This window comes from Myodes glareolus, chromosome 21 (assembly GCF_982192425.1).
Source record: "Myodes glareolus chromosome 21, mMyoGla1.1, whole genome shotgun sequence".
In the NCBI taxonomy this organism is placed as follows: Eukaryota; Metazoa; Chordata; class Mammalia; order Rodentia; family Cricetidae; genus Myodes; species Myodes glareolus.
This window is the reverse complement of record NC_142046.1, coordinates 16,509,256-16,795,553: the sequence shown is the minus strand read 5'-3', so window position 1 is coordinate 16,795,553 and position 286,298 is coordinate 16,509,256. Positions and strand designations below refer to the sequence as shown.

General features: G+C 47.5%; 5 protein-coding genes and 1 pseudogene across 14 annotated transcripts in view; 2 read left to right on the top strand and 4 right to left on the bottom strand.

The window, feature by feature from the left end:
- The window catches only part of Gtf3c4 (general transcription factor IIIC subunit 4), a 30,487-nt gene extending 15,557 nt beyond the window's left edge, over positions 1-14,930 (bottom strand). The window contains exons 1-2 of one of the 2 annotated variants that reach the window (XM_048431880.3): positions 14,534-14,930; positions 7,237-9,060 (exon numbers count right to left, since the gene is read on the bottom strand). In XM_048431880.3, the coding sequence (XP_048287837.3) occupies positions 7,237-9,060; positions 14,534-14,878 (2,169 nt within the window). In that variant the 5' untranslated portion in view covers positions 14,879-14,930. The remainder of the gene's footprint in view (positions 1-7,236; positions 9,061-14,533) is intronic. The other variant, XM_048431881.3, reaches the window with a different exon arrangement.
- A 169-nt stretch (positions 14,931-15,099) lies between these two features.
- On the top strand, positions 15,100-85,926 carry Ddx31 (DEAD-box helicase 31). 6 transcript variants are annotated; one of them, XM_087899800.1, is made up of 20 exons: positions 15,103-15,540; positions 19,955-20,211; positions 20,314-20,389; positions 21,202-21,245; positions 22,269-22,339; positions 23,117-23,181; positions 30,137-30,181; positions 32,009-32,050; positions 33,098-33,162; positions 34,813-34,932; positions 35,067-35,173; positions 36,166-36,374; positions 37,017-37,193; positions 42,150-42,209; positions 52,378-52,428; positions 53,913-54,052; positions 58,721-58,802; positions 64,600-64,711; positions 70,869-71,034; positions 84,929-85,926. In XM_087899800.1, the coding sequence occupies exons 1-20, from the start codon at positions 15,463-15,465 to the stop codon at positions 85,095-85,097; spliced, it is 2,136 nt and encodes a 711-aa protein (XP_087755926.1). In that variant the 5' UTR covers positions 15,103-15,462; the 3' UTR covers positions 85,098-85,926. The 6 variants fall into 6 exon arrangements, with proteins under 6 accessions (XP_087755930.1, XP_087755928.1, XP_087755929.1 ...); XM_087899804.1 differs by lacking the exon at positions 70,869-71,034 and having other exon boundaries at positions 15,100-15,540; positions 53,938-54,052; positions 84,929-85,067; XM_087899802.1 differs by lacking the exon at positions 70,869-71,034 and having other exon boundaries at positions 15,101-15,540.
- A 3,857-nt stretch (positions 85,927-89,783) lies between these two features.
- Barhl1 (BarH like homeobox 1) lies at positions 89,784-95,772 on the bottom strand. Its single transcript, XM_048432281.2, has 3 exons — positions 95,291-95,772; positions 91,431-91,653; positions 89,784-90,078 (listed from the first exon to the last, which is right to left on the bottom strand). The coding sequence occupies exons 1-3, from the start codon at positions 95,754-95,756 to the stop codon at positions 89,784-89,786; spliced, it is 984 nt and encodes a 327-aa protein (XP_048288238.2). The 5' UTR covers positions 95,757-95,772.
- An 11,050-nt stretch (positions 95,773-106,822) lies between these two features.
- On the bottom strand, positions 106,823-232,687 carry Cfap77 (cilia and flagella associated protein 77). The gene is made up of 6 exons (XM_048432300.3): positions 232,347-232,687; positions 163,108-163,207; positions 161,929-162,154; positions 140,233-140,338; positions 134,604-134,705; positions 106,823-107,721 (listed from the first exon to the last, which is right to left on the bottom strand). Exons 1-6 carry the CDS (start codon positions 232,539-232,541, stop codon positions 107,599-107,601), a joined length of 852 nt encoding a protein of 283 aa, XP_048288257.1. The 5' UTR covers positions 232,542-232,687; the 3' UTR covers positions 106,823-107,598.
- Positions 232,688-241,078: 8,391 nt separating this feature from the next.
- On the top strand, positions 241,079-268,786 carry Ttf1 (transcription termination factor 1). Of its 4 annotated transcripts, none has more exons than XM_087899798.1 (12): positions 241,079-241,160; positions 245,566-247,404; positions 248,726-248,952; positions 251,083-251,268; positions 252,573-252,651; positions 254,877-255,007; positions 255,950-256,184; positions 260,387-260,476; positions 261,481-261,546; positions 264,275-264,360; positions 265,279-265,456; positions 267,434-268,786. In XM_087899798.1, exons 2-12 carry the CDS (start codon positions 245,567-245,569, stop codon positions 267,450-267,452), a joined length of 3,135 nt encoding a protein of 1,044 aa, XP_087755924.1. In that variant the 5' UTR covers positions 241,079-241,160; position 245,566; the 3' UTR covers positions 267,453-268,786. The 4 variants fall into 4 exon arrangements, 3 of the variants coding, with proteins under 3 accessions (XP_087755924.1, XP_087755925.1, XP_087755923.1); XM_087899797.1 differs by lacking the exon at positions 241,079-241,160 and adding an exon at positions 241,439-242,536; XM_087899799.1 differs by lacking the exons at positions 241,079-241,160; positions 264,275-264,360; positions 267,434-268,786 and adding an exon at positions 241,436-242,536 and having other exon boundaries at positions 265,279-265,421.
- A 14,220-nt stretch (positions 268,787-283,006) lies between these two features.
- Positions 283,007-284,144, bottom strand: LOC146890436 (glyceraldehyde-3-phosphate dehydrogenase pseudogene; annotated as a pseudogene).
- Positions 284,145-286,298: the final 2,154 nt, after the last annotated feature.

The window sequence follows — 286,298 nt, the reverse complement described above, 5'->3', positions numbered from 1 at the left end:
CACAGAGAAAAGGTACAAGGACATGATTCAGCATCGCCAGTATGTGTCAGAGTCGCAGATGACTTATCAAGGGTTTTAGCTACTCATCCTGTAATCACCTCTGACAAACCACCAAGTACTAAATACCCAAAAGGATTTAAAGAATGTAAATGGAAACCTACAGGTATGAATGGTGTAACAAAAAATTCAGTAAGCAGTAGTACCTTATGGCTTCCATTCATCATTTATTAGGGAGATGGTAAAGACATGGGCTTCAAGTAATAAGGCTACCCCCATACTATAGGCTTCAATTAGTTTCAGCAGTCCTGGAAGATGGGCCACAATTACTATGGAAATGCTACTAGCAAGAGGAGGAAAAAAAATTAGAACAGGGAAAAGCATAAAGATTTGAGGTTTCTCAAGATCAAATTCTTGGTGAGGAAACTTATGCTGACCCACAGGATCAAGCTCTTTAAGATGAACAAATCTTGTCCCTATGCCACATAGCAGCCTTAAATGCGTGGGAGAGGATTCACGAACTAGGAAAAGAACTGAATAATATAATAGGGTTAAAGAGGCCAAAGAGAACCCTTCAGTGACATTTTACAAAGATTAACTAAAGCTGTACAAATAGGAGTAACAGATCCAGAAGCTAGACAAGTACTTATTGAATCTCTGGCTTTTAAAAATGCAAACTTAGAATGCAAAAAGATACTTGGGCCTTTAAAGGTTAGATCAGCTTAGATCAGCACCAGTGGATGAATAGATCCTGCATACAATGAACATTGAGGTATCTGACTATAATTTTGAGGTTGGATAGGAGAAGCAATTTCCAAAGGAATAAAGAGACATCAAAATGCCAAATATTTTAATTGTGGTAGAATAGGACATCTGAGAAGGGATGTACACAGGGCATTCCTAGAAATAATGTCTCCTCTGAGAATTACAAAAGTAGAAGGTCTCAACCTTTGGGATTATGTAAAGATGTGGCAAAGGCTGACATTGGACCAATGAACGTAGATCAACAAAAGACAGACAAGGCAACCCATTACGATTGGGAAACTCCTTGGGGGGCTACTCGTAGGCCCCAGGTCAAATGTGGTCCAGTCATTCCCAGTTCCTATGGATGACGTGTCTCACAAGGAAAATTTACAAATCTAGTACCTGCTATAAAAAAACAAAACAACAACAAACAACAACAACAACAAACCCATGCTGTTCTGGATGACAGAATAAACAGAGGATGAATCAAAAATTCCAATAGAAAATAGGAGACATGTATTTTGGCAGACTTCGATAAATGATCAAAGACGAAAGCTAAGAGTACGGATAAATAACATTGTAATAAAGGATTACTGGACACAGGTACAGATGTGACCGACTATCATTACTCCAAAATCTTGGTATCCGAATTGGCTTCTTCAGGAGGCAGATGTTCAATTCCTAGGAATTGGAACCCTATCTCAAGTGAAACAAAGCATGAGATGAGTTGAATGCATATGGTCAAAAAGACAGAGAGGAAGGCTGAGGCCGTATGTGGTTAATATTGCAGTGAATTTATGGAGCCATGACCTGCTGTAGCAATGGAATACCCAGATTAACATTCCTGAAGTCCCAGAAACATAGTTTCTGGGAAGGATATAAGGTACTATAAAAAACGGTCACCAGTCATTCAGGCTATACAAAAACACAAACCAACTAACCTTCAGAGGTACCAATAGCCCTACCTTTAAAATGGTTAGCTGAGGAACCAATATGGGTTAAACAATGGCCTTTAACAAAAGAAAAACTACAGGCTTTAGAACAGCTGGTACAGGAACAACTAGATGCTCACCATATTGAACAATCAAACAGCCATCGGAACTCTCCTGTATTTGTTGTTAAAAAGAAAACTGAAAAATGGAGAATGGTGACAGATCTAGAGCTGTCAACAAGGTAATTCAGCCTATGGGCACTCTACAATCTGGAATTCCTCTGCCTTCTCTATTACCTAAAGGAGGGCCTCTCATAGTTATTGATTTAAAGATTGTTTCTTCACTATACCTTTACAAGAAAAGGAAAGAGAAAAATTTGCCTTCACAGTGCCTACTTTAATAATTCTCAGGTAAAGTAGGAGATATCAATGGACCGTTTTCCCACAGAAAATGCTGAATAGCCCCACCCTGTGCCAATATTTTGTAAATCAACCATTGGAAATGATATGTAAACAATTTCCTAAATCTATAATTTATGATTACATGAATGACATTGTGTTATCCGATTCAAATGCAGATACTTTAGAAAGAATGTTTGAAGTAGTAAAGAAAGCTTTGCCTAAATGGGGATTACAAACTGCTCCTAAAAAATACAAAGAGGAGATTCTATCAATTACTTAGGTTATATAATAGGTTTACAGAAATTAGAACACACAGAAAAAGCAAATTAGGAGAGACCAATTGCAAACTCTTAATGACTTTCAAAGATTGTTAGGAGATATTTCCAATCTACGATCCACTGTTGGGATAACACCTGATCTAGTAATTCATTCAAACAAAACCTTAGACTTAACCTTAGACAAAACCAAAGACTTAAACAGTCTCAGGGAATTAACAGATGAAGCTGAGAAAGAATTAATTTTGGTTGAAGAGAAATTACAGAAGGCACATGTAGATTGGGTGAATCCAAATATTAACTGCATTCTAGTCATATTGCCCTCTAGAACTTACCCTACAGGAATTTTAATGCAGAGGGAAGATATTATCTTAGAATGGATCTTTTTTAATCACATAAACCGAGTAAAAAATTAAAAACTTATATGGAAAGGGTCTCTGAATTAACTAGAAAAGGAAAATTGAGACTTCCTCAACTAAAAGGAATAGACCCATCAGAGACTAGAATGCCTTTTACTACTGATGAAATTAAAATATTATGGAAAGACAATGAACCCTGGCAAAGAGCTAGCACTATTTTTTTAAAGGAGAGATTAATAGCAATTATCCCCAAAAACAATAGAATTAACCTTATAAAGAGAACTACTTGGATTCTTCCCCACACTGTACATGACACATCAATAACTGGAGCCCACACATTCTATACTGATGCAAAAAAAAAAATCAGTAAAGGCAGGTTACAAATCTGAAGACTTAAGTAAGGCGGAACAAAGCCCTTATAATTCTGTTCAAAAGGCAGAATTATATGCTATTCTCATGGTACAAAGGGATTTTAAAGAACCTTTCAATATGGTTACCGATATTGAAGAGTTGTCTTATATATTGAAACTGTTGAATTTATACCACATAATACAGAATTGACTTCATTATTCATTCAGGTTCAAGATATAATCAGGAATAGGCTTTGACCCATATACATAACACACATCCAATACCATATGGGTCTGCCAAGTCCTCTAGTACAAGGTAATGCAGAAATCGATCGATTATTGATTGGAAGTGTGCTGAAGGCTTCAGAATTTCATAAGAAACATTATGCCAATAGCAAAGGTTTAAAGAAGAGTTTTCTATTACACAGCAAAAAGCTAAGGAGATTATAATGAGATGTTCTACTTGCTCTTTCTATAACCAAATACCATTATCTGCAGGGAGTAACCCAAAGGGATGAAATCTGGCAGATGGATATGTTTTATTTTGCAGATTTTGGAAAATTAAAATATGTATACCACACCATTAATACTTATTCAGGTTTTCAATGGGCAACTAACTATTTTGAGCTCAGAAAAGGTTGATTCAGTAATCACACGTTTATTAGAAGTTATGACCATCATGGGTATACCTGCACAAATAGACAGATAATGGTTCAGCATGTATTTCTAAGAAAATGAAACAGTTTTTTGCTTACTATAATATAAAGCATATTACAGGTATACCAAACAATCCTACAGGCCAGGCAGTTATAGAAAGATCAAATCGAACTATAAAGGATATGTTAAACAAACTAGAAGGGGATGGAAAATACACACAGAAATAGATTGCATAATGCTTTCTTAACCTTGAATTTTCTTAATGCTAATGAGAAAGGAACAATGGCAGCAGACATTGGATAATAGAAAAAACCTCTACATTAAATCAGTCAGTATATTTCAAAGATGTAGTGACCTCATAATGGAAACCAGGAGATGTGCTACGTTGGGGAAGGGGTTTCGTTCTTGTTTCCACAAAAGAAGAAAAGTTTTGGATGCCATCAAAATAAAGATTCGGTTTGAAAAGGAGAAACCTCTTGAGACAGAGAAATGACAGCTCATCTACAGAGGTGACAATCATACGGGTTGGAAGGAAACCTCATAAGGATTGGGGCAGGGTTCTGTTTTTTTCTTTGTAGGAAAATATCCATCTTCAAAAAAAATCAAAAGACCTTCAACATCTAGATGCCTAAAGGAAAAACCAAAGTGTCACTAAGTAAAGAGAAATCTGACTAATAATAACATATCATCTGCAGGGTAAAATTTCATTACCTGAACATGTATATATCTCTACTTAAAAATTAAAGCTGGCTTTGGAGTTGGACAATGGCTAACCTTCTCTAAATCTAAGCATGCTGTTAAGAGAAAAATTCAGAGTTTCTGTCTCATATCAGGAGCCATATGGTATGGGACAGAAAGAAGAAAAGAATTTAGGAATGATTTTATTTTTCCCCATAAATATTTTTGTCTCTATCATACCTTTCATTGAATATATGTCTATGTGAATATGTTTAAGTTTTCCACAGTGAACAATAAATTTTCCTGCAGTAATCTTTGAAATTTCCAGGAAAAAGATGGGGGCCACAGAAGAACAATTCCACCTGGTTGATATGATGTCATGATGCTGATAACAGTATTTTAAGAGCAGTTTTGGGTATGAGTTGTTCACAATGATTCCAACTTGGTTAGCTGAAATGGTGCACGTTCTTACAATGTTCTGGCCAAAACTTCTAATAAGAACTTCAGAAAAACCCTATCAACTACTCAGAGACTATTTGCAATTATACCAGACAGCAATCTTGAAAATTAACCATCATTTTAGTTTTATAGGATCCCATAGAAAGAACAGCAACCCCATGACAGCTGGAAGTAATTCTAGAAGACAACATCCCTTCTCCAAACAAAGTTTGTCCTCAGGCTTAGGGACATCAATTAGGGATTGATTATAATTGGTATAGGGTTGGGGTGGAAATTATGAGGCTCAGGGATCTCTTTGGGGGGAAAAATGGGAAATTAGATGGGAAAATAGGTAGATTAGTATGAGCTTACTCACACTAATAATAATAAGGAATAATAGAGTGAATATTTGTAAGCTATTATTTATGGACAATTTACATTGGTATAGATTCTTGTATATTGATACAAATTCAAATTATATTTGTTATATGAAAAATGCTATTTCTGTTTACAGTAGTTGTACACATGTGCAAAGTTATTTTGTTATATTGTATGCATACATATTTCTACATCTACTTAAGACATTTGGTATATTGATACAATTTTAGAATACATTTATCATACTGTACTATACATTTCTACCTCTGATCAAGATACTTATACATTGTTTACATTTTGAGGTCACTGCCCACGTTTGCTGCACAGTTGTTTAAAGACTGTTTAATATTCTAATATGTGATCTTACTCTTTAAGCTATATAGGTATTAAGAATTACAGGTCAATAGTATCCATGTTTGTCATAGTTAGACTAATCAGGCTCTTTATATACATAGAGATATATTCCACATTGATAGGTAATCTTCAACTACTTCAAAGAACTGTAGATTATTTAAATAACTTAGGGTTCTGTTGATGTGAGACACAATTGCTCCTGGCAGCACTGACCTATTCCCGAGAGAATGTTGGGCACTAAACTCCACTTGGAGTTTGTTTTCTTCTTGGCAAAACTGGCCTTTGGGCAAAGAACTGTCCATGCCTCAATCACTGACAAAATGCATGGTGTCCAGATTGGACAAGCAGTGCTGCAGGAGCTACTTTTGCTCCTTCAGCCAATAGCCTTTGAGATACCAGTCCACTGGGTTGTGGTATCTTTCGCTTTAAAAATAAGTGGCGGCAGCTCTCTCTCTCTCTCTTGCTTGCTTCGGATTCCGCTTCTGGCTATCAGACGCTTTTCCTGGTCCTGCAGGAGGCTGTTGTCTAGGACGGTGATCTGTAAGTTTTTTCTTTTAAATAAATAACCCTTTTATTAATCTTAATTCTGAGTTGGTGTGGGATTGTTTTGTTTTGTGACTTACTCCATTAAAGCAGGATACAAGAAAGAAGACTGCCAAACCTTGCCAAGACAGGGTAAGACAGTTTTGAAATTTTTTCTGCCTCTGACAATGGTCTGTCAGTTACTCTAGGCCTTAGCCAAAGTTGGAAGCTCCAACGTTGCAAATGAGACTCTGGATGATTGCCCAGGTAGTCAGTTGTCTTCTTATATTTATTGCACATTTTGGAAGTTGCCTGATTGCACTTTCTGTTTATTCAAGTAATATTTAATTATTTTCCTTCCCAGGTATTCGATGGAGTTGAAGACTAGATAGTCATAGTTACTTTACTCTCATGACTTAGCTAATTCATTTCTAATACAAGGCTTAGAGACCTTAGGATAGGATAATTATTAATATATTTAGCATATGTTTTTTGCTTGATATTGTTTATGATGGTTGTAATTCTAATTTTTATACTTAACAAATGATGCATGTTAATAAAAGCTCAGAGACTGAAATTGGGGTCCAAGATAAAGATCTGAAAAGGAAAGTAAACTAGCCACTGGCTCTTACCTCAACCTCAGTCAAAAATGGTGAACCTGCCTTCAGGAATCTCAGAATGAGACTGTGTGTGAGAGCTTTTTCCTCCTATTTTATAATCCTCTCTAGTCCTGGGATTAAAGGCATGCATCACCCAGTTTCTACAGCTACTAGTGTGGCTACTGACATTAAAGGTGTGTGTTACTATTACCTGGTCTGGTTTTTCTCTCAGATCTTCAGGCAAGCTTTATTTACTAAAATACAATTGAAATGCCACTATAGTCTATCACGCACCACTTGCCACCACAGTCTCCTTAACTCATCCACAGCCTGGAAATGTCTTCTGGCAATCCCTGCACATCAGTCAAAGGCACATAAATAGAAGAAAGTATGTCTTCAACTTCAATCTATATTTCCCATTTATTTCCCTGTACTTCATGGCAACTACTTACCTCAATAATGTCAATGCAAAAGCCAAGCCAAGCCAAGATCCCTTTACCCAGTAAGCAGAAAAGATGGTCCACAGGACTAGTAGTTTTGATAGACACCTACCCGTGCTGTTCTGTCATCATACTCCTCATCAGACATCAAAAAGTTACAGAGTCCCCTGGTGGGTATGCTGGTGTTCTCCGTGATCCAGGTGTGCAGGTACACTTCTCCGAGGACCCGCTTCATATGTTCCCTTGTCAGGTGCATCTCCACAGCCTCAATCTTCCCTTGGATCTCAAGGAGCTTTTCCTCAATGGGTTCACGGCCTCCGGAGTCTCCCACGGCAGTAAGAGAGTCTTCGGGGGGCTCCTCTGTGTCACCCTCTTTGCTCCTCTCCTGCAAGCCAGCCTTGGTCCCCTGCTTGGAAGTGCCTTCTTCCTGCTGTTCATCCTCACCATCACCCATCCCAGGTGAGTCAACCAGTAAGATTTTTGAGTCCTCGTGGGTGGGTTTCCATAAGGCCTCTGAAGGGGATTTCTGCATTGACTGATACAAAATCCTTAGGAGGAAAAGCTTAAACCGCCAAAAATAGGTGACCCCACTGCTTTCAATCTTTTTTTCCAAAGCTTCATGTAAAAACTGAGGAATATGTTTATCTTTTAAAATTTTCCAGCGGACTAGGTCAATTAAGTCCACCTGCTTAAAGAGATTCTGAACTGAAGATTCCAAGAGCTGAGCAGCTGCCTCTTCAAAGGTCTTGAGAGTAACAAACTGGACCTGGTAGTTCTTGTTCACGGGATGGAGGCCATTAATCATGCCCTCAGTGGTGATGATGGCTAGATAAGCACCACAGGGGCTCACTGCAATGCCATGAGTCCTCACTGAGCCAAATACATCTGAGAGTTTAATCAGCTGGTGTTCAAACTTCAATGCAACATCTGTGAAAATAGGAATCAACTGTCTCACCTTCCCATCACTAGAACAGGTGTACACTGTTCCATTCTGCTTGTCTGCAGTCATGGAGACGATGGGCAGTGAGTGAAGGCCTGTGACATGGGAGTTGTGAACATTCAGACCTGCCTTCGAAATCAGAAGAAGACACCAGAACACATAGGAGCCTCTTGCTGCTACCACTAAGCTACAGCTACACTTCTGGTAAGGATGATAAAGTGGAACACATTTGATGCTATGTACAGGCAATTGGTCCATTTCTTTCCACAAGACAACAGGCTGCCTTAAAGTGAAGTAGCCTTTGACTGCTTTGAGATTGACGGGGAGAATTTTCACTGGTCCAAAAGCACTGCCTACAATAAGGCCACTCATTTTCCGATTATTGTGCTCATATTCCCACCAAAACAAAACACTAGGGGAGCTGATTCCTGACTCAATGGTGTTGCATGAAGAGATGGACTCCTTTCCCACGAATGGCAGCTGAAACTGCCACACAGCTATATTCCCGTTCTCAAAGAGGACAGCCAGGAGCACACTGCCCACATCCCGGCACTCATTATTGTGCTTGACTTGCTGAGTGGTACAGATTCCTGACCATTCCATCCTGACTGGGGTCTGCATGCTGTGTCTCCTTTGAAACTCAGCAAAATCCCCAAGATTTCCCCCTGGACCCTCATTTTTAGAGAGTCTATAACTGGTCTCATAAAGACGTTCTCCATAAATCTCAGTCAGATCAACCAGCTGAACCCACTGGAGTCTGTTAAGGTTCACCTGCACAGTCAGGCGATTGTCCATGGTCAATGCTGCCAAGAGGCACCTGCCATTTGCATCACAACCCATGGGAGACCAACTTGTGTATTTGAAGCCCCGCATTGGGGGCAACGCCTTCCCCTCGGGGTTGAACATCCTGTCCAACATGAAAGTCTGGCTGATGGTGGGGTCTTTAGAGGAAGCAAACTTCTCCTTGCACTCAGCAACTTCTGTTTTTGAACCAACCTGAAAATAAGACATACAGAAGCTATCAGGTAAATATTCACATGCAGTAACTGATTTCCATTAACATATAAAACAATTTTATATTGATTCTGGCAATTTTGGCATTAAAGATCAAACAGCCAGGTGTGGCAATGCATACTTGCTAATATAAACACACTGGAAGCCGAAGCAGAAAGATCACGAGTTCAGTCAGCCAAAGTTGAGGAAGAACAACTCTATCTTAAAACAAAACAAAAATAATGATTTGATTATGATTAAACATAATAATAGTTATGTTTAAAGATTAAATGTGCATTTACTAATGAATTGGGTTTTTTTACAAAAAAGATTCAATAAACGTGATTATTCATTGCTTGGTTTCCAGATTCTTCTTGGAATTGGCTTACGGAATAGACAGCTGATTTACAAGAGTGAATGGAACACTTAGCTGAGACAGTCAAAAAACAGCAGCAGTTTTAAAAGTCGGGGAAATATGTATGTATATTCATTTTTGCTACATAGATAGCTGGATTTTGTAATAGCTTTGTGACTTATGCTGAAGATCAAACCAAAGGCCTCACGCATGCAAAGTAAATGCTCTACCACTGAGCTCTCGTTTCTGCTGTGCTTGTGTTCTCCAGGTTAGCTGGCTGGGTCAGCTTCCCCATGATGCGTCCATCTCACTACAGGAATGTTGGGATTACAGATGCAAGCCATCACACATCACATTGGGCTTTTTCAAGTATGTTCCGGGGACTGTCTAAAGTCATCAGGCTTCTGCTTTTAGGCCACTAAACCTCCTCATTTACCAACTCTAAGCCTTTTAATCTGCAGTTTCTTTAACATACCACACACATTTTAAACATCAATTTCCCTGTCTACTCTTGCTACAAGTAAGATGGCTCCTATCAGACTTCTCTGTTCCACCCACCACTTTTCCTGGCTCCCTTACCTAACTTGCTCCTGCCCATCGATCCTACCAGGTTTAGTCCTATGAGGGCTCAGATCATTCTAGCTATGCTTCATCCACACCCCTCTCCCCAGCGTCTAGGTCTGTTAACACATGTCAAATGCTCAGCCAAATGATGAAAGCTCTGAAGAAAATTTTAAAGGGATAGTAAATATAGAGGAAGTTGTAAATGACTAAAATTATAGCCAGGAAGGCTAAAGCAAAAAACCAACCAAACAAACAAAAACTCCAAAAAACAAAACATAGGTTGAGCTAAAGATACTTTCACTACACTGAAAGGAAGAACTCCATCTACTGTTTTCAGAAACACAAATAAAAGGCAAAGTGTACTGGTACACATCTGTAGCCACAATATTTGGGACACAGAGCCAGTAGTATCACCCCAGCAAGCTTCAGGCCAGAAAGGGATGCGGTCAGCCAAAGAAAACAAAGGAAAAAAGTAAAGTAAAAAACAAAACAAAACAAAACAAAACAAAAAAACAATAGCAACAACAAGAAAACTTTCCATTTTGATTTTAGTGCCAAAAACAAAGGAAAAAAGTAAACAAACAAACAAAATCTCTATTTTAATTTTAGTGCCAACTTTTTTTTAAGAAACTTGGAAATGGAAGGGTAGGACATGATTAAAAGGGAATTCAAGTCCTTTTAATATATGGATTTAATAAAAGTAACTTGATGTAAGTTACCAAGCACTGAGGCTAAACTCTAGAACACAGGCAGAAATAATCACTAAGAAGCAGTGCCTACATCCCAGCAAAGTTTAAGGCACTATTTTAAAAGATCTTTTAAATGTTAAGTAAATACAAGCTGTTAAGTCTAATTAATGACAAAATTCCTCAACATATCAGCAGTGAACAGTACTTGAGATAGCAACAGAGCTGAGGACATGGCTCAGTCAGTAGAGTTTGCCCCGCAAGCACAAAGAAACTGATATAAACCCAGAACTCATGCCAAAAGTTAGGTACAGCACTGTGAACTTGGTGAGGCAGAGGTAGCAGATTTCTAGAGCTCACGAGGCAACTTCCTAGAAAAGACGTCTACGGAGAGAGAAGTTTTGGAAATGCCCAATGTTACTCACTAGCCCTCCTAGAAGTAATGGGAGCATATAAAATGCCTTGGCTAGGGAGCCATTGTAAAAGCACTAGGCAAACCTAGTTTAAGCTAGGCAAACTTCTTTTTAAAAGTAGAATCTTCCAGGTTTTGAAACAGAACCGAAGCCAAAATATCTTAATTTTATGGCACTTAGAGATGGAGGACAACACTGATCTTGACCAGCAGGGTAATTTCTAACACACAATTAAATCCGAGTTTCTTTAGTTGATTGCATCTCCCTTCCCAACTCTTCCCATCACAAAATCAGTTAGAAAATTTAAACAAGCACTCAGATGTCTAAGGACCTAACCACTTGAAAGCTAAGTTTCCAGATGCTGCCAGAGCCCATCACTCAATCATGCACTCCTGAATTTCAAGCTGACCGCTACCCATATCAAAGTTGACACAAGAAGCCCCATTTGAAACTTTAAGTAGCAAGGAGCTATTTGAAGGCAGAGAATGTGTGATTTCCAAACACAGACAACAGTCATTTCGTGTAGCAAGCACAGCTAATAAGCAACTGATACACAGTAAGACTAGCTCAAAAAGAGCATTAGGATTTGTAACTGTATCAGTAATCTAATGGGAAAAAACTAATACTTATTCTTTTTAAGCTTTAATTTTTTATGTTCATGAGTGTTTGCCTGCATGTATGTATCTGTATTATATGTGCATGCCTGGTGCCCACAGGCCAACAGAGGGTGTAAAATCCTCTAGAACTGAAATTGCAGACAATTGTAACCTGTCCAATGTGGGCTTGAAACTGAACCCAGTTCCTTAGCAAAAGCAGCAAAAAGCTCTTAACTGTTGAGCATCTTACCAGTCCTGTGACTTATTATTAAGTCACATTTTCTTGCTTTGAATTATTTTTATTATTCAATTTTCTATCATATAATTTCAACCTCCAAGATGGAAACTTACAAATAGCTGATAATCAAAGTTTGAGCTGTGATTTAACAGAATTATAGAGCAACAGCTTCAAAAGCTGTTTAGTGTTTAGTTCATTAGCTGTGCTACATAATAAAAAAAATCATACCCTAGGTCTCAATTTATCTGTTATTTGAGTAGAAGCAATAGCTAGTTGGACAACACTGAGTAGATTTAAATCTCTAGAGACCATCACTATGTAGGGCACAGAAGAACTGACAGACTTCTTTATATTCATATTGCAAGACTTCTTTATATACATATTGCAACAATGAAGACCTCTTCATGTAAACGCTATCAATCAGAGGGCTATATAAAGATTTTCTGCTATTTAAATAGTGTGGCAAGTGCCAAATGTAGCAATATGTCAGTCAAGTTATCAGAATGTTAGTATCACCTTCAAACACATGCTTACCAAACTAATGCAGACTTTCCTTTATGTCTATATATTCCTATCTTGGGCACTACCATATACTCAAGGCCAGACATTAAGTGACAATGTTCTATTATGGTGGTTTTTTTTCTGAGACAGGGTTTCTCTGTAGTTTTGGAGCCTGTCCCAGAACTAGCTCTTGTAGATCAGGCTGGCCTTGAACTCACAGAGATCCTCCAGCCTCTGCCTCTTGAGTGTGAGTGCTGGGATTAAAGAAGTGTGCCACCACCACCTGGCCTATTATGTTTTATGCATGGATTAAACCTAAGTCTCCATAAAGCCTAAACAAGGCAAACTTTACTATTTCTGTTTTATAGATAGGTCCATCTTGTGCCAAAGCCCAGTGTCTCTCTGTCTGCCTCTTTCTCTCTCTCTCTTTTTTTTTTTTTTTTTTGAGACCAGTTTTTCTGTGTAACAGTCTTGGCTGTCCTGTAACTCTGTAACTCACTCTGTAGACTAGGCTAGCCTTGACCTTACAGAGATCAGCCTGCCTCTGCCTCCTGAGTGCTGAGATTAAAGTGCCTTTAATCTGTATTGGAGCCCACAAGATCATACAGTAAATGTACAGCTGACAGATTCATAAAAGCAGATCCACATGTGTACAACTTACAGGGGAACCTGTCTCTAGAGTTGCAGGAACACTTTCTTTTGGAAAAGAGGCTGTCATATCTTGAGTGGAAATCTTGTGAAGCCAATGATTCTTGTCAAGACAGGGTTTCTCTGTGAAACAGTCCTGGCTGTCCTAGAACTCGCTCTGTAGACCAGGCTGGCCTCCAACTCACAGAGATCCACCTGCCTCTGCCTCCCAAGTGCTGGGATTAAGAAGATTTTACACATGGCTCATTCAGTCAAATTGATTACCTAAGTCAATCTGTTAAGACCCTAATCCCAGGTAGGCTCATCAAGACCAAAATGCTATTTAAAAAAAGAAAAAGAAATATTATCCAATTCATCATTGTGTTTGAAATTTGAATTAAGTACGCTGAAAAGCACTCATGAGGGCTACTCAAACTGTACCTATGACTAATAGCTCAGATTTGGAAGAGTGTCTAGAAGATTGTCTAGAAGAGTGTGGAAAAACTTTGCTTTCAAATAAACATACTGCCATGTGGGTATACAGCTTTATAGCACTCCTTGCTTTTTGACTAGATTGTCTGTTCATAACCTGCCAAAGGATGTAAGTTCCATAAGGACTGTTCTCTACCCTGGTTTATCCCAGAACCTCGGTAGGCACTCACTCACTCTGACAGACTACATACTACATATACATACAGAGCTATACAGGAAATCAAAGTAAGCTTTTATCTAGGCTACAAAAAGGAACGGTATCACTCACTCACTACTTTAAAATACACCATGACTGAAAAACGGTGACATCAACACAAACTTTAGAAACTCGAAAGTTCAGGGACAAACTTGGGTTATATGATGTTGAAGGCACTAAATTTACAGAGACCTTGGACTTGGAAGTCTAAGCACGGGATGTTCCCTGAGGTTTTATTTTTCGTTCCATTTTCAAAGATCGAGATACAGACCCCTATTTACCCGTCTACCCAGGGAGACCCAAGGACCATTCACAATTAAATCGCCAAACAGGTAAGACCCACGAAAAAGACCAGTTTTTCTTCTCGAAGCAAAAGTGGCGCGAGAGAAGGGCGCACGCAACACAGTATAAAAAACAAAGCCAGCCTAGGGCCTCGGGGAGTTGGCCCCAGACAATAGGAGCGACGGTAGAGGCAGGTCCGGAGCTGGGGAAGCGGGGGTGGAGTCTCAGGCAGCACCCGGGCAATCGCGAACTGCGCTAGCTGCAGGAAAGGAGGGACGGATGACAGAACTGGGGGTTGGGGGGTCCACTGTGTATTGATGTATGTGTGGGGGTGTCTGGTAACAGCGCAGCAGCTAGCAAGGCTTTTCAGAAGCTGGGGCGATGTTGGTCCCTTGGTTGCAAAGAGTCGGATGCGCCGGGAATCCCGGGGCCAGGTGCAGGCCAGACTCCCCTCGGGATCGGTGACGCGTCCGCGGGAGCCCCGCAGGCGCCGGGGCCGAGCTCGAGCCGGGGCGGGTTAACTTACTTTGAGGAGGCAGCTGTTGAGGGGTGCGGGCACCGAGGTGCGGTGGATCACCAGGTCCTGGCCCGGGTTGTGCACGTCGCAGATAAGCTCCAGCACGGCGATGCTGCGGGCCGTGGACACCGACACGCGGTGGTCCTCCGACCAGGCCAGTGGCTCCAAGCCGCTCACCGCGTACTGCAGCTTCACGGCCGGCTCCCGCCGAGTCACCATGAGGCGGAACGCGGCGCTGGGCCCGGGGGCCGCTTCGGTCGTCGGCTCCTTCCCGCCCCCTTCGCCCTCCTCCTCGGGGGACGGCGAGGGCGCTTCAGCCGTGGGCCCCACACGGGCCTGGTCCGCCTCGCTCATCTTGCTCGGGGCGCAGAGGTCGGGTTCCCGGGCGCACAGAGCCCTCGCCACCGTCCCCCCCCCCCGCCCCGGCCGCCCCCTGCACCACGGCGCCGCCCCCAGCACCCTCCGCGACCGTTTACTCCCCTCAGGCCCCGAGCGCCACCGAGCCAGAAAGGACCCCGCCGTTGCTAGGCAACGTCACCCCTGCTAGGTGGCCGCAGAGCTGCCTGTCTGGAAAGTGCGCTCCGGGAGGGTTGACCCGCGTCGCGCCTGCGGCTGAGAGAAAAGGTGGGAAGTCCCTTTGCTAGACACTGGGTGCTAGGCTCAACTAAGAACCCGAGAAAGAGTGAGTCTCATGTGGGTGACTGAGATGCTAAGAAGACCAGCGTGGCGGCTGAGGGAGACCCCGCCAGGTGGGCGGCGCGCGGCCTCTTCCGGTTTCTGAGGCGTTCGGGGCTTCTTGACTCCGACCGGTGTGCGTGCTGCTGCGGCTCCTGGACCCGGAAGGGGCGGCGGCGGCGGCCGGGCAATAGCTGAGAAGTAGCTCACTATCCACGTGCTGCTCGGACTTCTGTTTCGGTCCGCAGCTCCGCATCCGGGCCATGGCTACCGTCTGTAGCCCGCTCCCAGACCGGCCTCTCAGGACGTACTTCGGACGCCCCCAGGGCCAGACGAGACGGGTAAGTTCAACCGTAGCCAGTGAGCTGTGGCGCTGATCAGATCGGGTTGAGTTCCTTTTTTTCTTTTTTTTCAGGGGGATTCGAGACAGGGTTTCTCTGTGTTAAAGTCCTGGAACTAGCTCTTGTAGACCAGGCTGGCCTCGAACTCACAGAGATCCGCCTGCCTCTGCCTCTCGAGTGCTGGGCTTTAAGGCGTGCAGCACCACGGCCCGGCTCAGGTCGAGTTCTTAAGAGTGTCTAGAGGGACTGGCGGGAGGTGCTCGGAAAGAGCAGGGAACTCTGCCTTGGGGGCGAGAGCCGAGAGGGCTCCTGAAACTAGCTGGAGAATTAGTTCGATGGACTTAGGATTGGAGGCTGTAGGAACTGGTTAAGTTCCTGAGACTGACTGGTGGTCTAGTCTTTTAGGGTAAGGATTGGAGGCTGAGATGTACCCAAGCTGGAAAACAGTGCCTAAGACATGACCACCGTGCATATCTTAACTCCCGAGCCGTTCCTTCCACTGTAGGCAAGGTAGAGCTCTGTTCGGAATGCGGATTGGACTCATTTCTTTGAAAAGCTTTTAAAGCGGAGGTTTTCATCCAAGTAGCAGGGAAAGAATATACAGTCATCATAATCTGTTGCCTAGAAAGGAGAACGGTGATTTAAACCAACCCTGCAGGAGCAGAAAACTGGTTTTAGGGTTGCTGGTTTGTCGTCTAGAAAGTCTGTTACATAGTCTGTTGGAAAATCATACGTGATCAAAGATCAGGAACGATGTGATTGGAAGTTTCACTCCCCCTCCTCCCCAGACACCTTAAAGATACTTTGTAACTCCATGGAAATTGAAGAGCAAATTGGCGGTCAGTTCAGATCCACCAGTGTTTTGAAGATAAACTTTTTGCTTATCTAACACTCACTGCAGAGTTTCACTTTTGTTAGGAAGAGGGAGGGACCTTCCTGAGCCTAGCTAGATACTTAGTAGTAGGGAGTCTTTGGCAAGTCATTGGTGTAGCTGAGTCTGTGTTTGAGGAGAAATACACAGACAAGCCAAGAGGGTAAGGGAGGGGGCAGGATTTACAGTAAGATGGCCTGAGCTGTCAGACACCAACCAGCTTTGTAACACACCAGCCTATGACCTTGGGGAAGTTCCAAGTTTCTCCTTCCATAAATAGGAAGGAGAACCTTTCTTAGAAGGTTGTTATGAAAGCTCCAGTGGGATAATAGTTGCAATAGCTCTGCTTATTGTCTGGCCCTTAGAGGCAGTTGCTGAGTGCCAGTAATGAAAATAAAGGCAATATTGTTGCCATTTGGGGAAGTAGATGGCTGTATCAGGTCAGCAACATTGGATCAGGGTAGTGCTGTGCCATTTGAAGGGCCCGGTAGGAGGCGGTACCTTGCTCTCCTGGTGTCATGCAAGACTTTTGAGTTCCATCTATACAAAAAGAAAAGAAAGAAAATTCCAAAATTTTATTGAGTGAACAGACTAAGCAGATTATCTGGTTTTCAGTGACTTCAACTGGTGTTTCAAAGTGACTGGTCAAGAGGTAACACAGGCTGGGTGTGGTGTACATGCCTTTAATCTCTTTACTCAGTAGGCCAAGGCCTTTGGATCTCTGAGTTCAAGACCATTCTAGTCTACATATGAGTTCCAGGCCAGGCCAGCTAGGACTACATAGTGAGAGACCCCCTCTCTTTCTCTCAAAAAAAAAAAAAAAAAAAAAGAGAGAGAAAGAAAGAAAGAAAGGAAAAGGAATCTGCCCCCCCCCAAAAAAAAAGAAGAGAAAGAAGAAAAGGTAATACAGGTCAGTGAGTCCGCTTGGTGGTAAAGGTGCTGCTGCCCAGCCTGAGGACCTGAGTTTACTCTCCAGGACCTGGTAGAGGTAGGAGGAGAGAAACAACTTCTCATAGTTGTCTTGTGGCCTTCCTGTGCTGGCCATGACATATATGTTTATACACACACAACAATACAAGGGAATGCTGCAGGCATCCATAGACGCCTGACTGTGTCTGTGCTTCGGCCTGTGTATCCAAATGGGAGTGAAGATGTGCTGAGCAGATTTGCTCATACTGGGAACTCAGGGTGGGTAACAAAAAGTACTCTGGATTTGGAAGGTCCTTCAGACAGCTTAAATTGGGTTGCTCTGTCTTCATACTGAACAAAATACTTTTTTTTTCCTTAAGGATAGTCTGCTTATTAAAGTAATACAGTTTAATTTAAGAAAAGTTAGAAGATACAACCCCACCTAGAGTTGCCATACCCAGAAATAACTTTTAACATTTTAGTGTATAGCCTTCAAAAAACTATAGCTATAATATTTTTGACCAAATAGGATACAGTTAATCAGGCCTCTCAGATTTATTTTCATGGAAGAGCATGATACATTCTGGGAATTTAGGAAAGACTGGCCAAAGGTAAAGGTGAATCTAAAGCTGAGGAGATGGGAAGAGGTTGTACTCTGGAAGCTTCCTAGATCTCTTTCTGCAGATTTTTCAGTGTTAGCCTCACAGCAGTGGAGAGCCTGCTCCAGTTCACTCCAAGCACTTATTTTGTTTGTTTATGACAGCGTCTTAACTCTGTAGCCTGGTGGCCTGGAACTCACTTTGTAGCCCAGCAGCAGTCCTCCTGCCTTAGTCTCATGAGTGCTGGGCTTACATGTGTAAGCCACCATGCTGGCTTCTGATACTTGCTTGTAGAGAGACCTTGATTTTCCTTCTGTAAAGGGTGAGTAGGATGCTGTGGTGGTAAACACCTGGTATGTTTAGTTCAAAGAAGGGGAAAGGAAAGGTGTGTAAAGGAGACGGGAAGCTTGCCCTTTTGGCTGCAGCAGCATTCTTCAGACTGGGCCATGGATGCTCCAGGAGGCTGGTCTTGTCTTGATTGGCGTAAAAGCTTCCTGAACCTGAGATTGATCTGTAGCAGAATAAGTTGAATCCTGAGGTAGAGAAGGGTTATGGTCAGAGGCCACTAGGCCAGCTCAGGAAACCTGTGGTAGGGTGACCTTCAGGCCTTTGAAACTGTCAGGTGAGGTGTGCGAATCCCATACTCTGACAAATGGCTTCATTTTTCTTTAACCTGAAAATTCATAAACTTGGGAACTTTGCCAAAACAAATTTTAAGATTAAGTAGGCTAGTGTTCACTTTATTACTATTAGTACTTGAAATTGTATTTATTAAATTTCTTAAAGGAATTTTTAAGTTGCCAGGAAAAGAGACTTGTCCTTTTTCATTGGTAGATTAGTTTGAAACTGACAGTCTTGATGAAACAAGACAGTGTATAAGCACAAATCACTGTTTCAAGTGAAGAGGAAAATATATTCTAAAACTCAGAATTAGAAGTACCAGCTATTATATATATATATACTTGTGCAGACTGGAAGAAAAGGCCAAAGAAAATAGAAGAATCTGATGTTTCTTGTAGGGCAGTGGTTCTCAACCTTCCTAGTGCTGCGACCTTTTAATGCAGGTTCTCATGTTATGGTGACCCCCTAACCATAAAATTATTTTCATTGCTACTTCATAACTGTAATTTTGCTACTGTTATGAATCATAATGCAGATATCAAATATGCAGGATATCTGATATGTGACCCCTGTGAAAGGGTTAGTCGACCCTGGGGTTGAGAACCACTGATCTAGGGAAAGTTTGGGCACCATGCATTAATTACATCCGTGTTGTGAAAATAAGCAACAGGCAAGAAGTGCCTAATGATGTATGTCTATGATCAGCATTCAGGCAGGGACTCCGAAGGCGAGGAGGGTTGGGAACAATATGATGGAAGTGATGGATGGAGCGGCACTCTGATTTGGAGTGGGGACGGCAAGTAGGAGCTGACTCCAGACCATCTGAATTGGAGCAGCTTGAGGGGAGAGGATGACAGATCCAAGCCCTAGGGAAGAACAGTAATGACAATTTCAGCTTCCTGGGCACGAGCATTCAACATCCCATTCACCTCTCCGGTCTCTTCTTAACATCCTTTATTGGTAGAAAAAAAATCTTATTTTGTTTCCCTGTGTGTCTCTATTCTCACACAAAAAAACAGACTCCTAGGGGTGTGGTTTGACTTAGTAAGCCTGCCTACTTCACAAGGTAGATTCTTGCTTCCCTTAGAACAGACTGAATTGGTTAATGTCAGCTGGCAGGACACCTCTCTCCCGATTCCCATTCTCATCTTGGATGACTTAACAGTTGAGGTAGATGGAGGTCTTGCAGATGAATGGACTGAGATTGTATGTCTCTCCCCTCCTCCACCCCCACCCCCCATTTCAGATGAAGCCAAAGAATCTGGTTGTAAACCCTAAACTGATGGTTGGCATATGGGGCATAATGATCTCTGCAGGAAGAGATACATTCTGTGGGCAGTCAGGCTTCACTCTGAAGATTGTCTTCATGGACTAATGCACCTCTTCTTGATCTTTCCTTTTGGAAACAACGCAGCAAGCAGAGGCTATCAAAAGAAAGCACCAAGTGTCCAGTGATGCTCCACCAACAAAACGGAGGAACGAAGAAATATCCTCTCTTTCAGCCAAGAAAACCAGTGATAGAGAAACTCCAAGAACATTTAAGGGGAGTGCACACAAATTGTTTCCTCCAAAGAAGTACTTGGACAATACAGGCAATGGAAGGCAAGAGAAGCCATGCATCAAGACTTCATCGCTGTTTAAAAACAATCCTGAGATCCCAGAACTCCACAGGTGTGTTTTGCGGTGCATGTGTGCCTTGGGTGTGAGCAGTCTCGGATGCCGCCTTTCCTTTGGCACCTTGGCACTGATACACACTTTGTCTTTCATCTGCAGAGCTGTAGTAAAGCAGGCTCGGGAGCAAGTGTTCTCTCCAGAAGCTTTCCAGGAGCTGAACCTCCACCCACACCTAGTAAGTATCCCACCCTGCTCTGCAGGTTGCTGTGATCTGTGTTCTTATTCAGTCTGTTTCTGCTCTTGACTACCTGAGTGAACTCAGGTAGTCAGTCGTTCCCTGACGGCGGCACAGGTTGCTATCTTTCCTCTCCTCTCGCCAGTTATTTTTAAGAAGTGCTGACTTTCCTTACCCAATTTAGTTTCTGTGCTGGACTTCATTTATTGGGCTTAAAGTAGCTTTCTAATTCCTGGTAGATGCAGTAAAACTGGTAGCAGATGTCTCTGTGGCCTTGGAAAGGGTGCTGAGCTGGCTGTTTACTGTCAAGGGACATGCACATTTTTGGAGAATGAAGGCAGAAAAGGCTGCTTAAATTGCATTTTCTACTAGCAAATGAATCTTTCTTTCCCTCTTTGTTTAATACCGTGAGTGAGTTTTCTAGTTACTGTGAAAAAGGAGAGAAAACCACAAGCCTGTCAGCTGGGTACAATTGACCTCTTCTTTCTGGTAGGCTATGTAGGATTGCATCTCAGCCTGAGTGTTAATAGGTGCATGGGGCTGGGTGATGAGTTATGAGGGTTGTCTTAATGCATTGCCAATTTGTAATAGCATCCTAATTCTATAAACTAGGAACTCAGCTAGATGAACCTGAAATCCTCCAGATCCTGTAGGGTAGAGGGCAGAACTACCCCAAAGGTGAAAATACTGGGTTACTGGAATTTAATTTGATCATAAATGTCAAGTGCTATTGTTACTCAGCATTTTGTCTTTATGTCATTGAATATATTTGCGTTAAATTGATAAATTCTTATTTTCCTATTCCCTTTTAGATTTCTACAATAAATACAGTCTTAAAAATGTCAAGTATGACCAGGTAAGAGGCTGAGGCAATCCCTGTTTTTTTTTTTTAAGGTTTTGTGAGTATAATGAGATAAAATCCAAATTGTCCATGGAGTGTAGAGCACATTTGTGTCTTGGTGCTGGGAATAGCACAGCTGCTAAAGGGCTTGACATATCTTTTAGCCTATGGATCTCCCCTCCTGCTTGCAGGCATACCAGGCTTCTTTCTATTTCTGCACTCACCTCCCTACCAAAAAACAACAGGTTTAAGATATCTGCCAACGGGGCATCTCTGAAAATTACTTGGGCCCAAAATACAGTATTTGATCATGTTATTTCTTAGCAGAAAAATAAGGTCAGCCAAAAACTGGGAGTAAATATTTGCTTGTGTATAGTGGGGTACTGAGAAGATAATCTAAATGCTTGCTGATTGGAGACACTTGTTAAAGAGAAATTTAGAATTAAAGTTTAAACAGTGAGCTGTGTAGTCATAATTCACTTTGCATAAGTAAAAAACAAGAACACAAAGGGGTAAAGAATCATCAGCTTCTTCCATTTTGTTTTGTTTTTATTTTTGAGACAGTTTCATAGCCCAGCTCAGTTGGCCTCAAACTTATTTTTCTTTTGCCTCAGATTCCCTAGTGCTAGAATTAAAGGCATATGCATCCTACCTCGTTTGGTTTGCCTGTTGGCTCAGCCAAATTTTAATGAGTTCCCTGTCCATTTTGGGATTGGGATTTAGTATACATGTTGGCAGTGTTCTCGATATGTGCAACAGTTTTTCAGAAGAAGCTGTGGCTTGTGGCTTCTTCCCCACTTTCAGCCAAGTTCCAGGAGTTTAAAAGATTCATTCTGATCACCAGAATGTTCTTAGCGCTCTCTCTCTCTCTCTCTCTCTCTCTCTCTCTCTCTCTCTCTCTCGATGAAGTAACTTTGGGCAGTCAGTAGGTAGAGCCAAACACAGGGTGTTGTATGTCAGGTAACCTTGTATCTGCCTGCATTCATGACTAAGCCATGTGGTAAAGAAGAGGTGTGTTCTCTCTTTTGGGTGCCCCAGTGTCCAGAAACAGAGTATCCCAGTGCTGCTGGAAGGCAGAGATGCCCTTGTGCGGTCCCAGACGGGCTCAGGTCAGTTGCTGTTTACCTTGTCCCTTATCCCAAGACACCTAGCCCACGATCATGTGCTAGGAAGGTGTCTGTGGTGGTAGAGTCTGTTTTGTCTTGTCTGGGGAGGGTGGCCATGCTTGCTTTTGATGGGAGGCCCAAAGCTGTTATAACTGAAGGAAGGTGGTGATGCTCCTGTGGTCAGTAGTGATGAGGGAATTTTCATACTTGAGTTCTGCCGCTTCCTCTGTGATTGCTGGCATAGCGGCCAGTATTCTTCACTATGGATGAAGTGACTGTTTATGGCTTAAAAGCAGTTCTGGCCTGAGCACAGTCGATGTCAGGGATGGATACACCACTTTCTGCCTGGTGAGGTCTTCTGACCCACTTTTGTCTTCTTGACAGCTCAGCCATGTTGAGGAGAAGCCTACAACTTCCTTTAATCTTTCTCTATCTTCAGAGGCTGGCTTGGGTTCACATTTGGCACACCATCACCACAGCAGCCATTTAGCTGAGGGAGAACCTCAGAGCAGCCATTTCTTAGCTTCCACAGATGACTTTCAGGCTGAGCTTCTGTCTAATTTGAGAAACATCATTACCTCTTCCCTTGTTGATGACCTAATGAGCTGAAACATTAAGGTTTTTTGAAGTTATATATTACAAAGCAAAGTTAGGAGCCATGGCAGACAGATAAAGTGCCTCTTAGACGTAGAGCATGCAGTTTACCTTCCCCCAGATTTGGCATTTTTACAGAAAGCAGAGCCTGTTTGCATCCTCACTGATGCCATTCTCTTTTAAAAGGTAAAACTCTTGCCTATTGCATCCCTGTGGTCCAATCTCTTCAAGCACTGACATCAAAAATACAGGTGAGCAGAACATGTGTTTCTTTGTGGTCTGTTGTGCCCATGCTGCTGCCCAGCTGAACCCTAGTGGTAATACTAGAGTTGAGGTTCTGTCTGCACTTAGCATTGTTTTCTCTCTTCCTATCCAACTAAGTGTGAGTGTGCCAAGAGTCACAGTCACTACTGTCTATGTGTAGGGCATGTGGGTAGAATGCTTCCAGTGTATCAGATGTGCCAAGTGCTGTCCACATGTTGATTTCTTGACCTCCCTGTCCCCCGCCCATCAAGTTGTGGGAGTTACTGTGATATAGTGGTGTGGGCAAGTAAAATAACCAAGGCCACATAGAAGTACCAGTTGGCATTGATTCCCACATTATTACTGTGTGCTTACAAAGAGGCGGCTCTGTCATCTGAGCTATGATTTGTGGTAAAGCTTTGTTGCTAGTTCCCTGCCCTGCTAGGGTCCTTCCCTTTGTCTTACACAGTACCCTGCATTGGACCTTCTACAGAATTACTGTTAGGGAAATACTCCAACATACTTTGATTGGCCCTGTCCATATATTCTTATATCCTATGTTGTATATCATGTGGAGTTAAATTATAACCTTACAGGTTCCAGTGTGTTTACTTTTGCATGGAAAGAGCTGGACTTTCTATTTAACATGGTGATTTATCAGTACTGACTGGAAATGAGTGCCCAATAGTGGGTTTAGCAGTCAGACTGCTACACAGCCAACATTATCTAGATTTTGTTCTTAGTTGTGAAACATGGTTAATGCCTGGACCAGACTAGCTAAAAGTTGGATTGAAAAGTCTAATTGGCTGCTGTAAGCTGTGGGCACACACTTCATCTTACAGCCCAAACTTTCTCACAGGTGGCAGTGCCGTTACTTTCACTTCTTTCACTTGAGAGACAGTGATGAAATCCAAAATAGGGTGTTGGGTGAGTGCACACTGACAGAGGTCTTGCTTCAGACACACAGAAGTGGACGTGCCTCAGACCTAACTGATGAGAGTACAGTAGGTTGCTGTTACATTGTAGAGTGAAGTCTTGGGTAAATTATTGAATCAGTAAATAAGAGAAGATAAGTGAGGAGCTGTAATAGCCAGCACTTAGCAAACTGTTACTGGCATGGATCATCAGCGGCTGGAGTGGGTTGCTGACAGTAAGATGAGAAATGGTATCTCTCTGTGGCCTTCAAGTGTCCATACAGGGACTTCTGAACGGATGGGAAAGAATAACTAACAGGAAGCCCCAGTGGCTGCTTTCTAGACAGTCTTCTGAAGGACATGGTACTGTGTAGTTTGTTTTTGTTATCACTGTTGTTGTGTACCTAAAATGAATTTAATTTAAAGGAAACAAAACCAATTAATGAGACAAAACCAATTAAGGATGCTTGGTGAAAATTCCTGCCTGGCAGTCTTTGAGAGTGTTTAGGGCATAAACGAAAAGTACTGAAGAATTTTCACAGAGCATGACAAAGGAAGCATGGCAGTGACATACATGGGATCCAGGGTGAACAGAGTTAGTTATAGAACTTGTCCATTTTTAATTTTTTTGTAAAAGCCTGAGCTTTTAAAATGAATAGGTTAAAATGTGTTTAAAAGTAGAGTTTCTTTATAACTTTGTAAACTTGAACAAGTGTTCCTGCTGTGTTAGCTGAAGAAATGCAGGCACCAGAGCTGCATGCTGTGATTGGTTCATAACAAACTAGAATGGCGCTAGCTAATTGTGGGCCTTTCCTTTTCTGTCATTTGAGAAAGAGTCTCTTGTAGCTAGACTTGAACTCTTAGTCTTCCTGCCTCTATCTTCCATGGACTGAAGTGTGAACATGTGTCACCATGTCTTTCTCAGCAATTTTTTAATTAAATATTCTATCTAACATGTTATACATACATATAATGTATTTGGAGCTGGCTCCTCCTCTGTGCCCCCTACTTTTCCCTCCCAACCCCTACCCCCCCCAAATCTAATGCCCACTTAGCACTGCCTCTATGTGTGTGCATGCATGTGTGCTGATTTGTTTTTGTCAATTTGACAAATCTAGACCTATCTGGGAAGAGGGAATCTCAGTGGAGGAATTGCCTCCATCCAATTAGCCTGGAGGCAAGTCTGTGGGGGTGTTGTCTTGATTAGTAATGACATCGTGGACCCAGCCCACTGTGTGTTGCCATTCCTAGGCAGATGGTCCTGGGTGGTATAAGAAAGCAGGCTGAACATATTTCCCTGGCCTGGAGCCATCAACTCCTGCCTCCAGGTTCCTCCCTTGACTTCACTTCATGATGGAATGTAAACTAAGCCTACTTGGTTTTGGTTGATGTCTTATCACAGCAGTAGAAAGGAAACTAAGACAACATATATGAGTGTGGGTCAGCAAATTGTTTTTCTCTGAGGTAGATAAGGGAAGAATTCTATTTTCTAGGGGTAAATGACTTTATTCCATTAAGAACTTTATGGAGAGCTGATTCATATATGGTGAGTGCATAGCCTTGTCCCTAGCATACAATCAGAGGAGAATGAATGTAACTTGCTGATGTTTGTGTCCAGATCTCACCCTTAAGATTCTAGGCTAATTTTCTGCTAGGGGTTTTTGTTTGTTTTTTTCTTTATATCAAGTTGCAGCATTTGACAGTATTTGAGCTGGAGTGAATCTTACAGTTCCAGCCCAGCACTCCTAGATGTTCACTGAGAGCAAGAGATGAGATGACATACACATCTGGCAGGTTGAGTTTCTGCTCAAACCCTGGCCTGAGTGGTGGTTTTAGTTTTATTTCAAATGCTGGGACTGAGCCCAGGGCCTGCACATGTTCAATTTACTCTCTGTATAATTGGGCAGATCCTTTTGTGCCTTTGTTCCCAGGTTATGGCAAGACAGAGTAAACTGCTCATGTAAAGTGTTGAGACCTAGCATTTGGAGTTGGTCACTAAATATTAGCTGTTAACATCAATACTGTACTATGACCATTTCAAACGATGATTAGATCTGCTTTTATATTCAGAAGTATTAAAAACAGGTGTGTGGTTGTACATTTGCTCAGGATCACTAAGACCAAAGATTGAAATGTTTTGTAAAAATGGTTTTCCAAGGTGGGCATGGTGGTGCACTTTTTTTTTGTTTTTTTTTTGTTTTTTTTTGTTTTTTGAGACAGGACTTATCTGTATAGCCTGTCCTGGCACTCACTCTGTAGACCGGGCTGGCCTCAAACTCACAGAGATCCACCTGCCTTGCCTCCCGAGTGCTGGGATTAAAGGTGTGTACCACTATCACCTGGTTGGGTTGTTTATTTTTTGTTTTTGAGACAGAGTTTCTTTGTGAATCAGTCTAGGCTGACCTGGAACTCACTCTGTAGACCAAGCCAGGTGATGGTAGCACACATCCTTAATCCCAGCACCTGAGAGGCAGAGGCAGGCTGCTCTCTGCGTTGAGGCCAGAGTCTACAGAGCGAGTTCCAGGACAGCCAGGACTGTTACACGGAGAACTCCTGTCTAAAGCAAACAAATAAATAAGCAAATAGCAAACAAAATGGTTTTCCAAACTGAACGTGGTGACACATGTCTGTATTTCTGGAGGATGGTGTTTTAAAAACAGCTAGACCTATACAGTCAAGACCCTATCTCAAAAAAAAAAAAAAGAAAGAAAAAAGAAAAAGAAAGAAGTTTTTCTAAGTTCCAATTTGAAGATTTGTATATTTCATTGTATGTGCATGGGTGTTTTTGTCTGCATGTATGTTTGTTCAAAATGCCTGGTCCTATAGAATTCAGAAGAGAGTATCAGATCCGTAGAGCTAGAATCACAGCGACCCACCTCATGTGGACAAGTATATGTGTGCATGTGTACAGGTGTGAGTGTGTCTGCATGTCTGCAAGAGTAGCAAGCCTCATAACTGCTGAGCCATCTATCCCCTGTAAGCATCAATTTAATTCAGGTTTTCTAGTTCTATTCAGTGTAACTCTTGTAATTCATCATGAAATGATGGGACCTGGAAGCCGTAAGCAGCTAGTTCTGGACCCTGGTCTGTTCCCAGCCTAGGGGCTGGCGTGGAGTAGGCATCTTCAGTATTTGCTCTCTCCCAGTTATTTTGGCTTTGTCTCTGATTTTTTAACATCACATCCGTCTTGCTTCATGTACTCACGCCCTGTGAGGAATTGATGTTTCTTTCTTCTTGTCTGTGTAGTAACACCTTTTGAAATGTCAGAATCTCCTATCGTCACATGGTGGCACATTAATCCTGTTGTACTAGCATGTTTACTGTTCCTTGCTGGGGCTCCAGTGCAGTCTCACAAAGTTGGTATTGAGTATAGACTACTCGGGTTTGAATTCTAAATCCTCCTCTCCTGAGTAAATGTTTCCAATGCAGAACATGAAAGCCAGACTCTAATTGGATTTGCTGCTGAGCCCATCCTTCACTCTCACAAGTTGCTTGCTCATGCTCTCTGAGCCCTTGAAGAGAGAGGCACCATTGACACAGTACCTTCTTTACATTACTTTGGATTTTTATTATTGTTGTTTAGATACAGTATGTCTGAAAAATTAAGATATTCGAAGAATTCCATTTATCTATTGGGTGGAAACAAAGCCTCGCCTTCTGCAGATTCTCAGGATACCTCCTGAAGCAGGGTGTCTCTTTCAAAGAACAGCCTGTCACATCTGTCAAACAGGACTGCATACTTCCTTTTTGCCTTTTTATGTAAAGTCATTTGTTTCTGTGTTGTACTAAGCACACACATGTTTATATATGATGTCATTTGCCTTTTTGATACAGGGTGTGATCCAAGCCACCCTCACTCAGTCCTCCTGGAATTGCAGTTCTGTGCTTGTCATGCCTTGGGTGGTTTCTCACTGTGCCACATTGACCTGCTCTTGTTGTTTGCTTGTATTGCTGCTTTGTGGCAGGGTCTCTTGTAGCTCTGATCCCTGCTCCTCCTTCTGTCTTCCATTATGTGTCATAAATACTGGGTCATGCCTATATCGGCGAGTGGCATTTATACATTATGTTCAGAAGACAACAGTTAAAATTCTGGACGTCTGTGAAATGTTCTTCAGCTTCTTTGCACACGTGTACATATAGGAATTCCCGGAAGTGGAATTTGTAGTTTTGTTTTAATAGGTAATGCCAAAGTTGATCTGTTAGGGTCTTTTACCAGTGTGTGCCCACTAGCAGTATAGTGTTTGGTTAGCCATGCCCAGTTGGCGGTCAGCTGCTTTACAAGTCTTTCTGTATTTGATTCTACTCCAGCCCCAGTTGCTCTTAGGACTTCTCTGTGTCAGTGCACAGCTTCCGGTTACTGCCCGAAGATGAAGGGGGTGTGTGTGCACAGCTTCCAGTTACTTCATGGGGGTCAGGTGGGGTGGTGGTGGTGATGCACAGTGTCCTGTTACAGCATGGGGGATGTGCTCCCACAGTATCATAGTGGCTTCTACACTTTTAAAGATACTTGGAATTGTCTGTGTGCAGCTCTGCTACCCACATTCCACATTTGTTAGGACTTCTTTATAGTCATTAACTCATCCAGGGAGCAGTCACTATGATATTGAATCTTCACGAAGGAGAGGGTACATTTTTCCTTTAAAAAAATATGTCCTTCACATGTGTTTTAATTGTTCTTCATATAGATTGTAATTTTTTGCTTTTTGTTTCTTGTTTGGTTTTGGTTTTTTGAGACAGGGTTTCTCTGTGTTTCTGGAACCACTCTGAAGACCAGGCTGGCCTCAAACTCAGAGATCTGCAAGCCTCTGCCTCCAGAGTGCTGGGATTAAAGGCACACATTTTGTAATTTTTTATATTGGAAGGCCATTGAAATTTGGTTGGTTTTCCTTTTTTTTTTATTTATTTTCCTTTGAGATAGGATCATGATATGTAATCCTGGAGGACTTGGAATTCCCTCTCGCTTGCTGCACTGCTCTGACTTCTTGAATACTGTGAGTGAATGTAGATGTATGCTGCTGCACCTGACCTGCTTCTTGTTGGTTTTGGAGACAGAATCTTGCTATGTAACCCTGGCTGACCTGGAACTCACTATAGTGACCAGATTGGCTTCAAACTCACAGAGATCTGCCTGCCTTTGCCTCCCAAGTGCTGAATTTAAAGGTGTGTGCCACCATACCTCACTTGGCTTTTGTTTTTTGTTTTTGTTTTTATTTTTTGTTTTTTCAAGACAAGGTTTCTCTTTGTTGTTTTGGAGCACATCTTGGAACTAGCTTTTGTAGACCAGGTTGGCCTTGAACCTACAGAGATCTACCTGCCTCTGCCTCCCAAGTGTTAGGATTAAAAGCATGCACCACCACTGCCCAGCTTGGCTTTTTTTTAAATGTATATTTTATCTGCATTTATGCTTGTATATCACATGTGTGCATTGTCTGTAGAGGCCAGGAGAGAGTCTTGGATCCCCTGGAACTAGAGTTACAGGCAGCTGTGAACCGTTATGTAGGTGCTGGGAACTGAGTCCTGCTCCTCTGGAAGAGCAGCCAGTGCTCTTAACCACTGAGTTATCTCTCCAGCCCCCACTGTCTATTGATTTTATATTTTGCAATCAGCTACTTGACTAAAATACCTTACTGATTCTGTTATAGTTTCCTCCATCTGAGATAAAATGATATCATCTCTTGTGATGATAATTTTGTTTTCCATTTTCAAGTTCTGTACATATTTCTTCCTCCTGTTTGGTTGAATGGGGCAGCTCTGTTGGCACAGTAGTCTGTCGTTGTAGGTGTCGTGAGCATTCCATAGAAATGTTTCTGATGTTTTTACCTGGCCACCCATAAATCTCATCTGTCTCAGTCTGACATTCGTTGGTCATCCTCATGGAATTAATCTCTCTCTCTCTCTCTCCCTCTCCTTTCTCCTGCCTCCTTCCTTTTCTCCCTTCTTCCTTTGAGGAAAGATCTCATAAAGCTCAAGCTAGCATCAAATTAAAAACTTGACTTTCCTACCTCAGCCTGTACCTGACACTCTCATTGACATTTTTTTCTACCAACAGCGCAGTGATGGCCCCTATGCTTTGGTCCTAGTGCCCACCAGAGAGGTAAGCAACTAGCTTGTAGGGTGAGGTTTGTGTGTGCACTTGAGAGGGCCTGTTGACTTGAAGTACTATCTCCACTTCCTTCCCTGCTAAACAAGCCACTGTGCATGCTTGCTTGCTTTCCATTTCTTTCTGGGAACCATTGTGCTGATTTCTGTTAAGGAGGGAGGTTTATGTGCTATTTGAAAATAATGAGCTAGGTATAAGAAAACATTTCTTCATTGTCAAAAAAAATGTAATGATACTTAAGTTAATGACCCTTCAAAAGGAATTTAAAGAATTGAATTTTTTGTTTGTTTGCTTTTTGAGACAGGCTTTTTCTGTGTAGCCTTGATTGTCCTGAAACTCACTCTTTAGACCAGTCTGACCTCTAACCCAGAGATCTGCCTGCCTCCCCAGTGCTAGGATTAAAGGTGTGGGCCACCACTGCTTGGGGAAGAATTGCATTTTTAAACTTTAAATATAAGAAAATAACTGAAAACATTTAGGTATAAAACTCAACCTTTTTTTTTTTTTAAATGAAGCTACTGTTAATTCTTCTTTGTGAGCATTAAGTAGAAATCACCTCTGTCAGAGCTGCAAGATGTGTTCACAGGGACAACTTCAGATGACTCCATTGAAAACTTACAGGAAAATGGAAATTTCCAGACAGCTTTCCCTCCCTATCTAGATTTTTTTTTATTTTATATTTTTAGTGTTTTGCCTGTGAACCACATGTGTGCAGAGCTCACAAGGCCAGAAGAGTGTGTCAGATCCCTGAAACTGAAGTTAGAGATGATTTTGAGCCACTATGTGAGTGCTGGAAACTGAACCTGGGTCCTCTGCAAGAGCAGCCAGTTAAGGAAAGGTTGATTTTGGCTTGTGGTTTTAGAGGATTCAGTCCATGATGGGCCGGCCCTGGGCACTTTGGACAATGGTGAGACATACATTGTGGTGGGAAGTTCTCTTATCTGTTGAGCCCTCTCTCCAGCCCCCTGGTCAGCCTTTCATCCAGCCTGCTCTGTCTGTCTCTGTTCTGTCCCGGAAGGAGCAGACACAGGGAGATGTCTCTAGTAGCACTCCCATTGTTTCCTTAGACCACCACCCACACTAGACATGTGGGACAACACAGAACCTCGGATGAAATTCCTTTTCTTAAAAAAAAAAAAAATTATTTATTTATTATGTATACAGTGTTCTGTCTGCGTGTATGCCCGCACGCCAGAAGAGGGCACCAGATCTCATTACAGATGGTTGTGAGCCACCATGTGGTTGCTGGGAATTGAACTCAGGACCTTTGGAAGAGCAGGCAATGCTCTTAACCTCTGAGCCATCTCTCCAGCCCTTGGATAAAATTCTGTAGGGGCTATTTAGGTGGTGTTTAAATGATTGTCACTTACATTAATTTCCTTGGCCTATATTCATTGGGGTCACTGGTTTGGTTTTGTAAATGTAGACGTGACCACCTCTATTTTCAGATAGCCTGCTGTAGCCTTAGTACATGGCCAAGTTCCCTGAGTGCTGGTCAGGCCACTGTTGTCCTATACTTGAACTTTTCTGTGTGACACGTTGGGAATTTGAGCCAGCAGAGGGAGCACAAAACATTATTTTTTGTATATCTAAGAAATATATGTGACGTCTTCACTCTCATTCCCTAAACTGACAGATTCCAAAGCCTGTTTAAGAAGAGAATATTTCCAGGATGGGTTTTCTCTGGAGGATTACTTGTTCTAAGCCTTGAGGTGTAGAATTACATCAGTTGTAAATTGATCAGTTTAGATCGTCTTTTCTTTAAAAGTGTGAAAAGGAAGCAAGGGCCCTGCTCACTGTCTCCAACTTTTAACATTACAGCTGGCTCTGCAAAGCTTCGACACTATCCAGAAGCTGCTCAGGGTAAGATAAGCCGTGAGGCTCTGTTGTCTTCCTTTCTGACATTGTGAGAAGAGCCATGTGGCACAGTCTGAACAGTCTAAGTTGTCAGAACGTGAGAAAGGCTCCTGACTCGTCTCGTCAATGTGTCTCTAGCTTCCCTAAGGACAGTTTCTAGGTTTCTCTGTACAGCCTTGGCTGTCCTAAAACTCACTTTATAGACCAGGCTGTCCTTGAACTCAGAGGTTCAATTGTCTCTGCCTCCTGAGCGCTAGGGCTAAAGGTGTGTACCACAACCACCCATCTCATAACTTTTGCTAGTAGTTGCTACAAGTTAAATGTTATTGTTGGCTCACTTTACTTGAAATGACTTAAAGACCCAGCCCAGGGAAAGCAGCAAAAACCTGTAAGAGCGTTTAGGAGAGAGAAGACAGCGGAGCCAAGGTTCAGCTCCCACAAAAGTTGGCCAGGAGTCTATTTTTCCTTTCTGTGATCTAATAGAGAGTGGGGAGTATATTGCTTAGGTTTTTTTTTTGTTTTTTGTTTTTTGTTTTTTTTTTTAAATTTTTTTATTTATTATGTATACAATATTCTGTCTGCATGTATGTCTGCAGGCTAGAAGACTGCATCAGACCTCATTACAGATGGTTGTGAGCCACCATGTGGTTGCCGGGAATTGAACTCAGGATCTTTGGAAGAGCAGGCAATGCTCTTAACCACTGAGCCATCTCTCCAGCGCACTTGCTTAGGTTTTTATCCCCCATCCCGCCTGCACAACAGTGAAATATATTTTCTATTTGGACACCATTAGAAAAAGCGGGGATGGGGGAGCAGCACTTGGGCTATTTCACAAGCTCACGTTTGTTCTGACAGTACTTCTGGTCTAGTGCTGCAGCTAATGACTGCAGGTACCTCGGTGCCACTAGGCTGCATCTGCACAGAAACTCCTCACACACTGCAAAGTCCAAGTCCCTGCTGCACACGGGCTTATGCTAGAAACTTAGGATCAGCTCTGCTTCTCAGGAAGGGGCTAAAAGTTTATGTTGATTGTGATGTGGTATTTTTATGTAGCCGTTCACCTGGATTGTCCCTGGAGTGTTGATGGGCGGAGAGAAGAGGAAATCGGAAAAAGCTAGGTAGGAGGAAGCGGGTTTCTTTATTCCCCTTGGAGTTTTTCTTGTTCAATAACTCTCGGTTCTTTCGCATGCAAGAGAGTCTCCTGTGCTACTGTGGTCCCAGGTCCTCACATGCAGAGACAGGCCAGGTCAGCAATCACCTCTAGACAGTGCTATTTATCACAGATTCCCTTCTGATATAGTTAGTGACAGTTCTGTGACCTGCTTAACCCATCCACTGAGTACCCCACAGGCCCCTTGTTTGATATGAACCCCTACATGTGACTCCTTTTGGTACATATTGAGAGTTTGGTTTTGCTGTTTAGATTTATAAAAACAAGATAGCTAGACCTTGGGGCCTGCATCTATGATCCCAGTACTTAGGAGGATGAGGCAGGAGATCAGGAGTTTCATGACTAGCTTCAGCTACATACTGGGTTCAGGACTAGCCTGAGTTACATGAGATTCTGTCTTTAAAATCAATAGCAACAGCAAACAGGATGATAATTTCCTTAATACTTAGGAAGGTCTTAGTGCATTGTTTCCTGGCTCTGCATTGGAGCTTGCAATGGATGCCATTAGAAAACTGTTAGATGGGTAAGTGGCACTTTAGCAGTTACACCAGTTCTTTGAATTGTCTGTAACTTGAGAGTGAACATAAAGCTTGACACTTAAAACATTGATCGGGTTAGATTCAGTTATAAACAGCAAAAATAGGGTGCAGGGTGCAGCTTCTCCATCTTTTTGTGTCCTTGTGGAGGCTTCCATTTGCAAGGTTACCTCATAGCATTGGATTGTTGCCAGAGCTTCAGCCATTACACTTTAGAAGTAACAAAAAATGTCATAGATCTCTGTCCAAAGGTGCCATATGTGATTACACATTCTTTATACTTTATTCCATAGCCAAAGCATAGGCACGTTGCCATACTTGACTGAAAACAGGAAAACCTAGCCAAGTAAGATTTGTGTTCTGTCTTCTGCTATAGAATAATGAGATTATGGTTGTTTGAGGAAGAGGAGGAAAGTTAATGATTTTTTTTTAAAAGGATGTGCTAGGGAAAGTTTGGAGGGGAGAGGAAATGAAAAATGGGGGTAGGTTTGACTAAGAGGCAGAGGCAGGCGGATCTCTGAGTTTGAGGCCAGCTTGGTATACAGAGCGAACTCTGGGACAGTTAGGGCTACACAGAGAAACCCTGTCTCAAAAACAAAACAAAACAAAAATTGATCCTTTAAAAAGAAAAGAAGCTGGGCAGTGCTGGCAGATACTTTTAATACTAGCCCTTGGGAGGCAGAGGCAGGCAGATCTCTGTAACTTTGAGGCCAGCCTGGTTCCAGGACAGGTTCTAAAACTACAGAGAAACTCTGTCTCAAAAAAAAGGAGAAAGAAGAGGAATGGCTAGATGCCCATCTATTCAGGATGTTCTAGAAAGATCTGTGAGTCAGAAAAAAAAAAAAACATTGGATCAAATGCTTAAAAATTCTTTCAAAGTAAAGTTAGTGTGATTCAGTGTAACTAAATCACAGAAGAATGAAACCTCACCTTTTTATTGTTTTCGCTTGAGGCTTTGACATTTGTGCTGGACACAGAATGACTATCTCCTTACCTGTTACTTGTATTTTTGTTGCTATACTGTTTGACCTATTTTCTTTTATGATACATTATTTAAACAGACTCCGCAAAGGCATAAATATCCTTATCTCAACTCCTGGGCGCCTGGTGGATCATATAAAATCCACAAAGAACATTCACTTTAGCCGAATACAGTGGCTGGTTGTGGATGAAGCAGACAGGTGAGCTTGGTCTAGGAAGCAGGGAAGGTGGAAGAAAGGGACTGTTTGTCCTGCCATCTTGGAGACAATTGTGTAGCCTGGTAGTGTCAGGTTTTCTCTTTACCTGGATTAAAGTTCTTCTCTTACAACTTCAGGATCTTGGATTTGGGTTTTGAGAAGGACATCACAGTGATTCTGAATGCTGTAAATGCTGAGTGTCAGAAACGGCAGAATGTCTTGCTGTCAGCGACACTCACAGAAGGTGAGTTGAGAAGGAACTGTGGACTGATGCCAGTGGGTGCCCCTCTTAGGGGGAAAGGACAGCCTTCTCTGTCCTGCTTGCCCAGCTCCTGAGGTCTAGGAGGAGTGAAGTGACTGCTGGTGTACACACCTGGGTGCACGGGAGACAGGATGGCCACCGTTTGGTTTTGCTGATGGTGAGGCAGAAGTCGGTCCCACCATACAGGTGATGCTCTCTCCTCAGCACTAGTTTTAGTGTGAGCACCCTTCTTTTTCATTAAGAGTCCACATTCTCTAGCTCCTTCTGACTCCTCTACCCCTGCAAGAAATTCTTGGCTGTTTTACAGATGGGAAAGTGAGCTTAGGAAACAGAACTGCTTCTCCAGTTTCATTCTGCATAAGGAGTCACTGTGTAGATGTGATCAGTGCCATGTGTGATTTAATTGATCTTGTAGGCCCCAATATGATACCTATGAGTTAGTTGTCATCTGCGTGACTTTGAAAATATTACTAAGAAACATTAGTCTTTAGAGATAATCTCTAGAAAAGGGATTATTGATCAAATAATATTTCTTTATCAAAAAATACTGCTTTGGCCAGGTGGTGGTGGCACATACCTTTAATCCCAGCACTCAGGAGGCAGAGGCAGGTGGATCTCTGTGAGTTCAAGGCCAGCCTGGTCTACAGAGCTAGTTCCAGGACAGGTTCCAAAGCTACAGAGAAACCCTGTCTCCAAAAACAAAAAACAAAAACAGAAAAAAATTTTTTTTTTTGCTTTATGCCCTCACTCTTTTGGGTAATGGTAGACATTAATTCAGTAAAGTCCCTAGGAAGATCTGCAGCCAAGAAGTCTATGGAACTGTTTTAATCTAAGGTTTTGTAGAGAACCTTTGGTAAAGTGAGGTACAGATAACTGATGAGGGCTAGAAAATGCTGAGTTTCCTGAAAAACCCAGGTGGTACTCTGGGGATGCATATGTAACCACCCTGTTTTGTCCTTTTTACTGTATCCAAGGGGTAACACGGCTAGCTGATATCAGTTTGCACAATCCAGTCAGTATCTCTGTCCTGGACAAAATTTGGGACCAGCCCAACCCTAAGGAAGATATTGGTACCCAGCTGGACAGCTTTGCCATACCAGAGAGTCTTGACCAGCATGTGGTGTTGGTTCCCAGTAAGCTGCGCCTTGTCTGCCTTGCAGCCTTCATCCTGCAGAAATGCAAGGTAGGACTGTGACTTAGATCTGGCCAGATTTGGGGAAGTAGCACATATTTCATTTGTGGTGGGTAAACATAACAGTGAGGTAAGGTCCCAAAACAGGAAAGGAAGGGGCAATTAACTTTGTTCTGAGTTAGTGCATTCATGTGTGTTGATTATGAATTCCAAAACAGTGGTGAAGAACCCGAGTTAAGGGCAGTGAGGGTCATAGCATTAAAGTTGAATATACCTTGTTGGGGCTAACAGGGGAATGTCATAGATGATAGAGGCATGCAGGAGCAAGGCATTTCTTGTAGACTCTTAGACCTGGTGTATTGGCTTACCAGATTCATAGAGTGACTCTGGGATATGAAATGATAGCTTTAGGAACTGCTGCACCCTGGGACTGTGGCCCGGAGTTACTGGTTAGTGACAGGCCCAAAGTATAAAGATCATTTGTTTTTCTCTTTGAGGTTGAGGTTCTTGTCATTTTCCTTTCTGTTGTCTTTGTGGAATGGAATATCAATGTTGGTATTTTTTAATAATTAAAGGTTGTTTCACTGTGTTTCCAAATCGGGGCCAGCATGTACATGTACCTTAGAGATGTGCTCGTTTTAGGGGCATCTATGCTTACGGCCATGTACTTACTTTCCCCATCTGTTTGTGTAGTTTGAGAAGGATCAGAAGATGATTGTCTTTTTCTCAAGTTGTGAGCTGGTAGAGTTCCACTACAGCCTCTTCCTTCACACCCTGTCTTGCCGCTCAGGGGCCCCCACTTCAGAGCAGCTACCATCTGCTTCCTGGCCACTGAAATTCCTTCGGCTGCACGGCAACATGGAGCAGGAGGTGAGCCCACTTTTCCCCACCCCACATTCCATGAGCCTGGTAGATAGAGAGCCCTGGTGCACTTGTGTCCTTTTAGGCTCTCCTGGGCCAGGAAAAAAACAGCCCAAAATGGAGGAGCTGCTGGTAGATGCTGGTGAGGGAGCCTATTGTTCCTTGGGCTCCTGCTCCGGAGCTCTCTTCCACCTGAGAGAGCTCACAGCCCGCTTGGCCTGTGTCTACCTCAGCCAGCTGTTACGGCAACTGAGTAGCACTAAGTAGCTGGCACCAGGGAAGGCTTTTGCCTTTTTAGTACCCAGTGTGTAATTAGGGCTTGATGTCTTCAAATTAAGAGCATTAATGGAGCTAAATTGTGGATCCCATATGGTACTGCTGAGCGCGGCGGCTGTCATTGTCAACAAGACACAGCGCTGCACTGTGAGCACTTTGGGCTGGGAGAGGGTACTGTACACCAAAAGGCTTTGGTCTCTCTCCTTCCCTGCAGAGTGAGCTTCCTGAAGAAGAGTACCCTTTCCTACTTTTAGATGATCTGTATAAACTTCACTCCTAGGCTCTTAACAAGGCTGTCCTGTGGGAATTGGGTGGTTTATGGGAGGGGCACCTCCCTTCAGATGGTCCGCAGGTTTGAAATAAGAACCATCTTGTGATAAGGTTTTGGGCATCTTAGAAAATTAGAAAGCTGCAAGTCAGGATACCATGGACGAGTACATGTTGAGAGCTAAAGAGACGGCAGTGGTCTGAGGTGATTGGAAACAAGTCCATTCCCTCATGGTTTTGTTCTTTGGCTTTAACAATTAAGGAAATGGAGCCCAGATAAGTGACCTTCCTGAAGGTCACTCATGGATACAACTTTTTTTGCCACTAGATCTATAGAAGTCACAAAATATTCTCGCCTTTGTTAGTTTCCTATTATACTTTTGACTCTTCAGTTGGTTGAGTCAATCGGTTTTGTTCTTGAGGACCATGTGTGGTTTTGGGTTTTGTTTTAAACTTGGTTTTTAATTCTCTGGGTACTTGCCAGTCCCAGAGTCATTCTGCATGGGTGTGGGGGAGGTGCTGAGTAACTTATATGGACCTCAAGGGGTTTCAGTAGATCAGAAAAGAGCCTCTAGGTAAATGATCTCAGACTGTTCATTTCATGGGTGATATGGTAGTCCTACATGGTGTTCCTTCTGGGAAAGACTGCTTGTGTTCTGGCTCTGACTTTGTCAGTTACTAACTCTCTAACTTGAGATAAGAATTTAAGCCCTCTGTACCTGTCTCCAGTTGTCCAGTGTAACGTGATAGTGGTATTTTCTTCATAGGGTTGGCCTACCATCTAGTTCATGCAGATGAACTTGATATGTAGTGAGTGCTCAGCAATAATTATCTGCTGATGGTCTTAATTTTATCTTTCTCAGGGATAGTTCAAGGTTCCTCACAACTTGGTAATTGTTAGTATTCAGTCTACACAGACTCCCCATAAGCTAAAAAGAAGGCAGGAGGTAGTATCCCTGCCTTTTGTCTTCTATCTATCAAAGTTAAGTGTATTTTTCTAGACTACTTCAAAGACCCCAGTTACATTTTCCTGGTGTGTTATCGGGTACAGTCCCAATACCTGGTAATGGTCTCTCTAGATGACTAGAGGCGTTACCATTTGGAGATGTGCCGTAGTGGTAATGAAAGCCCAAGAGTTTGGTAGGCTTTTCTCTTATCCAGTGTGTGAATGCATCATATCTAGTCTCTGAAACATTCTGGTTTTGTTTTAATGATACAGCTATAAATGTTACAGAGACCATGCAGCACATGTCTGTCCCATCCAGCTTGGACCCTGCTACATCCTTTTCTCCTCTAATCCTACAGGCAAGTTCCTTAACCTCTCCTACTTACATTGAGACTTGAAAAGTCCCTGGTACTATGTTCCTTGATGGAACCCTGAGCCAGGTGTGCCCTGGGGCTGTAGCCATGGGATAGATTGCATGTCCACAGATGACCAGAATTGTTCACCATATTGCAGTAGGGCTGTGCCAATGCCCACAGGGAGACATCCTCTCAGCATTGTTAGTAGCTTTTCTATTTTATCTGTTGATAGCAGGTCTAGCCAGATCTCAGGTGTCTGCTATGCCTCGACTTAGAGGCACACTTGGTGTGCATTCTTCAGTTCATGCTGAAGCCTCAGGATTCACTCACCTTTGCTCCTACGATCTTTTTTTTTTTTTTAATTAGCTAAGGGATCTACTGATGAGTATAGAAGCTTATTTTAGAGAGGCTCACTTGGTAACAAAACACTGGTCATGCAATAATGTTGTAACTGATTGACTGAATCCTATTTTACCTCATGAGATATTATAGTTTTTGGATTTTTTATTGACTGAGATGCTTACATTTGATTGGTGCATGATTAAAGCATATTATAGTATAGTGAGGCACCATGTTTATAAACCACATGTTTGGCTTTGTTGGGCATAGAAAGGGAAGTATTGAGGTATTACTGTGCTGATGGCATGCTTTAGTACAGGCTAATTTTATTTTTTTCTTTAATGTAGATACAAATTTTCTATAATTAAAATGTATAATTTTAGCTTAGTGTTATTATCAGTATTTTTGTTCTTTTGAGACAGCATCTCCCTCTGTAGCCCAGATTTGCCTATTATTCAGTTCAGTCTCAAACTACTTTGAGCTCAGAGAAGTCCTCCTTCCTATCTTCACTTCACAAGTACTGGGATTACAAATGTGAGTCAACCCTGACTTAGTAATTTTATAGATTGTGTGTGAGTATTGTTCGTATAAATATATGTGTTCTTGTGCAGGCCAGAGGTCACGTTGGGTGTGGCTCCTCAGGAGTCTTTTAACTTGTCTTTTGATTAGGGTCTTTCATTGGAACCTAGGGCTCACCAGTTAGACTATACTGTCTGGTCAGCAAATTCCAGGTATCTGTCTGCCTGTCTACTTCCGTAGTGTTGTGGTTGCAAGTGGTGACATGGATATCAGGGGCCAAACCCAGGTCCTCCTGCATGTGAAGGAGTACTACTGAGCTATTTCTCAAGCCCAGTTTCTATAAATTTTAATTTTAGAAGGTTGTCCTCTAAGAAAATTGGAATTACTTTATTCCTCTAGAACACAGCTTCTTAAACTGAATGTATGAGGCTGTAAAAATACAGCAGCACTAAACTCAAACGTAAGGTCCTTCACGTGACTTCACTGCAGCGTTGCTCTGTGGAATTGCAGTGCTTCTGCTGTGCATACAAAATCTTACTCTTATATAGAAACAATGGTTTCAATTATGGAAAATAAAGCCTTGTAATATTTTCCTATCTTTATTTTTTAGTATGTAAGTACCAAACTAATACATCTTTAAATTGTGTTTTGTTAAAATGTTTGATTTTAGAAATTGATATTTAAAGCCAGGTGGTGACGGCACATGCCTTTAATCCCAGCACTCAGGGAGGCAGAGGCAGGCAGATCTCTGTGAGTTCGAGGCCTGGTCTACACAGTGAGTTCCAGTATAACCAGAGATACACAGAGAAACCCTGTCTCGAGAAACAAAGAAAAAAAGAAGGAAGGAAGGAAGGAAGGAAGGAAGGAAGGAAGGAAGGAAGGAAGGAAGGAAGGAAGGAAAGAAAGAAAGAAAGAAAGAAAGAAATTTATGTTTAAGTTATTGGCTTGGGTTTTATAGAAAATCATTAAGTGAATTTTGGCTTGAGAAAATTTTCAGCAATTTCATGTGTGTAGGTGTGTGGCTGTGTGTGAGGGTGAGGGGATGTTCCTCAGAAACCCTCTACCAGGTCTTTACTGGGGAGCCCAGGTATCCACCGGTCTCCCCTTCCTTGACAAGTGTGTGCCACAATATCCAGCTTTTGTTGAGGTTCATGGCGTGGTTTCTGGGGAACTGAACGCAGGTCCTCGGATTTGTAGGCAAGAAAGCACTTCTGAACTAAGGCTGAGCATGTGTTTGTCATTTTATACTATGGGTTTCTGCAGCTGATATTCTCAACTCTGAAAAACAGCTGCTGATGCTTTTTGTTCTGTAATCAGGTACTCAGTCAAGATGGAATTCTTAGCATATAAGCAAGCACTTGTAGCTCATTAGTGCTCAGATTTGTTTAGTCTTGAGTAAATGAAGTTGCATGCCTAGCAAAGAATAGGGGTTTGTTTGGGGGGATTTGTTTGTTTGTTTGGTTGGTTGGTTGGTTCGTTTTGATTTGGTTTAATTTGGTTTCTATTTCTTTGCTTCTTTTGAGATATGGTCACATTATTTTCGGTACACATTCAGTTCCAAAGCTGCTTGGAACTTTGGTAGCTTGACCAGTCTAGCCTCAGGCTGGTAGTGCTGTGCCGCCCTCTGTCTTCTCAGTGTTGGGATTATATGTATTCTCTACCACGCCTGACTGAAAAGTTTGTTTTTTAAATTAATTTTTTTTCGGCTAAGCGTAGTGGCGTACACCTTTACTGCCAACACTCCTGAGGCAGAGGCAGGTCTGGTCTACAGAGTGACCAGATATTCAGTTTCAGGATAGCTAGGGCTACATAGTAAGATTCTGCCTCTAAATAAATCAATAAATATTTGTGTGGTACACTAGCAATAAATGTTTGATTTATGTACCTAATTTATTCACCTGGGGTTGCATACTTTCTAGATAAAAACTGGACTTGATTGGGGAAAGTTTTAAACTCTGCACTAATTTTTCTCTAAGAATATTTTAAATAGGGACCTTTGCTGGTGCTGGTGTTTGTGAATGAATGGCACTTAAGGCAGTGTCCCATTGATGCTGACAAGGCTCTGCTGTTTTACCTGGTCTCAGGTTCAGTCATAAAAGTGCCTCTCATGAGATATGAAGAAGCCCCTTCCTCTGTGCTGCTGAGCCTCTCTGTGCCAGGAAAAAAAAAATAGAACAAAGGAAATTGGAGAATTTATATGAATTTAAACCCCCCGTTAAGCGTTTATCTCAAAAGTTTGTCCGGCTTTTCCTGTTCCTGTAGGAAAGAACTTCCGTATTTCATGAGTTCTCACACTCCAGAACAGGAGTCCTGCTCTGCACGGTAAGTGTTGCTCTTCTATGTGTCAGGGTCACTTCCTGTGACAACAGTAGCTGTGATTATTTTGTTGTTGTTTTGTTGCTGTTATTTGAGATAGGGTCTTACTATGTTGTCCTGGCTGGCCTCACAGAGATCTTCCTGTCTCCGCCCCTGAGTCCTAAGATTAAAGGTGTGCACTACCATGCCCAAAGATGGCTATAACTTTTGATCCCTTGACAGTTTGTTCTGTGTTCAATCCCCTGAAAACTGGCATACCTGGGTCCTAATGGGGGAGCTGGTTTCTCTGTATCTCTGGATTTCTACCTGGCTGTGCTACATGTATGGGCTGCCACTGTTGAGAAGACTTAGCAATTTGCTCACTAATAGTGGCAGCTGTTAGTCTGAAAAGGTGTGAATTTATCAACAAAAAACTTGTAAATTACAGCTATTGGGAGTAGTTGGAGCTGAGAAAGTCTTTGCACAACAAGGTGCCTATACTTGCTTACCTTCTTAAAGAAAAGTCAAAGCGCCTGGCAGGGTCTGTCTGCTCTTGTCTGAGACTTTAGCCCAGTTCATTTGCCTCAGTCTGCAGTCCTGTCTTGTGGCCTCCAGCACATAGCTCACCTTTCTTACTGTGCATTGCTAGTGCTGTTTTGAGATTGAAAACTCATGCCTTCCTTGTTCCCTACCTCTCTAGGGATCCACTTTTTCTTAGCTGTTTGTTACTCCCTCCCAAGATTAAAATACTTTTTCTTCCTCCGCCATTTGAGTGACATAACTTACAAATGGCCATTGGAGAAACTCCCGTATATACAATAAGAAAACTGCACTGTGAACTTAGTAAATCTTGCAGGCTCGTGCTAAGTGGAAACAGTGACATTTAGCTATCTGAATGCCTCATTTACTGCAGTTACTTTTTAAGGAACTCCTACTCCATGTTCAATTCAAAAGTAATAGAGTCTTTTTTCTTTCAGTATGCAGTTTGCAGGTAAGGTCAGCTTTGGGGGTAGGGTATATTTTCCCATCTACTATAAGGCCTACCCAAAACCTCAGCCAGTGCCATCATTTTCCCGTGGGCATGTCAGAGTGCCCTTGCATACATTGTCAGACCTACATATGTTGTTTAATTTCTCTTAAATGACTTGCCTCCCAGGGAAACCTGTGTCAGAGCAAATAACCTTTCTTTTTATGTCAGATGCGCATGCTTATTCTAAAAGCATCTTCAAATGTCTGAAGCGAAGAGTGAATCCAAATATGGTACTTGGTAAGGAAATGGACTGTGGCCCTTGCTGCCTGCAGGAATGTTCTGAAGCTCTCACCACACTTCTTTGTTCACTGTCCAGGCCCATCTTGCAGTTCTCTCACGGTGTCATTCTGACCTCTGACCTGGGGCGTTGGTGCTTTTCTTTCTGCCTGGAACAGACTAACAGGCTCCCACTTACAGCTCTCTGATGTTCACATCTGTTACAGGTGCAGGATCATAAGCTCTGTGAAGACGGGGCTGTTTGTTTCAGTTCTGTCCCAGTGACAGCACACCAGGAGTGTATAGGCACGTGGTGTTTATGCAGGAATTGGGCAAGCAGATAGGCCTCAGAGACTGGTGAACCTTGCCTGTTTTTAGACAAACAGGTGCAGTTTAATGTACGTGCTTATTTCAGAATAAGTTCTGAAAGGTGAACTTAAACATTGTCTCTGTTGAAACAAAATAGGAACTTTTGTGATGGAATGAGAGTTAGGAGCCTTAAGATCCTGGATATACCATGGAAAATGTTGAGGCCTCCCATATGTAAAAGATATGCTTTCCAGATCTGGGGAACTGTAAGCCTTTAAAAGAAAAAGTCCAGGTACCTGAATGAAGCTCAGTGTTTTAGAGGCTCTGCATGAAAGAAAAGGTCATACCTTTTGAAGGTAAATCTTGCTGGGGTCAAAAGCACATACGCACTTCCTGTTCTATCTGGCTGTTGCCTGCAGGCAGTTGATGTCAGATAGCTTTGTCTCAGAGCCTTCAGCTCCTGCCCACCATGAGTGAAACAAACCCTTGTCCACATCTAATTACCTGAACATTTTGTTCATAACAGTTGGCTTGTCTTTGTTGGTTCCAACATGCATCCTGCAGTCTCAACTTTTCTCAGCCCTGCAAAGACTGGGTGAGGCTTACCTGTAAGCCATGATGCGACTAAGATTCGATGATGATAGGTGGTGTATCCCTCTGTGTTCCTGCTGTTGCTATTGTATTTGTTTGCTTTCTCTCAACACTGTGTCTGTGAGCCATAGTGTATGTGAGCCACACTGGGATAGATGAAGCTTGGGCTGGGGAAATAATGTCACTCTGCCTTCTTATAAGCAGCCTGTTGCTTGCCTGGCTGTCTAAACACTCCAGGAGCCTCCGTGGTGTTAATGAGGAATGGGGGCCATGTCAGAATGAGGCAGGTTGAGAACTGGTTTCTCTTGATAAAAGGAATCATGTTAATTGTTGTCTGGGTCTTTTTCTCTTTATACCAAGCCTTTTACTTTTTTTTTAGTAACTTATTTTTATTTTTTATGTTCATTGGTGTTTTGCCTGCATCTATGTCTGTGTGACAGTGTCAGAAGCCCTGGAGCTAGAGTTACAAACAGACATGAGCTGCATATGGGTGCTAGGAATGAACCCAGGCCCTCTGGAAGAATAGTCAGTGCTCTTAACTGCTGAGCCACCTCTCCAGCCCTAAGATCCTTTTAATAAGGCCAGAGAAGACTAGATGGGTGTCTTCTTTATGAAAATAAGGAAGCTTTAGCTTACCTACATTGTATTCTTCACTGTTTGCAAGTTTCTCTACTCCATTTTTTCCTCCTTGCTAGTAGTGGTTACAGGTATGTAGGTTGTGTGTTCGCCTTAATTTTACTTGTCTTACAAGCTGGAACCTTTGTAATTTCATGCAGCTGTCCCAGGACCTGATCCATACATGGCTATTGTAGACTGGCTGTTTGGTAGAGTAGGGCTGTAGTGACGGCATGAGTGGGCCGAACTAAAGGAGAGTTGGAACAGAAGCATTCTGTGTGCAAGAGAAGTCTTAACTGAAGATGAATGGACTGGGTGTGATGGTACACAGCTCCCTGTAATCGCAGAATTGGAGAAGTAGAAGCAGGAAGACTCAAAACCTCCTGTCTCAAGTAAAACATCAATGAGGCAAGGAGTAAGGATGAGAAAGGCTACTGAAACTTAGGGGCCTGTTTTCTGAATAGAATTGAGAAATCAAAGGAATTGAGCTCGGGACTTTGGTTTATCTACAGAGTATTTTTTATGCTGGTCCTTTGTTATAACTTGCCCAGAGCCATGGCAGGGAGTACTGTCTTTAGATCCATGCAGGAAAATGCCCCTGGGTGCCCACAAAATGAAATTTCAGAGTTCCCCTCTGGTTTTAAGGTCAGCACCAGGACTTTTCCTGGTGTGTTTGCTCTCCTTGGTTGTCCCTGGACGAATGAAAGGGAGTGTTGTGCTCAGAAAGGAGAGGCCTCTGATGCCTGAGTTGTTGGCTAAGCACACCTAGGTTGGATAGATTATGGGGATCCACCAGGTAGGTTTCCTGCCTAAGAGCTTCATGTAAGTCCCCTGTGCTGCTCCTCCACTGGCTCATCGCTTTTGTTTTGTTTTCTCTGATTGAAACACACTGTTGTCTACAGTTCTTAATTTCCTCTCCTCCTGGGAAATTTACTGTGCCAGTGGCCAAGAGACAAAGGAGCGAGGACTGTACGTGTCCCCAGACTGGGTTCAGTGCCCTGCATGAATGTGACTCTTACACTTCTGGTTGTGCTTTTCAGGGGAAGTTTATCCTTAACACTTAGTTTCTGCACTGCTAATGGAAGGATCATTTGGAGATTGTTTGCTGTTTACTCAGTCACGCTAACTCATGTTGCCAGTTTTTTGGCGGCTCCAGCCAAGATCTCTCGCCTCTGACAGCTTCTGCACTCTCCCCTTCCTCCTCTGATTACGCAGCCCAATCTGTCACCCGGACAACGGGGGCCTGTATCCTGCTGATGGCTTTCCACACATGGCAATAATGACTTTTGGCAGGCCAGGAAGGCGTCAGAGGCGAGTTTGTGTGTCCCTTCTTAGAGAGAGGGAGGCTCCCTCTCCCTGTTAGTAAAAGCACTTTGTGAGGTTCTTGGGTAAATAAATGAGTCATTTTAATCCAACTGACAGGCTGGCACCTGAGCAAGCTGCCTTCCATCTGTACTCCTGGGTCTCATGGAGGCCGCCAGTTGTCAAGCCCAGGGCCTTCAAGGCTTCGTTGGTGAATGTCTTTCAGAGCTGACTTTAGTGATTCTTTTGCCCTAATTAGGTTAAAGGAATAAAATGAGGCTGTGATCAGGCTTAAGTTTTGAGAGCTGAGAGGACAGAACTGAAACCGTTCCAGCAAGTCAATTTCTCACTGATCTGGTGTGAGTGGCTTACACCTTCCTAGAAGCTGGGGCCATTGTTGGCCATTGTTGACTGCTCTGAGGGCTGAGTAGGATGTGGTGAGGGAGAGTGGAGAAGTGTTACAGTTGTCACGGTTTCTTCATTATGAAATACACACTTGGGTTGTAGTTGCTAGGATGGTTTTTGTATACACTGTCTCATTTGTCCTTCATTAACAAGTAGTTCTTAGCCATAGTACATGTAGGTGACTTGGTGCAGCAGACTGACCGGCTTCCCCAACCTGGCTGGCTCCCAGTGCTGCCAGGCTGGTGCCAGTCCTCCCTGCTGTGGACCAGGTCTGATTCCTTCCTCTAGTGTTGGGAAGGGGATGCAGAAAGTGTCTGAATTAAACCTAGATGTGAGAGGGATTGACTGTTAGCAAGCGCTACTCAATGGAAGACCCAGAGTCCAGCAGTCCAAGTTCGAGAGGCTGAGATGGGAGGAATAGAGTTCACATTCAGCCTGGGCTCCCTAGCAATACTGTCAGAGAGGGAAACTGCAGGTGGGTAACTGGGTGGAGTAGCAAGGCTGCTTGTGACCTTCAACTCTCATTGTTTCAGCACTTGTGGTTCAGTAAATTTCAGTCATTGTTTTTAGGTTTTAGGTTGTTTTGTAGTGCTGGGGAGCTCACTCAAGGCCTCACCCAGCAGGAAGTGCCACACCACTAAGCTGTATCTTCAACCCTATTGTAGAATTTAATCTCTTCCCTGGTTGAATTTACTAAGCTTGTTGTGTGGGGTAGAGCTTGTGAGGGCCAGACATGACCTCTCTGGGCTCGATTTCATCTAGATACTGCTATCATTTTCTGTATGTCTATTCCAGCAGAGCATTAAACTTTTCACTCAGTCTGTCTGAAAAGCTCAGGTAGCCCCAATCCTGTGTCCTGCATCAGAGCACTGAGCATTCATCATTTCTCACGAAGAGTTTAGCAGAATGAAAAACCATCAGTTTCCTCGGTATTGACAGTGGTTAGTGCTGAGAGCTATTTCTGCTCCCCTGTGCTTGTAGAATATTCTAGATTGCATTCTCACAAATATTCTAGATTGTGAGCTCCACAGCTTCAGGCTCTCAAAGGATGCTGGGCTGACAGCATTAACTTCCACTTCCACACTTAGGAGTGCAGCCTGGTCCTGTTCAAGCATCTTGTTCAGTCCTTTCCTTGCTTCTTACAGAAACTTAGCATAGACTTGTTTAAAAAGGCTATTTATACCAATTGTTACTTTTGTTGTTGCTATGTTTTTTGAAACAGTGTTTCATTGTGTAGTTCTGGGTGACCTGGAACTTCATGTTTCACCAGACTGGCCTCAAACTCTCAGATTTACCTGCCTCTGCTTCTTGAGTGCTGGAATTAAAGGCCTGTTGCAACACACTTGGGAAAATCCTTACTATTAAATAGTGGGAGGGATTCTGTAGTCATGGCCAAGTAGTTAAGGCAATGAACTAGAAAAAAGTGGAAGAGAAAGCTGTTTTTAATGCAGACATGCTCAACAGTGAAATTAAGTTAAGCATGCTGGACTTAGAAAGTCATCCTTTACATCATCAGAGTCGCAGTTGATACAGACAAGGGTTACCAGTAGAGTCAGGATCCTTGGGTGAAATGTTGAGAGGAAGATTACTCCCATGACTTTGAGTCCAGACTCTACAGTTATGTCCCTTCTTAGTGGAGAGAGCTGGTGGACACCACTCACCCACTGATTAAGCACAGCATTTCTCGTGTGCAACCAGCAGGCCTCCCTGTGTCTTGGAGTCTAGAGTAGTTCATACTGCCCCAAAGGTACCATCCTACCAGAATGCCTGCCTGAACCCTATCATGTGGAAACAAATAGTTATACCCAGAGTGTGGAATGTTTCTTTGGAGAGCATCAAAAAATTAAGTAAGAAGCTGGAGAGATAGTTCAACAGTTAAGAGCACTTGCTGCTCTTGAAGAGGACCTGGGTTTTGTTCCTAGCACCAACATCACTGGCTTACAACTGACTGTAACTCCACTATCAGGAGATCCTACATCTTTTTCTGGTCTCCACTACACCTGTATACACATGGTACACTTAAACATACACTCAAGAAAAGTGAACAAGCAGACAAACAAATGAATATATATTCAGGCCCACACAAATACATATAAAAAATTTTAAAACACTAAAGTCAATGGGAAGCAGGAGCACTGTCTTAGTGTGCTATTGCTGTGAAGAGACACCAATGGCCATTGGCAATTCCTATAAAGAAAAACATGTAATTGGCTTCCTTCCAGGTTCAGAGGTCTAGTCCATTGTTGTCATGTTAGAAAGCATGGAGGCATGCAGACAGACATGGTTCTGGATAGATAGCTTAAGAGTTCTCCATCTGGATTACTAGGCAGCAAGAAGAGAGAGCGCCACTGGGCCTGGCTTGAGCTTCTAAAACCTTAATTCCCACTCCCACCCCCAGTGAGACTTCTTCCAACAATGCCGTACCCAATAATGCCGATCCCTATGAGTCTATGGGGGCCCTTTTCATTCAGACTACCACTGGCACGGTTCCAGATTAAGGAAATCTAGAGCTCTTGAGCAGGGATTGTGTTCATTGCTCACTTCTGAACTGGAAAGAAAAGCAACCATAGGATTTGGTTGATTAGAAAACGGTGTTTGATTCCCTCAGAGTTGCTCATGTGGTGCTGAGTAGAGGAGTAGAAGGCCTGCTGAGGTGTGGGAGACTGAGCTGCCACTACATTTGCAAGTGCGTGCTCATGTGTGCGCATACAAGCGCGACGTATGTGTCTCCTGTGTCTGTGTCCTCATATGGAAGGAAAAAGCAGATGTGTTAAAGTTAGCAGTTGATGGATTAGAGCAAAGATGGACAAGCCACTCACTCTTCTATAGGTTTAAATTAAAGTTTTCTATGTCAAATTTTTGGAAAAAATGATAACACCTATTTTTTAAAAGAAACAAACACCATAGGAAAATACCAAGAGAAAAGTAAGAACCACCTTGAATTTCTCTGTTCGAAGAAGTTACTTTTTGTTGTATGTGAGACAAGATTTCACCTTGTGGTCCTGGCTTGCCTAGAACTTGCTATGCACATGCTATGGCCTTTAGCTCAATGTCACACTCCTGCCTCTGCCTCTGAACACTCGAATTAAGGGATTATAGGTGTGAACCACCACACATAGCTGTTGGCAGTTTTGAGCCTCTTTCAGGGTATTCATCCATCTAATTAATGATTTTTGTTTTTATAATTTCTCACTGATAGCCCCACCCCTAAATTTTGGGGAGGGAGCTATAGAAATCAGACTATTTGTTTTTTAAATATTTTTCCTGTGTGCTTGCAAGTGTGGGCATGCCTGTGCCCATGTATGGGTGTTAGAGAACTACTTCAGTTGGTCTTCTACCTTATTTGAGACAAATACCCTATTGTTTGCCACTTATAGACATGCACTACTGTGCCTGGCTTTGCAAGGGTTCTGGGCATTCAAACTCAGGTCCTCATGCTTGCCTACCGAGTAGTCTCTCCAGCTTTATTCTTTCATGGTCTTGTTTTAAAGTGTGCCTTCTTGGAGTTGGTTAGCATGTTCCCTGTCTCCCATATTCCTGCAAATTAATAATTGGTTCTAGACAGTTGATTGGATTTGGCTTCTAGGCTTTAGTCTTCGGCAAGAGTTAATTGTAAACCACATTGGTTCCTATTGCATAAAAGCTAATCACCTTCCTTCACAGTGGACACTCTAGTGTCTACTTTGTGACCCGTCTTCCTCCTGGTCTCCTTTTTCCTCTAATGATAACTATTTTTCTAAATGTGGAACGCTTTCCTCCATGATTTTTTTTAAACGAGTATGCTTGTGTTTCTTACACAAAAGCATATTATACATACTCAAAGGTCTTTTAGAAACTCTCTAAGTTAGAATTTTCTTCTCTTTCCATCTTTTATTCAATCTGTTTCTTCATAGACAGTGCTGAGTGAATAACCTCTGCTTACCTTGTATTGCTTTTTGCCAGCATCTCTGTAGAAGTGAAGCTGCTTTCCAAGGGGCAAGCGTAGATGAGCTTTTAAGTATGACCAGGCTCTCTACAATGAGAGTGTGTATGGTTCTGCATTCCCACCTCAGTGCTTGAGGGATTCAGCATTTCTTGCTTGATAAAATGTACTGTTGGCAAATAAGGCCTTGCGAAAGGGAAGCAGGCCTGCATCTGAGGGTTATATCTCCCCCACATAGTTGTATCCTAGGCTTCAAACCTTGAGTTTTTTCCCTCCCCTCTGACAAATGGGGGTGATGGCTGCTTTTAAGATTGGTTAAGGCAGGTTGATGAGATGGCTCAGCAGATAAAGGAACTTGCCATTAAGCTTGACAACATGATTTAAGTTCTAGGAACCATATAGATGAGGAAAGAATCAGTACTGCAGGTTTGTCTTCTGTCCTCCACACATGTACAGTGGCATGCACCCTCTCCCCAATAAATAAATAAATTTAATATTTTTAATTAAAGTCGAAGTATTGTAGGTAAAATGCTGAGCTCCACTTGATGTCTTGGGTGCTGGTCGACTCTTGCTCTTACTGCTGGACTTGGATGTGAAAGCTAAGTGTACATTACTGCTACAGACTGGGCGGTTCCATCTGGTCTCTGCCAGAATGGCAGAAGGATAGAGAGAACTTGGGCTCTTTGGGTGGTGACCAGTTGAAAGGGAAAATAAATTTCCATCTCTTTTATGGCTTCTCAGCTGTCCAGTCAAGTCTTTGAAGTGTGATGGGCAGGTTTGGAGTGTATCCTAATCTTAAATCCCTGAAGTGACTGCAAACTACTTAATCTATCTGCTCTAAACCCAGCAGACAGCATCCTCAGTAAACACTGCTGCTTACCCTTTTTACAAATGAGTGTCTTGAGAGGTATTTTAGAAGCATTTAGCATGCTATATGACTGTTGTCGCTCAGCATTACTAGAAGTATAGGGTTGGGATGATGGTTCATGGACACATTGATCCTAAATGGCTTTTTTTCTAAATTATTTGAGAGATGGCTATTTATTTGAAACATGGTCTCTCATAGCCCAGGCTGACCTCACACTTGCTTTGTAGCTGAAGATGACCTTCAATTCCTAATCTCTTCCCTTCAATCTTAAGTGTTGGGATTACAGGTGTGTGCCATTAAAGCTATCCAGGATATCAGAATTCTTACATGGTACATTGCCAGCTGCAATTTAAGGTTTTGGCTGACCTGAATATTGTGTTATGAGTTGTGAAAGTTGTCTAACTCACCCCAGGCCAGAATTTTTTTTTATATTATTTATTGGGTATGGGTGAGTTGCATGGCCTGGTATATATGTGGAAGTCAGAGAGCAACATGTGGGAATTGGTCGTTTCCTCGTACTGTGTAGGTTTAATGGGCAAATTCAGGTTGTTAAGCTTGCTGTCAGGAGCTTTTACCCTCTGAACCATCTCGATGGCCACTGATTCAGAATTTTTAATGATAGATGGATTTCAATGGGCCCTTAAGCCACCTGAAGTTGTATTCAGAAGCATGTGTGCATGCATATCTCTGTGTGTGTGTGTGTGTGTGTGTGTGTGTTTACATCTTCAAAATTTGTATTATCAAGTATTAAAAGTTCAGAAACACAACAAGGCATGGTGACACATTGGTAAGGCTGAGGTAGGAGAATTACCTTAGCTTCAAGGCCAGCCTGGGCTAAAACATTCTAGGGACCATAGCGCAGTTATCTGCCTCCAAAGAGGGCAGAGGAGGATGGACTCAGTTTTAAACCATAAACTATATTCTTTTTGTTTTAAAGGATGTTGCAGCTCGGGGCTTAGATCTTCCACAAGTCACCTGGATTGTTCAGGTAATCTAGTCATTGAGGTGTTGTGAGTATATCAGCATGAGAAGATGCATTGTATGATCATTAGTACCCTCTTGGGTGTTGCCCTGGTAACTAGGAAGCAGCCAACCAACCCTGTCTGTACAGTTCTAACATCTTTCCTTAGCCCAGCCCCTCTGCAACACTGCAGCAGAGTGCATTCTCAGGAGAGGGTGGCAAACTCTTTGGCTTCCGGACTAATTTCTTGTAACAAACCGAAGTTTCAAGAGTCTGAAAATAACAGGAGTTACCCAGGCCCTTGGGAGGCTTCATTGTGTCCAAGAGGAGATAGCTGAGCTGTCCTGAGAGTGGTGTCCATGTACATTGACCTGCAGGGAGCAATTAAGATCCTGACAGGATCTTACACAAACCTCCTGCCTTAGACACTTTGCTGCAGGGTACAAGTGTTAGCGCTGTGGTCTAGTGGGTTTTGTTTTGTTTTTCTTTTCTTTTCATTAGTCTGCCGATTGGTATTTTTAAGCCTGTCAGTCGGGGCCAAGGGACATGTGCCCCGTTTACATGACTCATGGTTTATTCACATTTTGTGGCTTGTCTTAGACTGCGAAATTTGATCTGTGCATCATAAGTTATCATGTTGGGACTGGAAGCATTGTGTCTCTTTCCTGCTGTCCACAGAATCAATGGGAGAGGGGTAGACAGGGGTGATTTTAGTGTGCCAGGGGCAGATTCTGATTATGGAAAGCCTTTCATGTAGTATATTCACCTTGGTCTACTGATCTTCCATTTGTGTAGCAGGAGAGACAGAGGGGGGTGAGGGAGGGAAGGAGGAAGAGAGAGAGAGAGAGAGAGAGAGAGAGAGAACTCTAAAGATGGCGAAGTTATTGCCAGAGATAGCAAGATGCCTGCCTGATTGTTCAGCTGAGTGGGAACTGTCCCTCCCTTAGGTCAGGAACACACTCTCCAAGTAGAAGCCTGCCCTGTCTGATCTTGACTGTCTACTTCCCCGTCTGGGACAGAGTAGGGTTGCAGCAAGCTGGTTGGGCTGCCCCTGGGGCCAGCAGCAGAAATGGACTGTGCCAACACAGTGGTGGTGCCCTTCATTCTTACGCCTCTTGTCCGCTGTTCCCGCCTCCCAGCTGCTACGTCTACCAAGGAAGTAGGCCAAGGTCGTGTGGCCATCCCTGAGAAATTTACCCCACCTGCTTGCATTTCAGCTTGCACAGTCACTTCAGTGACAAGATGCAAGTAAGAAAATGAAGAGACCTGTAAAATTCAAAAGAAGACACTCGATGAGACATGTCTTATTCATCTGAAACTTGGCCACTATTCACATTTTTATGTCAGAGCCTTGTTCCAGTGAAGCCAGGAGCTTCAGGGTTGAATGACGGCTTCTGATTGTGTTAGAGTAGCCTAGCCAGGGTACCTGGAGGCAGGTGAGGGGTATTGCTCTCCCAATTAGTGGCAGTACCTTGATGTATGAGTGCCTTCATTTGTGTTGTCCTTTTTAGTACAGTGCTCCGTCTTCACCTGCAGAATATATTCACCGGATTGGAAGAACTGCCCGGATTGGCTGTCATGGGAGCAGCTTGCTCATTTTGGCTCCTTCGGAGGCAGAATATGTCAACTCGTTGGCTTCTCACAAAATCAAGTGAGTCAGAAACCTGAGCGGGGTTTCAGCTGATCTCATGTAATTAACTTTCTGTCGCTTTTTGAGTGGATGGGTCTTGTAAGCTGCTGAAGAGCCATTAACCCTTGTGATCCCTAAATGAGTTCTAGAATAGCCAGTGGCAAAAACTGAAGCCCTCAGTACCATCCGCACCTAGCAGTTCCCATTGCATTGCTAGTAAGTTATAGGGCGGTCTGTGCCCCTAGCTTTTCAGCTCTTCAGTAGGAGGCATGCCCTTCCAGCCAACTTCTCCAAGGCCTCTTCATGCTCGGCTTTCATCCTTGCACTTAGCACCTTTCAGCTTCAGTGCTGATTTGTCTTTAAAGGATAATAATGTTTTGCTCAGCACAGAGTTTTTTCCCTTCATGAAGGAGGGATCCTCAGAGCAGTTGGAATAAGGCTGTGTATCTGCAGCCTCCATCTCATGCCCCTGTGGGAAGTTCACAGGGAAGTGATTGGCCTGGGCCACTTAAAGGGACTTGTCTGGCTTTCCATAAATCTCAGCTTGTAAAGGCTTGCAGTTTTTTACACAGATCTGCTTTTAAGAATTTCTTCTACTCAGATGACAGGGTGATGATTGCAAGTCTATTTGGAAGCCCTGGAAGAGCTGTGTGTCTGCCCAAGGTGGTGGGATGTGATGCATTCCAAGCCCAGAAGCCTCATTGGCTGCTTAGGTGCTCTTAGAACTGATGCTGTGCTCTGTGTGTGTGTGTGTGTCTGTCTGTCTGTCTGTCTGTCTGACTGTCTGTCTGTCTCTGTGGGCTGCCATGTGGTTCCTGTCTTTTCCTCTTTGACCAGCCATACGTTTCATGGAAGGATACTCTTTCCTGTACAAAGTTGTAAACAGTGCTAGAGACCTGATCCGAGGATGCCAGTGCGACTGACCACAGCCTTTCAGAGCTGTGTATGGCTCCTGCCAGCTCTCACATTTCCCAGTAGGCAGGACTCTGTCTGTCTAGTGAGGTTTCTCAGAATTTTCAAGATTGTTGGTGTGGAAATTTGTGTACAGGTGGGTACCTGTTCCCGGTGGTCATTCAAGTGGACCAAAATTAAGATAGCTTGGGTTTTTCTTCTATTTGCCTTGCTCCTCATCTTAACAGTCTGTCAAGTGAACGAATGTTCACTTGTTTCGTGAAGGAGCACACGTTTGGTCTCACTCATGAGAGGCCCTGTGTTGTTCACGTGGTTCACCTCTCCCTTCTGGCTATGTCTCCACCTGGATCAGTGCCCTCCAGTGTGGGACTGCTTGATGTTCCCCAAGCCTGTTCACTCTATCACAGTCCTCAGAACCTGAGGGGCCACAGTTACAGGTGGCATGTGTCAAACACCAGAGCAAACAGCATAGATGCTTGTCTTGATTTCTTTTTAATTGATTTCTTTTTAATAAACACATTCAGGTTGATTTCTGTGCAGGGTTCAAAAATGAACCTAAAATTGAAAAGGGACAGTGACTAATTCAAATAGGAATTATTAGTGAGTCAATTATTTTAAAGATGTATTAATTACCATCCTCTTGAATGTCAGTACTTCTGTGCTGTTTACATGAAAGAAAAGACACAGGAAGGCCAGGCTTTGACAAGAGTGTTGAGGAAGATGAGTATAGGGAAGTGTCAGAGGAAAGGAGCTAAGCATTTCAGGGCTATCTGCAGAGTAATGAAAAAACTGTCATATAGGATGAGGGTCCCACCCTGCTGCCACCTGTCTCATGACTAGACGTAATCATTCTAAATACTTTACACTGGGTACTAGGGAGCAGTTGGCATCACAATTCTTTGTTATCTTTATGCAGGCTGTTGCTTTGACTTAGTGCAAACTAAAATAAACTCTAATAAGAAAGAGTGAATTGTCAGAGCTGGGGTTGGAGTCCAGTTGGTAGAATGCTTGCTAATATGCACAGACCCCTGGGTTATAACCCAAGCATGGAGAAAACTGAGTGTAGTGGGACAGACCTGTAACCATAGTACTTGGGAAAATCAGAAGTTCAAGGTTATCTGTGACTTAGTGAGTTCAAGGCCAGTCTGGATTATGTGATACATTGTCTCAAAAAAAAAGTTTTTTTAGAAAAATCACATTATTTGCAATAGAAAGAATAGCCCAGAACATTTTTGAAATTTAAAAGGGCACATTAATCATTAAAAAAGAGTCAGTGGAGGAGGGGGTATGTGCGTGTCTTGTGCTTGAGAACACACGAGCTAGGCATTGGGGTGCTGAGTAGCTGCTGAATTGCCGCCTGCCTTGTGCGGGGGCTGCAGAGCTCTTACAGTTCACTTAGCAGACTGGGCAAGAGCAGGTGCCCTAACTGTTACTGCCTCTGTCTGAGTGCTCAGACTTGGTTTCTCCGTCCTTCTCACTTATTTATGGTGCTAGTTCCTTCCTGCTTTAATTACGTTGCTTAGAAAGGCATTGCTGGTTTATTAAAATGTAATTCACCTGCACCGGCCTCCTGAAGGCTGGGATTAAAGGCCTGCACTATGACTGCCTGCCATTTATCACATCTTTTAGCCCTAGCTGTTTATCACATTTTTTTTCCTCTCTGTTTTAAAATTTCACTCCCATATTTTCTTTTTGTTGTTTTGTCTTGTTATCTTGTGATCTAAGACAGGATCTTACTCTGTAACCCAGGCTGGCCTCGAACTCACTTGGGCTTTTGTCAGTCCTCCCTCCTTAGCCTCCCATATGCTGTAATTGTAGCTGTGAACCACCAAACCCAACTTTACTCCAAGTTCTTACATTTGTTTTCCATTTGTGTATCTGTGTCTGCCCCCTCCCACAGAGGTAGCAAATAGGAATCAAATGTGACGGAGAGAAACATAAGTGCATCTGTCCCACCGTTAGTTTTCAGGTGTAGGAGGCAGATGTCAGTCACACGTCTCTGTCCTTCACAGGTGGGGGGTGGGCAGGAGAAAATGCCCTGGGGGAAGGAGTACCATGGCCTTGCCTCCTGTCTTCCCAACCTTTCACTCCTGCAGTTACCTCTCCCTGCTGTAGAGACATCTCTCCTTCCCAGGTCTGTGTGATACTGAGGGTGGGGGCTGGGGCTTGGCACTCAGGAGGAGTTGACACATCTCAGGTTTGTGGCTGTCAGATGTGGCATTTTCATTCATAGCCTTGTCAGAGTAACCGTTGGGGAAAGAGAGAAAATTGTCTTCGCCAGTAAGAGGTTGCCATTTGTGTTTTAATTTGCTGTTACATTTTCCGAAAGAAGAAAGAAAACATACAACAAAATCATTTGTCTCTTCATGATGTGTTTCTTGCCCCTGGAGCTCCTCCTTCCCTTTCCTCTGGAAGCCGAACTCAGCAACTCACATTTTCTATCTCTGGTTGTGCTTCCATGTTGCTCCCAGTTCCAGAGCCACAAGGCCTTGTAGTCGCTGGGTGTATTGGAAGCCCAGATGCTTCTCATGGCCAGTCGTGGTCTCTTATTTTGATTTCTAGCTTCAACAGTTTGCTTGAGTATGACTCCAGGTTTGGGGGTCATTTGGTCCTCAGCCCTGAATGATGAAGAGACAAGTGTGTTAAAGATTCTCTAGAGCAGATAAAAACAGAGGAGCTGTGAATAGAACTGAGGCGGTCAACATCACCACTGTAGTCTTTGCCCGTAGTTAAGGGTTTTTCTAACAACTTATTTAAAATGGTTATTTCCTTGTCTGCTCAAGTCCAAGTATTACATCAGGAAACAAGCCTTCTGTGTTAGCAACCAAGCTTTAGTAAGAAGTAATGGCAGAGGACTGACAAGATAGCTGACCTGAGTTCCATCCCCAGGACCCACGTGTTAGAGCTGGCCCCTACAGTTGCTCTTTGACCCCCACATAAGCCATGTTGTATGTATGGGTTCATGTACATACACAAGCACATACAAATAAAAATAGTACAGGCCTAGTATGGTGATATTTGCTCATAATCCCAGCCCTTGGGTAGAGGCAGGAAGATCAAGACCAACCTAGGTTCCGTATTGAATCAAGGATAGCAACCTAGAGTAAATGAGACCATGCCCGAAAAAAGTGGATGAAAAAAAGGAGACAAGATGAGTGGCCAGATAGAAGGAAGAACTCCTGTGTCCGGTAACCTGCTTTAGACCCATCAGGGAAGTGGAAGTGCAGTGGACACTGGCTGACTTGGTCCTGTTGCTAGCTTCCCTTTTATCAGATGTGGATGGTGCACGCCTTTAATCCCAGCACTCAGGAGGCAGAGGCAGGTGGATCTCTGAATTTGAGGCCAACCTGGTCTACAAAATGAGTTCCAAGACAGCCAGGGCTACACAGAGAACCCCTGTTCAGAAGGAGAGAGGGAGGGAGGGAAAGAAGAAAGAAAGGGAAAAAGAGAAAGAGAAAGAGAGAAAGAAAGGGAAAGAAAAAAATACCCTCTTAAGAGTTTTTATTAACATTTCTTTATGGTGTGTGGGGGGCATGGTAAATAAGTATTAAGGTCAGAGGACAACTCTGGGATACAGTTCTCTCCTCCTACTATGTAGGTCCTGGTGGCTAAAGTGAGACTTTGGGCTTGGTAGCATGCTCCTGTACCAGCTGAGGTACTCGCTAGCCTACTGTACTGTCTACAAGTCTAGTTTCAGGACAGGCCAGTTTTATACTTCAGAATTTGGGCTGTCTCTGGGAAAGTTAAAAAGCTGACTTCCATGTGCTCTCCTTACAGTGTTTCTGAGATTAAGATGGAAGATATTTTGGCTGTCCTGGGAAAGGATGATTGTTTTAAAAGGAGACAGAGAGGGGCCCAGGTAAGTGGCTCATATTCATATTTTGATCTGGACAGTGGGGTCTTCATATGTGGGCTATTTGTTCTGCCAAACAGAGTGTATATTTTAAGGACTGTGAGTATTAGCTGAAGTCAGATCTTGATGATTGTGGGGGTTTTTCCTATTCTTCCCTCTGGATGTGTTTGCTAGTCTCATCCAGTTAATGGGCGCCAGTCCATTCTGGAGGACTGCCAGGCAGCAGCAGGCTCCACAGAAAGGAGGTCTGGGGCATTGAGTCTGGAGCCAGCATTGTAAGTTCACCCAGGTGGTGGCCCCTCTCATCATCAAGGCCACTTACTAGACCTGTCCATCCATGGCAGAATGGAAGAAATAAATATCTCTGTCTCTCTTTCAGACACACTTAGGTTGTCCATTTTTTAATGTGAGTGCACTGTTCACAGAGGAAGAGTAAAGTTAAGATCATTAAGAAGAAAAATGTTTACTATGCACGCAGCTCCATATGGAGATAGCGAGCTGTGCTCACTCACAGACCTGAGCATTCCCCCCTACCCCCACCTCTCAGCCCAACCCCTCTAATCCATTGCTCAATGTAGCGTATGCACATGTGTGTTGATCTATGTGACTTGGCTAATTACTTGAATATTTCACATTTATTTTCTTAGACCTGATGCTGCAGTGGAAAAATCAGAGCCATTTAGATCAGGCTGAGATATTCCTCTCATGCATCAGGTGCCCTTATTTGGACCGATGCTGCCTTTGAGGCAGGTCTAGATTTGCCTGGCCCTGACTTAAACTCTTCTTTCAGAGCACACCTAAAAGAGTTTACATCAGTAATTAGTTTTGTGTGGGACTCCACTAAATCTTTCTAGTAACTTCATGAGGTAGCTAGGACCTCAGGAGAGTGGTACTTAGAGTGAAGGAGCTGCACAGCCCGTGAAGCCAGCAATCTGTCCTCAGAGCACTCTTATCAACCTTGCACCCTAGTGGCTCCACTAACCAAGCACAGCCCAGGAGAGCTGCAGTGCTGCTTTGTTTCTTTGTTTTGTTGATGAGACAGGGTTTCACTGTGTAACCCAGACTAGCTTTGGACTCAGAGTCCTGCTGGCTCAGCCTCACCAGGTATGCACCCCACGACCAGCTGGAAGTGCTCTTTTCCAGTGGCGCTGACGGATCTGCCCAAGACCTTGGTGTATACTGCATTTTACAACAGAGCCCCACTCTGAACTTCACACTGAATTGGTTTTTTCTGGTAGAGATGTTTGATGTTTCCACAGAGGTCAAGTTTGGTCTGTAAATGATAACACACCACAGATCCTGGTGACTAGAAAAGGCTGTTAAAGACGCAGTTGATCAACAACTTATTTTAAGTGATTTTTCATATGAAAGAAACATCACAGCCATACTAGAGTGAGCTTATCAGTCTGTTTTTAAGGGATTAAGGATCTCTGTTTATTCTGTAACTATTATGCTTAAAGGGTTTTTTTGGTTTTTTGTTTGTTTGTTTGTTTGTTTTTAATGTTTTAATGCTCCTGTAGCTACTTCAAGCTACTTCTTGAGGTTCCAGTCCAGCTCTGCAGTGCTAGCAGGGAGCTTGAGAGCTATGGAGGATGCGGAGTTGAAAGTGGGTGAAGAGCAGGTCTTTGGTTCATCTTCTCAGCTGGTGCCTCTGGGCAGTGCTAGCCTTTGCAGGTCTAAGCTTCTTCATGTGTAAAGTTGAGATGTACATACTCTTCTAAGGAGAGGAGAGGGTAGTGTGAGGAACAGTCTAAAAGCAACAAGAATCCTATGAAATAGGGAGGCTACACAGTGTGATTGCCACACTTTCCTGGCAGTGCTGTATAAAGAAATGGAACGTATGTGCCTGCCATTCGGAAATGAGAAATGGCTAGAAAGGGACAAAATGAGATCCTAAAAGTTGGATCAAACTTAACCTTCTCTAGACTTTTTCTGGGACCAGCTTTGGTTTGAGTTTTATCCCTGAACAGACTTTTCTCTATAGGGAGGTGCTCCTTTTATCTGTCTGAGGAGTGCTCCCCACCCCAGGAGAACTTGTCCCAGAGAAGGAACAGAGCAGCTGCATTTCTCTCTGTCCTTTCAGCAACTGACCATGTCATTTTTAACATCTGCCCTTCTGTGGTCTTGTAGCATCAGTTCTTTTCCATAAGCCCTTCCTGGCTGCGGGCCAGACTCAAAGACGTCCTGAGCCCTAGGAGCCATTGTCAAGGCCCGGGCAAGAGTCTAGCCAGCCTGGACTCGAATCTTTGCCTCGCAGCTGGTACCTATGTGGCCTTGGGCAGATTATCTTCCTCCTGAACTCAGTCTTCCTGTCTATAGAAGGAGAATGAGAGTGTCCATATTTGAGGGTTATCTGGAGTTTTAATTGAAACGAGGCAGAAACAGCTCATTGTACTTCCAAACCATGTGAGTTCTCCAGAGCAGAGATGGCCATCTCCCCAGCTCACTCAGGCTCCCACCTTTGGGTAGAAATGAGTTGGATGCTTTTATAGTTTTACAATTTGCTGCTATTTGTTTGAGGGGGAAGTCTAAGTAAGATTGGGTTTTCACTGACATTACCAGATATGATTAACTTGGAAAACTAAATTTCATCACATGAGACTTCCCATTAATTGAGACCTAGCTTGTAGGACCAAGTTTCATTTTAATGCAAAGGAAAGAATGCCTGATTTAAGTTGCTGTGTTGAATCAGATAGATACCTGGCCTGGAAGGTTGCAGTGGGCGCTGGGTCCAGCTTCTGTTCTGTTTCTCATGAAAAGTATACCTATCCTGGGTAATCCCTCCCTGCAACACAGACAGCTCTGCAGCAGACGCACGAGTGGCCAGCATACAGATGCTGCCTCTCGTTACCATGCTCATGTTCTTCACCAGCTCCACTCGAGCCCATGGTAAATGTCCCTTTGGCACACACATTTTTGGGCTTCCATGAACAGAAGGAAAGCGAGTGAAGCATCTGTAAAATGTATATTTCATATTTAGGTGTATGAAATATATATACTGCTGTGTCTGGATGTGAGTGTTCACCTTCCTACAAAGAGAATAAATTTGATCTTCCAGGTTGACTGGGAGGCACTCAGAAGGTTCTGGGGACCATGGGGTGAAGCTTAGCTTGGCAGGAAAGTGATTAAAACAAAATTCTCCCATTCAGTTAACTATATCTTGAAAGTTGGCTGTTCAGCACAATGCCTCCACTGTGCACACACCCTACCCACCACTGCCATCACCTAGAACTTTTCATAGTCAGAGTACTCCAGCCTAGCTTTCTCTGAGGCGTCTGTCTCTTGGCTGCTGGGTGTTGTGAAGCTTTCAGGGAGAGAGTGTGCACCTTCCCAGCATGTTTTTATCCAAGTTTTTATTTATTTATTTATTTGTGTGTGTGTGTGTGTGTGTGTGTGTGTGTGTGTGTGTCCATGTCTCCTATGAGCTCTGCTTGTAAAAGTCTCCAAACTGTCACAGGCATTGGAAAGTGTTAAAACCAGATCAGAGCCCCTAGCTCATCCTTTTTCATAGTCTTTTGTCTCCAGGATCAGTGGGGTGTTGCAGACAGAGGCACACCGAGAGCCAGTAGAAGGCTGGAAGCATGTTTTTATCAACTGTCCGTAGTCTGCTAGCTGCAGGTTGGCTTCATTAGCCAGTAGCCAGCTTGTGATTGTGAGGGTGGGAGAGGCAGGTGCTGCCTGCTCACAAGCCTCGGGGCTCTGGCCCACTCTCATTACAGGAGCATTTACCTGTCTAGGGCTGAGGTGGCACTGCCGAACTCTGCCCCATTCTGTCTTCAGTTTAAATTTAGCCTATCCTCCCCACAACCAAAAATTGCCTCATTCATTCTCAGGAGGGGCAGTCTGAAAGTATTTCTGGAATTGGGGGTAAGACATGTTTTTTCCTAAATGTATTGTTTTCTGTCATTAACTTTTTCTTGTGTTTCACTAAAACTGACCTCATCATTTTAACGGTGTAAGCCTGATTTTATCGTTTTTCTACACATTTCACTTGTACATACACTCACATTATATATATGTAATTTTTTTTTTGGTTGGGAAGAAAAGATGCCTCATTTTGAAACCTAAAGGGGGGAATAAGAAAAGCCCTTTGTAATATATTGCCATATTATCACTAAATCCCCTGACAGTTGTGACACAGAAGCAAGTCACCTGTCACTTAAGCTTGAGGTCTCTTTAATTTTCTCCTGGAATTCGCACCAGGCTGTCTTTAATTTGAGGCCTTTATTGGAATTCTGAAACCTCTCTGCCTCCCTGGCTCTCAGATCTATTCTGAGAGCTGTTACAGAATGTATACAATAACCAACAGAGGGATTCAGAGAGGGCTGCAGCTCTGTTTATTTAACACTCTAGAGGGATTTTTGTGCTTATTCGGTCCTGGCTGCCCGGCTTTCAATATCGCTTTGACAACCATTCTGCCCTTCTCATTAATTTTAAACAGTTAAAACACAGGAAAAAGAGGAAAAAGTTTTCATTATTAAAGTGCTTTACTTTTTAATAACAGAGGATTCTGTCCGCCAGGGGAAAGGGCATCCTCACTAATTTCACATTCATATTAAAAAAAAAAATGCAGGCAAGGTGACAGTTGTGCTGCTGAGGTGGCTTAATGAAAGGAGGGCAGTGGAAAAGTTTGCGTTTCACATCAGTTAAGAGGTGAAAAAATCCTTGCTAATGACAACAGCAAATGTCCACTTTGGTAACATGACTCCTCAGTGGCGCTTCTCCTGCCATCGTAGTGGATAAAACCCTTAGGGGCACTGTGTACTGTGAAATCAGCTAGACTGTCATCAGCCAAACAGGTAGCAGGATGATGTGACTACACCAAAACCATTTTCATGTTGTTAAATCTCTATTAATGCAGAGAAGAGTGTCTGTCCAAAAAGAGGCTTTCTCTCCTCTCCCTTTTGTTCTTCCTCTTCCAGCCTTAAAAATAAAGAGGGGAGACGCGGGCCAGACACAGGTGCTCACACCTGTCCTCTAAGAGAGGAAGCCTGAAGTCTACATAGGAGGATGGAGTCTGGGGCACTCAGGTGACCCGCCTCTGTTGGCTACAGTCTCCTTGTCCCTTGTTTGTTGTGAGATAAAGGAAATAAAAATCACTGCTTTCTAGAAGAAATTTCTAAAGGACATCTTTTCTTTGGGACTTTTAAAAGATGAAAATTGTTTATATATTTTTTAATAGTTTTCAGTGGCTACAGTGGTATTCCTGGCTGCAGGCAGCCTTTGAATGTGTCTTACTGAAAAGCTGCCTTCTTAATAGGCCCTCAGAACTCAGCTTAGTGATTACAGGCTTCTGGAGCAAACCTAAAACACTGGCAAGCAACCTCCAGGAAGGGGGAAGCAAACTCAAGACTTGGATATAAAGCCTTTTAAGGCTGAATTTAGGCAGATCACTGGAATGGTCTTAAGGAAAAAAATGCCTTTTCCACTGAGAGGGGGGATAAGGAGAAAAGTTATTTAAAAAACAGCACATGTTCACTGTTTAAAATGGCAGAATTAGGCTTGGAAAACTCCAGAGTGCTTCCAAAGGTCTTTCACTGTGAACATGAGTGATAAGAGGTCATGAAGGAAAGTAGGCAAACAAATAAATAGACCTGGTCTGCTCCTTCTTAATGCCGTCTTCATCTTTGCTTGACTTTAACATCTTTATAGCTCCCTTCTTTCCCTAGTAATATTGAAAGGATTACCCTCGTTGGCCCCTGGGTGGTTACCCTGTGATTTTACTGTTATTAAATCTATTATAAACTGCTTCATTATTCCTGACTTCAACTCTGCCTCCTTTAATCCTTCCGTCACCTCCCAGAAATCCCATGCCAGTGGCCCCCAGGAAATCCGAGAACGAGCCACCGTACTGCAGACAATATTTGAAGATTTCGTGCACTCCAGTGAGGGGATGGTCTCCTGGGCAAAGAAAGGTCGGTGGAATTCTCAGGAGATTCGGGGAGGGGAGCCCCACAAGGTGCTGGCCTCACCCTCACCACACGCTTCTATGGTTGAGAGGACACTCAGGGACCTCTGTGTACCAATCAAAGCCTTCATTCTGCAGTAATTCTGCAGGGTTTGGAATCAGGCTCAGAAGGCTTTAAAGTGATATTAAATGCTAATTTCATACATCTCCATCTTTTGCACAAATGAGGCTTTATCTTGGCTTATCTCAGGACTAGAGCTTCTGACCCAACAGCTTGGATCTTCGGGATCTGTTTTTCTCTGTCTCTGAACATCAGACAGCAGAGATGACATGTCGGCAGAAGTAGTTGTCAGGATGGAAATTGGAGATGAATATAAGGGCTGGAAGCCTTAGACCTAAGGAGTTCCTGTTTGAAGGTCCAAATGAAAGTGAGAATGATTGTGAGGACAGGCCATAGACCATGAACTGGACCAGTCATAGAAGTGATGCTAAAGCAGTTCTCAGACCCTTTGTGGTGTAAATTAGCCCTTGGGGTCCCGGTGGTAAGGGTGGGATTAACAGCTCATCTTGAGCAGTGGGAGTGGTTACAGTCGCTGACTCTTTTCCCTAGTGGAATGTTCCTGCTGCTGACTAGTTTATTCTAATAAGACCCAAATTGGTGCACGCCTTTAATCCCATCACTGGGAAGCAGAGACAGGCAGGTTTCTTGAGTTCAAGGTCAGCCTGGTCTACAGAGCAAGTTACAGGACAGCTAGGGTTACACAGAGAAACCCTGTCTCAAAAACCAAACAAACTGAAGAACCCAAGTTGGAGGAGTACACAGGTTTTTTTTTTGGGAGTTCCTTGAGATTTTTGAGGAAAATGAAGTTTGTTTGTTTGTTTGTTTGTTTTCTTTTTTTGAACAGGAAGTCATTCTGTAGTGTAGGCTGGCCTCAAACTCAACACTCAATCTGTCTGTCTATGAGTACTTGGATTGAAGGTGTTACCAAGCCTGACTATCGTCCTTTTAAAAATAGTTTTTATTTAGTTTTGAGACAGGCAGTTCTTAAACTTGGGCAAGCATGTACCACCACTCCCAGCCAGAAGTATCTTTTTAAAAGTAATTTATTTGGTAGTGTTACTAGAGTTTGGTGCTGTTCCAGATGCTTCCGTGCATAAAGAGGCAGGTAGAAAGATTCTCTGCTTTGTAAACTGATGTATTAAAGGTACGGGAGCAGCTGTGAGATAAGGAGTGTCGTCAGCGAGTGTTTTAGATATCTGTACAGACTACAGAAAGGGACAACAGGTAAGGGGGAGGTAGGTGTGTGGTTGAGGCCAGAGTAAGCCCTACTGAGAAGGTGATACTTCAACAAAGCCAAATGGGATAAGTATTTATATTCTGAAGGAAGGCACAAGAATAGGTTAGCTAGGGCAGACTCCTAAGGCTGCTCTGAGGTCTGTAGGGTTACCCTGAGAAGGCTTTGAACTAAGGTGTGGCTCAGTGCATCAAAAGGGTTTGGTTGATTAGTTAATTTTTTGTGTTGTGTTTGGGTTTTTTGTTTGTTTGTTTGTTTTTGTTTTTGTTTTTTTGAGACAGGGTTTCTCTTGTAGCCCTGGCTATCCTGTAACTCACTTTGTAGACCAGGCTGGCCTCTGCCTCCTCTGTCGCTGCCTCCTGTGTGCTAGGATTAAAGGCATGCACCACCATGCTCAGCTTGGCCCAAGTTTTAAAAGACCACCTGGCTGCCATGTGAGAATTGACCCTAAGGTAAGATTGAAAGCTGGAGATTGGGCTCCAGGGAGTAGCCATCAAGCAATAGATGAGAAAAACAGCAGCAGGACTGGAGTGGTCAAACACTTGCCCAGAGAGCACAAAGCCCCCCGCTCCATCCCCAAAACTGACAGCAGCAACAAAAAGACAAACATGTTTTCAGATAGCCATCATTATCCCTCAGCCCAGGGTTTGGTTCTCAAAACACTTCAAATAGAATATAATGAAATCTATTATTGCCAGCCATATACAATTGGTGTGTGTCCTTCTATTCATTTCTCAAATACCCTGTCTTCAGCATTTTCCAAAAGTGAATTTAACAATTCCCCGTAGTTCTCAAGAACCTTCCTGTAGATTTTGACCTTTGGAGGAAGGTGACTGGTACAGCTGAGTTGGTAGTGACATCACAGTGGAAAGAAAGAGGCCTGTCCACACTGTCCACTTTGGCTGTGTCAGTGGTATTCCCATACCTTGGCAAGATTGCCCTGTAGGTGCCTGGATAGTTCCTTGAAAGTTAGCAACAAGCAGTTATCAGAGATTGTCTGTCATCAGCCGTCTATTGAAGCTGTAGTAGCAGAGCTGCTTCCCATATTCGTGGTATTTCCATACAAGAAGAAAATGTGTAGAGCACTTCTCTAGTTTGCCTACTGATTTTCACTCCAGATTTATAAGGGCTGGAACCAACTGCCCTCACCCCTTAGATCTCAGTCACCTACCTCAGGACACCAGGACCTTCACTAATTTCTCCTGTTACTTAGGGCTGTTGCTGGGGAGGAATGTTTCTGCATCTGCCGCTCTAAAGGCACTGAACCTGTGGCCTACAAAAAGTTATTGTACCCCATAAATGGATACCACCTTTGCATTTCAGTTTACATATACAAATTTCTCAACCAGCTTGCTTCCTTTTGAGACACTGCAGAACCTGCCTCATGAATAGTTAACAATGCAGCTGGCCTTGCCTTCTTGGCAGAAAACTAGGTAGAAAGTGGGTAGAAAGTATGCATTTGTTGTCCTTTTTTCATTTTTCGACCCCATCGTTATTAATAGTCAATTTAATTGTCCCATGGGGTCTTTAGAACAGTCACTCCTTTTCCTCCCCTCTGTGTGTCGTTTAGCTAGGGACTCAGACTGCAGCAGTAATTGTAATGTTCTCAGTCTAGATTCTCAAATAAAGTTTTGGAGCAGAGTTTGCCTATACATGCCCCTGTTCCCATAACCTGTCATCTCCATCTGCTAGCCTCCCTGCAGAGATCATGTGTAGCCTTTACAGCCATGCTTGGAAAGGACACTTTTTCTTGTTTGTTTGTTTTTTGTTTTTTGAGGCAGGGTTTCTCTGTAGCTTTGGTGCCTGTCCTAGAATGGAACTAGCTCTTGTAGCCCAGGCTGGCCTCGATCTCACAGAGATCCGCCTGCCTCTGCCTCCCGAGTGCTGGGATTAAAGGTGTGCGCCAGCACCACCTGGCGGAAAGGATACTTCTTAGTGGTGATACATTTACCTCCTCACCTCAGTGGGAAGGCATTGGCTGGGCACAGCTGCCAAGTGCTTTGTCTTTTAAGAGAATCATTTACAAGGCATCTCTTTTCTCACATCCTTTGGATAGTGTGGCTGTTGGTATAGGTATGTATGTCTTTGTGGTGGACCAGATGATGTGGGGCAGGAGGAGTGTCTCCAGCCTACAATATTGTTTCTCTGCCTTCTTATCCTAGGAGTCATCTGTATGACATTCCTATTCCTGATCCAGATGCCCATGAATAAAAAGGACTGGGTGTCCAAGTGGATTATTTTAGACAAATTTCCTCTAATTCATATACCTTAAATAGCTCCCTGGAAATAAGAGCCGTCAACTGAAATGCTCAATTTTCATTGCCTGTAGCTCCATCCGTCACTCTGAATAAATGTCTCCTTCTAGTTCTCCACTTTCTGCTGTGCTGGTCCCACAGCCCTGTTCCTTTTGTGCATTATAGACACTGCCAGCATGAACCACATCCCGCCCCTGCTGTCTCAGAGTTAGCCAAACACGGAAGTTCATGCAAGTGTGCAAGGACAGCCAGCTGTCTTGGTCCCCAGTGACACTAGAACCTAGAAGACACAAAGGTTTAGTAAAAATATGCAGTGTGAAATGCTGCCTGGGCCGATGTCTGGGCATAAACATTTCCTGCCATTGCTCAGCGACTTGTTATCCCTAAAAGCTTCCAGCTGGGCACCTACATCTCTGAGGACAGATATCTATCCACTTTCGTGCTTCCTGGAAGTGTGTGTTATGGAGCAGGAGGGTAATGAGCCAGGTAGAGATCCAAGACTCAGCTGCTTATGTGAAGAGTGGCATTCAGGAAAGGAGATATGGGTTGACTTTGGGGTGACCCAGAATCTTGGATTGGCTTGGCTTATTGGGATGTTTTTAGACCAGAGGTAAGTGTTGGGATTGGGAGAAGAAAGGGAAGTAGAGGTGTTGGGTTTTAGTGGTCACTGCAGTGTCAGCAAGTTTCTCTCTGAAAATGTAACTGGGTGGGGCCTGTGTTGGAACCCTCTAGACAGTGCAGACCATTTGAAGTGTTAAAGATGCTCTTTGAAAGAGCTGGTCCCTGGTTATTGGAAGGGGAGTGAACACAGATTTAAGAGAGAGGTACAGAGGAGTTGCCGTGCTTATTATTTCTCATCGATTGGGAAAAGGAGTTCACTTTGCTCAGTAAATAGAGCTTTGATGGATTCCCAGGATCCTTCCAGGAGATGATCTGCTAAAATGACACTTTTTATTACTGTTCATAAACGACAATCTCCAGGTGCTGCTGGGATATTACACTTAAGCTGTGGGCAAACTTGCCAGTCCAGTGGCTCAACCACCCAGATGAGGGAGGCTGGTGCTTGATGCCTCTTTCATCAGCCGTACAGGGCTGCTTCCAGCCCTCCTGGTAGAGGAGCCGGGTGTGAAAGTCAAAAAGCAGCAGTAGGCAGAATACATTGCATCTTGTCCCTCTGCTGGGGGGAAAGGGAGGCAAGACGTTCACTTTCTCTTGTTGTGGGTTATTCAGGGAGTCAGATATAGGAAAGTCTGTCCACAGGGGGATGTCTGGGTAAGGCACAGGGGCCCAGCCAAAATACCAGCACCCAGAAATGGAGCCCAGATCTCCTCTAGCTCAGATGGTGTCCAGAACCCATTCCTCCTAACTATGAAGTGGGGCTGCAACTTTGCGGTTGGGCTCTCTAAACGTGTGTAGCAGGTACCTCAGTCAACTGTTACCTGCACTATTTTAACTTTTATGATTTCCTTTCTCCTTTGCATACATGTGTGCATTAACTATTTAAAAATAACTGATTTTATTCCTAATATAATTATCTAAAAATTTTTGTAAGAAAATGTTGAGCATTTAGTTTCTTCATTTATTCTACTATATTTAACAGACAGGTATCAAGTACATACTATATGCCAGGCACTGTGTTTGGCCTTGAGACTGTATAACAAAAGAAAAAACAAGCCCTGCCCTGTTGAACTGTTGCAAACTCTTTAATAAAGACAAATTGTATACAATTTATTTGACTGATAATTTTGGCTATAACTTTTTTTTTCAGGGATTTTTTTTTTAACTTTTATTGTTATTCGTGTGTATCTGTGTGGTATGCATAGGTAAGTTCAGTTGCCTAGGGAGGAACAAAGGAAAGTGAGAATGGTTGTGAGGACAGGCCATAGACCATGAACTGGGCCAGTCATAGAAGTGATGCTAAAGCAGTTCTCAGACCCTTTGTGGTGTAAATTAGCCCTTGAGGTCCCGGTGGTAAGGGTGGGATTAACAGCTCATCTTGAGCAGTGGGAGTGGTTACAGTCGCTGACTCTTTTCCCTAGTGGAATGTTCCTGCTGCTGACTAGTTTATTCTAATAAGACCCAAATTGGTGCACGCCTTTAATCCCATCACTGGGAAGTAGAGACAGGCAGGTTTCTTGAGTTCAAGGTCAGCCTGGTCTACAGAGCAAGTTACAGGACAGCTAGGGCTACACAGAGAAACCCTGTCTCAAAAACCAAACAAACTGAAGAACCCAAGTTGCAACCTGCCCTACGGAGCTGAATGCCTCATTCATGTCAGATCCCTACATCTTAGGCATGTGTCTAAGAGCTTTGGGCTAAGAAATGCTCCTAGAAACCTAGATCCCTTCAGAGCTGGAGTTACAGACTATTAGGTGCTGTTCAATGTGGGTGCTGTAAACCAAACTCAGGTCCTCTGCAGGGATTGTATGTCCCCCTTAACCAGTGAGCATCTCCCCAGCCCTTTAGAGACTTTAAGAACATATACAAGTGTGGCTTCAGGTTGACTGTTGTAATTGTCCTGGTTCCTTTCTCTTTCTTGGCAAAGTAAAGTAGATAGCTTTGAGACTTCAGAACCCCTCCCCTCTCCTTACTTTCTCCTCCCCCTTTATTTTAGCTCTGCAGTCTTTCATCCGAGCCTATGCGACCTACCCCAGGGAGCTGAAGCCCATCTTCCATGTTAGATCCCTGCACCTTGGGCATGTGGCTAAAAGCTTCGGGCTAAGAGATGCTCCTAGAAACCTCAGTGTCTCCACTGTGAAGAAGAAGGCAAGCTTGAAAAGGTGAGATGGGCGCTAGATGTGCAGAGCTCTGTTTACGTTAGCAGGCAAGGTCATCTGGAAGACTGGTGCCAGCTCTTCTGTCGTGAGTGTGTGTGTGTGTGTGTGTGTGTGTGTGTGAGAGAGAGAGAGAGAGAGAGAGATTGAAGTTACCACTTGTGTCTGCTTGTCTCAAAATACAGAAGTACTTGGAGCAAGGGAGGAAATCATCCCTAATTCTGAAAAGAAAAAAAATTCAGTTGGGCGCAAGTGTAGTGGGGATTACTAAGCAGAAAGATGGGTCTGTTAAGTTGTCTTCATGTCCCAATAGAGTAACTTGGGGGGCTTCTAGTGTGTTCCATGTCATTAACTCTTGTAGCAGTCTCTGTCCTTGTAAGCAATGGAGTGGTTTGGGACTGGGGACTTAGAAGAGCTGCCTGTACTGTTGCTGATGTACCTCAGGTGCTGAGTCTTAACAGAGGCAAAAACCAGATGCTTACTTTTTTCCCCAAAAGCAACACATATCTGGGTGCAAGATTTCTTTGTCCAAAGGATCCTTGTAAAAGAAATGCCAGGGTGACAGAACTGACCTTTGAGGTCAGTTGTCGTTTGCCTCTGGAGTCAGGGACTACGCTTGTCCCTGAGTCTAACCTTCCACAGTGCTGAGTGTGTTAGTGATTGCTCTCAGAGTGTCTGTATTGTATCCTTTCTCTCCTTAAGAAATGGTCTTCTTTCAGCAGCAGGCCTAGCCTCACACCATAGCCAAAGCACTGGATACCCCTGAGAGTGCTCTGTAAGGGGCCTTGAGACAGGGGCACGTCTCAGGGTTGGGTGATCTGTATAGGAAAAAGACTGAAGAAGTAAGTGCTGGAGGACAGAAACTTTTCTTCCCTTGCCCAGGTTTTGGTGTAGTTTTAGTTGTAGTTGCAAATGCTGCCACGTTCCCTCTCTCACTTAGGCAACCTCATGCTTTGCTGCTCTTCCCACGCTGTCTGTCCTGCTCCTTTCACCAGGAAGCACTCATTGCCTCACTGGCTTGGTCAGCACCTGACTTCAGAGGGAAGAGGGGCTGCCCAGTGTAGGGCAGTGGTCATAGAGTTGAGGGACTCAGACTTCACTTCCAGCCCCAGTCTCATGAGCTTCTGGGAAGCAAATGACTTAGTGGCAGCATTGACCTTACCTTGAGAAGTCACTAGGGAGAGAACGACTGCCACCTCATGTCTCAGCTGACCCTAGCTAGCAGATGGGCACCAAGGCCACTATACCCCTGTGAGCAGCTGATTGAACAGGGCTTTATTCAGGGAAGAATGGGCTGATTAGCTGCTAAAGAGCATGTAAGATGGTATGGGGCTGCCTTTGATGTCTGTCTGGCGCAGCAGGGAGCCAGGCCATGAGTGACAGCAGTGTGTCATAGGATTACTCTGAGTGGCTGTGCCGCTCTCTGTTCTTGCCGTGTCACCACTCTGTAGCAGCCCTTTTCTGTTGTTGTGCCCTTCTTTTGAAGACTTTTCTCACCATGCACCCCGCCCCTGACTTTGTAACACAGACGGGCACCGAAGAGACAGTAGGTACCTTTTTGTATTGGGAAAGTGTTGTCAGTCCTGGAAGAGGAATGACTTTGCAGCTAATCTACACGTGAACCATATAATTGTGGCCAGGGTGAGTGGCAGAGAGAACCTGACAGATTGTCCACACATCTCCGTCAGGACTCAAGCAAATGCCAGTTTCTGCTTTTTAAGGACTGGAAAGAAAAGTCCATTAAACCCCACAAGGTGCAAAGAATTGGGCCTGCTGTGGCCTTGATTATTGTTCTGAGCTGAAGGTCTTCTCTGAAATCTGCCTGTCAAGAAAGAGAACAGGTTCCTTCTGTCACGTGCAGACGAGTGCAATAGCGGCATAAGTCCTCACTTGCTCTGCTTCCCAGTCTCTGGTGTTCACTGCAGAAAGAATAATTGCATGCTATGCACAAACTATGATGTCTGCTAGCAAAGTCCAGCCGGCTGTGAGCCTACTATCATCCTCAAACAGGAAACTTGGGTGCTGGTCAAGTATGAACCGAGGGTAAGGCAGGTCAGGAGACTAAATTGTTGGGCATTCCCATGCAATGGCAAAGGGATTTTGTCTTTCATGTACACAACCTCTTTCTCTTTACAGAACAAGAAAATAAGTGCCGTCTCCAGTGTGCTCTCAGTGTTCAGTCTCTATCAGTTCTTTTTACCCTGAGTGCTGAAAGGGAGCAGTAAACATCTCTCGACACATGGGAATGCAGCCATAGTCACAAAACCTTTTCTGGCATCTACACACAAACCTGTCAAAACAGTCCCCACCCCAAACATCTACATGTACATGTACACAGGTGCTGTTGGTAAAATATTGAATGGCCCCTTAGCAATATTCATCACAAAGACAACAGTTCCCAGGAAGCAAAAGTGGTAACATAATCCTCTAAAATTGCCATCTTCTCTGGAGACATGGGACCAGGGCCTTTCTGCTATGCAAGAACAGTTGGACTGTTGGCTAGGGTGTCTGTCTAGGCACACGTGAATGAGGTAAGTCCAGGGACATGCTTTGTTAGGGCCACGATTCCTTCTCACTTGGTGGGAAGTGGTTCCAAAGTAACAGAGCTGGTGTCACTGACAGTATGGAAATGTGAATGTGCAGTTCCTCAGTCACCTGCCTTGTGTGAACTATTCCATACACCCAGCACCACCTTCCCAAGACAGTTCGCCCAGCTCCTGCTGTCATCTCTCGTGTGCTCACCAGCGACAGCTCTGTCTCTGCTCTGTCCCAACTCATCTCCTTTACAATTAATAGAAGAATAGCAATCTCAGTTTTTAGCTGTTCTTAAATGATTTTATTTTATCTGTATCATTTTTCTCAATCTATCCTAGTAGTATTACCTAGCAGTTCCCATTTTGTCGAACAAGATAAGCATTCTAAAACCTTTTTGGCCTTTCCTAGATGTGACTGTGCTTAGTCAGAAAGAAGAGCTTATTGAGGGCTGGCCCTAGCAGGCCAGCCCAGCGCAGACAAGCAGTTCCTTAACCTCCATACTTCTAAAGTCCTGTAAGTCATGTCTCAGCATAGGTAAACATCCTTATGGAGATCACACATGGTAGGCATTCCTTGTAGAGAGACCTGCCCCTATCTGAGTCAACACAAATGCTGATTCACTGGAGCTCACGCTGGAGACCTTGGAAGCTCTGGCGTGGTGAACTCTGTTCATGTTAACAGCCCTCATTGTGCGCTGTGTCATTGTAAACAGCCAGTAAGTGCTCACCCTATGCCACTGTGCAAGAGTGTGAGATGTTGGTTCTGTTTGTTCCCCATTAGTTGTCTCCCTTGCCCTCCTGGTGCTTCTTAAGTCTGTCAGTAATCACATGCAGGTTGCTTGAATCACTTGCATGCCTGTGTGCCTTTGGGCAAGCAATGGCCTCTCTGCCTCAGTTCATTTGCCTCTTGAAGGCAAGCACTTGAGTTTCATGGTATCATGGTGGAGACAAACCAGATGCTGAGTATTAAACATTGCTTCAATAGCTGTGTAAAAAACAAGTATTTAGCCATTATGGTGATGGCCCTGTGACTATCTAGCCCTTCTGCTAGCCTCCAGTATCAGAGCATTCCTGGGGCTGAGGACCAGAGTATGTATGGAAGTAGCTACAACCTTCTAGCACTCTGGAACAACCTTGAAAGCAGAATCGGGTCCCCTGAAGATGAACAGTAAGAAGCTGCAGCTGCATCACCCTGGGAAGCAATATCCTCATCATTAGGAGAAGCTTGCTGCCAAATTTTACATGGCATTTACAACCTTCCTAATATCACTTAATTAGCTGAAGGAAAACCTGGAGTCCTGCCCATTGTGAAATTTTTCTCAATTTCTTTGAGCCAGTTATTCTGCAAAAAACAGATTGGCCAAATGTGAGATGGGAGGCTGGGCATAGCCACACTTGGAAGAACAAGGCTTTCTCCATGTGTGTCTACTGCTCCTGAGTTGGTGTTCTCCTGGTCCATCCTGCAGCACACAACCTTGTCCCTTGGCCTCCTTGACTCCATCTCTTCCCTTGACTTCCAAAACTCTGTGATCGTGAAGCTCAGCTCCTGGGTGGTCTCTTACAATGACCCCTGTACCGCTGCTGTGCAGGCAGCCCACTCATACACCAACCCAGCCCTGGCTTAAAACCTTTGGGTGACATCCTGTTGCTTAGCACCTTAGTGGGCCTTGGTGGCCTCTCACCCTCAGTGGACATCCTGTTGTCACTCTCAAGACCTGGTCTTGGACTGGGCTATCGCCCTCTCCTCTCAGACCTGCCGGAGCAGACAAATATCCTCACCTGTCCTGACACAATGATGCAATCATATCTGTGTGTGGGATGTGTGTGGCTAATGTCTCCTGAAAGTGCCTCAACAGAAACCCCATTAGGTCCATGTTCCTGTACGCCCAACGCACTCATAGAACATGATAGGTACTAAGGAAATACTTTGAACTTAATGAGTTGAATCATTTTGGACTTCTGAGGGAAAAGGAATTGTTCTATGAAGGGAGGTGAGCTCAGTTATTAGTGAACTGTGAAGATGATCAATCCTACCTGGAGGAGCCATTTTTCTAGCTCTGTGTGTCACGTAGTAGCCTCTGTTTGGAGAGGAGTGATGCTGGACTACCTCTGTACTGTAGAGAGTCTCCAGGAAGATCAACCTGGACCAGCTTCCCTCTGTCTCCCTGGCTTCCCAAGTGAGGATGTGCAAGAGAGCAGGATGCCATCACTTGCCTTCTTTCCACTCATCCAAGGCCAGAACACTGTCTCACTTGAAGACCAGAGAGGAATAAGACCACCAGTAAGAGCTGTGGAGACAGAAGGATGTGGATGGGAAAACAATCTACTCTAAAGTCAGCTGAGTAGCACTGTGAAAAATCAGGTGCCCAGGTCCTACCCCAAAGACCGCAGTTCAGTCATAGAGGTGACTGCAGACTTGATTTGGGGACTAGGAAGGGTGTCCTTAACAATATGAGAGGCAGGCGCCTCTAGTGTCTTTGCCACGGAAGTAGGAGCAGAACAGCTATGCAAAGGGCCTTTGGCTAAGCAGTAAACTTGGAGGTGCAGGCTGGGTGCTCTAGAACCCTTGTCCTGAGGTCATCAAGAAGATGGCTGAGGGACTGGAAAGATGGCTCAGCAGTTAAGAGTATGGCTGTTCTCTAAGGGGTCCTGAGTTCAGTTCCCAGCAACCACATGGTGACTCACAGCCACCTATAATGGGATCTGCTTCCTTCTTCTGTATTGCAGGCATACATGCAGATAGAGCACTCATACATAAAAATAAACAAATAAAATGTTTTTTAGAAAAAAGAAAAAGTGCTGACTGCTCTTCCAGAGTACCCAAGTTCAGTTCCCAGTACAGTGCCCACATGGCAGCTCACAACGTCTGTAACTCCAGTTCCAGGAAACCTGAAACCCAAGGTAAAACACTAATGCACATTTTTAAAAATGGCGACTGAATGAGTGACTGGGCTATTCTAGACACTAACTGCACAGGACACTGAGCCTCCCTGTCAGAAGCTCACAGTATTTTTCTCACTCCCATCCAAATGTACTGGCCATGTGGGCCTTCCTCTCTGTAGCCCTGGTACTGTATACCCTGCTTCCCTGGCTCTGGGGTAGTGACGGCTCTGCATATACAACCTTTACATCTGCCCTTTTGTTTCTGCCACTATTTTTTTTCTAACTAGCATCGTGCAATTACCAGCTTTCTGCCTCCTCATGGAACAAACTGACCCTCATCCCCACCAGGCTAATGAGGCGATTAGAGGGAATTCACAGTGACCTTGAGCTTCCTCCACACCTGAGTCACCTGCAGACAGCAGGAGCCACAGGGTATGCTTTCTGTCACACAGTCAGGGCTGATAACAAAGAACAGGAGCCCAGTCAGCCTCTCCTGGGAGGATGCTGGAGATGGTGCTGTTTGCTGCTAGAGTCATCTAAGCGCTGGAATTAGAAGCTGTAGCTGGTCCCACAAACTGGCCACACCAGATGAGGCAGCATGCTACAGGAGAGTAGTTCTCATTAAACTGTGCCTGCTCTAGCCTGCCTAGCTTCTGTCATTTGGAAAGTCAAGAACGAACGTGGTAGCCCCCAGCTTTCCCTTGCCCCCCACAGTTTAGTTTTCCGTACCCTAAAAACCTTTCTGTGAGAGCTGATTTCTCCAAGCCAACCCTACTCCTGCTGAGCCACCTCTGCAGTAGGAAGGGGAGTGCTCCAGCCTTCCACCTCTGGTTTTGACCTGTAGGAGATGATTCCAAGTCCTTTTCAAATGTCACCTTTATTCTGGCCCTGAACTACTATAAATAACAGTCAAAAAATAAGATTAACTTGTTGAGTATCAAGAAGAGGGTTGCTGCTGGGTGCAGTGGAGCACGGTTTTAATCCTAGTAGAGGCTGATGGGTCCTTCTGAGTTCAGGGACAGCCAGGGCTATGCAGAGATGCCCTCTTTCCAAAAGCTGAAAGGAGGAGGGGCATTGAGGTTCAGCCTTCCAGATCACCAGTGTGCCACACTCAGCATGTGAATTGTTTGACAACAGTGGGGTCGTCTCTCCTGAGAACTCATGTTCTCTACCAAGCTAGTTCTCTCTGTACATTATCCTATGGAGACCCCACTGGATGCTGACTGTGGCAATCCTCAGTGACCAAATGAGAAACTAGATCCCAGGCTAAGCTACTTCCTTCTGTATCCTTACTGTTCTGCTGGAGTGCCGGTTGTTTCATTCTTGTAACAAGTGTCACCCTGTAATGGGGACTGTGCTTTTTTCTCTTCTTTTTCTCTATGTGTGAGAGGGGAAGAGAAAGTGAGCTGCGGTATATATGTGGAGGTCAGGAGGCATCTCCACTGTAGATGGGTTCAGGGCAGTGATCAGATTTAGGTCAGCAGGCTCGCACAGCAAGCACCTTTACCCAGAAAGCCATCTTTCTAGCCCAGGGGGATTTTGTTTTATGTGAGGAGATCATTCTTTGTGTAACCAAAGAAATGGACTTAGAGCAGCAGACAAGGCTATATATTGAAGAGCAGAGTTTCATGCCCTCTAAGCATTGAACCCTAGGGTGGGCTTTACGGCTCTGCTTTACGACAGCAGGCTTGTAAAGAGATACTTGTGGGTAAGTTCTGGCTCTGACATGGTGTCAGCTTCTCTGGGTGCAGAGGAAGGACGGTGCCATAGAAAAGGCCTAGTTCTGGAGTTTGCCCTTCCTGAGTAGCCTCAATACTAGCACTTGGTGACAGCATCTGTAAAGTGGGAAGGGCAAAAGTTTGTCACCTAGAGTGGCAATATTGTGAATGCTTGGCTTTCTTCTCTTCCCCCATCTCACTTCCTGATTCCACCCTGGCCTTCCTCTCTTTGAACATTCTTCTGATTGGTATGACCTGTACCTCAGTAAGCCCTGTGTCTCAGTGGCTTGCCACTTTCAGGGATGCTCACTTCATGGTGGCCACAGCACACTGTAAGAGTTCCCGAAAATAGACCAGGATTTCCACTAGTGGATCTCTATGAGACTTCAATGTTGTGTGTGTACCATTTGCATACAGAAACATGAGGTGTTGGTGTCACCAATCAGCCAGTCCCAGGTCCTCATGAGGCAGGTATCAGATAGTGACCCCTTATAATAGCCAACAGTTATTCATCTGGTTCATGAAAGCCATTCACACATAAGTAGAGACTGCCTAGCACAAGTGCCCAGGGGGCACTTCTGGTGGTATATATAGTTCATGGTAAGTATAGGAACTGACTCAATGTCCACTATTATGTAATCTTTTACACTTTTGGCTTTTGGGGGCCCACCACCCAGCTCTCAAGTAAATCATACACAGAGAGAGGCTTATTCTTAGTTATGAATGCCTGGCCTTAGCTTGGCTTGTTTCTTGCCAGCTTTTCTTAACTTGAATTATCCCAACTGCCTTTTACCTCTAGACTTTTATCTTTTTCTATTTCTGTATGCCTTTTTTTTTACTTCTTTTTCCATGGCTTGCTCTGTGTAGCTGGGCAGCTCACCCGTGATATCTTCCTCCCAGTGTTCTTCTGTTTATATTCACTGCCTGCTAGCCCTTTTGTCCTTGCTCCTGCCTCACTATTGGTCTGTTGGCTCTTTATTAGGGCCATCAGGTGTTTTAGACAGACACAGTAACACAGCTTCACATAGTTAAACAAATGCAACATAAACAAAAGTCACACACCTAAAAATAATATTCCCCAACAGCCAGGCACTGGCCCTCTGCCCCAGGTGATCTGCTGTCATCCTCTTTTCAAGCAGATGAGGCTGCTTGAAGCTGCACTGCTTTCAGCATGGTGGAGCTGGAATCCATCCTAGACCTTCCAAGTCCAGGTCAGATGATTGCCCACGTAAGAGTTCCTTTCCCCGTTCACAATCAGGGCTTCATAACTGTCCTACTTGAAGATCGCCTTCTGAACCCACCCATTTGGTCCAGTAAAAATTGTGGGGGCCAGGTGGTGGTGGCGCACGACTTTAATCCCAGCACTTGGGAGTCAGAGGCAGGTGGATCTCTGTAAGTTCGAGACCAGCCTGGTCTATAAGAGCTAGTTCCAGGATAGGCTCCAAAGCTACAGAGAAACCCTGTCTCGAAAAACAAAAACAAACAAAAAAAAAGAATTGTGGATATGCTTCATCTCTCTGTAAATGTGATAAGTAGACTCAGCGTATCACCCAGGTCATAGACAGAAGTGTTAACAGGAGAAGCTCAGAGAGCTGAACCCTGGATTTGGACCCAAGATTCTGCACTAAACTGCTTAATCTTGGTATTCCCAGAATCTCACCATAGCAATTTTATGTATGCTTGTTTTCCATGTCTGTCTGCTACTTCCCCATCTTAACAATGATCTATAATATTTTTACAAAGAATTGAAATAACACCAATGCTCCCCCATGCTCCTGCTGCTTGTTCTTTATGCTCAGGCCCTTTCTGGACCTGCGGCTGACTTCAGGGTGTCAGCTAGATGAATGCCAGAGCTGGGATTCCAATCACTGCCAGCAGGTTCTGCTCTGCTACCTACTCCTCTGTGTGGCCACCTGGGCTCAGTAAGCTCGGAGCTCTTACTTACTTCAGAGTCACCAAGTAGGACCTCTCTCCTTTCCACATGGTGCATTAGTCCTAGGATAAGGAGACATTTGCCAGTTTCCCCCAGTTGACACTCATAACATTGTGCCTGCCCCTAACCAAGGACTCCAAGTTCTGTTCCGTTCCTCAGTAACCTTATTTTTTGAGTAATGTCAAATGTTCATTTGCCTTAGTTAGATTTCTATTCCTGTGATAAATGCTGTGATCAAAAGCTCACAGTTTGTAGTCCATCTCTAAGGGCTGTCAGAACAGGAGTTAAAGACAGGAATCTAGGGTCAGGAAGTGAGGCAGAAACTACGAAGGAGTGCTGCTTGCTTCTCATGACTTGCTCAGCCTGCTTTCTCATACCACCCAGGGCCGCCTGCCTAGGTGACACCAACCACAGTGGGCTGGGCCTTCCCACATCAACTTGGGTGGCTGTCTTGCTGGCCAACAAACATCTCTGCCCGAACAGTCCAAAGCTAGGCCCAGATATGTCACCTTTCCTTCCTATCAGGCTGGATATTAGTTGGTGTGCTCCCCTTCAGGAGGCAAGGGGGTCCTCCCACACTGGCTGCTGCTTCACCTGTGTTTCATGCTCTCCTAAGGAAAGTTGCTCGCTTATCTTTCTGTCATCTGAAAGCCAACAGAACCCTTGATGATATACTGCCATTTCCTCCTCAATTTAGCCATGCACAGTGGAGAAACTTGCAGTCAGCTTGAGGTCACCTGAGGTCATCACTGCCTGCTGAATTGTATACTTACACTCAGGATCTTTCAGATTAGAAAGCTGTTGGAAAGAAGAATTGGTCCTTTGAGTTATCTTAATTACAGTGCAGTAGAAGAAGGCTTGAGAGGCTACCTAAGACCAGAAAGCAGTGAAGTTTTCATAAGTAGAAAATCAAATACTTTGAGGTTTGAACATAGGACAAATTACAGTTTGTTTCCTGTAACAAATGAAAAGATACCCATTTTAAAAACTAGGAAGTAGAAACAAGTTACTAAAAAAAAAAAAAAACTCAGTCTAAGATAAGCTTGGACTATTGAGTGTTATGGGTGACTCTTGGGAAGAAATAGTTGCATTCACGCCTTCAGGCAACAGAAAACCAAGGTGGAGTTCTTAAAAGACTGCTGTGCATGGCCCTAAAGCTATTTAAAAAATAATAATGATAAGACTAATAACAACAGGGGCTGGAGAGATGGCTCAGAGGTTAAGAGCACTGACTGTTCTTCCAGAGGTCCTGAGTTCAATTCCCAGCAACCACATGGTGGCTCACAACCATCTGATGCCCTCTTCTGTCATGCAGGCAGACATGGAAGAATGTAGTATACATAATAAATAAATAAATATTTAAAAAAAAGAATAATAACAACAGGGGCTGGAGAGATGGCTCAGCGGTTAAGAGCACTGACTGCTCTTCCAGAGGTCCTGAGTTCAATTCCCAGCAACCACATGGTGGCTCACAACCATCTGTAGTAAGATCTGGTGTCCTCTTCTGGCCTGCAGAACACTGTATACATAATGAATAAATAAATCTTTTAAAAAAATAACAAAATAGTAATAGATTTAGAACATCTTTTCTTGTCGTGAGCCAGGCATGGTGGTGCACTTCTTTAATCCCAGCACTCACATCCCAGCACTCACGAGGCAGAAGTAGGTGGATCTCTATACGTTCAAGGCCACCCTGGTCTATAGAGTGATTTTTTTAAAAAATATTTATTTATTTATTATTTATTATGTATACTGTGTTCTGTTTGCATGTATGTCTGCTGGACAGAAGGGAACACCAGCTCTCATTACAGATGGTTGTGAGCCACCGTGTGGTTGCTGGGATTTGAACTCAGGACCTCTGGAAGAGCAGTCAGTGCTCTTAACCGCTGAGCCATCTCTCCAGCCCTATAGAGTAATTTTCAGGACAACCAGAGTTCTGTTACACAAAGAAACCCTGTTTCTCAAAAAAATGAATGAGTGAGTGAGTGAAAATAGTAAAACCTGTCCTGCAAAAGAATGCTGTGAGCAGAGCCCTGGGCTGAGTTGCTTTGTCTAGGAAAGTGCCTGTTGAGTTTGCAGTCCTCCAGGGATCCAGTGGGGTGATTACTAGTTAGGTTGACTGCCTTACTAGCAGTAAGTGGCATCTGCCTGGTCTGCTGAGTAATCCAGCCTGGAGAATAGGGTCTTCAGCCTTCACTGTGAGGGAGTTCCCTTCAGTTAGATAAACTGATCTGTTGCTTGGTAACCACAAGATTTCTACAGGATGATCAGGAAGCCCGAGTCAGAGGCTCCAGGTATTTGGAGGACGAGAAAGTTGGCAGGATTCTAGGAGAATGGCAGCTTGTCAGAAGGCATGAATGCCGTTTGCATGCTTGGATTTAGAGGGGTCCACCTTCCCATCTGTACCGTACCATCTCTGCTATGGGTCTAAGAAGAAAGGAGGAAATTGGGAGCTGACTGTGAGAGAAGGGCATCTTGTTGGCATGGCTTTTGTGACAGCAGTGAGGCTACCTATGAGTAGCCTGGGTCGGAATGTGTAGGTCCCTGCTTGTTTGCTGCATGAGTGGGCTGCTGGGTTTGCATGAAGTGGCTGGGGAGTGTGACAATGATATATGAAGGTGAACAGGACAACCTCTGCCTATTAAGCATACACTGCCACTGAGCCACCCCAACCCTGAGGCACGCTTTCTAGAGTAGGTCTAGCAGTGTGGCCCCAGAGCTTACCCCCTACTGCCCCACCCAGCTCTCTACCTGTGAACAGACTTGTGTTCTGGGGCACTTACTGTCTATGGAGGTGTCTGCATTGGGCAGCTGAAGACATGGGTATGGTACTCTGAGCTGCTTCCCACAAGTTGCACTCACTCTGTAGGTAGTTCATATATCAGACACCAGATGAGACTCTGGTTACTATTGTCTACAATGACGGCAGGAGCAAGTACTTTTGCTGGGGAGAATATTTTGACTGAAATTTTTCATATCTTGAAACTCAAGTTGTTACATTTAAAATTATACGCATTGTGAGCACCTACTTCAAACAAGAGGGAAGAAAAGGCATCCGTTCCTGTCAGAACCTTTTGCTCTGTCTGTCATGTAACCTGACTAAAAATAAACTGCTAGTACAGGAAGTTGCAGCCTTTGCTGTGGAGCAAGTCAGTGTCCAACCATCACAGCCTGTCTACATGCGCAGGCGTGGAAGCTCAGACCTGGCCAGGGGCATGGCAGTCCATCTGAGAAGTCCAGGGCCAACTGTACTGCTCCTAAGGGAGTGGAAGGGGCACTGTAAGTAGAACCTGCTTCTACCCCAAGTAGACCTGGCAGCAGTTTTCAGTCTGTAGACCTCAGTTTCCCTGTATAGCTCTGATCATGATCTCCACAATAGTATCTGGCTGGGGCTACTTACCTATGTCTGCCAGCTACATGACCTTAACAAGTTCTCACCCTCCAGTCCATGGTGCTTACTTGAGGATAACACGAATTCACGAATGCAGGGACTGTTTCCCTGTGTGATACTAGTGGTCTTGAGTCCTGCCCCAACACACTTAAATGAATAAACTTTCAGCCCTAAATATCATTGCTAACATACCCTTCCCTCAAATATTTTACTCTGGCAAGGTTGACTCTTCCTCTTGCTAGAACAAGAGTGGCGGGGGGGGGGGGGGGAGGGAGCTGGAGAGATGGCTCAGCGGTTTAAGAGCATTGGCTGTTCTTCCAGAGAACCTGGGTTCAGTTCCCAGCACCCACATGGCAGCTCACAGCTGTCTATAATTCTAGTTCTAGGGGATCCAATACCCTCACATAGAGTATATACAGGCGAAACACCAGTGTACATGAACGAAAGGAAGACAGGGAGGGGGGGAGGAAGGAAGGAAGGAAACTGGATCTTATCACTGCGGCCCTGTGCTCTGGTTGGGATTATAAATATCTTTACCTTCATTATGGTGGGATCTTCAACCTTCCTACTAAAGCTAATAGCAAGCACAGTATAGCTGTGTCTAATTCTTGGATTTTAAAGGACTTCTGTTTATTGTGTCTAGTCTCTGACTAACCACACAACATGCTGTCAAGTCAGAGAGCAGCCAGTTGCTTTTCTTGAGCTCCTTACATTGAGTTCCTGAGTCAGTCATGTGGGATGCTACAGAAAAAGCCAGTATGAACTTATTGGTCATTGCTTCTGAGTTTTATTCTTAGGATTCCATTCTCACTCGTCAGTGTATGGTTGAATTCTACAAGTTTCTTCTGATCAAGTAGTGGGGTCAAGACAAAGAATGCCCTCCTTCTGGCCCCAGGTCTGCAGTGCTATGCTCTGGTGGCAGTTGGGCTTGGGATTTGCAGGATCAGGGTGTTTTCTGCTCTCTAGTGAGTGCTGGGGAGTCTGCATAGATACCCTGCCTTCAAGACCTATCTAGCAAGGCACTGTGCCTACAGTCTGCTAGACCCCAAGGGTTCATCCCTAAGGCCCTGCACATGGAAGCTTTTCAGCTAACTACATTGCACTGTGGGCGTTCCCATCCACAGCAAACTGCTGTCTCGTGCACCTCATTTGCCATCAGAGTGTGAGAGTGTGTACGTTTCTTCCCCCCACCCCATGAAAACAACACAGAACAAAGCCTCACTTTTAAAAATGCCATGGTATTTTGCCACCGTTATGAAAATCTGTCAGCACCGTATCTAATCTTCTGGTGCATAGAATATCAAAACAAGTGCTACTGAAGAGATTGCTCTTCTGCTAATACAAAAATGTCAGCCTCCTGGCCTCATAGCCAGCTGCTGTCAGCCTCTCTCCAAATGGGGAAGACAGACACTAAAGCCTTGCTCTCTGCTTCTGTCCTCAGGCCTGACCCTCGGAGGAAAAGCCAGAGAAAGCGCCGCCTTGTGCTCGCTGAAGTCCTGCACTCAGAATACTCGAGTGGACTGGAGGCCGGTGGCACGAAGGGTGGAAAGCAAGGCAAACAGTGGGGCTTTCAGGTGGCACCCCACAAGCCTGGGCCATGGAGAGAATGAAGCTGCTCCTGCGTGCAGAAGGGTCATCACCAGCCAGCAAACTTCTTTTAGTTGTTTTTCATCTCCCTACAGGACCAGGTCAGGGTAGATTGACAGACCCCGTGTCTTTAGATTGGTATCCTGTTCTTATCAGTGATGCTTCCTGTACCTTTTCCTGAACACAGACCTTCCCCTGTTGGAGGAGGAGCCCTGATGGAAACCAGCAGACAGGGACCAGTACTAGAGGGTCGCCTGCCTTTGCTCAGACCTCTTGCAAGACTGCACAGGGACAACAAAGCATCATGTGTATGCCTGGAAGAGTATGGCTCCTGGTAGGCTTGTCGGATGAAGCTGCCACAAGTGTATGCATGAGTGTTGTAAGATGGAATGTTAAAAACTGGAATTGAACTTGTACAAAAGGATAACGTATTTGTTGAATAGCTGTTTTCTTAGTGTCCCCATGCTCTGTCAGGAAGGGCCGAGAGAACTTTTTGCTTTGGATCAAAAACCCAAATGTGTTGGCAGCGGCACTGCTTTCTTCCGTAAACACGATGTAGCCCCATGTGCATTGTCCCTTTCATGTCCACAGAAGACTCGCTGTCTCTGGGCTAATTGACTTACTGTTGCCTTTTTATTATTTGCCTTTGAAGTCAAAAGCCACCAGCACCCGAGCTTGCCTTTTCCCACCAGAGCCTGTCTTCTCTTCAGGGTCTGAGGTCTTTGTGTTGTGACCTAGACCCAGAACCCCCACATGCCATTGTGTTTCTGGAAGCTTTGAAAGGACCCCTGGAGTGTATTGATTTCCCAATAAATGTAAGATTTGGACATTACAGAGAACTCAGGAGAGAAAGGGTTAAAGCGCAGCGTGCTCTGTTCGGACACCATTCTGGGCTTGCTTTCCTTGGGGTTTCTGTGTGCCCAGCCCTGCTAGACCCTCTGAAGCCCTAGGGCAAGTGTTGTACCACTTTGCCCCTCTCCTGAGACTGGCAGGGTGGAGGCTGTTGCAGGAAGATCAGTTAACACCCACACTGCATCCTTGCCAAGACTGGCAGTCACAGACCCAGGGCCTGCCTGTTGGTGACATTTGTAAGGTCCTCTGAAACTGCAGCAGGTGTGGAGCTGACTGGACAAATCAGCCACCTTTCTTTGGATTTACAATGGCTCACTTGCTTTGCTGGGAAATGAGGGATCAGACTATGAAGAGTCAACCAACTGTGTGAAAACAGGATTAGTGCCTGTAATCAGGGATGGCTACGCAAAAGCAAAAACCTGTGACTGCCTCCCAGCAACAGGCCCCTAAGCTCAGCTGCAAGGCCGAGAGGTGTGCAGGGCCTTACAGAAGTTACAGTGATTCTGATCCCTAAGTTGAAATTTACACTTGTAGTTTTCTAACTTGCAAGGCTGTCTTGTCAGAGATGGTGGTGGACATGCTGCTCAGGTAACACAGTACGCAGTCATCAGGAAATAGACTCGGCACATTTAGGGTTAATGTTCTCTAAATTTAAACAACCTTAAAATGAATCTCTTATGGATCTTTATAGGATGTACATCCCAGGTATCAGTTGTACACAATGTCAGCCTGATTCCAGTGTACATAGTCTGATTTTGTGTGTATTTTTAATCATACCTTTTTCTAAGGTCCCAGACTTGGCATTTTTCTCACATCAGCCTGGTTACCATATTAAAGTCTCAGGAGATTCAGACAGCAAATGGAGTGCTGTCGCTGTAGAGTGCTTGTTTTGGGATCCAAAGCCTTCCCCATTTGCAGCCCAGCTGCTGTCCATCTTGTGAAGAGCCACCACTGGAGGGCAGGGAGCCCTTGAGCAGCTGTCTGCAGTGGGACATCACGGGTGTCCTCCACTCCCACAGAAGCAGGGCCAAACAGAGCCCAGCCGAGGACAGTTCTGATCGCAGAGGGCTGCTTTGATTTCTCTCCTCCCTGGGACATAAAAGAAGAGGTGGGCGGGGGGGGGGGGGTGCCTCGCGGTACAAGTGATTCTAAGCTGCAAGTGGCTGGGTCCAGCACTTCACACAGCCTGCAGAAGCCACTCCCAGAGATGGAAACTTCAGGCCTCTCCAGTGACAAGTTTCCCTGAGTGAGAGTGATTAACAACAGGCTTTTCCAGTTTGCCTCCATGACCGTCAAACTTTCTCGCTCTGCTAGACCGTACAAAAATACAGAGCCAGGTTGTCAGGGTAGTGCCCCCAATAAAACAAAACAACAACAAAAAACCACTCAGGTTCCAGAAGCCACGTAGCTGAGGGCTAGCTGAAAAAGCTAACCTCAAACTTGGTTGTCCCCGCCATTAGGAGTCCAGATTTAGAAGGGAGAATGTATTTCAGGACCTGCCTATTGTTTGGTCCACTGGGGGTCTCTCACGGTCATTCTTTTTTTCTGTTTTAAATGAGGGCACCCAGCCCCTGGGTTCGGAACAGAGAAGCCAATTTAGCCTTCTAAATGGATGGGAAGCGCAAGCCCACCTCACTGCAGAGGTTGTGGAGTTATTATTACAGATGGGATGTGCAGGACAATTTAAAATATTGTAATTATAAACTTGTAGGGAAGCCTTGTTCTTCATTAATGTAAGATATGAAATCGCCTCTGCGGTACAAGGACAATTACATAGTCAGAATGTGTCTGCGGTTTACACTGCACTGTGTAAATGTAAGGGTGGCTGCTCTAGCCTGCCTCCTCCACTCTCACAAAATGAAAAGCACACCAGCGCAAGTTGTCCTTTGATAGATTTTTAATATGATTTTAAAGAGTTTTGTTTGGTCTCATTCTTATTCAATGAGATTAATTTAAAGCACTTATCCCCTGGGTTTAAGTCAATCCGTGTAGGATTTGGGCAGGGTTTGTTGCTTGGGGGGTTTGTTTGCAGGAGGCTATGAGAGACTTCTTTCCCACTTCATTAACCCTGAGTTGGGGACAGTCCCCCCTCACACCCCACCACAGCCAGATCGAGGGATTTACTAACCCGCATTCACATGCAAAAGAACTTGAAAGCCGAGGGGCTCCTTGACTTAATTAGCTGCTGTGCATTTTGCAAAATTAGAATAATACCCCCACCATCCCATAAAAGAAAAGCTGGGGTGTGAGGATGCTGGGGGTGGGGAGGAAACAGTAGCCGAACTAGTAGTTGAGGGCGGGGGCTTTCTGAATACGCCCCTCCCTCCATTGCCAGGTTCTTTCCCCAACAGTTGGACCAGAAATGCTGGGAGGGTCCTTTGCTTGCAAGCATCCAAACTCCCCGGCATTTCTTTCTTACACTACATTTCCTTCTAAGTCAGTGTGCTGCAGGTGGTGTGGGGGAGGGTAGCACCTGCGCCCACATCCTGGGAGACCGAAGGTGTCAGGAGGTGACCTTGGCCCTTTGAACGTGATCTGGAGTCTGACTCAAAGGCGGGTGGTGCGATCTGCCCCCTACCCCGCCTCTATTTCTCCCAGGGTTAGGGCGCGCGGGGAGGGCGGGGAGTAGAGGATGGAGAGCAAAGGGTTGCTCGACGTGGCGTCAATCTCGCGAAGGCCCTTGGGGTCCTACCAGGCATAAGAGACTAGGAGCTGCGGGTAGCCAGAGCGGAGGGCGCCGGGCCGAGGAGGGTGGGGCAACGAGGAGCAGCCTCGGAGTCCATCTGTCTGCCCCGCGCCCGCAGGGCCGGTCACCAGCTGCCGGCGCCCCGGTCTGAGCCAGATGAGTCGGCTCAGTGAGTGCTTCGTGGCCTGACACGCAGCAGAGGGAGGCCAGGCGCTGGCCTCGCCCGTGGTCCCCATGTGAAAGCGGAACGAATCAGATGGGGAGGCCGAGAGCTACAGACACGCCTCGATGTGGAAACGGGGAGACCTCTGGAAGTCCAGCCAGGGTCTCCTGCGCGTGACCACGGCACTCAAGAACCAGGGAACAGGGCAAGGGGGAGAGAAAACTTTACGTTTTTGCGAATAGAAGGAAATGTAGTGTAAGATGCTGAAGTTTCTTATGAAGGATGGGGGAACCAACGGAAAGTAGCGCGGACAGGCGCCTGGTCATTTGTAAGAAGTTTATTTCCACATTTAAAAAAGAGAACCCAAGAGGCCTGGCTGCCCCGGGACCTGGGTGGAAGGAAGGGGAGCTGGGGGCCCGGATGCATGGGCAAGCCCTCTCGGCCCCTTCCTGCCCCACCCGGGGCGAGGAGGGCACAGGCCACAGACTCACTGATTCACGGACACTGTTACGGGCTCATGGGTCACGAATAAATAACTTCATATACACTTTGCACACTGTACAGCTCTGCCGCCAGCCTGGGACTCAAGGAAAATAAAGGAGTTGGGAGGGTAGCGCCGTACAGCACTCCCACCCAGTCTCACAGAGGTGCGGGAAGAAGGGTGGACCCAAGGCTGGGACACGGGAAAGAGCCAGTCGCCTGCGTCCCCCTTACCTGCTGCACAGAGGACAGGGGGTACTTAGGGAAGCTCGCAGGGACTTGGGGTTGGGTGGGAGGTAGGCAGGGGCGCGTTTGTACATCTGGCAAGTGAAAGTGACTCTGGGGGTGGAGAAGCCAGGAGAGAGGACGCAGCTGGGGGAGGGGTAGCCTCAGTGAAGTTATCCCCGTGGGAGACACTGGGTTGCGGCACCGTGGGGAGCCGGGCTGTCCTGCCCCGGGGCGACGGTACGGACCCGCGCCCAGCCTGAGCTGGGGGTCCCGGAGCACGGATTGGGGCGAGAGGACGCCTCACCGAGGCTGCGCGGCGCGCGGGAGGACGCCGGGCAGCGGGGGCAGCGGCGGGGGCGGCTCGCTGGCGCCCTGGAGTCCGTGGATGAGGATACGGGGCACCAGAGGTCTCTGGAGGGCAGGCGGAGGCGCGCTGGGGCCGCGGTACAGGTAGAGCGCGGCACCCGGGTCCAGGTTCGAAACGAGGCTCTGTGGGTAGAAATAAGGCGACGGGAACATTCTCTGAAGCGCCGAGTAATTGCCTGCCTCCGCCAGCAGCTCCAGCCCCACGGCCGTTTGTCGCTTCCATTTAGTCCTGGGAAAGGAAATCAAGGCAGAGGAAGGGGTCAGAATTAGGACACTCCACAACCCTTGCTCCTTCCTAGTGATTGGCACAGAGAGCCACAGGGTGTCCAACAGGGAGCATATTAATTTGCTAATAAACAATAGAGTGCCCAGGTCAAATGCATCGTGCATCATTTCCCCTTCCACTGGCTTTCCGTGACTGTTGTCCCCATTTTACAGGTTAAAACCTTGAGGTGTGGGACAGTTTTCATGATGGTCTGCAAGTAGCAGGCAGATCCCTGCTCCTAGTCAGATTGCCTGACTTCAAAGTGCATATACAAACTTACAGATGAGGTACCCTCGGGATATGCTTCCCCTGGGAAGGCCTAATGAAACTGGAGCGACAGACAGGGTGGTAGAGCTGACTACGGGGTAGCCAACTCCCAGCTCAGGGGGGTAGCTCCAGAGGCCCAGGGGACTCCAAGCAGAAATTTCTCTGGAGGAATGCGCACTTTCTCTCTCAGCTCTGCCTACACTCAGGCCACCTAGGTTTGGGGCTAGCTAGTCCCAAATCCCTCTGGCCCAGAAGTTGGGAGGCCTAGGGCAAGTGAAGAAGTCAGCAGTGAGTGCAGAAGACCTCTGCACTCACCTGGGGTGAGGTTGGGCGTGCCTGCCTGGGTTCCAGAAGGTGGGCTCAGTCACACTAGCCCCCTTCCCCTCCCTGAATAATTCCTCGTCGTCATAATTGTGTAATTACTGCAACGAGCCTTAATTATTGATGCCTGAAGCCGTAATCGGTATTTATTATTAATGGAGCTGTGTGTTCTGAGGCTTGTTTATGGAAAGCACCATTCCTGCCTCTGCTAAGTGTGTGGGAGAGCGTGTCACCATTCAGACTGACATGTCGGTGCACGTGTGTCTTACCAGTGTATTTAAGTCCTGTGAATGTCCAAGAAGGAGATTAAGAAGCAGGTTCAAGACCAGTGCCCTAATATCCATTTCCCAGTCTCTCTCACCCAGCTCCTCTTGACTGTAAATGCTAGGAGGCCACTGGCCCCTACTACAACAACCTCAGGACCTCTCTGCTTTCTGGACACTTGGCTGCCACTCTTCCCTAGAAAAGAACTCAGAGGCCTCAAAGCCTAGGCTCAGCCTGGTTCCTTGGGGACATGGGCTGGGGTGGAGCAAGGCTCAAATCTCTATTAACCTCGGTGCCGGTTCACCTGTCTTGGATGCCAGTCTAGTGTCCTTTCTGCCCCTCTCTGTGGGACTTAGGGCAAGGTCTTTTCTCAGAGCCTCAGTTTCCCTACTTTGACGGAATGGGAGAGACCTAAGGCTCCAGAAGAAGACCCCTACAAACCCCACCCTGCAGCAAAACCTCACCTGCGGTTCTGGTACCAGGTCTTGACCTGTGTATCAGTGAGGTTGAGCGAGGCAGCCAGCTCCATGCGGTCTTGAACACTCAGGTATTTCTGCCGCTCGAAGCTTCGCTCCAGCTGCGCCAGCTGATGGTCGGTGAAGGCGGTGCGCGCTTTTCGTGGCTTTTTCAGGCGCACAGGGGGACTGTCCCTAGAGCTGGAGATCTCGCGGTCGCCCTCCTCCTTCACTGCGGAGACACAGAGGTCACGTCAGGGATCGGTAGTGCTTGCGCCCTCGCGTCCCACTCCCCACTCGACAAGCCGCAGACCTCTGGGGTCCCAAAGTATTAAACTCACAGGGACGCCATCGGTGCCAGGACTACCTGCCCTCAGAAGAAGGGTGTGAACAGTGAGTGAGGAGGAAATGGTGTTAGGAAGTGCCCAGGGGCAGAGCCGCTGGCAGCTCGCAGAAGAAACTCAACCTCTCCCCCAATCTCTCTCTCTCTCTCTCTCTCTCTCTCTCTCTCTCTCTCTCTCTCTCTCTCTCTCTCTCACACACACACACACACACACACACACACACACACACACACTGGGAAAGAGAAAGCCAGCCTCCGAGTAGACGGGCCTAGTCTGACACCGACCGAGAAAGAGTTTGGGTGGTGGGCTCTGCATTTGGGCGCAAAACCCGCATGGAGAAACAAAACCCTGTTCGCTCCTCAGCACCCCATAGTCCTGAAGAGCAGACAACTGTGCTCATGCCTCACCGATCCCGGTTTGGCCAGGAATCTGTAACAATTAATTCCGAGGCCACTCCGAACTATGCGGGTGGAAGGCAGGCAGGGTGCGGGCATCTGCGAGCACCAAACGCTGGGAGACATATTCATCGTCCCTAGGCACGAAGGGCTGCGTGTATCACAGAGGTCGGGGCTTGGGCTTCGTTGTGCCCGCTGTGGCTCCCACCCCACCGGCGTAACGATCCTGTGGACAGCCCTCCGTCAGGCAAATGGACATCTATTCCCCGCTCCTGAGGTCCACCGTGGACCGGAGAGAGCTGGATTAGTTCATTTTCCCCTACTTTCGTTGGGGGTTGACTTAACAGAAAACTCATTTAATCGAAAGAGTCCATCGCCGGCTCTTAAGGTGAGATTGGAAGGGAATAGTCGACTTCTTCCAAAATGACCCTTTGGGCTGGGGCTCCCGCCCACCTATCCCTGCTTTCTTTATATTCTTTTATAGGGAGTTTCATTGTGCCTGGCGTTTGCCGTGACAGGGTTCAGCTGAATGGGAGGTGATTTCTCTCTGTGGGAAACAATAATCCGGTTAATTGAGCCACTGGGGAGGAGGTTTTTCAGCCGGAAAGGCCGTGCTTCCCGGCAGGGAGGGAGCCTGCAGCCCCAGCTCCCCGGCACCGGCAGCGGAGTCCTGGAATAACTCTGTCCCAGCCAGCCTTCAGCCTTCTGCCGCTGCTGGGAGGCTTCAGAACCCTCGGGGATAAAGATGACTTCTCTCCCCAGAAAGCCTAAAGTGTATCCTTGTTTCAAACCTCAAACTTGATATTGCCGAAATCTTACTTTACCCCCTAATTACTTGGACAACTTATAACAATCCCTCATTCTGGTGGGTTGACCAACCACTTGTTTTTGTTTGTTTGTTTGTTTGTTTTGTTTGTTTGTTTGTTGCTTCGTTTGACTTTGGTCCTTTCTGGCTCTGCCGGAGCCTTTAGGACTCACCTAGTTCAGTCTGATTTTGTCTACCTTGTGTCCATTTCTCAGACTTTGACCTGAATCCCATCAGTCTAGAGCCGAAGGGCTAGAGACCCTTCCTGTGTGGACCTGGGCTCCAGCCAGTTTACTGTTGCTACCTGCCTTACCTCAAGCCCCGTTCCAACTTCAGTAAATAACTGTTTAAGAAACCTTCATGCCAGAAACTTGTGATGAGACTGGCCTGTCCCCCACCGCTGCCTCATTTTGTCCTTGGCATATTCTGTGACTTGGCGGCGAATTCCTGGTTCCTGTGTCTGTCTCTCAGACCAGCTTCCCAACTCTGCTAAAGTCACCCCTGTTTGAAGAATGTGCTCGGCACCACTTTGCTCTGCCTGTGCGGACCCCCCACCCCCCTTCACTTCAGAATGTTTAAAGTACAAAAGCAACAGCCGGTGCCTAGAGGTGGCTGGAACTTTCTGCAGCATCCTGCGCTCCAAAGCTGTTTAAGTGATACGTAGACAGCCGGCTCTCGGCTCCCTCGTCATCTCCCTGCTCAGATATCATCAGGGACAGGAGAAGAAAATTGATATTCCAATTATCTTAAACGAAATGGAATCTCTCCTCAAAATCCTGCTTAGGGGCAAAAACATAAAAGGAGGCAGCTGTTCGTAAAGGCAGGGCTGGACCCGATTGCTCTTCGTTCTGACCATGAAGCTAGGTAGAGATGGTTGCGAATTGTAAGGAATAACACACACACACACACACACACACACACACACACACAATGTGACACATTATATCTGCCTTTCACTCACACACCTTTTTTCAAGGTGAGTTCTCTTTGCTGCTCTAAACAGGTAGGGGTGGGGGGTGTACTGGGACCGAGTTTCCCAGAGGCCTCTAGACCTCTTTCTTAGCTCTGTGGTTGAAGCTGTGACCTTTCTAGAGATGATGGGTCCATGACCTGCTTGAAGGAGGCCTAGCCATTTCCACTGGGGGAAGAAGAGAGAAGTGAGATGTGGGCTAGGACCCCTGAGGGGTTTCAGTCTGGAGTCCAGGTCGACCCTCAAAGGAATTCTTGGTTGGGAGGAAGAATTAAGTGACCCTAACTAAATAGTTGTGAAATTCAACAAATGGATACCAGGAGATGCGGGCAGCAAGGAAGCTGACTTTATAGCGAAGTATCGGTTCGAGGAAGAGGTTTGGGGAGTTAATAGTTACAAAGCCAGGAGCAGTCTCCACCAGGCCCTAGTTTCCTGCTGGCTGGCAGAGAGCTCCGTCCCCTGCTCCCTGTGACACCCAGGCCCTTTGCCACCTAAAGTCTTCCTGGTCCTAATAGCAGCTAAAGTCAGAGTGGAGCCGAAAGATATAAAACAAAACTAAAGAACGTTTTCTTTTCTCCCTCCCCTCTCTTCTTTTTCTGGTCCTTCCCCCTTTCTTTTTAACACCATCTCGGAGCCTTAGTTAAGACAGAATGAAAAGGGAACCACCACAAAGATTCCCAGAGTGGAAATGGGAGTGACCAGACCTGTCACTCAGGAATCTCTAGGTCTTAAAGACACCCTGGTGGTCACTGAAGTAAGACCCCATTCAGAGAGAGCTTCTGCGTGGATTGTGGGGGGTCCTTTCCCCTCCACCGGACCTCAGAACTCGGTCTAGCCAGCCAGCTGGCCAGGCTGCCTGTTCCTCTTCCAAATTGATCTCTTCATCTACAGGTTCAGGCCTCAGACTACACTCCCCAATGGGTGGGGAGGCCCACTTTCTCCTCTTGTTGGGAAATTCAGATTAAAGGCTAAAAGATTCCTGCTGTAGTTTTCATACCGACAAAACAGTGTCCTCGAAGAAGCTTCGCACTGTTGCACACCTGGTTGAGAGGTTGTGGTCCCAAGTCAGGAACTTAGAAAGTTTGCTTTGTTCCATCTGGCCAGGCTTGCTCTCCCTTACACACACTGTCCCCCTCAGCTTCTCTGGGCCACACACTCTGAACTCTTTGTTGCTCCAGGGCCCAACCTTGTGGCTGACAGAGAGGTCCAGAGATAAGACCAACTCTCAGCCTGGGCCTGGGGGACCCCTGAGGTGACTATGTGCCTGTCCCCAAGTGTGTGCTCTCAAGTTCTAAATGTCACATTTTAGAAACCCCCCCCCACACACACACACAGTTTTCACCTTGTTTTCTTACCTTTGTACTCAGAGTCCGACGAGGCGCTGCTGACACTTTTGTCCAGCTTGTCGCGAAAGTCCTCCCCGGCCTTGGCCGCAAGGCGGCCCCCAGGCTCAGCGGCTGCAGGCTGCCCGCTGCTCGAGTAGGGTGCACAGGCCGCGAGAGGTTTGCAGTCAGCAAGGATGTCCCTGATCAGAAAGGAGGAGGTGACGGTTCGCGACTGGGCTGGGGCTGAAAGCTGCCCCGGCTGCAGGTGAGAGTCCAAACCTGGGCCAGATGCAGCACCGGGCCGCGAGGTACTGGTCTCCAGACAGTCTCTTCCAGGTGAGGCTGGCGAAGAGCAGTCGCTGCTGCTCTCTGAGCGTGGACTCAGCTCCAGGGGTGAACGGCAGTCCCCAAGCAAGGGGTCCCCCTTGGGAAGGGCGGGGCTGCCCGCTCGGTGGGAGAGAATGGAGTCAATCCCAAAGCCATTGGAGCCTTCCATAGCCAAACTGCGACCTGTCCTCCCCAAAAGCTCCCCACCCACCCCCAACCCCAGCCGCCGCTGCCCCTGCCCCTAGCTGCGGGCTGGCATGGGGAAGGCGGGCAGGGAGCCTGTGGGCACCTTGGAAGGAGTTCAGCCTTGGGGGAGCCCGGGAGCTCTGGGCCAACCTCCTCTGCGCATTACATCCAAAAGGGTTCAACGCGTCTTCTGCAGCACCGCACCGAGCAGCCGAGCCGAGGGGGGGTGGTGGTGGGAGTGTCAGGGAGGAATGGGAGGAGGGCGCGTCAAGTTGGGGAGAGCCAAAAGGTAGAAGAACGGCCTGAGGGCCCCTTTGGCACAGAAGAAGTGCGAGGCTGTTGGAATCTGAATCAAGATCGTCTTTTTTAAAAAGCAAAATCCAAACTGCACGTTTGCTCCAGGCAAACGGTAGCCGAGGGTAGGGGTCAGCAGGGCGGATAGCCGGCCGGGGCCGCGCTCCGGGCAGGCGGAACAGAGCGCACCTGGAGGCCTCAGCACCGCGGACAGCGGCTGCGGCCTGCGGATCGGAAAGCTCCACCTGGTCCCGGAGATCCTGCGTGAGCGCTCGGCCCGGCAGGGCCCGTCAGCACCGTGGACAGCGCCCCGCGGCTCCCACTGCAGCTCTCACCTGTCCTCAGCGCTCGCCTTCGGGGCCCCCCCCCACTTCCTTTAAAAAAAAAAATCGAACTTGTGTCACTTTTTCTTTGGGGCTAGCTTTTTTTTTGTTGTTTCTCTCTCTCTTTTTTTTTCGTTGTGTTGTGTTTTTTTTTTTAAAAGGGGACTCACCCACGTGTCCCCGGAGTGATGACGCTGATTGGCTCCGGCCGATTTTGGGGGTGATGTCACGGCTCCACAAGCCGCTGCCCGATTCTTTTCCAGTTTGATTAAAAGAGACACTGAATTAATTATAGCGCAGACCTAACTGTTTACCGGCGATTTCCACACAGTTTGCCTTCATTAGATCGGCGATGAGGCCCCTAATGAAGATGATTAGCCGAGGGGGGCAGGGGCCGTTGGGAGGAGGGCCAGCTTCGTGGCCTGTAGTTGGGATGAGCGGCCTTGAAAGCCCTCTCCCGAGCCTGTCTACAATTATTCGAGCTACTCCACTGAACCGCGGTCCGTAGATTCCTTTTCTACCTCCCAGTTTTCTTCCTCATCCCTCAGAAAGGCAGCAAAACCCAGTGGAGAAAAGATTTGCTTGTGTAGGAAGTCCCCTTCCTAGTACGAGAAAGAATTAGAATTTTTGTTTTCAGGGTGTTTTGCTTGGGTTCTCTCTCTCTCTCTCTCTCTCTCTCTCTCTCTCTCTCTCTCTCTCACACACACACACACACACACACACACACACACACACAAAACCATGCAATCCTCTCCTGGCCTCTGGACCTGCTGTCCTGGAGCAGAAGGTTAAGCCTGATGTCTTTCAGAGAAGAGACCGGAGCACTGCCTTATTCGGAGGCAAGAGTTGAGCCGTGGGAAAGATCAAGTCTAGACTGTTAAGGGGACCCACGAATATGACTATGGCCTGAAGAAACAAAGAAGTCAGTGACCTCTTCATCCCCAACCTGTAGCCTCGCTGGGGCTCAAGTCCTGAGAAGCTTTGTTTTGTGTGTGTGTGTGTGTGTGTGTGTGCTATGTACCTCTAGACAGGACAATGCCAGTTTTGAGCTGGCACAAAGATGACGAAGATGTCTAGGGCCAGCTTGGTAGTCAGCACCCACCGTGGCTAGCCTGGGTTATATTTTCAAGGCAGTGCTGAAAATGAAAATATGGCTTTTCCGCTTCACCCTCCGGACCTCGCTACCGCGCTCTAGTTCTGCGGCTTTCTGGGGTCAGCCTCTATTAGTGCCGGGGCCCAAGACCCCAAAGTAACTGCAACGGGTGGGGGCCTGGATTCTCTGCACTCGGCCCCAGGATCGACTGTGCCCTCGTCTGCGAGGGAACAGAGCTGAGCACCTATGCAGCAGGGACCCAAGGCCAGAGTCGCCTCCCCAGCAGCTCGCGGGGAACTCAGACTACCCTTTTAGGCGCACTCCTACCCCAAGCCCTGAGTCTCTGGGAAACTATTTGAGGCCCTCATCCGGCTTAGCATCCTAGACAGCTGTGGAATCGTTCAGCGCCGCATCCCGCAAACGCGTTCTAGGGCCGAGAGTGGCCCCTCGCAGAGCGCGGAACGGAAACTTTGTCCTCTCCAGGGCTGGGCTGGCGGTGGCCTCGCGCCCCGCTCCCCCGCGCTCTCCCTTTGCTCTCCCCGGCAGATTGGAAGCGGCCTCGCCGCCGGCCGGGCTGGGAGCAGAGGACCCGCTGCTCCCGGGGGACAGCGGAGGGCCAGGCTCGGCTGCAAGCTGTCGGGGAGACAGGAGGGCGGGGGCCCCGGCCGGACCTCAGCGGCCCCTGCGCTGGGTGCCTCCCGCCGGGCCTCGCTTGTCTTTTTTTTTCAGTTTGGTGGCTGGGAGAGAAAGTCATAAATCACCGTGAGCCGCCGGTGTCTCAGGGCCTTCCTTGCCAGTCTCCAGCTTGGGCTTCTCTCTCTTGCTGCAGGCGGGTCCTTCCTCGGTTGCCGGTAGCATACACCTCCGCTGTTTCTCATCTCAGGAGGACCCTCATCTTTCTTAGCACCCTAAGTTCACATGAATCGCTGACATTCCACCCTTTCGAAGCCTGTGAACACTGCTGACACGGCCAGCAAAGCGCTGAGGTTTCTGTAGATACCATGTCTCCAGCCTCCTCTGCTTCCCGTCAGGGCTCCTAGCAGCTCCTGCCCTGGCCAGCCTTCTTAGACTCAGGGATCTCGGATCCAACAAAAGTGAAGCCTATAGGTCATAGATCAGAGCCCAAGCAGGCAGAGGGGAAGGTCAGATCCCTCTTAAGGCAAAGGGAAAAATAAACCAGGCCAGGGTCAAGCTCTTGCAGCCCTAGCCTGCTTCTCTATGCCTCACGGAGGCCCAAGAACATTTAATAGGCAGTTAATATAACATCGATAGTATTGAATCATTGTAATCTATAGCAGTATAAAACATGCTTCGTGGGGTGTGTCGTTTGGAATTTAGGGTCTAGTCCTCTTTCATGTGCCTGCTTCTCTCCAACTTAGGATGGTGACCGGAGGTACTCCTCTTCCAGCCCCCATGTCTATCTGACAGGCTCTTGATCTTAGCCTGTTTGAAGCATCCAGAAAGGAAATAGGGGAAATTTTTACTGAGTGGTTCAGAGATCCTTGATCCATGCACTCCTCAACAAGGAAGCCTGTGTGGCAGGGAGGAGAGTCAGGACTTCGAGGTCCTAAGTGGTTGGGTGTGAGCCTCTGCAAGTTCCCCAGCCTCTCTGAGCACCCCAGTACTTAGGCAGTACACAGTAGGAGGTAGGCCTGCTACCCCGGCACTTGCCCCCCAGCACTTCTCGACCCCTCCCTAAGATTTGGGGGACTTGGAGAAAGGAAATAGAGTAATCTGAGGAACGTTAGTGTTACCCCAGGACCCAGAGCTGTCACCCCAGCATCTAAATCCCCTTTTTCAGGCTTCCCACTCTGGACCCCCAGATATTTTCTCCCAGATTCCCACTTCCTCTAGCAATTCCTTGTTTCAAATTCCAGTCTCCAAGCGCTCCCCTCTCCCGTGGTAAGAATGTCTCTCATAGATCCAGAGCCTCTCAAAACCCAAGACCACCCCACCAGAGAGGTGGAACCTGGCCAGGCAGGTATAAGGACACAGCTTCAGAAACTGGCTCCCCTGTCTGCCTCTGAACTTGTCTGTCCTGCTAGGGGCTCGGGTTTCCCTTTATACAAAGGCAGACACAGAGCCTTCTTCTCCTAAGGGTGGGTGAGGCCTGTGGCTGTTATGAGGCAGCATAGCAGTAGATTCCACAGGCTTCTCTTCGAGGGCCTCAGACCTAGGCTTGACTTTGGGTCAGGGCTAGACCTGGATGCATCCTTTTCCCACTTCCACCTCCGTCCCCCGCCCCTCTTCTCCCTCCCTCTCTCCCCAGCACCATTCAGCTCCGGGATTGGGATTGGATACAGGCTTGTTCCTGCTCCTTTTGATTACCTGGCTCTGCAGGCTGAGCCACACAGAGACGTTTCTGGGTTTCCTGGGTTTCCGGAATGCCCCTGAGGTCGGTGCTAATGTATATAAACAGCCCTCATTCAGGCTTTGGAGTCGCTGACGAATGAGGCCAGGTGGTTTGGAATACTGACTCAAGAATGGGTCAGAGGAACTGACCCATGGGTCAGGCAAATCTTCATTTAGGATGTTGATTTTATCCATCCCGTGTTTTAATTTTTTTATTTTAAATGATTGCACTTTAAATATTTTTTTTTTGTTGCTGAGTTATTTTGGCATTCCCTTACAATCTGCACGTGCTCTATTCTGGGACCCTGAGAAAAGTCACTTTAAAAACAAACAAACAAAAAAAGGGCAGATTGCTGTCTGAGCTTGTTTGTTTGGTTTTCTGGCTTTCGTTTTGTTTAGTCTTTCTGTCTATAAAATGAAGTTGACGACGTCTCCTTTCTGGGGTTCTTGTGAGGCATCTCTGCACTTGGTTCAGATCCCGAAGAATAGCTATTGTGCCCTTCCTAGCTCCACAACTAGTAGCAGCAGGGGCTATTCCTGCTGCAGAGCAGAGGCCCCAGGCTTGGCTCCAGCCCCAGGAGACAGCTCCTTTGGTAGGACCTTCCTACCAAAGTCAGTTCTTTGGCCAGAGAATTGGGGGTGCAGTTTAGGCCTGAGGGTGTCTCTATGCTCTCAGGCAGATGGGTCTGAAAGGCTCTGGACAAACAGCAGCCTTGAGGCCAGGCTGTTTTCAACTCTTTGTGCTTGTTTAGGTCAAAGCCCCGGGGAGCCCCTGAAACAGAACACATTCTTTCCTCTCCTCCCTCCCTCCCTCCCTCCCTCCCTCCCTCCCTCCCTCCCTCCCTCCCTCCCTTCTTACCAAGTCTGTGCTTCATGCCAGATGCCAGCCAGTCACGGGGTGTCACAGAGGGATCCATTCTTGTATGGTCTATCTAAATCCCCTTCCTAGCACCGAGCTGGGGCTCAGTGGTCATGATTCTGCCTAATAGGAGTGAGGCCCTGAATTCCAATCCTAGCACTACAAAGAAAACAAAATGCTTTGTAGATTTCCCACCCATAAGTTCATGCTTGTCATCTCCCTACATCCAATGTGAGGGACCAGAATCAAAGCCAGTCTGAGTCTGGGAACACAGTTCAGTGGTAGAGCCTTGCCTTTCATGGACAAGCCTCTGGGTGGAGTTGCAGGGACCTGGCTTGGGTCCTCTGTTTGTTTGCCCCCTCCACAGGTGTTTTCTTTCCCCTTAATGATAGGCCCAAACATCAAAGGATTTTCCCAAGGAAAGGAAAGGGAGAAATTACAATGTTTCAGTTCACAAGGATAGGTGAAAGAGAAGGGGCGAGGTTGAAGTCACAGGGCAGTGTGGTCCCAGCCCCAGCCCATCGTGGCACCAGAGCAGGGGGTCTGCTTACTGCTTCAGGGCAGGGGGTCTGTCTGCAGACTGCCTCTGTCTGCTTTTTTGAAGCCAGCACTTAGTTGGGGTGCTAGGATAAGCAGATTAAGAATGCCAAGCCAGGGCTTGGTAGAGAGACACATACCTGCTATCCCAGTGCGTGTGGGTGGAGGACAGCAAGTCCAAGGACAGCAACCCCGGCTTCTCAGGGAAACCTTGTCCAGGAAACAAATACCAGGTGTTTTTTGAGACAGGGCTTGCCACAGAGACCAGGCTGGCCTTGAACGCAGAGAGACCCACCTGCCTCCGCCTCCTGAGTGCTGGGATGAAAGGTGTGGCATGCTCAGCTTTCAAACTGGGTGTTTTTAGAAGTGTGATACCTGGGATTGAGCCTAGGATCGCAGGAATGTCAGGGGAGGCAAGTGCTTTACCACTGAGCTACACCTCCATCTTGGAGAAATAACAAATTTCTCTCTGGGAACTGGAATTGGATCCAGGACTATGAAGTGTCTGTGGCAAGTGGCAGACATCCCACTGACCACAGTGCTATAGAAGTTATATTTCAGAAGCAGTTTCCTTTCTTCTTGGCATGGGGGCTGCAGTTCAGTTTGGTGAAGTGCTTGCCCAGCAATGCTGGAAACCATGGGTTTGAGCTGCTGCATCAGGTAAAACCGAGTGTGGTGGCACATGTCTGGAATCCCGGCACTTAGGAGATGGAGGCAGGAGAATCCGGAGTTCAGAATTACCCTTGTGTCAAAAAAGAAAAATATTCTCTAGTTATTTCAGTGAGGGGGAGACTATGAAGGATACTAGTTTGGGATCTAGGAATTATACTGTAGGCAGTGGGGCACAAGAGGAGATGGGGTCCCACCATGATAGAAGCTTGTTCTGGTCTTGCTGCTGATGGCACTCTATCCCTCCACAGCTGCCTGCCTGACGTCTGTCTGGGTGTTCTTCAGGACTCTTAACTCTTTGTGAGCCCTTCTTCCGGGGGTTCCATCTCAACACTCCTGTCCCAGAGGCCTACACCTGTTGGCCCTTCCTGCTAGATGCACAGCTGCCTGGCACCACCTGCCCCCACCCCAGAAGACAAGCCAAAAAATTCTAAGTAGTCCAGGATGGATCCAGACCTTATACCTCCCTGTGGCTCCTAGAGACAGTGCGTACAAACCAGGGCCAAGAAACCAACTGGGAAGAAGAATGCTCCCAAATTCTAACTGATGATGTGTGTGTGGGGGGCGGGGGGGACGGCCCAAACAGGGTCTCAAGGCATACCTCCATGACACCTGCATTCACAAAGAACTATTGGAGAAGGACCTGGGATGGAGGGTTAGGTTCTCCCCATCTGCATACTTCCCTAGTTGTCAGGTCATTTTAGAGGAAGATTCTGGGATGAGATGTAGACTTCCCTGATTAAGTGAGTTCTAGTTTCTATTTGTGTGTGTGAGTGTGTGTGTGTAGGTGTATGTGTGTAGATGTCTGTGTGTGTATGTGCATAAGTGTATGTGTGTATGTGTGTGTAGGTGTATGTGTGCATAGATGTGTATTGTGTAGGTGTGTATGTATGTGTAGGCGTATTCATGTGTAGGTGCATGCATGTGTAACTGTATGTGTGTAGGTGTGTGTTTGTGTATGTAGGTGTACGTGTGTGTAGGTGGATGTGTGTATAGGTGTGTGTGTATGTAGGTGTACGCGTGTGTAGGTGTATGTGTGTATAGGTGTGTGTGTACGTAGGTGTACGCGTGTGTAGGTGTATGTGTGTATAGATGTGTGTATGTAGGTGTACGCGTGTGTAGGTGTATGTGTGTATAGGTGTGTGTGTATGTAGGTGTAGGTGTGCATACTTATGTGTTGGGAGGGAATAGGTCAGAGGTTAACCTCAGATGTCAGCTATTTGGGAGCCACCCACCTTGTTTTTTGAGTCTTTCACTGGACTGGTGAGCGAGCGCTAGCTAGTCAAGTAGGCTACGCTGTTTGACCTGCAAGCTCGGGGATGTACCTGGGTTCACCTCCTCAACACTGGGATTGGAAGATAGCAGGCCCATGGGCTGAGTGTGGTGGCACACACACCTTTAATTCCAGCATCTAGGAGGCAAAGGTAGTCAAATCCCTGTGAGTTCGAGGCTAGTCTATATAGCAAGTTCCAGGACAGAGCTACATAGTGAGACTGTAGAGGCAGAGGGAATTTTCTGACTGTGCCATCTCCCTGGCCCTGGACTCTAGTGTCTTTTAAACATGAGTTTGCCACCTGTGAGATTGTTGGCGGGATTGTGGTAGAGGGAGGTTAACGAAGTGAACAAAATGAATTCCCAGTCCCTGCCCGCTGGAGCCTTCAGGGCCTCTACCTCGATCAACGGGGCAGGCAGCTGCACCCCGACCCCAAGCCAGGCTCAAGTGGGGACAAGGCCTTGGCTAATGTGGCAGGATACTTTAAGCAGTGGGATCAGACTAGACCCAGATGTGGGGCTTTGTACAGGCTCACGTAATTGATGAGGTCAGAAGAATCAAGTCCGTGGAACTTGATTCCCGTGCTGGGCCGGGACTCTCTACAGGCTCCGCCTCTGGCTCTCCAGTGGGTGGCGCTGTAGGACAAGAAGCTGAGGGTCTTCGCTGAGTTCACTGAGCTCCAGCCCTGATCCTGAGCATGGCCCACGAGGACAGCACCTAGGCATTGTCACAGGCCCCACAAGAGGCACAGAGTGCATGGCAAACCAAACGATAGCTGGATAAAGGCCTAGCCCAACCGCTGCCTTAGTGAGGTCCTGGGAAAATCCAGCCTGGTACTTCCAGCTACTCTGTCAATGCTAACTAAAGGTAGGCTAACCCTACCTTTAGTAGCCCAAAGTCCAATTTTTTGGAGGGGAGGGAAGCTTTAAAAATTTTTCTGGCTTCCAATACAGCTGCTCCTCTTGCTAAAAGATGGCTTGATCCCAAGTATCTCTTCCTTGCTCTTTGAACATGGACTCATCCTACACCTGTAATAGGATTCACTCACTCCTAGTGTGTTTTAGTGCAAGAAAACAAAACTCAGGTTTATCCACAGCTGCTTAGTGTTAACACATCCTACACATTCTTTACGGGACTGCTCTTTAACTCAGGGGTGATGGGACAGAATCCTGCCTCGCATTCAGGCCCAGAGGTTCGGACACCTGCTTTGGATCATACTGGCTGCATGCCCATAGCCCAGTTTGCCAACTCTGTGACTGACACACACACCCCAGCCCCCCAAGCGCTCTCACCCCTGTCTTTGGCTCACCTCTGCATCTCCACCCTGCTTGGAGACTCAGGATGGCTTCAGCAAAATGAGTCAGGAGACTTGTTTCCCTCTGGGAGTGAGAATAGGGTTCAAGTTCATAGGTGGTATAGGGTCTTTCACAGCCTTACTGAGCCAGGGTCCCAAGGGGTCCCTGTATGTAGCTGCTAATGGACTGCAGCAGTGTGTGTGTGTGTGTGTGTGTGTGTGTGTGTGTGTACTGCGTGTGTATGTGTGTACAGGTGTATATGTGGAGTATGTACCAATGTGGAAGCCTACTCAGATTGCTGTACAGAACGCTCCAGACCCTGGGGATCACCAGTCAGTGGTCACTGTGCAGACAGGTCTGAACACCTACCAGGTGACCCATAGAATTTGGCTCTGGGGTCTGAGGTCCCTGATGGCAGTGGTGGCTTCTCTCTGGAGGGAAGACAGACAGTGAACCAGGGTGGGGTCCTCTGCTGCAGAGAATTCACACAGGCCAGTGTGAATTTACCTGGGGCTGTGCAGAGGAGGGGCTCGGGTAAGATCTGAAAGACAAGGAAGAGGCAGGTGACAGTGTGGACCTCAAGTGCAGCAGGCAGAGCAGAAAGCAGCTCTAAGCCTGAGGCAGAAGCTAGCAGGCCCATAGGGGAATGAGAAGGGGCCAGAGGTGGGAGGTGACTCAGGGAAGGGCTCCAGTAAGAAGTGACAGCAATGGAATCTTGCTGGACCTTGGCTTTTCCTTCAGAAGCTACAGAACTTGAAAGCCTGCTCCAGAGCATGGCTTCAGAGGAACTAGGAGGCCAAGGCCAGCAGCCTGTAGGAGCTTTTTGAACTTCCCTGAGTTGGGATGCAACTCAGGTGGAGGGAGTGAACAGAGAGAGAGAGAGAGAGAGAGAGAGAGAGAGAGAGAGAGAGAGAGTTACTGGTGTGTGGAGGGAGAGAGAGAGAGAGAGACAGAGACAGAGAGAAGGCTGCAGCTGTGTGGAGAGAGAGAGAGAGAGAGAGAGAGAGAGAGAGAGAGAGAGAGAGAGAGAGCAAGCTGATATGGAGGCTCCGGTTTTGCAGACAACATCGACAAGATTCAGGTGAATCATAGTCATATATCTTTCTTCTTCCTTTCTTTTTCTTGTATTTGTTTTTTTCAAGACAGGGTGTCACTATGTAGCCCTGGCTGCCCTGGGATTCACTCTGTAGACCAGGCTAGCATCATGCTCACAGAGATCCTCCTGCCTCTGCCTCCCTAGTGCTGGGATTAAAGGTGTGCACTACCACATCAAGTTTTTCTTTTTTGTGTGGTGGGTGCTTTTTTTTCAAGATAGGGTTTCTTTGTGTAGCCCTGGCTGTACTGGAACCCACTCTGTAGACCAGGCTGGCCTCGAACTCACAGAGATCCTCCTGCCTCTGCCTCCCAAGTGCTGGAATTAAAGGCATACACCACCACCACCTGACTTCTCTTTTTCCACAGAACCCAGGCTGTCCTTGAACTTATAACATAACCTTGATTCTAGATGTGTTCCTCTATACCTGTTTTAAGCCATGCTGGGGATGGGCCTCAGGGTTTTGTATATGCTGGGCAAGATCTCTACTGACTGAACTACACCTCAGAAGCTCATGCTGAATTTAGATGTGAGAGACAAGGGAGATGAGCCAAGGAAGGTTTGAGCTTCAGCAGCTGGGTGCATGGTGCCACTTCTGACGTGTGAACACAGAGGAGGAAGCAGGTTTGGGGGAAACAGAGTGTTCTGTATATTTGGGGTTGGTTAGAGGTGAACACATGTCAGACTCCCAATTCAGGCACCAGGTAGGCAGGGGCACAGGTGAGTCCTGAGAGCTTCCAATTGCCTGGGGCTCTGTGGTGATTTAAATAGGAAAGGCTCCCAGAGGCTCATATATTTGAGCACTTGGTCACCAGGGAGTGGTGCCACCTGAGAGGGATTAGGAGACGTGGCCTTGTTGAAGGAAGTGTGTCTCTGGGGATGGGTTTGGGAGTTTGAAGTACTCAAGACACATTCAGTGTCTCCTTCTTCCTGCTGCCTGCAGACTCAGATGTAGAACTCTCAGCTACTTCTCCAGCACCATGTCTGCCTGCGTGCCATCATGACAGTGAACCAAACCTCTGCACTGTAAGCCAGCCCCGACTAAATACTTTCCTTTGTAAGAGTTGTGTGGTCATGGCATCTCTTCCCAGCAATAGAACCCTGACTAGGACAGGCTCTTAGAGCCCCCAAACTGGCCTGTCTGAAAGAGGGTTCTGTGGGCATGGTGGGGAGGTTGGCATACCTTGAAAGTCTCTGTGTAGCAACACCCACATCTGAAGTTAGTTCCCTTCTCTTTACAGTTTGCGTTCAAATAAAGACTCAAGTCATCTTCTATGTTTAAAATAAACCGGTTTGTAATTTGTGGGGAAGACATCAAAGACACTGGGGAAAGATGAGATTCGGGTATGGAGATATTCCACTACTGTAGTTCCCCGGATCCCTACCCCTGCACAAGGGAAGAAGCCCATGCTAGTCTGTGTGATTGACAGGGCCACAGCACTGAGGGCGGGGGCTGGCCCTGAGTAATGAACCGCAGGCTCTTCCTGATGCCGGGGTCCCAGAGAGAGAATCCCGCCATGTTGAGACCCCAGACATCCCCAGAAGGGCAATTAAAACTCATGTTTGGAATATGAAAGGGGGGCTTTCAAAGCTTGCCGGGGTTATACTTTCTGTAGGAAAAATACAGGGCCTTCTTGGTACCTTTTGACAGGGCTGTGAAATTGATTCATAGCCTGGATTTATTTTTATTTTAAAACTTCCTTGTAATTTTGGTTTATGTTGTAAACTAAGGCTTGTGAAGAAGCAGAGTGGGTCTCCTGGAAGAGGAGGAAGGGGGAAAGAAGAGAGGAAGTGGAAGAGAGTGAGGAGGAAGATGGAGCTCCCTAGGCAGAGGAAAATTGGGGGTACGACAAGACAGAAACGGTTGGGGGCTCGGGTTATTATAAAAAAAATAAGTAGCCTAAGACTTGAATCTGAGGTCCCTGTGACAAAAAGCTGGGTCAAAATGTGGGTGTGTCTTCCTGGAATTTGGGGGACAAAAGTAAGTTCTTTGGGGATTTTTCTACTGCATCGAGGAGGCTCCCCCTGGGAGGAGGGCTAGGAGTGGGTATAGTTGCCCATCCGCAGGGTGCCCTGGCGCACGGCATATTCTTCCCGGTGGGCCTTAAGAGCTCGCTGGCGATCGGCCTCCGTGGGGAATGTAGCAAGATGGGGACCCACCTGTGGACAGAGGGAGAGAACAGATGCTTGAGACTCAGTCAACTCAGACAGTCCTGGTCTCCCCCATCCCTCCCCAAGCCTCAATCCCGGAACAATAGTAGAAGCAACTGTGAAAGAGGAGGCAGGATAGAGCCAGCCCTCGCTCTGGGCCTGAAGGAGACAGGGCAAAGGCAGCGGCGACTGAGGCTGCCAGGTGGTAGCTTGTAGGTTCTCTCCAGTTTATTGCTAGGGGAGATATATGTCTGATAGATGTCACCCAACAGTGACCGGAGTTGACATTACTAAGATGTGGCAACCTTCACATGGTGAGCTTCTACCATTTAAACCCCTCTCCAAGAAGGGCCAGAGAGATGGCTCAGGGAGTTAAGGCACTTGCTGCCAAACCTGAGTTCCATCCCAAGGACACACATGATAGGACCTAAGAATTGGTTCCAGCAAGCTCCTCCACAGGCCCACTATACATGTGCTGACAAACACACACACACATACACACACACAACACATCATTCTTTCCCTAAGGGGACAATCTCATTTCTCCTCTCCTTTTTTTAAAAAATATTTATTTCTTTATTATGTATACAATATTCCATCTGTGTGTATGCCTGAAGGCCAGAGGAGGGCACCAGACCTCATTACAGATGGTTGTGAGCCACCATGTGGTTGTTGGGAATTGAACTCAGGACCTTTGGAAGAGCAGGCAATGCTCTTAACCTCTGAGCCATCTCTCCAGCCTCATTTCTCCTCTCCTAATTGGACAACAAGACCCTCAAGAGTACCAGAGCCACAACGCTAAGACATGTCGCCTTACAGTGCAGAACAATAACAAAAAGAAGTCATGGAAGGGCTGGGCATGTGGCTCAGTGCTTGCCTGCCATTCTAGATGCCCTAGGTTTCATTCCTGGCACCAAACAGAACTCAGCCTGTAACCCCAGTACTTGAGAGGCAACGGTAGAAAAATTAGAAATTCAAGATCTTCCTCAGCTACACGATGATTTTAAAGCTAACCTGGACTACGCGAGACTGTGTCTTGTCTCAAAGCAAAGCAAAACAAAACAAAATAAATATAGGAGGGAGACAAATTCAAGAAGTGACAACTTCCGCACTGAAGACCCTGTCATGGGACACTGGGTGTAGAGCAGGCAAAGAGTGCTAGCTTGTGCAAGGTCCTGGGTTCAAAACCAGGGAGGGGGCGCTGCAGAGAAGCCTCAGCAGTCAAGAGCATTGGCTGCTCTTGCAGAGAACTTTAGTTTAGCTCCCAGCACCCACGTGTTAGCTCAGAATGACCTGTAGCTACAGTCTCAGGGGCTCCAACACCCTCTTCTGGCCTTCTTGGGTACCAGGCATATACATGGTACACAGGCAATCTTATAGGCAAAGCACTCATACACATTAAAAATAAAAATTTTAATTCTAAAACCAAAAGGAGGCAGGATTTTATGCCACCAGCTGCTCAGCTCACGCTGCCTCTCCAGAAGCTGTGGCAAAGCTGAGAAGCTGCCTCCTCTTCTGCTGCCCCGGGACTGCTTAGTTCCAAAGGCAGGGCGACCCCACCCACCAGTGCGACCTCCCCAGGCGTTCCTCCTTGAGATACCCCCAGGGCAGGAAGAGCTCTAGCTGTCCACTGCTAACTCCTGTGTGTCCACTCCCTCTCTCATTCTTTCCTAGCAATTGAACACAGCCCTGGGGAAGACAGAGAAGCATAACCGTGATCCAGGAAGACTCGGATCTGCCCTTCTGGAGCTGACAGCCCTGCAGGAGAGCAAGTGTCTCCCAACTACTTCCAGGCTATTTCTTAACAGCCAGCGAGGGTGGGTGGATACAGTGATAAGAGCCTAAACCCAAAGCTTGGTGGGGTCAGAGGAGAGGGCCAGGAGAAGAGACTTGGGGAGAGCCGGAAGGATGTGCAGGGCTTTCCTCGGCAAAGACGGAGCATGCCCAGCTCAGTTATCTCTCAGGCTCAAAATGGGATGGGGTGATTCAGGTAGAGGACCAGCACGGTGTGTATTGTCAGTGCTGGCGGCTTCAAGATATGCAGGGCCTCAGACATGAGGTCCTCATCGAGAACCCAGGTCAGTGTCAGCCTTGTAGGTGTGTGTCTGGGTTAGAAGCTTCTCTGTGTGTGCATTGGTGCCTGCAGAAGCCAGAAGAGTTTGTCAGATCCTCTGGAACTGGAGTTACAGGTGGTTGAGTCGCTGGGGACTGAACTTAGGTCCTCTTAAAGAAGAGCAAGCTCAAGGACTGGAGAGATGGCTCAGAGGTTAAGAGCACTGACTGCTCTTCCAGAGGTCCTGAGTTCAGTTCTCAGCAACCACATGGTGGCTCACAACCATCTGTAATGAGATCTAATGCCCTCTTCTAACACTGTACATGTGTAAATAAATCTTAAATTAAAAAAAAGAAGAGCAAGCTCTCTTAACTGCTGACTCATCTCTCCCTCTCCAGGCTCTCCACCTTATTTTCTTGTGGCAGAGTCTCCCACTTCACCCAGAGTTCACCAATTAGCTAGACCAGGGGTCTACCTGCCTCTGAAGCGTCCCCTGCCCAAGGCCAGGGTGACAGATGTGCACCACCACAGCTGGCTTCTATACAGTGGTTCTGGGAATACAAGCTCGGTCCTTACGCTTGGCAGCAGGCACTTCCCTATCTGAGCTGTCTCAGCATCATCACATGGCCATTGTGCAGCAAGAGGTGAGAGAAAGGAACCAGCAAGGAGGATGACACATTAGACAGAAAGAAGGAGAAGAAAGAACTTAGTGGGGGAGTCTCTGACTTGGTGTCCAACACACAAGGAAACCAGTCCTCAGAGCAGAGCCGGATCCAGGGCTGGCCCCACAGGGAACTGATGGCAGAGAAACCCTTTGCTTCCAAAAGACAGCTGGAGCTTCTTGGTACAGTGGTACGGTGAGTCTCTGGTCCTTGAGCACCCAGCTTAGGGGTGACTCATTCTCAGGTCTCCCCGTGTCCACAAGGCATTGTGAGCATAGGAGCTCTGTCCCTAGTGACTGGTTATCAGTCAATTTGGCCTTTTAAAATATAAGCAGTTTATTCCTAAGTGTGTTTCCATAATAGTAATAACTTATGCACAGTTTTGCAAAATGCTTAACATTATGCAAAATAACTTTCCATGTTGTTACAATGTCACTGTAAAAAATAATTTCCCTTCCTCTAAGAAGAGTGTTCTGTGGAGTGTGGTGGCACATTCCTATGATTCAAGCTGCTGAGTAGGCTGAGGTGGAAGGAGTACAGACCTACGGCCAGCTGGGAAAATTAATGAAACCTTGCTTTTATTGTTATTGTTGTTGCTGTTGTTAAAATATTTATTTACTCTTATTTTATGTGTATGAGTGCCTTGCTTGCACGTATGTGCATAGTGTGCATGTAGTACTAGTGGAGGCCAGAAGAGGGTGTCAGACCCCCTTGAACACAAGCTTAGGCTGTTGTAAACTGACATGTGGGTGTTGGGAACTGAAACCTGGTCTTCTGCAAAAACAGCAAGTACTTTTCGTTTTTAAAATTATTATTTATGTCTGTATGAGGGTTTTTGCTTACATGCTTGTCTGTGCACCACATGCCTGTGCCTGGTGCCCTTAGAAGTCAGAAGAGAGTGTTGGATCCCCTGGAACTGGAGTTACAGAGCTGCCATGTGAATTCTGGAACTGACCTTGGGTTTGCTGGAAGAGCAGCCAGTGCCCTCAACCACTGAGCTGTCTCTCCAGCCCTGCAGCAATTGCTCTCACCTGCTGAGCCATCCCTCCAACATCTAAACTTTGTATTAAAATAAACAAATCTGGATGATGAGATGGGTATGGGGCAAAGGCACTTGCTGCCAAGCCTGATGACCTGCGTTCCAACCTGGGGACCCTCCCCCCATAGGAAGGTGGAAGGAGAGAACCGACCTCACAAAGTTGACCTCTGACCTTCACACACATATGCATCACACACATACAGGCAATAATAAAATAATAAAAATGAAAAACAACACGTGGCTTCATAACTCTGAAAAATTAAATTTTGAAAAAAAAAGGTGTGGGTCTGGCTGGGCACGTCTAACCCAATACTCAGGCGGCAGCGGCAGGAGGATGGAGTTCCAAGCCAGCCAGGACAGAAGATAGCTTCCTCAGTGGCTCTCCACTTCAGTTTTTGAGGCAGGGCATCTCACTAACCCTGGGGCTCACCATTCAGGTAGGCGGGTGGGCGAGGGAGCTCTGAGGATCCGCCCATCTCCACCTCCTCAGCAATGGGGTTACAAGCACCTGCCGCCACACCTGGCTTCTTCATGTGTGTCCTGGGGATTCCAATCTGGTACTCAGGCTTGTTCAACAAGTACTTTAGCCACTGAGATGTCTATCTCCCCAGCCTAGAATAATGATTTTGTTGATGTGTGTGTGTGTGTGTGTGTGTGTATACAGATGTGTGTGCTGTGAGGGTGGAGATGACAGCACAGCTTCCCACGTTTTGTTTGCTGCAGGGCCTGTCACTGCTCTGGGATTTCCCCACAGAGGCCAGGCCAGGTGACTGCAGTTCCAGGGTGTCTGCCTGTCTCTGCCTATCTTACCATCACCTGGCTTTTATACATGAGTCTGGAGGTGACTGCACTTCCAGGGTGTCTGCCTGTCTCTGCCTATCTTACCATCACCTGGCTTTTATACATGAGTCTGGAGGTCTGAGGCAAATACCCCATCCCTGACAAAAAGATACAGAGGAGGCCATGAATTGGTGGAGTAGAGGTTGTAATGTTGGACCTTGGCCCAGAAATGCCAGGAGCCAGCAGAGCCTAGAGGAAGAGGCAAATGGGTTCTCCTCTAGACTCTCTGGAAGAAGTCTATACCTTGCCTTTGGATTTCTCTTCTCTAGCATTGGGAGAGAATCCACTCCTCTTGTTTAACCCCCCAGCTTGGGTTGATTTGTTATAGGAGCCTCAGAAAGTGACCACAGGCCTCAAGGCAGTCCTGGGCACTGCTGCAGGAGACGGATGCCCCAAGGAGCTGTTCAGCCGACTCCCGACTCACATACTACAGAGAAGCCCTGTTAGAAATGTTCTTTTGTGGGGCCCTAGCAGATAACACAGTTGGTGTACCGAATCAGGAAGTCACCTGGGAAGAGACTCTCAGAAGGGATTGGCTAAATCAGTTTGGCCCGGGGGCATGTCTGTGGGAGATTACTTGATGCAGGAAGACCCAGCCCGCATTGGGAGATGGGCAGCACCATTCCCTAGGCAGGAGATCCTGAGCTGAGAGGGAGCTAGGCACTAACTAACAAGCATGTGCTCATTCCCTCTCTGCTCTTGACTGTGGATGTGAGCAGCCTCAGGTTCTCGCCTTAAACGCCCAGTGATGATGGATTGTCACCTGGACGGAATGTCACCTGGAGTTGTGATCTACCATTATTTCTCTCTTAAAATTGCTTTTGTCCGTGTGTTTGTTTGTTTGTTTGAGACAGGGTTTCTGTGTAGCTCTGGCTGCCCTGGAACTCGCTCTGTAGACCAGGCTGGCCTCACTCTCACAGAGATCCGTCTGCCTCTGCCTCGAAGTACTGGGATTAAGGTGTGCGCCACCACTGCCCGGCTTGTCCATGTATTTTATCACAGCAGCCGAATCAGAACTCCAGTTGGTGAACTGTTTGCTTCTTGAGCATAAAGATCTGAGTTGGATTCCCAGCAGCGACATGCAAAGCCAGGGGTGGGGGGGACATGACCGTAATCCAACACTAGAGAGAAAGAGACAGGATCTGGGGCTAACAGTTTCACCTGCTTGGTGAGCCGCAGCTCCCAGTTAGAGACTCTGTCTCAAGAGCTAAGGTGAGTGGGGCTGGAGAGATGGCTCAACAGTTCTTGCAGAAGACCATGAGTTTGGTTTCTAGCACCAGATGGCAGTTCATAACCAACTGTAGCTCCAATTCCAGGGGATCCAGTGTCCTTTGCTGGCATCCAAGGGCACAGCACACATGTGATACACTTACAGACAGATAGGCAAAATACTTGCATAAAATAAGTATATATATATATATATAATAAATTGAAACTGGAAAACCACAAGCACCGCCACACAAAGACCAGTTTGTTTTGCAAACTCCATTTACCAGACAGTCCCACTGAAGCAGAAACATGCATCAATGCATCATGCATCCATCTAGAATACATTTATTAAGCATGTCTACCGTGATAGTTAAGCGCACATCTCTTTGCTGTTGGTTTGTTTGTTTGTTTGTTTGTTTGTTTATTCATTTAGGTCAGGGTCTCTCTACATAGCCCTGCCTGTCCTAGAACTTACTATGTAGACCAAACCGGCCTGAATCTCATAGAGATCCACCTGCCTCTGCCTCCTGAGTGCTGGGATTAAGTAAGGTGCATGTCACCAGGTCAGCTAAATTCACACATTTTACCAGTCATCAATCCAAGCTCCATTTGCCCTGGGCTTGCTGATTGGATGTGTGGGACATGGGAAGTCCTTCAGGCACGCCTCGCCTGCTGCGTCCTCAGTAGCATCAGGCTAACCCTGGGCAAGCCACAGCACCCCACTATAAGCCAGTCACTGCATCGGATTCAGCCACAGTGGGAGCTGGGGTGAGCGTGCACGTGTAGACCCAGGGTTCCTTAAGGTGTGACCTTTTTTTTTCACCACGAGACCTGGTCCTGGAGAAGTGTTTAAACAGGGTGGACCCAATAGAGAGAGGAGTGGGTGGATAAAAAGGACTTCAGGTGGTCAGTGAAGGTGGACCTGAGAATCTTGGGAGGGGAAGGTAGGCTCTAGATGGGAAACAGTGCCCGCAGGAGGAGGAGTTGTGTATACCTCCTGGCCTTGGATCGCCTGAGGAGTGAGGCTCAAGGGATCTGCTTAGTGGCCAGCCTGGTGACTCACCTGGAAGCCAGCTCCATAGGCCTCTAGAAAGCGAATGGGTGCTGGGGTGTGGCTCAGCTGGTAGAGGGTTTGCCCAGCATGCCTGAGGTCCTAGGTTCTCGCTAACATTGCATAAACTGTGTATGATGTTGCACTCCTGTAAATCCCAGCCTTGGGGGGCAGAGGCAGGAGGGCCAGAGGTTCAAGGTAGGCTTTGGGGTTAAGCTCTTGCCTGCTTCAGTGGCTTCCCTCACAAAGAGCCGCTTGCCACCCCATTAAGCATTAGCCTGAGCTCCCCTGCAAGGGCATGACCCTGAGACCCCGCGGAGTCAATGGTGAAGAGGGGTGGAGGAAGGAATTCCTTCTGAGATGCTTCTAAATTAAGCCATCTGCAGTCTGTCTCCGCCTGGAGCTAAGAAACTGAAATGGCTTTGGCAGGAGACAGCTTTGCTGAATGGAGCTCTGAGCCACTCGGAGGTCAATGCAGGTAAATAAGAGGCATTGCCACGGTTCACGAGCAGCATGGGAACTGGCGAACTGGTAACCCTACCCCTGGTCAGCAGAGGTGTGGCCCTGCTCTTAAAGGCAGGGCACCACACACATCTAAACATTTTTTTACAGATGGGCCTGAGAGTCTGCGCTCCGGTGCCTACGGAGGAAGGCAGGACAAGCCTTGCCCACACTGCCCAGGGGCACAGTTGCTAAGCGTACAGTTGCCGAATTACAGTTTACACCAGAGCTCTTAAATGAGATCTGGGACAGAGGACTCCATCTTTATGAGGATGGGGAAAGTCTCTAGAGAGAACGAGGAACATTGCCCTTGGGAAGGAAGAAGAAAAATGGCCCAGACAGGAGGGATTAGCCTAAAGTCTGAGGTGGGAGGAATTTGGGCAAATTAAAGAAAATGAAAGCAAACATGTGTGGCCTGGGTCAGCGAGTCCACGCAGGGAGCTGATGGCGCACACCAGGGTAGATCTGTCCCCAGTGTGTTTAGGGCTCACCACCCGCTTTGTTCTCTACAGTAGGATCGAATAAAAGATTCCCAGGAATTCGGGGCTGGCAGAGACTTTGGGAATACAAAACACCGCAGGTGGAGAACCTGGGTCCAGAATCAGAAAGCAGGTCTCTGAGTCTCCGGGGGCAAGGGGGGGGGGGGTGCTGGGGAGAGCTGGGGCCAGAGTCCGCTGCCCTGCTTCCCCTGGGCTCCACCTGCGGGGCAGCTACTCTGGGGAACAGGTTCCACACTTGTGTGGTTGGTGGTCCCATAGTGTTGCCCTGGGCTCCGCTGTCTTCATTCTTCCTGCTTCTGCGAGTCAACAGCCGTTCTCTTCGCAGTTTCTCCGGTTGTCTGCCTGGCCAATCACCCTTTGATCGGAATGTTTTCCTGCCGCCAGCATCAGCAATTTGCCTCTAAATCTCTTTTAGCTTCTCTTGCAAATTTTGACTATTTTTTCATTCCCTTTTTATTTATTCATTTGTTTTGCTTTTACGTACCGACTGCAGTTTCCTCTCCTTCCTCTCCTCCCAGCCCTCCCATCCACTCCTCCTCCCTTTCTCTTTAGAAAAGGGTGGGCCTCCCATTTCTGCTATCAGCCAGCCATGGTATATTGAGCTGCAGTGAGACTAGGTACCGAGTCTTCTGTTAAGGCTGGATGAGGAAACATAACAGGAAGAAAGAGTCCCACTGTTAGGAGACCCACAAGAAGACCAAGCTACACAACTGTAGCAATATACTATTCCATACACTATCACCCCCACCCCCCGAGACAGGGTTTCTCTGTGTAACAGCTTTGGCTGTCCTGGAACTTGCTCTATAGACCAGGCTGACCTCAAACTCACAGAGATCTACCTGTCTCTGCCTCCCAAGTGCTGGGATTAAAGGCGTGTGCCACCGCCGCCCGGCTAACCATTCCCTTTTAAAAAAGTGTTTTTTGAAAATATAATTGCATCCTCTTCCCCCTTGTCATTCTCTTTTAAACCCCTCCCCCAATATCTAGCCCAAGCTAGCCTTGAACTCACGTTTTTAGCTGAGGATGACCCTGGACATCTGATCTTTCTGACTGCGCCTTTCAAGTTCAAGGACAGGTGTGCACTACCACACCTCACTTAAAACACCCCCCCACACACACCGTGGAACAAGTTTATTCTGTGAGAGAGCACGTGGACTGGGATGGCGGTGCCGGTGGAAGAGACTTGTATGCAGAGCCACATAGATGAGGTAGAGCTGGCTGGGGAAAGGGACGTATGCCCTGTGTGGTGGAAGAAATGAGCAGGCAGCTGCCAGAGTGGAGGCCTCCATGACCAGCAGACAGGGACATGGGATCTGGAGGTGACATGTAGAGAGGAGGACACCACTCCTGGCCCATCAGATCATAATACCAGTGTCTGGTATTAAGTGCAGGATTGTTTGGTGGTTGGCTGCGGTGAGGAACACCTGCCGTCCCAGCAACTGAGAAGCGGAGACGTAGTGAGGGTTTGAGACCAGCCTGTGTTGGCTAGGGAGACCCCATTGCGGCAGAAACGGAAGGCTGGCCAGATGGTGCAGTCAGCAAAGTGCTTGCTGCCCATGTGTGAGGACCTGGAGTCAGGTTCCCAACAGCCACATAAAAGTCAGCTGTGATAGCCATAATCCCAACACTGGGGGAGTGGACGTGGCAGATCCTGGGAGCTCGTTGGCCAGTCAGTCTAGCTGGACCGGTGAGCTCTGGGTTCAGGGAGAGACAGTCTCAGTAAGGTGAAAAGCAACAGAGGAAGCTGATCTCTGCCTTCCATACAGGCACACACAGACACAGGAGAGTGTGCATCCCCCCGTACAACACACAGACACAGGAGAGTGTGCCTCCCCCCCCCCGTACAACACACACACACACAGACACACATGTCACATGGGAACCTAGAGACTTCAGAATGTTCACTGAGAGTTCTACATGAGGCAGCCTCAGGGTGACACGGGATGAACACTGGAACCCAGAGTTCACCCCTTATGGAGACTAGGCCAGTGGAGCCTGACAGAGGCAGTGGTGCTCTCTTTGTCCCACTGCAGAGGCCCCCCCAACATGGCAGCCCCTCACCCCTTACAACTCTTTAAATCCCAGTGAGCTAAAATTAAATCAAGCCATGTCTTTAGCTCACCAGCGGCCCCGTCCATATGGCACAGGCTGGGTGCCCGAGTAGCTGCTGCAATGGACTGGGCTCCACGAACAGCCCTGCTCCAGATTTACAGATTGATGCTCCAGAAGCATCAATTTGTAGATGCTTCAGAGCCACAATGTTGTATGAAAATCATCACAGAAAGTGGCTACAGACCAGAACACAGGCATAACGGCATTTACAGATCTATTTTTATCTTGTGTGTATGGGTGTGATTTGTATGTGTGTCTGTGCACTGTGTGCGTGCAGAGCTGGCAAAGGTCAGAAGAAAGTGTCAGATCCCTAGAATTGAAATTGTTACCCACCATGTGGGTGCTGGGACTTGAACTCAGGTCCTCTGGAAGAGTAGCCAGTGCTTTTAAAGGCTGAGCCATCTCTCCAGTTCCACTTTTATATGAAAAACGGAAGATATATAAAGACACGCAGTGCCAGGCAAGTGCAGATGATCTTTGGCTGCTGGGTGTACCGGCTCAAGGTCAAGGGCAGATGGATGTTTCTTTCTCTTCCTGTGCCTGCTCCATTTTTTTTTTCAGCTTGAACCTCTGCTACAGATGGGGAGTTTAAGCAGTCACAGTGGGATCCTCTTGGGACCAGGACAAGCAGGATTGGCGGCAAGCTTCAAAAAATTGTGTCTCACAGCTGCTGGCACAACTGCACAAGAGTCGAAGTGGGGCTGTGGTGGCAGTGGGGTGTGTGTGTGTGCGCGCGCACGCACGCGCGTCCCTCCCACACTTACAATGGCCAGGAAAACTCAAACCCATAGGCACGCTACACGCCTCAAACCCATAGGCACGCTACACGCCTCAAACCCATAGGCACGCTGCACACTCCTTAGGCCAAGTAGCGTTTCCGCCCGCCAGACTCCCAGGTTGACCCATACCCGCTGTTGGGTCCCCTGACATTCGGCTCCTCCTCCTCCTTAGCCGCACACTGTCTCCAACTGGATACCAAGCTTTCCGGAGACAGGTCTGAAGCCTGATAAGGCAAATGGAAGCTTGACGGAAAAATAGCCAGAGTAGAAAAAAAGGAAGAGAATCTGCCGAAGAACTCGGGGTGGGGGGCTGGGGGGCGACAGCCACTGAGGTTTAGTTGAGTTTTTTAAGTGACAACTGCTCAGGTGACTGGGAGAGGGATCCCGCTGTAAAGATTGAGGGGCTGTCTGGTCTAATGAGAGGCACTTGAAAATTATGGATCAGTCCCAGGCCAGTAATTTCTGTCAAGTTCAGGGCAGCTGGAGGTCAGAGGCCCCAGTAGAACACTAGTCTGGGCAAGACCTCTGTGGCGAGCAGGCCAGAGCCTCCCCTGTGATGTAGCAGGTTGTGGTTTAAGTAATTAATGAGGAGAACAATCTCTCCTGAGACATCTGGTCCCCTAAATTGTTATTCTGCTACTGGCTCCAAAAATAGATGGAGCAAGGACACAGAATCCGATCCTCCCTGCTGACACACGCTGGGGCTTCAAAGAACATCCGACCGACGGGGCTGTGCAAGCAAACTTCCTGCCTCCCAACAAGGGCTCCGTTCAGCTCAGGAATCACACTAGTCCTGACTCACAAGTAGAGATGGGTTGGGAGAGGAGCCGCCCTCATGTGACAGAAGCGGGAACTGAAGTGCAGAGAGACAGGCACCAGACCGAAGAGGTCCCACTCCTAAGTGGGCAAAGTCATAACAGAGAGCCAGGTCTGTGTCTCCGTGTCTGCTGACTCACCAGGCCATGTGAAATCATGGGCTACTGGGCCTTTGAAAAGGAGACTCTCGGGCCAAAGAGATGTTTCAGTCAATAAAGTGCTTGCCAACAGGAGACTTGAATTCAACCCCCAGCACCCACCCCTGAGTTGGGTGTGGCAACACTCCCCTGTAATCCCGACACTGGGGAGGCAGAGACAGGCAGATCCCTAGAGTTCACTGGCCAGGCTGTCTGTCAAAATCAGTGAGCTCCAGGTATTGGAGAGACGCTGCCTCAAATTAGGTGGAGGGTCAATGAGATGCGTCTGTAGGGAGAGGGAGTCCGATCCCACGAACCCACGTAAAGATGGAAGGAGAGAACTGGCTCCACAAAGTGGTCCTCTGACCTCCACGATGGTCGCGGTCCTCCCACCCACACATGTACATCGCACATGCGCACACACAACAATAAATGAATAAAATAGTTTTAAAAGAGTAGAGCTGGAAAACTGGAAGGGGGCAGGTGAAGAATGATCAAGGAAGACATCAATGTTGACTTCTGGCTTCCACATTCGTGTGCACACACGTGACACACAAACAAATGAGAGTCTACCAGGCTCTCTCCTGGATTGGCAAAGGCCAGTCTGCAACCGATGAAAACAAAATTGCATGACAAAGGCATTCGCTGCGGCCACACGTCAATACTTTGGCAGCCTCAGTCACAGGGTAGCGAGCGGTCTGTGTCTAGACTTGTCGCAGACTTTTAGGTCAGGACGCAATGCCACTCTGGAACATGAGGCCTACTGTATGAGATCTGAGGGCACACAGGACTCAGAGGTCAGCCAGAACCTTGCTCTGGCTTCCGCAGGACAGGGTCTGGACTTGCTCTTCAGACTCAAGGGAACTCTTTGTTCCGTGTTCCAAGAGACTCGAAGGGCTTGGAAAATAGTTCAGACTCCAGTTAACTCCATAGAACCCATGTGTTTTTGTTGTTGGTTTTTTCCCATTGTTGTTGTTTGTTGTTGTTGTTGTTGTTTTAAGAGGGTAGTGTACACTCTTATACTTTCAGGTACAGGGAAGCAGGGACAGATATATTCCTGGGACTAATTAGCAGATCCAGCCAAATCTGTAAGTTCTAGGCCAATAAAAGATGCTACTTAAAAGAGAAAAGGAAGGTGAACACTACCTGAGGAACAACACCATGGCTGTCCCCTGCCCTTGCCCAGCACTTGTGCACACATGTGGGCACAGCCCCTTACAGATATGTACACACATAAGAGGGAGAGACTGGAAACCTGGCTATTTTCTTAGAAGCTCAAGTGTAGAAACTGATTTTTGGACATATTTATAGGTTCTAAGCCATTGTCTTAATCTCTCCCCATCCCCAAAGGTACATCCAGCCCAGCAACAGTCGCCTCCCAGTCTCTGCAGGCACTGTCAGCTTCCTGTTCCTGTGGGCGGGAATGGCTTGCTGTTTATTCACCTGTGGGTCTTGGTGATGGCATTTATCTCTTGGTGTGATGTTTTCAAACTCTGTCCAGGTTGGAGGACAGACATACCTCCTTTCTCATGCTTCTTTGCATGGACGGTTCCTTTACCTGTGTGTTAACAGATGGATGCTTGAGTTGCTCTCATTATCCACTTACTTACTATCATGGCTGCTGTTAAGGACTGCCTTACGAGTGTTTGTACAAGTGTACGCGTCTTTGTGTGGCTCGATGTTTTCATATCTCTTGGGTGCACATAAGACGTGAACTGCTCTGCCCTGTGGGACTCTGGTTAAGGTTCTAGCAAACTGCCAAAGTATTTTTGTAAGATGGGATGAGGCATTTTTATTTCCGCCGGCAACATGTGGGCGTTTTGAGTTCTTTCTAGTCTTGGCCACACTTATATTGTCTCATTCATTGCAGCCATGCTTGTGGGTGAAAGGGCAGTTCATTGAGGCTTTGACTTACATTTCCCTAGTGGGCAGTGATGCTGGGCATCTTGTGTGCTGATTGGCAGTCAGGATGGCATCTTCAGACAGTGTTTGTTCAGATCATTTGCTCCTGTTGTGTTTGGGGTGTTTATCTCTTTATTACTGAGTTGCCATGTATCCTCATACATCATAGGTGCCAGTCTCAGACAAGACATGATTTGCTGGCCCATAACTCACCACACAGCCAAGGATGGTCTTGAACTTCTGATCTCCAGTGTGGATTCATAGGTGCTACCTAGCCTAATTTTTGTTATCTTGATAGTAATATTGAAGTTTTTTTTTTTTTTCAGTTTTGGTGAAGTTCTGTTTATCTGTTCTTCTTTTGTGGTATATATGATGTAGTTGGTATTTTTTTTTCTTTCTTTGTTTTGTTTTGTTTTGTTTTCTTCAAGACAGGATTTCTCTGTGTAGTCTTAGCTGTCCTGGAGCTTGTTCTGTAGATCAGACTGGCTTCAGACTCAGAGATCCACCTGCCTCTGCCTCCCAAGTGCTGGGATTAAAGGTATGCACCACACTGCTCAGTGTACTGAGTTATATTTTATTTCCTTTTGCATGAAGAATCATCTTGATGGGACATTAAAAGAAAGAATTTAGGACTACCACTACTTAAGAGATATGTTTAAATGGCTCCTCACAGCATCCCCCAAGGCAGCAAGGATGGCTGTAGAGCTCCTTAGGTAGCTCCAAGTCACCTAACCCTGGGACAACCAGTGTGCGTGTGTGCGTGTGCGTGTGTGCGTGTGTGTGTGTGTGCGTGTGTGCGTGTGCGTGTGCGTGTGTGCGTGTGCGTGCGTGTGTGTGCGCGTGTGCGCGTGTGTGTGTGTGTGTGCGTGTGTGTGTGCGTGTGTGTGCGTGTGTGTAGAGGCACTCATCTCTCCATGGCATGGTGGAACATAATGATTCAAGAGGCAGCAGAAAGCCATCAGGGCCTGGAAAAGGCACAAATATGGACTCCCAAAGCCTTGTTAGTTATAGAACAGTCTTAGTTTGGTGTGGGTACCAGAATAAAACCAGGACCAATGCATGCTTCCATAATTATCTTAAAGGAGAGTGGGGTGAGCTGTTTAGTATGTATGTGTGTGTGTATCTCTCTCTCTCTCTCTCTCTCTCTCTCTCTATATATATATATATATATATATATATATATATATATATATATATATATATATGCCTTTAAAACTGTCACAGTCTTGAGCAGGCTTTGAGCAGGGGTGGAGAAGCTGTGACCATGCCCTTGTGAGGAAAGACTGAGTTCCCCTAAGGAGGTCTTAAATGCAGCCCCCAGCCACCCTGATAGTCTTCCACCCAGCATCTATCCCACCCAGCATGGCTCTCTCTGGTGCCTCCACCATGGCTTCCTTCCATGCGAACCCCAGAAACATTCATCATCTTGGCCTTGCATCTTGCCTGCTCTTTGAAACATCTCAGCCCAGGAAGAATGTCACTCTAGAAGATGCCACTTGAGTGGGGAATAAATGTGACACACAGAGAGACCCCTTTCTGTCCCCATTTCTGTCTCCACCTCAAGACCCCCATCTAACACACTCATGCACACACACACACACACACACACACACACACACTAGCAGACATGCTTGCACACACACCCTGGGATGCAAATGATAACCACCCACCCATCACTGTGAAGCTTGACAGAAAATAATGAGAAACACTAAATCTTTTATAAGGTCAACACTCGCCTTAGCCGAGCAGCTGTCAAACAAGAAAAGAATTTAGCGCTGGAGCCACGAAACTTCCATCGGCTCATTAAACCCAACAGGGCCCGGGCCTGGCGTGGCGGAGGAGACGAGGGGCCTTCCGTTTTGTGTCAGTAATTTGCGGTGGAGGAGGCAGAAGAAACAGCCAGCGCCAAAGGGGCCTGGGGGGCGACTGGGGAATCGTTAGCGCGCCAGGATCGGCCGCAGCTCCTAATTGGAAGCATTGGGCATTATCAACGGAGGATTTGCCTCGGCTCCCTGACAGCTCGTGGGCCCAAAATGATCGCCCACTTGTCAGCGTAAAAGACCATTAAAAACAAACCGTTTTGATTTAATTGGAGGCGGTGCACTGTGGGATCAGGTGAGGAGGCTCAGCAATCGGCTCACCCGGGCTGCACCCCTTCTCCCTCTGTGAGCCGGGCCAGGCCCACAAGCCTTCGTGGGGTTTTTGTGTGTGTGCAGGCTTTTCAGAAACTGTCTGAGAAAGGAGTGAATGGGAGGCAGAGAGAACTTCACAGCAGCAGCGAGGTCTCTTTTCAATGGGCCTGTCAATAAACACAGTGACAAGCTGACTTGCTGAGAAGTGGGGGGTCCCCCTTTTCAGAGGCTTCATGATAGGATCTGTTGGCTCTATTCTTTTGTGGGGAGTGTCCCCATGCCTCCAGCCACAGGGGCATAGCCAGCCAATGTCAGTGGGATATGCCAGTGGGTATCCCAAGCTCATCATTGTCCACCCCTTCAGAATATCAGAACTCAGAAGATCATGCTCGCTTATCAGTGAGCAGCGAGGCTTTATTTCTCTATCAGCTCAAGAAAGCTGGGGAGTTAAGAGAGGAGATGTCGTGGAAGAAACCTTTCTGAGGACCCTTTGTAAATGGGAAAGCCCCAGGGATCTGGGCTGTCTCAGCATTGTCCCCTTGGGAGAGAGCATGGTCAACAACAATCCTACATGGTCCCTGTAAGCAGCCCCTCACAGAAATACTGCCTAAGCAGCCGATGAAGGGAGCCTCACACAGAGGTAACCAGAGCATTTGTGAGCGGAGGCCCTGAAGCCAGGGCCCACAGGGCTGTGGGCTGTGGCGTGTGGACTCTCAGAACCACCTACACCACAGGCACTTCACAAACCCTAACTGGCTCTTGTCACTTCGCAGAGGAGAGGGGCATTTAATCTCAGGCCATCTCACAAAGTGTTGATCTCATTTATTGCTTCTAGCTTCTTCAACAAGACAACCCAGGCAGTGCTGGAGGGGTGTGCTAGGGAGAGCCAGGGAGGCGCACAGCCGATCCCTTCCCAGACAACACTGCTCTTTTGATAAAGGATCAAATGGGAGGAGACACTGGATCCCTGGTGAGCTTCAAACTCAAGAGCTCCGAATTTTGCTGCTGAATTTGGCCAATGGGGATTCCTTAATTATTTTCTCTGGAAATTTCCCTGGTAGTGCTTTCTCAGGTGGTTATCTGAACGCATGGTTCCTCGGTTGACAGAGTCTTTGATTTTAGGCTGCAAATTAAGTCCTTTGCTGTCCCGCTCAAACGGTGCCTCCCTGTACCTTACTAAGTATTCACATAGGCTGTTGAGCAGCTCCTGAAATACTGCTCGGGCGGCCAGGGCCACATGCAGACATTCAGTGCCTCAGCCTGCAGGTATGGGGCTTGATGTCGCTACATCCCATATTGGAATAATGATCAGGAAGACATTCTTAAAAGACACCCGTCTTTTAATAGAAATTTTCTATGATCAATGATGCTAACCATGTCAAGTCACAAGTAGGACTATCTGAGCAAAGTGTCCTCGGCTAGGTAGGAAGAAGGTCGACACCATATTTGGATAGGGTCCTGGGGAATTGTCAAGAGTGTCCTGGGGAATTGTCTGTTGAGGGTCTTGAGGGTAATTCTACCATTAAGTGTGTTCAGTAGACATTTACCTATTATTTGCTATATATAGGATGGATGATGGATGGATGGATATATGAACAAATGGAAAGATGTATAGGAAGATGAATGAATACATAATGCGTGGTAAATGGATGCCTAGACTCAAGCATGCATGGATGGATGGATGGGTGGATGCCTGGATACCTGGATACATGGATGGATGAATGGATGCCTGGATACGTGGATGGATGAATGGATGCCTGGATACATGGATGGATGAATGGATGCCTGAATATGTGGATGGATGAATGGGTGCCTGGATATATGGATGGATGAAGGGATGCCTGGATACGTTGATGGATGAATGCATGCATGGATACATGGATACATGAATGGATGAATGAATGTATAGATACAGGGAGAGATGATTGGATATATGGATACATGGATGATTGAATGGATGAGGAACCCGCAATGAGACAACAGAACCCTTAGAAATTCATCTGCTTTGATTAATTTAAATTCTGTTTCTTAATTAAACTTTATTTATTTTCATTTTATGTGCATTGGTGTTTTGCCTGAATGTATGTGTGAGGATGTCAGATCCCCTGAAACTGGAGTTACAGACAGTTGTGAGCTACCATGTCAGTAGGGCCTTGAACCCAGGTCCTTTGGAAGAGCAGTCAGTGCTAATAACTACTGAGCCACCTCTCCAGCCCCCTCAATTTAAATTCTAAGTGCAAGAAGCATTTCGTTTCCTCTAATGTCTGTACCCTGTCTCCTTCCTGGTGATTTGAAGGCACACCGTGGGTTGCGTGTGAGGGGAATAAGCTATTCCAGGGTTGTGCAAAGCAGAACCAGCCCGGAATGAAATTCAGATGTTCTGGGGCTGCTGAGTTGAACACTTTCTAACTCTTATTTAGGGTCTGCTATGCGGGACACAAAGGAAATCACGGCTTCATGTCAGCCACACTTTTCCACAACAGGAGAGACAGCGCCAGCAACCATGGGGAGGAATGTAGGCACTGAGGCAGATGAGCTGACTTCCAGTCCGGACCTGTCACTGTCCAGCCGTGTGACCAGGAGCCTGTCAGGGTCATGTGGTCCATCTGTCCTGTGGGGTCACTGTCAGGCTCATGACTTGGCACCTGGTGCCCGGCATTGAAGGCAGGGTGACTACTAGTGTTACCATGAAGTGACCCAGGGATCCAGCAGTCTCCTGAACACTCTCCGGGAGATGCCTTCCCCACAGTGAGTGAGCTGGGGCGTGTGACCCCTTCAGCCACAGCTCTGTCCAGAAGTGTGTAGACGTACAGTTCGAACCGACAAATCATGGCAAGGGCTAACGACAGAGAAGACACTGCTGAAGGCCAGAGGTCATGACCTGGGTGGTCCCCTATTGTTCCAAGGAGGGGCTCTACCTTCCACACTCGGAGCTCTGCCCCTGAGAGCAGTCAAGAACCCGGCAGCTGTGGAAAAGGTAAGTGCCTTGGGAAATCTGCACAGCTGTCATGTTCAAGGGAGAGCCAGGGATCCAGGGGGCTTCAGAAGCCAGAAATACAACCAGGAGGTGGGAGGCAGAGGGAGACAGATTTGCACTGAACTTGGGGAAGAAGTTGCCAAGGACTGATGGGTCCCTTCAAGTCACAGTGAAAGCGCTGTGGAACGGTAATGGAGGCAGGGCCTCTGGCAGGAGGCTAGGGTTAGATGAGGCCATGAACAGGGGCACCAGGGATGACACAGATGGCCATCTAAGGACCCCCCATCTCTGCCCCCCACTTGCCACATTTCTCGTATTTGGACACAGTAGGAAGGTGTGCTCGTTGGAATCTGCCTGCGCTGCAGTCTGAATTCCTAGCCTCCAATGCCAGAGGCTACAGCTGCTGCTGAGGCTGCCCAGCCCGGGTTACTCTGTAATCGCAACCCTGAGAGTCACTAGCAGGCCTGGTGCCCTTTGAGGGCACACTACGGAAACTCACCCACCCGCCCTAGTAAATGCATAGCTCACACGGCCGAGCGGTGGCGCTGACCTCGACCCAGGGTGCTTCGATAAATGCTTGCCAAAAGGACAAGTCTGGAGGTTGTCCCACATCCGCCGGACTAGGTCCTGGGATGTTTTATTGGCGCCCAGGTGCGGCTCTGCTGGAGAGCACCTATGGGAGGAGATGACCAGAGACTGTGCTTCTGTGTGGCCATCCTCTAGCCAAGCTTTGTGTGCGCTCATTCCTCCTGATGGCTGTGCTCACATTGCGGTGAGGTTGGCAGGCATGGGGCGAGTTAGACGACAGAGCTGGCTTGTGCCTTCTCAGCCCGCAAATTCAACCATTTACCACAGCTGGTCTGCTTCTGCTTCCCACTTGTAAGAAACCATCCTGAGTCTGGCATCGATGGCCTCTTTCCTCTTTAGCCTTGGGGCCAAACTGCAATTTAAAAGATGTCAGAGTTTGTTGTTTTGTTTTGTTTTTTTTTTCAAAGTCTATGCCTTTCAGGGCAGTGGGAAGTAAGGTTTACAGCAAGGGCTTAAATCAGCCAAAGCAGGGCTGGCCACGACCCTCTGGACACCCATCAAAGCCTCACTGCTGAGTGCCTTTCCCTTCCCTTCCTTCCCCAGGCCCAGCAGTTAGCACCGCTGACCCCTGACCTTAGCTTCAGGCCCTTGGCTCTCATCAGCTCTTGCAGAGCCTGACCCCAGAGGTTGTCAGTGTAAGTCCGAGTCTCTGCTGGGCACCTTGCTGGCTCTAACCTGCGTGTGTGACTGTAAGCCTGTGAGCCTTGGGTTCCCCATCACTAAGGCAGGGGACTCTTTCATGTGGCTGGGTTACTGAGAGATCGCCATGGAATGGGAGCATTCCCAGAGGCGCCCAGGCTGGTACCTAGAAAGATCTTCATATAGGTGGGTCAAGGACATGGATGCCACTGCATCCATCTGGGAACTTGATGTTCACTTACTTTTCCCCATTCTGCTCCCATCCACAAGCCTTTGGTTAAACCTCCCGCAATTGTTTCCTTGCTCTAAAACACGACTTCCCAGGATGCCTTGAGTAGAGCAAGGGAGGAGGCCACAGTGTGCCCCCTCCTCCCCGGGATGCTCTCTGACGTCCTTGCGGATGCGCCGTCTCCATCAGAAGCCAGAGGAGGTGTGCTTGCTCTTGTAACAGATGCGTTCATCTCACCGGCTTATCCACAAACACCGGGTTTACCCTAAATCATGGAACACTAGTTACCTGCTAGAACCCACCGCAGGCGTCAAGCAGCTTTAAGGTCCATTTTGCCAACCACTTTGGTGCTTGCTGACAGGACATGACAAGTGGACATGGAGGAAGACATTTCAGAAAGGGCAGGTTCCTCCCTGCATCACAGGGTCGTCCCTGAGTCCTCCTTAGCTCAGGAAAGGATTTTTTTCCCCCTTGGAGATGAGCCAAATGAGGTATTGAGAAACTTAAGGTCTTCCTTCTTCCCCAAAGTCAGCACGAGATTCTTGCTGTCTTTGGAGGTGAGAGATCTGCACCTGGGCTGAACAGGAAGCTCAGCTTGCCTGGCACAAATGAAGCCCTGGGTTCAAGCTCCAGCACTGCAAACCAAGCATGGTGGGGCCAACCTACACTCTCAGGGCCCACGAGGTGGAGGCAGGAGGATCAAGAGTTCAAGCCCCGGGGGCTAGAGAGACACTTGGGGGGGGGGGCGGGTTAGGAGCACATACCGCTCTTACAAAAAGTCCAAGTTCAGGTCTTAGTACCCACATCTGGCTCACACCTGCTTGTAACTCCAGCCATAGAGATCTGATGTCTTTAGTCTCCGCAGGAACCTGCACTCACGTGTACAAACATAATCACACAGACATACATAATTGAAAATAAGTGTGTGAGGCCTGCCTTGGCTATACAGTGAATTTGACACCAGCCTGGGATGCATGAGGCCCTGTCTCAAGGGAAAAAAAAGAAATATAACAATATAAATACATATTAATAATGTTAAATAAGTTATCTGTATTTTGGTCAGCTTTCTTTCTTTCTTTTTTTTTTTTCTAAGACAGGATCTCAACATATAGTTCTAGCTGCCTTAGAACTCACTCTGTAGACCAGGCTGGCCTTGAACTCACAGAGATTTGTCTGCCTCTGCCTGCTGAGGGCTGGGATTAAAGGGTGCGCCACCATGCCCAGCTCCTGGTTGGTTTTCAACATAAAATGTTTTCACACTCAGTAGGAAAGAAGAACCTTCTGGATTAAGCTGAAAATCCCCAAGGGGCTGGCAGGATTCAGGGGGCCAGACCCTCACGTGCCAGGACAGGGCCTTCGGGATGCCAGGACAGGGTCTGTGGGATGCCAGCCTCAGTTCCCTCCTGGTGTCGTTTTCTCCAGCACCGTCGTAGCGGGCACTCCAAACATCTCTGCCGCCCCAGGGACCTGGCCACCACTGCCTCCTGCACCCCAGCCCAGCTCTGTCTTCCTTTCCTGTCCCAGATCTGCCTGTTTGTGAACATCAATGTCATCCCTGAGCAGGAAACCCCAGAAAGTGTGATTATGTGAGGTCCCTGCTCCTGTCCCCTCCCAGGCACCTCTTCTGCTGGGGTCTGTTTATAATGAGACAGCTGTTTGTAGGGAGGGTGGTCAGCTGCACCAGGCTTCCAATCCTCCATCCTCTCTGTCCTCCTGATTCCACTTGTGAATGTCCCCTTTCTGCACTCAATGCCCTTCCAGGTAACATCGACGATTCTTACTCCAACTTGAGAGTGACAGGATCCTTAAAATATACCATTGGGAGACTCAGGGAGGGGCTGCAGACCTGGCTCTGTCCTTCGTGCTTGGGTCTGGAAAATGGGATGTCCGGGTTGGACATCTGGTGGCAGGGAGTGGTCCCTCTTTGTGTTAAGTTCTCTGAAGAGGTGGAGGCGGTAGGGTGGACTGGGTGGGAGACACTCTGGGGTTTAACAGAGAGTTAACTTTGCAGCCAGCTATGATTTGTAGGAGAGCTTAAAGGTGGCAGAGAAAATCCTTTTCTTACATTCAGCAGCCTCTCCTAATCGGCTGCTTCTCCGGGTGGCCCTGCTTGGCTGGCTGCAGACGCAGCTCCTCCCCTCCATCTCCAGACCCGCTAAGGAGCCAGAGGCCCAGGAGACCCGAGGCATGGTTAGTCTTCCACAGAGAGAGGAGGCTGATCCCAGCGTCCAGAGCCCAGGAGCTTGTAAATCAGACTGTTAGCTTAGTGGCTTGGGCCATTATTCTAAAGCAGTGGGGCTGAAACCAAAAGCCAGATGAAAATATAGTCAATTTGTTCATACTTTAGTGACTGAAAGACTATGTAATGTTGGTGGGCGTCGGCACTGCAGACAGGCAAGGGCTAGCAGGGAGGATGGAGTGTCTGGCCAGACATGGGGCTGGGGTGCCCCCTTTCTTTGTGTGTGTGTTGTGTGGTGTAGTTGTGTGTGTGTGTGTGATGGGCGTGGTGAACATATGTATACAGCTGCTTGGATGATACCATTGTCATTTATAGGAATTGTCACCTCCTCCCAAATACGGGGCTGCTGGCTAAGTGAAGACTGTGTAAGTGGGGATAACACCTCTCCAGACTCCCCCCCCAACACACTTGTCTGCGTAGCTTCCCATTTGCCAGTCTTGTCACCTCTCTGTCCATCTTGTGCCAATTCAATGGTGGATAATTCCACGGCAGGGGCGGTGGCCAAAGCAATTCTGGCTCATTTGCCACCACGTCTTCAGATTCTGAACAGGATCTGGCGTGGAGGTTTTCAAGAAAAGAACTTGTGAATGAGTGAATGAATGAATGGATGGGTGGATGAGTAAATGAATCAGGAGGAGAGTGAGTGAGTGAGCAGATGGGTAGGTGATGCATGAATGAATGAGTGAATGAATGAATGAACATTCACCTCCCTCCTCGGGGCATGTATTGCCGGCTCACTGTGAGCCAGGAGCTCTGCTTAACTCCACACGTGTGTGCCCTGCCAGAGAACTTCCTTTAGCGTATTTTACAGAACAGAATGTGAATCTCAGAGAGGCAAAGCCATTTGGCAGAGCAAGAGACCATCGCCACGTGACTGCCTGACACTGGGGGCTCTCCCGCACACACAGATACCAAGCCAGGCCATTCTCACCTCCCTGCCTCTGGTCTCCATCCTCCTCTGCTGTCCCTAGAACACACTGTAGACAGCACAAGAGTCCCCAGGACACTGGGAGCAGAGAGTCAGCCCAGTGGCTCTTGCCCTAAGGGTGGGAGGTGATGACTTTGTATCCCACATACGAGAAGTTGAGGAAGACTCCAAGCTAGTCTCCTAATGGTTTGCGGTCTTTTACCTCCAAGAATCCTCGCTCTGCCTCCCACACGGCTCCTTGGCCAGGAAAGAGAAAACCATGGCGTCAGTCCTGAACAGAACACCAGGCTTGAGCCTACTCCTTTTTGGATGTGGAAATTGAGGCTCCAAACTTCCAACCTCTCAACTGGGCCCTCACAATATGAGCACCCCGGCTGGAAGGTTCCAAACCAGTTGCTGGGTAGCCCTCCACCCTGGCACTGTTACCTCCTGCCGACTGCAGGAGACGAAAGATCAGAGACACAGAGACCAGAAAGAAGCTGGGGCCACCAGAGGCCCTGAGTGCCGGGCCCACTATAGGGATGTGCCCTTGCCTCCCTAGGCCATTCCTCACCCCATGGTCCAGAGGTTTTCCCGGCTTCCCTCGTGGCTGGTTGAGAGGGAGCAGAAAGCAGCCGGTCTGACACGGTGACCCAGCCGCGGGGTGGCCGCCCCACCCTGCCTGCTGCTTTTCTATGTGAAAGGTGTTTAATTATTTCTGACAGAGTTCAGCCTCGACATCTGTTCATAAGCGGGGAGGGTCCATTTAGGTTATCCATCACCGTGACAGGTTCAACTTTTTTGGAAGTGCATTTTCCCATCATAATGGAGGCAGGGTGGGGGCATCAGATCAGCGGTGACATGCGACCCAGACAAAGACCCTCCTGGGGCTTCATGTGCCATGAAACGACAGCAGCCTGACCTGGCCCTGGCGGGCTTTCTGAGCACAGACCCTGCGTTGGCATAGGGATGTGGCAGTGCCGGGGCGAATGTGTGGGGAGGAGGGTTTCGTTGTGCCTGTGGGAGGCTTTGGAAATCTTTGGTCATTCTGGGCTAGTTACTCATTCATTCATTCATCCATCCATCCATTCATTTATTCCAAGGATTACTCACTACCTCTTCTGTTGCCAGGCACCCTGCTTAGCTCTGGGGACAAGACTGGGGCCTTGAAGCTTGGTTCTTGTGGACTCCACGCTATGAAGGAAGATGAAGTCTGTCTGGCTAATCACCTGACTGCCAAGTTACTAAGCTCTTCAAAGGGAAGCAGCGAGGCCCGAGGCACCCCTTGGTGAGAAGAGGGGGACCTGGTGGGGTTGCCACAGAGAGGGAGTCTCAGGAGCCCCTGGATTAAGGTAGCTCTGTCCTTAGCATCCACCCTGGTGCTCTGGTACCGACACAATCGTGTTCATCCAACACTGTGCTGCAGGCTCAGCTAATATTGCTCTTGGCCTACGTCCTACAACGACAGCTCTCAGGGGTTTGAGAGCCTGCACTGGGCGGATAATGCCCCTGAGCAGTCCTGCTTCAAGAACCTGGCATGTATGCTGTGTTCCAGGGCCTGCGTGATGGGGGACCGGGGCACCAACTCGTGGGATCCCAGGGATGTCCTTGGAAGACACAGAGGAAAGGCGTGGAGCTCTCCCCTGCCCTTCTGTCTCAACTACTTAGTGTGTTAGCAGCGTGGGCAATGAAGGCACAACCCAAGGATCCAGGCTAGCTGCTCCAGGGGGTGTGGAGATGCTTCGGACCCATTTCACCTGCAAGGCACCGTTGGGGTGTTTGTTCTGAGGATAAAATGGCATTATCTATATCACACTAGCCACACATGACACCTGCCACCAGAAAGAGTTGTCACTACTGGCTCACTGCTTCTCCTAACAGTACCTCAGAAGTCCTAATGAGTAGCAGCGCTCCCCAGACCCCGAGACAAACTCCCTCTCTTGCAAACAGAAACACTGAATTATTTCTACCCTCGAGCTCCTGTCAGGGCCAGCTACTGTAAAATAGAGGCCACCTGGAGGGCATCTTGTGCCTTTGGGACCTGGGGGTCCTGGTGCCCCTCTGGCAATGTCACCCAGACGCCTACATGTACTTGGTCACTGGCATAATAATAACAACAATAAAAAGGCCACAGAGGAAATGAAGCAGAGGAGGGGCCCAGGAGAGGGTTGTGAACAACTGAGTGCAAGCAGAGAGATCTGTGTGGGGCAACGAGAGACGGAGACACTGGAGGGAGGTTTTGCTGTTGAGACTCCGAGCTGACAGGTGCTAAGAAGAGGCAGTGTGGCCGTGACTCCCGCCACCTCCTGATCAGTGTTCGGTCATGTTCTTTCGGTGACATTTACTGTGAGCTCAGCAGAGGCCTGGGCTGATGGGCAGCAGGGCACATGGTCACTGACATATGTCGATGGAGGCCACTTGGGCAGGACACGAGAGGCCACATCCAGCGGGCCAAAGCAGCTTTCCCGCTGAAGCTCAGCAGCTTGTTCAAGTGCATTAGGCTCAGAAAGGCAGCGGCCCCTTCACTGTCTAACGCGCAGTTTCAGGCGGCACAGCCGGGCTGGCTGGCTGGGAATATTGCTTGTGCAGCTGTCTTGATGGGGCCAGGGACGTTCGTCATGACCTTCAAGAAAGACACCTTCTGCCTGGGTTAGGTACACACAGCCCATGGAGCCTCTTGTCCTGAGTGCAACATTTTTAACCCTGCCATGTCCCTCAGCCTGTACAATGCCACTTCTCCCAACCCCCTCACACCCACCGCCCTTGCTGAGCGTGTGTCTCTGCCTGGGTGTTACAGGACCACAGGGGTGAAAGAACACAAGGTCAGCTCTACGGCCAGAGCACAGACTGACGCACTTTATCACGAGTTATCTTCACACAGCACCAACCCCCTCCTTTGGGGGAAACCTGAGATCATTTCCTGTCATCATTCAGGTGGATTAGCAGTGAGGACACACACTTGCTTCCCATCTGGGTACATCCTTCCCTTGTAAGATACATTAGGACCCAGTCACTAGAGTGATGCTTCTACCCAAGACAGCCATCCCATGCTGAGATGACCTGAGATCTCCCAAGACTCTGCCTCTTCCCAGCATTCTCCATGTTTCCTGTCTATAAACCAGGTCACTATCAGCAGGTCGCCCATGGGTGCTTATCAAGAGTCTTAGCTGAGGGCTGATGGGTTGGGGCAGCAGAGACAGGAGGATGCTCAGAAGCTGTGGACCCGTTAGTCTTCTGGACAACCAACCCGAGAATCCACCTGGCTCCAGGTGAGAGCCAAGGAGTGACACACAAGGTTGATCTCATCATGGACGTCTGCACTCACACACACACACACACACACACACACACACACACACACACACGCATATACCCCATCCCTCGTCACACACTAAACACACATTAGAAAAATAGAATTTCTGAGGAGTTCCAAACCTGAATGGAGGAAAAGTTCAGAGATGTCAAGTGGCACCTGTGTCCTGAGCATCGTTGGTCAGAAGCCCACAGAACTCTGCAACAAGTGAGCGTCAGCTAGCCCCAGCTTTGGAGCAGAAAGAGGTGAAGGAAAGGGCCACTGACCTTCTGGAAGTGAGGCATATGCCAGAGAGCATCCAGCCTCACGGGCGGCTTGTACTTCCTCAGCTGACTGCTCCGTGTCTCGTACAGCTTCCCCAGGTACACCTGCAGGCCGGAACAGTGGTGGTGAGATGCTCGCCCTGCTACCTGAGACTTTAGAATTGCCATGGAAACAAACCCTCCGAGCATGTCTGTGGAGGAGGGAAGACTCACACTGAACGTGAGCACTACCATGGCACAGCCTGGGGTCCTGGACCAATGGGAAAAGAGGAAGTGAGCTGAGCAAAGACGTCCATCTCTCCCTGCTTCCTGGTTGATGCAATGTGTGTCCATCTTTGTGTGCTCTCCTCCACGACAGACACATATTCAACAGTGAGCTGGAAGAAATCCTTCCCTCTTCAGGTTGGCTTTGCCATGCATGTCATAGCAACAATACAACTAACACTGCAGGGCAATGACCAAGGAGCTTGGGGCTGGGATTCTTGGATGGCAGGCTAGAGGGTCACTTTCCTCCAGGCTTTGCTCTTTCTTCTAGGCCTTTCCACGGCCCCATCCCACTAGCCATGCCCCGTGTACGGTTCATGGTTGCTTTGATTTCAGGTTGACTATAAAACAAATGGGGTTTACATGAGCAGCTAGGAGGGAGTTGCTCTTAAATCCCTTTCAGCCCTAAAACTAACTTACACAGAACCCTCATATCTGTGTGAGGAAATGTATGGCTCAACAGTAGAGTGTCACTGTCCCATGGAGTAGGTCCATATGATGGCTGCCCAGGAGGAGGAAGGGGGGTGAGTGTCATGATTTCCTCTTTCAAAGGTGGGAGAAGTCCGTTCCTTCTGAGCCCTGATTCTATGCCCACTGATAGGTACGAGCAGATCCATAGCCGGTCATGCAGTCCATGGTGTCTGTCCAGAACTGAGCTGTGTCCATTCCAAACTCACATGGTGCACTCTTGTGTGACTCTGTGTGTAGACAAAGCTCATGAGGGGCAATTAAGGTTAAATGGAGTCAAGGGTGGGTTTCAATCCAGCACAACTAGAGCGCTTAGAACAAGAACTTTTTTGTTTTGTTTTATTTTGTTTGAAACATGGTTTCTCTGTGTATCTCTGGTTGTCCTGAAACTCTGGAGCTCATCCTCTAGATCGGGCTGGCCTCGAATTCACAGAGACCACCTGCCTCTGCCTCCCAAGTGCTGGGATTAAAGGTGTGTGTCACCATCACCCGGGTGTTAACTAGAGCCCTTAGAACAAGGACATGGTGGGGAGGGGGTTGGGGAGATGGCTCAGTGATTAAGAGCACTGGCTGCTCTTCCAGAGGACCTGAATTCAATTCCCAGCACCCACATGCTGGCTCACAACCATCTGTAATAGGACCTAATAGCCTCTTCTGGACTGCAGAGCACTCATACAGAAAATATAAATAAATTTTAAAGAATTAAAAAAAAAGAACAAGGACGTGGGTGATACGTGTTCTACCTCCAGCATGTCAGGACACAGTGGAAGGTGGCCTCAGCAGAAGTCATCCTACTTCTGAATCCTACACGTTTCTATAAATGTTGTGGCACCATTTGAGGCATATGAGCCCACGTTGTGAAATGGCTTTCTCCCTGTTCCTAGAATTTTTCCAACTGTTTTAGCCCAAGACTGTAGACCCCTAGGGCATGGCTTAAAGTGACATAGGAAGCAAACGTCTGTGACAACCAGAGAACTGGAAGAAGGGAAACAGCCGTAGGCTGGATATCCACTCTACCTTCTAGAACAAGGTTGAGACTTTAAGTCAAGGCAGAGAGGCTGTTGTAGTCAGGTGGCCAGGCTGGGCTTAAAATGCAGCAGATAGCCCCATGGTCCTTCCAATGCTCCATTTCCCTAACTGGAAGAGGTGGGCCAAGGCACGGTTCTTGTAGGAGCTGCTCATGGGTGCTGAGGGCAGAGTAGCTAGCCCAAGGTTCACCAGATGGCAGCTGTCACCAAGAACTTCACTGGGGGTCATTGCTGTCTAAGATTCAGGGTACACTCGGCAACCTGCTGGCTTATGGCAAAGGCAGGCTTCTGGGATGTGGGCAATTTGACCTTGAAAACTGACCAAACTGACTGCCTTTTCAAGTCTGGCAAATTGTGATCAGCTCAGCTCAGACAGCAGCCCGAGTACCTGGCAGCTTCACGGGCATATGCAAGACAACACAATTCCTGCAAAGTCTTGGAGCAGGATGCTGGGGAGTTCAGTGGGTAAAGCGCTTGCCAGGCAAGTGTGAGGACCCGAGTTCAGATCCCTGGTCCTCACATAAAAAGCTAGGTGTGGTGTACGTGTCCTCAGCTCTGGGGAAGTGCAGATAGGCAGACGGCAGGGCTGGTGGGCAGAGAGTTTAGAAGAACCAGGGAGTACCATGTTTAGTTAGAGACTGTCTCAAGGTGAGACCAATTGAGGAAGACAGTGTTAACATCTGGCCTCTACATGTATGTCTGTACACCTGAATGCATGTGCGAGACACACACACAATGAACAAGAAGAGAATTCTGAGGCTGCCTTGCCAGTTTCTGGGTGCCTGCTGTCTGCTAGCGCATAGGACTCAGGCATCCCCAGAGAGTTCCTCCAGCTCTCTCATGCTAGCACCCTTTGTCCTGGAGGTGGGACCCGCATCCCAGGAAGGAGGCTCTGCCCTTCTGCTGCAGGGCACTGAGAGACCTCTGAAGGGCTGCTTTCCTATGGAAGGAAGGGACCACCCTGTCTCTGGAAATGCAAGGTACAGAGGAGAATGCGAACACACGTACCTTGCAGGGCCACCATCTTATATTCCGCTGACTTCTCTTTCCCAGGGGAACCCACCACCTCTCAAACCCAGTGAGAAAATACACAGGCCTGTTTCTCTGGGCTTTCTTTGCAACAATTCCTGAGTCGGGGAGTTTTTAATCCATATGCTCTCTTTCTGTTCATTTAAAAATTTTTAAATATTTTAGTACACACACACACACACACACACATATAATGGGGGGCGTGTATACATATGTACAGCTGCCTGCAAAGGCCAGAGATGCTTGATTCCTCTGGAGCTGGAGTGGCACGTCACTGTAAGCCATCAGACATGGGGTCTGGAAACTGAACTCAGGTCCTCTGGAAAAGCAGTATTTTTTCTTAGCCCCTGAGCCATCTCTCCAGACCCCCGTTCATCTCTTTTATCACACAGGCCCCAGCTATGAACCCGGGGTGGATGGAAGGGGAGATATTTTCCTCCCTGAGGCTGGTTCAGCAGGGGTGTGCTTTAGCAGGAGGGGCAGAGGGGCTGCGCCAGGGGAACCAGCTGTTGATTAAAATGTGACACTCCCCCGGGGAGCTATGAAGCAGCTTGAGGCAGCCGTGCTCCCTCTGAAACTGCAGCACCACACAGTGGGTTGACGCTTGAGGTATTAGCAGGCTGACCACGGGCCACTTTAAAAACAGTGCTGGGCTCTCTGATGAGCGCCAGGCCGCTGGGGGACACCCATCCTAAGACTACATGATCCCTTCCTGGGAAGCCTCCCCTGAACCTCAGCTGGGTCCTGGAACCATTTTGCTGATCTCCTGGTGTTCAAGAAGTCAGCAAACAAGGACCCCAGCTTCAAGATGAGCCTGCACTTGGGCAGACACATCTGACCAGAGCTGCTGGAGAGTCATTTCATCTCTCTCGCTTCTCGTGTGTGTGGGTGCTCATACACACATACACACACACACACACACACACACACACACACCTGTGGATGTCAGAGGCTGTTGTCTGGAGTCTTCTTCAATCTCTCTTCACTTTATAAATATATTTTTTTAATTGTAATCTTTTTTTAAATATTTATTTATTATGTATACAATATTCTGTCTGTGTGTATGTCTGTATGAAGAGGGCACCAGACTTCATTACAGATGGTTGTGAGCCACCATGTGGTTGCCGGGAATTGAACTCAGGACCTTTGAAAGAGCAGGCAATGCTCTTAACCACTGAGCCATCTCTCCAGTCCTTCACTTTATATTTTTGAGAGAGTTTTTCACTCAACCTAGAGCTTCCTAATAAAACCCCAGGGAATCCCCCAAACCTGTCAGTACTGGGTACCCGACTTTTAATGTGGGTGCTGGGAATCCAAACTCAGGACCTAATGCTTTCCTGGCAAGTACTGTACCAACTGGGCCGTCTCCCCAGCCTCTGTTGAGTGATTTCTCGGAACCTCAGTGTGTCCGTGAAACAGACTAAGATTCTAGGGTGAGATGTCGACATGTTGGAGTTCTCAGACCCGAGTTCAGGATGTGGGGCACTTGCCGGCCCTCCGAGAAGGGAGCAAGACTCCATGCTGGCGGCGATCATTGCAGCATCTGAGATCTGCATGTTTTGCTTTGTTCTGCTCTCAGGCAGGACTCTCCCGCGGCCCAGGCTGGCCTCAGACTTGCTGTGGCAGGCGAGGCTGGCCTTGAACTCCTGATCCTTCTGCCTCCACTACCCAGGCGCTGTCATGGTGGGTGCATCACACCATACCTGCCTGGTGCTCTCCTTCCAGGGAAATCTAAAAAGCGCAGACTGACTTGACAGACACAGGTTTGGATCAGCTGAGGAGGCACCGTGAACTCCCCCTAAGGCTGAAGTTTGGACTATTTTAAAAGCAGAGAGCCTTCAGGCGCCTTTAACTATGTGAGGCAGAGTAAAGAAAAGCAGGGAGTGTTTTCTGGTTTAAAAAAAAGTCACCACAGAGACTTCCTGTCTGTTGCTAATGACTCACATCTATAGTGGTATATTGTTTGTATTTTAATAAATCTTGCCTGAAACCAGAAAAGCAAAGCAGCTAAGCCACTACCAAGCTGGGCAACCATAGACTAAGCAGACTAAGCCTCTCTATCCTCCCGTTTTATATTCCCTCTAGTGCTGGGATTAAGGGCGCATGACTCCCTAGGACTGGGGTTAAAGGTGTGAGTCACCACCACCTAGACTTGTTTCTGCATTGATCTTGTGTAGCCCAGGCTGGCCTTGAACTCACAGAGATCCATCTGCCTCTGTCTCCCAAATCCTGGGATTAAAGGTGTGTGTCACCATTATCTGACCTCTAGTGGCTTTAGCTTTGCCTCTGGTCTTCAGTACAGTAGCAACTGGGGGAGTCTGGGTGCAACAGGGACCCTGGACCCCACTGCTCTGGCTACCCTGGCTTCTCCACACGGCTTTCTCTGCCTAAGACATAGGATAAGGATGCCTCCTGGGCATCCTTTCCTCCTGTTGAAGAAAACATGCTCTTTAACACACTCTGTAGAAATGGTTCTCTGCCCTGTCATACCAGCCAGTGTGGGGCACACGTCTAGGCTGGTGGAATTGGAGCCTAGTTCCCTCTGTAGGAAGTCAAACGGGTTTAGAGAAAGATATCCATGCAAAAGTTATTGTGACTTGGTCCTAATCGCAGCTGGGAGGTGACAGGGTCTGCTGACTGGTGTCCAGCCATATCTTTCAGAATCCAGAATTAGGTCCAAGGGGGAGCAGACCATCACTGAGATAGGCGCAAATCTGAATTTCCCTGCAGCAGGATGTGCCTAGACCCCAGGCTCCTGCCCCAGCCACATCCACTGATGCTGGCTCGGCTTCCCTCCGCCCCCCACACCAGCTTCAGCCCCTCAGAAGTGAAGGCAGGGCTACCTTCTGTTTCTTCTCCAGTTTGATGGCTTGCTGAGTGGCCTTCTGCTCCTGTACCCACAGCTGCTGGTACCGATGTTGTAACAGGTCAAAGAAGGGTGTGGATGGCCTGTGGGAGGAAGGTTACATAGAGCTTGAGGCCCGGGAATGACCAGACACCCACATACAGAACAGACACTGTTCGGGCTGCAGACCCTCAGACCCTGAACTTTCTGTGACCTCTTGCCTGCCGGAGTAATCAACTTGTTTTCCTATGCTTGCAGCTGCTCTGAGCACAAAACCCTCATAAGTTCCTGATAACAAGGAAGTGGTTTCTGGTGGGCTTGCAGCTGGAAAATCCAGAGAGCTAGGGCGTGGCCGTTAGTCGAGGAGAGCCCTATATAAACTCCCTGGAACACAATAAAATTGGCATTCTTGTCACAAGAGTGACCCATGTCTCTGTGTTTTTTAATCCCCAGACCCTTGCCTGATTGTGGTTCCAGGTGGTGCAGGTGCCACAAGACACCTCTCTCTCTCCAGAGGGCACAAGACCCCACCATCACCAACTGCAGATCACATCACCCTCCCTAAGGCCAGAAAAGGCTTCCTGTAGCACCCAGAAACCCCAGAGAAACAGATCCCATGCTTTGCAAACATGGGGAGCTTTCATGTGTTACCTGGATGGGACAAAGATTCTATCCTTGGGCTGATGTTGGATAGGGTTCATAGGTTCCCTGGACCCTTTATGCTATGCCTCGCCCACCCTGGGCTCTGACCTCAGTCTGCTAAGGCTAGTCTTGCAGAAAACCCCTGTGAAGCAGGTGGTCTAGCCTCAGTGCCTGACTTCCCTGAGGAATGCTCAGGATCCTCATTCCTGGCTTTGTTGTCCATCTCATCATGAATGCTGTCAAGTTGGATGAGCAATACGCTCCCCATCTTTGGGGTCTCTTCTCAGTCAAATTCTATCCCTGTCCTGGAGACTTTGGCTCCACATTCACCAGTCCCACTACCTGGCGAAAGTAATCTCAGCTCTGCACAAGGAACCATCACTTTCTGAAGCAGCACTAGATGGTTTCACTGCTTGCAGCTTGGAACACCAAGACAGTACTGAGTGTTCTGCAGGTACTGTATTCAGGTGCTTTCTGCAGATGCTGTATCCATGTGCTGTCTGCAGGTGCTGTCTACAGATGCTATCTTCAGGTGCTGTCTGCAGGTGCTATCTGCAGGTGCTGTCTACAGATGCTGTCTGCAGGTGCTGTCTGCAGGTGCTGCCTTCAGGTACTGTCTGCAGGTGCTGTCTGCAGGTACTGTCTGCAGATACTGTCTGCAGGTGCTGTCTGCAGATGCCATCCTTTGTCATCTCAGAGGTGAGGAGGAGAGGCTGTTCCCAGAGCAGTATGGGAGCAGCACTCCAAACGAGGTCGGCTGAGCTACACACAAGGCTCAAAGCTAAGTCCTTCTAGAGGGTGTGGGGAGCTAATCCCAGATTGAGGCTGAGCTCTAAAGATAGAATATGCAGGTACTCTGTATAGCAAGGTCTTAAAGAAAGGAGACTGTGGTGAAGCCATTTCCTTTGCCTTCCATCTCTGCGCCCTCGCAGAGCTTCCCGCAGCCCCGTGTCGGGCCAGAGTGTTCAGAGGTTCACCACCTCCATGGTCTCCTTGCAGAGGAAAGCCAAGGAAGACTGCCATTTTCAGCAGAAAACAAGCAGTAGTTACCGGCTATAATGACTGAGTACTTCGGATCTGGATTTGTGGTCTCTTTCTTTATAGTAAGATACCAGCTCCTTTAAAAAAAAATAAGGACATTTAACAGAATGAAAATTGTTTAAGAGATGGGACCTGAAAATTGGGCTAAGCTCTTGAATTTCTATTACTAAAGAAAACTGTAAATAATTTAATCCCAGCATTCAGGAGGCAGAGGCAGGTGAATCTCTGAGTTCGAGGCCAGCCTGGTCTACATGGTGAGTTCCAGGACAGGCTCCAAAGCTACACAGAGAAACTCTGTCTCAAAAAAGAAAAACAAAATGTAAATAAACTAAAAAAAGTGTACAAATGGACAGTGGCCACGTACTAAGGAAGACTCTGATAATAAGTATAGTTCCTGCTCAGGAGGCAGGCCTGTTGCTGTACCACCTTAGCCAGGAAGCAAACCACTGTCTACGGTGATCAGAAAGGAAGCAATCCCACTCTGTCTAAGTTGCAGAAAAATAAAGCAGTACACTCCCATAACCCCAGCATTCAGGAGGTGGAGGCAGAAGAATCAAGTTCAAGGTCACCTTCAGCTGTGTGGTTTTAAAGCCGGCATGGATACATGAAACCCATCTCAACTCCCTACCCTCCAAGAGTTAATTTTTAAAATTTATTTAAAAATAATATTCAAGTTGTGTGCAATGAGGAGAACTCCCTGGCCTAGATACTGAGACCCTGTCTCTAAAAGTATGTGATAATAGAACTGGAGAGATGGCTTAGCAGTTAAGAGCACTGGGAGTAGAGGACCCAGGTTCTGTTCCCAGCACCCCCATGACCACTCACAACCGTCTATAAACCTCAGTTCCAGGCTGGATGTCCTCTTCTGGCTCTCAAGAGCACCAGAGTGTACTCACTCTGTGCACTCACTTGGTACACAGCCATACATGCAGGTGAAATACCCGTACACATATATAAAATTTAAATATATAGTCATAGTTAATTAGAATAATCAATAGAAGTGGGGTGATGCTCATTAGTGATGACTAAAATGGCTATAAGGCTAATAGGAAATGCCTGACAGATGAACTCATGACCTTTGGAAAAGCAGCCAGTGCTCTTAACCACTGAGTCATCTCTTCAGCCCCTTACCCCATTATTCTTATATGTTAGCCACATGGCTCGGTACCTTTTTTAGCAGGGCAATCACATCTTCTGTGGTTGGGACAGGACTGGGGAGGAATGGGCTTTCCTCTTCCCAGAATTCTCCTGTTCTCATTGCCCTGCCTCTCCTTCCTGTCTGGTTGTCCCACCTATACTTCCTGCCTGGCTACTGGCCAATCAGCGTTTATTTAAAACATAATTGACAGAATACAGAATTGTCCCACACCACAGGACGGTGTGGCAGTCACCTCTGAGCTGCATACAGACACCCATCCGGATGGTCATAGCTCTGATGGTTTTGCAAAGCAGTCAGAGTGTCAGAAGCCACTCAAACCTAAGGTGAGGAATAGAGGCAAGCCCAGAAGGCCCAGAAGGGCCAGAGGCTGCAGACCTCTGCCCCTGGGTTTGTTGGATCTGGTCTGTATGGTAGCCCCCAAAGTCTGAAATCATTGTCACCGCTTAGAGATACAGATGTTGATGCTCAGCCTGTGAAGTGTGAGCATGGGGTCCTGAATCCAATCCCCACAATCTCTGGAAATAGCCAATGTGGTGCTGTGCACTGGTGACCCTAGCATTGCGGAGTGGGGGCAAGGGAGACCAGCAGGTCCCTGGCCACCAGCACTAGGGCCAGTGAGGGGCCCTGTCTCAGAAAAACCAAGGTAGACCTCTGAGGAATGACACCCACAGTTGGCCTCTGACCTCCACATGCGTGTACACGCATGCACACCTCCCCCCATGCAAATAGGACATCCGAAGTTTTCTAAACCACCTTTAAGATTGCTGTGAAACTGTGTAAGTTCTGCCCACACAGGCCCGCATTCCCAGTTGGTGTAATTGGCTGGTACTGAGTCCAAGCTGCCACTGGCCCCAGTTCTCAGTCTCTCCCGGTGCCCTGGCACTGGTGAGCTGTAATCCTTGACGGGCCCCTTCAGTGACAGGGTGGCAGCAAAGACAACCAGATAGTCAGCCTGGACCCTAAGTATCCACCCACTTCCCCAGCCTATTGCGCCCTGTCATGAGGGCACAAGAGGACCTGGGAAGCTGGCTAAGCTGGGTTCTATTTAAGAAACGGTCCAAGGCTTTGATTCGCATAGACAGACAGTGGCTCTTTGTTCCTGCCTCCCGTACCCCTGTGGTGACTTTTATTACTTAATTATTACACGCCCCATGCCTCTGAGCAGCCTAATTTATGACTGTGCTTTCTAACGACACTGTGTGCGTAATCTGGAAATATCTACCCCAAGAGGCTGCTCCCAGCGAACAGCCCCACTGTATCCATCACTTCCTACCAGCTCTTCAGCCCTCCCCCAGCCTGGCTGACCGACTCAGCGTCCTGATCTGGCCAGCCTTGGGTAGAGGCAGTGGGGGTTGAGCCAAGGGGAACCTGTGATGCCGTGAGTTATGGCAGGCAGCCCTGGCCTAGGTCCTCCATGGCCACCCACAAGCTGGCTAGTTTCTGTTCTGGCTCATTAACGTGGATAAACAGGTGCAGAGGCTGGCCTGGTGTGGAGAAAACTCAGGCCATAAATTGGATGTTATCGCCTCTGCATGGTCCCCAGTTTGCGAGCTAAGCCTGGACTCGCAGCCGTGGTCCACTAGGCTCAGCTCCCTATTCAACTGCTGGCATTCACTCTACCTGCACCTCCCTAGACTTTCAGCCCTCCTGGATGGAGTTCTTCTCCTTGCCAGGACACACACGTACATAAGCACCCCATATCGTCTCTCCTTTGCGTGTAGACCTCAATTGTGGGGTTACCTCCACTAAGGGCGGTTCCCAGCTACCCTGTCCTAAACAGCCCTGGCTAGGTGTCCTTCCACCTGGCCATAAGCCCGCTTATCCCTCTTCTGGCCCCAATGGACTTCTACCATTGAATGGCAGCCAGCCCCAGAGGGCAGCAACAATTCTGTGCCTGCAGTGAGCTGACAAGGCTCCACCCTGGATAGATATGTGGGGAGTAGCTCTGTTGGTAATAAAGACCCGAGTTAAATCCCCTATTGGGTGTGGTAGTGCACACTTTTAATCCCAGCTCTAAGGAGGTGGAGATAGGTCTGAGGCTGATCTCCAGCCTAGCTGAATCAGTAAGTTCCAGGTCACTTGAGAGACCCTACCTCAGAAAACGCAGTAGACAGCACCAGAGGGTGACAACTGAGGTTAACCTCTCTTCCACACACATGTGTACACATGTACCTGCACAGACAGACAGACAGACAGACAGACACACACACACACACACACACACACACAATGTGGGGGCAGGAAGAATGGAAGGCGGATGGGAAAAGAAATCTTAGGCAAATTTTCGACAGATGCACTTTCCTTAGTTTGCTCAGTATGAATAGGTGGCATGTGTGTCATGGTGAGTTACCAGATTAAACTGGTAGAATTGGCCTTCAGGGAGGATGCCTGCCTTCTCATGGGTGGAATGGTGCCAGACACTGAGCATCTTAGACAGAACAACTACCAAACAGACCCAAGTTCCTCCACGTAAGTCCCACACATTAAAAGAGAAAGTGCTAGCCGGGCGGTGGTGGCGCACGCCTTTAATCCCAGCACTCGGGAGGCAGAGGCAGGCGGATCTCTATGAGTTCGAGGCCAGCCTGGTCTACAAGAGCTAGCTCCAGGACAGGCTCCAAAGCTATGGAGAAACCCAGTCTTGAAAAAAACAAAACAAAACAAAAACGAGAGAGAGAGAGAGAGAGAGAGAGAGAGAGAGAGAGAGAGCTCGCTCAAGTGGAGCTCAGTTTAAATATAAAACAGACGCTGTCGAGTGCACAGGAGAAAACCTTTGCAATTTAGAGCTAGGTAAAGACTATTGATTCATTTAGGATTTTCAGATGGAGTCTCATGTATAGCTGAGGATGACTTTGAACTTCTGGTTCCCTGGCCTCCATCTCCTAAGTAGTGGGCATGCCTGTAAAGGAATGAGGCGCCATGGTGGTTCTGTGCAGAGCTGGGGCATCCAACTAGAACATTCTGCTTGCTAGGCTAGTGCTCTACCCACAGATCCACGTGCTCTGCAAACCCCATCCCTGGTTCTTGACCTTTCTAGGAGGCCTTGTTAGGAATCAGTTACCCCATTTTCTTCTGCAGGCGTCATTGTTGCTATGTTACAGTTCACTTATTTTTGTGCTTGTTTTGTGTGTGGGTTTTGGGGTTTTTTTGTTTGTTTGTTTCTTTTTTAAGTTCAGCTTTTTTATTGTAGCTCTTTCTAACTGCAACATGAATGATTTTGCCACAGGCCGAGGCCCCTGTGGTAACAATTACAGCTGCCCTTCCTGCGCACCTCTCTTTTGAGGAGCCAGAGGGGTTCACACAGAAAAGCTTAATTATTTATCCTCACTAAATGTGCACAGGAAAGGGTGGTACCGGGGCAACCGGTGCCCAGAGAGGTCAAACAGCTTGCCCAGGGTCACGCAGCACGAACAGCAGCTAAGCTTGAACTCCCAGCCCTCCAGCTAGAGATGCCACCGCCCAGCAAATGCTAATCAGCATTCACCAAGGGCAGTAGATGCCATGAACGAGGCTGGCCAGCCAGCTACACCCGGAGGCCAGGTGCAGGGTTCCCTTCACAGGAGACCCAAGACTTTCACAGCACTGCTTCTATTACCAGATGCTATGTCTCCGGGTCCCCCGCCCACCCCACCCAGGAGCTGAGATTTTAGGGGAGATTCCTTGCTGTCCCTTCCTGCTGTCCTCGGGATACACGGTTCCATTTCTAAGGTGCCTCTGGTCATCTCTCAGCTGACCCCTGTCTTCCTAATCCCCAAGGGCTCCCTGAATGTCCTCTGCTTCCTCCTCCCAGGAATCTTCTTTCCCTTGGCCTGCACCTCCAGCCCCCAGGCTGCACAGGGTGAGTAGACACCAGTCCCAATGGTGGGGAACAGCGTCTGCCTTTTCCACCCTGTTCTAATCAGCTTTCCTAGGTCATTCTCTGTGAATCTCCAGGCTGAAGTTGGAGTTGTACTCTGTCCAAGAGTATCCAGTTTGCAGCCCAAGATAGCTATGAGTTCAGCCCAACACAAAATCCTAAGCTTACTTAAACCATGAGGGACTCATGTGTTGTAGGAAGTCTTACAGCTTGTGGTTACCCGCCTACTGGGGCGTGGCCTCTTAGACCATATATGCTGATGCAGAGCCTGCATCAGCCCCCTTTTTCCTCCTTGCCTGTGAAATCCTCATGACAGCCGACATACAGACCTCAGACAGACCTCCAGGGTCTCTCTACCCCTGGAGGCTGGCCAGGCCCTCGTGAGCATGAGTGTGGGGGGTAGAGTCACGGACACCTGTGGCTCTCAGCCATTCATATTAGATCTTGAAAAACATGCCCCAAAGCCATCTGGGTGGGCTGTTCGATTCTGTGCCTTGGGAGTCCCAAGGTCAAGGTCTGAGGCTTCAGGGACGGCAGTGGGAGGAGGGCAGGACAGCCCTGGGGATGGCAGGGTCTGTCCAGTTATCCAGGTATTTGAAGCTCTTCTGAGTTCAGAGAGAGAAGAGGCAGGGGAGGGAGGGAGTGGTGTACATAGGTCTGGGAGGGTCAGGAAGAACTGAGCCAGGTCCATGTCAGACTTGGGGAGCCTGGTGAGACCAGGGTCCCCCCAGCAAGGGGAAGAGACTGACTGCAAGGAGATGCTGGGGCTTTAGGGGAATGAAAATGTGCTCTATTGTCTCTGAATATTAAGGCTTAGAGATGTACTGATCCACAACGGGGCGCCTGCCCTGGGCCCTGCTGCTTCCCCTGCTTCTCAGGTCAGCTAGAGACTGGCCCACGGGTGCTCACGCCGCATCTGCTGAGGTGATCGAGCCACTGCTAAGAGCTCTGACAAATCCTTCGCTCTAACCTGGAAGGAACCTTCAGAGAAGTCCCTTCAGGCCCTGCTGCTCCGCTCTTAGCCACACCGTGTCACAGTTAAGTCTAATGGTCCAAAAAGTGGGGGCCAAATGAAGAAAAATCAGCTCTGGCTGCAGGTGCGCCTTGAGAAGGTTGAGCTTCGCCCCATCAAATCCACCTTCAAAGCGGCGCGATTGCTACCCCAGACCAAGGCTTGATCTCCAATGAAGGCTCGGGGTGAGCACACAAGGGAGATGGAGGGGATCATTTGCAAACGTTAGGTTGACATGGGTGCAGTGTGGTGCAGGGTGGGCACAAATGAGGACTGACAGCTCTGATTTGCCCGCCGCCTCCGTGCGAGAGCTCTGTGGATCAGAGGGGCCCTCTCATGGAAACTCATCTTCATCCGCGGTGCTCATTAAAACTTTGCCAAGCCCAGAACTTGGCGGGAGCCGGGAAAGTGAAGACGCCTTCTGAGGGACTTTAGGTACACATTTGTTGAAAGGTGTTTAAGAAGGAGATTCGGGTCTGACAAACTGGATTCGGTGCAGCGCTCCGTTCACAGCGGGCTAAAATAATTGGTCATCAGTGACTACTAATTCCGTTTAGTAGCCAGAGGCGATTTTTTTCTTCCGAGAAAATCAATGACAGCACGGAGGTCTGTTCAATGTGATTCCACTCCAGATGGGCCCTTCTTTCACGCTTGACGCCTCTTCCAGTGGAGACAGCTATTTTGTTAAAATAAAATTAAAATCCGTCCCTACTATGCCAGCGGCTTGCTGTTCCCGGGGAGCCAGGAGCTATTGGCATGGGCTTTTACACAGCCTCAAGGGGATGAGGAGGTGGACAATGAGTCAAGTGTGGTGGCTCATGCTTGGAAATCTAGCTATCGGGAAGATGAGGCAGGAGGATTGATGCAAATTTGAGGCTAGCCTGGTCTACATATGGAGCCTGAGACTAGTCAACAAAGCGAGATCCTGTTTCAGAAGAAATTGAAAAAGAAAGAGAAAACCAGACAGTGTCCTCCATCTGGCCCTTGTACAGTCCGTGGTCTTTGACTGTGAGCCAAGCACTTTGGAGAGAGGGAGGTTTGGTGGGTTGTGCTTCTCTTCTGGTTTGGAGCACAACCCAGCCCTCATGGTAGGACACGCCCTTGCCAGCATTCAAGAGACAGAAGCAGGCAGATCTCTGACGAGGGGCCAGCCTCATTGACATAGTGAATTTCAGGACTACACAGTAAGACCCTGTCTTAACAACAACAACAAAAACACATAGCCCAAGACAGTGCCATCTAAAGAGACCGCTTGCCCTCTCTCACTCCTGGGACTTACCCCAAGCCCAGGTGTGGCTTCCAGGGATGGCCCCATAATTCTAGACGGCACAGTGGCTAGCCAGGGTGCCTTCCTTCTCTGCAGATTGGAGGCTACCTTAGGCTCACGGTGCGGCTTCTGAGGACCTGTAAGGACTCTGTTCCCGGAGGACTTGGCAAGCCCACCCACCCCGGCACCAGTCCTCCTTTTCTCCCCCTGCACCCTGCCTCAAGTCTGGGGAGCCGGCTCCGTCAATGACGTCAGTGAGGTCACGAGAACCTGGGTTGAATTCGGGAAATCACGTGGAAAGGAGGGCATGGTGGCACGGGCTTGTCAGCCCATCACTGAGGAGGTGGAACTAAGACTAGCCCTGGAGCTCACTGGCCAGCACACACACACACATACACACACATACACACACACACCACACATACACATACTCTACACACACGCCACACACAGACAGTTCACACACTACACACACATACTCTATACACACACTCACACACCACATACATACCTTCTTTCACACACAGATAAAAACGTTCACATACTACATACACACACACACACACACACACACCACATACATACTCTCTCTTACACACACGCATACAAACATTCACACACTACACACAACACAGACACTTTACACTCACACTCACATACACACACCACACACACCATATACATACCTTCTCTCTCATACACATAAAAACATTCACACACTACAAACTCTCTCTCACACACACCACAAACAGGCATTCCACACACACATAGACTCACACACCACACATACACACACACCACACACTACTCTCACACACACACTCACATACCATACACATACTCTCCCTCACACACACATACATACATACACACATTCACACACCACACACATATACACGCACAACACATACATACACACACACTCACATACACAACACACACATACAAACACATACACATATATGCACACATACACACATGCATTTCCACCAAGATCACTGTAGCATTAAGATTTAACACAGACCTCCATCCTGTGCATTCATAGCCCAGCTTCCCCTGACCATAATATCTTGTAACCCTGAAGCAAAATGCCACACTCAGAATGGTGGCATTGCTATGGCCCACTGACATGACTTGGATTTTCCTGCTTTTTACCTGTACCGTCTTACCTGCTGACATTTCCAAATGTCAATATATGTCTGAGGTGCAGAGACAAAAGCTTTGGCAGGAGAGCATAGTTCAAGGCCTGGGCAATACAGTAAGACCATTGCCTTCAATTAAAAAAAAAAATTATCTGGTGCTGTTGTTAGAGGAGACGTGAGCTTCAGTTTGGCACATCTCCACCTGGCACATCTCCATCGCTCCTTATTCCTGTACCCAGGGCCAGCTTCCCCCATTCATCTGCAACGTCATGGCTCTTGACCTACGTCTCTGCCTTTTATATAACATAAATACTTCATGTTGCTATCTTCTCAAAAGCTCAAAGAACTATTTAGAGATTAATTTGTATCTGTGTTTCTGTTGTGTGCAAAGGCTGCATTCATCAGACTGAGAGTTCAGAACTGGAACCCACTGAGATCAAGCAGTGGATGCAGGACTCGGGAGCAGAGAATTCGGTGCTCTTTGGAGGTTTTGAGCCCTGAGAGAGGTTTCCATTGTTTGAAATGGTTTAAATGTATTTAAACTTGATCCCCAGGGGCTGGAGAGATGGCTCAGTGGTTAAGAGCACTGATTTCCCTTTCAGAAGACCTGGATTCAATTCCCAGCACCCACACATGGCAGCTCACAGCTGCCTGTACCTCCAGTTCCACGATCTGACATTTTCACATAGACATACATTCAGAAAAAACACCAATACACACAAATTTTTTTATAAAAAAAAATGAAAACTACATCCCCAAATCCAGTTTATGACATTTGAAGGTCATTAGGGTCATTAGGGTCAGATGACATTATGAGGTGACTCCCACCCCTGGCCCTGTGATATAGAAGGAGGGCTCTTGCCACATGCTGGCTGGCACCATGTACAGCTCAAGCCCAGACTGTTAACATTGCCCCACCTCAGGCACCACTGAGCGGGCACTGGAGTGGGGAGAAGGATGGAGAGCCCTTGAAGGTGGCTAAGCAGGATGAAGTAGGGTCTGTGTGTCCATCTGGTCCAGGAGGTAAGTTACAAAGGCCCAACCTACTTTCAGGGACCCATAAAATGGTTTTCTATTTCTTTTAAAATCAGCTTGGAGGGTTGGAGAGATGGCTCAGTGATTAAGAGCATTTGTCTGCCCTTCCAAAGATCCTGAGTTCAATTCCCGGCAACCACATGGTGGCTCACAACCATCTGTAATGAGGTCTGGTGCCCTCTTCTGGCCTGCAAGGCACACACAGAGACAGAAAATTGTATGCATAATAAATAAATTAATATTAAAAAAATCAGCTTGGAATCTACCTCCCCTCACCCCAGCAGAACCAGAAGTATCACAGACTTATGTGAATGGAAGAAATGGCTCCAGAAGGCAGGGGTGTCCCGGGGCCCACAGAAGCCCTCCTATAAGGCTGAGGAAGAGGATGGACACCTCTCACTTCTCTAACGCATGCCAGCCCACTTCATCAGGCTGGGTCAGAAGTCACCTTGCTTCTACTGTCCAAACTGGAGACACTCGGGAGAGAAGATGAAGGCCACAGAGAGGTGTGACTGGAGGAAGACCGAGTCCATTGGGTGCCTGTCTGGTAAGAGCTGGGACCTGAAGTTGAGCTCCAGAGCTCCAGGAGAAGAGCAAAGTGTGGGGCTCGTTCTTAATCCGAGCGCCGGGGAAACGGAGACAGATCTCTGGGGCTCCATGGTCAGTCAGATTGACCTACTGGGTTAGCGAGAGGCACCGCCTTGAGAAAACAAGGTGCCTGAGGTGTGACACCCCTGGCCTCCATGCCACACTGTCACACAAATGCGCACACACGCTCACACACACACACACACACACACACACACACACACACACGCGCGCACACACACACAAAGGCAGAGAGATGCCTGTGTGTCAGGTGGGACCTTCCAACTCTCTAGCCTGGGCAGAGCCAAGGAATCTATAGATTCCTAGGGTACGCTCCACCCCTAGACCTAGGATTTTGTGAAGGTTGCCACTCTGAGCCATTCCCTACAGAGGACTCTAACCTTGCTGACCATCTGTCTCTTGTAGGAACTGAGGAGGGCTGGTCAGCCCCCACACCCATCCTCCTGCCTTGGTTTTCTGTTGTACAACAGAAAGGGCGGTGACCAGGCCCTGGTAGGACTTTGAGAGCTATTAGATGCCAAGATCTCTGGGCTCACAGGTTACTTCTTAATTGTTTGTGGGTTTAACATAAAAGCTAACGATGGAGGGGGAGGCACCATCCCAGCATTGTCCTGGCTTCTAGAGTGCCTAGGGCGTCCTTTGCGACTTGTTAGCATTGTCATCAGGGCGATTCAGTGGCAGCTCTCGCACACGTGTCCACCCCAGGGTGGCAGAGGCCTTGGGCTCAAGTGGGAAGGAAGGTGGCCTAGAAGCACATTCTCCAGAGGCCTGGAAAATTCACCATGGGAGCTCCTGGTGGCACCTGGGGGCAAGAGGAGAAGCAGCCGATCACCCCTCCAGGATCGGTGGGAACATAGAGCAGTGTGTTGGGCAATGGAAACCAGTTCTCATCCAAAGCACACAACTCACAGCAGTCTGGCTTTTCTGCCCCTGTGCTACAAGGGGAGCCAAGCTCGCCAGGCCCCAGCAGCCTCTGGATGGTGTGGAGAGTGTAGCGTGCTGCAGAGGGAGGAGAGACCAGCAGCTGGGAGGTTGGTCCCTAGCCCACTTTGCGCTGGCCTCCAGCTCTCGGGGAAGCCTCACTGGGAAAGCTGAAGCAGAGCTGGCAGCGCGGGAGGAGACAGCCAGCCTTGTTAGCGCTGACCTTGGCACCCAGCAGCTCCTGATGGATGGGGTTCGGCCTGGACAGGCCCCATGGGAGCCGCAGACGATCCATTACAGGCCCCCTGTTCCCCATACCGCAAGCAGCGGGCTGGGGATAAATCTCTGTCTGGGCAGCCAGAGAGCCAAAGGGGAACACAGCGCAGCATGAAAAATGTCTCTGTCTTGGCTCTAGCTACGAAGCCCATGAGAACGGCAAGGAGGGAGTACCCCAAAGAGGCAGGAACCCCAACTGTAACCATATCTCAGGTCACTGCTCAGTCTGGACCCCATTCGGTCTGAGTCTTTAGAGACTGCAGCCCTAAGGACAAGGGACTCCTGGCCCTGGCTGGGCAGCTGAACGGATCCAGATGCTAGCCAGAACCACCTCTGGAATCCCCTGTGGCCTTTCATGAGAGAACAGACCTCCGTGCCTCAGTTTGCAGCACTCAGTACAGGAGCTGCCTGGAGAATCAGTGGCTTTGTTCCAGAGAAAGCTGAGTCCTTGGAAATGAGCTCAGAGTCGTGCTGAAAATTGTAACCAACTGTTCCAAGCACATTTGGCTGTTGGGGTCGCACAACTGCACCAGGCCACCCTCATCACTACAGCCACAGCTCAGATGAGGCCAACGTTCTCTCCCGCAGAGTCTTGCTCTTCCTCCTGGAAGCCTGTGTGTACAGTCACCATGGAGGGAGGCTTGGCTTAACCCTGGCACCACCACCAACTGGCTCTGTGGCCTTGGTTGGCTTCCGCATTGCCAGAATAGGGAGGTTAGTTCCCACTCGTTGACTTGTTAGTGGTTAACGAGATAATGGGTAGGGGCTGCTCACTGCTGCACCCAAAGGTCACATAGGGAAGACAGCAGGAATACCAGCCAGGAGTGTGGCCCCAGACTCAGTGGTCCTGTGTGGGTCTCTCAAGCCCCTCCATTGTCTTTGTCATGGCCTCAGGAAGTTGAGGCCAGATGTATTGTCTCCTTTGGATCTCTTCCCAATCAACAGCAGAACTCCACTCTTGGCACTCCCTGTCCCACACACTGTCCTGGCAGCTGCCTCTGGTTACTGTACTGTTGGGAGACCTTCTAAATGTATAGTGCCGTTGTCATTGTCTTCTTCCTCCTGCTCTTCCTTCTCTCTCTCTCTCTCTCTCTCTCTCTCTCTCTCTCTCTCTCTCTTCCCCTCCCTCCCCCCACTCTCTTTCTTTTGTGACAAAGGTTTGCATATAGTCTGGGCTGGCCTTAAACTCCTTATGTAGCTGAAGATGATCTTGAACGTCTCATCCTTCTGCCTCCACTTCCCAAGTGCTAGGGTTACAGCCATGTATCACCACCATGCCTGGTTTTGTCCAGTGTTGGGGATGATCAAACCTAGGACTTTGCCATGTCAGGCAAGCGAACTACCAATTGAGCCACTGTCCCCCAGGTCTGCCTGGCATTTTTTAACGTGATGCTCCAGGTATGAACCAAACAGCAATGGGTCACCTCGGGTTTTTTGCTTTTGTTTTTGTTTTTATTTCTTCCTCTAATAATGCGGCCAAGGGACACCAAGCCGCTCGCCCATCAGCAGAGTCTGTGAAGTGATGCGGGAGTGCCTGTCTCTTCTGTCCCTTCTCAGAGTCTCAGGTGGACTCTCTACTTTCAGTCACTGTCTCGAAGCCGGAAACAGACCTGGATCACATTTTTCCTCCAACAGAAACTTAACCAGGACCTGCGTTGCATGAGCCAGCCAAAGACTAAGGTCCTGATGACACTTTTCTTTCTTTGCTGTGTTGGGGATGGAACCCCAAGTGTCTGTTCACCCAGTGGCAGTGGGTGATGAAACTGACGTTGTCTCAGCCTTCTGGGGCCTGAGCAACCAACCGGAAGGGAAAAGCTGTGGTGTGAGGCAAGCTGGATCCTGGGAAGGACCCACAGTTGCATGTGCCTCCCAGCTCCCAGCTGGGTCTTCCCAGATCTCCTGGCTCCCCCTTGCGGTCAGCCAGGCCCCTCAGCAGCCACAGAGCCCTGCCTATGACAGCTAAGCATCTCCTCCCTTCCCAGGACTTTGGGTGTCTGGCTTGGATTTGGGTATTGGCTCCAGCAGAAGCAAAATACGGCAGTGTGATTGATGGGCCCACCGTAAATTTGATAAATAAATCAGCTTGGCAGAGAGATTCACAAGGCCTGTCAGGCGGGTGGCATTTATTTAACAGCCTATGAAACTTCTTCCATTCTTCAGGCGCGTCTCCTCAGGCTGGTGATGCCTGAGGACAGGGAAGAGCACCTGCAGAAAGCCCCTGCTTCTTATTTCCCCGCCAGCCCAACGCTTTCAGCTCCCTGATCTGTCTGTCCAGGTCAGACTAGTGGGGGTGAACCAAGACCTCTGGGGAAGGAGTGCATTGCTACAGGCTCGATATTCGGATCTTAGTGTGGTCTTGTGACCCTGCATTCACTCAGGCAACATTTACCAAAGGTCTTTTCAGCCAAGAGCCCCTAGTTGGAACTGGGGAGCGTGAGACAGGCAGAGGCAAGCCTTGAGCTGCCAGTGCGGTAAAGTCCTGAAACGTGCTCGCGCAGGGTCAGAGTCTGTCGGAAGTGGGAGTCACAGAAGGAGAGGAGGAAGGAGGTGATGCGTGCGGTGTGGTCCCCTAGCCCAGGACTGAATTGGAAGCTGGGGAGTCTTTAAAAGCCTAACTGGATGCCAAATGAACATATCCCCTCCCGAGCTGGTTAGCAGGTAATGTGCCACACTCCGGGGGTTGTGGGGGACCTCACTAAGCTCCGTTATGTTTAGACAGAGTTCTAAGGACTTTCAAGAAATCCAACCTGCTGTCCTGACCCCAGGGACAATTCCAGTATCATCCTCAGCCGTGTCACCTCTACCTGGTGTCTGTTAATGCTTCCGTCCCTGTCGCCGCAGTCAGCTACACCAATTCCCAGCCCCACTGCAGAGCAGCCCCAGGCAAGCTAGTCTGCTATTCTGACCTTCTGTCTCCTCTCTGAAAACACAGGAATATAAAGGTTCTAAAGGGAAACACTCACTCTCTCTCTCTCTCTCTCTCTCACACACACACACACACACACGCACACACACACACACACATTCGCACGAGCGCGCACGCACACACACACACACACACACACAGGAGCTATACCGTCACTGAGTGAGGATGCAGATAACGGTTTCCAATACGGAACATTGACAGTGACAGTGACAGACAGGTGTGTGTAGAGTTTATCTGGCCTGTGATCAGGGTACCCTTTGCTCCCTGAGGGACGGACCCCCACTGGTGACTGTCCCTGAGTATGGCAGAGCAGTAGAGGAGTCTCAGCTGCCGGACCCCACCAGCTCCGGCTCAGGCTGTTGCCAGGCTCCATATCTCTGACTCACTGTTACAAAAACACAGGACCAATTAGCAGCAGGGACAATTAAGATATGCGAGGGCATGGGCACCCCCTCCCCGCAAGCCCTTATTAAAATGCATCAATAATTAAGCATGCCTTTAATAGCTACATTTCTGGCCTTCAGACATGTCCCTGTAAAGGCCTCGGGATGCAGCATGCTCTGAGATCTGTGTTATGGCCTTCTGTGTTGGTGATGAGGCTTGACAACCCCATCTGACTGGAATGCTGGCAGGGGACAGTGAACGGAGCTAGAGAATTCCCAGTGTCTCCTGGCTGCCTGACCGCTGGGGCCAGACCCTATACAAACCCTACACTCCTCCGTTCCTCTTTGAGATAAGGCCTAACCCTCCCTCTCAAGGCCATGAGGTGTGCTGGCTGACCCTGCCGCAGGCAGAGGAAAATGGCAGTAGTTGGCTTCGTGCATGCAAAGCCCCTTGATGTCTAAGTGGTTAGGACAGCACTGTTGCTTCAAAGGACTAGAAGGACCGCAGTGAGTTAAGAGATCAAGAATAGACGTGGTGGGACAGCTGTGGTGTCTACACCCAGGGAGCGGGGGAGGCAGGAGGATCAGAAGTTCAGAGCCAGCCTTGGCTTCATAGCAAGTTCTAGGCCAATCCGGGACACATGTGATAATAATAATAAAGCAACTATCAGTCTTCACCAGCAGGTTCAAGCTGTGATGCCATAACAAGACACACGAGACAGACCTGAGAGACGCCAGGGTAGCAAGGACAGGACACATGGAGGGCATGGGTTCTGCCCGAAGCACAGTGAGACCCCACTACCCAGGCTTCTGATTTGTCTAGAAGTGCAGAAAGGCCAGTCCTCATGTGCACTTCTGCCTTATTTCTTTATAATGAAGCAACCCATTCAGACTTCTAAAACTGTGTGTGATGTGTGTGTGTGTGTGTGCACTGTGTGTGTGATGTGAGTGTGTGATATGCGTATGATGCCTGTGTGCTGTGTGTGTGATGTGAGTGTGCACTGTGTGTGTGATGTATGAGTGTGCTATGTGTGTGGTGTATGTGATGTGAGTGATGTGTGTGTGTGGTGTGTGATGTGTGTGCAGTGTGTGTGATGTCTGTGTGCTGTGTGTGTGCTGTGTATGATGTGTGTGGTGTGTGATGTGTGTGCAGTGTGTGTGATGTCTGTGTGCTGTGTGTGATATGTGTGATGTGAGTGTGCAATGTGTGTGTGAGGTATGAGTGTGCTGTGCATGCTGTGTGTGTGCTGTGTGTGTGATATGTGTAATGTGTGTATGATGTGTGTGTGATGTGTGTATGATGTCTGTGTGTATGTGTGTTGTGTGTATGTGTGTTGTGTTGTGATGAGTGTACAATGTATGTGTGATGTATTATGTGCTGTGCATGCTGTGTGTGTGCTGTGTGTGATGTGTGTGCTATGTGTGCACACTGAAATGCCATAGCACGAACGTGGAGTTCAGGAGACATCCTGAGGTGTTGGTCGTTGCCTTTCACCTTGTTTGAGATAGATTCTCTCGTTTGCCACAACTTACACGGGGCTAGCACACCCTGGAGCCCATCGGTACCCGCCCATCTGTGTGGGATGCCACAGGTATAACACTTGCCTGTCTTACATGGTTCTAGGGTCCCAATCCAGCTCTTCTCTCTTGCCTGGCAATTCCTGAGCCATCTCTCCAGCCCTCTCTCCTTATTCCATGAGATAAGGGAACCCCTCTGCCTTTCCCCTGCCCCAGGGGTCGTAAGGCCCTGTCTTCCAGATGCCTGCTCAGAGCTCTGCTTTAGGGGGTGGGGACTCCAAAACTGGGAAGTGATTGCAAGGCACTTCTCCTACTTAGAAATAGGAATCTCACCACCAAGAAAGTACTGAGGGGTGTCTGGCAAAGAGGGGTACACCTGTGGGAAACATGAGGGTGGGTTGGTATTCAGCCTTTGCACTCTCCAGGATTTCTTGCGGTTGCCAAGGCTTAGCACCCTGTCTCCCGCTCGGTTTGCATGGATCTGGTCTGTCTGAGACTCCATTTCCTTCTCAGAAGAAGGTAGGTGCTGCTCGTTCACTTCATTATTTATTTATCGGACCAAATTACTCTAGCAATTCTTGTGCCGTCGAGTGTAATCCAATTTGGTTTTCAACATGCTTTTAAAGTAAAGAAATAAATACAGCGGAGGCTTGTTAAAGGTGATCACCAGGGAGTGGGCCTTGAACCCATAACTTTAAAGTAATAGCCCCATTATGGGGTGGGGCGATGGGTTTTTAACTGTTCCAGGCATTTAAGTCAGAAGGGTGAGGGGCTCACCACACAGCCTACGCAGCTCCAAGCCCTTCTCAAGGCCATTTAACCTCTATTTACAAAGAAATAAAGCGAAATTGATGCTGATCAGGCTGGCTGGGGGATATTTCTGATCCATAAAAGCTCTCTGTCTGCCGTTTGTGCAGTGGCCCTGTCACAGGGGAAAGGCCTCCCTGATAAAGATGGAGCTTTATGGCCCGGTACTCACGGCTAACAGCAACCTAATGCCACATTTTCATTTCTGTGCAATTAATGTTAATGTCGACTGCGAAATTGTCATTAAATACCATTTTAAAATCCATTCAATTTGCATATGCAAAGCTCATTTACCATCGCTGGAGATGCAGCCGGCACTTCATCACGTCCTTGCCCTGGAATTGTGGCCACTCCATTTTATAGCAATTTAAGATTTTTATATTGGGAGCTGACGATAATGCATGGCGTTCTTGAGCCCAGCTGACTTGAAGGATGGGAAAGCTGAAGCCCCCAGGGACCAGAGGTTCTGGGTGTCTGTGCCATATCTGCATTAGAAAGAGGGGGTACACTAGGGAGGAGCCTCAGTTAAGAAGCCTGCTACCCGACTATAGGCCTGGCTCCATCAGCAGCAACGCTGTGTGACCTTGGGGTGCTCTCTTCACCTCTCTGAACTCTCTACTTCTCCCGTTTTCAATATAAGCTCCCAGTCAAATGATTGCTAATGTATGTTCTAATTTTAAATGCTTCAAAATAGAAGTCTACTTAAGAATCTGGGCCAAGCTCTTACTTGCATGAATTTGGGGAGGGGTCAGTTAACCCCTCCTGGCCTCCTGTGGATAGATAGAACCCCTACTAGTCTCCAGAGAATGTCTAAAGAAGGTTTACAGAAAACCAGGGAGAGAAAATGAGGTTAGTGGTATGGCTCCCCATTACACAGAAGGAAGTGTAAAAGATTGTCAAAACCCAGGACACAGCCATCACATTCTAGAAGCCCATATATAAAACAAGAGAAAGCAGGAAGAAGTTCAGAGAGGTAAAGAGAGCTCCCAGGGTCACACAGCAGGTGGTTCACTGAGCTGAGCTGAACCAAACTGGCAGGCTCCCCGCCCAGTGCTCCCTCCTTTGGGAACTTGGGAGGGACTTGGGAACAGAGACAAAACTGGTACCCGAGGCTGACTCTTGACTTAGACTCCTCCCCTGACACCAGACTGTCTTGAGGACTCCAGGATGGGCTAGCGTGATGATTCTACAGTCTGCAGGGACCGGGGGGGGGGGGGGCACCTTTGTGAGGCTGGGCTGCTGTGTTCCAGAACCCAGGTGACCAGTCCAACTTTTCCACGGGTCTCACCACTACCCCAGTCCAGGTCTTCAGGGCGGTGTGCACAGAAATGCACTTCTAGTGAAAGGTGGGTGCTCCAGTGAGAAGGGTCTGCTGGGCCGGGCTCTGAAGAACGTGAACGCTTTTCCTGGCAAGATGGTATATACTGAAGGAATCCAACATTCTGGAAAGCTGACTGACTGACTTTAGAGACTGCAGAGCTGCAATGTTGCAGGCCCAGAGCCAGGCTATCTTGGGCTATCTGCAGCCCCCTTTAGCCCTTCATTGCCCACCAGTGTCGGGGCTAACATCCTTTTGTAAGGCACACACAGACTCCCTCTTCCAACAACCCAAAGACTAAGAATGTCATCAGACGGCGTCTGAGGCCCAGCTGAGGAGCTGGTGGGCTTTCGGGGGGTGGTTTCAGTTTGGGAAGATGAACAATTGGTGGGGTGGTGGCCGACAGGGACAGGAATGTGCCCATGATTGGTCTGGTATGGTGTGATTTTACCACAATAAACACATGAGGGGAAAACGGGATTCTCGCCAACCATCAGCAGCTGACAAACACGACAGGCCTGGAGTGGCATAGTTGATTGTTGAGGCAGAGGAATCAGGTTCCCTCCCTGAAGTCAGGGTTAGATGGGTACCCACATGCACATGGGCTAACGTAGGAAATAAAACATGGAGCTGATGGAGTCCGACGGAGCCCATAGAACCAGGGAGGGGCCAGTCCTAGAATCGGTGAGTGGCCAGCAGGGCTGGAGCCGTGGGAAGTGTGGGTTCTCTTAGTCTCAAGTGAATGATCTTTGCTGTAGAGACCATGGCACAGACAACGGCAGTGACCCATGTGGTCTGTGTGATCACAGGACCAGAGAACTCACCTCTCAGGGTAACCCATGCTTCTGGGTACAGGCTAGATTTTCTACATCGGTCTGATGGTTTGTGACAGGAGATTCTTCATCTCATAAGACAAACACTGATAATACAGTTTATCACAGAATAGTCAAACCACAAAGACTTATTTTAATTTTATGTGTGTGAGTGTTTGCCTGTATGCATGTATGTATACCATGTATGTACAGTGCATGTATGTACACCATGTGTGTACAGTGCCCACAGAGACCAGAAAGGGTGTCAGATTCCCTGGAACTGGAGTTACAAATGGTTGTAAGCCCCATGCAGGTACTGGGAACTGAACCCAGGTCTTTTGCAAAATCAATGAGTGCTCTTAACCACTGCTAAGCCATCTTTCCAGTCCCTAATCTCCTTGCTCTTGGGTTACATTTTGAATTGCCGCTTCTCAACTACTGACGCAGCTCACGTGCCCGGAGGACTCACTGTATCCGGCTCCTATAATAAAGTCTTCGATGAGGCTAAAATCTTGAAACCTCTTGGCAAGGGTACAACAGGCATTGCTGTAATACCATTGTACAGGTATAGAAACTGAGGCAAGGTTCCTAGCTAGTCACTGTCCAGACTCAAGTCCTCATGCTTCTGCGGCAGGCACTTAACAGTCTAAGCCCTCTTTCCCGGCCATTGGTAGATTTATTTTTATTTTTTATTTTATTTTTATTTATTTATTTATTTTGGTAGATTTATTTTTAAAGACAGGATCTTATGTAGCTCAGGCTGGCCTCAAACTTGTTAGCAACGTAGACAAAAATGACTGTGAATTCCTATCCAGCTGCCCCCGCTTACAAAGTATTGTGATTACAGGCACATGCTACCACTACAGCTTGCCTTCTACCACTCCAGTGTTCTGCCTCTGGCCCCCAGTCCCCTGGTGGACTCGTCACCCTCATTAGTCACGGGGAAGGTTGGAGCTGCGCTCCCTGACCTTACCGTGAACGGATCCCAAAGGTCACGTTGGGAGGGGCAGAGGGTGGCTCCTTCTGTCGCCGCTCTTCCTGGTCGCTGATACGGATGTCATTAAGTTCCCGATAGAGCATATTTTCCCGGGCGGTCACCAGGCCAGCTTTGACAGCCCCACGGTTCATGGCAATATAGTTCCGGGTCAGCTCGTGGGGGCAGGTGGGTTGCTGCTTAAACACATTCCAGTGCCCAATGGCTGCAGGCAAGGAGACAGCAGAAGGGTGGGTGTCAGTAGGAGAAGGTATGGGGCTCCCATCACCTCCATCACAGGGGACAGTGCTGCCTGGCCCTGGTCAGCAAGCCACCTGAAGGGACAGGTCTCCCAGAGATCCTAAAGTGGGCATGTGATGGTCAGCTTTGTCAACTTAGTTTCAAGGAGAGCTTGTCTACATGGGTTGGTTAGCCTGTCGGGGGTTGTCTTAGCTAAGTTGACTGACGTGGGGAGACTCAGTCCACTGTGGGCGGCACCATTCCTTAGGTAAGAGTGGCGAAGTCAAGCTGAGCACAGGCAAGCCTGTGAGCAGATGTACATTTATTCTCTCTGCTCTTGACTGAGGATGAAAGATGTCCACCTGCTTTGCGCTTCTGCCACTGACTCCCCTGCAGTGATAGGATCCCCTGCAGCAACCTGGGACTGTGAGCCAAATAAGCCCCCTCTCCCCTAAGCTGTTTGTTGTTGGAGTTTGTTTTTTGTTGGTTTTTTCCCAAGACAGGGTTTCTCTGTGTCGTTTTGACTGTCCTGGAACTCGCACTGTAGACCAGGTTGGCCTCGAACTCACAGAGATCCACCTGCCTCTGTCTCTTGAGTCAGAGATTAAGTCAGGTGCCACCACCACCCAGCTTTGTTGTCAGAGTGTTTTATCACAGCAAACCCAACCTGCTGGCTCTGACTTCCACTGGGGCCTCAGGGGTCGGCCCTAAGACTGTTCAGTGCTTGCTTCATGGTGAAGAATGAGGACGGCTGCTCCGGGGGTGTCTGTGATGGTCTCCTACCGCTCACTCCTGGCCCCTCAGGACTCTCCTCTTTGGCCGTGATCTTACCATGGGAACCGGCCAAGCAGCTTTATCCGACTTGGCTGAGAGTGGGAAGGAGGTGTGAGTCCCTCGTCCACCCCTCCAATTTCTGTGCTCCCAAGAACACCCACTCACCTTCTGGGACCCCTCCATCTAGCCCCCGGATATAGAGTCCGTAATTGAAGTTGATACCAGGCAAGCTGCAGCTTCTCTCCCGGGGCTTGCCAAGCTCTGCCTGTTGGGGGAAGAGGGCTGAGATAAGGGGCAGAGTCTTAGACTTAGCAGGAGTGAGTACTGTCTCCCCGCCAGCAGCGGAGGGGCTATAGGTCTCTTCCTCTGAGGGGCAAGCAAGCTGCACGTGAGGTCCCGAAACACCCACATGCCATGGACAAGCAGAGCAGCCAGCTGCGGCTGGGAGTCCAGACCAACTAACCAGGAACTGGAAAAAAAAAGTTCAAGAAAACTGAAGGAGGTGTCTGGGCAGAGGGCCAGTTTCTGTACCTAACACTGCGTACCTGCCGGGGACAGCTCCAGCTGTGCACAGGTGGACAGCCCCAGCTGCATGCGGGTAACTGGAGGGAGCCACTTCCTCTTTGAGTTCTCACCTAGGGGGTGGGGGCTGTGGGAACTCAGTGTCACCCAATTGGTGGCATTCCTTCTGGGTCCACAGAAAACTGTTCCTTGACCCCCAGATGTCATCGTTACCAGCCACAGGGACCCCCCCACTTTATAGGCAAATCACCCACAGCTCCTAAGGGATGGGGAATCTGTCCAGGACAGGCAGATTTAGCCTATATGAGGAATGGGGACCCTCACACACGAGTGAGCAATGAACTCACAACAGGGAACACTAGATAGTTTCTTCTATGATCTTGCAAGATTTGGAGCCACCCGAGACAGTGGTGGGCATCCCTTGAGCACAGAGAACAGTCATAGACCCCTGAGGGCTCCTCCTCCTCCTCCTCCTCATTGGCTGAGTATGAGGTCGGGTGGGGCACTGCAGATCTGCTACTTACCTTCCTCTATTTCTTTCTCTCTTTTTTAAAACATTTATTTATGGGAGTGGCAATGGAAGACAGAAGGATCTTAGTTAGGGATGCTATTTCTTTTTTTCTTTTATTGATATTTATTGAGCTCTGTGTTTTTTCTGCTCTGCTCCCTGCCTCTCCCCCTCAACCCTCTCCCAAGGTCCCCAATTTACTCAGGAGATCTTGTCTTTTTCTGCTTCCTATGTAGATTAGATCTATATATGTCTCTCTTAGGGTCCTCATTGCTGTCTAGGTTCTCTGCGATTGCAATTTATAGGCTGGTTTTCTTTGCTTTATGTTTAAAAATCACTCATGAGTGAGTACATGTGACAATTGTCTTTCTGGGTCTGGGTTGCCTCACTCAAAATGATGTTTTCTAGCTCCATCCATTTGCCTGCAAAATTCAAGATGTTGTTATCTTTTTCTGCTGTGTAGTACTCCATTGTGTAAATGGACCACATCTTCCTTAAGGGATGCTATTTCTAGTATGAAACACTGTGACCAAAAGCAAGTTGGGGAGGAAAGGGCTTACGTTTTCATATCGTAGGCCACCATTGAAGGAAGTCAGGGCACAAACTCAGACAGGGCAGGAACCTGGAAGCAGGAACTGATGCAGAGGCCATGGATGAGTGTTGCTTACTGGCTTGGTCCCTACAACTTGCTCAGCCTGCTTTCCTAAAGAACTGTCAGCCCTGGGGTGACTCCACCCACAATGAGCTGGGCCTTTCCCCATCAATCACTAATTAAGAAAATGCACCACAGGCTTGACTACAGCCCCGTCTTATGGAGGCATCTTCTCAGCTGAGTCACCCTCCTCTCAGATGACTCCAGTTTGTGTCAAGTGACATAAAGCTAGGCAGCACAGAAGACAGCCTGTGGGACTCACTTCTCTCCTGTCACGTGAGTTCCGAGAACTGAACTCGGATCATCAGGGCAGGCAGCAAGCATTTCCACCTGCGGAACCCTCTTGTCCCATACTTGTCTTTTCTCAACCGAGACCATGTATGGATTAGCTCAAATTTTAACACCCTGATTATTTTAAAGCTTTTCAGACGTGAACTTTGTCACATCTGTAGATTGCTAAGTAAACTTGGCTGCTAATAATATTTGACTTGCTGGGCGGTGGTGGTGCACGCCTTTAATCCTAGCACGCAGGAGGCAGAGGCAAGCAGATCTCCGTGAGTTTGGGGCCAGCCTGGCTTACAGAGCCAGTTCCAGCACAGCTAGGACTGTTACACTGAGAAACCCTGTCTTGAAATACAATACCTAATCTTTGACTCTAATCTTCTAGTGCATGGGGATAGCTGGACTATGGGCGCCCGCAGGGGCTCAGTGTTTCTGTCTTTCTCTAGGTGGGCAGTCCTGTCTTGACAATGGACCGTTCTCTGCTATTTCCTATACCTACGACTGGCGTCTTCTTAATCTCCACGCTTGTCTAATATGGAAGTCCTCTGAGACTGGAGGCCATGCCCTGCCCTGCCGGGCACACAGAGCATCTCCCACACCTTCCTCTTCACACATGGACACTCTCCTGCCATTTCTCCCATGCCTGCTCTTGTTCACAGCTCACAACCGTCTAGGGCAGCAATTCTCAACCTGTGGGTCTTGACCCCTTTGGGGAGTCAAACAGCCCTTTCTCAGGGGTTGCCTAAGACCATAGCAAAAACACAGATATTTGCATTACGATTCATAACAGTAGAAAATTAAAGCTATGAAGTAGCAATGAAAATAATTTTATGGTTGAGGTCACCACAATATGAGGAACTGTATTAAAGGGTCATAGCATTAGGAAGGTTGAGAACCACTGATCTAGGGGCTCAGGGCTCATCATCCCCACTTTTCAGATGGGGAGAGTGAAGTTGCATGTGGCTATGGGTAGGAAGGATAAGATCTGGTGGGAACCCCAGTTTTCCTCTTCAGCCCGTGAACTGAATAAATGTCAGGGTCATGTGGCTTTCTGGTGCTGTCAGCCTGTGGACTGTGGATACACTCTTGCTGGTGTGTCCATGGTCACAGGCTGAGAGTACCCCCTAGTGGCCAGGGTTATATCTCCCAGGATCTGCCCATGTTGAAGATCTGGATGCTCCCAGCTTACAATGTGTTCCATGGTGTCCCCTCAGCAGGTTGGGGTGTGGAGAGCAGAAGGCGGGAGTGTCCTTCAGAACTGTTCACGGCTCTGACTGGCTGGCTAGGAACTCACTTGTAGCCCTTGCTGCCTCTGCAACTTTGGTAGCCCAGGAGTCCCGCGGCTGAGGTAGAGTAGCCCCCACCATCCGCTGATGGACTACTAGGTGTCCCAGCTCCACCTCCTATGCTCTTGATTTCTGGTCCTCCTGCCTTTACCTCCCAAGTGCTGGGATTCCGGGCTTGAGTTGCTGTGGCCAGTTTGTGTGGTGCTGGGGATCAAACCCAAGGCTTGGGACACACTAGGCAGTGTCATTCTCATATTCTGTCCCACTCACATCGACCTTGGAAGTACTTTTCTCCATTGCCAGGAACACACACTGGGCCTTCGTGTATGGATCATAAAGTCCCCGAGGCTCCTCTTCTTGGTGACACATGGCAGGTGTGCAATATGTGTCTAACATAAAAAGCCTCTTGGGGATGGAGTAAAAGCTCAGTGCTTAAGAGTGTACACTGCTCTCTTAGAAGTCCCAGCCAACATTGGGAGGCTTGCGACTGCTTGTAATTCCAACTCTAGGAGGATCTGTTGCCCCCTTCTGGCCTCTATGAGTATTGCACTCATGTGAACAGCACATACCCAAACACAGACACATACATTCACATAAATTAAAAATAAACAGTTTTTTTTTGGGGGGGTGGGGTCTCACTATGTGGTCCTGGCAGACCTGGGACTCACTCTGTAGACCAAGCTGGCTTTGAATTCACAGAAATCTGCCTGCTTCTGCCTTCCATGTGATGGGTTAAAGGTATATACCACCATGCTTGGCTAAAAATAAATAATCTGTAAGTCTCTGGGATGGCAGCCTGGACAGGTTCCTTATTGCCTTTCAAGGTCACGGCCCTCCCAAACCTATAATAGGATCTGCCACAGCACGCTGGGCCTTGTCTGCATGACTCGGCAAAGGCAGCCACACAAGAGTCCACCACATGAATACCCGGGGCAGGTTGTCTACAGAGGCAGGAAGGTGTGAGGCTTCTGGATCAGGGTTGGATGGCAAGTGAGGGGCGGTGGGGCTAACTAAGGAACAGTTCCCTGGCAGGAGAGAAAAACGTCTACAGCTGATGGTATCTTGACACTGGTTGACCTAAGGGCCAGTACATCTTGTGCACCAAGAACTGGATGGTATGATAATTACATCTCAAACAAAGCCACAGGCGAAATGTGAAGGGAAGTTGTTAAATCGGCAACTGCCTGGTGTTTGCCTATCTCTACTCTGTCTCCTGGAGGCTGCGTGTCCTATGCGGGCAGTGATCCAGTGTGTGAGTATGGATGGGAGGGGGAAGCATTCACACATGTGTGTGCATGAGCAAGGAGGTCAGGGGACGACCCTAGGTATCATTCTTCAGGATGCTTCCTACCTTGTATTTTTGTGACCGAAACTCCCTGAGCCAGTAGACTGCCCATTAGGGTGAGCCTGGGGCTCCCTCCTGCTGTTTCTGCCTCCCTGCAATGGGATCCCAAACACGTACCCACCGCAGTCACTTTCTGCATGAGCCCTGAGGATCAAACATAGGTCCTGGTGCTTGCAGGGCAAGCACTTTACCAACTGAGCTGTTTGCCCAACCCTATTTGTTTGTTTGAGTAGTCACTTCAACGTTTTTACAACAATATATCGACTTTTTAAAAAATATTTATTTATTTACTTATTATGTATACAATATTCTGTCTGCAGACCAGAAGAGGAGAACAGACCTCATTACGGATGGTTGTGAGCCACCATGTGGTTGCCGGGAATTGAACTCAGAACCTTTGGAAGAGCAGGCAATGCTCTTAACCGCTGAGTCACCTCTCCAGCCCAATATATGAACTTTTAAGAGGGTGAAACAGTTCAGTTGATCTTAATATGACTTGAAATATGTGACCACATATTAAAGGTTATATTTTACTTCTCCCAGTACCCAGCAATACAGTAGATGCTAGCAAGCATGACTTGAATGAGGGCATGAATGAACTAGGCCTGGCAGACCAGGTTCTAACAAACTCAGTGCGCACTGTAGCAGGCTTTTTTGGACTGCAAGGCCCCAAATCATAACACAGAGACTTATTATTAATTCTGAAAGCTCAGCCTTAGCTTAGGCTTGTCTTTAACCAGCTCTTCTAACTTAAATCGACCCATTCCTATTCATCTACACGCTGCCATGTAGCTGGTGGCTTTTACCTCTCTTATGTGTCCTGATTCCTCTCCACTGGGCTGGCGAACCCACCTTTCGCTTCTCTGCTTCCCTGAGACTGCTCTGTTCCCAGAAATCCCACCCAACTACTCTTCCTGCACAGCTGTTGACCACTCCGCCCTTTGTTAAACCAATCCCAGTGACACATCTTCACACAGTGTAAAGGAACACTCCGCAGCAACACACACTGGATGGCGTAAACATCATGGGTCTTTCTAGCTGTCCCGGGGAAGCCCAGATTGAGACAGCAGCCCAGCAGGGCTGGGGAGGGCCTGCCTCCCTGGTTAACACCCGGCTGTCCTTCACTTGAAGTCCCACGGGTTGGAGAATACAGACCTGAAACTCTCCTCTGCTCCCTAGAAGGACACAAATCCCACTGTAAGGGGCCCTGTTCTCAAGACCTCAAGGCTCTGTCTGCCAACTCCCCTGGAGGTTAGGATTGTCACAAGTGAGTCTGGGAGGACAAGCAGCCTCCCTGGGGATCTCTGTGCTTCCCCTAAGCCGCTGGCCACTCCTCTCCCTTTTCCTTCACACGTCAAATCTCAGACCCCAATCTCCCTCAAGGGCCGGGGGCTCTGGGTTCTAGGCAGGTACTCTGCTGTGTGGTTTGGTTTGAAATTCTATCCACATAGCTCACTCTGGGCTACAGATGAAGCTCTAGCCCCTCGTTTGTTTATGAAAATTGGTGTCGCCAATGACTGCTGGGAAGTTAATTAAAACATGGCTGCTCTGCAAGGCCCTGCCTCCCTCAGGGCAGGTGCAGGTGGGCCAATTTCCAGCTGGACAGACTCAGGAGCTGAGTGCCACCAGCAAAGGGCCAGTGCCTCGGTCTCCGTGCACTGCAGACCTGTTGCCTAGGGTTTAGAAAAGAGGGGAGACACCGGCCACCAGAAATCACCTTTGGGGCAGAGCTTGCTAGTGTTCATTCCACAGTTGTTCCTTTTTGGCACCAAACCCTGTGTGGTGAGTTCTGAGATGAAAGCAGTCACATAGCCTTGCTCTTAAGAAGTGAACTGACTTAGAGGAAGGACAAATCCAATGACGGGCAAGAACATCATCTGTGCGATGAGGAAAGGTCAGATGCGTCACCTTAAAACCTCCAAGGCTACAAAATGAGACAAGTCGTTTGGGACCTATGGTCTGACAAAACTTGTATCCATCCTATATAAAGAGCAGCCACAAATCAATACAAAGGAAAACATGTCTATAGAAAAATGAACAAAAGACTTGAATAGACACTTCATTAAGAAGATGTCTGAGTAGCCAAAGCCCACAGATCAAGGTATTCAACCTCAGCAATGCACAAAATACAAATTCAATGGCACTGTCAAGATCTGAAGCAATCAGGACACTCATGATCTGTGGGATTCTGAACTGACACAGCCATGGGAAAGGTGGTATTAGCTATTAGAGCCAAGCATCTATCTAGACTATAATCCGACCGTTATGTCATAGATGCCCACAGTGGCTCATCCTCACTGTCAACCTGACTGAATTTATGGTTCCCTAGGAAACATGTTTCTAGCCATGAGTAGCACCATCCTCTAGTTCACAGTCCCAAACTGAATAAAAGGAGAAAGCTGGTTGGACTTCTGACTCGGCTTTCTGACTTCAGATGCCGTGTGGTCAGCCACCTCACATTCCTGTCACCATGCCTTCCCTACCATGACGGGCTGTGCTCTCAAGCCAGGAGCCAGGATAAACCTTCCTCTTCTAAGTTGTTTTTTGTTTTTGTTTTTTAAGGTATTTGGTCACAGCAAGAGGGAAAACAGCAAACAACACTGTGTTTGTTGCATGTGTGTCCACATCCCGAAACATTTGTAAATGGTGCTAACCGTTCTGCTTAGGATAGCGCCAGAAACCCCACCCCACCCAGCGTGGCTATCACAAGACGGCAGTAGTTTTTTCTTTTCTTTCTTTTCCTTCCTTCCTTCCTTCCTTCCTTCCTTCTTTCCTTCCTTCCGTACCTGTGTCAGTGTGTACCTCTGTGTGTGTTCTGTGTATGGTGTGTATGTGGGAATTGGTTTTTTGTTGTTGTTGGTTTGTTTTGTTTTGTTTTTTGAGACAGGGCTTCTCTGTGTAACAGCCCTAGCTGTCCTAAAACTCACTATGTAGACCAGGCTGGTCTCGAACTCACAGAGATCCACCTGTCTCTGCCTTCCAAGTGCTAGAATTAAAGGCGTGCACCACTACTGCCGGGCGTGTTTGTTTGTTTGTTTTGAGACAGGGTTTCTCTGTGTAGCCCTGGCTGTCCTGGAACTCACTATGTAGACCAGGCTGGTCTCCAACTCACAGAGATACTGCTGCCTCTGCCTCCCAGACATTACCAGACAGCACCTGACACTGGGAGAAGCCCAGGCTAAGGCTATTATCCAATAAGTGGACTACTCGGGAGAAATGCGGAAAGGCCACTTCAGAAAACAGCACTTGGGCCAGCTGGACACAGGATGGCTGAGCCTGATAAAATGGTCAGGAAAAGAGAGACAAGTGTTTCAACTGGCATTTTATGGAGAATCCAGCAGGCGTCCAGGGAGGGCAGGGTAGTCGAGGGCGATACAGGGGCTTTCTGGAAGCAGAGCTTCTCTGTGGTTCCCGAGGGGTTGAGGGGGAGAAGCAGCCTGTCAGAGGGGACTCTGGGTCCCTCCCTGGGCTGCGTGGCATCAGCTGAGTGTGGCACGTGTGTGCTCAGGGGAGCTCCTGACCCTGAACCCTAGACTAGGACGAACAGGTGGTGACAGGTGTCTCAGACCAGCTGTCACTTTGCTGCAAGGAGACTCGAGGCCTGTCCGTCACCTGCTCTTCCATGGCAACCTCACTCTGACATCTGTGGAGCTGATGCCACTCAGTCACAAATCTCAGCTTTGACGGCTCACATGTCCCCAAACAGTCTGCCTCTCATATTAGGGAAGGACAAGAGAGGGTCATTCGCAAAAGAGGTCTGGGCTGTGAATAGGTCCTGGGGCAGGTAGTGTTGTCGGGCCTTGCGGATGTTGGGGACACCCTCCCCAAGCAAAGAACTCATGTCCTGTCTTTTGTGAAGAGATACAAGGAAAAGAATAAACATGTATGACCTCCTGTGTGCAAGGCATGCATGGTGCCCTGTGGCTTTCTTTTGCAATACTCTGCTTCCCCCTGAACTCAGAGAATGCCTTATGCGGGGTTGCTCTTCCCATCTTACAGATGGGCAAACTGAACTTTCAAGACGTCTGTATGGGGGGCTGGAGGCATGGCTCAGTGTTTAGAGTGCTTGCTGCTCTTGCAGAGGACCTGAGTACAGTTCCCAGCATCCACCTCAGGCCCCTCACAACTGCCTGATGCCCTAGCTATAGAGGATCCACCACCCTCCTCTGAACTCCTGGGGTACTGCCTACATGTAGTATACATGCCCACACAGACATGCACAATACATGAATAAAAATAAAATATTTTTAAAAGGGGGGGGTTCTATTTGTGATCCATTCCAGTAGCAAACTTAAACAGGATTAAAATCACCTCCCCTGAAAGGGAGGCTTTTATTCCCATTGGACAGATGGGAGACAGAGGGTAAGGAAGGTAGAAAACTAATAAAGTCCTACTAATAACTAATAACCAACTAATAACTAAGTCCTATCAGTCTTCGAGTGCTGCCTTCCTTATTCTTACTTCTGATTCTTAAGACGGCTCACCCAAGGCCTCCAGGTCTGTGTGTCCTAGTTTTGAACGGCAGGGAACTGTGAAGTCGCTTAAGCATGGCTCCCTAACCTGAATCCCTCATCCCTGGGGTGTCCAACTGCAGAGAGGAGAAGCCCAGATTCAGGCTGGCCACCCCACCCTCCCCAGCCGCCTTCAAAGCACTCTTTCCCGGAGTTTCCTCTGTCACTGAGTGGCTTGGCTGGAATACAGCTCTGGGTGACAGCTGTCCCCATCAGCAGACAGCTTCATTAAACCTTATTAACATGTCCTCCCTCTCTGCCTTAGTCCCATCCTCTCCGCTCTAATTAAAACCCTCTCTCTCCTCGTCCCGGGGGTCCTGGGATTCTCCCAGTTCCTACTACAACAGCGACTTCCTCCAACTCCCCAAAGCGAGGATTGGAGCTCTGAACCTGCCCCCCACCTCCGCAAGGGTGGGTCAGCAGCCCTGGAACTGCCTGAGGCTGGCAGCCCTGTGAGAACTGCAGGCGCCTCCCCCAGGCAGATAAGGCTGATGTTTCCCACGGGCAACTGCCTCGCTCTGAAGTTCCCTGGGACGGAAGAAGTGGCTGCGCCTTGAAACCCAAGCACGACTGCCTTTGCTCTCATATCCTCCTGTATCCTCAGTGAGTGTTCATTTCCAGGCGAGTGAAAACAGGTGCCGTTGGCCAGTGTTGGCACGTGGGTGGTCCAAACTGGACTTGCTCCAGACAGATGGGGAGATGTGTGCATTTTCCAAAATGGCGGGTTTTGTGACAGAGAGTTAGATGCCGGAGTTCCAGACCCAACTTAGATGTCCATCCCAAGAGAGCGAGCCCCCCAAGGCATCAGCCCCTCCTACTTCCTGGTCACAACACAGTATAACCTATTAGCTCCCTAGGCAGCATCTAAACAAAATAGATGCTTGGTCTGTAATTGTAAAACCTCCCACTCACTCTCCTGCATCCTATTAGAACTGAGAGAGGTGGAAGCCCAGTTATTGCCCGGTAGTTATTAAATAAATATCTGCATACCACCCTGCTTCTGCATACATATGCACATGCATACCCTGTGTCTGTGCTCACGGTAGTTCATTACTGTAAAACAACTTAAGATCTTCCAATGAAAAGCACAATATAAATGCAAATTGTGATCGCTATTAGCATAGGCATATTTATTGTTTTCCATAATGAGAGCCTCAGATAAACAATCACGGGAAGTGAGACGCGCTATGCATCAAAGGACCCAGGCAGCCTGGACTTGGAGCAGTGTGCATTGTCTGAACGCTGTATAATGACACCAAGAGCCACATACCAGAAGAACACATCCACGTGTGATCAAAGGTGTGTAAAATAGCATCAAACAAACCGAGAAAAGACTCAGCGGGACTCAAAAGTTTACATATATCACTACCATCCAGACATGTTATTTGTTATATTTTTAATAGTTTTCTTTTCTTTTGATACGGGGAGGAACAGAGAAGCACAAACGTTGTGTGAGGGTGGGTGGTTAGACATGTCACTTTTATCATTTAAGAAAAAAAAAGAAAAGAGGGCTGGAGAGATGGCTCAGCAGTTAAGAGCCCTGGCTGCTCTCCAAGAGGACCAGGGTTCAATTCCCAGCACCCACATGGCAGCTCACATCTGCCTATAACACCAGTTCCAGGAAATCTGACACCTTCATACTAAATGCACATAAAATAAAGTTAAATAAATATTTTAAAAGAAAATAAAAGACAACTCAGTTGGAAGACTGTTTGCTTAACGACCCTGGGCCCTGGGCTCCATCCCCAGCACGTTAGGTAATCCCAGCACCGAGAAGGTGGAAAAAATTGGGGGCAGGGCTTTAAGTCCAATTCGGTCTACAGGAGATGCTCTCAAAATAACATTTTTTTAAAGGACAAAAATCAGGGTTGCTTTATACATATAGTATTATTCTATATAATATATTTTAACATATTAATATTTGAGTCCAGGTGAGACTTGTTTCGTCACCACACTGCAGCCCAGCGATGGGAGGACCAAGGTGACCGGAGTGGGCTCCATGTCCCTGAAGTTGTCTATGCCCTGCCTACCATATCTTCACCCACCGAGCCTCCTCGGCAGAGAGGTTCCTGGACCATCAGTCATGCTCACTCAGCAGTGATTGCCTTCCCACACGAATAGCTGCTAAGGTCTCCACGGTGCCTCGCCAGCCCAGGTCAGGGACAGCAGGCACACCACCGCTACAGACCCCTAGGACCAGCCCAGCCACCCCTTTCCAGCCCTTGCCTGTTTCTCATGCCTCTGGGCTACCTGGACCCCACCCCACAGCCTGCCTACCTGGCTGCCTGGCTGTTCCCCTGGGCAGCCAGCCTCCCTCTGTGAGCACCAGCTCAGGTCTTGTGGTCTGATGTATGGCCCTCACCCCATGAGGCGGTCACGGTGACAGAGCCTCAGTGCTCCCTCCCCTCCCCCTCGACAGCTTGAAATCAGGTCTTTCATTTGCATTTACATGATCTCGCTGTGCAGCTTATGAGATCCAGAGATTTATTTGCTACTTAGCTCGATGCTTGATTACACTCAGAGAAGGCGGCGGCTGGGAGTGTATAGATGCATCTGCCCAGAGCCACAGCCTCCGGGGGCCGGTAACTCAGCAGCAGGTTTAGGTGGATGAGGGGGGCACAGCACTTGAGGGGGGGGAATGCTAACAGGAGACAGTGGAAAGGAACTATCACCATAGTTTTTAGGGCTTTTTCTTTAAGTAATGAAAATGGCTAAATGTCGCTTGAGATTATGAAGAAACCCAGTTGCTCCTATGAGGCCTTTCATTGTCTTGGGGAATGAACTTCCAGAAACTTCTCTCCCAGGGAATCTCTACAAAGAGGCACACGTGGAAATAAGAAGGTGGTAAGCAGGTCTCCTGTTCATATCAGCTCTTAGGGATGTGGGAGGCCAGCAGCTCTTCAGTCATACCTATCCGGCCATGACCTGGTCATGGCACAGACCCCAGGAGACGCACTCCACCTACAGAGACAGAGAGTAGCAGCAATGCAATTCTGGGCAATAGGCCATTATCAGAAGAAACAGAGGAATAAAGCAGCTCCCCCCCCCGCGACCACCACCACCACACACACACACACACATACACACACACACACACACACACACACATACACACACACACACACACACACACATACACACACACACATACACACACACACACACACACACATACACACACACACATACACACACACACACACACACACACATGCACGCTGGTACATTTGTGGGTTATGAGCAGGTTGGGTGAATTCTAGTCCCCAACAGGCGCACTCTTGCTGTCCGCAGCTGGGCACACTCAAAGCAGGAAAACTCATTTTCCTGGCAGTCTGTGCCTGGCACAGTGAGGCTAGAGTTCTCGGCTGCCAGCCCATCCCCTGTCACATCATCCAGATCTAAGAGGAAATCATCTGGCAAGTTCCTGGGCCATGACAGTTTAGTGATTGAGAAAGAACTGAGGCCAAGCCACCCGAGGTGCAGCTCTGGCTGCCTGCCTCCCTGTGACCTTGACCAAGTTAACCTCCAAGCAGTCAGCTTCCTTACCCATGGACTGGGCTTGGGGGACTGGTTGTGGTTTCCAATCCCATCCAGTTCTTAGCAGAGGGCTTGGTGGGTCCTGAATAAAAAGCCTGGTGGCTCACGCCTTTAATCCCAGCACTCAGGAGGCAGAGGCAGGCCGATCTCCGTGAGTTCGAGGACAGCCTGGTCTACAAAGCAAGTTCCGGGACAGGGACAGCTAAGGCTGTTGCACAGAGAAACCATCTCAAAAAACAAACAAACAAACAAACAAACAAACTTGTGGGAGTAACCAACCAATATCTAATTTGACTTAAGATCTACTCCACAAGATGGAGCCCATTCCCAACATTGCTTGGGTGGCCAAGAACCTGAGACTAGAAAGCCCAGGGGCCAAGGGTAAAATCAAATACTATTGTTCTAAAGAGGAAGGAGGAGGTGGAGGAAGAGAGGAGGAGGAGGAGGAGAAGAAAAAGGAGTAGGAGGAGGAGGAAGAGGGGGAGGAGGAGGAGGAAGAGGAGGAGGAGGAGGAGAAGAAGAAGAAGAAGAAGAAGAAGAAGAAGAAGAAGAAGAAGAAGAAGAAGAAGAAGAAGAAGAAGAAGAAGAAGAAGAAGAAGAAGAAAGAGGGGGAGGAGGAGGAAGAGAAGAAGCAATAAAATGTCTCCTAATGACAATTTTCTGTACTCCTAGATCAGAGCCTTGCTCAGCCATCCATCAGAGTGGATTCCATCCTGCATCAGATGGGAACAAATACAGAAACCCACAGCCAGACATTATGAAGAGAATATGAGAGCTTGGAACACTCAGCCCTAAATGGGCTGTCTCATCAAATCCTTCCCTTCGGGGCACAGGAAACACTGTGGAAGGGGGATGGAAAGAGTGTAAGAGCCAGAGTGGGTGGGGGACACTACGATTGTGAACAGATGAACTCACAGAGGCTGGAACAGCATGCCCAGGGCCTGCATGGGTCTGGACCAGCTGGGATCCAAGAGTTGAAAGGAGAAATGGACACATGTCCCATCCCTAAGCCAGAATCAACCTTCAACTGATAACCATTTGCAAATGAAAATTTAGTTTTCTCCAAGACAATCTTACTGGGGAAACAAACTACTCTCAGGTGGACTGCGTGCCCAGTAGTTAATGGGCAACAGAAAATAAACTCAATAGCGTCTTTGGGGGTTCCTTGTCTCATACTGTTCTATCAGGGCTCTTTTGTTTAAAAAAAACTTTATAGTCTTATTTTTTTATTAATATATATTTTTTCTTCCCTCTATTTACCCTACAGGTCCTTTGTGTATATATTATGTGTCTTAGTTTGGTTTTCTATTGCTGTGAAGAGACACCATGACCATGGCAACTCTTATAAAGAGAAAACAATTAATTGGGGGGGGGGGTTACATTTCAGAGGTTTAGTCCATTATCACCATGGTGTGACATGGTGATGTGCAGCAGACACGGTGCTGCAAAGTAGCCGAGTATCCTACATCTTGCAGGCAACAGGAAGTGAACTGAGACACTGGGTGTGGTTTGAGCATAGGAGACTTCAAAGCCCACCTCCACAGTGACACACTTCCTCCAACACAGCCACACCCACTCCAACAAAGCCACACCTCCTAATAGTGCCACTCCCCTTGCGGGCCATTGTCTTTCAAACTTCCACATCCTGGCTTCCAGTTTGGTGTTTTTATGGGATCCCTGAGTATGAGAATGAATGGGTCTCTGTTTCTTGTGCCTTCTCTTGGGCTCTTTTTCTTCTGTTTGCTTTTGTTTTTTTGTCCAATTCCAATGTGTTAGTTTTTATTTTATCGTTATATGTTTGTTTTCCTTTGTGTTTTCTTTCTTTTCTTTTCTTTCCTCTGTGTATCCTTGGCTGTCCTGGAGTTCACTATGCTGAAGGCTGGCCCCCATAAGTATGAAGTCATGGGTACAGTCCCAACCGCCCACCTGACCCCCATAGTACCCCAGACACTGGAGATGAGTGACTTCCTCTCAGAGAGCTACCCTCCCTCATGGCTCAGAGGAGTTTAGGGGTAACTCAGGTGGATAATGGGGAGAGGAAACATGTGGGGGAGAGTCTCTCATCCCAACCCAGCCGGGAATGTTCAATGTCATGCTTTGCAAATGACTATCTCCATGCCAGACTCTACTTGAAGGTCTTCAGATATGTGGGTGTGGTGACATATACCTGTAACCCCTGTACTCGGGAGCCTGGGGGTGGTGAGTCAAGCCTGAGCTATATAGGGATAGCCTGCTGTAGAAAGCCAAGGGCTAGGGATAGAGCCTGGTGGTAGAGCACTTGTCGGCCATGGGTAAGAGTCCACATTCCATCCCTACTATACAGAAGAGATGAAAGGGGAAGGAAGGGGAGAGGAGGGAGGAGGGGAAAGAGAAACAACAGAAAAGAAAGGAAGAGACGATGGCTGGAAAACACTGAGAGATCTGTGGCACACAGTAGGTACACAGAAGCCAGGAGGTGAGGCACACAGTAGGTACACAGAAGCCAGGAGGTGTGGCACACAGTAGGCACATAGAAACCAGGAGGTGGGGTCTTCTGGTGTCCTTCCCCTTCACTGTGACTCTAGTTCCACAGAAGGAAGAACCTTGGAGGTGGCTTTGATTTGGATTTGGAGACTGATGTGGAAAGAGACGCCTCGGTTGAGGAGGCACGCGCAGGGTGAGGTCTGAGAAAGCTATGCCTGGCGTTTGGTCAGTTTGGCCACCGAGGGTCAAAGCTGGAGGATCGGGGAGAGATCAGATTTTAGAGACTCCCTGTAAAAAGAAAGGGAGGGTGAGGAAAGACAGACAGAAAGAAAAAACCTGAGGATGATCTGTGTACATTTCAAAGCTTAAAGCAGAAATCAAAGGGGAAGTGAGCTGTTTTAAGTTTTGACAGCTGCAGGGATCACCCTGTTTGGACACCGTATTTATGTTTTCGTTGTCTTTATAGATTCATTGAAAATCGCATCATGTAATCGGGAAGGAAAATGTTGGGTGTCCCCCCCAATCCCGCCACAAACCCTTGTTCCTTCCCTGGAACAGATGAATCCGCCAGTGCAGCCGCCTCCTGCTTTGATGTATATTTCATAAGAGCTCATTGATTGTAAGTTTTATTTCCATGTCAATAAAAAAAGTAGTATTGTAATGAATGAGAAGGAGTTTAACACAGACTGGCAGCTGACCCGTTCACATCAGGATCAAGAAGGGGAGACAAAGCTGGCTAATAAGGCGGGGACAGTGGGAGTAAGGACCAGGTGGTGGGACCCTGTGATGGCTGGTCTTAGCCCAAGCTGGTGATGCTCAGAGGCCAGAGGCCTGTGCCCTCTTCTTTGCAGCCTGTGGGGGGATTGTTTTATGATGGGTTCTTCTAGGGAGGATGCATGCCCCTAAGGAGTGTGATGGAGGCAGAGACAGCCACCACAAAGGTCACACCGGTCACCGTGTGTGGTCTCCTGGGATGGGAATAGGGGTAGCTTCTAAGATACCTCCTGGTTACTTGGAGGAGGAGGGGTGCGGGAATGAGTTCCAGGTTTTGAGGGTTAATCCAGGGGAAAAGATAGGCTCACACAGCAGAGTCATTGCGTGGAAAGGGGAGGCCTTCCTAGCTTACACAGTCCACCGTTAAAGGGACCTCTGCCCAGTAATAGGGAAACGCAAGTACCCCCAGGGAGAGAGGTTCAGATTGGCTGTGTATGTACTCAGGGTGTCTCTGAGCCTCAGAGTTCCCATGGGTGTTGGTAGCTAGGGTCTTACAATCATAAGAACTGGGCTAAGGTTGTAGCTCGGTTGGTAGAGAGCTTGCCTAGCATGCAGGAGACCCTGGGTTTGATGCCCAGCTCCTCAGAAGCCAGTGTTCCCAGCACTTAGAAGGGGGGAGGCAGGAGGAGCAGAAGTTCAAGGTCATCCTCAGTCACACAATGACTTTGAGACTAGCCTGGGCTATTTGAGACCCTGTCTCAGAAAACTAAATAATCAAACTAGAGACAGACCCGAGGCCTTACCCTACAAAGGGCTGCCCCTACCACGCCACTGCATCACATTCGGGTTCGAAATGACTAAAATTCTGCTGGCTTGAGCAGCTTTTAAAATAATGGAATGTGTGAAACTTTTCAGCTCCTGAGTCTCAGTGAAGAGAAAACCACAAGGGGCCAAGGCAGTGGCACAGGCAGTGCAGCAGGGAGCCCAGCAGCCGCAGGAGCTGCCACCCCACCCTTAGCTGTGGGGCTGTCTGTCCCTACTGCTCCCCTCCAGCCATGCCTCTTCTTTGAGTTTTTTGGAAAGCTTGAACCCCTCCCCAAGTAAAGTTCATTGCCCTCATTCACCCCTGGGGCTCCCAAATGCCTCACTCAAATGCCACCCAGGATGAGACGGCTCAGCCTTTCAAAGGACTTGCTCTTGCAGGTTCAGTTCCCGGCACCCACACTGTTGTTCACAACCACCCATACGTAATTCCAGCTCTTGAGGGTCTGACACCCTCCTCTGACCTCCCCGGACAAAACGTGCCTGGGGCGCACACATATCCGTGCGGGCAAGCACTCATATACATAAACATTAAATTAAAAATAAGTAAATAAAGACTTGAGATAACACCACCAGGGGTGCCCCTGGACTCTGCGTCCTGCTTGAATATCCCAGCCCCTGAAGTGGTGCCCCGGGAACCCCGCTCACCAGTCTCTTCAGCGGTGGCTTCTGCAGCCCACGTTCCGCTGCCAGAGTACAGGGCAGGCCCATTTTCCCCACCCCAGGGTCCCAGAGCCTGGCACATAGTAGGTATTCACCGGCCTTTCTGGCATACTGGTGTGACTGAGGACATGCAGGGAGGACTGGCTACGGTTTTGGAAGCTATTAGATAGAGCCCACCACCTCCCAGGTCCACATCTTCTAAAATAAGATGTATTCTTCAGGTCACTAGGGAGTTAAGCTTGCTTCGCCCTCCTCCTCACGGGTTCTCATAGAACACAGGCTGGCCTCCAGTTCCATATAGACAAGAATGGTCTTAAAACTCCCGATCCTCGGGCTGGAGAGATGGCTCAGTGGTTAAGAGCATTGCCTGCTCTTCCAAAGGTCCTGAGTTCAATTCACAGCAACCACATGGTGGCTCACAACCATCTGTAAATGAGGTCTGATGCCCTCTTCTGGCCTGCAGACATACACACAGACAGAATATTGTATACATAATAAATAAATAAATATTAAAAAAAAAAAACTCCTGATCCTCCTGCCTCTGTCTCCTGAGGGACAGTAAAGATTTCTACGGCATCTTCTTGCTGTAACAGGGCTGGCAGGGGTGGGAGTGGGTGGGTAAGAACGTGTGTAGGTGTGTGAGAGTGTGTAAGTGGGAGTGTACGTGTAAGGGTGAGTGTGTAGGAGTGTGGGGGGAGCTAACAGGAAGGGTGGCTCAGGAAGACACCTGCATAGCTCCTCACCTGTCTTCTGGCCTGACTTCCATCTGTGAAACAGAAAAAGGTAAAACTTCCGCCTGATCTTCAGGACCCCATGGACTCTGTCACCCTCTTTCCGAAGCTTACCTGGACCCCATGCTCTAGAGCCCCGTCTTTGGGTCTCTGTCACCCTGAATCATGTGACCTGCTTCACTTGCCCAGGAATTCTGAGCTGCACTGTGGGAGAGACTGTGAGTGGCCAGGTCCGGGTCCTGTGTCAACCCTCCCACGTCTTAGTTGGCAAGTGTTTGAACATAGCCACAGCCCTTAGCGCTGTCCAGGCTGTCTCACAGATCCGTATACCCATGTCTGGGACTCCAGCTGTCACTTGGTGATGCCAGCCAGCCCATCATGGTCAAGGAGAAAAGACAAACCGTGCAAGAAAAGATCCAAGTTCCCCAAATACACCCAGGGTGACGGAGCCACGGGAACTGAGGACAAGGTGTTGCTCTGCTGGTGACCGCATGGGTGACTTCCCAGCGTTGCGGCATAGAGATAAAGACTTCACATGAGTACCCTGACTGTTCCGTGAGAAAGCTGTCGGCCTGTAGCTCTCCGTCCTGAAAATGGCCAGACTCTGCGTTACTGTACAATTAACCAGGAAAGACGTGAGAATGAAGTCCCTACCCGCCCCAATATGGTAAGAGATTCCAGTGGTGGCCTTGAGCCAACTTATAAACAGACAGGTTGGTGCCACCGAATAATTTTCCTCTTCCCTGCACCAAATCAGGGGTGCTAATCAGCTTCTCCGGCTGGAGGGAGGGCTACAAACGGGCGGAGACCAGCCTGTAATTACCAAAATAGAAAAAGAACAGCATTTTGTAATGAATGACAAGCAGCTGAGTGGAAATCTAATTTGGTCTAATTAAGCAGCCTTTTGTGAGGATTTGTCTTTAGATGAAAAGAGGGAGTGAGGAGATCTAAATGCAAATGAAGCCCTTCTTTGGGTCTTAAAGGGCCAGTGAAGTGAGCAGCTTGCTCTGGTTTGGCCTCCCCTTCAGGCTGTAAGTCTCCCACCGTACCTCAGGCCCATGCTAGGTGAACCTGCCTTGGTGAGACCCGGTGCTCTTTTGTTCCTGCCTTTTGTATCTTTTCGAACAGGACACCTTGACAAGGCTAACAGGGAGCTTCCCCTATTCTGTAGCAAATTTCATTTTGCCCAAAGAACCAGAACCCAGAGGTCTGGGAGATGAAAGGAATCTGCCCTGTTCTTTGGCCCAAAGGGGTCAGCACACACTCAGAGCCATGGGCCTTGGGGGGGGGGGACCAAGCCCCCTCCTACTGTCTTATCTGTCACCTAGGGCTCCCTGGGGCTTCCATTTCTTTAGCTGATCTCTGGCTGGCCAATTGACCCAGGCTGTTCTTGTCTCACTAAGACAGAACACAAGACCCAAATGAAATGCTGGCACGAACCCTTCAGTCGTGTGTATGTACACGAGCCCTTCAGTCATGTGTGTGTGCACGAGCCCTTCAGTCATGTGTGTGTGCACGAGCCCTTCAGTCGTGTGTGTGTGTGCACAAGCCCTTCAGTCATGTGTGTGTGCATTTGACACCTGTGTGCAGACCTGTGGAAGCCAGAAGATGCAAGTTACCCTGGAGCTGGAGTTATAGGGAGTTGTGAGCTGTCAGACCTGGGTGCTGGGAATTGAATTCAGCTCCTCTGGAAGAGCACAAAGAGCTCTGACCCACTGAGTCATCTCTCCAGCCCCAGAATCCAGAATATTTTTTTTCTTTTTTTTACTACAAACTGGTATTCAGATGTGGCTGGTCCCTTATGAGGCTGACCTTTGATTCTGGTCCTTCCAAAGGTTCCCTGAAATTATGTGGTCCAAAGCTCCAAATTACACTGCCAGTCTGAACCAATCAATATGAATACAGACCTTTAAATTAGGTAGGGTGAGAGATTATAGGTCACCCGTCCAGGTCAGAGTGAGGCTAAGGAGGCCTGCTAGGTTAACCAAGTACATGATGTCCGGCAGCACCTGGAGTGGAGGTGGAGACAGGATGATGCTGGCTGCTGGCCCCTCACCGTGACCCCCGCCTCCATCCAAATGCTTTCTTTGTTCTCAAGAAAAAGTGTGACTGTCTGGGCTAGGACAAGCTGAATCACTGACAGTGGGTGGCTCTTATACTGACCCCAGGGTGACCACAGATTGTCCCTCATAATACCAGATCAAAGCTCCCTCTCTAGCCTGACAAGCCCACAGTCCCTTCTCTTGCTCATCCTCCTCTTCCTCTTCTCCTCCTCTTCCCCTCATCCTTTTGTCTTCCATGCTAGCCTTGAACTCACTTCAGGTCAGTCGAAGATGGCACTGAATTTCTGAGCCTCTTGCCTCCATCTGCCAAGTGCTGGGATTACAGGCATGCACCACCATTCCTGGTTTATGCTAGGATTACAGGCATGCACCCCTACCCCTGGTATATGCTGGAATTACAGGCATGCACCCCACCCCGGGTATATGCTGGAATTACAGGCATGCACCACCACCCCTGGATTATGCTAGGATTACAGGCATGCACCACCACCCCTGGTTTATGCAGTACTGGGGAAAGAATTGGGATTTTGTGCATGCCAAACAAACACTACCAGCTGAGAGCTGAGAGCTCCATCCCTAGTCCCAAGCTTCCTCTTTCTTTCTGTTTGGATCATTCTTGCTTTACCCCTGTCTGTTCGGCCTGCAAAGGACCCTAAAGAGGGAGCTAGGATCAGGGCTTAAGATAAATATGGGGCAAAAGAAGGCATGGAGCACAGTACGAAAAAAGTGCTCAAACGTATCTGTGGTACTTCAAAGTCTGAAGTCGAGCCGAGGCATCCGCTTCAAGGTTCCTTCCCTGCCTCTCTGCCAGCGGCCCTCAGCCCTCAGCTTCTGACCATGTCACTCCAATTCCCACCTGTCTTAACTCGGCTCTACCCCAGGGTGTGTTTCTCAAGTCTTACTCTCTTTCCCCTATCAAAGCACCTGTCACCTTAAATGGAGCCTTAACTCGTGACATCTGTAAAGACCCCGTTTATTGATAAGGTCACATTCACAGAGATTGGACATATCTTCGGGGAGGGCACATTTCAGTTCCCACATCTCCAACCACGTGGCACCATGATGCATAATCCTAGTACCATTCAGGAGAAGCTGCTACAGTCTGAGTGGGGACAGCAACTCCATGGACCCTCCCAGTGCAGTGGCCAATGTAAGATGCATGACCACTTTGGGATCTAACCTCCTCAAAAATGGTCTCCTGTAGAGAAGCTGCCATCCCAGTTTCATGTGAATTCTTTCTTCTTCCTGCCCCTCAGCAGTGGATGCCCTTTCTCTTCGGTCTCACGCTCCCGGTCCCCTCCTTGATGGTGGGGGTGGGGGAAACTCAGGTCATAAAATACAGGGGGAAATTCACACGGGGTTATCTGCTCAGCTTCAAAGGGGGATTCCCCAGCATCCCCCCAGCAGGGTAACTTGCTATGAGCCCTGCATTTCCTGATACCAAGTGACCTCAGTGGTGGGGCCGATGGTGAACACAGCCGTAAGATCAAGAACGAAACCCTCTTAGCCCCAGACCAGCTTCCCAGATGCCAGCCATTCCTCCCTGCCCTGCAGCTGCCTGGGGAATCCAGCTGTCCTTTGCTGTATGCCTGGGAAGGACGGTTTTCAAGGCCAGCGATGAGGGTTTAAAGAACCGTGGCACTTCACTAGACAGCCAAAATCAGTTCCCCAATCCTTGAGGACCTCAGGCTCAGGCTCCAACGATGTCACCCACAGGTAACAAACACCTTCTCACTGGGTCAACTCTATTCAAACAACAAAACAGTGAAAAGTTTGTGTGTGTGTGTGTGTGTGTGTGTGTGTGTGTGTGTGTGTGTGTGTAAGATGACATCACCATCGTGTGAAGCGACCTGGGGAGATCTGTGCATTTTACAATTCCACAGCCCAGAATTCCCACAAGAAATCAAATATAAGCTCTTTAAGAAGCCTTAAATCATTTTGAGCTTTCTTATTGACTTATTAAAATGCAGCTTAGAACACGCCTTCACACGATCCTTTTACAAGGGTCAGGGATATAACAGTAGAAGGAGCATGATTAGAAGGTCGGGTGGGAAAGGCAGAAGCAGTCACATCCAGTTTTGCCTATTTCAGGGATCATGTCCCTGATATTCTGGTAAACCCCGCCAGTCTGTCGCAAGGCTGACTTTGCCTGAGTTAGCGCCACGTACCCACTTGTCACCAACCTGATAGCCTGTTAACCATTCTCCGTGCAGAAATATCTCCTGCCGAGACCCCTCTCTGCTTCCTTTGCAACTGGACCCCGGCGGTTCTATCTGTGAACAGCCCTCTGGTTCTAAGGATAGGACTTTCGACAGCGCCTTTGTTACCGGCTTCAAAGGGCTTGGAACATTCAGGGGCAGCCTTTGATCCCAGCATACTTGAGTGACGTGAACCAGCTGGAACACCAGCCCATGTTTATCCCATTTCGCTCCAGTGTGGATCCTCCCTGAGGTGAAGGGGCTCCAGGGCCACAGCTGAGGTGGCTGAGTGAGTGCCTGAGTTGGATGCATACGGCTTCCATGAGAGTGTTGGCTGTGAAACAGAGCCAGTGAGAACAAAGGCTGGGAAGGCCACCCTCTTCAAGGCCAGGCATCTACCACACTCCACTTACCCTTCCCCAAACCCAGGATGCAGATCTGGGCCTGAGGGCTCTATCCCTCCCCAGCTGGATAACCTTGACAAAGTCATCGGGGTAAACGAGGGGTGCCAAAGAGAAAATGCCTCTGAGATTTTTCCAAGGCTTGGATGAGAGCGTGCCTGCCAAGTGTGAGATTTAACTTGCTGACTATGTGGGTCCAAATTGGAAAACCGGGGCAATTTCATATGGCTCAGCAGAAGCTGCTACCCTGTTCTTGGCATGAAGCGAAGTCTACACTGCTATGAACTTGTGTTAGTGGTGGTGTCTGTGCACCGTGACCACACGTGTCTACTATCTGGAGCCACGACGGCGCCTGCCACGTCACATCTGTCCTGCCGTTACCTGTGCTGCAGACTGGCCTCTCTATCCCTTAACAAAGAGCCTGGCAGGTAACTGCGGAATGAAGCAGCCCATCCACCCACAGAGCCTCCTGTGGGCCCCACATGGCACAGACTACCCTGGGTCACCTGTGGATAGGAAAGGTGACGTGGAAGTGAGGTGATCCAGGTCCCCAAAAATAGCGACTTTCTAAGAAGAGAGAAGAAAGACAACTCACAGAACAGAGACTCTGGCCACGAGAGCTCTGCTTGTGTGCACCAACACTGGTCAAATGCTTGAAGCACGTGGCCGGGAAAATGGCCCATGCCACCATGGCCACTGCCGCACCCTCCTCCTCCTTCTTCTCCCTCTTTCTACCTCCTCCTCTCTTCTCCCCCATCCCCCTCTTGACTGTTTGAGACAAGATTCCCAACAACCCAGGCCAGCCTAAATATGCCAGGGAGAACAATGAACTCCAAGAACCCCTAATCCTCCTGCCTCCATTTCTTCAGTGCTGGGGTTACAGACATGGTGTCCCTGTTGTGTGTGTGTGTGTGTGCGTGTGTGTGTGTGTGTGTGCATGTGTGCGTGTGTGCGTGTGTGTGTGTGCCTCCACTTCCTTAGTGCTAGGATTACAGTCATGCCAAAAGCTGGCTTTTGTCCCTGACCCCACGTGTGTGTATGTATGTGTATATGTATGTGTGTGCACATGTCTGTGTGTAAATGTGTGTATGTATGTGTGTGTGTCATCCTCTCAGAGAACAAGTCTCTCCGATTCCAGGTCACCATCTCACAGAGAGGACACCGAGAACATAAAGGTAGAAGGGACAACTGGTCCCCTCTGGATGGTCACTCAGCTTTCAAGCCTCACCTCACTCTCCAGCACCTGAGTAAGAGGCTACCCAAGGGAACCCCAGTGCCCTCATCTGCAAGTGGGACGCAAGGGTACCTCCTTGCTGGGTCTCTCAGTGTGTCCTCCGTGCTCACTAAATGACACTGGCTATCATGGGTCCCCAACACTGGCTGTCTCTAGAATGTCTTCCTCAAAATGCTGGAGCAAATGGCAGAATCAAAGTCAGGCCTGTGGCGAGACCACTGTCATTCTCCTGGCTTTCTGACTTGGTCAGTTATTAATCTCTTACCTCTGGGGGTGACCCCGGGAGCCTTCTCAGGTCTACTCTCTACAATTTCTGCAGTTTAATTGGAATCTCTAATTATTTCAAAACCGGGAAAGCAATATTTTTTAGATGGGCCAGTGAGCTCCCTGCATACAGTGAAGGTGGGGAGATGTGTGGATATTTGTGTGTTTTCTAGGCGCTCCGTGCGCCTCTGTCGGCCCCCACCCCATGCCTGTTTGGCTGCCTGGTATTTTCCTTCATTATACCAGCGCCTCAGAAGTAAACCTCTCTAATTTCCTACACCACAGCTATTTATTTAAATGCTAACTCGCATTATGAAGTGATAATCCACGCGCGCAGGAGATAATTTATGAAGCATTTAAATTAAGAGCAGCAGCTAATTGGGAGCATGTGTCTTATAAGCCCTGCTAACACCAGAAAACTACAAATTAGGAGAAACGGGGAGGGGGTGCTTTTATCTCGCCTTCACCTTCTTTACTAAGGTGCTGGTGGCTGGGGCGGGGGTGCAATATCTCAGATCACACAAGCTGGTCCCCCTGCCCTCTGTGGTTGTGTCCTTGCTCCATTCTGGAGAGTGTGGGCTCCTCCCCTGGCTTCTCCAGCTAACACAGCATCACTGTGTGTGTTCTCAAAGCACCTCTCAGCTCTACAGCAGAGACACGCGTGGCAAGGACTGGTGGTGTTAGCTGGGCACCATGACACACGTCAATGTGACAGGCAGAGGTAGGAGGACCACGTAAGCCCCGGAGCTGGAGGTCATCTTGAGCAACAAGATGAGATCGTTTTGGTTTTGGGTGTGTCTTGGGGGGATGTGACTTTTTAGACTTTGGACCTAATCAAGAAAGAGGCGAGACAGACAATCTGTGGAGGAAGGGGCCAAGGACTGGAGAATCCAAAGACAATGAATTGTGAACTTTTTTTTCTTTTCTGTTTTTTCAAGACAGAGTTTCTTTGTGCGACAGTGCTGACTGTCCTGGAACTCGCTTTGTAGACGAGGCTGGCTTCAGACTCAGAGATCACCTCCCTCTCCTCCTGAGTGCTGGGATTGAAGGCATGCACCACTTATGGCACAGCCCAGCTTATGGTGCATTTTTTTTAAAAAAAAAGATATATTTACTTTTATGTGTATGAGCATTTTACCTGCATATATGTCTATACACGACATGCTTGCTGAAGCCTATGGAGGCTAAATGAGGGAGTTGAATCTCTTAGAACTGGAGTTACAGATGGCTGTGAGCCACCATGTAGGTGCTGGAATTGGACCCAGGTCCTCTGTGAAAGCAGCTGGTGCCCATCTCTTCAGCTCCCCTACTTTTGATTCTTCACTTGACAAAAAGCTGCCTTGGTTTGTGTATTCAGGCGAGAGAGCAGGATGCACACACGGGTGCTGCGTGTAACATGGGTTTTTGCTCATGAAGCACACGTGTGTGTCTGTTGGTTTATCTTTTCAAAACCCGTCCGATGAGCAGCTATTCTGTGGGTCCCAGGTATAGAGTAGGAAGCGGGAGGAACATTATAGGGGTCTGGGAAGCTGGTTCAGTGGACAAGTGTTTGCTGCTCAAATGTGAGGACCTGAGTTCAAATCCTCAGCATCCATGTAAAGAGCCAGGCATTCACTCGCACTGTGGAGGCAAAGACAGGAGGATCGTTAGGGTTTGCTGGCCACCAGCCTAGCTCCAGGTTACGTAAGAGACCCTGTCTCAAGAGAATAAAGAAGAATGTAACAGACCCCACATCTGATATCTTCCTTTGCCTCGTCACGTCACCTCACCCAGCTGCTTTTAAAGCGGGAATATTGAAGGCCAAATGCAGGTCTTCGTGTGCGCATGGCAAGCACTTTCCCCACTGTGACCGCACACTGGAGAGGCGCAGTCCTAGATACAAGAAGTTAAACATTAAGGAAATTAATGCCACCTGTCTCTTTCTTCCTTTGACATTTCACAGCGCCTAAGTGGCTTGTTTTCTGTAAGCAGGGGACAGTTTCTTCCAGAGCTGTGCATCCCCTCCTGTTAGGATAGCACAGCCTTGAAGACAGGCGCGTCTAAACCGAACTCCCTGCGCTGTCTTGTCCTCACTTGGACCTGGAGCCATTTAACCTGCCCCAGCCTCAGTTTCCTCATGTGAAAAATGGGGATTCTGAGAGGCCATCTGCCAAGACATCCAGCATGATATCTGGATCCAAGCTACAGTGTGAGTGTTACTACCTACTGGATGGACAATGTGCATGTTTCCTTTATTTATTTTGTTTATTTTTTATTTTGTTTTGCTTTTATGAGATAGGGTTTCTCTCTGTAACAGCCCCGGATATCCTGGAACTCATTTTGTAGACCAGGCTGGTCTCGAACTCAGAGATCCACCCGCCTCTGCCTCCTGAGTGCTAGGATTAAAGGCGTGGCCACCACGCCTGCCTGTTTGTTTCCTTTAAATGTGAAATTAGGGACTGACTGCTCATGCTCATTTTAGATGCCATTTCCTAAAGAAAAGTGGACTGCTTTTATCATCAATGAATAAAAAACTAGTCTTGCATAGGGAAAGGCTCGGGAGAGGTGAAGTAGGCTCAGTAAACTCAGGGGAGTTTACTCTGTCTAGGACTCCAGCGGAGATCGGGAACTCAAGATTATTCCCAACTTAGAGTTAAGGCAATGGGTGCTTATGATGCCTGTGTGTCCGGGGTGGAGTTCATAGCCCTCTAGGTTATACCAAGTGGGTTTCTGCCTCTTCCTAGCAGCTCAGTTTGCAGGTGCCAGGCACTCTAGGGCCTGACATCTGTCACAGGCCTAATTTAACTCTTGACTCCAGGCCCAGGCCTGCTTCCAGAAGCTCCCAGGCTGGGTATGGGTAATGCCACGGGGCTGCCTCCAGCGGGGCATCCCTTCACCCCTGTGCCTCTGCCACCAGCTTCCATCAATTAGGTTGTTGCTTCCTTTCTTTCTGTGTCACTGGAGTGTGGGGGGACTGTCTTCTGTTGGAGTCAGATTGTCCCGGCAGTGAGAGAGACTTCAGTGAGTTGTAGAAACCTGGGAAATCCTGCCTCCTTCAGATAGTCAGCGGGGCGCCTGAGAGAGACAGCCAGCAGTACATCCCAGCCTCCTGAGAGTGAGCAAGTGAAGATGGCCTAGGCCTTTCTCCCCAGCCTCAGGTTCAGTGCCTGCGGGTAGTACATGTATGCAGAATCCTTAACTGGATTGCTGCTGTCAAGCACTTTCCCCACAGAGGCAGGACAGCTGCACAAGGCTGAGGTGGGACAGCAGTGGTCATGGGATTGAAAGCCAGCTGACCTGTGCCAAGGGTCACTCTTCCTCCCTATCTATCTATCTATCTATCTATCTATCTATCTATCTATCTATCTATCTATCCATCTCTCCCTCTCATGACAGGATTTCTCTGTGTAGCTTTGGAGCCTGTCCTGAAACTCACTCTGTAGACCAGGCTGGCCTCAAACTCACAGAGATCCTCCTGCCTCTGCCTCCCGAGTGCTGGGATTAAAGGTATGTGCCACCACTGCCCAGAGCTAAGGGTCATTCTCAATACCTTCATACCTTAAAACAAGGGTACTCTGGGAGCTAGAGAGATGACTGTTAAGAGCACTGACTGCTCTTCCAGAGGACCCGGGTTCAATACCCAGCACCCACATGGCAGCTCACAACTGCCTGTAACTCCAGTTCCGGGGGACCCGACACCCATGACAAAACACCAAGGCACATAAATAAAAATAAATAAATTATAAAAACAATAACAAAGACAACCATGGGTACTTTGTGGCCCCAGTGGGTCCCCTGTATAACTTCACCTACATGTATGTGCACATGTGTCCTAGCAAGGAGTGGTATAATGATGAGGACTTGGAAGCAACATATGTAATGGTCATTGATAAGGCTGTCTGACTGCATATCCAGGTAATGGGGTGAGTCAAAGCTATTCAAAAAGATGAAGAAGAATGGGGGCTGAAGAGATGATTCAGTGGCTAAGAGCACTGGTTGCTCTTGCAGAGGACCCAAGTTAAGTTCCCAGCACCCACATGGTGGCTCACAACCATCCATCCACAACTCCAGTTTCAGGGAATCTGACACCCTCTTCTGACCTCTGTAGACCCCAGACATGCATGTGGTGCGCAGACATACATGCAGACCAATACCACATACATAAAATCAAATAAATCAATCTAAAAAGGAGGACGAGGGAGCCAGGCATAGCGGGTACGCCTGTCATTTCAGCACGAGGGAGGCTGAGGCAGGAAGATGGGGAGCTCAGGTCAACCCAGACTGTCTGAGAAAAAGGTGCTTTCTATGTAGATATGAGGAGCTGAGTTTGTATTCCCTAGCATGCATGGGAAACCTGGGCACAGCAACGAGTCCCGATAATTCCAGTGCTGGGGATGGGAAGTTTAGCAGGAGCCCTGGGATTCGCTGGCAGATAGTGTTGTCTAACCAATAAGCTCCTGGTTTAGCAAGAGACTCTGTCTCAAAAGTGAAGGTAGAAGCCAGGTGGTGGTGGTGCACACCTTTAATCCCAGCACTTGGGAAGCAGAGTTAGATGAATCTCTGTGAGTTTGAGGCCAGCCTGGTCTACAAAGTGAGTTCCAGGGCAGTCAGGGCTGTTACACAGAGAAACCATGTCTCAAAAAGCCAAAATAATAATAGTAATAATAATAATAATAATAAAACAAATGTGAAGAGCAATAGAGGAAGACCCACATGCATGATGAACACACACACATACACGCACACACACACACAGAGTAAGACTATATATGCCTGCTATGATAAGATACCGGTTTGCAGAAAAATAAAGCAAACACATACAGGAAAGAAGATAGGTGCACATGCATATACTTAAGAGTTTTCTGGAGAAACTCAGAAAGTACCCCCTCCCGTTACCCCTGGGAATGGGGCTGGGTTTCCTCCTTCCGTCCCAGGGGAACCCTCTCCCTTTTTGCTGCTCCAACTCCGAGCTCTCTAAACAAGGACAGACACTGAAGCAGGGAGTCACACTGGGAATTGGGGGGCCGGCTGTGTGACAGTTACTAATCGCTCCCTCTCTGGGCCTCTTTCTTCTCTCCTATAAAATGAAGGAGCCGGGATGTTCAGTAAATAGATATTAGGTACCTGCCGTGTGCAAGGGCCCACAGAGTCCTCTCTGCATTTCCTTGATTTCTCTTCCTCTCTAACATTTGCAGAGGAGACTGGAAAGGACCCTTGGGGCTTTTAAAAAATGCTTACTGCATTCTCAAGGATGCAGGCTCTAGCACAGCCATGGGAGGGTTCCCAGCAAGTGCTCTGCGAGGCAGATGAAGCCCACAACAAAGGCCGCCATGGCACATGCAGGAAGCCTGTCTGTCTTTAACAAAGCATTGCCCGTGCACACCAGTAATTGCCTTGTTACGGCTATCGGTGTCATCGTTCATCGGCCGGTCTCCAGAAGGGCCCAGGGGAACAGTTCTGCCTCTGCTAAACCAATATTCCCCACAACAGCCCCCTGCAGTCCTCCCATGCAGTTCCCGGTAGAATGAATCCTCTGTCGCTCTTTGCTGAATGATCATGAAGTCATGATTAAACCTTGAGATTTATAGCTTGCTTGGGCTTGAGGAAGCAAGCTGCTCCCGCTGCTAAGGCGTGCCCCCCTTGGCTACTGGGGACAAGGCAGGAGGGAAAGTGCTGTCCTCAGGCCAAGGGAAGCCTGCTGAGCAGTTACAATGTAGGCATTAGGCAAACTGCAGCTGGCATCACTGGTTCTGCCCTGTGGTGGCAGGTGAGAGCAGAGCCTTGCACACACCTGTCCTTGAACACACATTGTGTCTGATACGGGTTTCTGTCTAACCTAAAATTCTGTCCCTTGTCACATGTCCCATCTGCAAGCGTCTCTCAGCAGCTCTCTGAGCACCCCCCAGACTTGCGGGGTCTGAACATCATGAGAGATTATTATCGTCAGCAGATTCCTATGACCACATGACTCCATGCAGGATTCCTGTCCCTGTCGCCATATCCCAGGCTTCACGTTAGAGAGTGTTCATACTACTTAATTCATTCACATTTTTATTGAGGTGGGAAATTGCAAGATATAAAATTGACCCATGTGTATATGTGTGCATACACGGCTGTTCGTGTAAGGGGTACGTGTGTACACACATGAGGGTCAAAGGACAACCTCTGGGAAGGAGCTAATTCCTCGAACATCATCCACCTTTTGTTTTGTTTTGAGACGGGGTCTCTCATGGGCTGGAGCTTGCCAAGTAGGCTGGACTGGTCAGCTAGTGAGTCCCCTGTGACTGCCAGCCTCCACCTCCCCAGCACCGGGATTAATGTGCACAATTCACCACACTAAAGCTGTTTTCTTTACGTGGATCCCAGGAACCAAACTCAAGTCCTCGAGTTTGCAAGGCAGGCACTTTACTGACTGAGCCATCTCCCCTGCCTCTAAACTAACCCTTTCAAATACACTCTCTAGTGGCGTGTAGGACGTTCGCAGCTCAGCGCAGTAATTACATCTCTATAATGCCAACGCTTCTTTATCTGGTCATCCTCAAGGAAAATCCTATACCCATTAAGTAGTCACCCCTTCCTTTAGGCCAGCAACCACTCATCTATTTTCAGTATGGATTTGCTTGTTCTAGATATTTCTTACAGATGACATCATCTCACACATGGCTTTGCTTGTGTCCTTGCTTTGGTTGGGACGTCTCTGAGGCTCACTGCTGCCCCAGGCCTGTTCAGTGCTCGCTTCTGCTCCTTAGTGTGGATGGACCACACTATGTGTGCAGTCCAGCAGGTGAACATCCAGTCATTTTGGAGACAGTCACCACTGTCATCTCCATCCCAAGGATGTTTGGATAATCACATCTTGTCCCCCCATGGTCCCAGGACCCTAGAGATAGAAGAAGCAGATGTGGTCAGACAGCCCGACTGCTGGGCTGCCAGGGATGGGGGCAGGAGCTGAGGTCACAGCCAAGTAGGGGGCGAGAGCATGAAAGGGGCATAGGGGCTGCTCTGCCACACTCCAACTGCTGAAGCCAGAGCAGACCTGGGACTGTTGCGGGGCGGGTAGCGAACCCCTTTGGTGGATGAGGCCCACTCACGGTGGACATCAGAAGGCCTGGAAAGTCAGAAGGCTTTTGACAGGTTTTACAAGTATATACACTTGCACGCTCTCATGTATACACAAACATACACACTCAGAATCTCACATGTATACACATGCACACACACACACTCATGCATGCACATGGCCACACATACACACACGCTGACACACTCACCCTATCCCTTTGATTGAATTAGACAGACACACAGGATGAGTTAGGTGACTCCGGGCTGTAAACTGAGCAACCACAAGGCAAGGAAGGCCCATTTACGTGGACAATCTGCTAATTTTTACCCTAGGGAGGTTTTCTTCCCAGATCTGATCTGGCTATCAAGTCTGCTCAAATTGTCACCCGATTTGAGCTATACTCAAATCTGAGTACTGGCTGTACTCGGGAGACAGTGAGACTTCAAAGGGGATCGGCTGTGTCATGGTTTTCTTCCTTGCTTTTATCTTCTATACACACCTCCATTTTCCTGTGCTGCCTAAGAGAGACTGGCTGCCAAGCTAACAAAAAGATGTGGCACAAAGTTTGGCCTCTTCATCTTCCAGAGGGCCTGAGTGAGTCTGTACCACCTGGTAAGATGGCCACTCTAACTCCCAGCCAGCTTTCCAGTGCTCCGTCAGGACCCCTGTGTGGTAGACCCTGAGACAGAGGAAAGAACGTACCCACCCAGAAAGTCCTCTTTTGCTGAGCAGAGGTCATTGTTGGGGGGGCGGTGCTGGAAGATGGTGCAGCGGTTAAGAGCATTTGCTGCTCTTCCAGCACCTTCATTGGGTGGTTTACAACTGCCTGTCACACCAGCTTCTGGGAATCCAATGCCCCCCTCTGGACTGTGTGGGCACCTGAACTCACACATGTATATACACAGCATCCCAAAACACACACACACACACACACACACACACAAATAAATTTTTTTAACAAGACCATTAGGATTGGAAGAGCTGGAGAGACAGCTGAACTTCCTGGTGGTGTGACAAGAGGGGAAGGGAGAGCGTGCTGAGCCTCCCTCCACCCTGCAGGGACACAGTTCCAGAGGTTGGTGAGAGAGAAGAACTCAACTTATCCCTGCACCTTTGAGGCCATCAGTGGCTCCCATGTGAGGAAACTTTCCGTAGTGATTTAGGGCCTAATGACATTTTCATGGCCTTACCCTGGATGTCACAGACAAGAGGTGATGGCGCTGCCTTGAGCCGCTTCAAAGCGGAGATTCATCTTAAGCTCCCCTGCAGCTCTGAGCCACGTGAGAATGGGACCATAAACCATGAGGAGAAAAGGTGAGGGGTCTTTGGAAAGGAGCGAGCCTGCTGTGAGACCTCTAACTGTGCTTTCTAGAGGCAGCCTGTTGGCCTGGGATACCAGGATAATTGGGTACACCCTGAAGGCACAGGCAGGCTCCAAGAAGGCAGAGTGATGGTTTAGGAGCTGGTTTTTATCCAAAGAGGCATGTGCACATGCACACACACACCACAAACACACACCATACACACACAGTAACACACACACAGGCACATACCACACACACACACATGACACATACCAGTCACAAATACCAGCCTTACACACCATATATACCCAACACCACACACCACACCATATACATCACACACATCATACACAAAGATACACACACCACACACACAACATACATACCACACATATACACAGACACACACCACACACATGCCATAAAACAAACACCATACATACATATATCATGCACACATCTAAGACACACCATACACACATATACCATGCACATACTACATACACAACACACAGCATACACACACTACATACAAAACACACAGCATACACACACAACTCACACATAACACATGCATACACCCACACCACACGCACACACCGCAACTCACACACAACAGACACACACAACACATACACACACCATAGTCATGACACACACACACAACACATACCACACATACACACCAAACACACACACACACACACACACACACTTTGAGGTGCTCTCCCTGCGAAGCCTTCCCTTCTTTTTCTCTCTGCTTCCTGGAGAAGCCAGAAGGAGCAGTTTGTTTTCAACTGCTGGAGGAGACTTGAAATATGATGAAGGTGGCACACGGAACGCTCCCTCCGGCCCTGCCCCGATGGCACGCGCACAGACATAAAAAGCAAACACCATCAGTAACCTGTCGCCGGAACCCGGCAACGAGGCGGGAGTTTTTCTCCCTGCCGGGGCTGTTAGCGGCAATGCATCTCTCCCTGCACTAAGCAGCATCTTTCCCAAGGCTGCATTATAGTGATTTATAGGCCCCGTTTCTGGGGAAAACGAATAGATCAAAGCGAGGAGAAGAGAAAAGGCGACAGAGCGGTTGGAAGAAGATATTGAGGCATGAAACAAAAACACAAATGAAAAACCAGGCAGTGACACGATCCCGCCATTCCGTGCCGCGCTTTTATCAGAAAGATATCACAGCAGAATCTCAATTTCCACCCTTTTTTCTTTCTGCCTTCATAGGATGGGGCCTCTTGTCAGTTGCCGGGGTTTGGTATCAGCTCGGGAGAACGTGTGGAAATGGGGCTGTCAGGATCCCGCCGCTCAGTGTGGGGTAGAGGGTTCTGCCAGGAATGTCACCAGCCCTGGCATCATCTTCCTCACTTACAGGGAGGAGCTGGCCCATGTCAGACGCTTAACCAGCTCCAAATGCGTAAGTCCATAGTTGCTTTCCCAGTGACCCAGGCAAGAGTCTCTGGAAGAATCTGTCTGGGACCTGTGTAAACTCTGCGGCTACATCAGTGGTCCTCTCCCATGCCCTGGTCATTGACCACCCACGTGGAGCTGACAGGACCTGGGAAGAGGGCTCAGGCAGTAAAGCACCTGAGCTCCAAACTCAAAACTCGCAGGAAGAAAATCAATCCTGATGGCATACACGGTCAGGGGGAGACAGGAAAACCCCTGGGGCTCACTGCAGTCAACCTAACCTGTTTGGTGAGCTCAGGCCATTGAGAGGCCCTGTCTCAAAAAACAAGATGTACAGGACCTGAGAAATGACACTTGAGAGTGTCCTCGAGCCTCAGCATGCACATGCTTGTATATGCACACACATGTCTGCTTGTATATGCACACACATGAAGGCATGCATGTTAATGATCGAACACACGCCAACATGAACACACACACGCACGCACGCACGCACGCATGCACGTACACACACCTGAAGGAAAAGGGTCAAATTCAAGGCAGAAGTGAGCAGGGCTCACCAGGAATGATTTGTTCTAGAAGTCCTAACGGTGAAATTTGGGTACAAGTGTGCGCACACAGACAGCACAGGACCAGGGCTCTGAACGGGAATAAAAGGCATGACCTTTGTGTGGTTTCTTTGGGAGGTTTGGTGGATGGCGTCTCTAGAACCTGGTGAGATGCTCAGGAACAGAGGTGCCCTAGGGAATCTTCAGGACCAGTGAGTCAGCCCCAGGTATGAGTTTGCTGAGAAAGGGAACACACTGAGGACACAGCAGACCGGGAGGACTGGGCTAAGAGGCTAATCAAGTTCCTTAGTAACAGCCTTGAGAAGGCCCTCCCTGCTCCTGACAACTGGCCGCTATAAAAGTATGTTATGTGGTAGTTATTCATTCATGGTCTGTCTCCCCTCTTCCCCAACTAAAATGTAAGCACAAGAATGACACCCTTCCTGCCCCATTCATCCCATTCCCCAGACCTAGACAGCAACTGACACACAGTAGGTGCTTGGCAGAAACTCGGCTAGCGAGCAAGTGAATGCTTGCATGCCAGACACCCTGCTCATACCTGCCGCTAAAATCCCCATAGCAATGCTCTGGGGAACACTGGACTGGCCCTGTTCACAGATGGACAAGCCAACCTGCTCATGGCACACCAACAATAAGTGGGTGAGCCTGGGTGAGAACAGGCCTGTGGACCCCAAAGTCAGCACTCTGGCCCCTACATTCGAGGGCCTCTCTACATCCCAAAGTGTCTCATGCCGGCACCTGCATCTGGGGACTGAGGGGAGAGAGCCCTGCAAGCTCAGGTGTCTTCTAGGACCACAACCCCGAGAACTACACAGCACTAATGGGTCCCCTTGATGACATCACCAGGAACAGAGCTGCATCCCTAAGAAGACGGAGGCTGCGAGGAGAGGGAAGAGGCCGGCCGCTTGTTCCAGCTGCATCCACCCCCAGTCCACGCCATGCGCTGGATTTTCCTGAGCAGTCGTCTCATTTGTCTGCTTCATTTTTAAAGGCCAGGCCAATAAAACAAAAGCTGCGCCTGGTTATAACTAGGTCGGATTTGCATGTGGGGCCGTGACATTTTGGTGGTGTCTCACTTTGGGCAACTCTGGGATGTTGGAAATGATCATTCATTTTTGACTCACAGGAACTTTAAGAGAAGTGCTGGGGCACATGGCTGGGGACAGGAGCTAGCTCAGCTCAGGGGCTGAAGCCCACATGGCCAGCTAGCAGCAAAGTCACCAAGCAGCTGACACATCTTGGTCCTTTTCATGATAAAAGCAGCATTGAATCTTGGTTGAACCATAGGTGTTCTCTCTCTCTCTCTCTCTCTCTCTCTCTCTCTCTCTCTCTGTGTGTGTGTGTGTGTGTGTGTGTGTGTGTGTGTGTGTGTGTGTCTCACTCTCAGAAGTTTATATTTTCATTTTTCATTTATGTTTATGTGGTACACATGAAAAGGGCATTGTATTCGCTGGGACTAGAGTTCCAGGCATTTTGTGAGCCGCCTAATATGAGTATTAGGAACTAAACTCAGGACCTCTGCAAGAGCAGCAAGTACTCTTAAGCACTGAGCCATCTCTCCAGTCCCAACGTCTGTCACTTTCTTAAAGACCAAAATGCCAGCCAGCTGTAAAATCAGGATTGTGCATTTGCCTCGCTGAAGTCTTCAGGGCTGGGGAGATGTTCAGTAAGTACATTGCAAGTATAAGGACTCAAGTTTGTTTCCCCAAGGCCCACACAAGGGGCAGATCTCTGGAGCTCCTGGCCAGCCAACCTAGTCTAAGCATCAAGCTCCAGATCCTTCCCCCCAAAAGATAAACAGATAGTTCTTGAGGAATGATGCCCAAGGTTGCCTCTGGCCTCCAAACACAAGTGTGCTCATGCATACACACACGCACATGTACACACACACACACACACACACCACTTCTAGAAACAGATATGCCTTCCAGCAATGTTGCAAAGAATGTCCTATCAACCCGATTGCTCAATCCATAGACGATGGAATTTGTTGATAGATTTTCCAGAATAAACTTGCCATCGAACAAACTCTGAGATTTCGACTCCAGCAGCTGTCCCCTCCAGCTGTAGGCAGGAACCTTGGCAATAGTCTCGTGCATCTGATGCAAAGAAAATCTTAATTCTGCTCTATTCACACAGTAAGCAAAACTGAAATTTTACCCTGAAAAGTGGAAGAAAAGCCATCATGATGCTAGTTTCCTATTGCAGAAAAGCACTGGGGGTCTTAGGAGGACGACACACTACTGCCATGTTCAAAGTCTCATCTGACTTTTAAAAGATGAATTACAAACCTCCAGAAAGTTGGAGTTTATAATTGAAATATTGATAAACTCTTTCCCATAAAGCAGCTACTAGATTCTGCATCAGTAACTAGGATATATACACAAAATATATATTATAATAATGTTTTCCTCTGTTTAGTCAAGAAATACAACAGCAGAGATTATTGCTTACAAAATAGAAATGCCTTTCCTCAAATTGGATAGGAAAAAAATGAATCCTGATAAATTACGATGCCCCTAAATTCCAAAGAATGTGCATCAATCGTTGCGGGTGTTGTTACCGTCCCTCTGGACAGCCGGCTGATTGGGACTGTAATTTATAATTATTGTGTTCTGGTGCAGATATGAAGGCTGACAAAATGCAGATCTATTAGCAGAAACATCTTCTTTTCTCTGAACCAGGAAGGGACAATTCCAAAAGAGACTGCCATAAATTACAAAACGGAATGGTGCTGCTATGCTCACAAGTCAACACCAAAAGGTAATTAAGAAAGGAAATGCTTACACCCCAGGCCTTCTACATTTTGCCACAGAGACAATGAATTGCTACAAAAGCAGCTGGGAAGGCGTAAGATTGGGATGTATACCTTGTGTTTCTGGCCCCACCGCAGGCTGTAGCCCTTTTGTGAAAGCAAGGTACCACCAGTGTTAATTTCTAAGAGTTATTTTATTTTGTGTGTGTGTGTACCTGAGTGCAAGTATACATACATGTGTGGAACGTGTGCGTGTTCAAGGCCAGAAGAAAGTGTTGGAACCCATGGAACTAGAATTTCAGGGAAGTGGTGAACCGCTTGACACGGGTGCTGGGAACCAAACTCCGGTCCTCTGCAAAAGCAGCAAGCACCCTTTTTTTTTTTTAATTTTTATTTTATATGCATTGGTGCTCTGCCTGCATATATATATATATATGTATATATATATATATATGTGTATATATATATATATATATATATATATATATATATATATATATATATACATCTGTGCAAGGGCATCCGGTCCCCTGGAATTGGAGTTACAGACAATTGTGAGCTCCCATGTGGGTGCTGGGAATTGAACCCTGGTGCTCTAGAAAAGCACAGCCAGTGAGTGCTCTTAACCACTGAGCCATCTCTCCAGCCCCAAGCAGCAAGAACTCTTAACCACTGAGCCACCCCCACCACCCTGTGTCATTTTAAACAATGAGCCTTTCAGTTTCTATTTTGGCCAACATATTTCAAGCGGCTCTTCCTGCTTGCGGTATGAATTGCATTGGCATTTTAGAAGCTGAAAGATACATTTGGGAATGGTTTGAGAGAGACTGAGTTACCTCCTTTTTGCAACAAAAGAAAATGAGATGTGCTGAGGCTGTAGGATGGGGTTTGGGTCAAGGCCAAGGCAAACTCCTATACTAATCTAGCTCCATGGCCTTGACTCTTGGTAGAGAGGCTGAGGGGCAGGCGGAGAGATACATTAGGAAGTGATTGTGAGTATCCTGGGGGCATAGCAGACGCCCTGACATTACTGGGAAACGGTGCAAAGGGTCAGGAAGGTGGGAGGAGAGAACCACACGGGGACATATACACTAGTGAAAGTGGTTCCCAAGTAATCCCACATACGCACACACATATCGACATGTACACATATAAGCACACACACATGCACACACATACACATATATAACATAGAAATACATATATACATGCAGACATTCACATACATGTATACATAAATATACATTAATGTGTGCAAACACATACACACATGTTTGCATACACAGCCCCTCACAGTACACAGTAAGTAAACTTGTTCACAGAGCTATGACTCTCTGAAAGGCACAGGCCTTCGGTCTCCCAGCGTGCAAGGGCACAGTTCTGGCAGACCCATTCCCTGTCCACCGTACACAGAACCCTGACCTCTGCACTGCTGGGCTCCAAGTGGGGTTCTCCCCTCCAGACTGTCACTGGAACAGCTGCTTGAGCCAAATCCTGCGTGCATCCTCCACTCTTTCCCCAACACCCTCTGCCCAGCCAGGCGACTCAAGCTCCCCCTCCCCCCATGCTCAGTCTCTCTAATCAGGGTCACTCTGCAGCCACGGGGTCTGTAGAACATCACATCACCCCCACTTGACCCCCTTGGAAGTATCCCCCAACCCACAGAGATGAAACAAGACGTCCACGCAGGTGTGTATGATACGCTGGGCACGTTCGCGGCTGCCAGACCACTTAAGCTCACCGCTCTTCCGCTCGTTCGTTATCTGTGTGATTAGTGTGATTATCTGTTACTGAGTCTTCGTTCCCATCCCTAAAGGGGATAATAGGAGGGCCTCGCTATAGAGCCCTAGTGCCTGAGTCCAGGTTTCCATGGGTTCTGGCTGCCTGACTGTCTTTGTGACTCATGGTCCTCGCCTCCTCTCCAACCCAAGCGCAGTGCACCTGTCCTTCTCACACAGGCTGAGCATCCTTCCTGCCTGTTTCTCCAAGTTATGTTTCCATTGTCTGGAATGTTCTTCCCACTGTGTTCGCCTACCAACCCCCTAGTCACCCTCCGAAACAAAGCTCAAGCACCAAACAATTGCAAACACTGAGGGGAAGGTGAAGCGCCCGGAACTCTCCCGCATCGCAAGTGGGAGCAGCCGTTTTGGAAAACAGTGAGACAGAACCATGGGGAGTTAAACTAACAGCTATCATGTAACCTGGACTCTCCCTGCCCTCTCTTTACCTAGGGGATGTGAAAGTGCTTACCCCACGAATGTCTATGTGCAAAGTCTTCGAGGCATTGTTTATAACTGCCCCCAGTGGCAGCAGGTCAGACACCCGTTGCCTGGGCAAAGGGAAAAGCAAACTGTGGTGTGTCCACACGAAGGACAACTACTCAGCAATAGAAAAGAACAAAGGACTGATAACATCAAATGCCGAAGGAGGAAGCCAAACATAAGATTTTACTGAACTGTTTCCATCTATGGAAGGTTCTAGAAGAGGTAAAGCTGTAGTCATAGGAAGTAATTCTATATCATGTAATGTGGTGACATAGGCTTACAAAATGACCCAAATTAAGCATAACTTAATTAACTATATCCTCACTGTGGCTGGAATCTTTTTCTGCATGAAAATAATACCTTTTTTAACAATAATAAATTAGGAGGGAGATGTTTGGAATTCACCCTCCAGACTGGGTCCTTCAGAGTTCTCTTGTTCAGATTCACCTCCAGGCTGCCCCACCTTGTCACGTCCTGGTTGTAGGACTTCCCCTACTATTTTCCCATGAGATGTGCGGGGCTTTGGTGGTGCTGTGGTGGTCCAAGCGGCAGACCCTCAGCTCCACTGTGATACCAGGAGATTTCACCAGCAGGGCAGTGAGTATCCTCCCCATTTCCCCCTCAGAGCCACCCCAGGAGATGTGGATTGCTATCCCAGCTTTATGTAAAGATTCAGAGCAAGAACAAGGTGTTAGAGTCCCAGCCTCACATGCACAGGGCCCTGGATTCATCTCAGCACCAAGAGAAGCCTGAAGGTGGAGCCACGTTAAGCGGACACCTGCCAGCATCAGACAGCTAGGGGTGGGGCTGTTCTGAATAACAGCTGAGGACCGACCATCCAGACCTTAAGGACCGTGGGAGCTCTCCTTCCCTCTCTCTTCATCTGAGGCCACAACATTTCCTGGGATTACAACTAAAGATATGTGGTGTACATATGCTGTACGTGTGTGCACATGTGCTGTACGTGTGTGCACATGTGCTGTACATGTGTGCACATGTGCCTGTCTGTATTTCTCCATCTCCAGGATGGCTCTCCCCATTTCCAAATTCAACCAAAAAGCTAAGTTAGTCTCCGGCCCAGACGATCAGGACTATGTTGCACACACGTGGCACCTCCAAGCTGTCGTCTGATTAAGCCATGCTCCCAGACAAAGCACTTAACAGTGTCAGTACTGTCGATGGCAGCCACTTCCCCCCAACAGCTCCTGCTGCAGGGTGCAGCAGCTCAGCTTGATGCAAAACAAATACCGTCGCTGTTGGGTAAACCGCATGCCTCAGCAGGCCTCCCCTGCAGCAGGTGACCTTTGAGTGTTGCTGCATGGCTTTAGAGGGGAATATTCCAGGGCAGGTCTGAGAGGCAGCCGTGCGTGGATTCTTTAATCAACCCAATTTTCTAGTGTGTTCTACCTTGGGGCAGTCTAGAATGTCCCTTTCCAACCCAGGGGCATAGCTCAGTTGGTAAGGTGTTTGCCTCACAAACACAAGGACTCAAACTCAGTCTCCAGAATTCACACATCCAGTCATGGAAGACTGAAGAGATGGCTCAGAGGTTGAGGGTACTTGTTGCTCTTCCAGAGAACCTGAGTCCAGTGCCCAGCCTTCCTGTCTAGAGGTTTATGACTGTCTATAACTCCAACTCCAGGGATTCTCTGCCTCTGGCCTCTGTAGATTCCTGAACTCACATTCATATAATCACACACACACACACACACACATAATTTAATAATAACAACACGAGCCAGGTATGATGCTACATGTTTCTAATCCCAGAGCTGGGGAAGCAAACAAGTAGATTCCCAGGCTATTTGATGAGGTTCAGACCAGTGAGAGGACCCCTCTCTCGCTCTCAAAAATAAAAATAAAGTTAAAAGGTGGATAGTAGGCCGGGCGGTGGTGGCGCATGCCTTTAATCCCAGCACGCGGGAGGCAGAGGTGGGTGGATCTCTGTGAGTTCGAGGCCAGCCTGGTCTACAAGAGCTAGTTCCAGGACAGGCTCCAAAGTTACAGAGAGACCCTGTAACTTTTTTTGTAAAAACAAAAACAAACAAACAAAAACAAAACAAAACAAAAAAAGTGGCTAGTACCTAAGGTTGTCTAGTCTAGTCTCCACACCCACATGCACACACTGGCTCATGCATCCACACACATGGGGTAATATATAGAATGTAAAGTCCAATGCCCACTGAGATTTTAGAATCCAATGCTTTAAAGCAAAGGGTGTCATAGCAAGGGGTAGACTGTGGTCAGGAACAAAAGAGGGGAGGAAAAGTTTCCTAATTCTGACATTGTGGTGTAGCCATTGTGGAAAGCACTGGATTAGTTTGCCCCAAAATTAAAGATAGCATTACCTACCATTTGACCCAGTCAGTGTTCTATTGCCGTGAAGAGACACCACGACCATAGCCACTCTTAGAAAGGAAAACGTTTAATTGGGGGCTGGCTTATACTTTCTGAGGTATAGTTATTATTTTCAGGGCAGGAAGCATGGCGTCATGCAGGCTGACATAGCACTGGAGAGGTAGCTGAGAGTTCTACAACTAGATATGCAGGCAATGGGAAAAGGGAGAGACACTGGGCCTGGCTTGAACATCTGAAACCCCAAAGCCCACACCCAGTGACACCACACTTCCTCCATAAAGGCCATAGGTCCTAATCCTTTCAAATAATGCCACTCCCTATGAGACTGCTGGGGCAACTGTATTCAAATCATCACACCTAGCAACCCCCCTTTTGGAATTCCTCCAAAGACAAAATCCGCAGCTTAAAGACACCTGTGCTTCCTCGAGTCTGCCAGTGTTAGTTACAAGATATGGCCAAGACGTGGAAGCAACTTAAATGCCAGCCAATAGGAAATCGAGTGCAGAAAACCGGGTGCGCGCACACTGGATGTGCGCATTCGGCCTTAGCCAACAAAGGAAGAGGTCATTCGCGGCACCGTCCCTACCTAGAGAAACAAATGCTGTGAAGAAAGGCCAACTTGACACAAGCCAAAATCACTTTGAAGAGTCTCAGTCAAGAATTTTCTAAATCAGATTGGTTTGTGAGTATAGCTGTGAAGTATAATCTGAAATAGGATAAATGATGTGGGAGGATCCAGCCCACCGCGGGCAGCGCCATTCCCTAGGTGAGGAATCAGAAGGGGGCTGAGCACTAACAAGTGTGCATTCCCTCTCTACTCTTGACTGTGTGTGTGACCAGCTGCTTCAGGTTCCTCCTTTGGCATCTCTGCAGTGATTGTAGCCTGAATCTCTGAGTGGAAATAAACCCTCTCTCCATTAAAAATGCTTTTATCATCCCAGTAACAGAAACATAGCTAGGACAGACGTGATCTAACTGGGATGAAAGGAAGCATGGGGTCTTAAAAGGTCAAACTCACTGCATTAGAAAATAAAAGGTGGCACTTGGGGATTGGGGGTGGGAACTATAGCCACATTAGTCAAAGGATATAAAATCTCAGTTACAGGCAATGGTACGTTCGGGATGGCTGGCGGGTGGCTACAGCCAATGATACGGCACGTGACTTGTTTGTCATTTGCTTTGTGGTGCTGGGGATTGAATGAAGGGCCTCATTCACGTGAGGAAATGTTCCATCACCAAACGACGTGTGTGTCTGTGTGGGGATATGTGCATGTAAGTCCTGAGTCCAGAAGAAGGTGTTGTGGCCCCTGGAGCTGGAGTTATGGGCAGCTGTGAGCTGCCTATGCCTTCTTACCCACTGAACCATCTCTCCAGCCTCTTGGGGGATTTTGTTTCTTTTCAATTTTGTATGTGCATGTGTGTGTGTGTGTGTGTGTGTGTATGAGTGTGGTACATGTGTGTGTTGTGTACACGTGTGTGTGCACTGCACACAGGTGTGCAGGCAATGACCAGTGGAGAACATCCAGGGTCCTACTGTAAAAGTCTGACAGGACTTCTCACTGACTCTGGAGTTGGACTGGAAGCAAGCACTGGTGTTACAGTTACATGTTACGTGTGTGGGTGCTGGGACTGAAACTCAGACCCTCACCATGTGGTGGTGGCGCAAGCCTTTAATCCCAGCACTCGGGAGGCAGAGGCGGGGGGATCTCTGAGTTCAAAGCCCATCTGGTCTACAGAGTGACTTCCAGGACAGCTAGGGCTACACAGAGAAGCCCTGTCTCAAAAACCTCAGACCCTCACCTGTGTGTAGCATTCTGACACACTGAGCCATCTTTCCAGCCCCTTCACCTTTCATCTTTGCCAACCCCTAACTGCCTAAAATTTGTGTACGTGTGTGTTTTGTCCGTGTGTATGTCTGTTCACCACTTGCATACCTGGTACCTGCTAATGCCATAAGAGGACATCAAGTCCCATGAAACTAGAGTTATAGACACCTGTGGGCTGCCATGTGGGTACTGGGAACTGAACCAAGGTCCTCTGAAAGAACAGCTAGTGTTTTTAACTGCTGAACCATCCTCTCTCTTAGTGCCTGAGTTTTTAGGAATCTCGTTTCTGCTGGCTTTTCATCATTGACTGCCTAACAGGTGGCACCTTCTGTCTTCACAGCGCCTGAGAGCACAGCAGGGCCAACGGGAGTCCTGCTCACACACATGTAGGATGACACACTGAGAACATGGCCAAAGATCAACATAACCTAACCACCGGAGCATCCAGATTGAAGGTCGAGAAGGGGGTCTGACACCCCCAGCTGTGTCTAGAGTGCCTCCTCGTCCGAGAGCACCCCAGAAACACGGGGGTGAGTGAAAGGGCTGAGGCTGGCAAAGGCTCCTATTGTTCTGTTTTCAAAACAAACCAGTAACCTGGGCACGCATGTCTAGGGACCCATCATGAGCAGGAGCAAACGTTCATCAGTGAATGGAGGATGCTTTGACACATGCTACAGTCTCCGTATTTTGTGAGACGGAAAAAGAGATCCGGAGATGTGCGATGGGAATGGCTGCACCATATAAACATATTGCTGCCATCAAACTGTACATAGAAAAATGCTCAAGATGGAAATTAATTTCTTTTTGACATAAGCTTTCAGCCCAGGCTGGCCTTGAACTATGGATTCTCCTGCCTCTGTCTCCCTGGGGCTGGAAACACAAGCGTGCATCACTGTGTCCAACAAGACAGCAGACTATGTCAAGGGTATTTTCCTGCAATCCTTTTTTAAATTGAAGGGAGCTGGGGAGCTGGCTCAGCCCGTAAAGCTTCTCCCATAGACATGAGGACCCGAGTTCGGCTTCCTGGTGACCAAGTCAAGCAAACAAACAAACAGATGAACAAATGTTTTGTGAACGGCAGCTCACACCAGCACTAGGGAGCAGAGACAGGAGGTCCTGGGGCTCACTGGCCAGCCAGTCCAGTCAAACAGTGAGTCGCTGGAACACACACACACACACATGCATGCTCACCTGCATGCACAAGCACACACAAACAATTTTTAAGAAGGGGTAAAGTCGAGATGCTAAGGAACTGGTTTTCCCTGGCAGTGACAGCAGAGACACAGCACTGACTCCGGGTGACAGGGCAAGGCCCTCAACCAGCCCCCAGGGCTCCTCACCCTCACCTTGGCCATCTCTCCTGAACCTGACCTTGGGTCCGCCCAGAATCTAGGCTAACCTGGAAACAGAACCCACGCTTGTTGTGACACGGAGGAGCCCAGAGTGTGCCTGCTTCTTCACTCTGCTCGCTCCTCTTTTCTGGCAAGGATCCAGCCCATAATTAGGCAGCCTCCCAGAGGAGACAGAGTTCTTCCTGCCCAAATGACAAGCTGTGGATTATGCAGATCTTTCCAGATGTGGCATTTGTCTCCCTGGCAGTGCTGCAGGTGGCTCTAGGTTTGCTTGGCTGCAAAGCTCCACCAGACACCTCATCCTCACAAATACCTCCCTCCTTTGCATCTGCTAATGCCCAGGACTTCCGCTGGCAAGCTCACTTTCCTTTGCTCTGGAAAGTCCCCCGGGGAGGAAGCAGCAAGGGGAAGGCTGTTTTTGAAGGAGGGGCATGCTGAGCCCCTTCACCCTCCTGCAGCTGCTCAGCTCTCATCTCTGGGGTGTTCGAGCACCTGCATCTAAGGCCCTGGAGGCCCACCACCACCTCCCCAGAGTCCAGTACAAAGTCGATGATAAATGACTGGTGAATGAACTCAACGCTTGATTGGGTGAAATGGGCAATCAGCCCTGAGCTGCTGCTGAGTCCATGAAGCAATATGAGTACAAAATGCACGCTTTGCAACCCAAACGAGCCATTCTCAAGGGCCAATATCTGCTATTCAAGCGTGCCTGGGAGCTCCTGCGTGACACTTGGAGGTCTGCTTTCAAGGTGACACTCTGATTTCACAGCCACACCGTTTCCCCTTCTCAGAACCAGGTTTACTGAGTTTGGGGTCAACATAGGAAAGCTGCGACACACATGCAGCTAAACAACAAAACTGACATCTTGACAATTCAGTCATCTAAACTGAGTCTGGCAGAAGGGACGGTTCACCAAGAAAGTCTGTTTCACATGTGAGAGACTCGCAACTGTTTAAAATTGAAACAAAATTAAATGAGCATGAATTCCATTGATAAATAGATGAATAATCAAGAACAAGTTACATCTGAAGTTAAGCATCTATTCATTTTGTGTGTATGTGTGTGCACACACATACACAAGCCACGGCACATGTGGAGGTCATAGGACAACTGTCAGGAGCCACTTTCCTTCCACCACGTAGGTCCTAGAGATTGAACATGTGTCACCAGCTTTGGGGACAAGCCCCTTTACATGCTGAGCCATCTTATCAACCCCCAAAACTGCCAAAATAAAATAAAATAAAAATTTTAAAAGGTCTGGTGAGCTGGTTCAGCACTTATGAGCACTTGTTACTCTCGCAGAGGACCTGAGTTCGACTCCCAGCATCCACATGGTGGTTCACAATCATCCCTAACCGCAGCTCCAAAGAATCTGACCCTCCGTCTGACCTTGGAGGGCACCAGGCACACACACGGTGCTCAGACAGACATGCAAGTAAAACATCCATACTTGTAGAATAAATACATCTAAAAATATCGTAAGAAAGAGAGAAGTCGGGGGCCAGAAGGGATAGGCGCACACTGCCCATACTGAGCAAGGAAGCCCAAAACAAATGGTTAATTCTGTAGTGTGCAAAATTCCTTTCCATTCGCTAAACTGGGCAGGATCACCCATCTATATAAAACAACTATGGAGGCCAGCCCCTTTATTCCCTGTACTCAGGAGGAGAAGGCAGTGGATCTCTGGGAGTTCAAGGTCACCTTGGTATTCTGTGAGTGCCAGGCCAGTCAGGGCTCTACAGGGAGATCATGTCTAAAACAAACAAACAAACAAACAAACAAAGCAAAAACAAATGCAATCTATGAGATAAGAATTATGTGACTGGAAGGTCATACAGGATAGATTATAACAGCACAGCTATGTTCTCCTCTTGGATAAATGCCACAAGGATATTAATGTCACTCTGTCCAGAAGAGGATCACTTGACTGTGTGGCTTCCTTGAAGGTTCCCAGACTCCCTGAGGAAGGGCACAGGCTTCGTGGGTCTTATTCCCTGTGTTCCTAGTACCTAGAAATTCCTAGGACCTAGTAGTGCCAAATAGGTAAATGGCTGCCGCCCACCAAGTAGCATTAAGACCGAACAGGAAGCAGAAGGTCTGGGGCCGGCGCAGTGCTTCTGCGTTGGCTGCACCTGAGGATTTGCTGAATGTGGGCTAAGATGTCAGGCTTCTAACAGGGCCCAGGGTGTGTAAGCCACCGTCCCGGCCCCAATGTCTATCACCGCCCCCCCCCAAGGGGCAAACACCAGGGATGACAGACCCCCCACCCACACAGCCTTGTTTTTTTTTTAAACAAAACCCAGCAACTTTTCAATATACTCTGAGCTTTTGAACCTGGCGTTCTTTCCCTCTAGTCCCCGCTCCCTCTCTCCTCCCACGGAGGCCGACTAAGCTCTCCTTGTTGATTCTCGGAGAAAGCTGATTAAGGTAATTGGCAACTTTTTCCCGTGATTCCAAGGTAAGCTGTCATCTCGAGGAGAAGCCGTCCACTCCAATTCAGAACACCCGTTTTTCGATGTTTTCTTCTCGGCAGCGGGAGAAGAGAAGAGAGCGAATCTGTGGCCCCCCAAAGAAACACGCTCTTCGTCTCCCTCTGTGTTTCCGAGCGTGTAAACTCAGCTGGAATCACAGCTAATAAATAGGTCATCTTGTACTTTCAAAACAAAAACACACCGGATTTCAGTGGCATAGCGGCTGTACGTTAAAAAAAAGCTGTCAACTTCACTACAATTTCCCTGAACCCTGCACTGTAGAGAGGTACCCTGTCACTCAGAGCCCAGCACACTTCCACTGAAATATCTCCTTGACTGCGTAAATAATGAGCAGCACCGCACGGAAATATCTCGGCCCACAGCCACCTTTCTCCGGTCTCCCAAAGAAACCGTATGCAAATGACAGGTGGAGGCGGGTCCTGCTCCTCAACTGTTCACTTTGGAAACGAAGGTGGGAGGCCCCCACCACCCCTGGCGTTGTGTATCTCAGACACAGCCTGGAGAGGGAAAGTGGTGGAAACAGAGGTCCCTGCAAGTTTCAAACCAAGGGGGCTGGACTGCCATTCAACAGCTAGTTTGAACTGAACACACAGGGGTTGTGGCAAAATAAGAAGAAAAAAAAACGGGATGTATTGCTAAGAAAGAATGGTTCAGCCCCCAGGAGGTGTTTATGACAACAGGAGACCCACACATTTGCGGACTCAAGGGGCAGGCTTAAGAATCGCTGTAGGATATCCTCTCCTCCTGCAGGTCTTGTTTAGATGAATGCAATGTTGAGATCTCCTCATTCATCAGCACTGCTGCCCAGCAGACCTCCTCTGGCTCTTAGAATCTTTCTGCCCTCTCTTCTGCAACCTTTTTGGAGTCTTAAGTATATGGGTTGTGTTGTCGATCTAGCCATTAGGGTTGAGCACCCCACCGTCAGTTTGTTTTCTTCATCTTTTTGCTGTTTTTTGATACAAGGTTTCTCTGTGTAGTCCTGGCTGTCCTAGAACTCACTCTGTAAACCAAGCTGGCCTTGAACTCACGGAGATAAACTAGTCTCTGCCTCCTGAGTGCTGGGATTAAAGGTGTGCACTACCACCATCTGGCTTTCTCTTGGCATTTTTTTACCATTTGTCGATTTCCGTTGACATGCCATTATGGATAGGAAAAAAAAATCTCACAAAGTCCCACCCATAGATGAAAAGCTACAGGTTTTTAAAAATGACTTCTGAGAAAGAGAGATTAGGCTTTGTCCAGGGACCAGCCCTAGGGTCTTCTAAGGCCATCACCACCCACTATGTACTGGTCAAGGGAAAGAAAGGAAAGGTGGATTTGGGTAGAGTCCCGCAGGTGAGCCGGAGCATCCTGGGGTCTAGAGGGTGTCTTAGTTACCCTTCTTATCGCGTGACCAAACACTAGACAAGAAGTAACTTCAGGAAGAGAGGGTTTTTTTGGTTCACAATCCCGGACGATCCAGTCCTTCATGGTGGAGAAGGCATGGTAGCAGGAACACGAGTCAGCCAGTCACGTCCCAGCCACAGTCAGGAAGCAGAGGGCGAACAGGAAGTAGGGCTGAGAATGGGCAGAATGTGAGGATGGCTATCAAAACTCAAGGCCCACCCACAGCGACTCGGTTCCTTCAGCAATGCCCCACCTCCTGACTGTTCCACAACCTTTCAAAAACGGCACCTCCAGCTGAGGACCGCGTGCTCTGATACAGGAGCCTGTGAAGGGCATTTCGCATTCAGACCTCAGGAGAAGGCATTCGTGTCTCAGATGCTCTGGGACCGGCAGGGGTTTTCCCCAGTCGAACCGAGGTATGAAGTGAATTAGGTTATGGTTTGCTGGGTACTTTCATCCCCCACCCCTCTTTTCAACTCTTCCTGTGTCCCCCTATTCCCCTTCAAATTCATAACAATTTCTTCTTTTCTTGTTATTGTTGTATGGACAAATCCACCCCTTGTTTCTTTCCCTTGTCCCGTGCACAGTGGGCAAGGAGGACATCTTCTGGTGACATCATTCAGAATTTTAGGGCAAGGTAGAGGCTGGAAATAAACACAGAGGACTCTGGATTCTGCTCACGGGATTGAAGGAAGGAGGTGGTCATGCCAGACGCCGTTAAACTCCATGTTAACTGAACTCTCGCCATCTTTTCAGTCAGAACCAAATGCTGAAGAGTGTCCCGTCTTGTCAGAGTTCTTCCAGTAGACAGACATCTCCATCTACCGGGCCACCTATGAGGACAGCAGGGCTTTCCAAAGTAATTGGGCCTCTTGGACTTAGCGAGGTGGATAACTGAGAAGGACCCAGATGACTTCTCTTCGGTTCAGTATGACCGAGGGCTCGTCCAGAACCCCCCACAGCTGCTGTGATTGACAAGTGATGACACAGCATGGGTCACTAGTGATCAGCTTTGTGTGCGACTTGTGCAGTGTAGGGCAATGATGAAGGGGACCAGGCTCACAGTAAATCTTTGAAATTTTCCTATCAGGACCCCCCCCCCCGAATGGAAGTTATGACATCACGTGAATAGATAAGATGGTGAACGGCGACATTTTCATTAGCCCACGCACTTTCTGTCTCACGAGGTTTCAAGGGGAGAGAAAGGATTGTTTTAATTAGCCGGGTTGAAAAGTCCTGCACTGGTGGCCATCCCCCCTGCTGTTCCCAGGATTACCCTATTGGGTAATCAGTACAATGACAGAGCATTGCAGCCCAAGATGCCACCTGGGAGGCGACAGGAGCAGGAGGTCCTCCCAGTCCGTGTTAAGCACTTTCAAACACTGTTCTTTCTTTGGGCATTCAAGTCTGATTAACACGCAATATTGGGCTTTATCAAACAGCTCGATACCCTGCCACTAAAGATCCCATTGTAGCTTGAGACCAGTTCTGTGTCCTCCTGATTTTCCTTTTGTGTCCTGGGCTGTTTAGGAAAAGCAGGCGTCTGATGAGTGACCGTGATCATGGTTTCAAAGTCCTCACTTGGAGTTCCTCGTCAAAAGCTCAGCTAGCAAGGCTAGCCCCTGCCGTACACACCTCCACTGCTCCCAGGTGCTGAGTGGCTAGGAGCGCAGCGTCCTTGACGTGAGTTGTGCGTCAACAGCACACGGAAGTGAGCGTGTCTCAGGGAAGCCAAATGCGAGTGCACAGCTTCTGCCCATCTGTGTGCAGAGATGACGGTGCCTTCCTTTGCAGAAAACCCATCCTAAAGTCTTAAAGGACCTTAAATTTGAGTTGAAGATAAATCTAGACGTTTGTAGGCATGCCAAAGCTACTAGGAAACTGTCTCCCGGGTCCTCATTAGACCGTTCGTCTATTCACTCGTCCTGCATTTATTGAGCATCTACTTTATGTCAAACACTACAGGCACTGGGGGTGCAGAGACCAAGAGGACCCAGCTTCTGCCCACAAAGACCCCCCCAAAGCAAACTTTTAATGTGATGGGGAGGGCAGTAAGAGAAATCCATGTTATGAAATTATGGCTGCAGATATCGGGGGTACATAACAATCTCAGAGCAGGGGTGGGGCACCCAAAGACTTCTAAAAGAAGAGGACTGAGCTGGCTTCTACAAGATGACCAGAGAATGGCACACCACGCTCTGACACAGTGGGGAGCAGAGGAACCACATCGGGTAGGGACAGCAGCCTGTTCGCTGCCAGGTGACCGGCTCCTGACAACTGGGTATCCATTCTTGCAGTGGTGTCAAGGTTTAAAGTCCTGTAACAGGGGAATGCTGGAAATGAACCCTGCCTCTTCTATCCGCAGCTTCGCTAGCCACAGATTTAGGGCTCGCTGATAGAAAATATTAGGGCTGCTGTTTTTCTCATCATTATGCCTTATTCAACTATCTCCTTAGCATTTACATGTATTAACCGTTATACTTTAGGTTTTTATCTAAAGTATATGGAAGGTCTGGGGATGTCGCTCAGTTGCTAGAGCATTTGCCTAGCACGCCCTAGGCTTGGATTCCGTTCTCAGCACCAGGTAAGCGAGGCATGGGGACACACGCCTGGAATCTCAGCACTCAAGAGCTAGAGGCAAGAAGAAGAGATGTTTAAGGTTATCCTCTGCTACATAGGGAGTTCAAAGCCAGTCTGAGCTACATGGGACCATGTCTAAATAAGTAAGCGGAAGTCACAAACCACCACCGCAGCCTCCTTGGCAGGAGATGCAGGCAGGCACAGAGCGGGCAGGTCCCAGAGGCCTCAGGACCAGCACGCAGAACTATGGCAGGACAGGAGATGGCCCTGTTTCTACCTCTCCTTGCCATGCTTGGAAGGAACTTCACTACCAGGATTACCCACAGTGTGCCCACTCTTTCTTTAGGGCAGAACAATCAGCATCTGTGGGCCAGAGTCAACAAGGAGTATAGGGGTTGACCTGCGTCTCCAAGGCCCGGGTATTGCAGTTCAAACTCCCACTCCCTTAAGATGTGGCCTAACCCAACATGCCTGAGAAAATGCCCCCCTGTGAAGAAAAGTGTCACATCTCTGTGCTGAGGTGCAAGCCCTGTAACTCTGGTTGTCTGGCCATGAAGCAACCAATGTCTGATCTTTCTCTAAGGAGTTACTTATTTTATTTGTATAGGTGTATAACTGCTGGACTTACAGACAGCTGTAAACTGCAGTGTGCCCACATGAAACCCAGAGTCCTCTGCAAGAACAGCACATGCTCTTGACCGCAGAGCCATCTCTCCAACTCCTAAGTCCTTATTTATTTATTTATTTTTTTAAGACAGGGTCTCACTATGTTGCTCAGCTGGTCTGGAACTCACAGAGATCCACTTGCCTCTGACTCATGAGAGCTGGGGTGAGGGCTGTGCCCCAAGCTGTGTTCCACCACCGCCCGGCTACATGTCTGCTGAAGCCGTTTCTCCTTTACCGTTTGCTACGGGCCTTGGGAACTGAGAGGGGGAAATTGCTAGATATAAAAATGAGAGATTTTTTAAATTATTGTATATTAATTTTTTAGTATACAATATTTTATTGTATATTAATAAATATACAATATTTATTATGGGTTTTATTATGTTTTTATGCATGATCTTGTCTACCTCAATTGCGTGCCCTTGTCCCCTGTCCACACCACACTGGTTCCCTTTCTCGTCTCATACAGAACCTCTTATACTTTATTTTTAAAATATTTGTACTTATTCTTTGACTCTCCATTTTTGTGTCTTTTTTAAAAACATAGACTCCACGTGTGAAAGGAAACACGGCAGCTGTCTGCCTGAGTCCGGCTCATTGTGCCTGCTGTAACAGCTGCCAGTTCATCCGGTTTCCCGCCAGGAGTATGACTTTCTTCTTCCTTATGACTGAGTAATGCTTCAGGATGTATCAGTACCACATTTTCATCCTCTATTCATCCGCTGCCGGACGCCCAGTCTGGTTCCGTAAGCCCGCTGTTGTGAGGACCAATGGAAAAGGTGTGCAGTATCTCTGGAGCAGGGTGCTGACTCTGATTCCTTTGGGCGTATTCTCAGGATTGTTATAGCTGGATCACAAGATAGTCCTATTCTTAATCGTTCTGAGGAACTTTCATGCTGATTTTCAGTATGATTTGCTGTGGTTTACATTCCATCGGCAGCATAGAAGGGCCCCCTTTCCCTGCCTCATTCAGTACTCGTTATTTGTTTTCTTCATCTTTCTTTTTTCAAAGTATTTTTATTTTAAATTTATTCATTTTACATACTAACCACAGTATGTATTTAATTAATATACAATAATTTAAAAAAATTCCCCCTCCCTCCTCTCCTCCTGCTCCTCCGTCTCTGTCTTTCTTAATTTTTTTTTCTAAATTTAAGTATATGAATGTTTTTGTCTGCATGTATGTTGTGTATTTCATGCATGCCAAGTGCCCAAGGAAGCCATAAAAGGCATCAGACCTCCTGAACTGGAAGATGTTGTGAGCTGCCCTATAGGCGCTGGGAACTGAACCCAGGTCCTCTGGAAACCGCTGAGCTGTCTGCAGCCTGTTTTCTTGATGGCAGCCAGAGTGCCCAGGGAGCTATAATGGCACACATGGGCTTGGGGCTGGGCTGGCACCAGCAGGCAGAGGTAGGTGGGAAAGGGGAGGAGGCAATGGCTCCTATTGCAAAGGGAGCGAGGAAGCTGGGGAAACAGCTCAGCTGGTATGGCACTTACTGCGTGAGCACGGGGGCTGGGGGCTGACTCCACAGCACCCACACAGATGCCCAGCTGGCATGGCAGCCGCCTGTGATCCCAGCATTCCTGGGAAGCCAACTACACTAGGAGACTGGCTGGATAGCTAGACTGACAGAATAGACTCTGGGTTCAGCAAGAGACCATACCTCAGTCAATACACTGGAAAGTCATCGAGGAAGACACCCGACATCAACATCCGGCCTCTGCTAGCATGCCCACACACATGCAAGCAGGCATACACACATGAACACACACCACACAAATACATACGAAAACAAGTTTTGGGTTTTTGTTTTTTTTTAAAGAACAGTAAACAGTGTGGAAGGAGGTCTTGCTACCTCATCACGGGAAATGAAAAAGTCCTTGCAGCGGACAGAAGCACGGCTCCTGATGCCGGAGATGCCACTTCCGAGCAGCCCCAGCCTGGGTGAGGCTGGCTTACCTGCATTCCCCAGCACACTCTCCGAAGCCCGGAAATAACTCTGCGGCAGGCTTTTTATATCGATGGATTTTCCCATTATTATCCAGCACCTTGTTTCTATTTAGATTAATAACCATGTAATGATCACCTTTGCTGATTTAGATGGTGTCATTTTAAGAAATTATGGGTCTATCCATCTCCTGTTTCCCCTTTCCCTCTGCCCTCCTGGAATTATTCCCGAAGAAGAAACCAATTAATAGCAGCTTGACTGCTCCAGCGCAGCTCTCTGTACAGTGTAGCGATGCCTAATGGAGTTTTAATTTCCCCATGGTGAGTCAATATTTACTTTAAGAAAGAAAAATGTCACCATAAACCACTGCCCCCAGTGAATTTGGTAGCACAAAGAGTGAGCGAATTTTTTTTTCTTCTTCTTCGTCTTCTTTTTCGGCAAACGGATGGAGAGCTGTCAGGGGTTGGGAGTGGGGATGGGGTAGAGATGAGGGAGAAACACTTGAACAAACACAGTTGTGGAAGGGATGGAGGTTATTAAATATTTTGCTTTGCAAATGTAGATGACTGTCGGGAAGTCAAGCACAGTTTAAAGGGCCTGAAACAAAGTCATTACTACACAGAAGAGCGACAATTCATCCCAGCCTCTTAATAACTTGTGGGGAGCCGAGAGGGAGGTGTATTTCAGGCATTCCCCACTTGAAGCCATTCTGGCTGTTTCCCACTTTCCCCCAGCTAGGCTTGGGTTGAAATCAAATCCTATTTCTTACAAAACCTCATTAAGACTTTTCCAGGAGTGTTCCGTGATACAAAGTTCTGAGATGCTCTCTGTTAGTGAGTCTGTCCAGAAACGATGTAGCTCATCGTACTGAAAGATAGTTTCGTTTCCCAACTCAAACGCTCTGTGAAGAATCTCCCTTGCCAAATGAACGCTGTATACGGAACTTGTCACAGCCCTTTCTCCCGACACAAATGAAAGATAGCATTGCCTGGCAAGCATGTAAAACAGCTCCGACAAGGCAGCAAGGAGAGACAAAGAAACATACAGATTTTGATGCTGGTTCAGAAGCTGAGGGGAGGAGGGGGTCCTTTGCAGATTGACTGACCAGCTTTCGAATGTTCCAGGTAACAACAGAACAAGCCGCTTTCATGTAGACTCCTCAATGATATAATGACCCCGCTTCTAATTAGCCAAAACATGACAAAAATCTCAACTTCTACAGCAGTAAAAGCTGCCAAAGAGATCACCCAAGTGACAAGGCTCTTCCTTCAAAAGTTTGTGGGTGCCCATGGTGGCTGTAATTCTGAGCTCTAATACGGTGGGAGATTGTTTGGAGTGTATTTAAAAATAAACAAGGTAAAGGACCACCCTTTCATTAGATTTGGGCTCATCTCATGTCAGTGACTTTTTCCCCCTATTAAAATTGTTCATTGAAGATCGGTATCTGTTTATCATCCCCAAATTATATTTCTGTTCTCTTAGGGACTGTAGCCTTTAAAAAAAAATCACATTCGGTGTCTAGTTAGTAACAAGAAAAGACTCCTAAAACTGCAATTTCAGAGGGAAAAAAAGTCACAAGCAAGAACCCCAGATTGTACCTCTGAGTCCCCAAAGGCATCGTGCTTCTTTGTTCTGCTAAGAAAAATTAACCTCAATCTCAGCTCAGGGCCCCCAGGTTGATTACCATAGTCATTTAAATACTGTAATCTCATTTTCATCCTGGGGATAAGGGGAGGGGGGGTGTTGAGAAGGGATTGGGGAGCGAGGCTGGAGAGAGAAAGAGAGCCAGGGAGGGGAGAAGCCGGAATAAATTTATCTGACAAAGGGATCGTGCCTTTCCGCGTACAGAACCTATTTCGGATCCTTCCACTTGATTGGAAAAGTTGATGAAGTTTAAATGAAGCAGAATTAGAACCTCAGGCTGCCCAGAGTATTGACGGGGGAGCTTCGCAAGAATGTGCAATTCAATAGCCATGGTTTGCGCAGAGGACAAGGGAGAGGCCTAAATGGTATAATCTTCAATCGCATCGAACATTCACACTGACAAGGCAGGGTAATGAGTTAGGCCAGATCAGGCCTGTTGGTTAAAGAAATTAATCCCTCCCGCTGCCCAGAGACAGGCTTTGATGCCTATTGTGTGGCCCGGCCCAGTCTATCTAAATGGAAACTAACGGCGAGGGCCAGCACCCGCTTTTCATTGCTGAGACTAATCTGATAACAATTTGCTTTCTCTGATTAGGGAGGTAGAGAGAAGAAGGGACCATGTGTGGGAGAAGAGAAGCAGGGCACCTTCTCTTTGAAAGGGTGAAGCCATTCCCAGAGGCCTGGACAGCGCTGTGGCTAGAGACGAGCCAGCTTCATGGACGGCAGATACACACTCTTCAAAGGACCCCTAGGTCCAGGCTTTCCTGGGAAACCAAAAAGCCACGCTGATTTTTGGTGATGCCTCTTAAAATCTAAGTGGTGTCCCTGCCAATGCAGATTCTGAAGGCAGTCCTGCCCTGTTCTCAATGTCCTTTGCCCGAGTGACTGTCCTCGGGTGCCCTTGTTGTGACATGCATGTTTCCCTTCCCATGGTGTCCATGCTCATGAAACCCAGCTTGTCTGGCCACATTTCCTATGAAAAACGAACTTCCTCTCAGCTGCATTAGTCCTTCTGGACCACCCCCGGATACCAGCCTCTCCTCTTCCTGACTCTTACATCCCTGTGAAGTCACCTCACCCGTCTGTACTAGTGTGCTTATCTGCCAGCCCCATGGAACTCTTATGAGAACAGGTAAGGCCTCCATAGCTGGGCCTGCCTCTGTAGGCTGATCCAGACATAGATGATATAGACGGACCTGCTGGATCCTTCCGTCCTATCAGGACAAAGTTGTCTCCTAAGGTACCAGGCAGTAACACACATCGCCTGGTAAGCAGCGAACTCATTCTAGCCACAGATACCAATCCTGCCATTTGCCCTCTTGTGACCTTGGGGATGTCACCCATACTGAGCTCAAAATATGGATCTTACAGAGCTGAGAGGCTGTATACAAAAATGTGGTACTGAGGGGGTTGGTGTGCAGCTCAGTGGTAGAACACTTCCCTAACGAGGGGACACCCTGAGCTCCATCCCCAGCATGTATAAAGGAAAAGAAGAGGAAAGGCCATGATTTTGAGTACATTTGGATGGGAAACGTGCGTAAGGAAGGCAGCAGTGAGCAATCACCTGGGCAAGAAATGCTAGGATTGATAGTGTGTGTGTGTGTGTGTACATGTGTGTGTACATGTGTGTGTACATGTGTGTGTACATGTGCACGAACATGCATGCATATGAAGGTCAGAGGCAGCCTGAGGGACTCAGTTCTGTCTCTCTACCATGTGGGACCTAGGGATGGAACTCAGGCTGGAAGGCTTAGTGGTGAGTGCCTTTTCTTACTGCACCACCTCAACAGCCCTCGATGATACCCCTCAAAGTCTTCGCAAGCATGACAGGAGAGAAAGATGGGAAGCAGGGAGGGAGGGAGGGAGGGAGGGAGGGAGGGAGGGAGGGCATGGCTTGACTCCTGAGAGGCTCTTTATGACTGACAGCCATCACTGTCACTAAATTCTTCTGATTTGGTTGGTACTTTTGTTGTGGCCTGGTGCTGTAGGGTCCCCGCTTGGCTTGGCTGGTTCCTCTGACTGACTTCAGGCACTTTGTGTGAACTCTAAGCCCCGGTCTCACAGCTGTAAGCTAGGAACAGGAGTATCTGCCACCTTTTAGAGATGCTGCAAAGGCACAGGGGACGTGGTGCGTCAAAAGGCCCATTTGCTCAGCGTGGAGTATTCCTCTGGGAGGTCAGCAGTGACATTCTGGGCTCAGCCTCTTCCTTGAATTCCCACTCTGGAAGAAGCCAAACCCAGGAGCACCCTGCCACCAGGACTGTGGAAGAAAGCCTGGGGCTCTCGGGAACGTGGGGCAGACTCCTGCTTTCCTTTTGGAAGAGGAGTGTCTAAAAGATTTACTTAAGTCTCTGAATTCAAGCCCACTGGGTGTCTCCAGAGCTGGCAAAATCTTCAGTGACAGTTTATAAAGCTTTTGGAAGCAACCATAGCACTCAGCCCAAAGGGACCTCAGAGCCTCTCCCGAAGGTTCTCTCAAACAGCCGGTGACATTGCAGCATTTCAGACTCGGGCTTGTGGAATTTGCAAAAAGTAAACAAATTGAAGATTCTAACCCTAACCCATCAGTGAGGCACATGTCCTGCCATCATCTGGCTCCCAACAGCCATCCTGAGAAGATGCTGAGAAGACCAGGATGCTCCCAACTCGCCCACTTCAACAATCACACACAGTGACCTGCACACCTCTGTCTGTCCCTAGATGCCCAAGCCCCTCAGCGCAGGAAGAGGCACAGTGGCTGGGACTGATGTGGATCTCTGGAACTGACTCTGGGGCCTTTGGAGTCTATGTCCTTTAGTCCTTAGCTTTGGGTTCTTCAAGTCTTTCCAGGCCAGACACAGCCTCATCTTAGCCCTTCCTGTTCCCAGGGACTCATGGTGACCACCCTGCCCTCATCCTTCTCCAGGGTGCCAGGTTATCCCTGAATACACTGCCACAAAAAACTCTCTTGTTTGTTTTGTTTGTTTGTTTTTTTCAAGACAGGTTTTCTCTATAGCTTTGGAGCCTGTCCTGGAACTCACTCTGTAGACCAGGCTGGCCTTGAACTCACAGAGATCCTCCTGTCTCTGCCTCCCGAGTGCAGGGATTAAAGCCACCACTGCCCGACTCCACAAAACCTATTACTTTGCCTGGAATTGCTTCCTCTCAACAGCTACCAAACACAACACAAACACTCCACTTTTCTGAGGTCAGGCTTAAAAGCCTACACGTGGGTCTAGCCTCTGGTAACAGGTCCCTCGGCAGCCTGAAGAATACTGGTCTTACTGCCTGTTTTCCAAGGCCTGTCTGCTGCAGGGACAAAGGCTACCTTGTCCCATGAGGTGCCCCTGGTGGACAGACAGCTGGGCACAGATATCTGGCAAGTGGCTGAGCGTATGAAGTTAGTGTGGGCTCGGGATGGCTGCAAGGGGAGGAGGAAGCCAGGGTTTCGGAAACGAGACTGAAGGACTCGAGAGATGCACCACACAGACCATGAGGTCATCACTGCAGTCCCGGGGCCAGGCACACCTGATTCAGAGGAAGTGTGTGGCACACAGTACCCGGATGAGTGAATGCATAAATGACACACAGCCAGGAGAGGAACGAAGGAGTCCACTGTAGTTATCCGGTGCCCCCTCCACCCCACCACACCACATAGATACTAGCCCCCCTTCTGGAACACTTTTCTCCCCCAGCCAAACACTGACTGGCCCGGCGACGAATGAGGCACCAGCTTCAGGCTCACTCACTAGCCCAGGCCCTCTTCCACGCTCCTGTACGTGATTTCTGGAACTATTTATCATTTTGTATTCTGACTTTGTAGCGTGTCTGCCTGGCAAGCACAATCCTCCGAGTTCAACCCCCACTCAAAGAAAACCAAGCTTTGTAGCACATGCCTGGAACCCAGCACTCAGGAGGTGGATCCAGGAGAATCAGGAGTTCAAAGCCATCCTTGACTACACGGTGAGTTCAAGACAAGGCCCGACTACATGAGACTATCTCAAACAAAATTCTTTATTATTTAAAGAGTGACCTTAAAGCTTCCTGTTTGGGGAATCTGACTCCGCTCTCACCTCTCCAGCTCCCTGCACACAGCTTCTGATCTTCTTGCAAAACCTCCCTTGTTTCCTGCTGCCCACAGCCCTGAGCAGGGATCCCACCCTGATTGGTGCTACTGTAGCTTCTAAGCCTTTGCTGTTCTTTCTTGTCTGTCTTCTGCCTGCTGGGTTGTGAGCTCTGTGAGAGCAACGCCCAGATCTGTACCCATCCCTGCACCAGGTGCATAAGGCATGCTCAGAAAGGAAGCGTTGGCTAAAATGCAACAGAATGACTGCTGGGTTTGGTTTTCGTTTGTTTGTTTTTCGAGACAGGGTTTCTCTGTAGCTTTGGAGCCTCTTCTGGAATTCGCTCTGTTTGGACAGGCTGTCCTTGAACTCACAGAGAGCCACCTCTGCCTCCTGTCTGCTGGGATTAAAGGTGTGCGCCACCACCACCCAGCAGACTGCCATTTTCTACCAATTCCTTCCTAGCCCTCACAGAATCAGAGGAGGTTCGGTCCTTCTCCCTGGGAACACCTACACGTTGCTGACTGTCATGCGACATCTGCCCAGTCCAGCCTCCCTCCAGCAGCTCCTCCCCCATCCATACCCAAGTCAAATCAACTCACTTGACAACCCACACCAGCTGTACAGTCCTTTCTGCTCCTGCCTCGACTTCTGAATGTGGACCTGGACCTCCCTCTCCTCTCCTTCCACCCTCAATAACTTGGTTCCAATTTTCAAAGACTGGTGATTCCCTGGTCAAAACTATCAGCCGACTGGACACAGATCTTCAAACCCCTTGTGCTTCCAGTCAGGCCTCCCCATCATAGGGCGATAAAACATTTGCTCACGGACTGATGTGTTCATTATCAATTTCAAATGCCTTCCATAACCAGACCGAACAACAGCCAAAGCCAAGCTCTGTTGTGTTATTTTGTTTACTTTTGCAGTGCTAGGAATGGAACCCAGGATCTCTCCAGCTAAACAGGTGTTCAAACCTTGAGCTACCCAGTTTCTGTATTCTCAAGAGACCTGCTAGAAGGCAGAGGGAACATAGAAATGCAATTCTACAAAATTCAAATAATGACATCTTAAGGTGGTGGCATGGCCTAATTCACTCTGGTCCACTAAACGGAACTGGTGGAGTCAGCAGCAAACGTCCCCTTCACTCAAATGCCACAGCCTCTCCGCGAGCTCTTCGGGCATCCCAACTTCGTGAAAGGCTGTGACATCCGAGCATCGGCAAAATGGGACTTTTTCTCTGGTGCAGTGGTCCACTTTAGATGCTCTATGGTCACGTGCAAATGGCCAGCCAGCTGGCAGCAGTGTGGCCATCCATCCCTTGAAACCGAAGAGCTTCTAAGGGCATGCTTTTATTCCCTTAGACAAAACACAAAGAGTGCTCGTCCACACAAAGACACTCAGCTTGCATGCTTCTGAGTTCACCCGCCTCCCAGATACGTATTGTTTGGTTCCTATAAAAGATCAAAACTCCCTCTTTGGGGGTCATTATGTATTTTCTGCAGTCCTTTTGACAGACCCTTCCCCCTTCCTGGGTGTTGCCTGCGCTGAACTTTAAGTTCATTGACCCGCGTCTGTTTCTCGACCCACCCCTGGCGTGCCTTCAAATTACTGGGTGGATCATTACAGCTGTTTTCCTTCTAAAACGCGCTCCTGTTTCCCTGAAATGTGGTGAGCGCAAGATGTGCCATGGGGTGCTGACCCACTGTGAGCTTAATTTTTCCACCCTTCATCAATCCTCCACTTGAAATCCTAACTTAGTTCATGCAGAGTGAAACAGGACCCTGGAAGTTTGAAGGGCAGGGGCGCAAAGCTCATACACCAGTCAGTGATTGCTCAACAAACCGGTCTCTTGGCTAATGAGTTTACTTAATGAGTTATTGAGCCACACCGTAAGAAGGCTGAAAAATATTATTTTTCTTAAATTGCGATGTGGGCAGGGATTGAAGCAGACAAGTTGCAGACAAACATCACTAAGGGGAAAGAAATGGACTGAAGGAGGAGGTTTAAAATAGCATCAGCCATCAGGGAGGACGGGCAGAAGCAAGCAATGAGAGAAGCAGTTCAGACTAACTGTTTGGTTTCCATGAGTCTACATTAGATTTTCCAGAGGCTGTGTTGAGCTACAAACAAGCCCCCCACTTTTGCTTAGGGCTTCTAGTTCAAGGTCCCTAGACCTCAAAACTGTTGACATTTGGAGACTAATTCCTTGATTCAGGCGGGAGGGGCTGGTTTCACATTATGACAAATTGAGCAGCATCTGTGACCTCTGCCCACTAAGGAGGGGCTGGCAGCACCTCCCCGCCAGCTTCACTAACCAAAGCTATGAGTTCTAGAAGTAAGTTCCTTGGAGTCCGTTGATCTCCAAAGTACGTATCACTGAGTAAAACTGCCCTCCTCAGCTTAGAGCCATCAACGTCTCACAAGTGTTTTCCTGTTTCTATGAGGTAGCATCCCATCCCCACCAGTCTTCACCAGAGCCTGGACATGTGGGTAAGACAATCCCAGCAGAGCTCTTCATCTGGCTTAACCAGCAGATGCTGTTGGCTCTAGGGTAGGGTAAGAAAGTCTGGGGTAAGAGACAGCGTTGCTCAGTTACAGCACACACTGAGATAAGCCATCAGCACTTGGTAAACATGAAAACTCACTGTGTTTAGACTCAACATTACATTTAGATTTTTTTATTAAAAAAAAGTATGTGTGTGTACCTGTGTGAGTTTATATGCACCACATGTGTGCAGGTGCTTGAGGAGATCAGAAGAGGGAGTAAAATCGCTTGGAGCTAGAGCTACAGGTAGTTGGAAGCCACCTCCATGGGTGCTGGGAACTGAACCCCACTCCCCTGCAAGTTCCCAGTGAGCACTCTTAATTGCTGAGCCATCGCTTCAGCCCTTACCATTTACCTCCCATCAACAGCTCAGTACACAAGGGTTGCCTTAAGGAACAAAAGTATTTGTGATGAGGTGCATAGAAAACCAAAGAACTTGCTTTTAAAGTGCTCTCTGGGGGCACCCATGGCTAGCCACGACCTAGTGATCCCATGGAATCCTCATTACTCTCCCATGACCAGGTCCCAACTCTGGTCTCCTCACTGATAGAAGAAACGGAATCTTGGAGTCTCGGAGATAACACCTCCCACCCCTGGGTGGCAGAACAAGCAAGTGGCTGGCATCTGTTGGCTCCAGAACCACTCTAGTGACCTCCCCTCCATAAGGGAGCTCAGCTTCATACCTGCCTAGCCAACTTGGAATTGTGTCCTCATTGGCACTGATGGAAGAACTTGAACAAGAAGCCAGGGGACATTTGCGCTTAAAGTTGAATTGTAGCCACTGGCCAGCAGTTGCTTGGAAGGTTAATTTCCTTGGCATTTGTTTGAAGGCAGCAAACAACAAGAGTTGCTGTATTTGCTAAAACCTGACAGAGGCTGCACATTCTTGGTGCTGTGCCCCCTTTGTTTTGCCTGCCACCCTGAAGGTCACCAGGCAGGAGGGAGAGTCCAGCAAGTGCATCGCTGGGTTTAACACATCCAGGTCTCGAGGGCTAGGACAAAGTTCTGTGACTTTCCTGCAAGAATGGAAAGTCTCAGACTGGGAAAGGCCCAATCTTCCCAGGTGAAACACATTCACAAGGCTCCCAAACAGGAATGCAAAGCCAACAGCCCAGAACTAGACCTGTGCAGCTACAATATTGGAGAGCCCGCGTGAATGGTTTCATGCGGGATGCTTTTAATGAGATTTGTTTTCTTCTTAAGCTTTGAAAATGAAGATGTGGGTTGAAGAGGTTAAAAGCACTGGCTGCTCTTCCAAAGGTCCTGAATTCAGTTCCCAGCACCCACATGGTGGCTCGCAGCCATCTGTAGTGGGATCTGATGTCCTCTGCTGGCATAAAGGTGTGTATATAAGCATGCTCTGAGTGATTGTCTGGTGTCTATTTACTTTATGGCACTGAGTGGGGGTGGAGCGTAGCAATACACACACACTAGGCACAGCTCTACACCCTCAGTCTAGATGCAGTCTTAAAAATAGGATCACTTCTTTTGTGAGCTCTCCAAGGCTTCTGGGACTCCTAGAAAGGTTTGAAACCACTGCAATAGGAAACAGGGTTTGAAGGCAGAGAGCTGATCATCTGGTTAAAGAACTTACTGTACAAATGCAATGCCCTGAGTTCTATCCCCGGAAGCCACACGGGGTCAGAGAACTTTGGAAGGTGCCCTCCGATCACCACACAAGTAAACAAAAGGCGAAAGAACCTGACATGCATAGCAGTCAGCACTGGGTCCAGAGTGTTCCAAAAGCTACAAGGAATGACCGCTGACCCGTCCACCCAAGTCTCAGTGTTCTTCCTGAAGGATCAGCCTGCCCTTCAAGCCCCAGCAGTGTTCTGAGGGTCACATGATCAGAGGGTGGCTGGGTTTAATGGGAAGAACCCCAGTTCTGAGGTCTTGTCTTCATTCGTGCACCCCCTTGTGCTAAGAGACAGAAGAGAAAGGTGACTCTGCAGCTATGCCGGGGCAGCTGCCCTGGGAACTGCAGTGAGGAGCCAGTGGAGGAGGCAGCTGCCCTGGGGACTGCACTGAGGAGCCAGGCTCAGAGAGGGCAGCTCTTCTCTCTGGAATGGTCACAGACTTAGGCAGTGGGATTTATTCACTGCTTCATCTGCTGCCCCCTGAAGGATGAGGCTGGGCATTAGCCAGAAGGAAGCTTTGATTTAAATGAGGAAAAGGGGACAACCATAAGAAAGAAAGGAAGGAAGGAAGGAAGGAAGGAAGGAAGGAAGGAAGGAAGGAAGGAGGAAGGAAGGAAGGAAGGAAAGAAAGAAAGAAAGAAAGAAAGAAAGAAAGAAAGAAAGGAGAAAGAAAGAGAGAAAGAAAGAAACTTGACAAGGTGGCTCTCACTTGTAATCCCAGTTTTTAGGAGGTGAAGATGGGTGGATCCCTGGGGCTCCTGGCCGGTCAGACTAACCTACTTGTTGAGTTCCAGGTTAGTGAGATCCTGTCTCAAAACCAATGTGGATGGCTTCTGAAAAACACCACCTGAGGTTGACCTCTGACCTCTGCACACATACACACACAAACATTCACACAGGTATGCACAAACACACATACACATGCGGTAGTGTGCGCACACACAAACATGCACACACTCACAAGAAGGAAGAGGGAGAGGAGGAGAAAGAAAGGGAAGAGGGGAGGGAGAGGAAGAGGAAAAGAGGGGAGAAGGGAGGAGGGGAGAGGAGGAGGGAAGGGGGAGGAAGGGAGGAGGGAGAAGACAAGGAAGGAATGGAGAAAACAAGGATGGATAAACCCACAGCAGTGCATCCAGCCCAGAGTGAACCACAGGATGGGTTTTAACTCCGCACTAACATTTCATTTCCTCCTATTACACTGTAATTGACTGTAAAGGAGCTGAGCGATCGCAGCCATATTCTCTTCGGCAGACAGACCACACACAATATTTTCCCACCCTGTAATGAAAACATTGGTATCTTTGTGCAGGCGGGCTTTGGACAGCCTGCCTTCCTAATGCCCATCTCTGTCTCCGTGTTTATGCTCACCAGCATTAATATTTATTCGAGGAGTTAGGCTATTAGTGGGCATGGTGTGCTTGCCTGGCTTTGTAGAGCATCCAATTTGAACACACTTGCTCTGGATAAACACTTCCTTGTGCTGGTAATGACAACAACAACGCAGCACTGAGTCTTATGAACTAGAACTTGAGTTGGCGTGAACAGCCCCTAATGCTTGGAGTCGAAGGAAGAGCGGAATCACTTTGCACAGAGGACTGGCTTTACCAGTCTCCTGATCCCTGACATGGACCTTCTTACGATAACCTCTCCCTAAAACTGAATGCCCTGGGCTTGTACTTCACTGGAAAACTCAGAGGAGGTGACCTGTGACATTATTTGACTTCTTTTATATGTGTACCTGTGCTTTTGTGTCTGTGTGTATATGTCCAGTGGTAAATTTGTGTGTGTCTACATGCCTGTACATATGATTCTGTGTGTGCCTGGATCTCTCTGTGTGTATCTTATTTCTCCAGGTAAACTCTAAATGGTCAAGTCCCTGTGGGCAGAGGCTAAGCTCTGAACTTGTTTCTATGCCCCCCACCCCAGCTTAGGATGAAACCCCCGCACCTACTAAACATTAAAAACCCCGAGGAATCCATATTGCTGACTTCTGCAGGGACAGTGAGTGGATGGTGCTAGGTGAGACTCACTTGTGTGCACTTTCGACATTCTACAAGATGTGCCACACCTGGGTTACCCTTGATTAATTAGTCATGGCTTGTGGCCAAAACAGCATGAGGTGGTGATTCAGGAGACTGGGGCCTCCTCCCACTTCTGATACCAGGTCACAGCAGCACCCCAGGGTGAGTGTCTTCCCCTGAGTGGAGGCCCCTAAACCTCCAGAAAGGAGATACATTTGATGCCGGCAAACTTCCTTCTAGCCTCAAATGCTTGATTCTATTACTTTATTTTACAAATGTGTGCTCTTCTTATTTGTGACATAAGCCCCCACAGGAAAGAAAAAAACAAAGTCACTAATAAATTATGAAAAAAATCAGGTGCCCTGATCATTTGTACTTTCTGAGGGTGCTGGATTCAATCAGTCCCACTCCTGCGCAGCAACCTGCCTCTCTGGGGCGACAGCAGACTCAGAGCTGTCAGCGGAGCAAACCGCGCAGCCTCTCCCCGTAATTGTATTGACAGGGTATCAGCCAAGTTGCCGCAGTGGGAAGGGGACACCCTGACAGGTTTTGTGAGGCAGCCTGGAAGGCTGCTGTGGCAGGATTCTATGTTGCGGTCTCCAGATTCTAGGGGAACCAGCATCAAGCAGGGTGAAGCTAGGTTCTTTCTCAATTTAATTTTATACTTCCCACAGAGTCACCCTGAAGGGGAAGCTGGTTGGCTGCACATCACTTGACAATAGAGAAGCCCTTGCCAATGGAAACTATTTACATTACTTTTGTGGTTGCATGAAACACCATCTTGCCGCAATTAACTGCCATTAAACAAGCAGTTTGCTTGGGTTTCCGCGAGGTGATCAGTTGGTGAGTGTCTATAGATAAAAACACCTGCTTGCAAATCTGAGGTTTTCCCCTTTCCTCTGATTGCTGCGGCCTCTTGAAGACATGTTTTTGAATAACTGATGCAGATACTTTCTGGCAAATTCCATGGGTGGGAAATACCAGGACTGTATTTGTTTGGATGCATTTGAACTGGGAGAAAAAGAAGAAGAAAAGAAAAGGAACAAACAAAAAAAATGCTGAACCTTGCCATGAGAGGAAATGATGTGTGTGACGGCCTTCTCATGCGGTGAAATAAATATTTCCAGGGTGCCATATCATCTGATAGAGATGCACTTCTTCAGGCTCAGGAAGAGACAATGGTAAAATACAACTCAGTTCCCATCATCCCCAAAGACACCAGACCCAAGCATACTCACACGAGGAGGAGGGATTCACCCCCACACTGGGGCCAACAAAACTAGAAACCTCCGTAAAGGAGCCTACAACTCAAGCACAGGAGAAATTATAGAACTGTATATTTTTTTTAATGTTCTGGAACCGTAACTACTTTTATTATTTCCGTTTTCTTTGAAGCCCAAACTCCCAATGTTTCAGAATTCAGATTTTCTTTACATAGAGAAAGCTGGCTGGGATGCAGTGGCGTGGCTTTTAAGCCAGCTCTGGTAGAACCTGGAATCAAAAGCCTGGCAGACAATTTCCCCATGCACCGGCTTATAGGGAGCTCTGGCAACAAGGAGAGGCTCAGCTTCCTTTGCACATTCCCTCTCTGCCATCCTTAAAGCAGGCTGGGTTTTGACGGAAGATCTTACAGAAAGGGGTAAATATTGAATGCGGACATCATCATCCTAACCACCACCGGTGCTTCAAAGACCAAGGACAGAGTTGGAGGGAAACACTGCCCCCTGCTGTCACCAAGAAGCAACAGGACCCTGCACTGGTGATCACCATGGACCAGGACAGCCTGAAAACAGAACCCCATTGGTGGATCAATCACCACCAACACTTTGTAAAAAATGATCATTCCTAAACTCCAGCTCCAGAAACAAGGATGGAATCTATCCGGAAGGCTGTTGAGCTGGTGCCACCTTACAGTTTAAATGCTGTCCTTGACATAACGGGGGGGGGGGGGGGGGGGGGGGAAGCAAAGGGGGATGAGAGGGGTGCTTCATATACCGTATTTACATGCATTGTAGTTCACACATCCATGAACAAGTGCTGAACATATAGTATGCTATACAGAACACGTGTTTTTGCTATACATGTATAATGTATGTGTATGCAGACATACATGTGTCACTTGAAGAGAACATTACGCAAGAATTCACTGTGGCAGCGACTCTGTAGAGCCCTTCATCTAATATTTAAGTGGGAAGGAGTTGCACACCAGTGACAGCTGATTAAAGCAATGGCTGGACAGCAGAGCAGTCACTGATAGGTGGTCCTTGATTGTGTCCTTGGCCCACGACAGTAAATCCCAACCGTCTGTCCCACGTGCCTGCTGAGGTCAGCTCTCCAAGAAGTAAGCAAAGGTTCTGTCGCACTGGGGAGCCATCTCAGAAGTCTGGTGCAAAGGATGCTGCTGCACCCTATACTGCACCTAACTTCCGTCCTGCTGCGAACATTAACTAGCCCAGAAAGGTCCAGGAGCGTCAATGATTTCCCAGGAGTCAAAGAATGCAGCCAGTTATAGCACAGCCAAGAAAAGCCAGGTTCCCTTCAGGTTGGGGAAGGGAGGGGGGAAAAGGAAGAAAGGGAAAAGAGGAAGGGGAGGGAAGAAAAAGAAGAAAGAGAAAGAGGAAAGGAGGAAGGGAAAGAGCGAGAGATCGCACCACTCTGGGTTCTAATCAGTGCCCGGAGTCAGAGAAATCATGATTGCTGAATCCATGGTTACCATCAGCGCGCCCATCACCCTCCGCACCCGGAACCTGGGAAACTGAATACATTCTTAAAAGCACACTGCTCTCTAGTGGCGAAAGCTAAACTTTAACTTGACTTTTCCTGTCTCGCCGCACTTAGGCGCAGAGCAACGCCCACGTGGAATTTTCAACCAGGCGGGAAAACAGATTAAAGCACAGAGGTCCGGCACTAAAAGGGAAGGTGATTCAGCCATAACGCTGCTCGCACGCGAGTGCTGGCCAGGCCTCAAAGAGTATTTGGACCTCCCACACACACACTTAAGGTTTCCACGAGAGCCCCGGAGCACCTGCTGCACAGTAGACCAAAGGTGCTGGGAAAAGTGAATCTTGGGGTGGCAAGCTCATGAAAGGGTGCCTGCGACCTGTCTGTCACCCTGTGGGTTTATCAAGCCCCGCAGGGATTGCCCTACTCATAGTCTTCCGCTAATGTGTGTCACTTAAGGGCACTGAGGCTTAGAGACCGGCCGCGACTGCCGACTGTCCGTCCATACCTGTCCCGCCTAGAGCTGGTTTCCGACACTGCGCCTAGACCCCGAGCCCTGAGACCAGAGGGCTCAGCAGCTGGAACCCATCGGCAGCGTTGGTGCCTAGGGAGGGGACGAGCGCGCCCGAGCGCTCACCTTGACGATGAGCGGGTTCTGAAACATGGAGTCACGCACGACCCCCAGCCTCTCGTTCTCCATGCCCGGTCGGATGTCTGCCACGACCAGCGGCCGTCGGGGCGGCGGGCAGATCTGGCTGACCGTGCGGTGCACGGGTTGCTTCTTCTTCTTCCATCGCGTGAAGTCTTGCCGGGACTTTTCCTGACCTGGCATCCTGGGGACCTCCGAGATCAGACCCTGATCTCCGAGATGCAAGCCCACAGAGTTCTGCCCTACATGGGGACTCTCGCCCCACGCGCGTGGCTCCGGGCTGCACCACACGGACAGGGGGTGCACCCCGCGGCCAGGCAAGTTCGAAAGTGGAGCGCGACCACCTGCGGAGCCCGCCCGGAGCGCGTAAACCCTGCCAAGTTCTTTGAATTGATTTAGGCACCTTGCTGCAGACTGGAAGGGGAAAGACTATTTACACTAGCCCTTGCAAAGAAATGGAGTGGCCCGTCTCCTTGGTGACGGGACGCCAACGGCACAGGAGCTTCCGGTTTCCTTTCTTGAAATTCTTGGCAACCAAAGACACACACACTTTTTTTTTTTTTTTTTTTTTTTTTTTTGGCTTTCGAGGCAGGGTTTATCTGTGTAACAGCCCTAACAGAAACCTTTTAGAATTTTCTCAAATCGACATAGGAAAACCCAAGAATCAAATCTAAATTGTGTTAAAAGCGGAAGGTTCTAGAGAGCCTTAGCTTTCGCCCTCTCTCTCCCCTGGATATCACACTAACATGTTGATGTTGCAATAGAAACAAGCATTCTAGGCTTGGTGTCCATGCTAACCCACCGTGTGGTCCTAAACCAGTTTCCCTGTTGGATTCTCCTTCCCCTGTCTTTGTGAATTGGGTGGAAAGGAAGGGGGAAAAAAGCCCAATAGTGTCTTATTCCACAACCAAATGAGGACGGGGGAGCTGAAAATCTCAGGACCGTGGGCTTGGTTAACTAAGAAAATCTGAAATTGGGGCTGGAGAGTTGCTCAGCGTACAGAACATGTTGCCCTTCCACGGGTCGTGAGTTCAACTCCCAGCAACCATACAGCGGCTCACAACCGTCGACAACGGGATCTGATGTCCTCTTCTGTCATGCAGATGTACAGGAAGACAAAGTAAATCTTTGTAAACAAGTAAATATTTTTTAGAAAATCTGAAATGGGGCAAGAGAAATGGCTCAAGATGCCAAGCCTGACAACCAATTTGATTCTCGGGACCTATATGGTGGAAGGGCACACTTCCAGATTGTCCCCTGATTTCCACACAAATGCTGTGGCACACGTGTGCATACACACACACACCAAATAAGTAAATAAATAAATATAAAGCATAAAAACCCATCTGGAAATGGCATCTGAGACTATTCTTAAAGGTTTACCAACCCTACAACCTGGAAAAAATTAAATGGGTGCATTTTTTTAAAAATTTGTTTTATGTGCACTGGTGTTTTGCCTGCATGTATATATGAGGGTGTCAGATATTGGAATTACAGTTGTGAACTACCACACAGGTACTGAGAATTAAACTCAGAACCTCTTGAAGAGCAATCAGTGCTCTTAACTGATGAGTCATCTCTCTAGCCTCCAACCTGAAATTTGTAGATATTGTTCTTTAAAAAAATATGATGTTGGGATGCCCCGAGTGGCCTGCGAGCCAGGCAGAGGCTGCCGCCAGAGCAGTGCAGGTTCCCCGGGCAAGCGGCAGAGTCAGGCGGCTGGATGCGGTGGACAGCAGAGTAAATGGATATAAGGCTATACATAAAGCTAAACATTTATTACTTAAAGAAGAGGGAGACATTTATTACTTAAAGACAAGGAAAACAGAGAGACATGGAGAGAAACATAGGGAGAGACAGAGACACATGTGCACACACCAAGAGACAGGGGACAGAAAGAGAGAGAGTTAAGATGGCAGCGAGGGAGGTCAAAAGTGGCTGGGAGTGGGCATGGTTAGCTCTTAAAGGGACCAGAGCATAAGGAATAACAGTAGATTTTTCTCCGTTCCGCTGGTCCCACTGTGGAAGCCAGCCATGATAAGTTAAATATGAACAGATCACCCAAAGGAAGTTCTTTACTTCCAATCATTATCACCTGCCAGAGTAGAACTCAGCCATCGATAAGTTTAATGGAGGCCTGAGTCCCAGTAGTTTACCTGGAAACAATACCTGGTTGCAGAAAGGACCATAAACTAAGATTACCTGAGCACTACCCAAGAACAGACCATCCAAAGGAAATGCCTAACGTTTCAACCGCTGTAGAAAGGATCACCTGCCAATACACATTCACCAGGACACCTCTAGACAAATGTCAGCCAATCAGGGGTCCTGAGCCTCAGAAACCCCTCACTTACACCTTTACTATTATAAAAACCCAACTCTAACTGAGCTCGGGGCTCTCTGTTTATTATTCCAATACGTTGGACATGTGGAGAGACCAAGTGTGCAAACTGGCATAAAATAAAGGCTCTTTGCTTTTACATACAAGACTTGGTCTCCTTGTTGGCTTTTGGGGGACTTTCCGGATTTGGGCATAACATCAATGGACCAGTTTCTCTCAACCTACCAGGTCCCCACAGCTACTGATGAAATAACCACCTGGGGCTTAATATTGGTTCCAATTGTTTGGCTGATGGCTCAGGCTTCTTATTGGCTAGCTCTATCTATAAATTAACCCATTTCTATTAATCTGTGTATTGCCATGTGGATGTGACTTACCTGTGATGCCCTGGCATCTCGCTACCCTTGTGGCTACATGGCATCTCCCCGACTCTGCCTTCTCTCTCCCTATCTTTGCTTCAATTTCCCTCCTAGGCATATTCTGCCTGGCCATTGGTCGAAACAGTTTTATTTATCAATCAATAAGAGAAACACATAGTCGCAGAATACATGAAGACATCCTACATCATTTCCCCTTTTCTGTCAAATTAAAGAGGAAGGTTTTTAACTTTAACATAGTAAAATTATATGTTTTGATATATATAGCAAAACAGTTATCAAGCAATAACCATAGTAACAATATTTAATCCGTTTGTATTTGGCAAAACTAAAGTAAATACTTTATCATCTAGTCTATCTTTGAGAGTCCAAGCTCTATATCTAATTCATCCTTCATCATAATTAAGAAAAACTATAATTATAACTATCTAGTGTTCAATACCATAATAGACCCCCTAAAGTATATAATATCACCTAACTAAATAGAAAGTGCATTGTAAGCAACTTCAAAAACTGAAGAATTAACAGAGACATCCCACTGCCTGGACAGTAGTCACCCAAAGTTCTTCTGTAACGTTGGGGCATCCATCTTCATCCTACAGGTCCAAAGCATCTGAACTTTTTAGTGAAGCAGGGAATTGGAGATCTGCTCTGCCTTGTACTGGCAAAGTTCGTCAGTTGCTTTCTTCTGTGTCCTGCAGAATGTCTGGCAGTTTCTTCTGTGAAGCGGAAACCCTGAAGGACCATCTCATCTTATCTTGGCAACTCTCATATTACCTCTCGCTTCAGAAATTTTATATCTAAAAAAAAATCCAAGATAGGCATGGAGGCACATGTCTTTAATCCCAGCACTCAGGAGGCAGAGGCAGGCAGATTTCTGTGAGTTCAAGACCAGCCTGGTCTACAGAGTGAGTTCCAGGACAGCAAAAGATATGCAGAGAAAACCTGACTTGAAAAAAATTCAAACCTACTAGAGAGTTAAAAATTGGTGGGGGGGAGTGGAGAAATGGCTCAACAGTTAGAAGGATTTGCTGTTCCTGCCAAGGACCTGGATTTGATTCCAAGTACCCACTTAGTGGCTCAAAAGAGTCAGTAATTCCAAGTTTCAAGGGATCTGATGCCATCTTCTGGCCTTCTCAGGCACCAAGTACACACATGGCATACAAACACAAGGAAGACACTCATACCCATATATTTTTAACTGAATACAATGAGTTCGATACAAATCTGAGGCTTCGCCTGGAGTCACAAGCCTTTGTACTGTCACATTGCTACTTGTTTGAGTGGGCTCACGTACATGCACATGAGCACACAAGTGCGCACACACACTGCTGAGGTGCTTGAAACTACCTCAAACAGTGCTATATTGTGTATTAGTTCCTGTTCTGCTGGTGTGATAAAACACCATGACAAGGAGGGACTTACAGAAGGAAGAGTTTATTTGTGCTTATGGTTCTAAAGGGATAAGGACCCATTGTGGCAGGTTAGCATGGGGACTGGAAGAAGTTGCTGAGATCTCAACTGAACCCCAATCATGCAGGAAAGGTGGGGGTGGGAGGGGAGAGAGGGAGAGAGAAGGAGAGAGAGAGGGAGAAAGGGAGAGAGGGAGACAGAGGGGGAGAAAGAGAGAGAGAGAAACGGAGAAGGAGAGGGGGAGAGGGAGAGAAAGGGAGAAGGGGAGAAGGAGAGAGGAAGAGGAAGAGAGGGCGAGAATACACTGGGAATGGCAGGAGGCTTTGAAACCCCAGAGACATACTCCTCCACTAAGGCCACACCTCCTAGACCTCCCCAAACAGTGCCACCAACTGGATACCAAGTGTTCATATAGATGTAGCTATTCTCATTCAAACCATTGCAGACGCTAAAAACTTCATCCTGTATCAAGGGCATTTTCTTTGGGAGGTATTTTTGAAGACTTATTTCATTTTCATATGTACATATAATACACTTTGATCCTATTATACTCTGGTCCCTCTCTCCGTTTGCTGAACCCCCTCTTTTTTCCAACAAAACCCTCTTCTACTTTCATGTCTTAGTTTGTGCCCCCACTGAATTTAATTAAGATTGCTTGCCTGAGCACAGGTGGATTTGGTTAAGAACCATTACCTGTGTCTGTACAGTAAGGCATAGAGCATCCCCCAAGAACCATTAATTGTCAAGGGTAATTTCATACATGACTCTGTCCTTATCATGTCTACTGATAATGAGAGGATGTGATGGCTGTTCTTGGTTGTCAACTACAATCTAGAAGTGGAGGGCACACTTGTGATCTGGATCTTGAGACAAGAAGACACAGGCCTTTAATCCATACCTTGAGGTGTGAAGACACGCACCTTTAATCTGGGCCACACCTGTTGGAAGCCTATGTAAAGACAGTGGAAGAAGGAAGGGTTTGTTCTCCTGCTTGCCCTCACCTTGCCAATACATCCATTCCTTCACTGGCATTGGAGCCTACTTCAGGATTCCAGCATAGACAGGAGATCAGCCGAGCCACCCAATCTCATGGGGTTGAGCACCTACTAGATTCTTGGACTTCTCATTCACAACTAGCCATTGTTGGACTGCAGCCTGTAAGTCATCACAACAAATTCCTCTACATATATATGGACACACACACGGGAGAGAGAGAGAGAGAGAGAGAGAGAGATAGAGAGAGAGAGAGAGAGAGAGACTAAGTTCTATGACTCTAGAGAATACTGATTAATACAGACGGAATTACTATGTAGCCCTGGCTGACCTGGAACTCACAGTGTAGGCCAGCCTGGCCTGGAACTCCACTTGCCTCTGGTGCCTGGTTGTTGAAATTAAAGGCATTTGCAATGATGTTTAGCATATCCATAACTCCTTTATAAAAACAGTTTTTAAAATGTATTTATGTGTATGAGTGTTTTGCCTGCATATGTGTTTGTACACCTCTCCATGCTTGATGCCTGCAGAAGTCAGAAGAGGTTGTTGGATGCCCTGGAACTGGAGTTATGAATGCTTATGAACTACCATATGGGTGCTAGGTTCTCAGCAAGGGCAACAAGTGTGCTTAAACAATAAGCCACCTCTCCAGCTCCGTGTCCATGGATTTTAATGTGGTACATTAATGGTGTCTAATATATAGTCCATATGCAAAGGTAGGGATTCTTTTTTAAAAATACTTTATGTGTATGGGCATTTTGCCTACATGAATGCCTGTGCACCACATACATGCAGTACACACAGAGGCAAGAAGGGGGCATCAGATACCCGGAAACTGGAGTTTTGGAAAGTGGTAAGTTGTCATTGGGTGCTGAGAATTAAAATTGGGTCCTCTGGAAGAGCAGCCAATGCTCTTAACCTCTGGGCCATCTCTCCAGCTTCCTGGGTGATTTGGGACCTGAAATCTAAGCTCCCTGCCAGTATGAGTCTTTTGTGAGTTCATTGGTCTACCCTCAGTATCTTCATTAAAAGTGAAAATATGAAAATATCCACTTTCACAAGGCCCTGAGTTCACCATGGAGCAAGATGCACTGGCAACCAATCTGAACTTCAAGGCTTTAGAGCAGAAAACACAGACATCCAGATACTTAGGCAAGGTTTGACAAAGACATGGTGTATGTATTTACAATTTATCCAGACTGCTTCACTGTGTAACCCAAACCTATCATCCTCCTGCCTCAGTCTTACAAGTGCTGGGATTGCAAGCATTTGTTACTACACCTGGTAGATTGTACACTTTTTAAAGATTTATTTTTATTTTTATTTTTATTTATTGGGGGGGTTGAGACAAGGTTTCTGTGTAGCTTTGGTGCCTGTCCTGGAAATAGCTCTTGTAGACCAGGCTGGCCTCAAACTCACAGGGATTCACCTTCCTCCGCCTCCCGAGAGCTGGGTTTATAGGCATGTGCTACCACCACCTGGCTAAGATTTATTTTTTTAATGTGTATGAATAGTTTGCCTGCATGTCGTATGTGTGTGCACCATGTGCACACATAGTGCCTAAGGAGGTCAGAAGAGGGTGTTGAGTTCTCTGGAACTGGAGTTACGGACAGCTGTAAGCCACCAAGCAGGTACTGGGAAATGAACTTGTGTTTTCTGGAAAAGCAGTAAGTGCTCTTAACCACTAAACCATCTCCCTGGCCCCTTTTCATCAAAGGTTCTTAGACGCTCACACAGAGGAAGTCACAGCAATTTGGAGAAAGGCAGAAGAGCAAAGTAGAGGGGGAAAGCATGGGTTGGAACCCTGGGCCCGATCTTGTCAAGTCACCAAAAGCCTCAGTTTTCTCATTACAGGATGGGACTGACGCTGTATTGCCTAATAATGATACCTACAACATGGGGTTGTTTATGAGTAAATGAGAGTCAGGTGGTGGTGTGCTGTGGGACAATGGTCTGTACCCTGTCACTTGTATTTTAAATAAATGCTGATTGGCCAGTAGCCAGGCAGGAAGTACAGGCGGGGTGACCAGGCAAGAAGTAGAGGTGGGGCAATGAGAATTCTGGGAATTCTGGGAAGAGGGAAGTTTCAGTCTGCAGTCACCCAGATGAAAAGGAAACCAGACACAGGCAAGCAAGATGTGACTGCCTCACCCAAAAAGTACCAAACTATGTGGCTAACGCAGACAAGAATTATGGGCTAATACAAGTTATAAGAGTTAATAAGAAGCCTGAGCTACTGGGCCAATCAGTTTATAATTAATGTAGGCCTTTTTGTGTTTATTGGGGACTAAACAGATGTGGGACCTGGTGGGACAGAAACTGGTGGAGGCGGCGCACACCTTTAATACCAGCACTCCAGGAGGCAGAGGCAGGCAGATCTCTGCGAGTTCAAGACCAGCCAGAGCTATTTATACAGAGAAACCCTGTTTCAACAAAACAAGAGAGAGAGAGAGACAGAGAGAGAGACAGAGAGAGGGGGAGGGAGGGAGGGAGGGAGGGAGGGAGGGAGGGAGGGAGGGAGGGAGAGAGAGAATAACTGAGAAAACCTACAGCTTTTAGGCTGGTATTTATCTCAGTTGGTAAGGTGTTTCTTTAGCACACACACACACAGCCTTGAGATCAGCACTACAACAAACCTGGTATGCTGGTACATGCTTGTTACTCCAGCACTGTAGGTGGAGGTAGGGAAATGAAAAATTCAAGGTCAGCATCAGCTACACAGAGAATACACAGTGAGTTTGAAGATACTCTGGACTACAGGAGACCATCTCAAACTGACAAACAAAAACAGAGAAGACTTTCCACGTTTTGTTAGCCACACAAAAAGTTGATAGAGATGATAGCCCTGATTTGATGGCTCAATTAAAGATTTGATTTTCTTTTCTTTTTGCTTTTTGTATTTTAAGATAAGGTTTCTTTGTGTAATCTTAGCTATCCTAGAATTAATTCTGTAGGTCTGTAGACAAGGCTGGCCATAAATAAACCTGTCTCCTCTGCCTCCTGAGTGCTTAGGATTAAAAGCATGTGTCACCAGTGGCCGAATTTTTTATTATTATTATTATTATTATTATTATTATTATTATTATTAATGGTTGTTCAAGACAGGTTTTCTCTGTAGCTTTGGAGCATTCCTGGAACTCTCTCCGGTAGACCAGGCTGGCCTTGAACTCACAGAGATAGGCCTGTTTCTGCCTCTCAAATGCCGGGATTAAAGGCACACGCCACCACTGCTTGGAGCCCAGCTTTTTATTTTATTTTATTTTATTAATTTGTTTTGGTTTTTTGAGTTTTTTATATTTATTTTTCTCCTAAATTTTGTGACTTTCCCCCTACAATTTGCTGTTTTTCGGGGTTTTTGTTTTGTTGGTTTTGTTATTGCTGTTCGTTTTTTGAGACAGGGTCTCACTACATACTCTGGTCTCAAACTCGCTATATAGATCAGGCTTGCTTCGAACTCACATATACCGGCCTTTGCTTCTGGCCTGCTTAATTAGTGGGACACGCTTTAACTCTTTTCCCTAAATCAGGACTATAGGCAAGCAACTACGCATGCGTTCAATCCTTGCGCGCCGCCATGTTACTATGGCAGCCGGATGCGGAGCGGGCCGGAAGTCAGTACAGTACTTCCGTCTCCACAATACTTCCGGGTTGGAAGACGAGGGGCTACAGTATCACGGGGTAGGTTGGACAACCTTTCGTTGTTAGAGCTTCTGGTTCGCGAGTGTGGCGGGTGGCGGCGCTAGTCTTGTGCGAGTCGGCGGCCGGAGGCCGATCTGCCCGGTCCTCGCCTCCGGGGGATGCCCCGAGACCCAGGCCGCGGCCTGCGGTATCTTTCCAGTCTGTTCCTCGGTTCGCCGCCCCGGGCCAGAGCAGGGTCAGTCTCAGTCCACGGGTGGTGAGGGTAGGGCGTGTAGGGCCGGAAGTGGAAGTAGGTCCATTTCTGCTGGTTAGATGAGACGGAGCACGTCTCGGCTGTGGACAGTACGCCTCGGGAAGGTGCCCGACCGTTGGGGAAGTCTATGTGCGCTAGGGAATGTGGCACCCGGCTAGGAGTCAGTGAAGGCACCTTGATAAAATGGCCTGCACACTGAGGCCGGTCGCCGAGCATTAAGATCTACATCGTGGGTCATAGCCAGTTCCCAAGACCACTTACTCGGCCTACAACAGTTGGCTCTGCCTTCAGGCATCCGCCTGCCGCATGTGCTTTTTACACACATCATATGTGTGTTTTTCATTTAGTCAACTCTTTCCCTCCACCATGGGTTGTGGGCGCTACACCCCATCCCCTTGTTCCCACGAGCACCCAGCAGACACTCATACACACAAAATATAATCTCTCCTCTCTCTCTAAAAAGCAAAGTTCAAGAAGGGTGGCAGTAATTGTTATTGGAGGGGCCTCAGCCCATGGCAGAAATTTATCTGGGGCCAAGAAAGAGCTCTACAGTCGCAAAAACCAAACAAACAGTAACTAAACGTGCTGTAACAAAATGGATGTGAAGTGAAATAGGGAAACTGGCTGCTAAAGATGACTCCTGACAGGGTAGGAACCAAGGGAGCACAGGCGATGTTGCTCAGTGATTAGTGTTTGCTTACCACATCTCTTTCAGTTTTACAGTTTGGCCCTACCCCATTGCAGATGCTCATGTGGCTGGTCGCTATCATAGGGTACAGCCTAGATCTGGAATTGATTCTGGATAGTGGTCAAGTCCCAGCTGCAGACTGGCGGCCTGTGATTAGAACATAGCCTGTTTCCTCCATCTCAAGTAGCACTAGGGCAGTCAAAGAGGAGGCATTAACACATGCCAAAAAATAAAAATTACTGTGCAGAACTTGACAATACGCAACATGCTGAGGCTACAGTAATTCTGTAAGCCTGTCTGCTAGACCCTTGGTAGCATTTGTGCGTTCCTACTTTGTGTCAGCGAGACCTTGAAAGGGTACTCTGCATCTCTAGGTGGCATTCCCCCCCATACACACACACCCAGTGAGTGACATGGGGAGGAAGGTCTAAACAGTTCTCACGCCCACATGGACCTGAAGGACCTGCCTTGCAGGTGAGATTTCAACTGTTCTTTCATGGCCCTTTCCCTCCAAAACCCGGCCGGTCCTTACAACTGCCATTTACTACCCAGGATGAATGTGTGCCTAGCATCCAGGTTGGTTAAAACCCCTGTTGTGGCCAGCCAGCAGTGGAGGCACACGCCTTTAATCCCAGCACTTGGGAGGCAGAGGAAAGAGGGTCTCGGTCTCTGTGAGTTCAAGGGCAACTTGGTCTACAGAACAGAACGGAGTTCCAGGACAGCCAGGGCTACACAGAGAAACACTGTCTTTGGAATAGGGGGTGGGGGTGACACACCCTTTATGGAGAGAGAAATCCAGAGTCTGCTAATAAAATCAAGCTACAGGTCAGAGTGAAGACAATGGGAAGAAATAAGAGCACATAGTACCTGGGTTACAGAGTGAGTTCAGGACAGTCAAGGCCATGGAGAGAGACCCTGTCTCAAAATAGATCGAGTAAGCTAGTCATCAAAGATAAATTCTAAATATTTGAACCCAGAAGCAATTCAGAAGGCGAAGAATATGTTTGCATGTAATTTTTTTTGCTTTTTTTAAAATTTATTTTAACTTTATTTTATGTGCATTGATAAGGGTGTCAGATCCTCCCCTGGAACTGGAGTTAAAGACACTTGTGAACTGTCATGTGGGTGCTGGGAATTGAACCTGGATCCTCTAGAAGAGAAGCCAGTGCTCTTCTTTTTTATTTTTATGTTTTTATTTTATTTTATTTTATTTTTGCTTCGAGATAGGGTTTCTCAGTGTAACAGCCCTAGCTTTCCTAGAACTAGCTCTTGTAGACCAGGCTGACCTTGAACTCACAGAGATCTGCCTGCCTCCACTTCCCAAGTGCTGGGATTAAAGGCGTGCGCCACCACTGCACAGCTTTGCTTGTTTGTTTTGTTTTCAAGGCCAGGTTTTTCTGTGTGGCCCTGACTATCCTTACACTATAAACCAGGCTGACCTTGAACTCACAGAAATCCACCTGCTGCTGTCTCCTGAGTGCTGGGATTAAGTGTGTACTACCGCCTCCTGGCCTTAAATATAATACTTCTTTGAGAATTTTGTAATTCTTTAAGAAATTCAGTTTGATCATAATTACTCCTTACCCACTTTTTGCCCCCTCCCCCATTTCAAGTACTCTTTGTTTTCTTTTTAAAAATAACCCATCCAGTCAAGTTTATGGCTGCCTTATACTCTGGGTGTAGGGCCATCCTCTGGAGCCATATCAGTACTAGGGACCACACACCCTAAGAGAAAACTGCCTCTCCCTTCCCCAGAAATCTGTGTCACCTCAGGAGAGTGAGCTCACTAGCCCCTCCCCCTCAGCATTTGAATGTTGCCTGGTTTGATCGTGTGTAGGCAACTACACACAGCTGCTATGAATTATGAGTTACAAATGCCAGAGGTTCTGTCCCATCTGGAAGACGCTGCTCTGCTCCAGTTCTCCCAGTCTAGGCTCTCAGGATCTGGTTCCTAAGTCTTGGAGGGCGAGCAAGGCACGCAGGTGTCTCATTACTCATTACTCTGTACTTTCTGTTGGTTGCTTTGTTTTGTTTTTTGAGACAGGGTTTCTTTAAAAAAAAACAAAAACAAAAACAAAAAACAGTATACTGCCTGTAGGCCAAAAGTGGGCACCAGGTCTCATTATAGGTGGTTGTGAGCCACCATGTGGTTGCTGGGAATTGAACTCAGTGCTCTTAACCACTGAGCCATCTCTCCAGCTCAGAGACAGGGTTTCTCTGTGTAGCTCTGAATGACCTGAAACTTACTCTGTAGACTAGGCTGTCCTGACCTAGATCCACCTGTCACTGCCTCCCGAGTGCTGGCATCAAAGGTGTGCACCACAACTACCTGGCTGTATTCTCTGTACTTTGACCAGTTGTGAGTGTCTGCATTAACTGCTGTCCACAGCACCAGAAAAAAAAGAAACCACCTCTCTGATGAGGTCTGAGAGATGCATTAATCTATAGGTAGAGAGGGACAAAGGTAGAGGTAGTTTGATGCTATGTCTATTTAGCAGAATAATAGTGATAGATCCGATGCCAGGCAGTGGTAGTGCACACCTTTAATTCCAGTACTAAGGAGGTAGAAGCAGGCGGATCTCTTTGAGTTCCAGGATAGCCAGGGCTACACAGAAAAGCTGAAAGAAAAAAAAAATAGATTCACCCTGGGACCTGTGAGTTCTCTAACTAACCATGGACTTCTTGACAGATTTGCAGTACCCCACATGTTGGATCAGGCCTTAAAAGCACTTAGAAAGCAATTTGCTACCCTAAAACATGCATGCCACTGTTGCACCCATAGGCTCAACTTGCTATTGCCATTGTAGGCACAGGGCTCCCAGTGGGTAAGGTTGAGATGATTTTCCACCCAGCAACCACATAATATCTCTGGTACTATGAGAGCTAGGCAGTAGAGAGGAGGCTTCCTGGTCAGAACCAACTTGATGTAAGAGGAGGATCTCTTAAAGAAGTCAGCTTCCAGCTGGTGTTACAGTGATGCCTGTAGTCCTAGGACTGAAGAGACTGAAATGTGGCAGCAAGTGTTGGGGGCCAACCTGGGCAACATAGCAAGACTTTGTCTCAGAGTAAAGCAAATCAGTCTTCTAGCCAAGTTCACAGGCAGGCAAGGGAGCAGCAACAGCAGCCAGGAGAGTGGGAGGCAGCAGAGATCCCAGTGAGAGGCAGGGAAGGACTTAGGCATGTTGGGAGAACCGCAGCAAGTACATATCACAGAAGATGAGTCTGAGTAGCATGTGGTCCAGAATGTGTAGGACAGTGTTATTTCCTGTGAATTGGGAGGTGTGTGTGTGTGAGAGAGAGAGAGAGTAAATGTATCGTAAAGGCAGTGGGGCCAGGCAATGTGGATCACAGTGAGCTTCCCATATTTTGAATAATACAAAATTTATACCCATGACTGTAGACTTGTCATTTGTCATACAGTTTCATTTGACTGTGCTGTCACTCCTGCCCCCAGACTTATGTTTAAAAGGCCAAAATAAACCATTGTCATGTTTTCCTAATAGAATGGAAGAAGACTCAAGCAGATTTAAAATCCACACTGCAGTTTTTTACAAGAAAAAAAAACGGTCTTCTGTGTCTGAGGAAAGACCCCAGATAAGAACCCCTGAGACCCTGGAGAGTGAGCGTCCTCTGGTGTCCAAGCCAGGGAAGAAGAGGAAGAAGGAGTCCCGGACACCAGCCCCTGAGACTCTGGAGAGTGAGCATCCTCCGGTGTCCAAGCCAGGGAAGAAGAGGAAGAAGGAGTCCCAGACACCAACCCCTGAGAGCCTACAGAGTGAGCATCCTTGGGTGTCCAAGCTGGGGAAAAGGAAGGAGTCCCAGACTTCAGTCCCTGAGAGCTTGGAAAGTGAGCATCCTCGGGTACCCAAGCTGGGGAAAAGGAAGGAGTCCCAGACTCCAGCCCCTGAGAGCTTGGAGAGTGAGCATCCTCGGGTGTCCAAGCCGGGGAGGAGGAGAAAGGAGTCCCAGACTCCAGCCCCTGAGAGCTTGGAGACTGAACATCCTCGGGTGTCCAAGCCGGGGAAGAGGAGAAAGGAGTCCCAGGCTCCAGCTCCTGAGAGCTTGGAGAGTGAACATCCTCAGGTATCCAAGCTGGGGAAAAGGAAGGAGTCCCAGACACCAGCCCCTGAAAGCTTAGAGAGTGAACATCCTCGGGTGTCCAAGCCGGGGAAGAGGAAGAAGGAGTCCCAGACTCCAGCCCCTGAGAGCTTAGAAAGTGAGCATCCTCAGGTGTCCAAGCCGGGGAAGAGGAAGAAGGAGTCCCAGACTCCAGCCCCTGAGAGCTTAGAAAGTGAGCATCCTCAGGTGTCCAAGCCGGGGAAGAGGAAGAAGTCCCAGACACCAGCCCCTGAGAGCCTGGAGAGTGAGCATCCTCGGGTGTCCAAGCCAGGGAAGAGGAAGAAGTCCCACACACCAGCCCCTGAGGGCTTGGAGAGTGAGCGTCCTCACATAGCCAAGAGGAAAAGAAGGAGGGAGTCCCAGACACCAGCCCCTGAGAGCCTGGAGAGTGAGCGTCCTCACATAGCCAAGAGGAAGAAGGGGAGGGAGTTCCAACAACTTACTTCTTCCCTTCTGAAAAATTCAGAAACCTTCCATAAAGCCAAAAAGACTATTTCTACCCATAAAAAAAAGAGAAGTAGTGTTTGGGAGGTGGATGTGGAAACAGGGATCATCCTTGTAAATAAAGAAAACATAGAGAACCTGCTGGAGAGTTCTAGAAAAGATGTGGATATTGTTTATGTAGATGTGAGCAAGGGACAAAAGTCAGCAGAAGTGGACAAAGCAGAGGAGCTGTCTGTTGCCGAGTCCCACAAACATGACTGTCAAGAGCCGCACACTGATGTTAGGAACAAAAAGAATCAAAAGCATCCGAAGAAAGTTGCATCCTGGGATGCTGTACAGGAAAGCCAGCATGAGAACATCATCTTGCCCCACTCAGAATCCATGTCTTCTGTGGATCTGGAAGGCAAAAACACAGAACTAGCAGTGTCTTGTAAAAAGAAATCTAAGAAAAAAGTGTTCACGAACCAGGAATTGGGGGTCGTGCCTGAGAGTGTTGGTAGCACACACCCTGGAAGAGAGGTTGGGACTGGAGAAGGAGGTGAGAGGATCAAAGGATCCCACAGTATCAGGAAAAAGTCTAAGAAAAGGAAGTGTGCATCTGTTCCTATTGCCACCTCTAGTGACAATGTCTCACTGCTTGACAACAATGTTGAGAATGCTCTCGTGGATTCACTGGATGGCGGCGGCAATGCTTTGAGTGAAGAGGATGTGGACCACAGACCAAGGGAGGCAGAAACCCAGGCTTGTTCCAGCGAGAAGCATGCAGAAGAGATGCAGGGGTAAGCTGGGAATGGGGCGTGTCTTCTGTGAGCCTAGGAAATGACAGAAATCATAGTGTGCACATATAATTGAGCCATCTCAGCAGAGAGCTGAATCTCTTCATGTGTAAAAGAAGGTAGTTAAATTAGATTTTCACAGAGCTGTCTTTTACCTACTGCTATAAGATTGAGTCATTTTAAGACTTCCCAGCCATGTAGCTTGTCTGGGGGTGTGTATGGTTGTAAGGGTTATATATATTATACTGAGGATTGTGCAAAGCAGCCAAATTGGAAATCTCGCAAGGAATGAAGGTAGCGTTACTTATCTGATGCTATGCGAGTATACTGTTTAATGAGCTGATGGAGGGAGGCTTTCCCACTCTTAGATCCTAGGTTGGGACAGATCTTCTCACTTTCACTCTGTAAGTTTTTGTGTTTGTTTCAGCATTAGGGAAAATAGAGTCTGACGTAGAATAGTTTCACATGAGTGTTAAATGGAGTGCTGTTAAATGCCACATGGGATAGCAGTGATAACAGGTGTGGATCATTCACATTGTCCTTGTATTGTCTACTGGGGACATTGTCAGAACATTGGTTATGAGGCAGGAATATGCTAGCTTTCCTTGAGCCACAGGCCATATGAAAATCACTAACTTGCTAACAGGTGGACAAGATGGTTTAGTTTTTAGTCCGACAGACTCACTGATGCCTGAACATACTAAGAGCAGACAGTTCTGACAACAGGCGAAAGCATTTGGGCTGGATACATAAAAACCTGAGGAAGAACCAGGTGGTTCGTGGCGCATGCCTTTAATCCCAGAGGAGGCAGAGGCAGGTGGATCTCTGTGAGTTCAAGGCCAGCCTGGTCTACAAGAGCTGGTTCCAGGACAGGCTCCAAAGCTACAGAGAAACCCTGTCTCAAATAACCAAAAAAAACAAAAAAACAAAAAAAAAAGCCTAAGGAAGAAATGAGGCCTCTAGCCTATGCCACAGGAACAGCCAGCCACAGCTGGGTAAACCCTGAACACTGCGTTAAGCAGCTAGGAGCCACTGTATTCTCTAACTTAACTCATTGGAAGGGCTGGGAGAAGTATCTGATTCTCAGTAGAGATAAAAGAGGGCTTTACTAGCTAAAACCACGGGTGAGAAGTAGCATGTACATTTCTGCCCACATGTACCCATCTAATGTCATCAGGCCGCATAGCGTTTGGCAGTTAGGGACTGAATGGCTCCACAGTGCAGTCCAACTTCACTACTCCTCGACTGAGAGCCGTTCAGGAAGAGCCGGAAAAGTGTTAGCTGAAGAGATGACTGTTGGTTGGTTACCCGATCTCCCCCTTAGGTTAGAATCCACCCCTGAAGAAGAAAGCAATTTGGAATCAGTCAGCAATTCCGCAAAAAGATATGTTTCTGAAGATGGGAGAGACTCTGACGAATCGGATGTGGATTTGGGCGCTGCAGTGAAGCAGCTCCAAGAGTTCATTCCTGACATACAGGAAAGGGCAGCCACCACAATCAGACGCATGTATCGGGATGACCTGGGGCGATTCAAGGAATTTAAGGCACAAGGTAAACTTTCTAACATCCAGAGCGGGCAACAACTGCTTTTGTGAGTGACTTGGATTGATGGGCCCAGAGGAAGCATCCTTTAAAAAGATCTAAGAAGCTGCTGGATGGTAGTGGCACACATCTTTAATTCTAGCACTTGGAGGTAGAGGCAGGCGGATCTCTGTGAGTTTAAGATCAGCCTACTCTACAGAGTGAGTTCCAGGACAGCCAGGGCTGTTACACAGAGAAACCCTATCTTGGTTGGGAGCTGGGGGCTGTAGAGCTGAGATTATGTGCCACAATTGAGCATTAGTTACTAAACAGTTCCTTACTGAGGAATGTTAAAGTCACCTTTTAGAATGTTTCTTCATTGTATGTATTTATCATACATGATCATACATGGCATAAGGACTCTTTTACACAAGTATGCACTATACATTGAGTCCGGGGCTTCTGACTTTGGGATCCAAGGAGGTTGAAGAGAGTTGAAGCAAACAGGTTAAGCACATACACTCCCCAAGAACCTCATGTGGACACAGTTTAAAGAGCAGTGTCTTCTGACCCCCTGTAAACGGAGGCTTTATTGCCCTCCCTGGTCCTGCAGCCATTCTTAAAATAATCACTGGAAGGCTTATTACTAGCTAGCTCTTACATTTAAATTAACCCTTTTCTATTAATCTGTATATTGCCACGCGGCCCATGGCTTACCAGTGGTGCTCTGGCATCTTGCTCCTTGGGCAGATGCTGGTATCTCCCTGAATCTACCCTTCTCCCTTATCTCTGCTTGGATTTCCCACCTGGCTCTATTCTGCCTGGCTATTGGCCAAATCAGCTTCTTTATTAGCCAGTGGTAATAAAACATAATCACAGCCTGCAGAGGGGTTATCCCACAGCAACCCCCTTTGCTGTATTCTGTGTTGAATAGGTAAAGCAGGCTGAGCTCAAACTCTCAAACCTCCTGCCTCAGCTTCCCAAGTGCTAGATTTATCAGGTGTGAATCACCATGCCTGGCTCCACATCTAAATTACTGAGTTATTTATTTAATTTTGTTGCATGAATGTATGGATGTATAATAAACTGAAAACCAGGGCTGAAGTTATGGCTCAGTTGGTAGAGTGTTTGCCAAACATGCACCCAGCACTAGGTTTGATTCCCAGCACCCACATAAATTGAGTATGCTGGTGCTTGTCTGTAATCCCAACTCTCAGGAGGTGAAGGCAGGAGAATCAGAAGTTCAAGCTCATTCCTAGCTACCTAGGGAGTTTGAGGCTTGACTAAGCTACATGAGACCCTGTCACAAATAACATCTAAAGCCAGACAAGTAAACTGTTTGATTCTTCAGCTCTGCAAAAAGAAAGAACAATGCACTAGTCACACAATTGATCCTTAATGATTGAACAAGGATCAGGAGTTCTCTGTGAACTGTATTATGTTTTGTCAATCCTGACCCTGGTTTGCACATAGAAAAAGCTTGTGTTTGTTCAGAAGGCTTTTGTTAGCCCCTGTGAACACCACTTTCAGGGAGTTCAGTGACATAGGGTGGGGGAAGGCTTCTTTTAGATTCTTTTTCAATATTGTCTGGATTTTTTATCAACGTCTGTTGCTTTTAAAGTAACTATTTTAAAGAGATTGAGGAAACAAGTAAGTCACTGTGGAAGAGGATGTCTGAGAAGACCTGGGGAGAGGAGCTATAGCTTAGACTAGAATTGAGGATGGGGAGCCACTCAGTGCCAAAGATCCCAGTGGGCTGCTCCTGGCAGGCTGGTCCTGCTGGACCTGGTATTCTGAGTTTGGTAGGTTTCCTTTTGGCCTCAGGAGTTGCTTGGTCAATAAAGTGCTTGTTGCACAAACATGAGGACCTGAGTTCATTTCCCAGAATCCATGTAGAAGAGCTGACCATGGTGGCGTGTGATTGTAACCCTAACACAGGAGAGGCAGAGACAGAAAAGTCTTTGGGGCTTGCTGGTCGGCCAGCCTGGCCTACTTGATCAACAGGAGAGCCTATCACTAAAAAAAAAAAAAAAAAAAAAAGATGGATTTGAGGATCAACAGCTGCACATGCCAAACCACAGGAAAGAAATGAGTGTGGTAAGTTTGCTTTTATTCATTATTGACAATACATACGTTCTCTCTTCCCCCCCTCAACACTAGGTGTTGCTATTAGATTTGGCAAATTTTCTGCTAAAGAAAATCAACAAATAGAGAAAAACGTGCAAGAATTCCTGTCCCTGACTGGAATTGAGAGTGCAGACAAGCTACTGTACACAGACAGATATCCAGAGGAGAAGTCTCTGATCACCAATTTAAAACGAAAGCATGCATTCAGGCTGCACATTGGTAAGTGGAGAAATGGACTCAAGCGCCCTCAGCCTTCCTACACCTCCCTCAGCCCCCTGTGCTGAGGAATACTTACTCTGAATCCCATGGGTTCGTATCTCAAGAGTAGTGCGCCTGTGGATTTTGTGGAAAAGTAAAATGATATTCTATCTTTGTCTACTTGGCAGTAATTATGACTTTAGTTTCCTGTCCTATTTATCATTCCTTCCATGCACCATGGTCTTCTAAGAGCAGCACTTTGAGCTGGACCCCTGCTGGTGGGTACTGCTGAGAAAGTTAGGTCAGTGAGCCCTCTGAGAACGGCCCCAGAAGTTTATGGACGGCACAGATTGGACACAGGGTTGTTAAAAACGAAGAAGACACAAAGTTGGGGAGGGTAGAGAAGAGGAGGCAGATCTTGGAGGACTTAGGAGAAGGAGTTGGGGTGAATATGATCAAAATACATTGTATGCAATTTTCAACGCATTAATTTAAAATACTTGTTTTAATTTAAAATATATGTTTTTTTTTCTTCTTTTCAAGAAAGGGTTTCTCTGTATAGCCCTGGCTGCCCTGGAACTCCACTCTGTAGACCAGGCTGGCCTTGAACTCAGAGTTCCACCTGCCTGTGCCTCCTAAGTGCTGGGATCAAAGGCGTGCACTACCATGTCCAGCAAAAAATACTTTTTTTTTTTAAAGATTTATATATTATGTATACAACATTCTGCCTCCCTGCATGCCCGCACTCCAGAAGAGGGCGCCAGATCTCATTACAGATGGTTGTGAGCCACCATGTGGCCGCTGGGAATTGAACTCAGGACCTCTGGAAAAGCAGGCAGTGCTCTTAACCACTGAGCCATCTCTTCAGCCCCCAGCAAAAAATAAAGAAAAAAAGATGCATAAGTGGCATCAGGTCGTTCATGAAAGAATCATTTTTGAGTGTAAAGATGGTAATTCCACAGGTGTTTTCTGGACTGCACAGGGAAGTGGGATGGTGGCCCCTGGAGAATGGGAAATGGGGAAGGCTTTGCTGGGGAGAGGCCTGTTCCTCTCCTGTGCTCCCCTACAGTCTTGCTGAAATGGCAGTCCAGTGAAGGTCTTGAGTGGGTGGGTCCTCGAACCCAGTGTGCACCACGCTCAAGGCAGTGTTGACTGTCCATTCATCTGCTCTAACAGTGCAGGCGTGTGAAGGGCCAGCCTCTGCACACTGCTGCACATGAGTTAATCTGTTACAGAAGGCTCTACTGGGTTACTCTGGCGTCTGTGACCATGCCTCACATTGGCCACCTGCTGCCTCTCTGACTCTGTCTCCTGACTGTCTGTAGGGAAAGGCATTGCGCGGCCCTGGAAGCTTGTGTACTATCGTGCAAAGAAGATCTTTGATGTGAATAATTACAAAGGCAGGTAAGAGAGTCCCACCACTTTGTCCTGATGTCAAGTAACAAAGTATCCACAGCCATGGAGAGAAGTGGAGATCACAAAGATCTCTGCATTGAAATTTAGCTGGGTATTGGTTAGGTATATGCCTTTAAGGTTCATTTCCACCGGATGGTGGTGGTGCATACCTTTAATCCTAGCACTTGAGAGGCAGAGGCAGGCAGATCTCTGTGAGTTTGAGGCCAGTCTGGTTTACAGAGAGAGTTTCAGGGCAGCCAGGACTGTTCCACAGAGAAACCCTATCTCAAAAAAAAAAAAAACAAAACAAAAAAAGAAAGAAATAAAAAAAGAAAACAAATCATTTCCATTCCTACTTCCTTAATAAGCCATCAGGAATCTTCCATACTCTGTGTTCCTGGACTGCAGCACTGGACATCCCTGCTCTCACTGTGGCTCCTGATTGCTCTGCTCTCTGTTGCACAGTCTTCGCCAGGGCTGGAGCTTCTCTCACGGTAGAATTCCCCTCTGCTATGACACATCAGTTGGGGTTTTTGGAGTGAGGAGTCTGAACTGAGGCCTTCATTCACCATACCTACTGACTCAGCCCTGTTACCCCCCCTCCCACTCCCATTGCCCACTGTATCCTTATTCTCTCACCAACAATTTTTTTAATCTAAAAAAATGTATTTTGTATGTATGTGTACACCACACACATGCAGGAGCCTGCAGATGTCAGAGGAGGTGTCAGACCGCCAAGAGCTGGTGTTTCAGACTGGTGTGAGCCACCATGTGTGTGCTGGGATCTCTGCAAAGAGCAGGAAGTGTAGCCAGGTGTGATGCTGCACGTTTTTAATCCCAACACTTGGAAAGCAAAGTCAGGAACAGGAGGATCTCTGAGTTCGAGGCCATCCTAGTCTACATAGCAAGAGCCAGGATAGCCAGGGCTACAACAAAAGAGTAGTAAGTGCTCTTAACCACTGAGCCACCTGTCCAGCTTTTACCCACGGTTCTTGTCCTTTTGGTTGTGAGCCTATCCTTTTACCACTGAGCCATCTGTCCAGCCACCTCCCACAATTCTTAATAGTGAAGAGGAATGTGTCTATAGAATGTTTATAAAGTTTTATAGAGTGTTTTCTATAGTCCCTGTTTGTGAGTGCATTTTCTGCAGACATTGGAACACTATTATGCTAGAGAAGTTCTATGTCAGAGGTTGTCACTGTCTTCCAGACCTTTCTCTGGCCATGGTATTGACATAACCCACCCCCACCCTGGGTTAAGATTTAGAAATCTGCCAGGCATGGTGGCACACGCTTTTAATCCCAGCACTCTGGAGGCAGAGGCAAGTGGATCTCTATGAGTTTGAGATCAGCCTGGTCTACAATGGGAGTTCCTGGACAACCAGGCTGGTTATACAGAGAAACTCTCTCTCAGAAAAACAAAACAAACAAAAAAAGATTTAGAATCTAAGGTTATGGAAATTGCTATATCTTGGCTTAAGTTTATGGTGTTTAATCTTAAAATTTATAAAATTTATAATGTACTACTTAGATATTTAATAGAATTAATGCAGGCATACATATATTTATGTTAAGCCCAGAGAGAACAATCTGACAAGGTCCCCTCGTGGACCTCGCCTCCCAGCTGTGCCAACCCCTGCATGACTACCAACCACATGGAGTTAGCCCTTACTGCTGTATATGGTGAGAGTGGGTTTAGAAGTGTTGTGCTTGCCGGAGACGGCTCAATCGGAGTCACGTGCCTAGATCAGAGGAAGCTTCTTCTCATGGTAATCTTGCTAATACTAAGTGAAGTGAAGTCCTCCTTATGGGGGCGTGAAGCATGGCCGAGTGGCTTACATGAGGCTTTGTTGATAGCAGTCAGCACTGGTCTAGAGGAAGCAGTGTGATCCAGGGATCCATAGATGCCAAAGGCAAGCCTAGAGCAGTGCAGTGCTCCTTGCAGAGTACCATGCAGATGGCCATCCGGAGGGTGGAGAGAGCCATGTCCAAGCCAGCACAGAGCCTGTGGGGTAAGAACAGGCTCAGATGGTTTGCTCTGGCCTCTGGCTCTGGCCAGCTGTGACTGAGGGCATGACCACCACTGAAATGCTGAGACAGGCAGTGAGGGGCTCCAGCCATTGGTAAGAGGGACATGGCTTCCTGTCAGTGCTGCCTTCTGCTTTCTCAAAGTAGTGCCATGAGGTACCCTTTCTAGTCTTGGACTTCCTTAAACATCCATTTTCCTTCTCTCAGGTACAATGAAGAAGATACTAAGAAGCTAAAGGCATACCATTCCCTCCATGGAAACGACTGGAAAAAGATCGGGGCAATGGTAGCTCGAAGCAGCCTCTCTGTTGCCCTGAAGTACTCTCAGATTGGTGGTCGTAAGTATCCTGTCTCACTGTGAAATAAGCCAGTGACTGAGCCAGTGTGCAGAGGTCTCTGTGAGCTCCTCTTAGTACCTGCTCTCTCTGTTACTTCATTTGGCTTCTTTGTGTGCTGTCAGTGAAACTAGCTTTATTTACTGAGCCTACTGACCATGCCTCAGTTCCATATCTTGTAGCATGAATCCTTTTTCTTATGCTGGTCCTCCAGAAGCTGGCCAGGAGGGAGCCTCAGAAAGGGAGGTGTGCAGTCCCTTTGCCCCATAGTTAGACTTAAACTAGGCAGAGTGGTGCACCACTTTAATCCCAGTACTCGAGAGACAAAGGCAAGCTGATCTTTGAGTTTGAGGCTAGTCTGGTCCACATAATGATTTGAGGACAGCCAGGGCTGTGTGCAGTCTCTTTGCCCCTAGTTAGACTTAAACTAGGCAGAGTTGTGCACCACTTTAATCCCAGTACTCAAGAGACAGAGGCAGGCTGATCTTTGAGTTTGAGACCAGTCTGGTCCACATAGTGGGTTGAGGACAGCCAGGGCTACATGGAGAGACCCTGTCTCAAAAACCAAAAAACAAGAATAACTATTGTCAATTATTTTAGGTTGGTTTGATTGAGCTGTTGCCTACTGTTTTCTGGAAAGGGCCTGATTTATCTTCTCCTATTCTTTTTTATTTATTTAGTGGCGTGTGTGTGTGTGTGTGTGTGTGTGTGTGTGTGTGTGTGTATGTGGTTTTTTGAGACAGGTTTGTCTCTGTAATAGCTCTAGCTGTCCTAGAACTCACTCTGTAGGCCAGACTGGCCTCAAACTCAGAGATCCACCTGCTTCTCTTTCCTGAGTGCTGGGATTAAAGGTGTGCACCACCATCACCTGGCATCATCTCCTTTAAAATGTGCTTAGAAAGCAAATAGATAAACAACTACAAGGTCATTCTTTTATGCCTACAGATATAAACCACGGTGCTTGGAGTAAGACCGAAACCCAGAGACTAATCAAGGCTGTGGAGGATGTGATCCTAAGGAAAATGTCTCCCCAGGAGTTAAGAGAACTGGATTCTAGACTCCAGGAAGACCCTGACGGTCGCCTGTCCATTGTCCGGGAAAAACTGTACAAGGGCATTTCATGGGTGGAAGTGGAAGCCAGAGTGGAGACCAGAAACTGGATGCAGTGCAAAAGTAAGTGGTAAGTGTAAGACTTCCTGTGCCTGCTGTGATGGTTTCTCTTGTTTGTCTGGCCTGGGTGAGCCTGTGTATAGCTGTGCACAACACAGTGTCGAGAATGCCGCAGCCCCTGCTGCCCCTGCTTCAGTCAGTACCTAACCTTGGCTGACAGTGTGCACGTGGGGAGCGGCTTCTGTGCAGGGGTTTATTTCTTCCTCATACAGAACTTAAAGACAGACTTAGTATCTGTGAATCCAGGAAGCTGAGGCAGAAGGATCTCACATTTGGGGCTAGCCTGAGAAGTAGAGTGAGATGGATGTAACTCTTGACTATCTTTCATGTCTTTAGTAAGGCAGGAAGAACAATTTTTTTTTTAATTAAAACAACTTTAAGGAAGTACTCTTTATACCCCCATGTTATGCTGAATAACCCCAGAAGTTACATGTCTGCAACACTGAAGCAATTGATAGAAATGCGTGTCCAGGGAGATCAGAGCCTAGTGGCAGAGTTGCTTGGCCTTGCTTGGTTTGAGGTTAGGTCAGTGGCTGCTGGGGGCTGCTCTGCAGTGCCTTCATCATAGTCATGCTCTGATTTCGTTCCTGACTACCATAGACTGTTTCCTTCCGGCTGCATGTCCTCTCACTTTCCCGAACTCTGGAGGGTCGAGCCTGCATGTCTAGCTACATCCTCACTGCAGCAGGGATTCCTTATGGACTGAACCTCCACTATGTCCAAGGCATTTGGTGACCCTCGCCTTCCAAATGAGTAAAATCCAGAGGAGTACTTTACATTAAAAGCAGACTTCTATGCTGGGCTGTGGTGGCTCATGCGCCTTTTATCCCAGCACTCTGGAGGCAGAAGCAGGCGGATCTCTGTGAGTTCAAGGGCAGCCTGGACTATAAGAACTAGTTCCAGGGCTGGAGAGATGGCTCAGCAGTTAAGAGCACTGCCTGCTCTTCAAAGGTCCTGAGCTCAATTCCCAGCAACCACATGGTGGCTCACAACCATCTGTAATGAGAGCTGGTGCCCTCTTTTGGCCTACAGGAATACATGGAGGTCGAACACTGTCACAAATAAATAAATAAATAAACATTTTGTTAAAAAATAAAAAAAAGAACTAGTTCCAAAACAGGATCCAAAGCTACAGAGAAACCTGTCTTGGGGGGGGGGAGTTGCCTCCTGAATTATACTGCCCTTTTAACACCTTTCAGCTCTGTTTGGGATATTTGGGTACTTTGCTTTGGTTTTGTTTTGGGATTCAGACCCAGGACCAAATGCTTGCTATGTAATCACTCCACCATTGAGCTAAGTTCCCAGCCTAGTCTGAATTTAACAAATATCAGTGCTCAGGGAAAGAAACCCCAAAAGAACAGATAATGTTGGGAGTGTGTAGAGGAAGTGGGACCGTTTCTACTCTTCAATTTTAGGGTGCAACAGGAGAGTAGTTTCTGAGCCTCGGCTGGAGGGTGATGTTTCAGTGCTGGAAGGGGGAAGGACTGAGGGCTGTGCTGCTTCTGAGCCAACAGAAGATGTGCAAGGTGTGTTTAATGTGAACAGAGAAATAGGACCCTCAACCCCTGGGCAGGTCGTAACTTGAAATGAAATCAAGCAGTGTGTTTAATCTACAGCTAGTGGTTGGGAAGAACAGTGTAGATTAGCTATGTCTGTGTTATGCATGGCAATACAAGCCTGTCATCCCAGCATTCCGGAGTCTAAAGGAAGGAGGTTTAAAAGTTCAAAGCCAACCTGGGCTATAGAGCAAGACACTGTTTCAAAAACCAGAAGAAAAAGAAGTGAGGGAAAGCTTGTACACGAAAGAAGTGATTGTGGTGGATTGTGCCCTTTGTGAGCAATCCTGTTTGTACCCTAACTGCTGGTGCTCTCCTTGGTGCACAGTCAGCCCCTTTCTCCAGCCACTAGCTGCAGGCACCAGGAGTCAGCACATCAGTTCTAAGTTTGACACTGGCTGTTCAGAGGCTAGTGATAGGAACAAGAAAGCCACCTGTTCGTTATTTCTTTGTATATTTATACATATTTTATATGTTTGGTTGTTTTGCCTGCATATGTGTCTGTGTACCACATGCATACTTGGTACCCTCTGAGGTCAGAAGAAGGTGTTAGATATCCTAAAACTAAAGTTAGGGTGAGTTGTGAGCCACCATGTGTTTGCTGGGAATTAAACCCAGGTCCTCTGGAAGAGCAGCCAGTGCTCTTATCCACTGAGCCATCTCTCCAACCCCTATAGCCTCCTATTTATAAACAACCCCAAAGATCATTTGCAGCTGAGTGGTGGTGACTCAAGCCTTTAATCCCAGCTTTCTGGAGGTAGATGCAAGTGGATCTCTGTGATTTTGAGGCTAGCCTTGTCTACAGAGTGTCTGTCCAGGACAGACAACCAGGGTTACATAAAGAAACCCTATCTCAAACAAAACAAATATATATAAAATACCTCAGCACCTGTAAATAGATTTATTACTTTATGGGACTGAGGAAATGAGATGGCCCAGTGGGTAAGCATTAGAACCTGAGCTCAGGTCTCCAGCACCCATGTAAAATCAGGTGTCTATAACCCCAGCACAGGGGTGGGATGAGGCTGGAGAGACAGACATCCCTGGAGCTCATTGGTGGCCTTTGCTCTGGTCATTGAGTTCCAGGTTCAGTAGCAACCCTGTGTCAAACAAGTAGGTGAAAAGCAATAGAGGACACAGCCGGTGTTAACCTCTCGCCTCCGTGTACTCAAAATTTCCTAAAGCAAAGAAATCAGACCCCTTTGCCGTTAATCAAGCCATACTCGGGTCCTGGATTACCTGCCACCTGATGGATACAGCTTAAAGGTTCCAAATTATAGGCTTGAGTCTTTATGAAGAGAGTCATCTACTCTACGGAAAGAATAACAGTCGAGGGGTAATGTTGGCTCTGTTACTAACAGACATAGTCCACCCACACCAAGCCCACAGCCCCACAGCCCTGTCTGTTTACAGTGTGCTCTCTACAGCACAGATGCCGTCTTCTCAGTCCCCTGCTGCGAAAACAGTTTGGAATGTTCTGATTAATCCATGATTAATTGGGTCTAAAAAGTCTTATTTCCACTAATATGATATCATAAAGTACAGCCAGTGAATCGGCAAAGGAACTGAAGAGAAACCATGAAGGTGATGAGAGCTTGTAGTCCAGCTCTGCTGGGTGGAACTTAGACTTCACGTGGACTCCATTGTGCTGCATTGAAGCCAGCATGCTGCTGCATTGAGAAAATAATACTCATAAGTATGCTGTGTGTCTCAATGGAAGTGTCCACTTTTATAGAACTAGTGATGGTTTTTCATCAGCCTTTATGTGTAAAACCAAAAATTGTCATTTATCAATTTGAAAAAACATTTCCTTACCCAGATTTCATACCACAAGCTAGACCTCTCCTCCCCATTAGCCCCATTAAACAGTCATGACTGTTCTGTCTGTTTATTTACTCCTGCCCATCGAGTGCGAGCAGTTCGTATGCAGAAGATGTGCTGACTCCCTGCAGGCTGTACAGCAGGCAGGGAAGAAATGACCCACAGAGAGACAAGAACAAAACTCGACTCAGTCCGATTTTATTGTAACTGGCACTGGCCCAGGACTTCAAGAGTCTGTCTGGCCCAGATCATTTTACTTGAGCCATATTTGACCACAGCACAATTTTTGGAAAAAGGTATTCAGATAACAATTAACTCAGTTCCAAGTGCACAACAATTTGAGACATGTTTACATTGAGATTCCTTACAGAGTACATCTGGTTTCTTTCACAAGAATGGTAACTGTTAACTCAGAGAAAGTGCCCAAGATTTAGGGTTGAGGCTGCTTGACTCAGATAAACATAGTGTCTGTGGGTGTCCAGATTGGCCTGGCCCTAAGATAACACAGAAGTCACTTAGTCACTTAGGCTGCTGTAAAGCACAGGTGACATCGCTCATAAGAGTGATTTGGGGGAAAGGTCTTGCTTGGATGAGTAAAAAAAATTCTGGGAGATACAGGCAGAGCCTGTCTCTTCAGACAGCAGAGAATCCCTAGGTTGTAAAATGGCATTCCAGGAAGAGCAGCCACGCACCTCATTCCACTGAGGGGCGAGCTGTGTGTTTAACTCTCCTGGCTTCTCCAGTGCACAAGACTTTTTACTCTACACTAAAAATAAAGGAAATTTGTGCTTTTTAAACTAAAAGTATGCTACATTTCTTTTTTTTTTTTTAACAGGACAGAGATTCTCACCAAAAGGATGACCCAAGGTGGGTTCGTGTATCGTGGGATCAATGCTCTGCAGGCCAAAATCACCCTTATTGAAAGGTACTGAAATAGGTTTGGGTGCTGTGTAAACCACTGTTAATCCAGAGCTAGGATGCTGTTGCTTAGACCCACCTTCCACATATGTCACAGCTGGTGTGTGGCCTGCCTTTCTGAATCTCTGTTCTGACCAGTTCTGAATGGGGCTGATGAAGAGAAGTTACCTGTTTCCTAGTGTTCTTGGAGACAATGCATGGTGGCCATACTGTGTACTCAGTTAAAGTCGTTAGTTCAGTCTGCAGAGCTGTCCCTATGGGTGTGCTATTCCTGTTCATTAGGAATTGGTGATGGCAAAGTTAGCCCTGCTACGCCGCAGTGACGCTGTTGCTCGGTTTTGTCCTGAGTTCCCTTTCTATGCAGAGTCCTTACCACAGTAGCCCCAAGGAAAGTGGAGGCATGAGCATCTCTGACACCTGTGAGTCTGGCAGGACAGGCTTATGTTGGAGTGTCAGCAAGAACAGCAGAGGCCCGTGGTTGTGGCCATTCTGTCCAGCTTCTTAGTCCCATCACTCTGCCATGCTTCCTGTGCTACCCTGGGTTGCTGTGCCCCACCCTTCATTCTACATGAGAGACAGGTTAGCCGATCTGAGAAGACATCTCAGGTCAGACAGGACTGGGGTTCAGGGTCTCACTGCTTGGTAGTCATGACAAATTGAGTTGGTGGCCGAGTCCCTAAGCTCCATGTACTTGTCTGCAGAATGGGGCTGGTGCTGCCCAGCCTGTGGTGCGGAGAGTGACTGCATGAGTGGTATGCATACGGTGCTAACGGTGTCTTGAGCAGTGGATTGGAGTACAGGGTACTGTTCCTGAGAGGCTGTGTGGAATGGGGAAATGCTTCTCAGCTCATTTCCAGAGCTTGTTCTCCGACCTTGGACTAACCTCAGACTAGGCTAGACAGTGTACTTGGGGGGACTAGAATAAGATGGAAGCCCTTGGCCTTTCAGTTCTTGGTAGTCTGTGAGTCTGGGGAGGTGGATTTGACTTGAAGTTTTTATTCTTTCTTACAGGTTATATGAACTAAATGTGAATGATGCTAATGAAATAGATTGGGAAGATCTTGCTAGTGCCATAGGGTAAGACCATTTACTGAACATTAAGCTTATTCAGTTGTAGAACGTTGTAACATGAAGGGGCCTGCTTGTTGGGGTTTATGTCCTGCCCAGTTCCCCACAGCCGGCAAGCCCCAAAGAAAATCACACAGAGAGCTCCATAAGTTAGAAAACTGATTTGCCCATTAGCTCAGGCTACTTATTAGCTCTTGTAGCTTATATTAACCCATTGTTCTTACCTATGTTAGCCACATGGCTCGGTACCTTTCTTAGCGGGGGGGGCAGCTCACATCCTGATTCTTCGGTGGTCTGGGCTGGAATAGGAGGAATGGGCTTCCTCCTTTCTAGAATTCTCCTGTTCTCATTGTCCCGCCTCTACTTCCTGTCTGGTTGACCCGCCTATGCTTCCTGCCCGGTCAATCAGTGTTTATTTAAAACGTGATTGACAGAATACAGACAATTCTCCCACACCAGAACGTTTTAAAAATAATTTTTTTTTTTGTTTTGTTTTGTTTTGTTTTTTGTTTTTGATTTTTTGATTTCTCTGTGTTACAGCTCTGGCTGTTCTGGAATTCACTCTGTAGACCAGGCTGTGCTTGAACTCACAGAGATCCTCCTGCCTCTGCTTCTTGAGTGCTGGGATTAAAAGCATGAGCCACCATGCCCGGCTAAAATAACTTTTTTATTGTGTATGTATATGTGTGAATATGCACGTGTATGAGTGTGTGTGCACATGTATGAGTGTACGTGTCTGCATATGTATGAGTGTGCATGTGTTACAGTGCACATATAGTGATCAGAAGACCCATGAGACTCAGTTCTGTCCTTTCACCACGTGGTTGTGGAGACCAGACTCAGATTGTCAGGCACTGAGGCCAGCACCAAGAGACGACTTCAGTATATGACTGCCTATCACATTTTTGCAGGCCAAAAATTCATGCTGTGTGTGGAATTGTGTGTGAGTGCAGAGAGGTGGGTGGAACAATAGCTCAGTCTATAAAGCACTTGCCACTGGGGCACAAGGATCTGAGTCCACATACTAAAGCTGGACATGGTGTTGGCATCTGTAACCCCAGTGCTGGGAGGGTGGATCCCCTGAGCTGAGTCTCAGCAGATAAGGTGGGCAGTGGTAGAGGAAGACACCTGACTTCACCCTCCAGCACCTGCTCACACTGGATCATCTCTGGCCCTGTGCTTCACTTTGCTTTGCTTTTGCTGTGTCCTGTGGCAGGATCTTGCTGTGTAGCTAGATTGGCCTCAAACTCACATCTTCCCGCCTTCCCCGCCAAGAACTGGAGAGCTTTTTAGGGCTAGCGGTGCCACATCCAGCTGCTGTTAGAATGGTGTTACCCGGGTGTCAAGTTTTTACCTTCCCTGGTAGTTCTCACTTGCAGCCACTGAGAGGAGTCAGAGCAGGATTCAGGACAGGAACCTGGGGGCAGGAAGTGATGCAGAGTCCAGAAACACTGATTGCTTTCCATGGCTTTCTTACCCAGAACCATCAGCCCAGAGTGGCGCCACCATAGTGGGCAAGGTTCTCCCATATTCAAGAAAATGCTTCAGAAGTTTGCCCAAAGACCAGTCTGGTGGAGACATTTCTCAGTTGAGGTTGTCTCTCTCAAAATGTTTCAGGCTCATATCAAGCTTACATAAAGCTAGCCAGTACAGTTTGATGTTGTTTTATTTTTTAATAGAGAACAGATAGCTTTGTCCAGAGTAAGGGATGCATGAAAAGAAGCAGTGAGTAGTCCCCTGCCCACTGGGCAGTCCCAGTGGACTGCCGCATCTGGGCAGGAAGTCCGCATCTGGGTCTCTTCCCAGAGCATTTGTGCAAGAGGCCTGCAGGACCTGGATCATGTTCACTATTAGAGCTCATACTGGTTGTGTGTTTTCTTTCTCCACCTGAAGGGTCACCAAGGACTGCACAGTTTTAACTGTGCCAGTTCTTTTACGATTGTCCTTCCTTCCCCTCCTCACCATCCACCCATCCTCCCCTCTCTCTACCTCCTCTCTCTCTCTGTGTCTCACCACTTAACTCAGGCTGGCCTTGACCTTGATGACCCTCCTCCTTCCACTCCTTCTCTGCTGTTCTTCCATTGCTCTCTGAGTTTGTTTTTCAGCTTCTCGAGAATTCTTTTCTAATAAACTCTTTTTCCTAAGCACTGCTTTAGCAACAATGCCTAGTAGTTTTTAACCTTTTGTCAGAAGTTTAGACAGATAAAAGAACAAATGGAGCTCTATACACTCACCGCCATCTTCAGAAATGGGCCATATCTGGCCAGCCTCATTAAACTTCTTTGTCCACCTCCTGATTATTGCCCTTTTTTTTAGTAAATTATATCTGGTTTGTGGCCTGGTATCCTTCAGCATTTAAGTAATTCCATTTAAAAATCAGTAATTCTGTTTCTAGAAGTACATTCTATAGAATCAACTCTTAATGTGCTTGGGGCTAGTTATACGCAGAATAATCCAGTGGTAGTGTGCCCACTGATAGGAGAGGAGCTGAGGGTGCAGCCCAGCTGGGCTAGTGCTGCCTCACATGTGGACGACAGAGCAGTGGGCTGTCCCCAGCACCACATCAACTCAGGTGTGATGCACACCTATAACACCAGCACTCAGGGTGAAGGCAGGAGGATTGGGAGTCGCCCTTATACCGTGTGTTCCAGGCCTGTGTGGGGTACATGAAACCCTATCACAGAAAGAACTGATGACATTTTCATTGACTTTTTTCCCCTACCTTTCCTTTCTAAAGGGATGTCCCTCCACCTTTTGTTCAGGCAAAATTTTATAAGCTGAAAGCTGCCTGTGTTCCTTTTTGGCAGAAAAAGACTTTTCCAGGTCAGTATTACAAGTCCTTGTCTAGTTAAGAATATTGTGTTGTCCGGGTGTGGTGATCCCAGCAGTAGGAAAGCAGAGGCAGGGGAGTGTCTGTGAGGCAGAGGCCAGCCTCTGCTGCACAGCAGGGTTACTAGTCTACGTGGAACCCTGTCTCAAAAAAAAGTAGGGTAGGTTCCTGAGCTTCTCCCCTTGACTTCGGGCTGAGTCCAGGAGCTCTGATAAGATGGAGGGCAGTTTGCTCTGCTCTGCTACCTCCTAACAGTGCTGTGCCTGAAGCCACAGGGCAGGGCCGCTGTCCTGAAGGGTGTTCTAAAGCCCTGCAGCAGCTTTCTTAAGGCCATCAGGTCTCGGTTCCTGATTGGAAAGATGGGTTAGAGGGAGTAGGCGTTGTCTCAGTGAGCACTGACTATGCAGCCATTTGCACCTGGATTATGGTTGCCAGCAAGCACATGGGAAGCTGGGCAGTACACCCCTGTAATCCCAGTTCTGGAGACACAGAGGCAAGAAGATCCCCAGAGCTCCTTGGCCAGCCACTCTAGCCAAACCTATAAAATTACAGAGCTCCAAGTTCACTGAGAGCCTGCCTCAAGACATGAGGTGGAAAGCAATCGAGGAAGCTCTTCACATCGACCTCTGACGTCCACATATGTGCACTTATGTGTATATCTATACACATTTACTCAGAGACTTGTGCACCTGTATACATACACTAGAGAGAGTGCCCTGTGCCAAACAGAAAAATAAGATAGAATAATGCCTGCCTCATAGGATTTTCTCAGAGATTGCCTAAGAGACTGTGTGCCCCAGTTAAGGTGGATCTTACATGTGGTAATGAGTGCAGGGCATTGTTAAGGTCCTGTGTCCTTTGACCTTAACTAGAGACTTGTACAAATAATTCCAAAATGACCTTTTCTGCAGAGATCATTGACTACTTATATGAGACCAGTCTGCCTTTGCTGAAGGAAAAGTTAGAAAAGAAGAAGGAGAAAAACAGTAGCCAGATCCAGACGCCCTCAGCTCCCAAACAAGACTTCCTGTTCAAAGACATCTTCTATTGCGATGATGACAGCGACGGGGAGGGCTCAGAGGAGCCCAGGTAAGTGCAACTCTTGCCCTGGTCTTTTAGTCTGGTTATGTGTGTGCCCGTGTGCCGGCCAGCTCTTTGCTGTAGCTGAGCACCTGAGTTGCTTGCCTCAGAAAGAGAAGCGTTCACTTTGGCTTTCTCTTTAGAGGTTCCAGTCCATGCCCTGTTGATGCTGTTACCCTGGGCCTGTGACGGCAATGCAGTGTGGCTAAAACATGTGAGAGTAAAGTCAATTACCTCATAGCCAGGAAGCAAAAGAGAACAAAGGGAATCCCACAATCCCTTTCAAGGCTCAACCCGATGTCATAAAGAACTCCCAGGAGGAAACACTGTCTACCATTGACACTGCCCTAGGAACCTTGCCTTTAATATGTAAGCCTTGGGGATGGGGGAGAGAGTTCCCAGATCTGACCAGGCAAGAAGATCTTGTCTGTTAAAAATGGTATGACTTGGGCATAGTGGCATGTGCGTACCATTAATCCCAACAGTTAGGAGGCAGAGACAGATGGATCTCTGAGTTTGAGGCAAACCTGGCCTGCAGAGTGAGTTCCAGGACAGCTAGGGCTACCCAGAGAAACCCTGTCTGGGGGGCATGGGAAATGGTATGATGAATGGGTGAACATTAAAACCTTGTGACGGACGGATGAGCATTAAAACACATCGGGGAGGGGCTGGAGAGCACTGGCTGCTCTTCTAGAGGGCCAGTGTTCTATTCCCAACACCCACATGGCAGCTCACAGCTGTCTGTACCTCCTGTTCCACGGGATCCAGCACCCTTACACGGACATGCACACAAGCAAAAGACCAATGTACATTAAAAAAAAATAAATAAATTGTTAAAAAAAAATCACTGAGGAGAAGACTTAGCCAATGGAGTGCTTACTCAAAAGTTCACAAGTATGAGATCCTGTGTTGGATCCCCAGCTCTCAGGTTGAAAAGTTGAATCAGGCATGGTGGCATGTGCTAGTCACCTACACTTGGGCTGTAGGAACAGGAGGATCTTGAGGGCTAGCTGGCCAGTTTAGTCTAATCAGCAAGTCACAGGGCCCAGTAAAAGAGCATACCTGAAGAAATGAGGTGGACAGCACAGCTCCTGAGGAACACCAGAGACTGCCTCTACCCTCCACATACACATACATGTGTGTGCACCCAGCACCCATGCACACCTGCATATCTTTAAAAGTATTAGTATTCACCTTAAAGTCTGTGTGTATTGGGTGCACAGAGGTCCTGTACTCACAGACAAGCACCAAGAGAACCAGGAATATTAATCACGCAGGGATGTCTTCTCCATGGAGGAGATAAAATCAGATACCCACATCCCATCCGGAAAACCAAGAGTGGATTCTATTAACGACCTGGTGAGCTTTTTACTATCTGTGGAAACAGACTTCGCCCATCTTTTGCTATAGGTGTAGGCCTCACCCTAATTCCCCAGGGTGATTATCCCAGACTTTTCCCTCCCTAGACCCTTACCCATCCTTAGGGGAGATGTCACATGTACTGTATGTCCTGGTGACCTGTATATTTGTCAGAGACACACTTGATTCTAGGTCTTTTAGCTATAGAGCCCACCCTTATGGTCACACATACTATGTAAAAGAATCTCTTTGTAGTCGCATGTTCACCTGGAATTGGACTGATTGGACTGACTGATGCCTGGAAACCTTTTCCCAACTGTACTGTGTTTTAAGTATACTGATGATAAACCACCTGGCTTTAGACTCCCGAAAGTCTGATCCAGGTTGATGAAGTCAGTCTGCACGAGGTTTCACTTCCCTGTGTGGCACCTGCGGGGACCCCTTCATGTGTGACTGTGAGAAGCGTGAGCTGATTGAATACCTCTGAACCATTACATTGACACGGTTACACCGCTGGTCCCATTGAACCAAAGCAACCCTGGCCCTGCAGTAGTTGGAGAGAATAGTATGCACAGAAGGATGAGAAAGCTGCCCTTTCCTGACGGGTGACACTCTGCTCTTTTCCAGTGCCCCTGGTGTGCAGTGACTGTGGCCCTCCTCTTCCTCAGGCTGGTCTCGGTTCCCTTGGACCTCTTCCTGTGCATCTCCTCTTCTGGGTGGACTGCTGGTGACCATAGCTGCTGGCACGCTTGCGTTCCTTGTGGAAGCTCAGCTGTTAGTCTTGGAAGAGTTTGTCCAGCTGATGCACAGCTCCCACTGGAGTCTCAGTACAGGGTGAAAGGAGGCTCCTCTATCAGTCAGGAAAGCGAAACCACCATGGGTGTTCCAGAGAGAGAACTTTCTACAGGGGTTTAGGTAACAAAAGGTGTTCTATGAGATCACACTGCACAGGCAAGGGGGGGGGGGGTCACAAGATTGAGGCCAGCCTGGGCTACATAATGAGACCTTGTCTCAAGCATACACACACATAGATTGTTCAATGGGATGCTGGAGCCAACAGGAGAAGTGCATTGCCCAGAGAGCAGCAGCACTGCAGAGAAGCTGTGTAGTCCTGCAGACACCCCAGTTTTCCCATGTTCCAACCAGCTGCCTCCATACCCCAGGCTGTCCACTGCTGCTGGCCTGTATCTCTCCATCAGCACATGCCTCTTTAGAGACATGTGTCAATGTGTGATCTTAGCAGAAATCTGCTGCAAGGGAGTCTGGGACACCAAGTGTTCAGACTTGTATCCCATCTGTGCTGGGGAGCACAGAGAAAGGAAAGTGTGGCAAATTGTACCGTATGCTCTGTTCCCATTGGTGCCCCTCCGCACTCCTGTCCCCCTAGAGCTCTCAGATGTCATTTTTGTGGCACCATTAGAAGGTGGGCTAGAGCAGCCACAGGGGAAGGAGCACACTAATGGGGACTTGGGCTTGTCACTGTACCCAAGCACTCTGCATAGACATGCAAATAACGTCGAGCCGTCTGGTGCGTATGCGTCTCAGGTGGGGGCAGGAGAATTGGGAGGTCAAGGCGTTCCTTGCCAAAGAGGTTCTAGGCCAGCCTGGGCTACAGAAGACCCTGTCTCGAACAAACATTGAGTAAATGTCTTAGTACATGCTTCTTACATAGCCTTCTCTGTCCCTCAGACATTCTAGTCTCAGTGCTGACAGGACTAACTTATTCCTACAGAAATAATAGTATTAATGTATAGACCAATGCTATGTTTGTAATAGAGAAAAAAGAAAAATATTAAATATTCTTTAATAAGAAGTATGTTAAGTCATGGTATGGGTTTAGAATGGAATATTATATGGTAAATTAAAGTGATAACAATAGATTTGATTGACATGAAAGTATATTTTTGTGAAATATTTCAAAGGAATATATATATTTTCTCAATTTTGTAAAACTTAAAAATAAAATTGGTTGTTTATACAGTTGTATGTAGAATAACATGAAGACAGCAGCACATTGCACAGTTCACAGTATAAAGCCCAGCACCTTAGAGCACTCTGAAGGCCTCGGAGCTCCCAAAACTAGCTGTGGGACTCGGCCCCGGACCACAGCTCCCACCTGTGCTCTACAGTATTTTGCATGAAGGTTAGCCCTGCTCCCCCGTACCCAGGCTGGGCTTCTGGCCTGGCTTTCTAGCTTTTTTTCTGGAGCCTTTTTGTGCACACAGGATGGCCTCACTTCTACAGCTCCACCTCTGAGGAAGCAGCAATGGTCTTGTCTGTTCCTGGGGTGGCCCTGGCTGCTATTCCGCAGGTCCAATGTCATGCAGAGCTGTCAGCGTGGCCAGCAAGCTAGGATTGGCTCAGCTTTGAAGTTGGGTGTAACTGAGAAGGCCGTGCATCAGTAGCAGAATGGGCTGATGGGCTCTGAAGAAGTGACACAGAGTGAGTAATGGCTGGAGCAGTGGTGCCCAGGAAGCTGGTGTGTTCTGTAAATGTTTGATTTTTTTTATTAAAGATTTATTTATTATATATACAATATTCTGCCTGCATATATCCCTGTGGGCCAGAAGAGGACACCAGATCTCATTACAGATGGTTATAAGCCCCCATGTGGTTGCTGGGAATTGAACTCAGGACCTCTGGAAGAGCCGTCTTGCCAGCACCCAAATGTTTAATAACATTTCCTTGCCTTTCTCCAATACTGCCAGAGGAAACTACATAGATCTCACCTTCGCCACCACCCTCCGCCTGCCTTACCCACCCACCAGCTGCTCCTTTGTTGGTGGGTGGTGGAACAGGGGTTTGGGGGCCCATTTGGACAGACTGTTGTCTGTGATAGAGTGAACAGAAAGGAAGGGAGCTGTCCTAAGAGCTCCCTAAACCTAAGAGCTGGTTTAGTTCTCACTCCGTGCAGATTTCATGACAGTAATCAAGTATGGAGGAGGAAATGTCAAGTTCAGAGGAAGTAAAGAATAAGCTGATTGAGCCTCAGTGCCAGATCAGTGACCACCCTCAGGAAGCCAGAGTGACAGGTCTGGAGCCTTCTCAGACATCTTCCTCTCACTACACTTCTCAGCTGTTTGTCAACATAGCTTCCATGAACTTGCAGACTGTAGAAACAGGTTCCAGTCAGCCTGGGATACCTCGATGCCACACCACACCAGCAGCAGCAGAAGTTGAAGGCCTGAGGGGTGTGTGTGACCACTAATATAGGTAGACATGCATGCCACATTGTTTATTTCCTAAAATGCTTCCCAGCCTCTCTCCATTCAATTCTTCAAGTCCCTTTGCCTGCTTCAATCTAAACAGCTGTCTGTGACCTGGTGTGTGAGGTCCTTCTGTCTATATGTTGTTTTTATTGATTAATGAGTGAAAAGAAACTGGCTTGACCTGGTAGGGTAGAACAGAGCTAGATGAGGAAAACTCAAACGAATGCTGGGAGGAAGAAGGAGTCAGGGAGAAGCCATGGAGCTACCGTGGTGATGCACAGATTAGTGGAGATGGGTTAAATTAAGATGTAAGAGTTAGCAAATAAGAAGCTAGAGCTAATGGGCCAAGCAGTGATTCAAATAATATGGTTTCTGTGTGATTATTTCGGGAGTCTGGGCAGCCGGGCCATGAACAAGCGGCCTCCTCACAACAGTGACCTGTGGCTGGTTTCCCTTTGTGTATTCATACTTAAATTACTGTTCAGAGCTCTTCTGTCTGCTTCCTGCACCCCACGAGCTGGGTATTCTGGAAGACTCTATACCTTGGCTGCTAGTTTCTCTGCAGTGATGTCAGCAAGTCTCTAACAGATACAGGACCTTCCCAAAGGCTCTTGCTATGACTGGGCAGCCTGCCTCTGATGTCATGTTAGCGTCACTTAGTTGAAGCCATCAACCATTAACTCCCACTTTATTCCAGGGATCAAGATCTCCACCTAAGCCTAGGTGGATCTCCATACCCGAATTCTGCAGCCCACACCTCGCAGTCTTAGATTTTGACCCTGTGCTGAGCGATCACTGTCAGTGACCAGGGCCACACTGTAAACAAGCTTTATTTCTTATCAGTTAACGCGCACATGTGCACGCACACATAGTCAACTCTGCAAGAAGTCAACTCTGCAAGGAGTAGCTTCCGTGATCCTCTACCTACACTCAGGACTGGAAGAATTAGTACAGTGGGGGGGGGGGTTGGAGAGGAGAGGAGGGCAGTGAGGAAAATGGCCAGAGAAAGAAAGGTAGCATTCCCACCTGGGAAGGAGCTAAGCTGCTCACACAACATCTAGAGTGCCCTTAACAAGGCTATCAATCAACCAGAACCATTCTCTGGACAATGAAGTGGTTTTTCTAACAATAGCATCTGCCTGGGGGTGTGTTCTGTCTGGGCCCAGCATCTGAAATGAAGTGGGAGAGGATCAAAGGAAGAAATGGTCCAGGGAACCTTTGAAGAGACCCACTCAGAAACCACTTGGCAATCCACCAACTTTGAAGACTAACCCTATCCCTACAGGTGCTTTTTTGTTCTTGTTGCAGGAATCTCTAGAGCAAGCACTCCCAACAGTGATAAGAGCAGAAGCGGGGCCGTGTCACATGTGGGCCAAAGTCAAGACGCCTCCTGAAAGGCCTTGCTATCAGGTCTAGTTGCCATTCTCATTCTATACTCTAAACCACGAGGCACGGCAAGCTAGCAAGCAATATTGCACAGAAGTGCCGGGTGGCGGTGGCGCACACCTTTAATCCCAGCACTCAGGAGGTGGAGGCAAGCAGATCTCTGTGAGTTCAAAGACAGCCTGGTCTACAGAGTGAGTTCCAGGACAGGCTCCAAAGCTACACAGAGAGAAACCCTGGGGGGAGGGGGGGTGGATTCACAGAAGCATATGTGGTAGTCTGCTGGTGGTCAAGGGCAACAACCCATTGTTTCAGCTGCCTCTCCCGGTTATTGTGTTTCAGGTAGCAAGTGAAGTCACGCTTGGCAAACAGGCAGTACAAGCAGTGCTTTAAGAAAATGCCTAAATAAATCAATGAACCTAAGAATCTTTTTTTTAAAAATCTTGTTCTACTTTATTACTTGCTTTCTGCTTCAGTGAACTCTGTTTCCAGCTTTCTGAGTTTTTACATCTTCCCCTCTGATGGTCAGTTCTTTGTTCATCCTTAGGAAGAACATGGACTCCTAGCTGGCCACCCTTAGCTCTGACACATATCAACAGGACTACTGCCTAGAGATGGTTCACAATGAAGATAAGAAATTACTTACAGATATACCCACAGGCAATCCTTCAGTTGAGATTTCTTCCTTTGTTGGGAACTCTACAAAGCTAGCCATGAAAAGGGCTCTCCTTATTTGTAGAAGGTCAGCCCCTTAATTTGGTTTCTCTACAAAATTGAAGCCGAGTTCATGCCCACCCACAGGACTTGCCATCGCTCTGCTTCCTTTTTTGGTGGGGGAGAGCAGTTGAGACAAGGTTTCTCTGTGTAGTTTGGCTGTCCTGAAACTAGTTCTGTAGACCAGGCTGGCCTTGAACTCACTAAGATCCACCTGCCTCTGCCACCTGAATGCTGGGATTAAAGGCCACCACCTGGCCCCAAAATCAACTTTTAGATGACATACTTATTTTTTTTAAGATTTATTTGTTTATTATGTAAACAATGTTCTGCCTGCATGCCAGAAGAGGGCACCGGATCTCAATACAGATAGTTGTGAGCTATCATGTAGTTGCTGGGAATTGAACTCAGGACCTTTGGAGGAGCAAATAGGGCTCTCAACTGCCGAGCCATCTCTTCAGCCCTCGATAACATACTTACTAGCCATCAACTTGACTGTATTTGGAATCAATTAAAATCCAAGCTGCTAGGCACTTCTGAGAGAAATTTTCTTAATTCTATTATTGGAGATCTAGGCCACACCTTCTGGTGGCAGCCATATAAAAGGATATAGAGGAGGGTACTTTTCTTCTTGCCTGCTGTATTCACTCTTGATGGCAAGTTCATTCTCTCTGTCTGTCTGTCTGTCTGTCCATCCATCCATCTATCCTGTTGCTACAGCCAATATCAAATCCAGCATCTTCAGGAATCCAACATAGACTGAAGACCAGGAACCTTCCAGTACTCCAGCACCAGATTGGGACTGCAGACATTCAGTATCCTGGGCAGAACAACTACCGATTCTCACCCTTTCAGTTGTGAGACAGCCACTGTTGAACTGCCTGGACCACACCTCGTAAACCGTGTGTGTGTGTGTGTGTGTGTGTGTGTGTGTGTGTGTGTATGTGTGTGTGTGTGTGTGTGAGATATTTTATATATTATCAGTTCTGTTTCTTTAGAGAACCCTGACTAATAAAACATTGGTGGATCCTTAGGTTCCTTAGAAGAAATGCCTTCCTGGCCAGCTGGAGCAATCAGCTCCACAGTCTACCTTCTTGGAGTATTCCCCAACTCCTCTACTTCCCACCCCACCCCCTCTCCCCAGAGCACTTGCTGGCACACATTGTAAGTATTGTGGAGAGTGGGGACAGAGGCTTCCAAAAGGCAAGGATCAGGACAGAGTGTCACCATGCACAGCCTCACTGTAGGCCCCACCCAAGGCAAGCCAATCATCAGTGCAGGGTGAAAGAGCTTTGTTATGCTGAGCTGGCTGCTGGGTCTCCTACCTCTCTACAGACCAACTGCTGGAGACTGAGTTAGGGGAGTATCCTCTGGAGACAGCAGTGGGGAAAGTGCAGGCCATTCCTCACTCAATGCCTAACATTAATGTGCTTTTCAGTTCTGCAAATCTCAGGAACAAAGATCATTTCCTCAAACTATTCTTGTCTCTAGTTTGCCTCTGTGTGACTCCTGGTATAAGAGTCTGCCCCAAAGGCCCTCGAACTCAAGAAGACAGTGACCAGGAAAAGTTAAGTAGCCATCTTCTGAGAATGACCACACTCTAATCAAAGCAACAAAAGACAAAGTTTGACATGGTGGCACCTGGGCTACATGGAGCCTTGTCCCAAAGATGTTCAGTTGGAACCTCCAACTCACTGCTGTATGATCCGGAAGCCCCATTCTTGTCTCGCTCTCCAAACCCGACCCACTCAGTCTCCCAGCAAAGGAAAGGCACCAAAATGCCCAGCTCTGCATTTTTGGCAGCCACTGCAGTTTCCTCTCCTGAAGTTGCCAGCTGCCCAAGTCCCCACCTAAAGCACTCAGCTTTGGATCATACTTGAGCACAAACCCAACTAGTGGCTGACACATTAGCATCCCTTGCCTACAACCTGTGAAATCTCCCTGCTTTCGTTTGTGGGAGTAACTTCTCTAGTCTTGATCTCTGGGACTGGAGAACCTGCCTGGGAGTTCAAGTCAGCTTGATCTGGCTTACTGCATTGGTGGTGAAACCTATGGTGGGGAGGGAGGGGGACAGAAAACCTATTAAAAACTATCCAAGCAAAAAAATGTCTCAAAAAATTATTGATCTGAGACAAGAGAATCTTGAATGCAAGGGCAACCTGGACCACATAGCGAGACTTTGATCGAAAAGAAAAAAAAAATTAGCCTGGGATGGTGACACACTCCTGTCATGCCAGCAATGATGAGGTTGGCAGGTAAGACCAGGAGTTCAAGTTCATCCTTGACTGCCTAGCAAGCCCAAGGTCAGTTTCACCAACGTGAGATGTTATCTCTTAAAGACCAAGCAAAAACAAAAGAATTAAGGATCTTCTAAAACCATGGAGGAGCTGGACAGGAGGCTCAGTCGTTAAAGCCCTGGCCACTTAACATGATGACTTAGAATTTGGATCCTCAGAACTCAGGTGAAACTACATGTAGGTGTGTTGGCTGCCTGCAAGTTCTGCATTCAAAGGGCAGAAGAGGAGATCTCCAGAGCAATCTGGCTTGCTAGACTAGCTGGAATTGGTAAGCTCCAGAGTCACTGAAAAACCCTGCCTTAGTAAGTAAAGCGGAGAGCAGTTGAGCATCCACTTTGGGCCTCCACACCCATGCCCGCATACACATGAACCCACTAAACACATGAACATGCACACACATGCACACACTACATACCAATGACAACATAGAAAAGAGGACTGGAGAGATGGCTCAGTGGTTAAGAGTACTGGCTGCTCTTCCAGAGGTCCTGAGTTCAATTCCCAGCACCCACAAGGTGACTCACAGTCATCTCTAATGGGATCTGATGTCCTCTTCTGGCCTGTAGGCATACATACATAGCATTCATCCATAAAATATAAATAAATAAAATTTATAAAAAAAAAACACTGTTCTTGCAAAGGACCTGCAGTCTGTTCCCAACACCCTCATCATGATCACAACCTCATGTGCCTCCAGTTCCAGGGCACCCTCTTTTGGCCTCATTGGGCACTGCATGCACATGGTACATGGACACACATACAGGCCAACATTCATACACATAAAAATAAATAAACCTTAAAAACAAAATGATAATCTAGAATAAAATATTTAACAAAATGAAGGCAGTAATGGAAGAATTGAGCAAAGTTCAAAAGACCAAAAAAAAAAAAAAAAAAAGAAAGGAAGAAAGACCCCAGAAGTCAAGGGGGTCTCACTTGGAGCCCTCTGCTCAAGAACCAGTCCACTGGATGCAAGAACAAGAGGCAGTTTAATGAATATACACAGATGCCTATGGATGCTACAGCAACCAAGCTACTGAGCTTGCCGGGCTGAAGGCACATTATGTATTTATAGGGATCTAAGAGTTACATAAGAGGCTGCATAGCAACAAGCATTTCATTGGTTCTCCAATTGGCGGGCTTAGCTCACCCTGAGAATGGCCCCATGTCTATTCCCGAATTTCCCCGAAAATCCACAAAACTAGATAGAGAACCCTGCAGCAAGTTGACAGTTTCAATAGAATGCCTTGGGGGTGGGGTACTCCCTCTCCTCAGCCTAGTCAGCGAGTCTGCAACCCATAGATATCCTGTTTTAGCATTGGCTGGGCTGGGGAACTTTCCTTCTATGGCCCAGCTAAATATCACAGAGTCATTAGCTGAGCCTGGGGGCTCTTTCTATGGCTCAGTTAAGTTTTTCAGCAGAGTTTAACATAGTATGTGGACATGGGGGTCTTTCAAGTATGGGGGGCCTTCAAAAAAATTTCAACAGATCTTATTAATAATTACATTAAATTTTAAATAAATTAAGCTCTTCAACTATAAAATATAAGTGGGCAGATTTGAGTATAAAATAATTATGCATTATTTAGAAGACATTCTGTTTTTCTTGTCCTATACCTGAGATCAGCATCAGTGTCGTGATGCCTCAAGGACGAGTTAGGAAGTGTCTTCCTAATGCAGGGTTGTGCACAATGCAGCCTCTCTTGTTCTGCTTGTGCTTGACCCTGGGTCCCAAGGTGGCAGATACTCAATAGTCACAAAGGTCAACCTGAGACAGTCGGTGGCTCTGTGTTCATTGTCACATGCCAAAGGAAATTAATGGCACGGACTCTTGCAGCAGCATGCAGAACTAAACTTTATTAAAAAGATTTACAGAGAAGTAAGATTAAGGAAAAGTGTGTGTGTGTGTGTGTGTGTGTGTGTGTGTGAGAGAGAGAGAGAGAGAGAGAGAGAGAGAAAGAGAAAGAGAGACAGACAGACAGATAGATAGACAGACAGAGAGACAGAGAGAGAACTCCTGAGTGGGGTTTCTAAGAGAGGAAAAAGTCATCAAATTACTTTTTAAATTTTTTAATGGGATCATGGCAGAATTTGGGCAAGAGCTGGGCTAGTTCTCTGCTAAGACTGACAAATTCTCTGTCATGGGCAGAACCAATGAAGAGCCCACACTGTTGGGGTGACACAGCCAGTGGAGGGGGTAATTTTGTGGTGCTTGTGCACTGGCCACACAGTTAGGGGTGGGTTGAAGCCTCTGCTGCCCATCTCTGCCTCCAGCTTTGACCTTGGTGGTGAGCTAGCTGCTGGTCACACGGCCAGGCCAGCATTACCGTGCTCTGACCTTGCAGGTGTCGGCCAGTGTTGTTAATTACAGCAAGCTCTTTGTTCTCACACTTATCAGCTCGTACAGGGAGAGAGTTTAACTCTATCCCAGCCAGCAAGGTGCGATTACCTCATATTTAGCTCCTGGTTTATAAGGTGGTCTAGTGTGGTCTCCTGTGGTCTCCTATTTACTTCTGATTTCCTCTCTTACAGTCACCTACATTCCAAACAAGAAGATAAGAAAGGAGGGTGCAGTCAGCATACCTCATCTCAGGATGTGGGGGGAGGGGCTTTTCTTGCTGGCCTAGAGCGCTGGCTGCCCCTCCTATCTGTCTAGCTGGTTATCTCCTTCCCAGATACAAGCCCTCCTTTCCATCTTCCTTTGCGGCTCTGCGCCCTTTTTCTCACCGTGGCATATGTAGTTACTGCAGTTTTCACAGTGTGTCACTGTGGACCTTTTCCCCTTCCTACCTTCAGAGAACAGTTTGAGAAGTGTGTTTGTCCTGGTTTGCTTTCTGCTGCTGGGAGGAAACACGGACCAAAACCAACTTGTGGGGTCCAGTATCTCAGCTTACGGCTTACAGTCTCTCAGCAATGGACGCTGAGGCAGGGACTAAGGTAGAGACCGGGGAGGGATATGCTTGCTGGCTTGCTGTTCCTGGCTGGCTCAGCCACTGTTTTTAGTACAACCCAGGCCCACTTGCCCAAGGATGGTATTGCTCACAGTGGGCTCGGCTCTCTTACATCAATCAGCAATCAAGAACATGCCCCACAGACATGCTCACAAGCTGGCCTGATGGAGGCAATTCTTCAGTTTCCATCTTGCCAGGTATGTCTAGGTTTGAATCAAGTCGACAAAACCCGACTGTGAGTGTTTTAGTCCTGGACATCTGGTGATTGATGGGTTTTTGTTTCCTGAATCAGTCCCTCTGCTCCACCGCCTCACAGATTTCCTGTTTCTTTCCATTCCATTTTGACAGTTTGTGTTTCAAGGATTTTGTTCATCTAGGTCTCCTGCTGTGTCAACATTTAATTTGTTCCCTTGTGTGGGAAGTAAAACTAGGACTAGCTCTGCCGTCCCAGGAAACTGAAAGCTGACTGCTGGGAGGAAGTACAGAGCGGGCAGGGTTAGATGGCAGGAAATAGCAGTGGGTACACCAAAGGCAGATCAGCCCTGGGGTGTGTGTGTGTGTGTGTGTGTGTGTGTGTGTGTGTGTGTGTGTGAAATATCTTCGCCCTAGCTAGGGCACCCGCAAAGAAAGACCAAAGAAAGGATTCCTCAAGTCTTGCTTAGTGAACCAGCGAGCTTCTTAGTATCACATACAGAAGTGTGGGTAGGCTGGGCGGTGGTGGTACATGCCTTTAATCCCAGCACTCAACAGGCAGAGGCAGGTAGATCTCTGTGAGTTCAAGGCCAGCCTGGTCTACAGAGCAAGTACCAGGATAGGCTCCAAAGCTGCACAGAGAAACCCTGTCTCAAAAAACCAGAAGTATGGGTGGGAGATTACAGGGTATCTGACACATTCTCCTGGCCTCCTCATGTACTACACATATGTGGGACACAAACATACATGAAGGCCAAACACTCATACACAATAAATCTCAAAAGAATAAGGTAGAGGGACTGGAGAGATGGCTCAGTAGTTAAGAGCACTGGTTCCTTTTGCAGAGGACCTGGGTTTAATTCCCCAGCACACACATGGCAGCTCACAACTGTTTGCAACTCCAGTTCTAGGAGATCTGGTGTCCTCTCCTGGATTCCTCAGGCCCTGAACTCATGTGCACATACATACATGTATGCAAAACACTACTACACAAAAAATAATGAAATAGCCGGGCAGTGGTGGTGCACGCCTTTAATCCCAGCACTCGGGAGGCAGAGGCAGGCGGATCTATGTGAGTTCGAGGCCAGTCTGGTCTACAAGAGGTAGTTCCAGGACAGGCTCTAAAACTACAGAGAAACCCTGTCTTGAAAAACCAAATAATAATAATAATAATAGTAAAAAAATTAAGGTAGACCAGGCAGTAGTGGCACACAGCACTCACACTCGACAGGGGCAGAGGCAGGTGGATCTCTGTGAATTTGAGACCAGCCTGGTCTACAGAGCAAGTTCCAGGACAGCCAGGGCTACACAGAGAAACCCTGCCTCGAAAAACAAACAAAAGGGAGAGAGTGACTGAGGGAAATGCTCCACCTTAATTTGCATGTGCTTATACATGCAAACACACATGTACACATATACCCATATACAGCTGTGCACAGATGTATGGATGCTGTAGGATATCCTACAGCCCTAGCCTTTAAGTTACCCGCCTACTTGGCATGGCCTCTTAGACTATAAATGCTGATGTAAAGTGCGCATCTGGCCTCTCTTCTGGCTGAGGATTTCCGTTGCTGTTCCCAGTTTGAGCAGAGGACTGTGATCTGTGAGTCTACCCCTAAACAAATAACCCTTTATTATACTCAATTCTGAGCTAGTGTGGGATTTCTTTTTTAGCGTCCGTCTTCATATGGACACATGTGCACACACAGGTTACTATTGGACAAGTCAGTTGGAGAGGAGACATACTGTTACATCCTTCCGGCCCAACCAGGGAGATAATCACACACCATTTACCTGCGGCTCTCCTAGACGGGGTAATTGGAACCCTTGACGCTGCCATTGTCCCTTGCTAGCCCCCAGATCATGCTGTCTTGTTACTCACCTTTATCTGGTCCGCTTGAGGTTTTCACCATGGGCCTTTGGCATCCACACATTCAGGAAGCTAGCTTGTTATACTCAAATTTGCAGGGTCCCCACAAAAGCCAACAAAGGAGACCGAGTCCCATATGTAAAAGCAAAGAGCCTTTATTTTAATCAAGTTTGCAAACTCGGTCTCCCCGTGTCCAACGTATTGGAATAACCAGAGAGCCTTGAGCTCAATTAGAATAGGGTTTTTATAGTAATAGAGGTGGGGGTGAGGGGTTTCTGAGGTTAGGGCCCCTGATGGGCTGACATTTGTCTAGGGGTGTCCTGTTGAGGCACACTGGCAGGTGTCTCTATCTACAGCTCTTGGAATGCCAGGCATTTTCTTTGAATGGTCTGCTTTGGGTGGGAGTTAGGCAGTCTCAGCCTGTGGTTTCTCCTGCAGCCAGGCATTGTCTAAGGGTAAACTACTGAGACTCCAGCCTCCATTTAAATTCATTGATGGCCAGAGTCCAAGGTGATAATGGTTGGAAGTAAAGAACTTCCTTTGGCCTCCTGGCTGCTACACCTGGTTCACCTAGATCCCTCTCTCCCTCCCCACACGGTCCAGTTCAGCCTGGTCATGTCCACTCTGGACTCTCCCAGATATCCCCGGCCCTACAATCAGCCTTCTCCTCCAGCATGCCTAGGAACAGTCATGCCCGCTCAGTTCCTTTGTGTGTATTTGTTATGAGCCTGTAAGGACAAGTCTAGGACAAGCCCAGGAGAAACGGCACTAGCAGAAATGTGTGCAGTGATGCTAAGAGTGACAGACAGGAGTGCTAATCAAAAGTGTGATGAAAGAAAGAGTGAGAGAATGCTTAAAAGGGGTATAAATATTGAGCAAAAACGACCAGAAGACATTCTCAAGATGATCTGCTAGAGACTCTGTCGGAGAGGCGCCAGAGAACTTCTACAGTATCGCGAATCAATCAATGAATCAATTAATCAACGAGACACTGAACCAGAAATCTTCCAAGAGCCAGAGAACTAGCTCTTGCCTGTGGATCAAGACTTGCTGATCCAGAGGTCTACGTCGAGAGCCACAAACCGCCCGCAGGTCCTATACCCCAATGCCTTATTAGATATGTGCTTGTGTGATAATGTATTTTTGTTTGTGATAGTGATACTTGCTTATTGGTTGTGCCAGAACAATTATAAGATCTTGAAATGCCTATACAATAAACTTAGTTCGGACAAAGCAGAGAACTGCAATCCTGAGTGTCATTTACTTGCAGACCTCCAAGTAAGGCCAGAAGGCCCACTCAGTAGTGCTCACGACAGTATTTCTTCTTCTCAGCCGACAGTAAGTTTCCTATGAGGTTACCATGTTTGTTAGGCACCTCTGTAAACCTAAACCAGTACAGCACATGTATTTATCTAAGCTCAGTATAAACATAGGCCTCATAAAATACTTGTTCACTGCTATTTGAAAGATTCACGGTGGTGCAACTGTTATTTCTTTAAAGATATGGTGGTGGGTGGAGGCCGGTGGCAGCGGTCCCACAAGGGGACATGGAGGTACACCCCAGGTCTTGGAGGGGTACCAGTGTTTATTCTTTTTAAAGCAGCAGGTGGGAGATCATGGAAGGCCAGAGGCCTCTACAGGTTGGCGGGTCCCCTTGGTGTGTGGGAGATCACTGCAGGTGAGAGAAGAGACAGGCAGATACGCCATGCAGAGAGACTTTGGGTATAGAGTTTATTTAGTGGGTTATGGAAGGAAAGGGGAAGGAGAGAGGGGGGAGGAGAGAAAGAAGGGAGAGAAGAGAAGCAGAAGGAGAGGAAGAGAAGAGAGAGGCAGCAGCAATCTCTTTAGAAGAGGGACAGAAAGAGAGTGCAGGCTGGAGGCAGGAGATCAGCTTGCCTTGACTGAAAGGGAGGGTTGGGAGTGGGCAGGGCTTGTCTTTTAAAGGGACAGGGTACCCAGGTGACAGGAAGGACCAGTAGATCATAACATAAATTCTGGCAGGTGGAAGACAGACAGATAAATCATGCTGAGAAAGCTTGGGTATAGAGTTTATTTAATGGGTATTGAAAGGGTATAAGAATAAGTGGATTATGGAAGGAAGAGGTAAATTGAGATAGATAAATAGATAGATAGATAGATGATAGACAGATGATAGATGGATGATAGATAGATGCTATAGAGATGGATACTTTGCACCTTGCTTTATTGATACAAATTTAAGATCAATTTTGTTATATGTATATTTCTACTCTTAAAGTACTGTGTTTGTGCAGCTCATTTAAAAATTTAATGTATAATTTAACGGCGAATCAATCCCACACCAATTATGTTTTAAGGGGGTATTTATTTTGGGGGGGTAAAACTTACATACACCATAAACCATCAGGAAGGGAGCCTAGTAGCTGGAGCAGGAGCCGGGAGCAGGAGCCGGAACGAAGCGCCGGAACCAAGAGGCCGAGCCGAGCTTGCTGCTCTTCTTTTAAAGAGAAATATACCACGCCCCAGTGGGCTGGTATTTCAGCGGCTATTGGCTAACGGAGCAGAAAGCGCTCCCGCAACACTGTGGGCTTGTGTTTCAGCCACTATTGGCTGAAGCTGTGGAACGTACTCCCGCAGCACCTCCCCCTTTGGTTTTAAGTAAGAGAGTTCTAAGCCTACTACGAAATTATATACAGTAAGTACAAACCTACACAATTATATACAATAAGTACAAATATCCTATTCTAACTAGCTAAAGTCTTGTATAATAAATAACTTGGCCAAGTCATGAGAGGAAAGTAGCTACATTTATCTAGTCTTCAACCCCATAGAAGATCCGAGAAGGGAAATAATGTTACCTGAGTAATTAGGAAGTGCAATCAAAGAACTTCCAAAACATGCAACAAATCACAGAGACAACTGGCTACCTGGGCAATCACCAAAGACCTGTTTGCAGCATTGAAGCAATCAACTTTGACTAAGGCCTAGAATAACTGACAGATTATTTTTAACAGGCAAGAGATTTTTCAAAACCATCTTACCATGTCTTGGCAAGATTTAACAATTCTGTTTATCCATTTCCAGATTTTATCCATTTCAGGATTTTAACAGGTAAGAGATTTTTCAAAACCGTCTTACCCTGTCTTGGCAAGATTTGACAGTTCTTTTTATCCATTTCCGGATACCGTGTATTTGTCAGTAGTTGAGGTATGGGCAGTTCCTTGCCCAGAGGCCAGTTTTGTCAAGAAGACAAGCTCCAAGTGGAGTGTCTTTGGTGCTCAACAATCTCTCGGGAATAGATCGGTATTGCCAGGAGTGATTGTGTCTCACTACACAGAACTCTAAGATTAAATTAAATGCCATTTTCTACAGCTCTTCGAAGAGGTTGAAGACTATTTATATATAATCTCTATGTATCTAAAGAACCTGATTAGTCTAACCATAAATATGACAGACATAGATGACTATTGATCTACAATTCTTTTTTTTTTTTAAGAGGGGATGCAGTGAACTTTATTGATGGTATTCAAGAGAGTAGGGCTCCCCAAGCTATCTGGGGGTCTGGGATGGAAACTGTGAGGGAGAGCTCAGTGTCAAGGGTTGAGTTAGGACAGGGACTGCTCAGCAGCCGAGGGCTTCTCTCTTGCTGTGTCCTTGCTGGGGTGGGTGGTCCAGGGCGGGCTTCTTACTCCTTGGAGGCCATGTCGGCCATGAGGTCCACCACTCTGTTGCTGTAGCCGAACTCATTGTCGTACCAGGAAATGAGCTTTACAAAGTTGTCATTGAGAGCAATGCCAGCCCCAGCATCAAAGGTGGAAGAGTGGGAGTCACTGTTAAAGTCGCAGGAGACAACCTGGTCCTCAGTGTAGCCCAGGATGCCCTTTAGTGGCCCCTCGGATGCCTGCTTCACCACCTTCTTGATTCTTGATGTCGTCATACTTGGCAGCTTTCTCCAGGCGGCATGTCAGATCCACGACGGACACATTGGGGGTAGGAACACGGAAGGCCATGCCCCTGAGCTTCCCGTTCAGCTCTGGGATGACTTTGCCCGCCAGTGGATGCAGGGATGATGTTCTGGGCAGCGCCACGGCCGTCTCGCCACAGCTTCCCAGAGGGGCCGTCCACGGTCTTCTGGGTGGCTGTGATGGCATGGACTGTGGTCATGAGTCCTTCCACGATGCCAAAGTTGTCATGGATGACCTTGGCCAAGGGGGCTAAGCAGTTGGTGGTGCAGGAAGCATTGCTGACAATCTTGAGGGAATTGTCGTACTTGTCATGGTTCACACCCATCACAAACATGGGGGCATCCGCAGAAGGGGCGGAGATGATGACCCTTTTGGCCCCACCCTTCAAGTGGGCCCCAGCCTTCTCCATGGTGGTGAAGACACCGGTCGATTCCACAACATACTCGGCACCGGCATCACCCCATTTGATGTTGGCGGGATCTCGCTCCTGGAAGATGGTGATGGCCTTCCCGTTGATGACAAGCTTCCCATTCTCAGCCTTAACTGTGCCTTTGAACTTGCCATGGGTGGAGTCATACTGGAACATGTAGACCATGTAGTTGAGGTCGATGAAGGGGTCATTGATGGCAACAACGTCCACTTTGCCAGAAGTGAAGGCAGCCCTGGTAACCAGGCGTCCAATACGGCCAAATCCGTTCACTCCGACCTTCACCATCGTGTCTCTGGAACAAGGCTGGCACTGCGCAAAAAGAAGTGGCTGTCTCTAGAACAGAGAGGAGCAGAGAGCCTGATCTACAATTCTTAACATGTATCTAACTTAAAGACTAAGAGAATAAACAACTGTGCAATAAATGAGGACAATGACTTCCAAATGTAAACAATAAATATCAATACATAAACAATATATGAGTATCTTAATCAAAGGTAAAAATGTACACTGCAATATGGTATACATATATCAATACAATATATATCAATACATAAAAATGTTTTAAACAGGTAGAAGCATGCATACATACAATATTCAATATATGCCGATGTAATTATCTATAAACAATAACTCACAAATACCATTATTATCTATCCAATTATCCCCCCTTTTTTTTTCAAAAAGATCCCTGAGCTTATAAAATTCCTTTCCCAACTCTCAACCGTATACTAATTATAATTAATCCCTAAATATTGTTCCTAAACCTGAGGACAAACTTTGCTGAGAGAGGGGACATCGTCCTCTAGAATTACTTCCAGCTGCCATGGGGGTATGGTTCTTTCTGGAGGATCCTGTGAAAGTAAAATGATGGTTAAATTTCAAGGTCAATGTCTTTTAAAATTGCAAACAGTCTCTGAGTATTTTGTGGAGGTCTGGCCAGAATGTTGTACAAGATGTGCACCATTTCAGCTAACCAAGTTGGAATCATCTGTGCAGCTGATACCCGAAATAGGACTTGTAGTAGCACTATCAGTATCATGATGTCATATCAACCGAGTGGAATTGTTGTTATGGGGGCCCCATCTTCTTCCTGGAAACTTCAAATGTCAGTGCAGAAAGAACTCATTGTTCATTGTGGAAAACTTAAACATTAATTATATAGACATATACAAACATATATTCAATGAAATATTGATAGACATATTCAATGAAAAGTATGATAGATATGAAGAAAAGCAAAGATGTTTTCTAAACTCATATTTCTTTCTGTCTCATATCATGGTTCTTGACATAAGACAGAAACTCCAGAAACTCTGGGTTTTTTTCCTAACAACAGGCTTGGAATTAGAGAGGGACCGAGCCAAGAGTCCAACTCCAAAACCAGCTCTATAAATTCAGAGATATGAGTTAGTATATTCCAGAACTTCATACTCACAGAACCTATTCAGTTTTCTTGATAATCCATATTGGGTAGTTATTTTTCCATCTGTCAGTATTCAAACATCCAGGGTCCTTTGAATTTTTCAAAGACGAGTGTTTTCCTGTGGAGACAAGAACAGAACCCTGCCCCCATTTTATGTTTTTCTTACCACCTGTATGGTCATCATCATTGTAGATGCTGTCATTTCTCCTTTCAAAGAAGTTTCTTCTCTTCAGATCTAACCTTTATTAATTTTGATGGTATCCACAATTTTTCTTCTCCTGTGGAAACAAGAGCAAAACCCCTTCCCCAACGCAGCACATCTCCTGGCTTCCACTGTGAGGCCTGCACATCCTTGAAATAAATTGGTTGATTTAATTCAGCAGACTTTTCCAATATCCAATGTCTTTCTGCAGCCGTTGTCCCCTTCTCATTAGCATTGAGAAAATTCAAGGTTAATAAAGCATTATGTAACCTATTCCTGGGGATATTTTCCACCCCTTTCTGTTTGTTCAACATATCTTTTATAGTTCGATTTGATCTTTCTATAATAGCTTGACCTGTAGGATTGTATGGTATACCTGTAACATGCTTAATATTATAATAAGCAAAAAATTGTGTCATTTTCCTAGAAACATAAGCTGGACCATTATCTGTCTTTATCTGTGTAGGTATACCCATGATGGCCATAACTTCTAATAAATGAGTGATTACTGAATCAGCTTTTTCTGAGCTTAAAGCAGTTGTCTATTGGAAACCTGAGTACATGTCAATGGTGTGATGTACATATTTTAATTTGCCAAATTCTGGAAATTGAAACACATCCATCTGCCAAATTTCATTCCTTTTAATACCCTTTGGTATTAAAAGTCCCTGCAGGCAATGGTATTTGGTTATAAAAAGAACAAGTAGGGCATTTCTTTACAATCTCCTTAGCTTGTTGCCATGTAATAGAAAACTCTTTTTATAGAAAACTCTTTTTTCAAGCCTTTGCTATTGACATGATGTTTTTTATGAAATTCAGATGCCTGCAGCACACTACTAATCAATAATTGATCAATATCTGCATTACCTTGTGCTAG

What these genes read in the sequence shown, in the direction of transcription:
- Ttf1 (XM_087899797.1), top strand. Translation starts at nt 242,511, where the DNA reads ATGGACCTGAAGGACCTGCCTTGCAG. An exon ending in CATGCAGAAGAGATGCAGGG is followed by an intron (nt 247,405 to 248,725) that starts GTAAGCTGGGAA and finishes TCTCCCCCTTAG; the next exon opens with GTTAGAATCCACCCCTGAAG. An exon ending in GTGAATAATTACAAAGGCAG is followed by an intron (nt 252,652 to 254,876) that starts GTAAGAGAGTCC and finishes TCCTTCTCTCAG; the next exon opens with GTACAATGAAGAAGATACTA.
- Ddx31 (XM_087899800.1), top strand. Translation starts at nt 15,463, where the DNA reads ATGGCTACCGTCTGTAGCCCGCTCCCAGACCGGCCTCTCAGGACGTAC. An exon ending in TCCTAGTGCCCACCAGAGAG is followed by an intron (nt 30,182 to 32,008) that starts GTAAGCAACTAG and finishes TTAACATTACAG; the next exon opens with CTGGCTCTGCAAAGCTTCGA. An exon ending in GGTCTCCTGGGCAAAGAAAG is followed by an intron (nt 64,712 to 70,868) that starts GTCGGTGGAATT and finishes CCTTTATTTTAG; the next exon opens with CTCTGCAGTCTTTCATCCGA.
- Cfap77 (XM_048432300.3), bottom strand. Translation starts at nt 232,541, where the DNA reads ATGCCAGGTCAGGAAAAGTCCCGGCAAGACTTCACGCGATGGAAGAAG. An exon ending in AGATGGAGGGGTCCCAGAAG is followed by an intron (nt 162,155 to 163,107) that starts GTGAGTGGGTGT and finishes CCTTGCCTGCAG; the next exon opens with CCATTGGGCACTGGAATGTG. An exon ending in ATATGCCTCACTTCCAGAAG is followed by an intron (nt 107,722 to 134,603) that starts GTCAGTGGCCCT and finishes CTCTGTCCACAG; the next exon opens with GTGGGTCCCCATCTTGCTAC.
- Barhl1 (XM_048432281.2), bottom strand. Translation starts at nt 95,756, where the DNA reads ATGGAAGGCTCCAATGGCTTTGGGATTGACTCCATTCTCTCCCACCGA. An exon ending in GTCGGACTCTGAGTACAAAG is followed by an intron (nt 91,654 to 95,290) that starts GTAAGAAAACAA and finishes GTGTCTCCGCAG; the next exon opens with TGAAGGAGGAGGGCGACCGC. An exon ending in ACCTGGTACCAGAACCGCAG is followed by an intron (nt 90,079 to 91,430) that starts GTGAGGTTTTGC and finishes TTCCTTTCCCAG; the next exon opens with GACTAAATGGAAGCGACAAA.